We start from the raw sequence: 284,604 nt of genomic DNA, 5'->3' as shown, positions 1-284,604 counted from the left end.
CAGACCCGCTCTAGTACTGACAGGAGGAGAAACCCTCTCTGCCTCCTCAACCAGGGCCCCTCCAAGCAAACCACAGCACCCCCAGGCCTTTGCTCAGGGGTGACCTTCTCCCCTGATACCACCCCCTCCACCAGCTCAGACCTCTCTCTGCCTTCACTTCCCAGCTGGAGAGCTCTCCCCGACCAAGCTGCCCTCTGGGCGCCCCAGGTGGGAGGTACTGCCCCATCTCTGAGCCTAACGCTCGGACTTTTGACGGAGGGAAGGGTGTCCTGCTGCATGTCTCAGCTCTGTGTCGTGTATCCTGCCCTCGGCCGAGGCTGTGAGCACAGGATGGAAGGAAGGGGAGGAGGATAAAGGGCAGGGACCCCTACAGACCCACTGTGTGCTGAGTTCAGACTTGGATGCTCTCCCAGTCTCTGCTCCCCGAGGGCTGAGGAAGGAGTACACACCCAGCCTCTCGGGATGAGGTTCAAAGCAGCCATCAGGGGTGAGATGTTTCTTTTTTAAAAAAATGTATGTGCAAAACCACAGTGAGATACTACCTCATGCCCATTGGGATGGCTACTCAAGAAAACAAACCCAGAAAGTTACAATGTTGGTGAAGTGGTGGAGAAGTATGAGATTTGTGTAAATTTGGTGAGAATGGGGACTGATACGGCCACTACAAAAAACAGTGCGGTGTTTCCTCAAAAAATTACAAATAGAACTACCATGTGATCTAGGTCCACTTCTGATCATACCCAAAAGAATCGAAAGCAGAGCTTCCAAGACATATTTGCACACCCTCATTCACAGCGGCATTACTCACTGGAGCCAAATGGTGGGGACCACCCAGGCATCCTTCGATGGATGAATGGACAGGCCAAGGCTGGCCCACACAGATAATGGGATATTAGTCAGCCCTCAAAAGGGAGGACGTCCTGTCACACAGTACAACATGAAGCCTTGAGGACATTATGCTAAACAAAATAAGGGAGCTGTAGCCCTGACCCATGTGGTTCAGTTCCTTGGACGTCATCTGGCAAAACAAAAGGTCATCTGTTTGATTCCCAGTCAGGGCACATGTCTGCGTTGTGGGTTTGGTCCCTCCAGAGGCAACCAATCGCTGTTTCCCTCTCTGTCTTCCTCTAAAATAAATATATACATACATAGATAAATAAACAAACAAACATTTAAAGAAAAAAGAAATGAGCCAAATATAGAAAGTCGAATTCTGAATGTTTCCACCTACATGGAATACCTAGAGCAGTCAAATTCCTAGAGACAGAAAACAGGGCCGTGATAAGCAGGGGCTGACAGGGGGAAGGTGAGAGCTACTGTTTGACGGGTACACAGTCTGTTTTGCAAGAAGAAACAGACATCACACGAAGTGAGCACACTCCACAGACTGAACCGAACACCTGAAAATGGGTAAGGTGATAAATTTTATGTTCGATGTATTTCACCAAAAAATTTTAAGAATGCAAAATAATACATACATGCACTCCACAATACAGACATCCATCTGATTTTAATATAAAAGTGAAACATGACTTTTCTGTTCCAAAATCTTTGATAACAACTGATAATTCCAGGAAGATGCCAGGACACCAGAATCCCCATGAGGGCGTGGCCTGTGTCTGCCCCTTGTCTGCCCTCGGCCCCCAGGGCCACAGGTGCTCTGCTGTCACCAGCCACACTGCCAGGAGCTTCCTTCTTACAGTGTCTGGTCAAAGCTTTCGATTGCCTCAACTGAGCGGATGGCTGAGCATCCTGTTCGAGGACCAGAAGCCAGAGAAGGAAAGCAAAGTGAGAGTTAGAGTTCCACCCAAAGCACCTTCTTCACCTGGTGAAAGAAGCTTTCACAGAGCAACCCTTTTCCCTTTGCTTAGAATGTGCTGTCTCTCCTGGCTCCCATGGAGAAGTCGCACAAGAACCAAGGAGCCCAATGAGGCTGATATCAGTTTTTCCATAAGTGTGTCTGGAGTGCTGAGGCCACCCTAGGATAAACTTGACCCCCACCGGGTCTTCTGACTCCAAACTCAACTCCTGAAAGGAGTTCTTAAACCAAGCCACTCGACAGCCCCGTGCCAGACATGGCGCTGGGCCATGCAGGACAGAGTCCCCTGAGTCTGACCTGGTTTCTTCCCTGTCCTCTCTGGCCCCACATTGCCCCCACACTGCCCCCAGCACAAGTCTGAAGCTCCGTGGCCTTGTTCATAAGCCTCATCACCTCGCCCCATGCACTAGAGGTTCACAGTTCCCTCCGCACTTTTGTGCATTCTGCTCCAGTTGATTCTAGAAGCATTCTCGCCCCAGAGCACCATCTCTGTCTCTCTGTTAGGCCTGGAGCCCTTCTTGCCTTGCGGTTGGCTGCTGTGATCACCCTCAATTCAAGGTTGCTCACAGCTCAGCCCCGACAGGGCGTGGCATATAGGAGACATCAGCAAGCAATCGAAGGAAATGGACCAGAGGGGGCTCCCAGAAGGAGCCCCCTGGCTCCCTGCGGTGGTCTGCCCTCTGGAGACAGTTCCCCACACCCTGGGGTTCAGGCTGTGGGTGGGCGTCTGACCCAAGCCAGGCTGGGTTAAGTCCTGCCAGGGATTTTCCCAGCTGGACCCAGGGAAAGTGGAACCACCTGTGTCTCGGGGCAAAGCTCTGAGCTGTGGGACACGGGAGACTTGGTTAGCCCTGTGTCCCCTCATGGCAAGAGCCATTAGAAAATGGGTTCCACATGTAGATCAGCAGAGGTGAAAGATGGGAGGAGGGTCTAGGCTGCATTAGGGTTCCTTTGTCCCTGAAGCTGACAGAAAAATGACTTGTTGATGTTTGAAAGGACTGTCCATGACTTAGTAATGTGGGAAAGCCCAGTGTCTTCCCAATAACCTCCTCTTCCCCATGGCTTAACATATGAGTTGGGTTTCTATGACAACAAAAGCATCCTGACTGCGAGGACCAAGAGCCTCTGAGTTTTGCCTTTGTTGTAACGAATCCTGAAGTCAAGCCTGGAAGACTCCCTATAGGAAGAGGCCCGATTATACTCCCTCATCCACTTGGGGCAACAAGAGGCCTCAGCCACTGCCTCGGCTTCTTCACCTGCTCCAATCTCCCTCTACCTCCTGTTCTAGAGAATTCCATTAAATCCCAAAGGGCTAGCCTAACAGGGTGCTTTCAGTCCATCTTCCTTGGTGTACTCACTATGACTCCTTCCCTGTCCAGACTTGGTCCTAGGACCCCACAGACAGCCTGGCCAGCAGAGGGGTACCTGGGAGGGTGGCCCGGGTTGGTTTCCACTCCTGGGCTTAGGTGAGGGGCACAGAAAGAGAGACAGGTTTGTCTCAGATGACACTGTACAAGCCAGGAGTGTTCTAAAGTCAATTTGAAGATCCCATCACAGCGCTGCCTCTCCAGCCCCTCATCCTTAATGAGATGAGACAAGATGAAACAAGATAAGATAATAAGCAAGAGACAGCCTGAATTACTGGAAAACCCCTGGCTGGTTCAGAAGCCTTGGGCTCTCGTTCCAGCTCTGCCCCAAATGGCCGTGTGGCCAAGCGCAAGTCCCACCCCTTCTCTGGGTCCTTTTTCCAGCAGTAAAATGGGGGACAGTTGGGGGCAGGGAGTTTACACGATTTCTAAGGGCCCTTCCAACTCTGATTTGGTGCATTCCTGTTAGATGGAAAGGGAGAAGGAGCAGGGAATTCCCAGGGGTGGGAGGACGGAGTGTGTGCAGCACAAACATCAGGGGGTGTGGCCAATCGGGAGTCGGGACCCCGGTCCCTCCCACAGCCTGAGCCCAGTGCTTGCCCTCCTGCCTAAGTCCCCTCACTTCAGACAGCAGGGGGACAGGGAGGTGTCACACCCAGAAAGGGGGACCTCAAAAATAAAGGTCCCTGTAGCCCACAAAGGCATCTGTTCAAATCCTATCACTTCTCCTCCCACTTCATTTCGTCCATCCCCCTTGATGACAGGGGAAAGGGCAGGAGGACCTGGGCACAAAGGACCTGGGCACAAGTCCAAAGGACAAGCACCTTTGAAGGAGGCTTTAGGGGAATTGTAACAGAAAGTCAGCAGACCCTGGTTCAAGGCCCAGCTCTGCCACTGTCTGCTGTGAGCTCCAAGCAGTCCCCTCTCTCCAGGCCAAGGTCTGTCCTCTGGACAACAACGGGTGAGACCCTGGGACCTAAGAGGTAGTTGTGTGGTCTCAGGCCACTGATCACCAATGGACAGGGGAATGGAGGGGTTTGGAATAAAGAAAGGGGGTCTGGCCTTGTGGTTTCCTGACATCTCTGCACCCAGAGCCTCAGAGCTTCCTTCCTGGAAGACCCCGAGTAAACAGTCCCAGTGATTAAACTCAGGCCCAAACACAACTCACATATGTAGAAAAATGACCTAAGGGTTGTCTCAGCTGCACCTTCACTCCATGTAAATAGACAGAGTTGCATCCACCCCCTTTAGCTCCTGTCCTCTAGGGGCAGGGCCCTGTCCCGGGAACTTGCCGTGTTCAGCTGCTGAGACTGTGGGGCTGTTTGTTACTGCAGGTTGTCTACTCTGACTAATGCGCTATCCAAACGCATTAACTGGATCTGTCTCTCCTTAACCGTGGGGCACCTTGGGTGCTCCCTGGTAAGCTGAGGGTCTCTAGGAAGCACTTGCGTTCCTCTGGGGAGTCCGTTGCTCACTCTGGTTCTGTGCGTCTGCACCCAGCTCAATCCTTTCTCATCCCAGCACTTCATCCTCCGGGCCGGCCCTCTCCCCACAACCCTTCACCCCACGCCCCCAAACCACCAACCAGAGCCACATAGTGCACTGAGGTCTGAGGTTCACAGCAGGGAATTACTTTACAGAACAGGAAAACCATTTAAAATGAAACTCCGGGCATCACTCTTGCTAAAGCTCATCAGCCAAACTCACCGTTGCTCCATTGCTGGTGAGATTCCAGCCTCCTGTGCTGGTGGTTTCACTCAGCAGCCACCGACGGTGCATGGGCCACGCGCCAGGCTCCTCGCCTTCTAAGTGCCGGGGATGAGAGGAAAACAACACAAAACCCCGCTATTACAAAGCTTACTTTCCAGCTGGGCCAAAAGACAACAAACAAACAAATAAACATAAAATGTGATGTCAGTCCAGAAAAAATTATTGTAAACATGAAAAAAAAGCACTTTCAAGCACACATGGTCTAGTAAGCTGCCTGATTGTCATCCGACTTCCTGGAATTGTGATGTCCCATAGGGTAGCCCCCAGCACCCGTGGCCCTTTAAATGTGACTTACTGACTTTGTATTAAATTAATGGAACATATGCAATACAATAAATCATATAGGGTTTTACTAGTATTTATATTTGTATCATATTAAGTCATTTCTATTGTTATATTTATATATTAAAGTACATATTATATTAGTATATGTGTTTCCATCAAATTTATTGAAATTTAATTTTATGTAAATAATTAAATATTTAAATCCTGTTTCTCAGTCACACCAACCATAGTGTGAGAACTGACCAGCCACATGAGTGAAGGGGCTGTCGCACGGGAGGGCACAGATCTGGAACATTCCTTCATCGTACGAAGTTCCTTTGGACAGCGCTGCTCTGGGAGAGTGATTTTCATTTGACTCACTATTTACAATTGATTAGCGCCCAGCCTCTGAGAAGTGCAACGTTAACTTAAAGAAGATTGATAAGCTGCAAATGATTTTTGTCCAGCAGAGATGCAAATGACTTCTGTCTGGAAGAAAAGGCAACCCCAAAGGCTATGGTTTTATTGTGCTATAGGACATGGAACAGTTTAGCATGTAACTTGGCAATCTTATTCCCGCATGTTCTCCATCGACTGCACGGCGGGGTTCCGCACCCACTTTGAACCTGCCGTGTCTTTCTGCTGATTCCCACACTGATGAGGTAAATTAAGCCCTGACACATCTCTCTGAATGTGTGTGTGAGCGTCGCGCTTTCGACTCTTTGAAAATTGTACTTTGACATCAGGTAATGATCAGTGCAGTGAAGGAAACTTAAGCAGAGTGAGGAGATAGAGAGCAACAGTGTGCAATTTGAGCTAGGCAGGCCAGGGCAGGCCTTTCTGAGGAGGTGACATTTGAGCAGAGACTGACTGAAATGAAGGAGCAGGCTGTTTGGGTACCTAGGGACACATGGTCCGGCAGGAGAACCTGGGTACAAAGGCAGGTGTTGAAGCCGGATTGTGCTCGGGATTTTGGCAGAGCTGGGAAGCTGGCGTGGGTGCCGTGGTGTTGAACCTGGTGGGTCATGAGCTCGGGGAGAAGCAGGGGCCTGTTTGCTTAGGGCCTTGAGTACAGGTGGGGACTCTGGGTTGCATTTTCCTGGTGGGTTACAGTTTTAAGGTAGGAGCATTACTATACTCTTGCAATACTTCAGACTCACAGCACACCTCTGCTGAGGCTCTCCCTGGGTGGGCGGGGACACCCTCCACAACATGCTGAGTCCCAGAGGCTGCCTTCACGTGGAAGCAAAGTGGGTGGGCCCCCAGGAGTGCGAGGGGCTGTGGCCTGGATGCAGCACCCCCTGATGGCTCCTGCTCTCCCACTCTAGCCCCACCCATCCTGGGTCTTACCTAAAGGCTCTTTAAGGAGCTTCTGCAAACAAAGGGGCAATTTTCTCCTGAAGAAAACTCCGGCAGACCTTCCAGAAGGCTCTGAAGCAGCCAGTTTTCAAACAAGTTTTCCTTCTCACTCCAGAGAGGGGAGGCTGCGTTTTCACCAGACATGGGAGCAGGACTGGGGCTCCAGAGAGCTGGTGAGGCTGCTCTTACCAGTCCCAGGATTTGGGCTGATAGAGAAGTGAAGACAGGATGGGGCTGCGAGACTGAGTGAAAATGGGGACAGTACAAAGAGGGCCTAGGAATCTCTTTAGGGTGGAAGGGCAGGGGCAGAGGAGAGCTGTGGCCACGGAGTGGGATGTGGCAGCTGTGACTTCAGGGGTGGGGATGGCACAATGGGTATGGGTCCTGGCACAGCGGTGCCACTGTCAGATCCTAGCTCTGCTGCTTATGACCTGCATGACCTTGGAAAGATCACACGCACTCTCTGTGACGCCATCTCCTCCAATGTAAAAAGGATTTGGGAGCATCAAGCGAGATAACGCCTGTGGAGGGAGCCCTTAGAACAGTGCCTGGCGTGAGACAAGTGCATCAGAAATATTAGCTATGATTGTTTTTTTCAAGACTGTATTTATTTATTTATCTTTAGGGAGGGGAAAGGAGGAAGAGAGGAAGAGAAACATCAGTGTGTGATTACCTCTCATGCACCCCCTACTGGGGATCTGGCCCTCAATCCAGGCATGTGCCCTGACTGGGAATCGAACCAGCGACCCTTTGGTTCATAGTCCAGTGCTCAATCTACTGAGCCACTACGATTGTTATAAAAGGTGATCCTGTGATGGCAGGGTTGAAGTGGAGTGCAAGTCCAGGGACACTGAGGTCACCTGCGGATGGTGGTAGAACTTGGGTGTGTAGGAAGAGCGCTGTCTGTCAGAGCAGGAGGTGGCCGTGTCAGAATAGCAACCTGTCTTCCTGGGGTCCCTTCAGGGCCAATTTCCAGGCTCCCACTCCCTGCGCCCCTGCTCCCAGCAGAGCCCAGAGTGAATCCCAAGCTTCTAGGAAGCCCTCAGGGCTCCCAGAATTATGGAATCCTGGGGACTTTATACACATCATCATCACCTTTTGCCCTCCTAACAGCCCTGAAAGATAAGTCCAATCCTCCCCCTTTCACGCTTCCGTCCAAGGCCTTGGGGTGGGCTGACCAAGGGCTCAGTGAGGCAGAATCTTCTTCCTTTGATTCAATCAAAGTAGCCCCCCTTTTGTTGGTGTCCACAGTGGACTTTCAATGAAGATGCTGCTTGGTAAAAAGATGCTGCAGCTTAAAAATAAACCAAGAAGGAAGGACTGAAAATTGCACTGGAAACTCTCCGGTAACCTTTAGACTTAATAGGACCCAGAGAGGTCTTTTCCCCCAAAGTCATTGTCAAATATGCTCCTGTGGTCTCACATAGAGCCACCAAGAAGCAAAAAGGCTGGAGATTCAGAGAGGCTCTGCCTCTGGGCAGAGAAGGGGCGGGCTGGTGCCCAGGGGAGAAGAGAAAAGGGACGTGAGCTTGCTCCTTTCCCCATCCCTCTTGCTCATTGAGATTCTGCAGCTGGCTGCTCTGATGCCTTCAGTACACTGCCCAGGAGTGACGCACGAACGCAGTGATCTGGAATTTATCTGCTCCACCCAGGTGAGTCACAGGACAAAGGTCAGGCCGAGGGAGGGCCCCTTCTCGGCCACCCCACCCCACCTCACTCTGGTTCACCTCTGTGAGTGGTGTGTCCACTTATCACCTCTCGTGCCACTTCCCTTCCTCCCCAAGAGCGCAAGGCTCTCACCCCTGCTGATGGGCACAGCTGTTCTGGAACCATCCCTACCCTTGACACCTCCATTCTGTCACTCACCCTGCTTCCTCCATCTGGAAGAGAATGTTTTTCTGAGTCAGGAAACTCCCAACTCCCAACTCTGAGGGTAAAAATGACCTCCCCCCACCTGTATGTCTAGGAAGTGAGATTTTAGCTAATTAGGATGTTTTCTTCTGAGTGTTTTTCTGTACTTCTTGGTTCTAATTAATTAGCAGCAGGTATGGTAAATATAAAAGCAATAAAACCATTAATTTTATATAGTTCTTTTTTTCCGGCTACCTTCCCTTCGGGGTCCAGGAAGAGCATCCTAATCTCCAGCCAGAGAGAAGCTTCCCCTGTTCCAACACCCTCAGCTCTTCCCTCTCTCTCCCCCGCATCCCTGGTTACGGCTCGTCCCCAGTTGTAGTTTGTGTCCAGGTCCTACCTCCCTCCCCACCAGCCTGTGGGTGCGCTGAGGACCAAACTGGGTGATTGTCTCTACTGCCCAACTCCCTCCTCTAATGCCCCCATCACTGCCACCACTATTATCCCTTCCACCACTCAACTGCCACCACCCACCAAAGTCACTACCGCCCCTATTCTCATCACCACAACCACCATCACCCACCACCATCACTACACTCACCAGCACCAACACATCCACCAGAGTCAGCACTACCACCACCATCGCACCACTATTTCCCTATCAACAACACCACAGTCGCCAGTCCCTGTTAACACACCCAACAAAAACAGAGACATCCATCTACCACCGTCACCATCCATCACCAATGCCACCAATCTGTCTCCACCATCACCACCACTCACTCCCCTCACTTCAACATCAGCATCACCACAGCAACCCACACTCATCAATACCACCCAGCAACGGAAAGGACTCCCTACCACCACCGCCACCACCACTGCCACCGCCAAGGCCACCGCCTCCACCCCATGACCACCCCTCAGCATGTGCACCACGTAAGATCGGTTGGCTGGTCACCTGAGTGAGTGAACAAGTAAATAAATAAATAAGTGAGGGAACGAAGAAAATGAAAGAATGTCCATGAAAGAAAGTCAGCTTCACCACTATGTGATTTGCGGTGTGCAATACAGACAGATTTATATGTTTGAGCTTTGTCTTCCTAGAATTTCTTTCATCTTCCCAACTTGCACACATCTGCTGCCTTCCCCAGCCATTGCCCAGCACCCCCAAAGCCCATCACGGAGCAGCCTTCTCTAAGGTAGCACCCAGACACCGGCAAGGAGGAGACAGAGGAGCTGAAAACCTGAGTTTCTGGTGAACAAAGGGAAGGGGTGTGGCCAGCTGCCCCCACTTCTGGGGTGATGAGGCGGAGCTGTGGAAACAGCTCTATGTAACAGCCTGATTTAAAGTGGGGAAGGGGAAGAGAGAAGCAGTGCCACCCAACCCCACACCCAACCCCAAATTCTGTGAATGTTTCTGGGGTCTCAGTCATTTCACTGGCTGAGAAGCCCCAGAGTCTCGTCCTCCCAACCTCCTTCTCTGCCACTCAGCATGCAGCCGATGCCCCGGATGCGGCTGGGAGTGGGCAGATCCAGGTTCCAACTTCGAGCTCCCGCCCTGACAACGACTCTCTGGGACTTTGTCTCCCCTTCTGAGCGAGAAAAGATGTGTCTGGAGCTTCTCCGGCTTTCACATCTGTAACCTACCTCTACCAAGAAGCTTTCTTTTTCTTTTTTTTTTAAGAGAGATGGGAAGGGAGGAAGAAATAGAGGAAGAGAAATATAGATGTGAGAGAGAAACATCGATCAGTTGCCTTCCATATGAACCCTGACGTGGGACCAAACCTGCAACCCAGGCGTGTGCCCCGACCAAGAATCAAACTGGCGGCCTTTCAGTTTGTGGGACAATGCCCAACCAACTAAGCCACACCTGTCAAGGCATCCACTAAGAAGATTTCTCTGCTGGAGGAATCAATGGGTAGAGGTAGAATGGATGGTCCCTCTCCGTTCACATCCTTGACAGCAGATAAAAACCCAAAGTAGTAGTTGGTTTGAGCATCCAAGAAGGGATGTGAGGACCCCTATATCTTTAGATCCAAGTGCTCAGTCTGAGGCCCCCAGAAGGGCCTCAGGGATCAGCTGGTCCAAACCCTGGGCTAAAAACATTCCTAAGAACCCCAGCCGAGCACTCCCAAACCAGGGCCTGAGCTCCCGATGTCCCTGCCCTGATGAGCTCTTTCTGCAGCCAGGAAACCTGAAAAAAAACCTACTGGATGAACCCCAACACTTCTCTCAAAATCCCACCTCATACCCACAAAACTGCTGCAGCTCACACACCATCTGAAAAGCTGAGCCCTCAGCCCCCAGTGAAGAATTCTTGGGACAAAGTCCTCTGGGGCTATGTCAACCACTGAGCCTCAGAGGACCCAGCGGGAGCGATGGCTGCACCCACCTTTGAAGCATTTCCCAGGGCTGGCGCAGAAGGAGAGGGGGAGTGTAGAGAGAGGTCTGCTCTCATAGCCTTCCTCCCTCTCTGCTTCCTGTCTCCCCTGCATACTGTCGGCCCCTTTCTGACTCTCTTTTGGTCTCTTTGTCTATTGGTCTTTGAAATTTTTTCATCTCTATGTTTGTCTTTCGGTTGCTTTCTTTGTCCCTATTTCACTCTCTTTTTGTTTTTCTATCTCCATTCTTCTCTCACCTCCCTTCCCCTTCTCCCCTCCCACCCCGTCGCATTTTCTATCCATTAGCAGTTTTGTTCTTGGAATTTAAAAGATAGGTACCAATTTCAAGGTCTTATTAATTCAGCTCTAGGAAAATCACTGTTTATGAACTAAGGCATCCAGGAATCACAACAAGTCTTACAAAACCCCACAGCCTGATGGAGAGGGAGGAGCCCAAGCCCGGGAATGAGAGCTCTGGGTTTCTTTCCCAGCCCTACCTTGACTTGCTGGGTGATCTTAGGAAGCCTTCTTGCATCTATAAAACGAGGGCATTAGGACACATTGATCTTGGGCACCAGTTCCAGCTCTGAGGACTGGATTTGAGAGGATCCAGATGCTCCTGTTCCCCAGCTCAGCCAGTGTGAATGCTAGCTGTGGGCATTATCGACAATTTGCATTTGTGAACACTAGCTGGGAATTCCACCAGAGATCCCCATGCCAGCAGGCATCTCTGTGCTCACTGATTAGGATCTTGCATGAATCCTCACTTCTTCCTGCTCCTTTGTTTAAATTCAGAAGAACATGAGTTGGATTTGGCAGCAGATAAATCCAGCCACCCTTCAGGAAGATCAGTCTATGGTAGGTGACTTGGAGGGGATGTCTTAAGTAGCCTGGTGGGGGAGAGAGTCTTCAGCCAGAAACCCAGAGAGAGAAGTCACTCCCTTTTCAACAAATGTTTACTGAGCAACACCTTTGTGCCAAGCACCTGACCTAAATCAGACACTGTCTTTGCATTTACTATAACATAAAGAAAAAAGATAAAATGATTCTTCTCTGATGAATAAATAATTTTCTGTGAAAATGCAGAAGCAACAGTATTATGCTTTGAATGAAGAGATCAAGACAGACTACCCAAGAAGGTGACAGTTGATCTGGGAACTGGTGGGTACGTCAGAATTCAATGGACAGAGTAGTGTGGGGAAGGGTGCAACTCAAAGCAGAGGAAACAGAATAAGCAAGAGAATGGAGGGATGATCAGAAACAGCTGAGTAAAGAAATGAGTTGAGATCAGAATGTAGATGGGTGTGGATAAGCCTATGAAAGGATGCTAAGGAAATAGCCTTTATCCTGGGAGTTTGGGGAATCATTGGAGATTTCTCATCACAGGAGTGAAAAGTTCAGATTCTAGCATTAGAAAGATCCCACTGGTCATCAGTGTAGAGGCTGGAATGGAATAGGACAGATAGAAGGCAGAGAGAATCTCTAAAAAGACCAAGAGAACACAGAAGCAGAAGCTGTGCCAATAAATACATCAGCACACATACATACCCTAGGCTACAGGGTAGGGGAAGAAGCCAAATACAGTGAGTCAGGGACAGGAAATGAGGTCTGAGCAGGACTTGGCAAACGCACCTTAGAAGACAAGTCTGTCAAGGTAAGGAGCGAGAAACGGAATAACAACATCTCAGAAACCCCATGAATGAGCCCTGCGTTTGAAAGAAACCACAAGTGATAAATCACCATCTATCAAAGCTGGCAGGGGCCTCCAAGACTGTTCAGTCCCTCCATCCCCACTGCATTGGTGGGGAAATCAAGGTCCAAAAGGCATGAAGGGCTTACCCGGGTCTAGAATCAAGGACTTCTGCCTGCAAATCCTATAGTTCACATTTTTTTCTGGCTAGTGTGGGGCTCTATCTTGCCAGAAAAAAGAGTAAGAGCCACAGGAACCATAGGAAGGTGCTCAGACTCCTAGTTCCCGTGGAGCAGGCACGCACCTGTGGTTTCAGAGCCGCTGCTCCACTCAAGAGTTGTGAGGGCAGAGTTGGGGAGAGCCAGTGACGGTAGAAAGGAAAGGTGGGGAGAAAGATAATTTGAAAGAAAAGTTACAAGGATCAAGGGAATGTTGCTCCAGGGTAAAAGAAAACAGCATTCTGGGCATTTAGAATCTCTGGTGGGGGTGGATCCATATGAGATGTCATCATCATTGGTGAACAAGACCAGGTCAGGGGTGACCGACCCCCAAAGTAAGGAAGCTGGAGAGCTAGAGCAGGCAGAGGATAGGAGGGCTTGTTTGGAGTGAAAGTATGACCTCAGTTTGAATAAATTGAGTTTGAAGTGGTGGTGGAAACCAAAGCTAATCTTTTTGAGCACTTACCCTATCAAGGGCACAAAGTATTTGCATTAGCTCATTTAAGACTCACAAGAGCTCCTTGAGAGTGCACTATTATTATCTTTATTGGCTAGATGAGAAATTGAGGACTAGAGTAAGTAAGTATGTCCAAGGTTCCCCAACTTGTATATGTCCAAACCAGATGTCAAACCCAAGTCCTTCTAACCCCAAAGCCCAGTCTCCTGTTCCATTACCAAGTTGCTACAGAGGGGGATACAGTTGAAGAAATAAGAATAGATAAACTCTGGAAAGTAGAGAGGAAAATGAGGCTATGGCCAACCGTGAGCAAATGGTGAGCCCAGTGAGCAGTCAGAGAGAAGCAGATGGAGCCAGAGGGAGAATAGAGTCTTTGCCACAGAAGCCAAAGTTGGAGACAATTTCAAGCCAAATGTCACAACGAGTCTTGGAGTTGATCCCAAGTGTCTTGTGTGGTAAAGATGTGCTGATCATAGTAAAAACAGAAGAACCTTGGATAACAAGAAATCCCAGTGTTTTGAGGTACCCAGGCCTCAGGGTAGGACTTAAGAGGGAGAGTCAGAGTACTGACGAGAGCACTTGTTGGGCTGGATCACAACAATCAGATCTATGGGGGCTATCAAGAAGCAGGTCCCAAAACACTCCAGGGAAGAGCAACAACTAAGTTGCTCTTAGTTGGAAAGAAAATATGCTGGGGGTGGGGAGAAAATATGCAACTCCAGAGTTGCTTTTTATATTATTAAATACATCTAGTTTTCGACAATAACAAAAAATAATACATACAAAGAAAAACAAACAAACAAACAATGTTCCATACACCAGGTCGGGGGGGTGGGGGGAAGCAATCAATAGAAATTCTACCTGAGGAAACCCAGATATTATAATCAGCTATTTCAAAATGTTCAAAGAACTCAAGGAAAACACATTTAAAGACTAAAGAAAAGTATAAGATAGGTGTTATAGTAAATAAAGAATAACAATAAAGAGATAGAAATTATAAAGATAAACCAAATAGAAATTCTGGAGTTGAAAAGTGCTGTAACAGAAATGAAAAATTCACAAGAGGGGCTCAGCAGCAGCATTGAGTGCACAGAAGAAAAAATCAGCAGACCTAAAGATAGGTCAGCGGAGATCACCTAATGGAGGAAGGAAAATTTTGAAAGAAGAAAAATGAACAGACCCTCAGAGATCCATGGTATACTAACAAGCATACCAACCTTTGTATCATGAGAGTTCCATGAAGAAAGGAGAGAGAAGAGGTAGAAAGGATATTTGAAGAAACAGGGTCAAACATTTCCTAAATTTGATGAAAACATTGATCTATCCATCCAAGAAGCTCAGCAAACTCTAAGTACAATAGCACAGCCAGCCAGACGTAGACACATCATAACCAAAATATCAGAAGCCAAAGACTAATGGAGAATCTTCAAAGCAGCAAGAGAGAGAATTCTCATGTGCAAAATGAGCCTCATTGCGATCATTACCTAATTTTTTTTATCACAAACCACAGAGAACAGTAGCCGGTGGTATGACATATTCAAAGTGCTAAAAGGAAAATAACCTGTCAATCAAGAATCCTAAATCCAGGCAAAAACATTACAAGAAAAAAAAGCCCCATAGACCAATATCCCTTATGAATATTGATGCAAAAATTCCCAACAAAATACTAGCAAACTGCATCAGGTAACATATAAAAAGAGCTTACACACCAGGATCAAATGGGATGTAACCCAGGAATACAGAGTTCAATATATGAAAGTTGACTAATGCAATGCACCATACTATTAAAATAAAGAAGGAAAATATGTGATCATCTCAATAGGCACATAAAAAGCATTTGACAAACTTCAACACCCTATCGTAATAAAAGCATCCAAGAAACTAGAAATAGAAGAGAACTTCCTCAACTGGGAAAAACCCACAGTTGACATTACACTTAATGGTAAAAGTCTTAATGCTGACAGTCTGAAAGCTTTCCCCCAGAATCAGGATCTGCTTTCACTACTTTACAGCATTGTACTGGAGGTTCTAGCTGCAGCAATTAGGCAAGAAAAATAAATAAAAGACATATAGGTTAGAAAGGAAGAAGGAAAACTAGTTCTATTCACAAATGGCATGATCTTGTATACAGAAAATCTCAAGAGATACACATACACACTATTAGATCTAGTAAGTTCAACTAGATTGCAGGATATAAAACCAACATTCACCATGTAGTTGTATTTCTATATATCAACAATGAAGAATCCAAAATGAAATTAAAAAAACAATTTCATTTATAATAGCATCAAAAAGAATAAGCCATTTAGGAACAAATTTAACAAAGGAAGTACAAGACTCATACACTGAAATTCCATTGAGAAAAAAAATTCAATGATGATGATTTTTCAACATCATTGGAAGAAATTTAAAAACCTAAATAAATAAAAATACATCTCATGTTTATGGGCTTAATGTTAAGATGACAATGCTCCTCAAATTGATCTATAAAGTCAACTCAATCCCCATAAAAATCTCAGTGGGTTTTTATTTGTTTGTTTTGTTTTGTTTAGAAATGGACAAGCTGATCCTAAAATTCATAAGGAAATATAAGAGCAAAACAACCTTGAAAAAGAAAGAAAATGTTAAAGAACAGGCAAAACAATCTTGAAAAAGAAAGAAAATGTTAAAGAACAGGCAAAACAATCTTGAAAAAGAAAGAAAATGTTAAAGGACTCACACTTCCTGATTTTAAAATTTATTACAAAGTTACAGTCATTAAGACTATTTGGTTCTGGCATAAAAATAGACTTATAAATCAATGGAATAGAACTGAGTGTTCAGAAATAAACTTACACATCTATAATCAGTTGATTTTCCTCAACACAGTTCAAAGGGGAAAAATCGTTTTTCAACAAACGGTACTAGAACAACTGAGCATCCATATGTAAAGGGATAAAGTTGGACCCCTCTCTCAAAGCACATACAAAAATTAACTCAAAATAGATCAGACACCTCCATGTAAAAGCTAAAAGTATAAAACACTACAAGAAAAATAGATATAAATCTTCATGACCTCCTATTAGACAATGAATTAAAAGGACACCTAAAGCAAAAGTAACAAAAGAAAAATAATAAATTGAGTGTCATCAAACTTAAAATGTTTGTGCTTTCCAGGACACTAGTAAGAACGTGAAAAGACAAGCCACAGATGGGAGAAAATATTTGCAAATCATATATCTGGTGATTCTAGAATCCAGCCTATTCAGAGAACTTTTAAGACTCTGTAATAAAAAGACAAAAACCCCAATTAAAAAGTAAGCAAAAGATTTGAAGAAATGTTTTTTTCCTCGCCCTGGCTGATGTAGCTCAGTGGATTGAGTGCGGGCTTGTGAAGCAAAGGATCGAGGTTCAATTCCCAGTCAGGGCACATGCCTGGGTTGCAGGCCAGTTCCCAGCAGAGGACATATGTGAGGCAACCACACATTGATATTTCTCTCTCTCTCTCCTTCCCTTCCCCTCTCTCTGAAAATAAATAAATAAAATATCTTTAAAAAAGAAATGTTTTTTCCTCTCCAAAGAAGAAATATAAGTTGCCAATACACACACACATATTTACTCAACATTACCAGTCATTAAAGAAATGCAAATCAAAACCACAGTAAGATAATAGTTTGTACCCACTAGGAGGGCAATGATACAAAAAAGGCAAATGGTAACAAGTGTTACTGAGGAGCTGGAGAAAGCAAAACCCTTACACACAGCTGCTCCTGGGAATGTCAAATGGTGCAGCTGCTTTGGAAAAGTTTGGTCGTTTTTTCAAACGTTAAGCATGGAGTTACCAAATGACCCACGTAGTCCACCTCTAGTCATACAACCAAGAGGAGTGAAAACATATTCGGATGAAAAAACTTTTACAAGAATGTTCACAGAAGCATTACTCATAATAAGCAACAAGTGGAAACAGCCCAAATGTCCATCAACAGATGAATGGACAAACAAGCATGGTACATCCATACTCTGTGATACTCAGCAATAAAAAAGAATGAAGTGCTGACAAAGGCCACAACATGATGAACCTTCAAAACATTTCACTAAGTCAAAGAAGCCAGACACAAAAGGCACCGCAGTATAGGATTCCATTTTTGTGAAATGCCCGAAACAGGCAAAGCTATGGGATCAGAAGGTAGATTAGTGGTTGCCAAGGGCTGAGGGGAGAGAGAAATAGAGAGACTGCCCAATGGACACGGGATTTCTTTGGAGGGGGTGAAAATGTTCTGGAATTAGATGGTGTTTAATTTATAAATACACTAAAAACCACTGAATTGTACACTTTTTTTTAGATTTCACTTATTCATTTTTAGAGAGTGGAGAAGGGAGAGAGAGAGGGAGAGAAACATCAATGTGTGGTTGCTTCTTGTGCACCCCCTACTGGGGACCTGGCCCGCAACCCAGGCATGTGCCTTGACTGGGAATTGAACTGGTGACCCTTTGGTTCACAGCCGGCGCTCAGTCCACTGAGCCACACCAGCCCAGGCTGCACCATACACTTTAAAAGGGTGAATTTTATGGTATGTGAAGTTTATCTCAGAGAGACAGAGAACACGCAGGTAGAACTTTCTGCAGCAAATACTAAGTGGTGGTTTCATCCCTCAGGGAATATCAAGACCTTGTCTGTCTAGGTTATCTGGGTGGGGAGAAGCACATTTTTATCTCACCATTAAATTCTTTTGAAGATATTACTCTGAGGATCAGCTTATGTTGCATTTTGGACTATCTTAGTTATATACTGTAGTTGGATTTATAGAGAAACGTCTAGAAGATTGTTACACAAAATGCTAACAGAGGCCGTGGTTGCCTCTAGGAGACGGAGGTGGTATCTTGTGTGGTTTCAGATTTTATCCTTACCCTTTTATGTATTGCTTAAAGCTTCTACATGCATATTTAATAACTATAATCAGTAAAATCCATAAAGCTCTTTTTGTTTGGGGGGAAAAACCCAACTTGGCTGTGTTGAGAAAATGTTGATAAATAATTTTTTTAATTCTACCTACATGAAACCAATATCATTTTGCTAGTTGCTCCCATGCGAGGAGGGATGTCCAATTAGCTGAGTGATCACAACTCCACAATTACTGTTTTGAGCACAGAACAAGGCCCTATGCTGAGCGGGACTGAGAGAGAAGGACGTTTAGGGCACGGTTCCTGCATTCAAGCGCCTTTTGATGTAGTAAAGGATCTCAGATGTGTAAATAAATAACCGAAAGCAAGGCAAAAGAGAGAAGTCTAGCATGAAGCCACCTGACAGATGCTGCAGAGTCCCTGAGGAAGCTGTGACAGGCGACGGATGGATTCAAAAAGACAGGACAGCTTTGGAGTTCGGTTTGGAGGCTGGGCTGGATTTCGCCGAGTGGAAAGCAGGAAGGGGGGAGGGGGGCGGGCAAAGGCCTTTCGGAGCCCTGTTCCGCCTTTCCCACCCCTCCCCACCTCCCATCAGGGGCCCTGGCCTTCCTGGGCCACTAGCACTTCTGGGCACAGCCCTGCAGTTTCACACCTTCATGCTGTTGTTCACCTGGAATGCTTTTCTCTCCCTCACCACCTTGCTCACTCCCACTGTGCAGTGAGACTCAGGTTCCTGTCACTCTCCCAAGAATTCTCCTTGACTGAGCGGACCGAATTCGAGGCCTCCCGCCTGTGCTCTGACAGCATTTTGAGTCTGTCTCTACTGTCACACTCTACGCCCTGCATTGTAATGGTCTGCTGGGTGTTTGTTTCCTCCGACAGACTGTGAGCTCAGGTGGAGGAGGGGCTGGGAGTGGGACGCAGAGCACTGGTGTTCTTAAGCTTTTAACTGGGTAGAACACACCCAGTGGCTGATCTGGGGAGCAGGGATGGTAGCCATAGCTTTGTGTGCCCAGCACACGCCCCAGCTCCCTTCTAGGAGCCCACACCACCCTCCTGGCCACAGAGCTGGGCCAGCGATATCAGATGGGCCGGTCATCACCCCCAGTTCCCCAAATACAGCAACTGCTCTAAGGACTCAGGTAGCCCAAGCCAGGACGATCAGAGCCCCACCCCCACTGCTGCCAGGAAGAGGCATGCTTTCCGTTCAGGTAATAAGCTGACGGTGGCCATATTCCTCATCATGCAGAGAAAACCTGTCTGCTGGCGAAAATGGAGCCCTCCCACAAGACAAACAGAAATGAGAGGAAAGCAGAAATGGCATGCTGGGAGTTACTGATGGTTTCGGAGACCCGGGATCCAGTCCTTGACATTCCCCAGACCTGGGCCGGTGCAGGCGAGTCTTTCTTCACTATGTATTCTAAACTGGGACCTTTACATAAATAGTCTTGTGGGTGCAAGCTGGTCGGGTTGGGTTTCTGCCACTCAAAGGAAAATCCCTATCCAGGGCTGGGGTCCTCAGTAAAGCATACAGCTGGAAAGATCAGCAGAGGCCAGACTAGAGAGGATTCTGCATGGCATACCAGGGGGGTCGGAGTTTATATTGTAGGTCTAGTAATGGGGAGCCAGAGCCTCCTGATGGGACACAAGGAACACGTAAGTTTTGAATTAGAGGGAGAGACAAGACGGGAGACCAGATGGAAATGCAAAATAAAACTACCCCCATATATCACAGAGGTCAAGGAGAAAGAAGATTGAATAAAACCCTAATTTTGTTATGTAGCAAAGTGCAGTAAAGCTTGTGATAAATGGGGAATTAAAGGAGAAAGGTGGTCATATCGAATAAATAGTCGTTTCTGAAACACTGCAAACAGCCCCGTGTGCAAACATTAGTCACTATTACAAATGGGATCTCAAAGGTTTTATAAACAAGCAAGCCATTGCCAGCACTCACATCTGGCAGATGATACATTCATCACGTGTAATTACTTCACGTAGCATCGATTACCCTGATCAATTTCAGGCATCTATCATTTTCCGGGCCTGCAACCCAGCACAGGGAAGTTACAAGGAAACAGAATGTTCTGATCTTTCCAGGGTTACAGCTGGCGCAGAGAAAAATGGTGAATAAATCTGTGGCAAAACTCAGGTGGCTTTCAAGGCAAGGAGAAAAAAAATACTATTTAGTTTTTCCATAGAGCCATTTCTTAAAATAGATGAAGAAACCATCATTTTCAAAATTCCTTATTAAAATCTTGGGAGGGAGAAAGACCAATAGTCAGACACAAAAAATATGGACGACAAAACTGGATCTGCAGCCATCGGATAAGACACTGCAGTGTGCCGAGTGCTTGAAGGAAGAGAAAACAGGGCGGGAAAGCTGGAAAGCGATAAGGAGTTCACGTTTTATCTTGTAGGCAAAGGGGAGTCATAAGAGGTTTTTTAAACAGGAAAATGGCACGGTGGGAGTGGTTTAGGGAAAAAGCCTTTTCTAAGCGGGTATGGAAGGCAATAGGGTCCCTTCCTTATTGTCAAAGTAGGGGAAAAGTCACAGACTCGTGATTGTCCATCAAGAGAGATGATGGGGGTTGGATGAAGGTGGGAGAGAGAAGCTGAGGCCCTGCAGTGGGAAGGGGGCAGTGACAGGCGCAGACCAAGGAAAGAGAAAGGAACCAAAGATCACTGAGCCCTTACTGGGTGCCGGGCATGGCTGTGGGCACTTTCTACACATTATCTCATTTAGTCCCTCAAAACAGTCCTGCAGGGTGGCTGTCATTATTTCCGAGTTTACAAATGACAGGCAGGAACCTCAGAGAGATGAAGTGACTTGCCGGAGCCCACACAGGTCTTTTGGACACAAGTGCCTGGTGTCCCTTTCAATAAGAGATACCACCTCCTGGTGCAGATTATTTATCCTTCTCCGCTCCATCGGGCAGGAGGTGAGGCTGAGATCTAAAAACTCCCTGACACTCCCAGCCGGTGAGCGCCCAGTTCAGGACGTGAACCCAAGCCTGACCTGCTGTCCTTCCTCTTCACCTCCCTACCCAGCTGATCTGTTCAATGAACCTTTGTTCTGCCATGTTGTGTAGCTCCCTTCAAGTTCATTGTTAAACCACAAAGTCGCACTGGGTGTATTTTGAAAGGAACCGGAGGAAGGGCCTGGGGGAGGATGTGGGGTGGAGATGGCTCTTCCTCCTCCCAGGACCTTTGAAAATAATTCCCTCAAAGAATCCTAAAACCCCAGACTTCTGCTCAGCAGCCCCAGCCTGCGAGGTAGTTTCCAAAGCTCCAGCCTTGGAGGCTCACAAATCCTCCGTTCATGCTCAGACATACAAATTGCATTAGCGGAGAGGAGAGCTATGCGCCTGGTGGTGTAATCTTGGAAGAAGAGAAGGCACAGGAGCTCAAGTGCACGCACGGGAGCACACCCGGGCCTGGCCCACCCCCAGCAGAGTCCCACAGGAAGTCTCAGCCCCTCCAGCCCTCTCCAGGCTGAGATGGAAGGAGCCATTTCCCTCTTAAGAGCGGACTAGGTGTGGGGGAGAGGGATCTTCCACGCTAGCAGGCACATGGGCTCACACCGCCCCTGCCCGCGACCGCCCCAGGTTGTTGTCACTAGAATTAACAAGTTTGCTCCAGAGGCTATGACCAGAGGGTCCGCTGGAGTGTACAGCACAGACACCTTTCTCTGTAGACAGCCCAAGAATCCGGACTTGTTACCAGCAGTCCCAACTAGGAGTTGATTAGAATTTCAATGAGCAAAATATTTTCTATCCACTCACACTTATCTTGAACCCCTGATCTGCTTTAGCTCCTTTGCTGGGTTCTAAGGACCCAGAGATGAATTGGAAATGGCCCCTGATCTCACGTTCTTACTCTAAAGGAGAAAGCAGATAGTGAGTGAGGTCAAGGACTTACCAGAAAGGGCCCTGGACAGGTTGGGAGGCAGACAGACCTCGGTTCCCACTGAGTCCTCATGCTTAATCTATCCAACAGAGTTGGTGTATGAAAGGGAGAGAAAAGACTGGCATCGTACCCAGGACAGAATAGATATGCCATATATGCTATTGATTATTAAGAGAAGAGAGTAAATATTTTCAACTGAAAGAATCAGCAAAAGCTTCCTGGAGGAAATAGCATCTACATAAGACCCCAAAGCAGGGGTGTCCCACCATTTGGCGTCTCTGGGCCACACTGGAAGAGGAAGCGTTGTCTTGGGCCCCACATCAAATACACAAACACTAATGAAAAATGATGAGCCAAACAAGGTTTTGTTTTTTTTTTTTCCAAACAAGGTTTTAAGTACATTTATGATTTTGTTTGGGCCACAGTCATAGCCATCCTGGGCCACATGTTGGACACCTGTGCTGAAGGATTTTGACATATAAAAAGCCAGAAAATGTTCTTGTGAGGGATTAAAGGGAGGGGTAAATTGGAAGGAGTACAAGGGCTTTGAGGACAGTGCAATTTTTCTGTGTGACACTGTACCAGTAGGTCATGTCCTTAGGCACCTGTCAAAACCCACAGGATGTAAAACACAAAACACAAAGAGTAACTCTAATGTAAACTATGGATTTAATGACAATGCATTAATATCAGATCATCAGTTATAACAAACATGCACACTAATGCGAGATATAAATAACAAGGGAAACTGGAGAGCGGAGGGGTATATGAGAACTCTATATTTTCTAGTCAATTTTTCTATAAACCTAAAATTGCTCTTAAAACAATGATCCAGGAAAGAACAATTAGACAAAAAGATGGACATAAACAAAGGCCAGGCTGGCAGTGACGTGTGGCTGGAGCAGAGAGCTGGATGTCAAGGTGTCTACATTTTACCCTGAGACTGTGGAGGGATGGTAAATATTTCAACATGATCAGTCTGCGTTTAAGGGTGATCAGTTCAGATGGCCCCTGATTCGTTTCCAGCTGAAGTGGTAACAAAGGCCAGGATGAGAAATGATGAGATCTGAGTGAAGACAGCAGTGGTGGTTTGGGAAAAGGGGGCCAGGTGCGAGAGGTACCGAGGCTGTCTTGGACAGGACCTGGCGATGGACTGATTGATTGCCGTGAGTGGGAGAAGGGCAGGCATCTACGAGAGTGCCTGGGTTCCGGTTTATGCTAGATGAGAGACAGGACCTTCCTTTCTCAGATGTGGAGGGAAGGATAGAAGTGAAAATACACTGACCTGGCCAGTTCCAACGTGTTTTTGAGAGAACATCATTCTGGCTGTTATGCAAAAAACACTTCCCAGCATTCTATCAACCTGGCCCCTTAGCACAGACTGGGGACTCACTACCTGTAGACGTGGGCGCACGCGTGCCTACATAGACACAGCCTGACAAGGGGTCATTCTGATGTTGAGCTAAGGCTGCCTCCCCATAGCTTCCCCCACTGGGCCCAACTCTGCCCTTGGGGGCCTCACAGGCCTGCTTTCTGTGCCCAAGAACAGCCCATTAGTGACCTTCAAACAATGCCCAGGTCCCTTGGTCCATTCTTCTTCAGCGGAACAGCCCCAAATCTTTCTCTTGTTCTAGCACAATACAATTTTCAGACCGCCCTCCCCACCCTAGACACACCCCAGGACACGAAAATTCCAGGAGTGCCTGGTGCAGCCCAGAGCGCCTACAACACTCAGCCCCCTCCTTCCAGACATTATTGCAACATCGGTGCAGCCCGAGATCCTCGCAGCCCCTGGGGGTGGCTCCCCACACTCCCCAGCCATTTCAGTCAACTCTGCCACGCAGGCTCTTCTCTCATTTACCTCTGTTGAGCTAGAATTCTGCAGTTGGATTTTTAGCTCGGAGGGTAAGACTTAATATGGATCCTGGATAAACTCCACCCTGCTAGGGGGCCATCAACAGGACAAGCCAGCTGGAAACACAAAGAGCTGCACCAACTCCTTTTGAAGACTTAGAAGCAGGTGAGAGGTTGCTGAGATGGCCCTGGCCCTGCTCTGGCCTCAGCTCCTCCATCTGCCACATGGGCATGAATAACTTCTGCTTCCCATTAATCTAGGAGGAATGACCATACCCAGGTGTTCATCCCCCACCCCCCAGGAGCAACAGACTCCGAGAGGTCAACTCATACTCCCTCTGTTGCTGGGCAGCACACCCTCAATCTCTCTGAACAGAAAATCGTGCAGAAGCTGTGATGTGCAAAGTCACGTGCAAGCAAGCGTTTCCATCACTCAGTGACACATAGTCTTCCTAGGGCAGAGTACCACCTGGTAGCTGCTGGGGACCCCAGGCCATAGTGGATTATAAAGCTGGGCATCCAAGACCTGGAGGAAGTTCCTGCAGCCAGTCGGGCCACCAGCCTGCCTCCTCCCACCAGCCACGGGCTCTCAACACCTTGCAGTCACCCTATCCCAGTAGCTTTTTCTGTGCAAACTCTGACTTCTTTCCAGAAAACACAGTTGTGCCATTCCCAACTCTGAAGCCCTATCCAGAGCCTGATTAAAGATCTCACTTGCTAAGCCCTGGCTGGTGTAGCTCAGTGGATTGAGCACAGGCCTGTGAAGCAAAGGGTCTCTGGTTTGATTCCCAGTCAGGGCACATGCCTGGGTTGCAGGCCAGGTCCCAGTAGGGGGGCACATGAGAAGCAAGCACACATGGATATTTCTCTCCCACTCTTTCTCCTTCCCTTCCCCTCTCTCTAAAAATAAATAAGATATATTAAAAAAGATCTCACTTGCTTAGTCGGCTTCTTACTGTAGTCAACACCCAGCCCGTTGGAACCAATACGTTTAAAAAACAGAGGCAGGCGATGCTGCAGACCACAGCAGTGATCTAAAAGACACACCTCAGGGTCACTTATCTTTATAATTCAATTCATTTTGACTCATCAAACCCTAATACAGGATTTAAAATGAAGTGATCAAGAGTGATGTCGGCAAGATGGCAGAGTAAGGATCTCCAAAAATCCTCTCTGTACAAGCAATGAAAACTAGGGCAAAAACAGTCAGTATCCTCTAGCTGATGTGGCTCAGTGGATTGAGTGCCAGCCTGCAAACCAAAGGGTCCACGGTTCGATTCCCAGTTAGGGCACATGCCTGGGTTGCTGGCCTGGTTCCCAGTAGGGGGCACATGAGAGGCAACCACACACTGATGTTTCTCTCCCTCTCTTTCTCCCTCCCTACCCCTCTTTCTAAAAATAGATAAATAAAATCTTTTTTTTGAAGGTCAGTATCAACTTTTCCTGAACCCTGGAAAAGACTTGTCCACGATGCTCACAGCATTCTTCCTAAGAGCCCGAACATGAAAAGAACACAAATGCCCATCAGTTGAGGAAGGGATCAACGAAATGGGGTAAACCCACGCACTGGAATGTTATTTGGCCATAAAAAGAAATGAAGTACGAATATCTGCTGCAACGTGAACGAGCTTGAAAACCAGTGGAAGGAGCTGGTCCCAGAGGCCACATGGTGTAAGATTCCATTTCTATGAAATATCCTTAGAGGCAAATTCACGGGGACAAAAAGGTGGATCAGCGGCTGCGAGGGCCCGAGGGGAGCAGAACCGGGAGTGATGCCAGTGGAGGTGAAGTTTCTTTTTAGGGTGATGACAATGTGCTGGAAACAGATGGCTGTGATGGCTGCACAACCTTGTGAGCATAAAAAAAGACCGACTCGAATGCTTTTAAAAGGTGGCCCTGGCTGGTGTGGCGCAGTTGTTGAGTGCTGGCCTGGGAATCAAAAAGTCTCCGGTCCGATTCCCAGGCTAGGGCACACGCCTGAGTTGCAGGCCATGTCCCCACTGGGGGCAAGGGAGAGGCAACCACATGTTGACATTTCCCTCCCTCTCTTTCTCCTTCCCTTCCCTTTTCTAAAAAATAAATAAACAAAATCTTTTAAAAATATGCCCTGGCTGGTGCACCCCAATGGACTGAGCGCCAGCCTGTGAATCAAAGGGTCGCTGATTCAATTCCCAGTCAGGCCACATGCCTGGGTTGCAGGCCAGGTTCCGAGTACAGGAGCACGAGAGGCAACCACACACTGATGTTTCTCTCCCTCTCCCTCTCTTTCTCCCTCCTTTCCCCCACTCTCTAAAAATAAATATAATCTTTTTTAAAAATCTTTTAAAAATACCTTTAAAAGGTGGATTTTACTGTATATCAATTATTACTCAATTTTAAATACCCAGTAAATTAAAAATATGAATGACAGTACAGCATAGGAAATATAGTAAAAAAGATTGCAATAACTATGCCCACTGGACACTAGACTTATTGGGGGGTCACTTTGTAAATTCTACAAATGTCTAACCACTATGCTATACAGCTGGAACTAATATAAAATAATATTAAATGTCAACTTAATTTTAAATGTAATTTAATGTAATTTAAAATTATAAAATGGTTTAAAAAGTACACATTTTTAAAAAGCAACAATAGCAAAAACATAAACTACATACTCACCAGTGATTCCTAATTGCTCTTCGGTTGCAGCAGATCCTGTGGGGTCCTGAGCCCACCTCGGCGTCCTCACCAGGTGCTGAAGCGGCCCTGGCCCCTGCTCTGTTCTGCCGCCCGCCATGCCCTCTGCCTGGGGCGCCCTTCCTTCCCTGCAGGACTGGAAGTTCTCAGTCACCAGGCCTCGCTCACAGGCCCCTCCTTCAAGAGACCCTCCCTCCCTGTACCGGCCTCAGCAGCCCGTTCACCCCTCCAGGGCACTCGGCTCTACCCACACCCACCACTGACCGTCTGCTTCCTTTAGGCCGGCTTTCTCTGTGCCCTGGAAGACCAACACCACTGGACAGGGGCTTTTCCTGCCTCGTTCCCCCAGCACAGGCGAGGGACCCACTGCACGCCTTTTATAATGAATCAGGGACATGTCTTCTCAAAGCCTATTGTCATCTGAAGTCAAGTGTTTTCTAATATTTTCTTCTGCTCCCTGCAATATGTCATTTAGTCTGATTGGTCCCCTTCTTAGAACTTATTGAATCACTTGAAACCTTATATGATGATGTTGGGGTATGACATTGTCTGATGAAGGAATATTCCAATTCTCTATTGGAATGTCTCAGGCCAAGATGAAATACCCGCTGCCCTGCTGGCCACTTTAGTCGCTGGAGAGGCATCAGGAGGGACTGCCACCTGGCAGGGCTCCCACCTTCCTGGCTGAGTGACTATTCTCCCTGATGTGGCTGCAGGCTGAGGTGAGCCGCGCCCCCTCACTGTGTGATGGCCACACTGGGGACAGTCCGTGCTTTGCCTAATGTGAGCCAGGAGGGAGGGCCACCCTTGAGTGGTCAGGGGTACTTCCGGATGGTCTCCAGGCAGGTCTTTCTTGGCTGGTATCAGCCCCTTCCTCAAACTGAATTTCTAGCAATTTCTCACCCAAGTGTCTCTAATTCTCAGGCACATGGAAGATACCCACTTGGAGTGTTTCCATTTTTTTCACCAATACCAAGAATACTTTTTTCCACACACATCCCTGTGCACACAGTTGCACATTATCTGTTTATGTCCTCAGATACGGTCTTAAAAGTAAAATCACTGAGTTCAAGAGTATTTATACTTCAGCCCTGGCTGGTATGACTCAGTGGATTGAGCTCAGGCCTGCAAACCACAAGATCTCGGTTTGATTCACGGTCAGGGCATATGCCTGGGTTGCAGGTTGGTTCCCAGCAGGGACTCACGAGAGGCAACCATACATTGATGCTTCTCTCCTTCTCTCTTTCCCTTCCCCTCTAAAGATAAATAAATAAAATCTTTTAAAAAAAGAAAAAGAAAAAAAGAGTATTCATACTTCACAGTTGGAGCCATGTGACTCCTTCAAAAAAGACTGAGTCAATCTCTGCTACCTCCAATGGTACTAACGTCCTGGGTTTTGAAGGCATTTCACAAGAACTTTTTGTTCCCAAATCCTACCTCACCGTATTTCCCTTTTCATAGACACTGAAAGTCGGCTTCCTCTCTCACTAAGGAAATGAGGGGACATGGGGTCTGTCCCTCGGAGTCGGGGAGGTGGAGAAGGGCTGCCACCTCCTGGGCGTATCCCGGGGCAAACTGAACTCCGTCTCAGGTGGCCAGCCACCCTCCAGGTGGAAGGGTCCAGAGTCATGGCTGCTCCAATGCCCAGGACAGCACAGGAGAAGGTACCAATGACATGAGTCAGCCTTTGTGCAATTCGCTAAACTTTCCGACAGTTCCACACAGCTGCCTGGGGAGGAGCCATGTCAGGCCTTTCCAGAAACCATTCTCTCTGTCCTTCCCCACTTCCCCAATGCCCTCCCCTACACCACCAACCTGTGGTCAAAGTCAAGCTCATCCTTAATCAAAGAAAGGCAGACTTGAGCAACAAAAGTGCTCTGCTCTTCCCCGTCCAATAGTGAAGATTTTAAAAAGAAAATAGTGCTGGGCCCTGGCTGGGTAGTTCAGTTGGTTAAAGCATCATCCCAATTCACCAGGGTTGTGGGTTCGCTCCCCAGTCAGGGCACACACAGGAGCAACCAGTGAATGCATGTATGGGTGGAGCAACAAAATCCATATTTCACCCCCACCTCTCTCTCTCTCTCCCTTCCTCTCTCCATATCTCTAAAATCAACCTTTTAAAACATTTTTAAAGAAAAGAATGTTGGCCCTGGCTGGCATAGCTCAGTGGATTGAGCGCGGGCCTGCGAACCACATGATCATGGTTCGATTCCCAGTCAGGGCACATGCCTGGGTTGCGGGCCAGTTCCCATCTGGGAATGCACGAGAGGCAAACATACATTGATGTTTCTCTCCCTCTCTCCTTTCCTTCCCTCCTCCCCTCTAAAGATGAATGAATAAAAATCTTTAAAAAATTTTTTTAAAAAAGAAAAGAAAAGAATGTTGGCAAATGTGCAATGAGATAGGAACACACCTATGTTGCTCGTGGGAGTGTGATGGTCTTCAGAGCAAGATTCACACCCTCTTTTCTTAGGAATTCTACTCCTCCGAATCTGCCCTACCTGGGTTTTATGTACAAAGGTGCTCACTCGAGCATGACTCACAGCAGCAACACATTTGGAAACTACCAACACATCCAAAGACAGTGAAGAGGTTACACAAACCCAAACAACAGAAGACTACACGGCCATTCTACACCACGGTCTTGAAGAATGCTTAACAACATGGGGAAGACTCTGGACATGTTAATGCAAAAAGAGAGTGCTGCGGAATTGCATCTCCACAGTGATTTCAACGTTGCTAAACACAGGTAAGCCATCTGGATCATCACTCACTGAAACGTTTACAATGTTTTCTCTGGATTATGCATCATCATGATTCTCTTCTTCTGTATTTCCCATATTTTCCTTTAGGAGCATATGTTATTTTTTCATTGGAAAAAATGTGCTAAAAATGAAAACTCTTATCATTGTCCAAGGCTCAGCTTAAATTACACTTTTGCCTGGCAACCCTTGCCATGGATGTGACAGGCATTTCAAAGACATGGCCATTAATATGACATGTTCCCATAACTGTCAGATCTGGTCCCTGAGCCTTAGCCTTTGCACTTTCTTGGGTGGGACTCATCTCAGCCGGTCTCACTTCAGAGCCACTTAATAAAGTGCCCACCCGCTGCCTTCTCCCAGCCTGTCCTCCAGATGGGGACTCGAGGGGCAGGGACAAAATCTCTTTTTTTGTCCTGTTTTTCTCGGGTTGAGTACAGTGATTGTTGATTGAATTAGTTGAATATGATCCATCAGATTGTCCAGAAAATAAATTCTAATTGTATTCAGAAGATCTAGGTCAGTGGAGCTCATGTTCTAAGATAAAAAGATGTCAAGATTAGGATCGAGACCTCTGCTTCTAACCATGACCTGTAAGAAGGGGCGCGGCCAGCCTCTGGGCATCGCACTGACAATGAGCTCACTGCTCCGTGTTCACACTTGCTGTGTCCCTCCATCTCTGGGCCAAGCCCTTCTCCTTCAAACCTCAGGCCCGCCACCTGTTCCCTTTGCATGGAAGGTCTGTCCCCTTCTAGCTGGCCATAGCCTTGTTTATCTGTCAAGTTCAATTCCATTAATAGGCTGATTTGGTTCTTCCCTCCACCTCCAATAGCTCTTCTTCTTTTTCTTCTTACCCTTTTCCTCTACTGTCATTCTGTATTTGTGGCATCATTTGCTTCATGCTTGTCTCTCCTGCTTCACTGGAATCCCCAGAAAGCCACATCTGTCTATTATGGCTGGTCCTAGCATCTGGCACAGAGCTTGGCAACAATCACAAGCTGAACGAAGGAAAGGAGATAGACGACATGGAAAGGATCTGGCACTTAGTAGGCATATTCTCCCATTTCTCTCCTTCCCCAGACCCCAGAGCTGATCCAACCCCCTGCATTCAGGCTGGTGATGTGGAGTCAGAGTTTCAGGGCCAGCCAAGGTGCAGAGGGGCTAAGAGGTGTCCAGGGCACACAGCTTGTTGGTGGTGGGGTGGGGTCCAGCGCCCAGGCTCCTGACTCCTGGCACAGGGCTCCAAAGAGCCAACACGAGGACGGGCATTGGAAGCAACCCCAGGCCAACCCCTGGTTTCCCAGCACCCAAATCCTTTCCAGGATTTGGTAGAGAAAAGGGAATAAAGCCTCTAATGCCTCCATTCATCACCAGGGCCGGGACCGGCAGCTGCTGCCTGTTTGGATCCGGCGCAGTGCAACGACATCTGCACGTTGCATCGTCATTTCCAAAGCACGTTCACTTCTGTTCCCGTGGTTTAGCCTCACAGAAATCCTGGGAGGACAGGCAAGCAGCTGAGTCACCCATGTTGCCTGGGAAGCAAAAGGCTCAGAGACGTGTGTCAACGTGCCCAAGGCCACACAGCTGATCAGTGGAAGAGCCAGGCCCGGAAGCCAGGCCTCCGGATTCCAAGTCCAGAGCTCTCTCAGTATTTCCCATATTCAAACATGACACTGAAATCCTTGTTTCTTATAGCTCTTTTCATGTGTGGCATCTCAGTGCTGTTTGTGATTTGAAAAGTGGCCAGGGGAAGGAACTGATGGGGTGATGGGTATGGCCCCCCATGACTCTGGCTGTCACCGGGTCCGGTTTCCATCACCCCAGCACACGCCTGGATCTCATTGGCTGAATCCCATGGTTCGTGGTCCTTTCCCAGCCGCTCTGCTCTGACCCTGACGCTGATTAAGGGCAAAGCAGATCCTGTGGCTTCCCTGCATGCACAGCCCCTGTGAAGGAGGCCAGACAGGACTGGGGGAGCCAGGGGGTGTTTCTGACAGAATCAGAACCCAGATTGCATGTACTGGAGAGGCAAGTGCAGGCACTTTCTGGCTGAGAAGAGCTTGGGCTGTGAAATGGGGAGAAAAGGAGAGAGAGAGAGGAATGGAATCCAGAACTCTGAGAGACTGCTCTAGCATTCATACAGAACAAAGAAGGATATATTGAGAAAAGCCAGGCTTGGGTGTTAAGTTCTGACTTCCGGTCAGTTTTCCACCATGTAACTTAGGGAAGGCACTATACTCCTCTGGGCTTTAGTTTTCTCATTTGTAATATTCCACGGGGGGAAGGGAGGGGTCAACAGGTCAAGGTCCAGTCTTCCCAGTCAGTTCTAACTGTCACTCGGTAAAGTAGCCAAAGAAATTAAGTCCTCATACTTTGAGACACCTTAAAACACACAGCTTAAGAGCACAGTCTTGGAAGACGAAACTCCCCGGGTTCAAATCCAAGTTTGCCACTTATCAACTGTGTGGCCTTAGTTGTAAGTTACTAAAACCCTCTGTGTTTGTTTCCTCATATTTAAAACAAAAATAAGCCCTGGCTGGTGTGGCTCAGTGGATTGAGCACCAGCCTAGGAACCAAAGGGTCACCAGTTCAATCCCCAGTCGGGGCACACGCCTGGGTTTTGAGCCAGGTTCCTGGCTGGGGGGGAGGGGCGCTAGAGGCAACCACATGCTGATGCTTCTCACCCTTTCTTTCTCCCTCCCTTCCCCTCTGGCTAAAAATAAATAAGTAAAAAAAAAATTTTTAAACAAATAATACTGATACCATTACATAGGGCTATTATATGGATCAAAGGAGCTAATATAAACAAAGCAATCAGCGCAGAGCCTGACATACGTGCGATTCTCGCCATTCCCCAGCAAAAGCTGCTACTCCCTATTCCACTTAAATAAAATTTACCGACGGCTAAAGCTTTCCCTCGGCCACAATGTTAAAAACTATGATTACTTTGGATATAAATTAAGAACTGTAATCATTTTGATGATAAATCTTTCTAAGATGTACTATAAAATGTCTTGCTTTCTTAAACAGTGCCTATCAATCACAGTTCACCTCCTCTCCTGACTCAGGCTCCACAAGAATAGATCATTGCAGACTAAGTCGTTTCCAAAAACCTTTCTGGTCTAACTCCTAAGATCTCACAGGTAAAGCACCTGCAGAAAGCTCACCTCCACTCTGAACTGGCTCCTGCCCCGCAGAGTCCCCCAGAGTTAGCAATCGAGACCGTGCCCCCGAGGGGCAGAGCCCCAGGAGCCTACGCCCGCCCCCTTCCGCCGCTCTGCGCTCTTCGTCCTGGCTCTCCTGGGTCTGCGATGGCCCAGCTTTGGAGGTGACCGCAAAGTTTTGCTCCAGCCTCCTGTGCTCTCCCAATGTGTCGAAACTCAAGCCTGTGTGGCAAGAAGTTTGCCCCCAGATACGCCACCATGGCAGTCTGCTCACTGCCCTGCGTGTACCAGTCTTGGCCTGCAGACTGGGGCTTGCTTCTCTTCTACCCGGGCCTTAGATCAGACCAGACAGGACCACAGGGCCCCCTGGCTCCCACGTGGTCGGGGAGAGTGTTTCTGGCAAGGCCCTGCCAACACCTTCAGGACACCCCTCTCCACACCCCGAGGAGAGACCCTGACTGCCGAGTGGGAACCAGTGGTGGGGTAGCCCCTTGTTACCAGCAGAAAACCCCTTGACACCTGGAAAAGGAGAGTCTCAGACTTTTAACAAATTTGGGAAATTCTGCCTATGAAAACCTCACCCAGTGCAGCTCAGTGGGTTGGACATCGTCCTGCACACTGAAATGTTGAGGTTTGATTCCCGGTCGGGGCACATGCCTGGGTTGTAGGTTCAGCTCCCAGTCGGGGAGTCTACAAGAGGCCGCTGATCAATGTTTTCTCTCATATGGATGTTTCTCTTCCTCTCTTTCTCCCTCCTTTTTCCTGTCTCTAGAATTAATAAAAGAAAAAAAATTCAAAGCTTGCCTGAGCCAAGGTTAGACTTGAACTCTGAAAACTCAGTGGGAAAAAAATCTGTCTATGGGGCCACAGAAAATGAAGGGACTGTGTCCCTTCACTACACCCGCTCAGGGGGTAGTGTCAGGCAAACAAGCCTGGTCCAAATGTTCAGTCAAGATAGCTGATCTCTCCGTGCAAGAATTATTTTTTATGCTTAGCATGGTGCATGGTATATAACAGGCACTTAATAAACATTAGTTCTCTTCCTCCTTCCTGAGCCTTCCCCACCTGTACGTCCAAGGCACACAGACACACACACCCCCCACACCATATGCCATGCACACACACGCCCTGGAAAGCCTGGATTAAGGAGGAATTAGAAACCAGATAAAGGACCAACCAACTCCCCACCTTTGCCCTCTTTCCAGTTGAGACCCCCCCCACCTCCCCCAGTACAGACTGCCAAGAAGACCCAGAATCTGGCTTCCTCCTCCACACCAGGTAACAGCAGTTACACCTAACAATTACTGAGCACTTCTCTCTGCCAGAGCTGCGCTCAGCATCTTTCGTGCATTCATTGTTCCACTAGCCGGGGAGCCATCCTGGTCAGACCATCCTCAGGGGTTCCAACCGGGCCGGGCAGCGCAGACAAAACCGGGGTCTGCTGCAGCGCCAAGCCCGATCCCCTCAGACGGCCCCAGCCCCAAAGCTCCTCCAAGCGTGGGATCCTGAGGCCAGGCCAGAAATGCTTCAGAGGGTGCCTTACACACTTACAGCTCCCACACTCCTCCTTTTCGTCTTCAGATTATCATGTAGATTTTTTCCCCTGAACTGATACAGCAGTGTTTTTTTTTAAATATATAAATTATGTTACATTTACCAAAGTCATTCTTTTTGCTGGTTTATGAGCTTTGCTTTTTAGTCAAGTTTCACTGATTTTGACAAATTGCAACTACAGTAATAGCTTTCTCGTCCTTCCAGATACATAGTGACCATCAACTCTGCAGCTTGAAAGGAAACTATCCCTTTAAACACACTGGCTGTTTTGCCCATCGGCTCCCTTTCCCCTTCCTTCCTTCCTTTCTTTCTTTCTCTCAGTACATATTAACATAATTTCAGAAGGTGTCTCCAAGCAGCGTTTCCACTGTAATTAATTGCTTTTCACTCAAACTGACACGTCTAAGAACCGAACTAGAACAAAGAAAGATATATTTAAGAATTGAGAGCTCAGTTAACTTTCTTACTGATTGCTGGGAAGAGCAGTAGCTGTTCTTTAGAAAAAGAAGGACTCTCAAAGATTAAAAATGTTTGCCTCGCTGAGAAAAAAAAAACCCAGAAAACTACAAGAAACAGACCAAAATGTTATCAGTGGTATCTTTCAGGGACACAACGACAGATAAATCTTCCTTGCTTCTAAAAGCTTCCTTTTCTGAGCTTTCTCATGTTTAAAAAGTAAGCGTGTATTATTTTTATAACAGAAAGAAAAAAAATACAGTCAGGGTGATGGCTGTTCCCTAACAGGTCAAGTTCCGTCTCTCGCTTCCTGTCTTTTCCTGGAGAAAACATCAGGGCAGAGGAGGGAGGAGACTGCCATCAGGAAGGCCTTGTCCCCAGTGAGCAGATAGGAAACTCAGAGGTTGTGCACTTGCCCAGAGTCACAAAGTCACTGACCGAATTAGGACAGCTCTCTGTCTAGGTCATCAGGTTATCCGCCCACGGCGTGGAGCTCTGCTCTCCCCATTGCGCCATTCCAGTGGGTGATTAGAAATCACGCTAAGCCATTGCAGAAACACAGCCTCCGAATAAAGAAGAGGTTCAAGGCAGCCTTCCTCTCACGAGGATGCTACTATAAAAACAAAACCAAACATAAACAGAAGACGAGTACTGACATAGAGGTAGAGAAATCAGAGCCCACGCACTGTTGGCGGCAATGCAAAATGGGGCGATGACTACGGAAAACAGCATGAAGTTTCCTCGGATAATTGAAAACAGGCCTACACGATCCGGCATGCGCACTTCTGAGCGAATAACCAAAAGAACTGAGGGCAGGGACTTGAAGAGATATTTGCACATCCGAGTTCATGGCAGCATTTTCCACGAAAGCCCAGACATGGAAACAACCTAAATGTCCATCAACAGATGAATGGATAAACAAAATATTCTTCAGCTTTAACAAGGAAGGAAATTCTGACGAATGCTCTAACGTAGATGCTCCCTGAACACATTATGCGAAGTGAAATAAGCCAGTCGCAGAAAGACTAGTACTTTGTGGTTCCATTTCTATGAGACACCTGGGGCAGTCAAATTCGTAGGCACAGAAAGTAGAACGATGGTTACCAGGGGCTGGGGGTGGGGGGATGAGCATTACTGCTCAATGGGTCCAAGTGTTAGTTTTACAAGATGCAAATGCTCTGGAGATCTGTTTCCCAACCATGCGAATATACTTAACACGTGAAAACGGCTAAGGTGGTAAATTTCATGTTCTGTGGTTCTTTTTTACCACAATTTTTAAAAAGTAAAAAGGCCCTGGTGGAAGGCATGAACGGGCCACTGCCCGTGTTCCCAAGGCTGGAAGAGGAAGGCTTGTTACAGCCCAGTCGTCCCCACGGCAGCACTTTGCCTGGTACCCTTGATCGCCGTCCCCAGACCACATGGGTTCCTCTGTGGGACACCGTGGCAGAAGCCAGGCAGAGGAGCGTGAGGCACAGAGGGAGGGACTGGAGCCCAAGAAAAGAGGGTGCTGGCACCAAGCCTGTTAACTCCTAGCTGAGGGCCAGGGGAAAGACAGGCTCAGCTTCAGAGCTCCAGGGGCCTCTTAAGAGAGGAGAGCGTGGGTTCTGCTCTGGGAAGAGGAGGGCGTGAGGGCAGGAAGCAAGGAAGAAAGCTATGGCCAGGCCCCTGAGGAGATGTGGAGGGCTCGGGACACAAGGATTGACTTCCAAAGCAGACACAAGATCAGCCCCTTCGGCTAAGGAGCTGCCTCGTGTGTTCAAGTCACTGATCCGCCTAGGTTTGCCCCTCAACTTATCTTCTGCTCGTCCCCCCGACTCTGCTCCCTGAACACCTACCTTGGTTCCACCTCCTGTGTCCTGGTCCAAGTACCTGTTTGCTGCCTCTGTTAACATATTCCTTCATTTGTTTTTTTTTTTCACTCTTTCCTTCGGTCCATCCATCCATTCAAGATATTACAGAGGCTAAGCACACAGACTCTGGAGCCACACTGCCTGGGTTCAAATCTCAGCTCTTCCCCTTACCGGCTGTAGGACCACGGGCAAGTCACTGAGCATCCCTGTGTCTCCATTTCGCCATCTCTAAAATGGAAATAAAAATGGTGAGAGGGACGGGGACCTAGGACGACACGGTGGACCCGAGTGGTACAGGCTGGTGATGTTCCGCGCCAGCTTTTTAGGAGTCTCTGGGCAGCTTCCACCCTAGCTGGGCCTTAAAGCTCCAGGTGGGCAGCAGCCGCACGACACTCAGTCCCATGCAGCAGAGAAACCTGGCAGTCCGCAGCCATCCACGGGTGGTCCTCCGGACCCTCCCTCATACATAAAACATGCCACGCAAAGTCATTTCATGCTCAGCATCTGCCCATCGTTCCAGAAAGGTACACCTATTCATCTCGCTCAGAAATGTTTATGGAGAGGAATTATCAGCAAGAGAAAACAAATTCTCTGGTGAGACACTGCCCTTTGTGCGCTATCTATTTCTGTAGAAACGGTGGCAATGGGGATGCTGTTTGGGTTGAATGTGGGGTGCCTGAGAGAACCGGGAGGAGCCTGTCTCCACAAAAATACCAGCGCTGGGAGTTTCTGCCACCTGGGTGCCTGCTTACACGACTGAGCTGAGAGACAGGCTTGCAGTGAAGTTTCTGAGATTACAGCGACGTGGGAGGGGGCTTCCTTTTCTTGTTGGTGCACTCAAAGCTCGCTCCAGCCCCTGGGCCAGAAGACAAGACAAAATGTAATGACTGGAAGGAAGGACCCCCTCCCCCGCCCCCCACACCGTTTTGGCTGCCTCAGAAGGATTCTGTTCATCAGACACGGGATTGAGGACATACAAGCTTTTCAAGAGCTTCCAGAAATGCACACCCCAAACATGCTTGCAGTCAAGATACAAAATGAAATTCCAAAACCAAAACTTAACTGTCTACAAAATACAGGATTGGGTCAACTCCCTAAGTTATTTCATTTGACAGCCATACCGGTTTTATTAGATCTGAAAACAATTAGTGGATTCTTTCACTTCAAGGAACTCCTAACCAGGCACGATGCTTTCTGAGAAATCACAGCCACTGAATATTAAATTACCAAAATAATCCTGAAAGCAAAAATATAAAAATGCCCTCAAGACTATTTTACGGCAAAAATAGTTGCATTTACAGAGCTGTGTGGGGACAGTTTGATGTGTGCTATGACACGGGGCCAGGCACCTGACAGTTAGGACTGCTCGGCTTCAACCCTGTCCCACGGGGCAGGGCCCGTCAGAAGTTTCAGAGAAAGTGGGTGTGTGCAGATGGGGGTAATGAAGAAACGTCTTTATCACCAACTGAACTGCTTTGTTCACGTAACCCCAGAGACCGTTTAGGCTAGAAGGATCCCTGGCCATCACGGACCCCAGGGGGAAGGTAGGGCTGGTCTGTGAGTCTCCAGACACCAACCCTCTTTGTGTAGGACGTGACACCTGAGGCTCAGAGAGGGGAAGGTCATCCCCTAGGTCACACAGCAAAAGCATTCATCAGACAAAGGGCTGAGAGCCTATAAGCCTAGGGATGGGACTCTGAGACTCCTTACCTCCCTGACTTCGCCCTGGCCACCAATCCATGCCGGGACGTCCTGCTTCCTTCGCCAAAGCACTGAAGCACACCCTTGTCCTTAGCAGAATATCTAAATCCCTTAAAGTTCACCACTGTCTCGATTTCGGAGGATTCAGCTCATATTCTTAGATGCCTGTTGATGTCCATCATCCATATGTTTATCCTTTGGCTTTCCCAACCTTAGTCGAGGCATCCTACTTTCCAGGCCTTCTAATTGGAGGCCCATCTTATCCTGTGCAAATCACCTGTACCCGAGATCTCCTTTCTAGCACGACTTAGCTGACTGGCTCACCCAGCCAGCCTTGTGGACGCCTGGATACTTGGACCATGCCATCTGCCGCCCCCTTGTGGCCATTAGGAGAGGTACACTGCTTGGGACTTGGTCCATCCCCGTGTGCCAAGCCCATTTGGGCAAGCTTAATTACTCTTTCTGGAAAGGTTTCCTTATTCCTGAATGGCTAGTATGTGGACAGCATTCCTCTCCTTCACTACTACTCCTCTAGTGGATTGCCCACGGCAACTTCAGCTTCCCCGTTGAGCAACCAGTTCATCAATTCCCAAGTATGCATTAAGTACCAGTCAATAGGGATAAACCTGGCAATGGAGGGTGAAGGGGGTGTGCAGAGAGGGTGTAAGATGTAGTCCATGACCTTGAGGAGTTCACAGTCAATAATGGAAGTCAAAAGACACCAAAAATTTTTAAAATAATTTGATGCTCAATCATTCTGTGCCAAGAACTTGAAGAATTCAGAAATGGGGTGAAGGAGTGAGGGAGGCTCCTGGAGAAAGAGATTTGAACTGATGTTTGGAAGGCAGGAAGTATTTTGAAAACAGAAGCAAAAGACAAAGACTCCTAGGTGTCCCCTTTGCTTTCACACTGTTACCACACTACCGCTGACACCAGACACGGGGGCTTCCAGCGTCAAGCAATCCTGCCACACCAGCTGGGTTACCCTACAACTTGGCTCAGCTCTGACACTGTCTGCCTGGAGAGAGCATCGGATTCCAAGGTTAAGGGCTCAGACTCACCAGACTGCACCCCCTGCAGATGCCAAGTGCAAGTCCAAGTCACCTGTGCTTCTGACCGACCACTTACCACTTGAGAGCTTCTCAGGCCCCCTCCTTAGGTTTGATGAATTTGCAAGAGCAGCCCAGGGAACTCAGGGAAACTTAACACACTAGATTGCAGGTTTACTGTAAGAGAATGTAACTCAGGAAGGGCCAGATGGATGACATGCTTTGGGCAAAGTATGGGGGTGGCGGGGGCACAGAGCTTCCAACCCCCTGGGGGGGGTGTTGAGAGGGGACACTCTCCTCTCAATTCTACAGGTTCACCAACCTGGCAGCCCTCTGAACCCCACCCTTTGGGTTTTTGTAGAGGCTTCATTATTTAGACAGGAATGATTAAACCATTGGCCACTGACAGTTACTTCAACCTCCATCCCCTTCCCCCTCCTTGGAGGAGGGAGGGTGAGAGGTGCCTGAAAGTCTCAACCCCCTAATCACAGGGTTGCTTCCCCTGACACCCAGTCCCCATTCTTAGGGGCTTCCCAAAAGTCGTCTCATCAACATAAACTCTGGTGTTGTTGAAAGTGGCTTGTTATAAATAACAAAAGACATCCATTTCACTTCTATGCTCTTAGGATTTAAGAAATTCCACGAGATTTAAGAGTTCTCTATACAAGAAATGGGATGGTCACTAACCACGTATTTATTATAGATCACAGTGTCACAAGAAGGAAAGGAAGAAGAGTATTCTGAAAGGAAGCAAAGGCCATGAGCAATAACAAGTAAAATAAAATTATGGCTAAAATAATATTTCCAAGATAAAAGATAAAATGGAGATGAATTCCTTTCTCATGATCTTCTCTGGGTGCTTCAGACCACCTCGTTAGTCCTCTCGCATAGCACACTGCACACACAGTCTGTCTCCACCAGGTCTGCGCGTCTCCCTTCTGCTGAACAGGTGAACACCAGGGCCTTTTTGGTTGCAATGAACACAAACTCAGCTTAAACCAGCTTAGGCAAAAAAAATAAATGCATGGATGAGAATAAGTGAGAAGGACACGGCTGCACCAGCACAGGGTGTGACCCAGTGCAGGGCTGATTCAATACCACGTGTTATCAACTCTTTCTCAATCTCTCTCCCTCTCCCTCCTTCTCCAGCTCTGTTTTTCACTGTTTTCACCCTCTGAGGGCTTCCTTCTGTCCTATCACAGCTGTGTCCCCCCAGAAGTCAGGGAAGAGGACCAGGCCACCAAATGCATGTCCTTCCAGCTGGGACTCCCAAAGCCGAAGATGGCCTTCCCCACTGGGTCCATCAGAAGAGTCCAGGGGAAAGGCCTTCACTGGCTCAGTGTCCCTTCCATGCTCTTGCCGTGTCACAGGGGCTGGAAGCCTGAGAAACACACGCCCCACATCCCGGTCTACAGATCCCAGAATAGAATGCATGAAGGAGAGGCACTTGCCAAGACGTAGTAGGCAGAGGAGAGGCAGCAGCCAGATTTGTGCTGCCCTGGCAGTGTCTAACGAGGCCTGGGCAGGCGTGACATTTTGCAGTCTAAGTATTTTCCTGAAAATCTTGGGCCTCAGGGTTAGAGGCAGCTGCGATCATCCCTACTGGTTTTCAAGTCCCTTCAAATTCCTGTCTGTGGAAGCTGGTAACGAAACTGGTGGTTTTTCTTGACCTTTGTCCAGAATTTCCAAAGATTTTGTAAGCACCTCATTCCCTCTATTCAATTCCTTCCTACTTGAAATACCTCAAGCAGTTCCTGTTTATGAACATACCCTGACTGATACATGCCTACAGCCCAGTGGAGGAGGAGGAGGAAGAATCTGTCACTCTAATGAGGGAAGAGGAGTAGGAAGAATGTGCTAGCAGGCGAATCCAGAGCAACCACACTTCTCCCGTGGGCACCAGTGGGAGGTAAATCCAGGTCGGTGGGACGAGGTGAGATTATGGAAGGCACTGCATGCCAGACATTCAACTCTATGTCCTGAGAAAGAAGGAAGCCAGGTGAATAGGATGGCAAAGGCCACATTTTAGGACCCCCCAGAGTTGCTATGTAAGAGACAGATTCGTGTTTTGGCGCCAGAAAGGAAGCAGGGACAACGGAAGGGCCTGAGAATGGGGGAAATGTGAAAATACAGAAAAAGGCGCAACTGAGAGATGAGTTAAAAGAACAACTAGGATATTTTGGTACATCATAGCTCAGGACTTGATCATAACAGCTGTCACACATGAAGTTATAATTAATTATACATCAGGTAGTCTGCTGAGTTCTTTACTTACATTAGCCATAATCCTGCAAAGCAGAAATCATCCACATTTACAAAGGAGAAAACCAGGTTGGAGGGATGTTCATTGATATGCTCAAGGTCAATCAGCCAGAGATCAGACCCGGGACGTGAACTTCATTAGGTGGCTCTTCAAGGCCTGCATTCTTTCCACGGAGCTATGCAGATTTTCTCCCCATCACTGGTCCTTTTAACAATTCAAAGGATCGAACTTGATCCTCAGTTGGCAGGAGGCGGTAGAGTACAATGAAAAGGTCAAAGCCTCTGTCCTCTGACCTGAGGCCCTAGGAATACAATCATGAGGAAACAATCAGACAAATGCAAGTTCAGGGATGTTTCTCAAAACAACCCGCCTGGTCTCCTACAAAATGTCAATGTTATAAAAGACAAAAAAAAAAGATGAAATACCATTCTAGTTGAAAAGAGACTAAAGAGACAGGACAGCTAGAGGCAGTGAGGAGTTCTGGGTCGGACGCTGAATCAGACACACAGTGCTAGCAAGGACACTTTATAAACCATTGGGAGAGTCAACCAGATATGAAATAGTAATGTGTTAACGTTACGCTTCCCACGTGTGACAGTTTCATTGTGGTTTTGTAGGAGAACGCTCCTGTACTTTGGAGACAAGCTGAAATATTTAGGAGTAAATCAATATAGTGTTTCCAAGTAATCCTCAGATGGATTGGGAAAATTATAATAGATAGGAGGCAGATGTGGCAAAGTACTAACAATGAAAGGGTTGTGGTATCATATTATTTTTTATTAATTAAAAGATTTTATTTATTTATTTTTGTATTTAGAGAAAGGGGAAGGGAGGGAGAAAGGAAGGGAGAGAAAACATCAATCGGTTGCCTCTCACACACTCCAGATTGGGGACTTGGCCCGCAACCCAGGCATGTGTCCTGGCTGGGAATCGAACCGGCGACCTTTCAGTTCTCAGGCCAGCGCACTGAGCCACACCAGCCAGGGTGGATTGTATTATTTTTGCAAATGTTTCTGTAATTTGAAACTTTTCAAAATAAAAAGTTGAGGAGACATTTTTAGTGGCATCCATTCCCCTTGCCCCTCCCAAAATAAAACAAGAAAAGAGGAAGGAAGGCCTTCGCATTGAACACACCTGAGTCTACCACTCCCAGCTGTGTGGTCTCTGAGCCCTCATCTCCTCAGCTGGAGAACGGTGGCGACGATGTCCACGGCGAGCACCACTGTGGGGCAACAGCGGACACCGCAGGCGTGACGCCTGGAGCACAGAGTCCTCTATGTTGTCGGGGTTCCCATTTGCTCCCCTCCCTCCTTCCTGCCTCACCCCCGTTTCATCTCAGAATCTGTTAAACTAGAGAGTTGCCCAGGACAAGTAAGAACCACCAAGTGCCCTGCAGAAGGCAGCTGAAGAAGAAACATGGCCCCCTGCAGGGACACCAGGATGCAGGCTGGCTGACCCTCTGAATGCTGGACCGACCACAGGGACAAAAGTCAGAAATGCATCCACCCCTGACTCACGGGCTTGTGCCATGGACTGGAGCTCAGAGACCAGTGGGAGCTTCTCAAAGTGGGGTCACTGGCCCAAGGAGCAGGGTCAGCTGTGGTAAAGATGCAGATGCCTGGGCCCCACTAGGACCCAAGTTGGCTTCTCAGCACTGGTGTTGGGAGTGTCCATTCCAACGCTGTTTTCTAGGTGACTCAGAGCCACGCTCCAGTCCGAGCACCCCTGTCCCACACACGCAATGGCTGTCGGGATGTGCTACTTTATTGCAAAACCGGCCTGCTGGAGAAGTGAATTCCTGTGGTTATAGAGCCTAATAATAACGTAAAGAGGTTATACCCAGCATGGAGATGCCCACAGATGGAACAAACGGAAATACAAATTGAGTCGTACATGGAGCTAAAAGCAGGAGACTTTGGGAGAAAGCAGGGTTTCCCTCCAGGCGTTGCTACCCCCAGACTCAAGGTGTATGAATGAAATGCTCCCCCAGCCTTCGGGGTGAAGGGAGCCCCCAGTCTAGCACCCCCACACCCACCATTATCTGCACATTAACATTAAAGGGATCAATGGGAGTGGGCTCTGCGTCCCTCCATTCACCGCGACTCCAGGAAGCTGCACAAAGCAGACAGTTCCCTCCTCTGCACGTGTGCGAAGTGGGGATTCCATAGCACCTCGGAGACTCCAAGAGCCCCGGAACTTCTAAAGACCGACAGGCTTGCTTACATTCTGCCCCGCTCTACCAGTGCCTCTCCAAGTCATGCCCATGGCCCTTAAGGACCCTCTCTGGAGAAGGTCACTCTTTCGGGTACCACCTGGGTAAGAGAAGCAGAGAGCCGCCACCTGGTTTCCCTGTAGTCCGCTGAGGGCTTGCCAGGGAATGTTTTTGGCTTGGAAGGTGGCTGGGCTCCTCGGATCATTTGGCTGCACAAGTCCCCCCCCAATCCTGAGAAGCCTCTATTCCAAACCAGCTCCCGCAGGGTCTGAGTTATTTTGGGAGGCTCAACATCCTGCACTCAGCCCTAGGGAGGGGGAGAGAAGGACAGGCAATCGGGCAGTCTCCGCCCCCAGTCCACCGCCAAACTGAGGCAGACAACAGAGGGCCATTTGCGCCTTTAACTCTTCCCTGGCTCTGGCTTAGGCCAATGCTTCCCACTTAGAAAAGCCTCAAATGGAAGCATGACAACCATTTTAATTCAAGAAAAAGAAATGAACAAAGTAGTGTATCAGAAGAAAATTGTGCATGGAAAGTGACTCTTAAAAATAATCTTTAAATATTAGCGCTGAAGTGAAAGGGATGGAAATTGCATCATCAGAAGAGCGTGTGTGTGTGTGTGTGTGTGTGTGTGCGCGTGTGTGGTTTAACACTGAAGAAACAAATCATTTTTCCAACTGTTGGCCTTAAAGCAGTACTTCGCCTTTTCAGACATGAACTAGGATTAAACTCTTCAGATTTATAGTTTTACACACCAGCACACAGTCATTCGCATTGGAACCCAGATGAGGGTAATCTCCTGGGTGTTGATGTTTGCTGCCTTTATCTTTTCTTTTTTGATTATTCCCTACAGTGTGCACAGCCCCCAGGAGGGAGTTGGGCCAGGCTGATGGGAGAGGGGCTTGGTGCAAGGAAGGGAGGAAGGGAGGAAGGGAGGAAGGGAGGAAGGGAAGCAGCAAAGAAAGAGTCCGCAAATGATTCTGCCGGGTGACAAGGGCCCTTGTGCACGGGGAACGTCTCTGGTTTCTCGCTGCTGTGGTTCATCGAGGCCTGAAGTGGTGAGTCATATTTAAGAGCCAGGATCTGTCATATCTGTCCTGGATTCAAGTCCACACACAGTCTGTCACTCAGGGCCCAGCATTTGGCAGGAACCGAGTGAATCCTGGATGTGGACAGAAATGAATAATGCACAGCCCCTACCGGCTGCCCTCCCGATGGCTCTCAGGGACAGAAGAGTCCCACATCCTAGACACAGAAACCAGTGACCAACCTGTGACGGTGAAACCTCCACAGAAGAAAACCTGACGGAGCTAGTGGGCCGGAATTGCAACCCCCCTTGGCCATATAGAAACGCCCCTCTGCTCTTGACCACCACTGGCTTTTCCACACAAAACAAAGTAAAACTGAACAAGCAGGGCTTCCTTCTCTGCCTCTGACACCCGCCCCCTGCAGTCTGTGGGGAGCCTGCCCCGGGCCTGGTTCCCCACAGAAGCAGAGACGGACTCCCTTCACCTAACCAGCCCTGGAGACACCCCTGATTCTCACTACCCAAGCCCCGGGACCTGGGCTGACCTACTGCCCCCCTGACCCTGTTTCCTTTCTGCCACACTTTCTGTTTCCTCCTTGCCCACAGGCGTCAAGCCCCTTCTGCTGGGCCTTCAGGCTGCCGGCTGCCCGACCTGAGGGAACTTGATGTCCTCAGACCCCTGTGGTCCATTGCTGGCTCTTCTGGCCTAACTTGTTCTATGGCCCATAAGCTCCAGGTGCCAATGGTGGCCTTCAAGACAGCTTCAAACATAGGATTGATGTTTGGGGACTGAAAAAGCCACTGTACTCAGCGTTTGCCGCCTCCATAATTTACACTGCAATCGCCAGAGGACAGGCAGTTTGGCCATTAAGATGCATCACTGCAAAGCAATTCGGCTAATTTGCTTTCCCAGCACCCGATTGCAGATCGGGCCCCAAAGGACAGAGCCCTGTTGTCATCAAAGGGGCTTTCAGACAGGCTCTCAGACTTCAGTGACAGCAGAATCACCTGCAGGGCTTGCTGAGCCACAGCCCCCAGTTTCTGGTTCTGAAGGACTGAAAATCAAAAGGACAATTTGCTTCCCCCCCCCCCCCGAAAAGGGTTGATGCTCTGTCCCAGGGACCTCACTTTTAAGAGCTGCTGCTCCAGGCCAGTGGTTCTCAAACTTGGCTCCACATTGGACTCACCTGAATAGACACGAAACGAACAAACAACAACAAACGCCCGAATCTACCCCCAGAGATTCTGATTCGATTGGTCTGGAATACAGACTGGTCACAGGAGGCTGTAGAAACTCCGGAGGCGATTCTAATGTCCGGCCGGGCTTGAGCATGTCTGTGCTCGTCCATCTCATCAGCAGAGGCTAGGCTAGGGGTGGGGGCCCTCTCTATCCCCTACAGGAACCCAATTATAGCACGGATGTCCTTTAATGTTATTATTTTGTTTTTCTAAATACGGCAACCCTGCCCTCAGACACTTCCACACACAGAATGAGCAACAGTGATCTGCCAGGTCCCGTTTTACAAATAGTAGCACAACGAAGGCCCAAGAGGACACAGAGGAAGCCTTGACCTCAGTCCAGAACACTTTCCTTCCATCACGCTTAGCTGTGCTAAAGACATTTGTACCCTCTTCTTGTTGGGGGTTGCTGCTGTCAGTTGCCTGGAGGTGACTTCAAAGGAGACAGCGTGATTTACGTCTCCTCCGCTCCCTTCCCAGTTCTCAGTTCTGCCCACCTTTCCACTGCTGCAAACATCACAGAGGCTGTCCTGGGGGATGGCCATTCTCGGGGCCATATCCTTAAGGCCACCACAGGGAGGAAGCAGGCTGGAAGTGGCATCAACTAGAGACGACTGTGAGGGAAAGCCTATAATTGGGTAACACAAGGACAAGTGGGATTTGGCACAGGCACACCACAGGCAAAGCATGTTGGGAGAGGCCCACTTAATTCACAGAGACACTCGGAATTAGTTGTAAATTCTCTGGGAAGAGATCAAGGCAGCGGCATAAACAGCTCAATTAAACTGTCGGCTCAATGCTGGATGCGCCGTAATGGTCAAAACACAGCCTTTAATCTAGATGCAGAGGATTATCTTGTGGCCAGCACCGAGATTCCAAAGATTAGCTGTACCTGTGTCGAAGGGAACAACAGCTGTCTCAGCGACACCAGGGACAGCCTGCAGGTCAGCATGACTGGGACCTGTGCGGAAGAGGCTACCTGGATGCCACAACCCTCCTGGGGCCTCTCCCCGGATGCCAGGAAGATGGGGAAGAATCTCATTCTGCCTTCTTGGCTTGGGACGCCATCTGGGAACACAGCAACTCTGACACGCTCCCACCCCCAGACCACAGCAAACGGACACTGGCACCAGCTCCAAGGCGGACAGAAATGTCCAGCTCCACCCTCTGTCCTCCTGCCCTTCGTGACCCACCACTCACATTCACAGTCCCTCCCTAGGTGTCAGCCACCGTTCTGGACGCTGGCGATAGGCAAGTGAACAAAGAGGAAAGACCCCTTTCCCATCGTGGGGCAAGACAAAGAATAAACAGGATGAGTAAGTAAACTGTGTTGTGTGTGGAATGGGCTGAGTGAGACTAATTGTTGAGTGGGGGCAACACTTCTACATTTGTGGCCCAGGGGAGGCTTCTCTGAGCCGAGACACTGAAATAAGACTTGAAGGGACTGGAGGGTGAGTCACGGAGACAGCTGGGGGAAAGCATTCCAGGCCAGGAGAAGTAGTGCAAAGGCCCCAGAGGGAGACGGTGTTCAGGCGACAGGAAGAGATAGCCTGGTTAGAGCAGGAGAACAGGCAGGACATGACGGGGTCAGGAATTTAAGGGGACTATAGCACGTAAGGCCTTACAAGCCGCTGTGAGGACGTGGGCATGCACTATCAGGGAAATGGAGATTTAATGGGGTGAGCCGAGAGTCATAAGTAGATTCTTTCTAATAGGATCACTGGCAACTGAGACAGAAGTGGGGAAATGGGTAAGAGACACCTGCCATGATCCAGGCAACAGACGACGGACAGGTGGAAGCAGTTGAGGTGTGGGAGGTGGTAGGATCTGCATATTCCTTGCTGATGGGAAGGATGGAATAGGAATGGGAGAAGACGTCAGTGATGACTGGATGGTTTTGCTTCAGACCCTCACTGAGCACTGAAGACTTCCAAATCAACTCTTCTGACCCAGACTCCTGCCCTGGGGCCTGGCACACAGCAGGGGCTAACATTTGATGGACTAAAATGAAGAAAGGAGGTGAGTCTGTTTGGTTGGTGGCACCGTGTTTTCCAGGCCCCCACCAATGTACAGCCTACCTCCAGATTCTGGAAGGAGATACAGAGAATAGGGATGCCATGTCCTCATCTTGGTCTGTGCGAGAGGTTGAGAGAAGGCAGAAAATGAAATAGGGCCACAACCAATCCTTCCAATAAGAAAATCAGGGAGAGGAGAATGAGGGTGGGAGGGGGGACACAAAAGTGAAAAATGTGAAGGATGACAGGCACAGTGTTGGGTTTGTGCTGTCAAGAAACTAGGCGCACCCTGGCTGGTGTGGCTCAGTGGATTGAGCGCTGGTCTGCGAACCAAAGGGTGGCTGGTTCAATTCCCAGTCAGGGCACATGCCTGGGTTGTGGGGCAGGTCCCCATTGGAGGGCATGCCTTGAGAGGCAACTGTACATTGATGTTTTTCTCCCTCTCTTTCTCCCTCCCATCCCCTCTCTCTAAAAATAAATAAATAAAATCTTTAAAACAATGTAAAGAGAGTGGATGCCACTCCCAGCTGTGCCTCCTAAGTCAATCTCTTTCCTTCACTGCTCCCACTTTTCCCTCTGGAAATGGAAAAGCCAGCTCTCTGCAAAGAGAGCCTATCCAACTGCAGGCCTCACAGCGCTCCCTCTGATCCTCTTCCTGCAAGACCCTGCCTCCTCTGATCACTTGACACACTGCTTCTCCAAAATCATCCTTAGGAAACTTTCCTGCTTCCTTTCACAATGATTCTCTGACTCCGAGTCTTGTAAGATGTGTCTGTACTAGTTCCCAAAGGAAAACACCCATGTGTTTGTTTGTTTGTTTGGTTGGTTGTTCATTTGCCTGCTTCAAGTAAATACCACCTTAGGCCAGTTACCCCATCTGTAAACTGGGAATAACACCAGACTGCTGGGAGGCTGAGGAGGGTTAATAAAATACAGACTGTGTAGGGGTTGAGCAGATATACAACTGTGCTGGAAGTTCTTGGCATAATACTATAGCATTACAATAATTTTGGCTTGCAAATTACACCCCAGCAGAGGTATCACATGGAAAAGTGGGTCTGATCCCATGGCCTGCTGAAAGTGAAATGAAAAAAATAAGTTGTGAAATATAACTTCTCTTCCTAAACCTTTGAAAAAGGCAGAGGCAACGCTTCCATGTGCAACCCACATGCAGGGAACAAATTTCCAGATCCTGAAGAGGAGTTTCTTGTCTGGGGTCACTTGGCCTGCTGCCAGGATCTGGCTGATCTTCCTTCCTGAGCAGAAATGGGAAGGGAGGGAGCCAGAGAAGATTTGTGGTTGGTTGAAAGGTGGGGCTTTAATGAGGATGTCCTTCAGTTTTTCTATTTGGGCCCCCTTAATCCTTGCAGGATAATTAAGTGCTTCCCCAGCAGAGGAATGACTTAAAGTATAATTCGAGATATTTAAGTCTAGGGATACCCAAAATAAACATTTTAGCCCAGGTCAACTTCTGGGTCCTCCCACCATCCCCTAGACACGTCTGTCTGTCTGTCTGTCTGTCTTTCACACACACACACACACACACACCAGTGAAGGGGTTGTGTAGTTGGTGATGGCGGGTGATTGTGTGAGTTGGAAAAATTTAACTGGCTCATAGAAAATGACTGCTCTCTGACCACAGAGGGAAGGAGCAAATAACTTGATCCTGAAGTGACAATCTGCAGTCAATTTGATGGCATTACTATGTGGGGCTGAGTGGACAGAGTATAGGCTGCAGAGTAAGACCCAACTTGAAGTCCTGGTTCTGCAACTTTGCAACAGTGGCCTCAGGCAGAGGAAGAGTCGACAGCTGTAGGCCCCTCCCTGTCCAAGAGTCTCAGACTGAAAGTCTGACCTCCACCTCTAGTGTGGCCAGTGCTGTGTCCTGGCCAGAAGAGCCTCTGGCCTTGCAGCCTGCTAGAAAAAATAGGCTCTCGCAAAACTCATCTATAATATACAGGTAGCAGGTGGAGATTATTAAAAATTTGGGTTACCGTCCTAGTAAATTAGACTAATTCTTAGAGAATTTCTCAGGTTTCAGTTCTCACACCTAAGGTCAAAGGAGCTCCAGCTTTAGTGGCAGTCACCTAGACCATGGCCATGCAATTCTGGCCTTTACTGGGAGCATGCTGCAGCCAGGAAAGCAAGCTGGCCCCTCCCTCTGCCTCAGTTTCCTCATTTTTGGTTAATAATTAAAGGATGGCCTCAAGTTGCCAAGTAGAGACTAATGTAAATAACATCATTTCAGAGCCACGAGACTGGAGAACTGGCGCCCAGGCCTTCTCTGGGCCTCAGTTTCTCCATCGGCAAAATGAGTGCCCTGGATTAAATGGACCTTGTCAGCTCCTACAATCTTGGACATGAAATATTCCCACTGCTCCCTGTGTCCGGTTGTCCCTGAACGGGGTTAAAAGCACGACTTCCTCAGAGGTGAAAAAGTCAAGCAAACATTCCGACTTCTCCTTAGCCTGGCACCTGGATTGGTGCAGGGTAGGGCACCAACCACCTATCCTGGCCACGTCGGTGGTCTGGATTGCTAATATCCAAATTAGCATAAAGACTCCTCTGAAGATCTGAAACACGAGGACTGAAACGCGGAGTCTCCCTCCTTTTAAGAAAGACATAGGCACCCAGTCACCAAGTGGTCCCTGCACCGCATTTCCTCCAGGCGAGTCACGCTGTAAACTAGAAATGTCCCCGTTAATCCACCTTTGCAACCCCACCCAACAGTGGGAATCCCTGGGGTACACAGCGCGAGGGTCCCTGGGGATAAGTACGGGTTTGGTGTCTGAGTGCTGCAGGCTCAGGCTGGCTACCTCTCGCCTCAGGCGGCAGTGGGCGGTGAACGAGGCGGGGCTGGTAGCACCGCAGGACCCCGGCGCCCTCAGGCAAAACCCCGCAGCTGGCGCCGAGGAGGCCACAGGAGGTGGCGGGTGTTGAGGGGCAGAGGTGCGCCTGCGGAAGACCAGGGCGCAAGGAGGGCGGGGTTTGGATCAAGGTCTGGCGGCCGGACTCCCGGAGGTGGGCGGGGCGGGGGCCTGCTGGGGCGGGCTGGGGGCGGGGCGCCCGCGGGCCCGGGGAGGGCGGGGCCGCGGCGCGGGGCGGGCTCTGGCGGCCAGAGTGTCACACACGCGGCGGTTCGGGAGGCGGCGGCAGCGGTAGCGGCAGGCGCCGCCGGGACGGGCACGGGCGCGCGGGCTCGGGCGGGCGCCGGCTGATTCCCTCAGTCGCTGGCTTTCCAGCTGCGGGTCCGGGATCGCCCCAGCCCCCTCGGAAAGGAAGAAGGGGAGGCCGAGAACACCGACAAGTTCGCTTATCAGCCAGGGATCCCGGCCAAGGCAGAGACTGCGCCTCCGACGGGCAGCAGCGCGCTCCGCAGCGGAGCGCAGAGCGCCTGAAGCAGAGAGGCGGGGTGCCCGGGCCTTTCGCTTTCGGCGGGGCCGTGGGCCGGGATCCCATGAGACGCGCCCGCGAGGGGCGCAAGATCCGAAGCCCCGGCGGCGCGCGGCGGAGGCGGAGGGCGGTGCTGCAGCTGCTGGAGCCCGGGAGCGGCCGGCAGGAGGCGGCGGAGAGAACTTGAACTTGGCGTCGGGAGCAGGCGCCCCGGACGCCCCCCGCCGGGGCCGGGGCGCCGAGGGACCTGGGCGGCAGCAGTGCCCCCCGAATGGCCGCGGCGGCGGACCTGGCTCCCGCGCCGCGGCCCTAGGCGGCCTGTCGACATGGCCAAGTGGCTGAACAAGTACTTCAGCTTGGGCAACAGCAAGACCAAGAGCCCCCCGCAGCCGCCGCGGCCCGACTACCGCGAACAGCGGCGCCGGGGCGAGCGGCCCTCACAGGCCCCCCAGGCTGTGCCGCAGGCCCCTACAGCTGCTTCGGCTTCCTGCGGTCCGGCTGCCGCCTCCTGTTTCTCGGCCTTGTCGGGATCGCTGCCCGACGACAGCGGCAGCACAAGCGACCTGATCCGCGCCTACCGCGCACAGAAGGAGCGCGACTTTGAGGACCCCTACAACGGGCCCGGCTCATCGCTGCGCAAACTGCGCGCTATGTGCCGCCTAGACTACTGCGGCGGCGGCGGGGAGCCGGGCGGAGGCCAGCGCGCCTTCTCTGCCTCGTCCGCATCGGGCGCCGCGGGCTGCTGCTGCGCCTCCTCTGGCGCGGGCGCCGCCGCATCCTCGTCTTCGTCCTCCGGCTCCCCGCATCTCTACCGAAGCAGCAGCGAGCGGCGCCCCGCCACGCCGGCAGAGGTGCGGTACATCTCCCCCAAGCACCGCCTCATCAAAGTGGAGAGCGCCGTGGGCAGTGCCGGAGATTCCCCGGGGGGCGCCTGCTTGGGCGGCCGCACCTGGAGCCCAACAGCCTGCGGGAGCAAGAAACTGCTCAACAAGTGTTCTCCCTCCGCCGCGGAGGAGAGCGGGTCCTGCAAGAAGGACAAGGTAAGGCTCCCCTTGGCCTCACCCAAGGTTCCAGGGCCACTGTGCCCATGGGGAAACTGAGGCACCTCCTGGGTTTCGAGTCCCTATATCAACTTCTTGCTAGGAACCTGGGGTCAAGGCTCCCCATCCTTCCTGATTCTGCGTCCTCGCACGCGCTTTCCCCTGGATTGTCCGCCTCCTGACACACTCGGTTTTGCCGTTGCTCCCAAAACGTCCCCTCTCTAAGCCCACAGCCAGGTGTCCGCTTCGGAAGTTACCTGATGAGAAAGCCCCGCCCTGCCTTGCCCAAGAAAGAGACATGCAACCAGCCCTTCCCACCCCCTAGGAGTAAAGTAAGAAAGTCAGAGTCCTCACTGACTGAAAAGCTTTTTCTCTTGCCTTTTCCCGTTTCTCGCTTTCCCCCTGGTCTATAGATGGGAAACTGAGGTTTAGCGCTGGGGAGGGACTCGCCCCATATTACACAGCACTCTAGGTGGCAAATCCGGACTGGCTGTCTCTCAAAGTGCATGTGTAAATCCCACTAAACGCCCTGTGCTGCCCCACCCCCTGGGCCAGGTTTCCAAACTCTGGCTGCCTTTTGTGCTGGAGCTGCCCCTGAAACCTTCAAGCTGGCTTTTCAGGGAGGGGTCCGCCCATGGGCTTGCCTGGAAGGAGACCCACCCCTCCAATCCTCACCTTTCTTCCTGACTCATCCCTACCCCATAGGGTCCCAGGAGTGAGGAAAACAACTTTGTGACACCCCACTGTCTTATGTATCAAGCCATCTTGACACTGCCCCCCTCTCTCCGCTTTGAAGCAGGGTAGTTCATTACAGCCAGACTGGGCCCTCACCTCCCCTTTCACACTCCTGTGACACCCTCCCTTTGCCCATAAAATAATACTTGTTCTGTCCACTTCTGGTGGAAGGCAGTGTTTCGATTACATCCGAGGCCCAGTGTCCTGATACGGCTGTCAAGCTGCTATCCCTCTTGTGCCCCCCACACCCCCAAAGAGAAACTTTTGCCTGGGCTAGGGGAGACTGATAGAGTCTGAGTCCCTTTTAGGACTGCTGTCCAGACAGGTGGAAGACAGGCTCCTACCTGCCAGCTGGTGCTGGGGAAAGGATCTTTTTTGTTTTCCTGTCAGGAGGAGTAAGAGGATGTACCCCTTTAATTTTTCCACTTGGCTTGCTACCCCTGAGGCCCCAGGTCTCCAGAGTATCCCCTCCCCAGTGGGTCTGCTGAAGGCAGCATGGGCAGTCTGTGCTGGGTCCTACCTCCCCCTGGGGTCAGTTTGGGGACACACCTCAGAAGCATGGACTCAGCTTCCCAAGCATCCAGGATGCTGCATCTAGATAACACGAAGCAAGTAACTACCAGGTGCTGCTATGGGGAAGGGGAGATTTCTCTGAGCCTCGGGGATCGGGGATCGTCGAGGATCGTGGGCTTGTAGTTGAACCATGAATGGGACATCAAAGAAGTTCCCTGCTGCCTTATGCAAGCCCCAGGTTTGGCTAGGTGCTGGCCTGGGGGGACCTAAAGTTCCTGAGTAGGGGAGGTGTGAGGGAGGCCTGGCCTGGCTACCAGGAGAGTCACAGGCAAAGGTGCTGGGCTCCCTGCATCCCCCTTGGTAACTCTGTGGCCATCTCCCAGGCAGGCACATCTCTCTCTCTCTCACTACTTGTCATTCTGCCTGCTCACTAAAGTCTTCTTTTGTGGCTTTCAAAACTTTAGTAAACATTTTTTCTTAATTACAATAAAGACTATTTCAAATACTGAGGGATAATATTTTATAGCTGGAATGTCAAGTGTGTTTAAGACTTTGCTTCCTTCTGCCATCAGTTATTTCTCGTGGGTTTTCTTGTGCCCTCCCCTGCTCAGCCGTGAAGCGGGCCCCTCTGGGCAAATGCTGTGATGGGGATTTGTGTTACCTGGGACTGAGTGGGGGGAAGGTGGTGGTGGAGAGCATTATCATGGGGAAGGGGTGATGCCTTTGGCTTCAGAAGAGAGCCTGGTGCTTTAGGGAGCGTCAGGTAAAGTCCCTGTGGCTGAAATTGAGAGATGAGAGTTGGGCAGAGCCCCAGAGGGGCAGCAAGGGGGGCGAGGGTCAGGAAGGACCTTGTAAGTTAAGCACAGTGAGGGCCAGTGAAGGGATTTAGCTGCCGAGTAATGTGAGCAGATAAAATTTTGTGGAAAAGATCTCTGGGCCCAGTTTCACCTACTAGATTGTGACTTGGGCCCTTTGATGTTTTGAGAAGCTGTTCCCATTCTGGATTCTGAGGAATTGCGGCTACCCGATGTTCTTCCTAATGAGGAGGAGGAGAGACAGCCAGGCAGGGTCACTGAGGCAGTGGTTCTCAAACCCTCACCGGGGGGGCTGGTTAAAACACATTGCTGGGAGCCCCCACCCCTATGCCCCTAGTGTTTGGTTCACCAAGCCTGGTGTGGGGCCTGAGAATACACATCCCCGGGTGAGCTTCCAGGTGATCTCTTCCTGCAGATCCTGGGACTTTGAGAACCACTAAGACGGCAGTGGCCTCTGGGTGTCCCGGTTGGACCTGCTTTGGGGACACAGAGACTCCGGATGCCCCGTGAGTGGGGCTGCCTCCTAATCTGGGGCTGGCACCCAGCCCCCGACTCCTGGTCAGGCAGCCAGGAGACAGGCCGGTTTTCACATTGTTTTTAGCCTGATAGCTTTTGAAGGCCAGACATGCTGTGGATCCAACCCTGAGCACCCCAGAGCCTCCCATCTGCCTCTCACCCACGGATCCAGGGACACCCACTTCTAGCTAGCACCCCACTTAATCTCAGGCCCAGCTTCCTTTTATCAGTTGGATGAGAACCCATAGTGCTGTTGAATGCTCCCCGCCTGCCAGGCCCAGTGTTTGTTTTTAACCTTGGGCGCGAGTTGAGTTACCGTGTGTGGCATGGAGTAGCGACTGTCGGTCCACAGGTCCTCCTTTCAATGCCTCTGGTGCCACCCCCACCATGGTTCATCTTTGGGGGCCCCCCTCCTTCCTCTCTAATACGTGTGCCTCCCTCTGTCACACACTATGGCATCCTTCTGTTCTCCCAGGTGAGGCCTAGAGCGCGCACACACCTGGTCACACCCCCCACTACCACTACTAGCATCCTGTCGTGGGCTCGTTCCCTGTTAATTGTGTGGAGGAGGGACGGTTTCAGCGTAGCCAGCTTTTACCTGCACTTACATTGTGCTCAGAGGTCGCCCAGGGCCCGAGCGAGTGAGGAGGGGAGGGCAGAATGCTGCAGCAGCCTGGTCAGGAATCTCTGGCCTCAGCCTCTGGAGGAGACAGACATGCTGTGTTTTCATCGTTTGTCTCCCAGGGTTTTTATCTTGGGAAATTTAACAAGGTCCTCACCTAGGAGGCAGCTTTGAGCTGGATCTAGAGATGGAAGCGGTATTTCAGCGCAAAGAAAGGGGTGACTGCAGCCCGCAGATGCGCTTACGTGACAGTGCTATGTGTGTCCCCATGCATGTGCGTGGTTATGTGTGTGTGTACATGTTAACCTCAACAAGGAGTGTCTTTTTGGAAACCAGAGCTTTCTTGTAGTGGGCCTGCCTTGGGGAACGGAAGATGACAACGTGAAAGAGCTGGGGGCCTGAGTTTAGACCCCCTTCCCCTGGGGGAGTCCCGGAAGACTGTTGAGCCAGGGCACAGATGGACCCAGTGGGAGTCATGGTTGGGGAGCATCCCAGGCTACAAGCAGACGCCACAGTCTGGGGGAGCTGGAGTCGGAGGATAGTCCAGGGGAGAGACAGTGAAGGCCTGAGCTCTTGGGAAGAGAGAACAAAACTTCGGTAGCTGGAAATGGTGTCCCTTCAGGTTGTCTTTACAAAACAATAACGATGGCAAAAGGGGCCAGTGACTTGGTATTGCTTTTGTGCAGCCAAACTGTTCTCATCCAGTTACATTTTCTGCTGAAGGCTCGTTTCTTTTATCATTAAGTAAATGTTTCCACCACAGCTGAAAAAGTCAAGGCGCATCATGACATCATTTTCCCGGGTTTTAAATACAGGCTAACACATACCAACACTTTATATTTTGTCAGCATTCACAGAGTTGAGTTAAATAACATGTTTCCTAAGGAGTAAATAATATCATGTCTAACCTTTTTTTTTTCTTTTCAACACTTAGCAAACAATGTCTGAGCAGCCTGCTAGGCAGGGGGAAGTCAGAGAAAATAAGTGGTGGCCAGTTTTCCAAGAAGGAAGGGTCTCAAGGTCTAGTCTGGGAAAAAGATATGGCTAATGAGACAATATCGTGACCTAAGGAATGTCAGAACAGAAATGTGTACAAATTCTGGGAGATCCTTATATCTGGGAAGTCAAAGAGGGCTTTCAGGAGGAGGTGCCATTTGAGCTGACTCTGGAGGGACGAGTGGGAATTCCCCAGGCAGGGAAGGAAGGAGGAGGGCTCTCCATACAGAAGGGATAGAACAGCTTTGTCCAGGCCTGGAGGCCTGGGAGAGAATGGTTGGAGGCTCAGCAGAGCAGCTGTGGTGGGGAATGGCAGGGGGAGCTTGGAGCCACAAAGGGAAGGGAGTGTCTCATGTGCCTTGCTGGGGAGTTGTGACTTGTCTCTGGGTGCTTTTCACATAAAATCATTGATGTGTATGCCCTGGCTGGTGTAGCTCAGTGGATTGAGCACGGGCCTTCGAACCACACGATCGCGGTTCGATTCCCAGTCAGGGCACATGCCTGGGTTGCAGGCCAGTTCCCAGCAGGGGACTCATGAGAGGCAACCATACATTGATATTTCTCTCCTTCCCTCCCTTTCTAAAGATAAATAAATAAAATATTTAAAAAATCATTGATGGGTGCCTTGATGGACGCCAGGGTCAAACATGAGTTGCAAGTCGTTTCCCTTTGGTTAATGGCCACATTCTCCAGTTTTAAGAAAGCAATTAACTGAAAAGGTAAGAGCCACACGTGGTAGCTGTGGTTGAGCCTGGGACACTTTCCCCATTGAAGTCCCGTCCCTTAAAAGCAGTGTGAGAGAAATGCCTGCACATCAAATCCGGTTTTTCCCAGTGATTTCCATCCCAGAGGACAGATGTATTCTCCATGTTTCATGCTAACCACTAATTGATCATTTAATCCTATGATCACCCCAGAAGAGGTTTAGGTACTGTATCAGTTAGCTATTGCTGCATAACAAGTCATCCTGAACTCGGTAGTTTTAAACCAGGGCTTAGCAAACTATTCATAAAAGGCCAGATAGTAAATATGTTTAGGTTTGCAGACCAGTCTCCAAAACAACTATTCAATTCTGTTGTTGTGGCTTGAAAGCAGGCAAAGCAGCCAATATATGAATGAAAGGGCATCGCTGTGTTCCAATAAAACTTTATTTACAAAAACAGGCAGCTGGGCTGTGGTCTGTCGTTTCCAACCCCTGCTTTCAAGTATAGTAAGTCTTTATTATTGTCCGGGAGCCTACATATATCAGCTGGGTGGTGTTTTGGTCTTAGCTAGGTTCACTCGGGCGTCTGTGGTCAGTGTGGGGCGGGGGGTGCAGCCCTGCTGACCCTAGCTGGGCTCTCTTACATGATTGGGGGTCAGCTGGTTTAGGACCACCCTGACTGCGGTAGCTGGGCTCTGTTCCATGTAGTCCCTCATCCTCCAAGTAGGCTAGCCTTGTCCGTGTGATGGTGGCAGGGTTCCAAGGCAAAACAGAAGCCCATAAGCTTCCTTGAGATTGGAAATTGGCACCCTGTGCCTGCTGCATGCTGTTGACCAAAGCAAGTCACTGAGCCAGGTTTTGAGGAGAGGAGGAGGGGCAGCAAAATCCATGGGCCCAGAGCACTGATAGAGGCAGGCCGGCAGTCAGGGCCTTCAACGCCATCTATCCACCACAGGTAGTCTTGCCCCCATTTTATGGATAAAGAAACAGGCTTAGCTCTGACTGCTTTGGCTTCATGGGTTAGGCATCATAGTGCGATTTCCGGTTTGGGCACATGCCTGAGCTGGAGGGCCAGGTCCCAGGTTGGGGGTTTGCAAGAGGCAACTGATAGATGTATCTCTCACCAGTCAATGTTTCTCTCCCTCTCTTTCTCCCTCCCTTTCCCTCTAAAAATGGATCAAAAATTTTTCTTAAAAGAAAAAGACACTGAGACTTGGAGGTGAGTGACTTGCCTTATGTCACACAGCTACCAAGTTACGGAGCCAGGATCACACCTGTGCAGCCGGAATTCAAAGCCTGTCTGCTTTTTATTAACGTGTCCCACCATTTTCCACAATTTAAGTGAGGAGAGTGAGCCTGATGCTGAAATGTGTGTGACGTGTCTCTTCCTCACTTTCTTGCTCCCATCACCCTGGTTCCCATCCCTCTCAGGCTGGGCTTTGGGGACCCCAGAGCTGGCTTTTCTCTTTCCCTCCCCCATCTGCCTCTGAGTTCCATAAATGAGATGTTGATAATGCAGCTCTTGACTTATTGTATAGAGAAATTCTCCGCACATAGTCGGAGCTTCCCAGAGGACAGCCACACAAAACATGTTTTTCAACCATCATGTCTTCTCATTCCAACACCAAGTGTTCCCTCTGTCCCGAGGACTGACGAGGCTGTGCGTGCTGTTCTGGGGCGCAGACTAGTGGTACTTTGTCCCTTATCAACAAAAAAACCCCAACTTTCCTTAAAGGAGATCAATTTCAGAACATGATTGATTTCCCCAGACTTAACTCCCAAGGCTTGACCCCATCCTCTCCCCACCCTCAAAGCATTGCTGACCCATAAAATAGGAGTTAAACAGAACATCTGAAACTGAAGTGGCTTCCCTTGGTCATTGAGCAAAGATGAACTTGCTTGTGGTCAAGAGCTCCCCTGGGCAGTTGGGCTTGCAACAGACTTTTCTATCTCCTGCTGAGATAGCCCAGAGGCAGTGGCCTGTGGGGGAGAGTGGGTCAGGCTTGCCCTTGGGAAGTAAATTGGAATTTGTAGCTCTGAAGCAGAGAGCTGGGTGCTGGCTTTCGGAGGCTGGTGGAGGGCAGTGTTGGTGGGTTTCCTGCAGGATGGAGGCAGAGGTTGCAGTGGTCTCTGCCACTCCAACTTCATAATTCTGCTTGGCTTGTGTTGACTGAGGAGTTGCCATAGACTGGGCACTGTCAGGAGCCATGTTATACAAGATGATGAACCAGGGGGTAGGTGGTACCTCCCCTTAAGGAGCTTACCTTCTGGTGAGGACACAGGAACCAAGTGGCAGAGTGTATCAGTAAACAAAGTAATGTGTCCATAAAAAAGTAGTGTAGACAACATAGATCTCTATGACAGAATGTACCAGTAAACAAAGTAGTGGGCCAGCCCAGAGCCCTGCTAGCACAGAGCTGTTCCGGGCAGAGCCTTGAGTCCATGGACCCAAAGTAGGAGCAGGGTGAGAAGGAGATCCATTTCCACTGAGGGAAGCAGGGGAGGCTTCTTGGAGGAAGCATTGGGGTGAGGACAGTGTAGTCACTTGAATCGGGGAGCTGTCCACCGCAGTGATACTAGCCAGTACTCCCATGATGGGAGCCAGGTGCCATTCCGTGTGCTTTGCTTTGTAGGCATTGACTCTTACCCTGCACCAGCGCCCCTAGAGGTTGGTGCCGCGGTGGTTCCCATTTTACGTATGAGAACAGTGGGGCACAGAGAAGTTACCTAAAGGTTACATACTGCTGGTAAGGGGCAGAGGTGAGATCTGAACCCAGATCCACAGTCTCTGTTTTTAGCCACTGTGCTCTTCCACCTCAGACTGCACAATCTCATGCCTTATTTCTGGCAACACTTGCTCTTTATTTAAAAAAAAAAAAAATCCTCTCTGTTAGCATTGTAGGAGAGAATGATTCCTACATTTATGTAAGTATTCCCCAGCCTACGGGGCATGTTCACCCCCATGATTAATTTGATTTTCAGAGTCCCTCTGTGAGGAAGGTGCTGTAACCCCCATGTTACAGATGGAGAAACTGAGGCCCCAGGGAGGTGTGGACCCTGCCTTGCCTCACAGCAGGTATTGGCTGAGCCAGAGGCCAGGCTGTTGACCTTGTGTTCTGGCCCAGTAGTGCCCTTTGTGCCTGGGTGATGTGGAGGTGGCTTGGCCAAAGCACCAGTCCACGGGAAGGGTGACAGCCTGATTGGTTTCCGGTTCCTTCCATGTTTTGATTCTGAAATGCTTTACTGAGACCATTAATGAGGACCGACAGTGGGCCTTGCTTCCACAATGGAATTTTCCTCCTCTTCCTGTTTGGTATTTTCCAGTAATATTTCTATTAATGTTTCACTTTCAGAGGCACTAGCTTCCTGACAGTTTGCTCTTTCTCAACTGCTGAGCCAGGAAGAATTGGATTTTCCTTTAAATCATTCCGCTCCTTTCCATTTTCTCTGTGGGGCAGTCTCTCTGGATTTCCCATTATGCCGTAGAGGAAGGATCTTGGAGGTGGGTCCAAGGGATGGAGAGAGAATTAGTCAGAGCCCTAGGGGATGACTCAGGCCCTGGGATTTCCGAGCAGTTCTTAAGAGTAATGGTCAGAAAGGGGCTTCCTGAGGAGGCCACAAAGGGGAGTGACTTGACAGGTGGGTAGCGGGGCAGACACCACCGGCCTACTGCTGGGCCTTCTCTTACAGGCTGGACCCAGAGTCCTCAGCTGGGCCGCAGGAGCCCATCCCGAGGCCCTTCTCCTCATTCATTCATTCAGCATTGTTGAGTGTCCGCTATGTGCTAGATGTTGTTCTCTTTAGGTGCTGGGGGTGCAGCAGTGAACAAAGATACAACAAGTCTGTGCTCCCTGAGTTTGCCCTACCAGGAGGGGAGTCGGCAAATAGAAAATGTCAGATAGAGAGTGTGGAGAAAAGTAAAGCAGGACAGGGAGGCTAGAGTGGGCCAGAGTTTGGGGTGGGGTGCTGTTTCCGATGGGTGCTCAGAGCGGGCTTTGCTAAAGGATGTGGTAACGTGATCCCCAGCTCTCTCAGGAAGGAGCATTCCACAAAGAGGGAAAAGCCGGAGGCAGGAGCATGCTGGGGTTCTTCAAGGAGACCAGCGTGACTGAGGGGAGCAGGTGGGGAGGAGCGGCAGATGAGGTCTGAGGTGGGCTGGGCAGGCCAGGTGGGTCGTGGGTCCGGCCCTGGAGCCACTGAAAAGGTCTCTGGCTTTAACTCCTAGTGAGATGGGATGTCAGTGCAGGGGGTTCTGAGCAGTGGAAAGACGTGATCTGACTTGGGTTTTGAGAGGATGGCTCTGGCTGCCTGGCGAACAATAGACTGAAGGGGACAAGCCAGGAGACCAGCTAGGAGACCTGCAGCCACCGGAACTGAGGCGCTAGCGGTGGGGATTGAGGAGACCAGATTCAGGACACGTCGTGAAGGCAGAGCTGCAGGATTTCCTGGCAGATGAAATGTGAGGTGTAAGAAGGGGGAGAAAGTCAAGGATGACTCCCAGGCTTGGGCCGGAGCAACCTGGAGGACGAGTGTTCATTAGCTGAGGTGGCGAAAGTCCCCCTGGAGGATCTGTCACTATTCTGCGAATGGCACTGATCCAGTAACCGGGTCCTCAGCTGGGAGCAAGCCCTTCTCCACCCTCCAGGGCCGGGAGGTTCCTGCGAACCCAGAGGTGGCGTGGGTGGCCTTAGTCTGGGGCTGGAAAATGAACCACCGAGATGAGGCCAAATGAGAGACGGGTCCAGAGGAAAGTGCTGATGGGGCATCCCGGACAGAAGGGATCCTCTTCCAGCCTTGAAGGGGGGAGTGTGGCTGCTCTGCATGCGCATGTGGCCGGAACCTGCAAGTTGATCGTTGATCGCCTTGGAGTGACTGCTGTGATCTAGAAAGGGGCGGAGGGGTTGGGTGTGAAGGGTCTCCCCTGCTACCGGTCTCGAATTACTCCGATTCCCCACGTTCGAAAGAGGTCACCTGCTGAGTTTCATACGGTGTTGCAAGGCTGGACACCGCAGGTGGGTAACGATGGATGCCAGGTTAAGTCTCCAGGGACAGGGCCGGTGCCTGCCTGTTCCCCTAAGCAGAGCATTTCACCGCTGAGCACTTGTGATTGTGTGGAAAGTGCTCCCTTATATAGTTTCTCACTGAAACTTGGGCTGGTGGTGTGAGGGGAGGTGCACACAGAGTGGGGGGAGTGGAACATTCCCGCTTTCTTCTGGCTAAATTTTAAAAGCGAAAATGACCAGAAAGTTACAGTGAAGCTTCATTGTTTGGCTGGATGTGCACTCCCAGAAAGCTAGACAGCCCCATAATCCCTCCAGTGCATTCCAGAGCCACACGTGACTTGGGGCCCGTCTGGCATTCGCGGAATGGTGCAGCCGCGACCTGCCCTTCCGTGGGGGGCAGTTTCAAGTGGGCCGTTCCTCAGGACTGCACGCTTGGATTTTTCAGTGTATCTCAGTGTTTCTCTCTTTGTTAACTTTTTTCTTCCCCCTTTAACGAAACTGAGACAAGTTTCATGTAGAAAATGCAGATAACCGAAACTAAAATAGAGACCAGCTTTAACTCTATAATTCCAAGAAACCGCTCTTCACTGTCCACCTAGCTTTTTTCAATGCTTATGTAATACATTTTTTTCCTCCTCTAAAATTAAGTAACATTGTATCTATTTTCTTTTTGCTTAAAGACACGGAAGGATTTCTACATTATCTTAAACGTGCAACAACAGTAATTTAAAATCTGGATAGCGTTCTGTTTGCATATTTAGGCTCTTCCTAGTTTCCAGTAATTGAACAACGCTGTAATAAACATCTTTGTAATTTAATTCTTTGCCTAAGTCTGTGATGATTTCCCTCGGAATGATTCCCAGAAGGAGAATTGTTGGGTAAGAAGGTAAAATTTTTCGCACATGCTTTCAGATTGTATCCTAGAAAGTCCGTACAAGTTTATGCCTGTTAACTCTACTGCAGGGTAGTTTAATTTGCAAATTCCTGGGTTACTAGTGCATATATGTGCTAACCACCCCTGTTTCTTTTCTAAAATTGCGTACTTTTATCTTCTGTCCATCCTTCCTATTGCAGGGTTTACCTTCCCTTTGTTAACTTGTAAGAGCTCTTTGTGGATAGAATGGCAGCCCGTTGCCTGTCCCGTGGGTCGCAGAATGTGTTTTACAAGTTTGTTGTTTATTTGCTTTTAGGTTTTGTGTCTGGGGACTGTTGTTGCTCGCACTGACCTGTTTGCTGTTAAGGAATCATGAAGAACATGGAGACTGACTTTTTTTTCTTACTTTTTAAAATTCTCACCTGAGGATATGTTTATTGATTTGAGAGAGAGAAATATTGATGTGGGAGAGAAGTATCCGTTGGTTTGGTACCTCCCTTACCTGCCCCAACTGGGTATGGGGGCCACAGCCTAGGCTGCCTGTCTGGGGGTTAACCTCCGGTGCACGGGACGGCGCTCCACTGCGCTGAGCCACCAGCCAGGGCTCTTCATGATTTCTTGAGTATGCCGCTTAAAAATGTCTTCCTTACTCCAGTATTTTCCTTACGTTTTCTTCTAATACTTTGACTTTTCAAAAAACAAGGTAATTTTTAATCTGTCTGGAGTTTGATTGCAGGGTATGAGGTAGGTTTTAATTTTATTTTTTCTGGTTGACCAGTCGGCCTGGACACCCTCTCCTTGTTTGTTCTGTGACCTGTCTGTATTTCTCCAGGCTCCTTTTAGACTTGAATATTTTGACTTGGGACGTCTCACACTCTGACCGCATTTAGGTCTCATCAGCCATTATGATAATGATGATTTTGCCTTGTCTTTATCAGATGACATCTCTCGTCTGCAGATACCCATGTGCTTATTACACATTCAGCATCTGGCACCGGAGGGAAGTGACTGGGTGTTAGCACTTCACCTCTGGATGCCAGACCCGACACTGTGGGTAGGATGAGGCTGGGAATGCCTCTGCTCGCCTCTGGTGGGGCTGCCTGCCCCCTCCCAGGCAGGGGTGGAGGGCCGCAGCCGTCTGGGTCCCTTTGGGGCAGACAACTACCTGTGGTCTGCCCTGCCTGTGTGGCCTGACCCGGGTGTGTCTGTGTACTCCATAACTTTGTGGAGAAAGGGCTGCAACATTTAGTCATCCGTGCGGCAGACAGTTTTCGGATTCCTACCACGTTCCTGCGCTGGGTGGGCCCTGTCCAAGAAGACAGTAAATCCTCCTTCCACAGTGTCAAGAGGTTCTGCGACTTGAGGCAAAATGACTATAACAAAACCAATTTTACCATAGGCTAATTTATAATAACCAGAGTTCAGTTTCTCCGGCGTCTCATCAACCTTTGACAAAACAACATTGAGTGAAAAGATGTGATGGGAGGACCTGCTGCATCTCTAACACCAGACAGAAGGAGGTCACGGCCCGGAGAGAGAGAGAGGCCACGGCCAGGAGAGAGAGAGGGACGGGTCGTGACTCTGCGCAGAGCCGCACTGGAGCTCGAGGTGGGCGCTGGCAGTCGTGGAGCAGACTGGGCGTGGGAGAGTTTAGACCTCAAGGGTGAGGAGGACAGAAAGGGGTGGCATGTGGGGATTTCATTATTTTGGTCACTTAAATTTTTTTTCATGCCTACCAAAGTCCAATCCAAGTGAATTGAATTCACAGAGCTCTTCCCTTGGCCCTAACAGGTTTGTCCACCTCCGCCCAGGTGTCCTGAGTTTAGTCCCTGCGAGACCTCTGAACTCCTGTTGTGTGTCCCTCCCTTTCTGGCCTGGGCCAGTGTCAGGGTAATCCACCCTGCGGTATCCGCTGTGAGGCGTGTGACATTAATGAATGGGTGTTGTTGGAACAGATTAAGACCAGGAGTGTTCATGGAGAATAAATCAAGAAAAAAAATGCAGATTTTTGAGCACGGGTGAGCATCTGTATGGTCCCAAGAGACCGTGAGTATCTACTTAATGCATCACGCTGTACGTCACACCACGTTGTTGAGTCCTAGCCCAGCCCTGGGATCTAGGAAGAGCCTTATGACTGTTTTCATATTCTTTTTGGTCACAGTCTGTCCTGGCCTCCGCCCAGCCTAGAGCTCTGGCTGGGCTGCCCTTTCTGACCTGGTGGGGTCATCCTCGGAAAGTGACTGTCCTTGTCTTGACCATCATTTTGCAGTTCACCCATGAGGGCCTGCAACTGGAGAGCAGGAGCCAGAACTCTGCCTGGGTCACTGCTCTTCTGAGTACTTTGTGAATGTTAACTCACCGAAGCCCGCAACTCCCGCTGGGGTGTATGTTCTGTTACGAGTCGCATTTATAGATGGGGAAGCTGAGGCAAACAGGAATTTGTTTGTTTGTTTAGTACCTCATTGTGGGTGACACAGCCACTAATGGGTAGAGCTGCAGACAGGGAGGTCAAGGCCAGGCAGCCAGTCTGACTTCTGCCTAGCCTAAACTTTACTCTGTGCTACAGGCCGCAGGGAACAGTGACAGAGGTCAGTTCTGTATTACCTGGTGCTCCCCAAACCACAAGGCTGGAGCCTCTTAAAAACCATAGTTCTCTACTATTGAGAAAGCATCTGGTCTGAGCCACACACTCTTCACATTTGTTCCCAGGTTAATGCTGCCAAACGAGTCTAGGTCGGGAAGCCTTCATCAAGGGGCGGGTATGGGAACTGGGCCTTCATGGAGAGGGAAGACAGGTATTTAGAAACTGGTGAACGTGAAGAGAGCACCCCAGGAAGGGGCTCTGTGAATGGTCCCAAGTGCCTGAAGGAAAGGCTGTGAGAAGATACACAGGCAGAGACGCTGGGATGGGGGAGGAGGTGAGGTGTCTGAAGGCTGGGAGGCCAGATCGGAGAGCTTGGTCTGTTTTCTGTGGATGATGAGAGATGGTGGGGCTAGGGTGTGGCAGGGTCAGGTTTGTGCCTTAGGACAGCTGTCTGTCTGCAGCTGCGGAGAATGAATGCGTTATGGAGGGTGTGGGAGGGGTGGCCTGAGCTGAGCCTGGAGGTGGGGACCCTAGCTAGGCAGAGGCTGCAGGGGCCTGACCCCATCTTTAAGCATGACATACTCTGACTGCTCAGTCTGCTGTCAGGCAGCACTGGTCAATGGAGGGAGATTGACTGAGCACTTGTGAAAGGGATAGATTTTTCTGGGTGGCTGTTGTCAATAGCTGAGATACCCTCTTTGGGAGGTTGTCAGTTATCCACTCCACCAGAGCATTTGTTCACATTCTGCCAGAATCAGGGGGATGGTGCACCAGGGGTCCCCCAGGATGAGTTGGAAATGGAGATAGGTTTCTATCCGAGGTCCATCTCACTGGGGAGTTGCAGAAACACAGAGAGGAAAGAGCAAAGCCACCAACCAGCCCATCCACTAGAAAAGCTGTGTGGGAGGAAGGGGCTGAGGGAGGAGGCAGTGTTTGTTCCGGGGGACAGCAGAGCCAGTCACCTGACCTTGCGACCCAGGCTCAGCCCTCCCCCTCTGATGGCGGCACCTCACAGAGTTGGAGGCCTTCCAGGATGTCCGGGCAGGTAGAGGTCTGCAGAGGTAGAAGGAAGCTGTGGCGGAGCTGCCACTGCTGGAGCTGGAGCCTTAAGGGAACACTGTGGCTGTGGTCGGTGCTGGGATGCTGATCTTTAGAGGACGTCCTACACAGAGGGAAGCTCTCGAAGAAGCAATAAGTGCTCAGGAGCCTTCAGGTCCCCAGAGGGGAAGAAACATTAGCCCTGATGAAGAGATGTTTGCTGGGCTCAATCGAAGGGCCCCCTGAGGATCCTTGGCCAATTTCTTTCCCATTCCCTGCTGAATCAGACAGGCCCCTCTGGCCATCAGAGCATGCATTCTGAGCCCAGAAGAGATGCTTTGTAAATAAAGATCCAGGAATAATGTGCCATCAGTCCACCTCAGGGGGCTCTTGCCCCACACTTGAGACACACGCTTGGGGAATTCATCTGTCAGTTGGTTCCTGTTTGCCTAGCTTCTGCGGGGCGTGGGATTTGTCTGAAAGCCATCTCTGGTGTGACTGCAAAGTGACAAGATGGGAATTGGTGTCATCGCTTCCTAGTCACCCACAAGACAGCTGAGAACACTGTTACGCCCCCGATTGCACAGGCCTTGGCCTGAACGCTGTCAAAGTGCAGGCACCAAACCCGGACACGTGTCTGGGGTCTCGCCTTCCTTCCCGGTGCCCCACGGCTCCTTGATTTTCATCTGCACCTTTGATTCTGATTATCGCATGCAGACCAGAGCAGAAGGAGGCCTGGTTTGGGAAAAGCAGAGAAATGTCTCCATGCAGACAAACCCTTTGTTTTAAGGAGTCCTTCACGATGATTAGACACGAAGCCTCCAGAGGCAGCAGACATTGCTGTTAGTGACTGCACACGGAGGGATGCTGGTTAAACAGTTTGGAAGTAAGCGGATGGGAGTAGGGCACATTCTTCGCATTTATTTTGTACCATTCCATTTCTTTCCCCCTAAATGAGAAATGCCTTTTTCATACCTTCCCGGTCCTTCGGGGAATGGTTATCCCAGAAAATATCATACTCTCTTGCTTTTGATGGTTCTTCTGGTTTTACCCTTTTTTTGTGCAACCCAGCAAGCACTTCAGAGTATTGAATTCCGTCAAGTTCAGCGGCTTGCAATTCTGTGGAGCTCAAACATTTCTGACTCTGAAAGTAAATTTCAGTTGTACAATTTCATTCAGAGAGTCATTTCATCTTAGACATTTCTGATGACCATCTTGTAGTCATGGATGGAAAAGGGACTTTAGATCTGTGAACTGTACCAAAACAAAACAAGAAGTTCGTGTGTTTTTGTCTTACCCAAACTTTTCTTTAAATATTTTTTTCAAAATGGGAAGTCAGGGCTTCTTGTGTAGGAAGAGGCCTGGCTTCCTTGGAAGATGTGTATATTTGAATTTCAAAGGCTGGTTTGATTGTGAAATCTAAGGTCATCTTGTACTCACAATCTGAAAATCGGAGACAAGTGAGCTAGTCTGCTATAAAGTCTATTCCTGCAGCCGTTAGGGGCATGAACCTTTCTGTGCCTTCATTCTTCATGGCGACAGAGAACTTTCCCCACCGCTGAGTGAGGAGTCCTTGTGCGGAAGCACCATGGCTTTTCCCTGCCCTGGTCAGTGGCTGGACGATTAAAACACTGACAGGCATTAACAGGTGGACTCCCAGTCACAGGGAGTGTCTTGGGGATTTGTGGCCAGCCATGTGTGCTGTGTTGTAGAACATCCTGTTTCCCCACGGTACCCACTCAAATTCTGGCCTAGGGGCCTACGAGAGGCACTGTGGCACACTGCTTGGGCGTAGCCTGGGTTCAAGTTCTGTGGCCTTGGGCAAGTCACTTGACCTCTCTGAGCCCTTTTCCCATGTTGACATGAGGGTGTTTATCACAGCTGACTTGTCGTGAGGTCAGCCAATACGGCCACTGTGTAAGGACTTCATAAATCCTAGTCACCCTAAAAAAACGTTGTAGATTTGGTTCCAGGTCACAGAAAGCGTGACAGGAAACAGTGAGGGGACCACATGGAGAAGCCTAAAGGTTGCTGCTCAGTGACCCAGTGGTCCCCCTCCTAGGAATGTATCCCAAGGATAGAGGGAAGAGAGTCACAGTTATTTAGTTGCTGGTAACACACAGCATTTGGAAAAACAAACAAAAAAAACTGGAAATCACCTAAATACCCAGCCATGGGCGATGGCTGATGTGTGGTGCTTTCATACAGTGACAGTCAAGCGGCCTACCAAAGCCAAGTTGAGCAACTCAATGCCGAATAGTCCAGAGGGAGAGAGGGAGAAGGCTTACTGCACAATACTTTGTAAAAGTCGGGTATAAAAAACCGAGCATTCGTGTTCTCCACCACCCCATGCCCACACATACATGTAGAAAAAAGGCTGGAAGGAAACAGACCCCACGTGAACAGTGGCTGTCACAGAAACATTGGGCATTTTTCGGTTTTTAAAAACATGCTGTAATCAGAAAGGTACCTTTCTTTTTTAAAGCAAACTAGTGATGAGTTAAGCGCAAAGGGGAATGAGAAGGTGAGCCAGTGCAGGCACTTTGCCTCCCAGCTGAGCTCTGGCCATCCCAGTGAGTTGTTGAACTTCAAAGCCAGGGCTGAAGGAATGTCTCATTGTGTTGGAATGTGGGTGATGAGGATCACAGGAAGTGGTGACAAGCCCTTTGTTATATAAGCTCGCCAGGCTTGGACATCGGTGCCAGTGCTGGCCTTGGGTACTTGATCAGGACATCATCTGTGTGTCACAGCCTTCGCTTGGGCAGGGCCCTGTTACCGGAACTGCACAGCCAGGCACAGGTAGCTGCAACTCACACCCTCTCTTGCTAAAAGTCCTGCTGGCACTCTGGGCTATTCCATGAAAGGAGAGGGACCAGAGCAGAGGGATTTATGGGACTTCTTTCCAGGAAGGTTTGGGGATTTTCCCTCGTCCCTTTGAAAGAAATCTGTCCTGGCTTTTCCCAAAAGCCAGAGCAACCTGCTTTGCATCTGTTTCTGTTTCTCGGTTCCTATTGGACTGGACTGTGTTTGCAACTGTCCTGCTAAAGGAGTGAACTGGGAGAAAGGGACTGCTCCCTCCTCTGCTGGGAATGTTGCTGCTCCAAAGGCAGCTTGTAGTTTTCCCCTCTGTTAACTTCTCTGGAGGAGGCAGGCAGAACGTGCCCCGCACATGACGGGTGCCCGGTGAAGCCTTGCCATTTAAAAGAGGCTCCTGTATGGGAAGGGGTGTGTGTGTGTGTGTGTGCATGTGTGCATGCACGTGTGGGGAAGGGCAGTGGGATGTCGCTGCTAGAAAGCATCTGGCCCTCATGCCTGAGATTATGAGCCTCTTTTTTGTTAAAAGATTTTATTTATTTCTAGAGAAAGGGGAAGGAAGGGAGAAAGAGAGGGAGAGAAACATCAATGTGTGGTTGCCTCTCGCATGCCCTCTGCTGGGATCCTGGCCTGCAATCCAGGCACGTGCCTTGACTGGGAATCAAACCGGCAACCCTTTGGTTCACAGGCTGGTACTCAACCCACTGAGCCACACCAGCCAGGGCTTGTGAGCCCCTTTCTTGAGCACCCATTGTGTGTTTTTCTCCGTGGGGTGCCTTACATACCTCAGTGCAATTCTCCTGGGAATGCCGCAAGGGGGATATTGTTCGTTTTTCATTTAAAGAAAACAGACTCAGGTCAGGAGACATGGCCAAGGCCTGTCAAACCTCCATGGTTTTTTGACACCTCTGTCCTTTTTGGATGCCAGGGACTCAACTCTGTGAACACATTTTTGGTTTTTCCCTTATAGCCCCTGGCTCAGAACCTGAAACTCTGTAGCCACTCTGGATAACTTGAACCTTGAGGATTCGTGGCTGGGTGACTTTGGACAAGTCCCATTCCCTTTCTGGGCCCCAGGGTACCCATTTGTAAAATGGCCAGGGGTTCTTCTCTGTCACCAGGTCCTGTCTTTTCCGAAGACTTCCCAGGACGCCCAGCCCCCAATGGCCAGCCCCAGACAGCAGGTTCCTGTGGAATGAGGTTGCTCTTGTAAGAGGTGGTCACAAACGATTGAGGTGTTTTTTCATTTTGGGGGGATTTTTTGCTGTCAGGCCGAGGCTTAAACATCAGATGACTGTTGTCCCCAATTAATAAGACACAAGAAATAAAGTTGTGCAAGTTTGTAACGAAACCACATTTCTTGCTGCAATTTCAATTCATCCAGTGTTTAAGGCACGCATCCTGCCCCTGGCAACCCCGCATGTTTCATTCCTTGGCATGATCACCCACCTTTTCACCTAAATTGTTTTGGAAAACCTTGGGCAGGGTCCAGAAATCATGCCCACTCTAGAGGATGGAAGATTTACCACTCAAGATGTTCAAAGAAGTGCGTGGCCTCCCCCATGGGGCTCAGAGAGTAGGGACTCGGAGAGGAGTGCACAGGGGCTTTGGGATAAGTTGGTTGCCTCCCAGGGCGGCCGCTAGTTCGTGTGTGTGAGTTCCCATGTGTCTAACGCAGAGGTCAGTGAATTTTCTTTTTTTTTTAAAGATTTTATTTATTTATTTATCTTTAGAGGGGAAGGAGAGAGAGGGAGAGAAACATCAATGTATGGTTGCCTTTTGTGCATCCCCTGCTGGGAGTTGGCCTGTGCTCAATCCACTGAGCTACACCAGCCAGGGCCTTCAGTGAATTTTCTGTAAAGGCCAGACGGGACGTACTTTAGGCTTTGGGGGGCAGCGTGGTTTCTGTTGCAGCAACTCCACTCTGCCCTTGTAGTGTGAAAGTGGGAGTAGACGTAACGAACGGGTGTGGCTGTGTGCCAATTAAGCTTTATTTTAACCAGTAAAACCTTGCAGACCTCTGGTCTGAGGCATTGGGCACATCTCTTAAGAATCACAGCCCCTTTTGGCTTGCTCTCTGTTTTATACATACGTCTCTTTCAACCTCCTGGTTATATGGAAGTTCCTCCACTGGTACCCCTTACTTTCTTGGGGTAAGAAAGTAAGGGGTACCAGACAGCCTTACCAGGCTGTCTCTGACCTGTAAGATCTTTGATCAATACGTAGTTGTGTAGAAGTTGCCCATTTGTCATGTCAAGAAGTACAAATCTTTTACAGATGCACCGTTTTCCCCTACAACTGTGTTGTCCTGTGTAGGATTTCTTGATGTATGTCTGGTTCATCATGAAGACATAGGAAATTGATATATTGTCACATCTCTTCTTGTTACAGCGTTCCCAAATGCTGTCAGAGGAGAAGTTCCATAACCTGATGTCCCGTAGTTCTTGAATCTTGACTCTTCTGGTTGGTCCTTCATCTCTAGCTTTCAGATTTGACTTTGGCCATGTCATTACTTAAACACTCCTTTGGCCTCTAGCACGCCCAGGCTCGTAGCATGATGTCCACGCTGACCCTTCCCTCTTCAAGAGGCTTCCTGTTGCTCCATGCTTCACGGTCAGCCAGGTAGAAACCTCTTGCCTTCCTCTAGGGTTTTATCTACGTCCCGTGTGTCTTTCCACGAACTGTACTTCCACCCTCATTGCCCTGCCCAGTCCAGCTCAACTGTCATGCCATTCAGGAGGTGTCCCGATCTCCCACCCTCCTTTTCTTCCTTTCTCCAGGTACATGTGTCCATGCATCTGGCAGGTGTGGTCACCCATGTCACGGCTCTTGTCCTTGCCAGGCTCCTAGAAAGCTGCAGTGAGAGCCCCTCCCACAGGGCCTGACCCGAGTGGGTTCAGGAATGCTTGTCAAATGAGGGGCCTCAGACAGGTTGATTGAGGGCCCCATGTGCTCTGTGACCCCCAGAGTCCCCAAACCTTCAACAATTCCAGTACAAGGGAACACCCCAAGCCCCTGTGTCCTCTTGATCAGACAGCATACCCTAAATTATAGGCACCTGGTGGACCTCCACCAGGCAGAGTGGCTTTGGTGCCCACCTTTCTGGTGTGGTGGTGAGACTTATGGGTGAGAAGGCAGGCGGGCATCAGGGAAGAGCAGCTTCCTCCTTCCTCAGGGGCAGGTGGGAATGATGGTAATAGCAGTTACCAAGTATTGAGTACCACCTGCATACACAGCTCTAAGTTAGGGACTTGGCTCTGGTCTGCACAGGCTGCAGGGCAGTGAGACTTAGGGATCCTTCAGTTTTTCAGCACCTTGCCCAGCACGTAGTAGGTGCTCAACAAATACTTTTTGAATGACTAAATGGATTAGAGCAGAGGAGGTTTTTCTGGAAAGCTTTGTGGTGGCTAGATTAAAGGCCTGCAAGTGCCATACCAAGGAGTTACTGAGCAGTAGAGGCTCAAGGACAGGTTTGTTCAGGGAGGGACAGCTGCGCAACATGTGTCACACTCACCCCATTATTTGCCCTTTCCGGTGTGGCTGAGGTGCCAGATAATGAGGCACTGGGCTGCACAATGCGCTTCCTTGTGTCTGAGGGAGGCAGGGCCGGCCTTGCAGCCAGTTGGCCACCAGCCTCCTCCCTGTAATTTACGCGCAGTGGCAGGTTGGAGTGGGCAGCCAGGCAGCGCCAGGGCTTGCCTGCTTCCCCAGGTCGCCGCCTGAGCTTGCTTGCTCCATCCTAGGGGCCGTGGCCTTGTCTCGAGGCCAGACTGGAGGCCAGCCCCTCAGAGTGCTCCCTGTCAGCGTGTTCTGGAAGGGTTATAGGTAGTTGGCCCTGCTTTTCCTGAGATTCGCTGACCCAGTTGACGGTTCCTATCCCAGGGAGGGGAGAGTACCCGAGTACCCCTGACCCTCAGTTTCTCTGCCTCCACCCCCCCCACTCCAGCTCCATGGCTCCAGGCTCAGTCGTTCATCTTGGGCTACTGCCGTCTAAAGGCAGCTGGCCCTGCAGCTCGGTGGTTTTGCCACCTCTACCCGCAAAGACCACTTTCCAAAGGGAGGATGAGCTCACTGTTTTCATGTTGGGAGAGGCAGTTTAGGTGTCAGTCCCTGGAATCTATCCTTGTGTTCCAAGGGGAGGGCTGTGCTTCAGCGGTTCAGTCCCCTGCACATGCACTGGGTGAGCGGCCCGGCCTGGACACACTGGAGAATGCAGAAAAGAACATTGTGGAGAAACTGGGTGCAGGGCAGCGGACACAAGGCATGCCACTTCACAGAAAAAACTATCGGGGTTACAGGGGCTTCTGATCAGTTGATTCTGGGAAAGGGAGATGGGCGGGCCCTGAAAAGTGGCTGGGGGAAGAATGAGAAATACTCTGGCAAGGGGCACAGCTTTGCTGAAATCATGGAAGGTGGCAAGTGCAGGTGGGGTCTGGTGGGAAAGATGTGGGGCTGGAGCTCAGAGTGGGAACAGGTGAGGCTGTGGGTGATCTAGCAGGTGGCATTCGAATTGCTCCAAATGCCTGACCCAGGGGTCAGCCATATAGTTCGATTATGTGGCAATGAGTCTGAGGGGCCCCTGGTTGCCCTCTGTCATTGCAGGGACCCAGGGAAAACCCAGAGCCTGGCGCAGGGTGGGAATTAATGAGAGTTTGACTTCTAGGCTGGGCTGGATTGTCCCAGGAAAGCCCATGCTTGGCCAGGCTGGAAATGAGCCCCTGCTGTTCTGGCTCTGGCATCTGCTTCCTTGGGCTGGCCTTCAAAGAACCTGTCACCATGGTTTCTGAGGGGAGCCAACAGATGGGCAAGGTGGACATGCCTGTCCGCAGAGACAGATCCCTTCTTACCCTCCCCTCGCTCGGAAGGCGGAGGCGGGGAAGCGCTGACCCCTCTCCTGGGCCCTCACTACCCCAGGAGGCAGAGAGGGTGGGGATTTCCAGTTCCCATTTTATGGTTGGAGGAGTGAATTGCTTGCAGTCACCCCCAAGTTGGGGAGCCCCGGAGCAGGGCTGAGCCTCCCTACCGCCAGCTCAGCGATTAGTCATCGCTTAGTGCCGGCCCTCAGTAATTAGAGGGCATAGGCCAGTTCAGAGGTGAGGTTTGCAGTTAAATGGCCACTGAAGACATGGGTGGTTTCTGGCCTCAGTAAGAGATACTAAGGACCTACTGTGTGCTGGGTGCTGTACGGAGTTCTTCTTTGCTTCCTTCTTTTGACAGCCCTTGTCAGTGAATACTTTTGTTATTCCCAGGGAGGAGCCCAGGGCACAGGAGTTTAAGGAGTGTACCCAACAGTCCAACACCAGACAGGCTTCTGTGCCCTGGGGGCCCCACCCCTGGAACCTGCTCTGAACTTCATGCCTCGCACCCCTCATCTGCTTTGGCAGTCCTAGCATGCTGTGTGATGAGAACTGACTGCCGTTCCTGCTAATGACTTTCTCCATACTCAGAAACTCAGGAGAAAATTGAAGATGAGAAAAGAAGTAGGGAGAGAATGAGGTTGTTTCCACTAAAGCCCAAAGCACTGTTCATGAAAAGCACGTTTGAAAGCCAGCTCCCGCTGACTAGACTTGGGCAAGTGGCAGGCCTCTGCCATAACTCTTTCTCCTCCACATGCTTTGTGCCAGCCCCGCCCGCAACGCCGCCGCCCCCCCCTCCATGGAGGACAGACATCTCACTCCTCCTGATCTCTCGGCTTCTAAGAAACGGCGGTGGATTTAACCTGGCATTCCAGGCCCCTCACAAGGAGGTCCCATCTCCTTTCCTAGCTATGTGGAGAACACGCTTCCCTAAACTCACTAGCCTTTGACCCCTCAGAGTTCCTGAAGCTGGCATGCCCATCCTCTCAATAAATGCAGGTTGCACTCCGATCTTGCCCCTTCAAAATTCTGTAGTCTCCCCCTTCTGTCCCCTACCTGTGGGTCATGCCCCTGGGCCTGGCTGTGACTTCCTGGCCCGCCTCAGTGTCACTGTGTGTGCATGACTGTGGAAGAGGCGGTTTAAGTGCAACCTTTATGGGCAAAAGGAAAACGAAGGCTCCTGATGAATGGAAAGGGCTTTCTGGGTGTGAAGGGACTGTTTCCAATTGTGTAGAAAAAGAACAAAGGGCCTGGTAGTGACTGCACTTGAACCCTTCGTCCCTGACTGGAAGTCACCTAACTGTGGCTTTTTAGCTTGGAGAAGAGTGGGCATGAGCAAGGGCAAATGACCTAAGACCTCATCTGCTCCCAGTCCCGCCAGGTTCCAGCAGGTCCTCCTCAGGAAGTTAAATTGCCTCTAAACATCCCTGGGGCAGGTGTCTTTTCTAAGTCACCTCTGTCACCTTTCCCCAGAATGGCTGCATTCCATCCCACCCTCGTCACTTCTCTTCTTCTTGCTGAGTACGTGCTATCTCTGCTTCCCAGTGTTGACACATTTCTCTGTTCAGAGTAAATCCCCAAAGCAGAGCCCTCAAAACCCACCCCCGAATTTCACTTCTACACGTCTTTGCTGTACACCCGCCACATGAGCCCTCCAGCCCTGTGGCTTCATCTCTTCCCTGCCCCCTCCCTTCCTTCCGAACCCTCCTCCAGATGCCTTACTGCCAATCCTCTCACCTCAAGTGCAGTTGCTTCTCCCCCGCGGGTCCAAGGGAGATGCACCACCGCCTCCAGGAGGGCTGCCTGCCTGCCCGCTCTCACTGGCGTGCAGCGTAATGGTCCCATCTCCTTTAGCAGAGTGTCCAGAGCCTGTGGGCTGGTCCTGTCCCCTCTGTGCGTCCCCTCCTCCACCTCACACAGCATAGGTGCTAATGTCTGTCTGAGAAGGCCACCTGGCTTCAGTGGTAAGAGCTGTGGGGCTGGTTTTTCAGTTTCTGAGGACAAATGACAAGTCTTGTCCTCTGTGGATAATCACACTTCAAGAATCAGGCTGCAATCAACACTCTAGAATATGGCCTTAGAACCTGAACCAAGAATTCTGGCTCAAAATAGAACTGTGGCCCAGGGATTTGCGGAGGCCAGGGCCCCGGCTGCCAGACTCCTGTCAAGAGTCCCCTGGCAGAATTCCTCCTCCTCTCCCCTCTTTCTTCAGCTGAGAGTCACCCTGGAGAGGGCTTGGCCGGTCAGATCCAAGTCGCTGGGCAAAGCCCTCACCACAGCCTGCGGTTGATGGCAGGTGCCTTGGACTTTGGAGACAGCCGAGCTTCCCCGGGGCGTTTCTTACATCACAGCTGTTTCTGGACAACTGTGGCTTGTGTGGTAAAGGTAGAGAGGTTGTTCCGAAAGCCAGGTCACAAGGGGACCCATGGCCTTGTGACCTCTGCTCTGCAGGTAGAGGAGGGCGCGGGTGGGAAGGGGCAGAGGGCTGTAAAGCCAGAGCACTTGAGCCAAGGGTCATGGAATCCATTTGCTCCCAGAGTCGTGTGCTGTAAAGTGGGACAGCGCCCTTGGCCCAGGGCCACACCCCCCTCTTCGGGTCTGCAGTAGCATGACCGGCCACCAGGCCAGCGGCAGGGAAATCCTGTGCTGTAATCAACAAGCCTTGCCCTCGGCTTCTTCGTGGGTTTAGTGAAAGTACACTTTTTTGTAAAACCATTTTGCCAGCTATCTTCTGATTTAGATAGAATAGAAAATTAGAATAGAGTTTAGTCTTTGGTTTTTTTTAGGACTCCAGTTACTCGGTTGGGGGGCTGCTGTTGAAGGCATAAGGCCGGACGGCAGCATTCCTCAGGGTCCATTATCCCAGGAGTGCTTTCCACCATTCCGACAACAAAGTAGCCACGTTTATTCAAGGGAACAGAGCGCTCTGCAGCCAGCCCTTCCCTGGACGCTGGTCTGGGGCCGAGGCCCCTTTCGCCAGCTCGGCCCGATAAGCTTCAGGAGTTCAGAAACACTTTTTCACAGCTGACACTCGGTCTCAGAAGCTTCCATCGCCTCCCTTCCTCTGGCCCCTCTCCAGCCTGCTCCCTGCGCCTGACTGTTCTCTCTTGGTCAGACCCTCCCTCCCGGGGGCTTCCTCTGCCTTTTCCTGCTCTTGCCACCTCCTGGCGGGCAACCCCAGCTTCTCCTTGTCCCCAGGCAGATCTGCTGTGTTCATTTGCTGTGTGATCGTGGGCAAGCTTCTTAACCTGTCTGGGCCAGTTTCCTCACTTGTAAACTTCATTTTTCACTTCCTAACCACCTTATTGGTGCCAGGCCTGGCGATAGACACCGGTACCAGAAAGATGAGTGGGCCTAGTTCCTGCTCTGGAGCCCGCAGTTTAGGAGGTCTTAATAAACACGGTGTGACAACTTTGTGGGTGTTTGGGGAGAGCAAGTGACTCTGACTTGGAAGGGTCCCATAAACCGTGAAGTACAGTGCACGTGCAGAGTGTTGGTTCTGGGGGCTCCTGGGCCATTGCTTTTGTGACAGAACAAGGCCTGCCTTGTGGCACTCCCTGGTCTGGAGGTCCCTTTCAAACCTGGTGCTGTGTGCCCACCTGTGACTGCTGAACTCTGGCGTACATAAAATGCATGGGCATGCGTTGGGCGGGGGGGGGGGGGGGNGCCCCCCCCGCCCCCCCGCCCCCCCCCCCCCCCCCCCCCCCCGCGGGAGCTGGACAGCAAACCCAGACTGTAAAGTAAGGGAGGGAGAAAATTCTAAAAGCCAAATGTGGTTTGACCTGATTTAAAAAAAAACACACACACTCTTATACAACTTGTCTGGAGTTAGCAAAACTGCCTTTAGTCAGTGGGAATACAGCCAGATTAAAAAAAAATCTTGCTAGAGCATGACAGGATGTGAAATGTCACTTAGCCCCTCGCAGCTTTTTGTGAGCTGGCTCCATCCCCCTGACTAGCCTGGGGGCCCGAGCCAGACTGCAGTAGTGCCTGTTCTCCTCTGGGTCCCGCGGCCCAGCGTGGGGCCTGGGCCGGAGCAGCCCAGGGAGGCCAAATGGAGGCGCAGACACGACAGTGGAGCTCAGAGGAGGGAGAGCCCCCTGCCAGCTGGGCAGTCTGTGGGGGCCACGCCAGTGAGGATGATAACACTGGAGTTGCTACTGTTGCCAGGCACTGAGGTGGGCTCTGTTAGTGTCCCCACTTTATAGATGGAGACACAGGGACCCAGAGGGGTTGAGCAAGGTTCCTCAGGGGACACGATCAAAATTCAGACTCAAGCTCAGGAGCTCGTGCCGTCGAACGCTGTGCCCTGCAGACTGAGTAGAACTTGAAAGCGCACACGGGGTCCAAAGACTGGGCTGGGGTGGAAGCTGCGGGCTGCTGACCCCTGCATGTGTGGTGCGGGGGAGCAGGCAGGGGATGGCATAGGGAACAGCCCTCTCTAGCAGGGAGGTGGGGCAGGAGGTCCCTGAAGGACATGGGGTCTCCTAGCTGGCAAGAACCCTGTGATATGAGCTGACCCTTTCTCAGCTCAGCAGGCCCTCAGCTCCTTGTCCTAGGAGCTGGCAGCACCCTTCTCCATGAAAAGAGAGGGCTGTCCCAGGGGTAGTACATAGGCTTGGTTTTGCCCCAGCCCCCCTGTGTGTGGCCCCACACCAGCCCCTTACTCTTGCTGGGTCTGTCTCACCATCTCTGCAGGGATGATTTGCTTCAGCAGAGTCACTTTAAAGCCCTTTGAGTATTAAGAGCTAGAATCTGGGACAGAGCAGCTGAGTTTAAATCCTGACTTTGTAACTCACTGCCTCCATGACCTTGGGCAAGTTACCTGTCCGTTGTGTGCCGCAGTTTCCTTGTCTATAGAAGAGGGGCAATGTGAAAGTCTACTCTATAGGATCACTGGGAGCATTAAGAGACCTGCACACAGGCCCTGGTAGCTGCTGTCATTATTGTATTATTATTATTCTGCTTGTCCCATCCTTGCTCTCGATCCCCCTACTGTCCCTGTGGCTCAGTGGAGAGGAGGGGGAGTCTGGAGCCCAGAGGCTCTCTGGCCACACGCAGAACTCCTGCAAGGCCAGTGATGCCTGGATTTGCCCTGTTGCTCTGCAGATGTTGAGATCATTGCTGCCAGTGGCCATCCAGGCTCAGCCAAGCTCTTGCAACATTCCCCAGGGCTCTGGTGGTTCCTTGTGTTCAAGTCCTGCATGGGCAGAGCTCCGAGCAGGCAGCACGTTTTGGCAGGTCCTTAGTGGTATCATTGGTAAAGAGTTTCCTGTGGCTGCGCTTGTTAGGGCTGAGGAAATACAGTTTTTACAGTCCTTTTGTTCCTCCCAGATGCTAATAAACTGTTTCAAATTTGCTTAAAATGCTGTTTCTCAAAAGAAAGGCAGATGTTTTGGGTCCCGTGTTGTTTGAGGTCACTGAGGTTTGGTCTGGGGAGAGTGCCAGCTCCCGCATGTTGGAGTAGCTGGAGAGAATGTGGTTGGCATTTATTTCTCCGGGGTCCTCACCTTTCTAGAATAATGGGGCAGGAGCTAGAAGGCACCTGTATCCCACACTCTGGGATGAGCGTGTGGGCCTGTGTCTGTCAGCTGTGGTGCAGAGTCAAGTCCATGGGCTGGGATTCCTTACCTCTTGCTTCATTGTGTGACCTTGAACTAGTCACTTCCCTGGGCTGGGTTTGTGCAACCTTGTGGATTATTGCAAGAGAATAGCGGGATTACACGTGCTTCTCTTCTGGTAGAGACCAGTGATTCACTGTCTTGGCTGCACAGTGCAGTCACCTGGGAGAGCCTTTAGAAATCACTAATCCCAGGCCCCAACTGGGACCACTTAAATTGGAATCTTGGGTGGAGCGCAGGTGCTGGTGCTTTGAGAAAGCTCCCCAGGCGATTCCATTGTGCAGCCATTGTGAACCACTGGATGAGACCAGGCTGGGCAAACCAGAGCCTTTGGGCCAAATCCAGCTGCTGCCTATTTTTGTAAATAAAGTTTTATTGGCACACAGCCATACCCATTCATTGAGTTGTGTGTGTATGGCTGTTTTCACATGGTCATACAGTGGCAGTTGAGTTCAGTGGTTGCCACAGAGACTTTATGGTCTGCAAACAAAATATTCACTATTTGGCTCTTTACAGAATAAATTTGCTGACCTCCCTCATCAGACTCTCTCCTCCTTTAGCCCAGGCATTGAGCTATATCTGTCCTTCTGTCCTCAAGACCTAGCCCATCATGGGCATTGCTGAATCCCAGAATTCAAGTGTTTGGGGTTTGATTCTGTGCTTCTCCCACAGCACCCAACCTATCAGATGCTGTTAAGGGAAGAGGACCAATCTTAGCTAGGTTCTCACACACACACACACACACACACACACACACACACACACCTGCCCCCAGTGGCCTGGATACCACCCTGGAGCCATCTGGGGATGCTGAGCTCACACTTACCTTCTTCTGTCTCGTCTTCACCCTCTCTGAGGTCAGGCATGGCTAGCCCCCCACCCTCATGCTTTTGAGCCAGTCGTGTTATAGAGCAACACCCTTTGGGCCCTAAAGCCAGGAAGGCTTGGGGCTTCTTGTGGGAGAGAGAGAGGGGGATGTACCTTTTTGTAAGGCTGGACTGACTCCCTCAACACTGGCTCCCTGCCCTCAGGCCTGTGCTTTGGGGCACCATAAAGATCCCAGGAGGAACATCAGGTTTCTAATGGCAAAGAGTCTTAGTCTGCACCCTTCTGCTGGCCAAGTGTTCAGCCAAGTTCCGCACAAACATCCCTGTGGCGGGGAACTCACTACTTCCCAAACCATCCTGCTCTATTTTGAACAGCTCTGTCTGTTCAAACATTCTTTCTAAAGTTCAGTTACCATCTTTTCATAACCTTGCCGATTAGTCCTCCTTCTATCTCTCTTACCCAGTAGGTCTGCATCCTGTTCCAGGGATGAACCACCTACCCTGCACCACACAAACTCCTCCAAAGATCCGGCCCTGGATCTTCTCTAGAACATACAAACTCCTTGCTCTCTTTAATTAAGCTTTGAGACATGGAGTCCAGGCTCCTTATCTTCTGGTGGCAGCTCTTAATTAAAGTGCAGGGCCCAGAGCGGAACGTGATTCCCCGCTGATCCTCAGATTTGTACAGATTGGAGCGAGACTGGCCCCTTCCTGGCAGGGAGAGTCCTAAGGTCACACCATTGTCAACACAGCCAGCGGGCAGGTTGGCTTTTGGGAAGCTATCTTAGACTGAGGGAGCATAGCATCACTTTAATAAAGGTTCCAGGCAGCTGAGACCCCTGAGTCCCTGTATATCTGCAGCCAGTTATGATATCGTTTCTCCCACCTGCCCACCTGCAGCTGGCTCTGTGGAGGATCATTGGTCTTCCCAAATGTCTGTGTCCCTTCCTGGCTTGTCCCCAGGGGGAGAGGCACACATCTAGTCCCCTCACCTGGCAGAGAAGTGGAGTTGTGAGAGCTTCATGGGCCTGGGTGTATGACATCACTGGGCCAGGAACGAGGTTAATGTTTTTAATGACGAAGGGTGAGCCCCATTATTACCCCGGCTCATTAATCAATGGCGGAACCCGTTTTACCTGTTACGTGCCCTCGGTGTGGGGAGTTCATGAATGGGAATCTAATTTTCTTTTTAAAACCCAAGCCACCTCTCCCCTTCTTAAACTCAGGAGGCCGTTCTGGGGAGGGTGTCAGTGTATTACAGCAGATTTTTCTAAGGTGGAAAAGGCTGTGGGCAGCCTTTGCGTGAGCCTCCCTGCCTTCCTCTCCAAGCAGACCCCATGGGCTTGGGCCGCAGCAGAGGTGCCGGGGGCTGTACAGCTGGTCCAAGCCAGTCTGGAGGCCCAGGACGCTACTTAGGGGGGCCCAGGCTGGCTGGGGGGAGCTTAGGACCCTCTGTCTAGACCTGTTGCCCACAGATCACAGCAGGGGCATGGCAGAAATTCAGGGAGAGGGGAAGGGCAGCAGGACCGCTGAGGTGGACCCAGTCCAGGCCTTCCCAAAATGCTGGACAGCTGGGGCAGTGCTTTGAAGGTCTCCAGGGAGTACATTCTGCTGGGGTCTGTGGGTTGAAAGGACCTCCCTTGCCCCAGGCAGGTGGCCCAAATCACCTGTTACCCCCAAGAAATGAACATGATGGGGCACCCATAGAGGTGAGGAGGTGTCCACTTGCATCTCAGGGAAACACTGGTTTGAGTTATTCCTGGCCCCCCTCAGGCGTCACTACCACCCCTGGGCTGGAAAGTCCATAGGGGTTTCAAGCTGGTCCTCTGACCCCGGGACCTCCTTCTTCGCAGACAGAACATCCCCAGTTCTCTGGTCCACACTGTAGGTTTTTTTGTTTTTTTTTTTAATGCAGCTGGGCTTACCGTAACACCGTGAAAAATGAACCAATACTACCATAGAATTCCTTCCTACTTTACAATGACACAAATGAGACTGACTTTACAGTCAACTTTGAAAATAATAATAGCTAAATGCATGCTGGGCAGTGTCCAAGTATTAACTCTTGTTAATGAAGCAGGGGTCAAGGTTCAGGTTCATCTTTCAGCTCTCATTCCCCTGCTGTGCTGAGTGATGTTGCCATGTGCAAAGGTTCAGGGATGTAGGGAGGGGGCCCCCCGGTCCTCTCCACTGCCTCCTGTCTGCTGTGAACCTTGCCTTTAATGTAAGGACACAGCCTGCGTGCTGCTACACTGTGCTGTCTCTGGGGGTGTGTTGCCAGGAGTAGGAGGAGGTGGATCCTCCAGGCAGGAAGGATGAGGCAGGAGGGGATGAAGGGAGGTAACTGTTCAAAGCCGAGCGTGGGGCAGAGGCCAAGGGCGGAAGTGGCTGCTTCCCCAGGTGTGGCCTGCACACGTTGCAGGTGTGTTCCAGTCAGAGGGCGGCTGTCACGGGAAAAGGAAGGGAGACTTCCAACACCCAGCTGACTTAGGGAGTGTCAGGGGTGGCCCCTGCCTGGGGTTGACACATCTGAGCCAAATTGGCAGGACTGCTGCTTCTTCCTTTCAAACCTCCCTTTAGACTGAGATTTCCTCCTGCTGTCTGGGAGGGACTCGGGGTATTGAACTCATGCAACGGGCCACGGGTGGCGTGGAGGAGCCCAAGTTTTAGAGTGAGGCAGGTCAGGGTCGAAACCAGTACCTCCTGTGTGCTCTGAGGCCTTGGGGGAGCTACTAACGCTCTCTGAGCTTTGATTTTCTCATCTGAAAATGATGCCATTAGGGAGATGAACGAACTAAGACAATGTATGTACAAGCACACAGTCTGGTGCCCGGCACGTAGTACGCACTTCCTCCAGCCTCTGCATCCCCTCTAAACCTCTGGCCAGCTCTAGTCCTCTAGCACACTCGGGCTCCTGGAAGGTCTGGCTTAAGGATCTCAGATCCTGGCACCAGAAGACCCTCGTGTCCAGGAGTCAGTCCCTGTGAGTCACACATGGCTTTAGGGCTGGGCAGAGAAGGGCGTGGAGGGAGGAAGCTGGTGATGCCTGGTGACAGCTGCATTATCGGCGAGGGGCGGGCCTCCCCGATCACTTGATTACCACAGGAGCAGAGGATCAAAGTTTGCTTTTGAGATGGGTAAGTCTGGCACTTACTTCAAGATACCTCGGCCTTCCTTTAAAGATAGAACGTTTCCGGTGGTGGGTTATTTATGATCTTCTATTTGGAAGGGAATTTCATAATGTGCATTAATAAATTAGGGCCATTTCATGCCTGATTCATGAGGCTACTGTCAGGAGCTATGGTGGTGTTTCATAGAGACAGACACTCAGCAGTGGCGGAGAACGTGCCCTGAGAGTCGGGGGGAACCCTGGGAGGAGAGGGGCAGGAAGAGCCGGCGGCCTTCCACAGTGGACGCACAGCGGACTGTTGAAATGCCCATGTGGTCCAGTGCTTCGAAAGCTTAGTGATCTCCGGCGGAATTAGAAAAATGAAAAGCTAGGGAGGTTTTATGAAACTGAATTCATTCACTTTAAAAGGACGGTGCTTTGTTCTGTTTCCTGTTCAGTGTTTCTTGTTATTGTTCTTTCCTTTAGAAAATGTCTGTGAGGAGAGACAGTAGTTGGGTTTTGTTTAGAGTTGTAATCCTGTGTCTCTTCCCCTCCTCTTTTGTGGGAGGCCCACTCTACCCTTCCCACCTTTCGTATGGGGAAACTGAGGTCCTGGCAGGGAGTGTGGCGTAGCGAACAGTGCCCAGAAGAGGGGAGGGGAATAGCGGTTGGGCCTCAGGCTCCATGGGAACTTCTGGGTGTGTGCTGTGTTGTTCTACACTCCTTACCGTCCTTTTTCTGTGCACATAAACATATTTCTTTCGTGTGTGTGTGTGTGTGTGTGTGGAATATTTTAGAAAAATAGAAGACTGTACGTACTGTTTTGAAACCTAACTTTTGTTCAGGGGCTGAGGTGTGAACAATAATTTTATTTTTTAAATCAGCGAAAATTCTGTAAGCTCTTTCTCTGGCTTCCTAGTGGGCGTCCTTGGGTAATCCCCCGACCAGTCCACCCATTGCTTCGACTCAGGGCAGCGGGTGAAGGGACCTCAGCTGTGCCCTCAGTCTTCTGCTCGGCGCCCAACAGCTGGGCCGCTGCGGTGCTTCCCCAGGCCTGCCCTCCGCAGGGGACTGGAAGCCCCACGAGGGCAGAGGAGCAGGCCTGAGCTCAGAGCTCACTGCCTGGCACTTTGTAACGTGGGGTTTATATGATTAACAAGCCATCGACATCATTACAGACAGGCGTGACATTGCAAAGCTCTGTCCCCAGTCACTTTCCTGTACATTAGAAGGTGCCCAGTACCTAGGAGAAAAAGTGCTTTGGGGCTCAGGGGCAGTTTCTTCGCCTGGAGGACTACCCACGAGAGAGAGCTCCTCCAGCTTGGAGGGTTTGAGATGGCATTCTTTCAGAAGTGAGTCACCATTCAGCGAGCACCCTCTGTTAAGCCGAACATAACTGGTGGTAAGTATGGCTGAGGCTGACTGTCCTCAATGCAAAGGCAGCATCCACGTAGGAAATGCCCACAGATCATCCTGGTGGGCCCCACTCAGACAGAAATGGCCCTTCACTTAGTCCCGATCCTGTGCCACTGTCGCTGATGAAACGGGGGCACTGGCCTGGATCAACGTGGGCTGCACCAGGCCCAAGCGCCTTCCCCTGCTGATCTCAGCTCTGAGCACGAAGCAAATGGCGGGAGCGGCCCCCTTCCTCAGTCACTTCTGCTCAGTCCTGGGCCCCTTGTGGGGCACAGAAGCCTGGTTACTAAAGGCACCACAGTTCTCATGGAAGGCCCTGGACTAGGCTCTGCCAGTTTTCTTTCACATACCTTTCCTGTGAGTACACTGCCAAAGTTGCCCGCAATGCTCAGAGCCTCCTGTTACCGTGAGAAAGCCCCACGGGCCTTCCCCATCCCTTCCCCGGGAGGAGCAGTGGCGGGGCCGGAAAGATGGCTTGAATACAGCTGCCTAAACCCATTTTGGAAGCAAGCCTGCTATAAATATATAGCTTACTAAATGACTTAGGTTCTCCTGCAGTTGGAATTTGGTGAGAGACTGGGTTTGTCTCCCTGCTAATTCTATCTGGGCAACGTCTGCGAGACCCCTCCCCTTTCCAGTCCTCAGTTTCCCCCTCCGTAAGACAGAGTCCGCCCGGCTGGGTCACATGTTGAGATAATTGCACCTGGCATTGTTTGAGCATTTGCTGGGTGCCTGGCCCCGTTCTAGGTGCATCACATATATTGGTTCACGGGAGTCCTCCTTCCTTTGTTGGTTATAGACGAGGATGCTGGCAAATGACTTCCAGAGCCGTCCTGTGTCCCTGCTCCTGGTGGTGCTTCTCCAACCCTTCCAGTCCTGAGTGCCCAGCCAGGGAAAGGACATCCTGACCACACCCTTCTTGATCCTGGGGCTGGTGTGAGAGCATTTTCTAGGAGGAGGACTTGTCCCCCCTTGAGCAGGAAGCTTGGGAAGAAAGGGCCCTGGAAAGGTGGATGAGGTTGATGGAGTTTGCAGGAAGGAGGGTTGGGCAGTGCTGAGCCAGAACTCAGGGAGGACAGACGGAGAATCAGGATGTGACTCACATGGACCAGGCCTGGGCTGGGACTGCCTCCCACAGGGAGCTGTCTGCAGGGATGGGTGGTGGTCCTTGCAAGAGGTGCCAGGGAGTGTTTCCCAGGGTGGGTGACTATGGTGGGTATACCCCGAAGACTTTAGGAGTGACTTGAAAAGGAAAATTCGGTAGCCATACAGGTGTTGCTGACATAGTGTGGACCTGGGAGTTAGGGAACACCTGGTTACCTGTTCTTCACCCTCCCCTCGGGCCTCCCGCCCCTCGGTGGATTCACACTTTTTAGACAACGCATAGTGGTGGATAGTGGTGCACGTTGAGGTTTCCTTGGCATGAATTGCCCACGTGAAAGTTTGAACTGTGCCAGTCCTGACCATCTCCCAGGGCCCTTTCAGCTCTGGCCTAATCACTCTGCAGACCCCAGGGCACTTCTGTCCTCAGGGGGGATGCACTAAACTCTCCGCAGGCTCCAGCTGGATGCAGGTGAGAAATCCTAGGACCGAGGTATTCGGGGTTCAAAATGGAACCTCGCATTGCTTGAGAGATGCTGAAAAGCTAGGCCCTACTACTTAGTAGTGAGGTTTCAGGGTAAACACAGGGCCAGACTCCACCCCAGTGGCCTCCCACCCACGACCCATAGTCGTCTTCAGAGTTAAACCGAAGGAGAGTGGGGGTGAGTGAGTGAGGCGGGGATGGAGGGGGAGCGGGGAGGAGGGCCTGAGGAGAGCTGACAGAGGCTGTAATTTGGAATGCATTTTTCCTAGCAAGTTGCAGCCTGCAGGTGTGGAGGCAGGCAGCTGTGGCCATGAGGTGGGGGGGGGACTGGAAAGACCAGTGGAGACCACTTGCAACACCCCTTGTCTCCTGACATGTGGGGCGGGCCACTGACTGGTCTGTGAAGAAGCGTTTACCATAGAGTGCCCGAGGTCTAGACAAAGAAGAGGCTGGCGGCGGCCGGAGGAGGGCTGCTTGAACAGTGACGACTGTTCCCAGTGACAGAATTATGATGTCGTGAGCTCCCCGCCAGAGGAGGTTTGAGGGCAGAGCACTTGACCTCCGTGCATGAAATAGGGACTCAGAACTTTGAGGTGATTCTGTGTGGGTGAGCCAGGCCTCAGAGGAAAGGAACCGACCAGTCCTCGGTAGCCGTGGGAAAGTCCCCTCCCCACCATGTGATTTCCAGGAATTGCCGCTGAATGTGTGAATGTGGCTAATTAATCTTCCCCAGATTAATTTCCTTATCACGTCGGAAATGATTTATTGGCACACTTGTAAGGGGATTGTTGCGTGATGGTCAAAGCCAGGGACAGACAGGCGAGGCAGGGGGCAGGGGGTGTAGTGCTTGCTTGAATCTCTACATGGGGTGTCCCCAAACATGGTTACTGCCAGTCCTGTGGACCCCTCAGAGCCCTGGACACAGGCCCTGGACCAGGAGCAGCCTGCTGCTGCCCAGCACACAGGCGGGGTGGCCCTGAGGGTCCGGAGAGGTTCTCTACCTCTTAGCCAGTTGCCCTGACTAGGATGCACCTAACACACAGAAAGGGGAAACGACCGTTCGTAAACACGCTTGTCTCAGTGGAGGATAAATACGCCTGCTGTTGTCCTGCCTGACTGCGGCCAGTTCTCTGTGTGCCTGCCGGGGCCCTGACTGCGGCTTCTTCTCAGTTCTCTTCTGTCTTCCCCACTAGGTTTTCAGTGGGCAGAGAGAGACCCCAGTACTCAGCTCGGCCCCCAGCACCCAGGAGGGGCCACCAGAGCCGTTTCTTTATGAACTACTCCTCAGTGTTTGCTCTTCACGCCATTCGTGGGAAGCTGAGACGGCAAACAGTTGTGCCCGTTTTCACAGATGAATTGTTGAGGCTCAAAGAGATGGAGCAGGTTGCCCAGAGTGACCCAGCGAGTCTGCAGTGCCACCTGCCTTTCTGTGCATTTGCCACTGGTCAGCCTTGGGGCTTCAGAAACATTGCCTGTCTGGGCCACCCTGGGGGTTCTGCAGACCCCCACCCAGGCACTCCTTGAAACTGGGGTGCTGCTCCAGGGGCATTGAACCTGTGCTGAGAAAACAGGGAGCACGGGCGGCTGGTAGGAGTATGCTGACCTGTACCCAAAGCAGTTGCTGACCTTAGAGCCTTTGTTTGGACACCTGAATGGCAGGGACTCCGGTTCCCAGGGAGCGTGTCCCTTTATCAGCTGTCAGACGTCCTCCCTGACTCCTGAGCTTGTGTCTATAGAGTTGCCGGACAGCCCCCTGGTCATCCGGAACCCTTCCAGACCCCCAATCCCTGTTTTCATTAATGCCATATCTTGGTTGGCATGGCAACAGAGTCTCCGTTGTGGGGCCATCAGGTCTGCCAGGGCCTGTGTCATGGTGGGTCCCAAAGGAGAACCAGGACTCCAGCCTGCCCAGCCCCCAGATGGGGGACAGAGGCATGGAGCCTTCTGGCTGCTACCACCACCTCCTTCCCTGCACACCATTTGCTCGCTTTCAAGGAGCCCTCCTGATCCCCAGAGGGAGGGGGAGGGCCAGGTTGGCTCTGCTCGGGAGGGCTGTGGCTGCTGGGTTTCAAGCTGGCAAGCCAAGACATAGCGAACTGACTGTCCTTCCCACAGTCATAGTCCCCCCACCCCACTCTAATGGCAGGCCGGTCACACGTCTTCCTGTGTTGTCAGCCAGGTGAATAATGTGTGTTGAATTACCACAGAGTCAGCACCTGCCGCCTCACTAAGGCAAAGAGTGCGTCTAGTCTTAACTGTGTTATTAAGGTGGCTCGAATGTGAGGGAGCTTGGTCTCAACCTGGGGCTCCTGACCTACAAATGTGCCCAGCACTTTGTATGTGCCCAGCACTTTGCAGGCATATGTAAAAGTGATGGAGGGAACTACACCTTCATCAGTCACCAGATTCGCAGAGATCTGTGCCCCTCACCCTCGCAAATGTTCAGAAAACTAATGCACAGTCTTAATGGCATCGTTCCTATGCAGTTTGCTTTGGACAGAAGTCATGGGCCTGGAAAGGACCCAGGACCTCCTGCGGCGCCACCTCCTCACTTTCCAGAGAGGAGAGCAGCACAGACTAGGGTGACTTGGCTTGCCTCATCCAGCAGAGGCCAAGCTGGGGCAGCCCCAAGCTGCCAGTTCCCACAGGCAGCAGAGTACATAGAGGTAACCATGTGGTTTGGAGGAGCTGCCCTTGGGAGAGTGGGGACAGCACACGTCACCCACTCCTGGGAGGTGGTAGCTGCTCCACCTCTCTGGTCCCTCCAGAACCCCTTTATCAGGTTTTGAGTGATTTTAGCAGGGATGCCCCGTGTGTTTCAGCAGTGCCTCCCCTACATTCCCACCAGCCCTTCCTAGAGCTGGGCATCTTCCTGAAAGGTTCGCTGGGAGCCACGTGGAGCTGGCCAGAAAGGGTCTACCAGGGCTGTCCAACCTGCAGCCCCACACAAAATCAGAAATCTACTTAAAACATTATGAGACTTTTTTGTGATTACCTGTCGCAGTGTATTTAATGTGTGGCCCAAGACAGCTCTTCTTCCAGTGTGGCCCAGAGACGCCAAAAGGTTGGACAGCCCTGGATGCCTTAGGACAGAGAGCCTTGCGTGTCTGCAGGGCCAGGCTCCCATCGCCGGGCAGGGAGAGGCCTGCCTGCCTGGGCCCCCCACCCCCACTCCCACCCCCCACAGCCCTGTTGCCCAACCTGGGGCCAGCCCTCAGGATTGCACAGAGGATGCCATTACCTCTGCGTCTTAGATTCTGGAGATGGACCAAGGTGTGTTGGGTCATCTCTTACTCCAGCCGACTCCCAGGGAGAAAAGCCAAGGAGAGTTGCACTCAGTACCCGCTTCTCGTTTCTCTTTAGTGCATGGGGCTGAGAAATATCTGGGAGAAGTGAAAATCCAGAGTAATGTCTGGAGGCTTTGCTTTCCGTTGGTGAGGGAAGGGCTCTCTGTCTTACATTTCCCAAACTTTCCCGATAAAAATCACCTGGGTTGCTTATTAAACACACATGTTATTGGAGCTAGGTGTCTGTTTTTACCAAGCGTCCAAGCCATTCCTATCTTTGGTCAGGTTTGGGAAACAGTTTATCTACTGTACCAAAAATAGCCCGTGAAGAGGGGTGCTTCTTTAAAAGTTTAGTTTTGCGTATAACACATGAATGAGTTTTCCTCGTTTGAAAATGTGTTAACATTACAGACAAGTCTCCTTGGATTTCCTGTGACCGCCCCTACCCAGCCCCACCCCCTCCACCCAGAGAAGGTGTCAGGGTGAAGTGCGCATCTCCCCAGACCTTTTCTTTACATTCGAGATACAGGTTTCTGTTTATTTTTCCTAAAGAAGTGTCAAGTAGTTTCTATCATTTCACAACCTGTTTTCCTTTTATTCCAAGCCATGCCATGGAGAACTACGTTTGTGCATAATGAGCAACTGCCTTTTTTTTAACTTGCTGCATAATATTCCACAACAGGGAATTAGCATGATTGAGCAATTCCCCTGTGGGTGGATGTAGCAGGTGCTTGTAGTTTCTCATCAGTATTTGCTCCGGTGAGCATCTTTGCCCGTGCCTCCTTACGTACGTTTGGGAATAAATACTGAGAAGCAAAGTTGCTGGGTTAATGCATATACATTTCTGGATTTTAATAGGTTCTGCCAAAAGTTATCTTTCAAAGTGGCTCTACCAATGTACCGTTCCTCCAAGAGCTGCACAGGGAAAGAACCCAGCTCTCCACCCAGGTGCAGCTGTCTCACGCAAAAGTCTCCGGATGTGTGTCCAAGTGACAGCACTCACCTTCCCCTAGCCCTTCCCTTTGGGGATGAGCAGGAAGACTGCCTCCTATCACAAAGCTGTATCTCCAGGATAAAAGCACCCTGGCCCCAGACTGGTGGAAGGCAGCGAGCGGTGTGTGCGGAACAGAAAGGAGGCTGTGGAGCTGAGTCCCAGAGCCCTGTCAGGGAGGTGGCATGGGCAGGGTCGAACCCTCCAACCCTCTGGGCTGCGTGGGCCACACATAAACAAAGGGATGGTGGAGCAGCCCTCTCAAGGAGCCTCCGTTCCATTGCTTCCTGAGACTGTGAAAGTCCTTGGAGGGTACTGGGTTGATCTGGAGTCTCAAGTTTTGTTTGAAAGCAAGAACAGGCTTTCAAATTGGGCAACTTGTTAGAAATAAGAATGGGGTTAGGCCATAACCTCTGTCTTTCTGCTGCTCAGCTCCACAGTGAGGTGGTGAGACCAGTAGCCTGAGCTCCCCTCTCAGCTCTGCACCTGCCCTGCGGGACCACAAGGCCACGTGATGGGCCGGTGCCGAGTCAGGCCTTTCCAATCCAAGATCAAAGTCAAGGAAAGCCTCTCACGGGGCCCAGGTGGCCTGCTCTTGAGAAAGTCTCCCTTTTAGTTGAATTGTTCAATTAGATCTGAGAGACTGGTCTGCTAACTGGGGCAAAGGCAGCCCTATCAGGACTCCAAGCCCACATGTAAGGAAACGTATTCTCTTTCTTTCCTAAGTGAGAAAATCAGCAGCCTTCACTCAAGCCCCTTGAGGGGCCGTCCTGACTTGGAGTGAGCCCTGGGCAGCTGAGGCCTGGGGCCCAGCACACGGCCCTCTGGCTAACTGCCTGCTCAGCTCTCTCTGAACACCTGGTTAAATTTTTACCTCCCAAAAGCAGGACATGATTTTGCAAAAGGTCAGACAGCTCTGTGAGTGTTTGCAGAGTTTCAGGTTGCTCAAACCTCCAATTCCCTCCCCACCACCCACCTCACTTTGAAGTTTGAAAGTGGATTGATTAAATATATTTTTTAGGAACCTTCTGATTTGCTTCTTAGACTAACAGAATCCTAAACTTTTTTATTTTTAAACGGAAGGATTTTCAACTGTCAGCAGGTATAACTGGAACCATATGTCAGCAGAGACCAGGGGCTTTTCCTGGTCTTAGGGTTTGTAGATTCTTATTGAAACGGAAGTACGCAGGCAGCTGGGGGGCCCGTCACAGCCCAAGCTCAGATCTCATTTTAATTAGAAAGTACAGATAGTGCCTACTGAACCAAAGGCCTCCCAGAGCTTCTGTCCCAGGGCGAACAAAGATTTGGTTTATATCTTGCAAGGCTCCGTGTTTGCAAATTACAGAGCACTTCCGTGTAGCTGAGCTCCCTCCCCTGTCTTCTTCCTCCCCTGCCAATCCCCCCAAATGGTTTTATTTTCCTGGGGGAATTTTTGCTCCCTTCCTCATTGCAGAATAGGTGGAGGATGTTCATGTTGAGAAACGACACTTAAGGAAGTCTGGGACAGGAGACAGGAGACATAAGGTTAGATGTCAGCCACAGCAGATCCATCACTTTCTGTGTATGGACTCTGGTCTCTTGAACTTTAAAACACCAAACCCTACACCAGATCCGCGTCTGAGCTATTCTGTTTGACAGTGGTTCACGTGTGTAATTATCTCCCTGCTGTGTTCTGCAAATGATAGAGTAGAAATATCAAGTGAAAGACATTGCCTGGCCCTGCTCTCTCCCCTCCCCCCAGCCCCACCATCTTTCCCTTGCCTGGTATCTTTTGAACTCAGTGAGTCTCAAGAAAGGCCATGGTGCCCTGGCTGGTGTAGCTCAGTGGATTGAGCATGGGCCTGCGAAGCAGAAGGTTGCCGGTTCGGTTCCCGGTCAGGGCACATGCCTGGGTTGCAGGCCAGTTCCCGGCAGGGGACTCACGAGAGGCAACCATACATTGATATTTCTCTCCTTCTCTCTCTCCTTCCCGTCCCCTCTCTCTAAAAATAAATAAAATATTTTTAAAAAAAGAAAGAAAGGCCGTGGTTACCACGCCAGCATCTGGAAGGGCCCCTGCTGGGACTCAGAGCCTGACCCACGACCCCACGACCCACAATGGAGTGGCGTTGGTCAGGCCTGCAGGCCTGGGGCCAGGCAGCCAGGTGCACGTGCTCAGGTCGGGGGTGCTCCAGCTTTGGGTCTTTCTCCGATAAGTGTGCTGTGCCTCCTGTTGGGCCCGCTGCACCCACCCGTGATGGGGCTGCTGCTCGCCATCCCTCCTTGGGCATCAGGCAGCTGGAGGTCACTAGTTCACCCTGCCAGGGCTGCTGCCACAAGCTGCCATTCACCAGACAGACAAAGGGGGGTTTTCCCTTCCTCTGGGTTTACAGGCCCCTCAAATGCCTTACATTCCAGGAGCTGGGGGAGAGAGGAGGCTCCTGTGGTTTCTAATTAAACCCACAATTTAAATAACAATTCATGCAACCCCAAGGGTTGAGTGAAACGCCAGCCTACCCTCCCAAGAGGGAGGAGCAGCCCGGTGGCCCTGGTGGGAGGCTGGAGACTTGCCCTTTGCCAGATGTGTGACCAAGGGGACAGATAATGACAGAAATCACAGAATTTGTAGTGCAGCCAGAATGTGTTGAAAGGGAACGAGTTTGGTGGGCTCCCGTCCTTTCTCCACTGATAAGTGTGCCCGTCATGAAGGTGAGGAAGTAAGAAAGGGGAGAGAGAGTTGTCATCTTTACACTTAGCCTCCGAGAGTTTCACCCTGCTCCAGGGAAAACGTGGGACTTGGTTTCTGAAGTGTTCAAAGCCCAGATTCTCACATTTTCATGGGACTCCCCCCTCTGTCCCCTCACTGTTCCCCACTCCCCCCCCCCCCGCCCCCGACTGGTGACTCTCTGTCCATCTGATGTGAAACTTTGCTCTTTTCTGGAATATAGACAAGTGAGGAGGCCAGGAAGGACCGTAGAGCAGAGTGTCTGGCCCAGGGCCTTGGTCGAGCTCCCTCGTCCGCTGGCCCCAGCTTCCCTGTCTGTTACAGGAAGGTCTTCTTCTTTTTTTAAAAAAGATTTTATTTATTTATCTTTAGAGAGGAAGGGAAGGAGAGAAACATCAATGTATGGTTGCCTCCAAGAGTCCCCTGTTGGGAACTGGCCCACAACCCAGGCATGTGCCCTGACTGGGAATTGAACCGCGATCGTGTGGTTCGCAGGCCCGTGCTCAGTCCACTGAGCTACACCAGCCAGGGCCAGGAAGGTCTTCTGATTTGTTGCTTCTGGGGCCCTGTCTGGGCCTGGCACTCTGTCTGGCCATCCCCGAGCTGCCTTTGTGTTTTCATCAGGCCTCACTGGGGCCACAGTCTTCTTCGCAGTGCGTTGATCTCACCAGATTGTTTTCTGATTACCCAAGGCGTGATCGTGTTCCAGATTTGGAGAAAATGGAACGCTCAATGTAATTATCTCTAGACAAGCTCTTCTTGCCTCAGCCAGCACCAGGAGCTTGTCAGCATTTCCAGCTTTCTGCAATCTCCTTTCCAACTTTCCTCCATTTCCATTCCATTAAATTGAGCAATTCGCATTCCCAAAGACACCCTCCAGGTTCTTCCCTCTGTTCCTCTCTACCCAGACGCCCTTCTGTTCTCACAGCACTGTGCCCAGAGCAGGCCAAGCTGCAGATGCAAAAGCTCAGAGATCTCCTTCTTGCAATGGAGCACTGCCAGTGATGGGGGGTCAGGGGGAGTCCCTTTGTTATCCCTGCACAAATTGGAGCTTCCTGAAGGCGGGCACCAGTTCTGGCTGCGGCCTCCCCCTCCCCTCCTTGCCAGTGTGGTGCAGGCTCAGTGTATGTGTTTGGAGCAAAGCCTGGCTGTGAAGCTGAAAGCCAAAGGTGCACTCACCCTTCCATCTTCCTCCCTGCAGGTGATTATTGCTGATGACTACTCAGACCCCTTTGATGCCAAGAATGATCTCAAGAGCAAAGCGGGAAAGGGGGAGAGCGCTGGCTATATGGAGCCCTACGAGGCCCAGAGGATCATGACAGGTAAGCCAGACAGTTGGCACGGGGACTCGCAACTCCGCAGGGAGGTAGGGAGCCCACTCCCGGACACACAAGGGCGGTCCCCGGCCCGTCTGGGCAGGGGTAGGTTTGAGCTTTCAAGGAGGCTACACCGAGTTGAAAGTTCACCACGGTTTGCCATTTCTTGGTTCACTTATGCCAGGAGGAACCTGGCAGGGTGCAGTGGAAGTCCCAACACCAGGGTACTGAGGACAGTTAACCAAGACAGGGACAGAGAAGTAACTGGGGAGAAGAGAGAGAAAGGTCTGCTGGGAATTTCTGACTGAAGAAGGTACAGCATTTGAGCCAGAAAACTTCACCTGGAGCTTCCAAGCAGGTGGGGTCACCTTCTTTTATTATCTGGTAGACGCTGGTGAACTAGGTCATTGTGGGCAAAATCACCTCAGTCTGGATATGAGGAAATCTTTGTTTGGGGGCTAGAGGTAGCCCAAAGAGCCTTTGTTGTCTACTTGTGGCTATTTTTATATTGGCCTTTAATGACAAAACCTTGTCAAAGCAGTTGTGTTGTCCCAAAAGAATGTGGCCAGGCATCATAAGGCCTGGAGCATCTTCCCAGGACAATGCCTAGAGCATCTTTAGAGAATGAACAGGTTATCAGCCATCACATCTCATCTGAGATCCCCAGCAGAGGAGAAACCACCCCCGATTACGGGCTTCCCTGGCCCAGGAGGGCCGTCCAGAGACGAGAGTCCCTGTGGACCAGAGCCCTCTGGTCCCTCAGCAGGGTGGCCAGGAGCAAGTTGGGGAGCCAGCCCTAATTTGGGGGCTGAATGAATCGGTGCCCTCTGCATCTAGGATTTAAGATAGAGATGCCTCTTCTGTGGCCCTGTATTGTTTGTTTTGTTTTTGTGGCGTCTTTGAGCACTTTCTCTTTGTTCCTTCTGCATGAGAAGAAGGAAGGAACAGGAAAGAGACATTTACTGAGCACAGTGCATGCTGTGCCCAGGCAGGATAGAAGCTCCTGGGTTTGTGGAGACCACCCAGGATGTTGCTGAAGGACCTGGGTGTGAGTCCAGACCCCGCTTCCAGGACTCTGCCTGCTGCTCCCCCTGTTTATGGAAAGGGGTTCTCTGGCGACCACGTGGTCTCTGGAATGCCCGGCTGTCCTGGGAAGGGCCCAGGAGCTACACTCCTGGAGGGCCGCCCCTCACACTCACTCCCATCTTCCTAGTCTCTCCCGGCAGCGTGGCCTCTGGGGCCAGCAAGAGGCAGAGGGCTGAGTGTGCACTGGGGTCAGGGGCCTGAGGGAGGGGCAGCCCCCTCTTTTCCAGTGACGCAGAACCAGGTGTGCCAGTGGAGTCTTCACCTTGGCTCTGCAGGGACACCCGCTCCTGCCATCACAGCCCATCACCTCCCACATTCCGTCACCTCCACAGGGCTCAGTGAAACCCCAGTTCTGTGGCAGCGCTGTGGGCTGTGTCCCGCTCAGGCCTGGCTGTGGGGAGCTTGGGCCCTGCACCTCCGGCCAGTCATGCATCCAGCAGGCATCAACCTGGGCTTAAGGGGGTGGTGGTTACAGGAGTGACTTCCGGACACCAGCACATTCATGTATTGGGGCAGCAAAGGATCCTCAAGGTCATCTAAACCCAGCAGCCTCATTTGACAGATGGGGAAACTGAGGCTAGGGAAGGTGGGGGACTTGCCCAAGGACACATAATAGTAAGTGGGAGGCAGACTGCCAAGCATGAGGCCTGTGCTCGGCAGGGCGGTCTTCGGGGTGGAAGGCTGGAGGAAGCGCAGTGTTTGTGTTTGATGGCAGGGTGTCCGGGACACAAGGAAATGGCAGGAGCCACCTGAGGCGGGCCCCAGGCTGTGTCCTGAGCCCTTTGACATACATGCTTCACTATGTCCCTGCAAAGAAGGTGTTGTCTCATTTTTCAGCAGAGGAAAACTGAAGACAAGTCACTTCCCTGGGGTCACACCTATAGAAGCGAGGGGTCAGACCTGTTTCTACGGAACATGGGAGGAGGGAGCTGAAGTCAGGAAGGGGGCATTTGCCAAGAGCCTTTGTGGAGAGTCTGCCACTGCCTGGCGACTCTGGAATGGAGCCGGGTCCCTTCCGGGCGCTGCCCTGGACCTCAGCATTGAGTGGCCGTTTAGCTGGGTTGAATTGTTGTGTGAGACTTTGGCTTTTTAATGAGGCACACCCACAGGGGCCAGGTCTAAGCCAGGGCAGTTTGAGTTCACTGGGAACCTGTTAAGATCTCCGTGCATTCTCTCCCAAAGAAGCATTCTCATACTTGCTGCTCTAGGCTTTCTTCCTAGCTTGGAGCCTATGCCCAAATTTACCCGTTGCTTTTTTTTTTTTTAAGGAAATAGTTGACTAAACAGGACATTTTCTGGTTGTAACGACCTCGTTCCATTTGACTTGGAATTCTTTGTGTGTAACGTCACCAGTGTGACTGATGGCAAGGATGGGGGCTGGAACCATAAATGCTCCAGGAAGCAAGTCACCGAGCTGACAAGGGAGGAGGAAGAGGTGTGGGGGACAGAGGTGGGTGCTGGTGACGGCAGTGGAATAGAGGATGGCCCAGGAAAAGTTACAGCCATCCTTTTAGGGTGATGTTTTGGGGGGCTCTAACATTTATGTGTATGTGTGCACGTAACTTCTAGCCTTGAGGCAGGCTTCTTTACACTTAATCTTAGCCAAAAGGCCGAGAAGCGAGGGCAGGCTTCTTTAGAACATCAGAGTACCGCTGCCCGGCAGAACATGCCCTCTCGGCCGTGGACGGCGTGTCTCTTTGTGCTGCGCCGAAGGAGGCCAGACTGCAGTGGAGGCTATCTGGGAGGGCCACTTGCCACCTGGCTGCCCCCTGGGAAACAGGAGCCTTAGAGGGGGTGGTCAGTGTGAACTGGCTGTTTGACCTTGGGCGGCGCCTTCTGTGCCTCTGTTTTTACCTATTTATGAAGGATGGCTCAAGTGGTGATAATATCAACAGCAGCAGCGGCAGCTGCTAAGTCCCCTTGTGCTCATTTATGGCACCAGATGTGAATTCTCACTGCACCCTCACCATCACCCTTTGATGTGTAGGTGCCCATTATACCGGGGAAGACGCTGAGTCCCTGAGAGGTTAATTAACCAGCCCAAGGCACCCAGCTGGGAAGTCAGTTGTGGGGCTGATGGCTGAGGCCCTGTTTTCACCACTGTGCAGTGGAGTCTCTCCAGGGCCCATTCAGCCCTGGTTCGACCCTGCTTGATTTTCAGACCCCCCAGCACAGCGGACATGGCCTGTGATTAGCTGATGAGGTTTTGTTCTCTGCGTCCTGGGCTCCACGCAGAAGGTCGTAGGAGCTTTTGGGAGGTGCGTGTTTGTGAACAGAGAACTCAGCCTAGCCCCATGAGCTATGGCTGGGAGGGAAGGCATGGAGAATCATTCCTGTTTCCTCGGGGGCTCCTCTCACCTCTTCCCCTTCGTCTGCCTCAACTTCCCTCTCCACAGATGACCCTTCACGTCACCCACAGGAGTTAGGTTCTGGCTCCGAGACTGAAGCTCAGCTCTCCACAGAACCCCATGACCCAGATGCCCATGGATTGCATGGTGGGCCTCACTTTCTGCACCTCCCCCCCAATCGCTTCTCTCACTCCAACTGTAGCTCTGGAGGTGCCTCCTTAAAACCCAAAGGCTAGTCCTGGCCGGGTATCTAAGATGGATAGAGCATCATCCTGATACACTAAGGTTGTGGGGTCGATCCCTGGTCAGGGCACATATAAGATGCAACCAGTGAGTGCAGAAATAAGTGGAACAACAGATCGATGTCTGTCTCCTCCTCCCCCTTTCTCTCTCTCTAAAGTCAACAAATAAAAGACGACAAACCGGAGGGCTCTGTGGAGCCCCGGTGGAAAGCTAACGACACAGTGTGAGCTTTTTTCTTTAAATAGGTAGGGACACTGAGGCTCAACAAAGTCATAATCCTTGTGAGATTTTTTTTTAACCCACTGAATAAACATGAAGCTGTCTAGTGAGACAGTAAGTTGTCCATCCTAGAGGTCACCAAGCAGAGGCAAGACGGCCCACACTGGGAGATGACATAAAGGTAGTTAAGTCTCAAACCGGTGGTTGGTGCAAGTGACCTCTGAGGTCTGCATCAACCTCGAGCTCCCAGATCCCGTGGTTCACTGTGCGCTGCCTCATCATGAGACACCTGGGACCAGCCCCGAGAAGGGAGCACCTGGGACCAGCTCTGAATAGGTAAGGATCTGGTAAGGGCTGGCAGCTTTCTCTCCCCGTGCCAGCCTGGCTCATGCGGTTCAGTCCTAGGCCCCTTTGCATCTTGCTTGGACCATCGCTCTCTGGTCTTGGTTTTTTCCATTCCACAGGTTCTCCCTTTCCTCGTATGTAAACTGAAGAGGAAGAATCAGAGCACTTCCAGCTTTCCTTCCTGCCCGAGTGGCCTGCTCGCGTGCCCCAGGCCAAGCCTCCCACTGAGCCAGTAGAATCGAATCAGGCCGCCTCCCTCCACAGCCCTGCGTCACAGCCCATTGTTTCCCTCTTCACTCCAATCTCCATCCGAGGCTTGAAGGCCCCAGGTGCATGGAGGCCTGCTGATGTGTGGGAGGGGTGCTGGGCTCTGAGTCAGGCCAACTTGGGTGGCTGGGTGGGTCAGGATGCTTAGCCTATTGAAGGCCACGGTGTCCTCACTGTAAAACAGGGCACACAACACTGACGCGGCCTCGGGTGGAAAGAGCAAGCCTGGCACACGAGCATGAATTGTTATTGAGGAGCAGAGCATCTGTTGGTCCTTTGCTTGGTAATCGGTGCTGTTGAATTCTCTGACCACGCCCTGGCCACCTGGAGGTGGGTGGCCAAAGCAACAGGGTGGTGGAGCAGATGGTCCTCGGGCCCTCTGTGGTGCACTTGCTCAGCCTTGAAGCCCTTGCTGCACCCTGTAGTGTGAGAAACCAGGCCACGTAGCCTGGGCAGGTACTTCCACTGTCCCCAGGCATTTCCACAAAGCAAGGAGACAGTCATGGACCCAGGTGGTCAGTGGCTGGTACACAGAGGAGATGCAGAGGTACCCAGCTTGGGCAACCCATGTGGGTGGCAGGTGGGGCGTGGAGGTGGTGGTGATGAGAGCAGGGTCTGGTAACCCAGGCAGAGGGAAGGGCTTGAGCAAAGGCAAGGAGGTGTGGGATCTTTTTGCTGGAGAGGAGAGGCCAGCGATGAGGCTTTTGATAGGGTAATGATAGGAAAGGCATAATGAGGATGATGGGGCAAGAGCTTCTGAAGGCTGATTGGGTCATGAAGCCTAGTTCACCTAAAAGCACAGAGCGGTTCTCAGTTGGGATCCTTTTGCCCCAGGCCTTCAGCCCCAGGAGTTCTGAAAGGTTCCTAAGGTGGTCATGGTGAGGGGGTGGTGGTCGTTGTTTTCTGCAGAGGGCTTCCCCGCATGCCAGGCGCTGTTCCAAGCACTTTCCATGATTAGCTCGTGTAATTTTCGTGTAGCTCATGAGGGATAGATACTTCTGTCACCCCCCACTTTACAGATGGGAATATTGAGGCTCAGAAAGGCCAAGTAAGCAAAACCAGGAAAAGCCCACCCTCTGGAGCTTGCAGCTGAAACACTCTCACATCTGCCCCGTCCTCCCGGAAGGTCTGCAGAAATACCTGCCCCTTTTTATGTGTGACCCCCTCCACCCCAACATCCCTCATAAATTGCTCAAAGTGTCACCTCACAGGATGAATCACATACACATTCACTGAAAGCATGTTCCCATAATTTTTAATATTATAAGCAATTACACATTAAAAAGTCCTTAGCATGTTTTTATTATTAAATCAAGTTTATAGCATAATAGGAAATTAAAGGAAAGCCATTTCACCCAGAGCCTGCTCCCCTGACATGGCTGTTTTCTTTGCTCACAACTTGCTTTCTACCCATTTAACTCCGTGTTGTGCTGGTGGCACAGTCCGGGTAAAGTCAGCCACCGACTTCAAAGGCAGAAGGGAGGGGGAAACCTCTTTTTGTATCTCTCCTCTGTTGTGGCCTCTTTCAGCAGCAGCAGGCTTTCTGAGAGTCGGGGTATATGCATCCTGTTCAAGCCTCTATGTTACGATCGTGGCCTATTTCGGGAGGAAGGAGGCAGGAAATGTTGCTTCTAGCTCGGGCTCTGCCCTGTTGTGCTGTGTGTCCTGAGGCAGGTTGCTTTCCCTCTCTGGGCCTCAGTTTCCTCATCTAGAAAGTCAGATTTTTGCCTTCTCCCCTGGGTGCTGTGATGGTCTTTATAAATCCTCAGGTTCCCTTCTCCAGCTGTCAAAGTCGGGACTGCGCCTCCTCCTGCTCCACCCCCACCACCTCCGTGTGGCATCAGCCCAGGCCTTGCCAGGTTGTGAGGAAGAGCTGGCCCTGGCACCTCTTCCCAGGAGCGGGCATGCTGCTCTCTGTTTTTCCGGACAGATAGCAGCACTAGGAGCTGCAGGTTTGCGCCCTGTTGGCAGGCAGGCTCCAGAGGCCCTCCCTGGAGTTGCTGTTCCTGATTTTTGGAATAAAGCCCTTTCCCTCAACCAGTAAATGCTTCTTAGAGAAAGGGTGGTTGTCTTTGAGTTTCGACTGGGCGTCAGAAAGGCCTTCTCTGGACACCCTCACCAAGATTTCTCTACCTTCTTCATGTGCTCACCATCATCTCTGCCCCCGGTTTGAGGCTGTGCCGTTCCCCTGTGCTCGTAGCTGGGAACATAAAAGGCCTTTCTGTCTGGGCCCCAGAGTCCGGGCCCTTCCCAGATCCACAGTGACAGAGGACTCTGCTCCTTGGATGTCTGTGCACGCGCCCCTTCACTCCCCTCCCGCCAGGCTGCTCCCCCCCCCCAACCCCGGCCTCTGCAGGCCCCTTCACCCTCCTGGTCTGCCCTCTGCCTGTCCTGGTGTTCACGGCTCTGCCCCGGCTGGGGAGGGGGCGGGTCGGGTGTCAGGGTGGAACGATCCTTGAGGAGCAGTCTTTTCCCACACAAATCCCCTTTGTGCTCCAGGCCCAGAGGGGCCAAGCACTAACTAGCCAAGGTCACATAGTAGCAAGCTGCTGAGCCGGGCTCCTGACTTCTAATCTAGGGTTCCTGGGCCTTGTTTTGAAAGGTTTTGAAACCTGCCCTTACACCTTCCTGGCAGATAGAAGGCTTGGTCACAGACTGTGCAGAGTTCCCTGGCTGGTCTATCATTTACCAGAATGACTTACCTACAGGACAGGAAGAAGATAATCAAGTGTAAATAGATTTTGTATTAGTCACCCGATGACTTTCCTGATCTTGAGAAATAGCATGGCTCACACACCCAGCCTGGTGGTGCTCCCTTGCTGAGCTCCTGGCCCAGGGAGGCCTAGTGGGAGGAGGGCCTCGGGGAGAGCGCCTGAGGCCTGGGTTTCCATGGTGACCAGTGGGCCCATGCTGGCAGGCACTTCCTATTCTCTCACCCCATGTGCTCCTCTCCCTTCTGACCCTGGTCACTGAGCTTGTCCAGCTTTTCAGGAAAGTTGCAACAAGTATAGGCCACATAGAGCTGACAGTTGTTGACGACATACCTGCTGTGTGCCAGACTTCCCCACCCCTACCCCTTGCCTTCCAGAATCCCAGAGAGACATTCACAGATCTGGAGGCATAGAAACCGATGGAAATACCTGTCCAGATACTGACTCAGGGAGACTCAGGTCGACAGGCAGCAAAGCTCCTGGCACCCTGCACCCACCCAGCAGTCCCTCGTGTGTGCGGAGCAGAGCGTGAAGGCGGTGGGGAAGCGCTGCCTGTTCCTACGCAGGGTGTGCCACAGTCAGGAAGTTGTTTAGGAAGTTGTTCCTGCCTGGGTGTGTGGGATGGATTAGAGCAAAGAGAAGCAAGAGCCAGGGAGACTGGTTCTGTGGCTCCTTGGCTACGACAGTCATCTGGGCCAGTGGGCCGAGACCTGAGCCAGGGCTGTGGCTTCGGGGTGCTGTAAGCTGGAGTGGGCGTGTGGGGTGGAAGCCGTGGATAAGAGAGAGGGAGAAGCTGGGGTCCTGGTGAATGGGAGGATTAGAGTTTCAGTTACTTGATGTCCTATCCGCAAAGGGGGAGGAATTTTCTTGGAAGCAGAGCTGGAGCTGGTGGTTCTGCATGTGGGCACCTTTGCATTTGTGTATCAGAGGAGAGCCCAGATGCTCCAGTGCCCTGGGAGCCCCACTGGGGGGATCTGGGGAGAGGAGCCGGTTTACGAGACTGTCCGTGCAGACCTCGGCTGAAGTTCCTGCTCCTCCTATGGAAGGAGATTCAGCCAGTTGCCCCATACTCTGTTATTTGTCTAATTAATTAGTACCCTCCTCTAACAAGGTCTCAGGCTGACTTTCTGGGAGTTTACACCGATGACAGAGAGCTATGTTTAAAGGGTAGCTTTATAGATTATGCTGGGAATCTCCCTGAGGCTTTGGCAGAAAGCAGTGGGATCGTTTCCATTTTACAGATGAGAAAGCTGAGTCACAGTGGCTGACCAGAACTGTGTCCCATTCTAGGCCCCCCTCCCTTTGCAGGGTCTCTGCCTGGCCGATCCAAACACTGGGTAACCACAAGTTGGCATTTGCTTTGATGCAAAGTCTTTCCATCTATGGGGTAACTCGGCAGGTGCCTGAGGTCTAGTCCCCGCCCCTGCCCCGCGCTGCTTCCCCCATTGTCCTGCCTTTCAGCTCTCTTTCAGCTGGGTTGGCGCATGTGTTTTGATGTGGTGCACTGCCTCTGGTCCTTTTCCAAAACAGGCAGTATGAGCATAAGTAAATAAAACGCCACTTCTTCTTTCTCCCTTCCAGAATGCAGGCTTATGATTGTACCTGGCAATCTAAAAAGTGACGCACTGGAAGAGAGTCATCTCCATGGGCCTAGGCTTCCTTGTTCTTCCCCCTGTTCTGGCTGCCACGGTCGCTCTTGCTATAGTTGGATCGTGCTGATGCAGCGCTTACCTACTGTGTCGTAATTCACCTGCCGCACTGAGCACCCCTGGCCGGGCAAGGACCAGAGGGCTAGAAACCCTTGCCCTCAGACTGTCAGTGGCCAGTGTTTGAGATGTTGGCTCAGAACTTGCTGGTTTTGGTGAAGCATTGTGCAAGTGATCAGTAAACTCTCCGTGAGGACGAAAGGCTCTCTGACCCTGTCCCTTGGTAGGTTCACTTCCATTGCTAGGACTCATAGGGACTGGCACATACGCTCGTGTCCCCAAGCCCCAACCATAGCACCCTCCAGGAAACCACCATCTGCAGCATCCCATCGCCAGATTAGGGTCCTGCATTGTCCTTGTCACCCTCTGTTCTTGGTGTTGCCACCTTCCCTAGTGTCCCCACTCTAGCTGGTGCCAGAGCCCTCATCTTTCTCCAACCATCAGCCTTATCATGCCACACTCAGTGATAGCATCTGATTTGCTAAAGCTAGGTCAACCCCTGACCTGACCCCACATGACCTTTCCAACTCCCATCCCCCCAATTTGCCAGCACAGTCCTGGCACAGAGTGGCATAGAGGGGGAGTCTGTCTCCCATCAATTTCGTCCTCACTTGCCCCCATCCTGGTCCCTTTGTTCTTGCTGTGCCCCGCTCTCCTAAACCCAGCCGGGCCTACTAGCTCAGGGTCACCTTCCCTGGAAGCCCTTCTGCACATGTCCAATCTCGTTGACCTACTTCTGTCTCCAACCTCCGTAGTTCTTCAAATAACCTTTCAGGGTGCCGTTCTGCCAGGAGTCCTGACCTTCAGAGCTCCCCTCCTCAGCCTCCCTAAGTCCCAGGAGGGCAGTTCCTGGGACAGTCTCTGTTTTACTGCTGATGAAGCAGTAGAGGCTCGAGCAACTGCGTGGAGCCAGCAGGGAGGATTTCTGGGGTCCTGGGAGCCGTGTTCCCAAGGCCACACGGGAGCAGGTCAGGTGGTCATTGGGGTAGGGGGACCCCAGGCTGAGGGAAGCCCATGGATCTGAGGCTAATAGACAGAGATGGGCTAGTAGACAGAGATGGGGGAGCCCCACAGCAACTTCACAACCCAGCAGAACTAGAAACAACCAGTGGGTGACAGCATCCCTCCCACACACTCACTTTCCTTGGCCTTTTCTAGGGCTTTATTTCTCCTTTCTGTACTTGTTTGAATTCCCCTCCTCAGAGCGGCTTCCACCAACTCTGCCAAGGAAAGAGTTAATCCTGAGCCCAACTGCCTTTGAGGGGGGAGGGGCTAGTTTCTGGGAGGGGGTGGAACCCTGTAGAGCCAGGTAAGATGGAGGAGGGGCAGCCCAACCCCAGGTCTCTCTCCCTTCTGAGGAAGAAGCTTTGCTGGCCTCTGTTGAGCCCCTGCCGGGCTAAGAGGTGGTGTGCACCTGGACCTGCCCCCAGGAGGGCCATTGTAGTGGGAGGTGGCCCCATAACTGCAGTCAGCCCTCCAGGTATGTCCAGTGTGGGCCTAGAAGGATGTACCTGGGGGGTCTGGTCTGCTCTGGTCAGGGAGCGTGGGTTAGAGCAGATTTCTCTGCCAGGTGACTGGGCTGGGAAGGGTGGTGGGAGCGGAGACATCCAGGGGCCTCACCCAGCCCTGTGCCCTAAGGGCAGACCTGGAGGAGGGCTTAGAGGATGGGGTCCACAGACCCCAGGGGTTCTGCTGCGGGGGCCTTAGAAGTAGAGTGAGCCCTGGCCTCGCCCACCCTCCCCCACCCGCACTCCCACCTCTGGCTCAGCCAGGCCTGGTGCAGAGGAGCCTTGTCATTGGGCCTCAGAGGAAACTGCGATGTTTTCCTTATCTTCATAATTTACACCCCAAAATTAGGAGGAAGAGTTTGTAATTAATACACTTAGCCTATTTATTTCCGAGACTTGAAACTGACTTTCAGCTGGACCAAGACTTACCGACAATTCCCAAGGCTCCTTGTGCTCACGGAAGGCTCTGCGCTCGCTGCCTTGTGGGCTCCAGCCCTGGGCTGCACGGTGGGCTCCCCAACAGAGGGGCAGCATCGCCGAGCCTGGGGCCCAGGTGGAATCGCCTTTGGAGCATTAGAGCCAGGCCTCACAGCCTCAGTGATGGACGGATAGACTGAGCCCTGGTGTCATCCGGAACCAGTGCTGCTGACTTCTGTTTGAGCTGCGTGTGGTGCTGTTTGGAGAGCTTGAACTTTATGTCCAAACCTTTCCCCTCACTGGAAATCTTCCTTTACAGTGTGGGGGTTTGGGGGCAGCACTAGACTAGAGGGCCATCTGGTTGCCCCCTTGTTCTGTAGGTGAAGAAACAGAAGGCCTGGGGACAAGGTGGGGACGGCCCCTAGAGTGGTGCAAGGGAAGTCCTGGCCCAGGGTGCCTCCCGGTCAGCACATGTGGTTTGGTGACTGTCGCCAAGCAAGGCCTCCTGCAGCCAGTGTTCCCTTGTTTCTGGGGAGCTCATTACCTGGAGAGGACCCATCTTCCCTCCCTAGCGCGTGCATCCCTAGGGTTTGTAGTGGCTGGCACCCGTGGGAGTTGTCACCTCTGTCCAGTCCTGGGAGAGAATGAAGAAGGCCTCCCCCCCCCCCCGCCCCCACCTCCTTCTCCTCCGGGAACCCTACCTATGGCGTCCACGGCTCGGCCCCCAGGGCCCTGTCTGCAGCGAGCGGTGTCTTTTCCCTCTCTGGGGCTTAAGAGTCTGCGAGGAAAATATCTTTGTTTCAGGAAATCTCTGGGTCTATGGAAATTTCTAATTAATATTGTCAGATTAGTTGGCCTTCGTCGATTTTTTTTCCCAGGACGTTGGCTTTCAGTTATACGCGTGGGGTTACCATAACAGCTGATATTGACCTCTCCTTTTACTGACTACAAAGGACTTTCGTAGACATTATCTCATTTTGTCCTCAGAACAAGCCCCGTTATTCTCGGTGTTAAGACCAAGAAAGTGAAAATGAGAGAATTGGAGGCAGCCTGCCCAGGGTCTCCCAGCCAGAAGTGCTGGGCCAGCCCTCAGGTCTCAAGACTCCAAGTCAGTGCTCATTTTGCTGCGCTACATCAGTCCCTGTCTCTTGCCCCTTCCATCCATGGCCCAAAGCCTGTGGCTTGAGCCAAGTCCCTGGGGATACAGACAGCACAGGAGCCCCTGCTCTCCAGAGCAGGGAGGCTGCAGGGGGACCTCTATCCGCAGAGGCCCCGGGGGTGAGTGTGGGTGGGCAGCTCAGTGTTCAAGTCAGTGTTCCGGCTCCATGGTGGACTCTGGTGAGGAGAGCCCTGTGTGCCTGTGAGTGCGTGGCTTCCAGGGGAACCAATCTCACCCTCCTTCCTGCTCTTTGGGGACGCCCATCACCCCGGTGTCCCTGGCACCTGGTCTCATCCTGCAGAGAGGCAGGATTGAAAAGGACCTAGCTCGGGAGTGTCTGATTGACTCCTGGATAAAGTACACAGATCAAGCCGTCCCAAGGGCTTGGCCCACAGACGCTGCCCTTAACTACAGGATGGAGCTGCCCAGCTCTTCCCGTTCACAAAGGGCCTTGTGTGGTTTTGCACATGGGGCGAGAAAGGCGCAATCTTTCATGTCTGGAAAGAGCCCCGGGTTTGACACTAGCCGTGGAGCTATAATTATCATCTTTAATTACACACAGTGCCTCTGCCGGGGAGACGGCTCGACAATTATCTCCTCTCCTGACAAGGGTGGTTCCGTCTCCCTTTATAAAGTACTGACATAAACACACACTTGAGATTTCAAAATTATGAAAGGGCCATTCAGAGATGCCTACTAAGGACCCTGGCTTCTTTTCCAGGAGAAATAGATGAGCCGGGTATCAGTCATGCAAGTGCTTTCTTGCCTGTTGATGAAAAATAGTGCCCGTGTACGTCCTGATCGCTGAAACTGGAAGAGCAAACCTTTTACTGATCTCCCAGCTCACCCCCGCCCCAGAGCAAAATACCATGTAACAGCGCTTGTGTTTGTGTTGACATACTGAGACCTTCCACACTCCAGAGTGGTAAATACCCCAGTTATGTAGGTGGGAAGATGAATGAAGGTCAGAGAGGTTAGGAGACTTGCCTGAAGTCACACAGGAAACCAGGACGAGAGGCCACATGAGCTGTGCTTCTGCGCTGGGAGGGCAGTCTTCGAGGTGATTTTATGAGCTCCTTCAGTCCCCAACTCACTCTGGGGCTCACGCGTGGCAAGTAAAGCCAGCCGCTCAGCCCCAGGCTTTCGAGGGCTAGAGTGAATTGTAACTTTTAGGCAGCGCTGAGGGCAGTCCTGGAGACTTGGGAAGGTAAATCACACGAGAGTCCCCAGATGAACTATACACGTTAGCCCTGCATTGCCGAGTGAACCAGCCCGCAGTGCAGGGCCTGTGGAGGCTCAGTGGCCTGCCTGCCTGTGCTCTCTGTCCCCAAGACTGCTCTTCAAGCGGGCCGAGTGACCCCTCACCCAGCCAGGGGAAGTGAGGGTGAGGTGGGTGGGTGATGTGAGAATGTAGGTTCCTAGGCCCTGCCCATTACAGACTCTAACTGGAGCCCTAGAGTCTGCTTTTTAATACCTGGCTCCATGACTCTGGGATGGGTGGTCCCACGGTATAACAGACCCTGGGTTAGCATCGAGCTTCCTTCAATTCCTGACACTCTGGTCTGGTCTGCCAGCAGCATTATCCCCCTGACTTCTTGCCCCATTCTCTTTCTGCCTCCATTGCAGCAGGGTGGACATCCGTCCTGGTGTCTCCTTGACCTTCCCCATGTGTGTCCTGAGCATATGGGGCTGCCGAGAGGAGCAGAACCCTGACACCCTGCCCGGAATGGACAGCGTGAGGGCCCAGCCTTGCATGTTCCTCTCCTTAGCTTCACAGAGCTGTGATCTTAACAGTGAGGCTCTCGTAAACCTTTGAATGGCTGAACAACAGGGCTGGGATGGAGGGTGTGGTGTGGGTAGGGGGAAGAATCGTGAGCCAGAGGACTCAGCAGCTCAACCCATCTTCACTGATCCCTGGTGCGAACTTGGGCAAAGCACTGCTCCTCGGGGCCTCAGTTTCCCAGTCTCTAAAGTCAGGGCTGCAGCCTGATCCTGATGTGACTTCAGTGCGCACCTACTCCGACAGTGGCAGTAGTACCAGTAAGGCCCATTGGGAGCACACAGGTCCCACTAGGCTCAGGGACACGGTTTCCCACAAACAAAAAGCCTCTGTCCACTTGTCACCAGTTGTGATCAGACAGACCTCCGCACAGTCTGCAGCTTCTGCACAGCACCCTGGAGATCTGTTTGTGAGCTGAAGCCACGCTAGACTCCCTGGGGGATGTCTCTGCACAGCCTGCTTCCAAATGGAGCGTAATTTCACTGTACCTACTTTTAGGAAAATGTTTTTCATGTATTTTGAAGTGCTGTCATTTTGCACGTGCCTCCTCTGAGCAAAGAAGAGCAGCCATTTGAGCTCCTGGTGCCTTGTATTCACTGCACTCTGCCCTTCACCCTCACAGGGGAGCACAAGGACCTGGGGAGGGCTCACATGCCAGCCCCCCGCTCTCTCTTCCCAGACCCCTCTCTCTCACTGTCACTGGATGACTTTGCCAGTGCCCAGCCTGGTTACTCCCCTGCTCAAGTCCAGACTTCCCAAGCCTTCCTCGAGCCACACCTCCTCCTGCATCCCTCTCAGAGGGTGCCGGGCTTCCAACACCTCACTGCTCTCTCCTGCGTCAGTTCTCTGTCACCTCCTCCAGGAAGCCTTCCCCAGACTCCTTGATCCCACAGGTCTCGCTTAATACTCCCCCGCCCCCCCCCCCCCCTTATACTTGCTTTGAGTCCTCAGCAAGCTTCTGTCTTCTTCAGCATCCCGGGCAGGGCCTGAGTGGCTGATTTTGAGGCTGGGAGCACGTGCTCTCCCAATGTTGAAAACAGGCAATGCAGAGACCAGTTTGTCTCACTCTGCGGGGAGGTGCTGTGAGTCTAGGGGGCATCTGCACTTAGTTCTGGGAAATTTGTGGCTTGTGGTGCCATTTGTGGCCAGGAAGCCTAGGGCAGCGGGTAAGTGTCTGGTGTGACCCTGGCCCTTGAGCTTCCCTCCCTCCTCCCTCTGAGCTGCCAGCTACTGGTCCCTGTGCCTTGGAATTATAACTCTGAGGTCTCAGAGCAACAGGAATGCCATAAATCCCCGTCTTGTTTTTTTTACAAGAAGGCAGGTTAGCAGCCTGTCACTTTACGAGGAAAGAAGCTCCACCATAGCGAAAGGCAGTGCACGCCTGACACATGGCTGTCCTGCCTGCTGTCTGTCTGCGGTTCACTCAGTGGTTACCGTGAGCCTGGAAGGAACACCATGTGTTTGCCCCCACCCTCATTTCAGGGTCTCCTGCCATGAGCTGATGTCCCCAAGGCCCTGTTGTCCTTGTTGCACAGCAAAAAGCTCCTGCCTACCCTGGACAGACTGACCATCTGGCTTGCGGTAACGGAGCACTGATGCTGCAATCTCGATCTCCCTTTGTGGTGTGAGAGGCACAGGACTCCCCACGTGGGCTGAGGGGCTGCGGGGCATGAGGGGGTCAGCTACAAAGGCAAGACGATTTGGGGGAGGGTAGCATTACCCTAGGATAGAGTCTGTCTATCCAGCAGTCATTTTGTGGACCCAGGTCAGGCATCGATGTGTCTCGGACTTTACTTCATGGGGTGGAGGTCGCACGAAGATGGTGTGGTCACTTGGGTTCCAAGGGAAGAGGAGGCAGAAACGGCCGCCCAGGAGTTGAAGCCTGTCCCACGTCTTGAAAGATAAGTAGCCTCGGAGGAGGTGACCGGTGTGGTGGTCCTGTGAACCCACCAGTGCTTTTGCACGTGTTGAGCTGGGCCCCGAGGAAATTCAGAGGTGGCACTTGTGAGGCAGAGAGGGGAGGGAACCTCGCAGGGGAGAAGCAGCCGGTGCCATCTCCTGGGAGTGAGGAGTGCAGCCCTGAAGTTAGTGGAGGGTGCGTGGCGAGGTGTGCGAGCCAGTTCGAGGAGCGCTTTCTGTGCCCCTGGCAGGGGCTTGGGCTTTACCCAGAGGCCTGTTCAGAGTCACTGAACCATAACTTGTTCCCTACCCACTTCTTACCCATCAGCGTGTCTTTTCCCTGAAACAAATCATTGAGCTAGCTCAATGAGAGCCTGCTGGTACCAGACAGGCACTGGGCCTCTTGGGCACGCAGATTGATTCCATAAGAGCCTCTGCTCTCAAAAACCTCGGTCAAGTTGGAAGATTAGCCCACGATAAGAAGTCAAGGACAGAATCACAAGGCAGTTGAAGAGCCAGTACTAGAAGAAGCATCAGGCAGCCTTGGCGATTAATTGACATATAAGTGGGACAGATAATCAGTGCAAGAGTGGGTGGCAAAGGGACAAGACGCCTCCCTAGGGCAGGTTAGGGACAGCACCTCAGGGAGGTGAGGTCTAAGCCAGGCCTTCACAAGCCTTCGGGTGTTGGAGGGGAAGGTCCTCACTGCGGGGTGGGGAGCAAACCCTGATCTCGGCCCGGGCTGGGCACAGGCGGCAGCATTGCCATTTGTGGCTCTGATGGGGAGCCATCTGGTGTGGTAGAGATGAGGGTTTCAGGCTCTTGCCTGAGTTAGTTGACCTCCCAAATATTTTTAAAGAACTGCTATGCTATTTAAGTCCTTCAAGCAGGCCTATGCAGTCTGGGTACCTAAGCAGGAAATCACAGACCCTGCACACGCCCAGGCCGAGGGACCTGGGTCAGTGGCCCCCACCCAGGGCTGGCCACGCTGCTTCTCCATCCTGAGCAGGCTTCCACTGGGAGCCGAAGCTGAGCTCGGAGGTCGTGAGGGCAGAGGTGGGCTTCAGGTCCTCTTGAAAATTGAGACCATCTATCAAGCCTATGGACAGAAGACCGCCTTGCCTCTGCTCTTGCCGGCAAACCACAGCCGACTCGGTGGGCGCCCAGAGCGGCTGCAGCTCGCGCATTTTTCAAAACAGCCATTTCCGGTTGTCCGCAGCATAGAGAAATCGCCACAAAGCACCCCAGCACACCTCATTTTTAACCAGCGGGAGCTTCCTGGGAAACTCTGTAAGAGGAATTAGTTGCCAATTAAACCCCCAGGAAACAGAATAATTTGACCTATTGTGTAGAATTGTTGGATGTGAGCCAATTGGACGTTGAAAGACATCTGCCTACGATGATGATTTGGCTCTTGGAGTAATTGATCTTAAGCCATTCCTTCTGGCAGATATGAGGGAGGACATGTAACCGAGGGTCCTAATGACCATGACCTCCCCCATGGAGCAGGTAAGAATAAGGAGGATTAGCCAGCTCCCTTTGGGTGTATAACAAGGGTCCCTGCAGGTGCTGGTGAGTTTCGTCCATACTTCCAGTTTGTTCTCCTCATTTTGAGCACCCCTCTTCTCTCTTTTGCCCTTGCCCCCACCCCCCACAATATTACTCCCACTGTTAATGAACATCGATTGTCAGTGAGGAAAGCAACCGAAGCAGAGGGAGGCATCCTCCGAGTGGTGGATGGATGAGATTTTAATGGACTTTGGTGACAGGTGCTCAGCAGGACCCCAGAGGTCCTGTCCTCAGGCGTGGAGTCTGCTGTGATCACCACCCGCAGAGGGACAGCTTTACAGACTGGCAGCCAGTGGTCGGGGGCTGCTGAAGGACTCGGTGACCAGCCCCTCTGAGTTGGCAGTGAGATGCGGAAGGGCAGGGCCTTCTCGAGGTCACTGGCAGGCTGGTGGTGGACATACCAGGCCCAGAGGCCAACAGGTTTAAAGACCAGAGGAAAGCTTGCACCAGAGGGGAGCTGAGAGAGATTCCTCAGAAGCGTAGGACGTCCTCAGGGAGTCTCGGCCTCTTTGTCTCCCCATGATGAGCAGGGAGCCCTCAGTCATGTGGCCTGTGGCTGGTGCCTCCGTCAGGGGGACGTGAGTGAAATCTGAAGTGCGAGCCTGTGTGGTGGCAGCTGTAACATGACAGCTGCCGCCACCCCCCTTCTTCTTCCCGGCTCTCTCCACCCCCTCCTCGTTTTCAAGCGAGGAAGCTTGTCTGGCAGCACCGACTCAGCTGTCATACCACATCAGTTTTTGTAGGTTCCCAGCGAGTGGAAAAGTATGCCAAACGTGAGCAGATGATAAACTTAATGAAACGCTCAGGAAGAGAGCTGCGGTTCCAGTTATTGGGGGGGGGGGGGAGCGGTGTATAACGTCAAGGCATTCCTTTTCCCAGATGATTCTGAACTGTTTTCCAGTAGGTGTCACACAAAAATGTCATGTTTCTGAGCCCCGGAGTCAGATCCTGCCGTCTCAGAACCTTGTCACACGTGGCAGGGACCTTCTTTTGGGGGGTAAATGTCGCAAACTATGGAATAACGAACCAGAAGTCAATTCTGTTTGTTTGGACTCAGTGGGAAGCACTGTACACGACTGATATCATGAAATAAAAATAAAATGTGTCTCCTGGACACGAACTGATTGAATGACAAGTCGTTTGGTCCAGATGTCAGCGAGGAGTAATCGGGTTGTGTCTCTATCTGTGTGCACGTGCCTGTTCACCGCCCTAATCAATAACATCTGCATAGAGTTTGGTGCTTTACAAGGCTCCTTTATACCCTCCGTCTGGTTGTATTTTTATAATGGCCCTGTGAAGTTGGTAGCAGTTTTCTCCCCACTCTACAGCAGAGGACACCGAGGCTCAGCTGTGACAAGTCACTCCCCACAGAGCCCAAGCTGGTCAGTGCCAGGGCCGGGGCTGGACCCCGTCTCCTGAGTCCGTTCCCCATTGCGCACACTGTGGCTTACAGCTGCCAGCCTCTCCTGTACCTGGGATTGAAGCCCTCCGTTTTCAAGGGAAGATAGAGGTTAATCATTTGAGTAATGTTTGCAGGTATTCCAGGATGAGCAACGTCTGAAACATATTTGAGTCGGAGAAGACAAAATTAGTCACATGCACAGGGCTCTTCATTTGTTACTCATTGAGGTCTAGTGACATCATTTGTCTATTGAGGAGCTGGAGAGTCACCAGGGTCACCCATCTCAGGAGTGACCGAGTGTTAAATCCAGATCTCCCGGACCCTTTCTACTCTCCCGTGCTACTGGGTTACAGACACTTGTGATTATACAGTGTGAAAGTTAAGAAACAACACAAAAACAGGGTGATTCAGCAAATAAACTAGCAACGGAGGTCAGTCGGCCGCCTAACGTTTGGTCACTGTGCACGGGTGGACACAGTGAGGAGAGGCCTGCGGGGGGTGTGCTGCCCTCACACCATCACCCCCGCCCCTGGGTCTCAGCTTTAGATGAACCATCACATCTCCTGAGTTTTCCGTAGGTCGCAGAACTGACAGATGAGAACCCTGTCGGGGTTGACCCCTGTCCCGTATTGCCAGCTTCATAGTTGGAAGACAACTTTCAGTTCCAGACTGTGGGCAGCCCCTCCCCTACTAAGGAAGACTGAAATATCGGGCTCATATCAGAAATTCCCTATTTCTCAACAGTGAGTCCACATTCATACTTCGGTTATTTTTAGGTGGGAACTTCACATTTGCTGTTTTGCACCACTCTGGTTTCCCTGCTTAGCTGGGGTTCTATTTTCTGTCCAGCAAAATGTTGGAGCTGCCTTATTTTTAGCCTGGTTCGTTTTTCTTCCTGTGATTTCCTTTTTCTTCTAACTTTATACACACTCAAATGGGTTTCCTTTCCACCCTCCCCTCCCCCAGTTCTCATTCACTGGGTCATAAGACTTAATGCAAAAGGCAGCTGCTAAGCCGCACCTTGTTTGAGGCAAAAGGAAGAAGGGTCTTCAGCAGGCCTTGAGTATCTGCTAATTGTCATTTTGTTAGTCTCTTCTCCTGTTTCTCAACCTTCATGCCCCTGACTCCTGGCTGAGACATTCACATGTACACTACTGATGAGAATGCTTCCGCCTCCTGCACCCCCTGCCCACCCACCTGTACACAGAAAACCTGCTGACCAGGTGGGGCAGGGGCTCCAAGGGGCTCGGGCATTCATCGGGCTGCTAGAAGGCCTGTTGCATGCATGTGTGATTCTGCATGTGTGTGTACACATCCGTGTTTGTGCCTATCAGTGCTTACTCATGTACTCTGTTTCCAGCTCTGGCACCCATAGCATTTGATTCCGGCTCACAGGCATCCCGCAGATACACTTGCCCTAGGACTTGGAGTTGATTACAGTGCGCTGTCATTTAGTTCATTTACACCGTCCCATGTGCAGGCAGGTGGCAGTAAGAATCCAGTCTAAAGTTTGGGGAAACAAACCTGGGGGACCTGACTAGCCCAGCCCAGCCCGAGCACGGGGGAAAGTGGGCAGATCTGGGGCCCCTGCTCACCCCTTGGCCTCCTCAGCAGCCTTTGATGGCTCCCCATTGCCTGGCCATTAAAGCGTGAGCCTCTTAGCCTGGAGGTACTTGAGCAGAAGACACACTTCACTCAATTGCCCCAGAGAAGACTGTGTTTTAGGCTGTGGGCTTCTCTAGGCCAGGGGCCAGGTTCCAATGACCAACGTTTCCCCATAAACCAGCAACATGGGCGCCTAGTGTTCGAGCAAGTGTGAGAATGAACTGGTGAAGCCAGTTGGTATCTGGACCTCCTTCCTCCCTCACTCCTTCTGGCCGCGTGGATTTCCAGAGTCAGGACTTTTTAGTCCACTCCCTGAAGCACATCTCCCATTGGTAGAGCCTGAAATTCTGTGTCAGTCCGAAGGGTGAGAACTTGTGCGGCTTGTAATCCCTTCTGATCCCCTCAGCAAGAAGCCGCCTTTCAGGAGGCAGCCTCTCCTGGAGCGGACTTGGAGATCCCAACCCGATTCATCCCCCAGCTCCCCCGGCCCAGGGGGTGGCCTGCTGCATCAACCACCTGAGGCTGATCAACATCGGTTGATGGGAATTGCCTTGTCTTGTGACCTGGAAGAGGGTTTCAAGCCCTCGTGAGAGCGAGGACCCTTTGCAGGTTCCCAGAACTAACCGGGCCTGCGTAGCTGTGTGCCTTGGGGAAGCTTTCACTGTGTGTGGTTTAGTCCGTAACTACAGTTCTTCACTGTGTCTTTATAAATCAGGTACCTCCATGATGACCAGGGTTTGGGACCATGTTATAATTAAAATAGTCATCTTAGAGTCAAAAACCCAAACGTAATTCCTTCTGAACACTATTTCCTAAACTGCAAATATGTCAGCGTGACAAGAAACGGAAATTGTGAAGACACAGGTGCGAGAGCAGAAGCTGTTGATCCGAAGCCCATTCCAGTGGAATGTTAACTAGCAGATGGGGGGGTCCCACAGCCGCGGGGTGTCCCAAAGGTCACAGGGAGCCCCAAAGGCCACAGGGAGCCTGGTGGACCCCAGCTCCAGCCTATGACCTCAGTTATCTACTCTCCCTGTCCTAGCCTCAGTTTCCTCATTTGCCCTGGGGTTAATATACAACTCCCCGCACAGTGCCTGATTCAGAGTAGACACTTGGTAAGTGTCGTCACGAATAATAATAATAACAAAGAAGATGGTTTCATGTGCCATGTCTGCACATGAAACGTCCTTTAAAAATTCTTTAAAAAATGTGTGCTCTGGGTAAGAAAGCTCAACCTATAAGTGTATAGGAAATAGAGAGTGAAATCTCTCTCCAGAGACAAGCTTGATTGTTAATAACTTGTTATATCTATTTAGCCTTCTTTCCCATTTGCTTACAAAAACACACATCTCTACATATTACAAACACTGTTTTCTACATAACTGCTATCCTACTAAGCACTGTTTCGAATCACGGATCTTGTCTGAGGTCAGGAGTTCTTTGAATGATTCCATGTGACTGTTGCACAGTCTATGCAGTCATTCCCCTCCTCGTAGACTTCCAGCTTGTTCCCAGTTTCTCTTGTCGGCGTTCTGTGGCAGGCATCCCTGTGCATTTAAATAAATGTGGGGGTGACAGCGCTCTGTGTGGGTCAGGGTATTTCTCTAGATTCAGTTTTCAGGAGTAGAACTTCTGGCCATGGGGTATTTAATTTTTGTTAGATGCATCAGTGTTCTCTCTGAAAAGCCGTCTCCAGTTTGTATTCCTTCCACCAGTCTGTGAACACAGTTTCCTTCCTAAGGAGGCACACATTTTAAAAATACCTTTTTCTGTGCTAAATTTGCAGGAGATTGTGTTTGTTGTTGTTCTCTCAGCCCATATTTACAGAGCATCTGTGGAGCCGTGTTCAGTGCTTGGAATTGCGGGGGCTGTGTCAAGACGGGCTACACTTGAACTCGCCCTCGGCAGCTGGGGCGGGGTGGGGAGGACAGAGTGTTGTGTGGATGTCTAGAATCTTGGTAGAGAGTCTTGGGGTCCCCGGGCTGAGGAACTCTCACCACTAACGTTGAGGGGTGGGGGTGATAAGAAATGCCAGAACCCCTCCCAAGCTTCTCAAGGGGAAGTGCTAATGACGGTGTCGGCTGCATCCTTGAGCGGCTGCACCGCCTCTAGCGTGCCGTGGGGTTCAGTACCTGGTGTCCCATGCCACACAGAAACCCAGGCTCGGAGCTCTGGGGCAGCGGCATTTCAGGCTGGGCACCCTGGAGAGGAGCCAGCTGGGAGAGGCCACCAGAAATAAGATGGCTGTCTCCCCTCAGAATCTCCAGGCGCGTCTGCTCGCGTGTTCCAGGCATTGATGAAACCTTTCACACAGTGTGGAGTCTCTTCAGGACACCTTTTAGGGCCCCGAGGAGGGGCTGTTCTTGTGTTTCCCAGCATGAAAGCACTCATTATCCAGATGTTTCCTTCCAAGTAATTCTTGAGATGGTTGTGTGGATGGTGTAATCGGTGATTGCTATTGACAGGAAAAGGCTGCTTGAGAGTAGCTGTGAGCAGTGGTCGCTTTCAGGTTCCTAATTCTATGCGTAGCCCCTCCCACACACCTTCCCTACTTGTCTTTCAAACAAAACCAAAAAAACCCATAATCGGCACTTTGTGATGTGACACCAAAAAATATGAGATGTGATAATAAGTTGGACAGACCAATAGGGTAGGAATCGTGCTGATATCTTGCTCTGTGACTTGGCAAGTCCCTTCTATTCTGGGCTTCCCATTTGCCCTATGACACGGGGAAGCTGCCCCACCTACCAGGATCCGACTGTAGTCCATGGTTCTTAGTGCCAAATGATGCAAAAGGCCTTGTGGGCCAGGCAGTGCCATGTGGAGTGAGGGGGTCTTGTTGTTGGTCTTTTTTACTGTGGCTGGGCCTTAGGCCGGTTATCATTCAGCAGGTAGGGGCCCCTCCCCTCCCCTCCCCTCCCCTCCCCGGCCAAGATCCTGATCTTGTATCGGCTCTGCTATTGTCAGGCCTCTCAGCCAAGTCCCTGTTTTTTCGGGCCAGGAAATGTAGGAGATTTCCTCCGCATGGGGATAAAGAGGTTTATAGACCCAGCTCTGTGTGCTGGTGCCGTCTTGTCTTTACGGGAACTGTTTCTAGAAAGGGGAATGTACAGGCAGTCTGACCTAGGACCATGTGCTAGGCATGTGGGAAACTCTTTTTATAGAGGTGTGTATTAGACAGACTTCTCCTGAGAAACAGAGACAAACAGAGGGGTTTATGAGGATAAGGAATTGGCTCACACAAGTTTGGAGGCTGGCAAGTCCTAAGATCTGCAGGGTGCGTTAGCAAGCTGGAAACCCAGGAGAGCCCGTGGTTTTGTGTTCCTATCTGGGTCTGTAGGCCTGAGAACCAAGAGAGCTGAAGGCATAGTTTGAAGGTTAGCGGGTTCCAGTTCCCAGAAGAGACAGTGTTCCCCTTTGAGTCCAAAGGGGGAGGTGGGGGAAACCAGTGTCTGAATTCAAATGCTTTCAGACAAGGAGAATTCTTGTTGTATTGGGGCTTTCGACTGATTGGACAAGGCCCACCACATTAGGGAGAGCAATCTGCTTTACTCAGTGTTCTGATTTAAATGTTAATGCCATTCAAAAACACCCTCATAGAAACACCCAGAATATTTTTTTACCAAATATCTGGGCTTAGTCAAGTTGACAAAATTAGTCAGAGGCAGAAAAGGACAACTGTGTATTGGAGTAGGGTTCTCCCTGCATGTCAAGGTTGAACATGGGGGAGTTTGCTGGAAGGTTGTTGGGATGCAGAGGTCAGGGACCCCACATCACTGGTAATGAGTGCTGTCACATATGTCCCCTTCTTCACATGGCGGAACTGCAACACTGGACCAAGAAGCATGTGTGAACATCCAGTATTCAAAGAATCAGGCTGAGGGACTTTGGAGCCAGAAAGGCCTCTGAGACTGTCTGCTCCACCCCTTCCTGCCTCACCCTCAAGGACTCTTAGCTCCATGGATCAGGCGGCTGTCCAGGGTCACACAACTGGTGAGCCCAGGGCCAGGCTGGTCCCAGGCCGGCAGCCTCGTCACCATCATCCAGAAGGCTGAGGGTATCCAAGTCTCCAGGGCCATGAGTTCCTCTCTCTTGAAGCAGTTCCAAAGCAAGGCAGGCGAAGGCTGGGGCAGAGAGCCTGCCAGAGCTCAGCAAGTTGCTTCCGGCTGGGCAGCTGTGCTGGGCACCAGGCACAATGCCAGCAACACCCTTCAGCGAGAGGCAGTGACCTCCTGAGCACAACAGCCACCGCCAGCTGGGGCCAGGTGGGTTTGACCAGTTCGGCCTCAAACCTGCCATGCGGCAAGGGGTAACTCCCCTCAGGTGGGGGAGAGGTTATGCCCAGAAGAGGCTCTGGCTTTGCCCTGAGGGGTTGGCACCCTGCCCCCAATGCCAGTTTGCAATCACTTGCTTGGCGCCAGCTAGGCTAGGACAGCAGCATGTGTTGGGTGCCCCTCTAAAGTTCCAGAATGTGCTTGAATTCCCCCATGACGGGCAACTCTCTTCCTCGTGATCACATCCTTGGCTTTCCTCCCAGGCTGCTTGATGATTTCTGTAGGGACCTGTGTGTGGTCCTAGTCAGATGGGCCTTGGATGACCCCTGTCTGCTTAATGAGCAGCCTGGTAACCAGAGGGAGCGCTTGCTCCTCTTGCTGACCTGAACGTGCTGGTGTTATTCTGGACCTAGAGGAGTAGAGGGAGCACCGACCGGGATTGGAAAGGTGCTATAGACGGCTGCAGGGTTAGGAAGTTAGGTTGCATGGGACTTCGAGCCAGGATGCCTCCATCACTGGCTTGCGGTCTGACCGCTTTACAGTGGCAGGGTCAACAGTGCCCCTCAGAGAGGTGTTGTGAGGATTCCATGAAGGACCGATGCAGGGCACTTAGCGCAGACCCCAGCACAGCACGCACTTGGCACGCAGTAGTTCTTAGAGAGTATCACTGAGAGTTGAGCCTTCAAGACCTTGGCAAACCACTCAGCTTGTCTGAGCTGCAGGTGGGGCAGGGCCTTGGGTGTGGCCATGGCTTCTCCAAAGGTCCTTCTGTGAGGGTCCGTGAGAACAGGCAGGCATGGTGTCTGGCATGAAAGCCTGTCCCCTGTGGCTTTATCATACTAGAATGCGGCTTGAGGCCTGTCTGGAAGCTGAGGCATCATCATGCCCACAGACCAGAAGATTGCACCAGTAGGGCAGCTGGCCACCCTTAAAAGTACAGCCATCAGTACCCAGATGAACCAGCCTGGGCTCCTGTCTAGATTGTTTGCCAAGGCCCCAGGCAGTTTCTGCTGGGCCTGGCCCCCGTCTGCAGCACGGGGGCTGGGGGCACCTGTCCCTCTCAGGGTTGACCTGAGGATGTCAGTGCCATTCTGACCCCTCTTCCTCATCCTGGTAGAAATACTTGTTTCCACATTTGGGACTGTTGGAAGCGTGCTTTCTTTCTGGAGCCTGGGCCCCCTCTGTCCACTTCATGGAAGGGCGGAGCCCTAATTGTTTGCAGTGTTGGACCTTCAGGTCACCAGTAGCTGATTGCTACATCCCGGTGTTTCCTGCCAGCTTCTAAAAAGGCTTGTTGTGGGTGTGAAAATGCAAACCTGAGTAAGGCTCCTGGTGTACCTCTTCCAGTTTGCATCCCTGTTGAGCCTGTGGCGTCCCTCCCCGCACCCAGGCCCTCCACGGCCCAGGTCTGGTTGTCCTTTGTAGCTGCTTCTCGTGCTCTCTCCTCCCGAGCACTGGGCCCGCAGCAGCTCAGACTGTTTGGTTTCACCTGCAAATCCCTCCAGCTTCCCTCTGTCTGTGACTCTATTTGTGTTTGTCTGGCCATGGTTGCTCCCCTCTCCTGATGCCCTTGCCTTCCCCTGTCTGAGTTGTCCTCCTTTCCTTGACCGTGTTCCACCCTGGGCTGGCCATGCACTGCCTGTGACACCAGGCAGGTCCCTAGGCTTCCCTGACCTTTGCCAGGCCTCCTTGCACTGGGACCTGAGATTCCCTGAAACGCCACCTCCTCCCTGAAGTTTTTCAAACTCCCAAGGGCTGCAGGGCTGCATTTGCTTTGGGCCTCCATGCGGCCTCCACAGTCTGTATACCATAGGGTGCTTAGGGCCCGTCAGAACTGGGTGAACTCCACTGAGCCTTTGAACCTGCCTGAGCCCCAGTTTTACGTTGTAAAACACAGTAGTACTTGCCTCTCTGGGTCAGGGGGATGAGGAAGGCTATACGGCCAGTGCTCAGGATGGCTCCTGGCAGCAGCAGGTGTTCAGTAACTTGGAGTTATCATTAACCTGGTGCTTGTAGATATTGGGGTCCCAATTCTCCTGCTAAACCAAGAGGTCTTTGCAGGGATGGGAGCCTCGTCTAACACCATAGGGGTGCTCAGTATTTGGCCTGGGAAATGAGACCTCATCATGCCCAGCAGACTCTGGCATACAGTAAGGGCTCAGTGGATATTTGAGAAAGAAAAGCAGGCAGGCTCCCCCACTGGCCTGTGAATTAGGATCTTGCAGTTGGCAGGGAATCCATTGGAAAGCTGTCTTGTGAGGAAGTTGCTGCTGTAAATGGAGACTCACTCACGTATGCACTTCCTTGGGCCCGGGAGCAGCCAGTTCGCCTCAGTGAGTCCCTGCGGGAGATGGCAGTGTAGGAAAGCTGTCACTGGAGGAGTGCAGAGTGACAGGCAGGGCCAGAGGACTCGGCTATCATCGCGGAGGGTGCCTGAGAGCTCTGCACGGAGGCCTGCGTGGCCTTTTAAACCCTGAGGAAAACATTTGGTGTCATCAGAGGTGTGTGTGTGCTTGTCTCCTCACTGGTGCCACAGAACAGGGAGGCTCAAGGTACCTGTCCCTGTACCGATGACCAAGGGAAGGGAGCACACCAGGCTCCCTGACTTTGACCCTGGCCTCTCCCTCACCTTTGGACTGAGGGTAACACGGCAGCAGTACAGGCAGCAGTACAGGTTCCGCCTGCCAGCGCCAGGCCTGCTCTGCCCCTTTGGGGGAAACCAGTGTCCTCGCTCCACACCCCCTGCTTCCGCAGAGCCCCCCCCTGTTTCCTGGGTGTTTTCTGTGCACACCTGAAAAAGAGATGGTAAGAGAACTCCAATTAATCAGCCTCCTGGCTTCTAGACAGCTCCCGAAAACAGACTACATAGAGGAGGAGAGGCAGGGCCTCCTGCTTGTGCTGGGTTTGTCTGCAGGCGCGGATTCCCAGCCGCCCTGCCCTGCCCTTGCTGGCCTGCAGTGTCCACCCAGGGGGACACCTGCTGCCCCATGCCGCCACCTTGGCCTCTGAGGAACACCTGTCCAGGCATCTGCTGAAGCACCCTCGTTAGGAGGGTTTTCCTCCAGCAGATTTTTAAGTTTAGATGGGTCCCCTGTCTTCTCTTTGATGCGGTGCCCTGGAACTTGGCAGGAATTCGGCTGCGTGTCTGAGGAGAAACAGCCGTCCGCCACTCCCGTGGAGCCCCTCACTCAGCCTGCAGTGCTGGGTGTGCCTTTTTACACCACCGATCTGCCCGAAATAGATGCCCCTGCCTCCAGAAGACTAAAGAGAAGAAGGTGGTCTGATTAAAAAGGTGTGAGGAAGCACTCAGGAGAGGCAGGAAGAAGAGCCCTTGTCTTAGAGTTAGTGGGCCTGGGGCCTCGTCCCTGCCACTTTCTTCCCTTCCTCAGGCCTCAGTTTGCCTGTCTGTGGTGGTTAGATCCCTGGCCCCTGCGGCCTCCCCTGTGTGTTTTGTGTTTTGCACAAGAGTTGACCCGGAGCAGGGCTCCCACATGGAGGCGTGAGATTGCCAAAGCAGCAGCTAACGTGGGAGTTGTGGACCCAGACACGGAGTTCGGAGGCTGGTGTGGAAACCCTTCCATTTCCAGTGCAGGGCTGGCCTGCCCGACTGCAGTGAGCAGGCCTTCTTGGCTCTGGGGGACGAGAGGCAGTCTCGGAGGAGGAGGGGTCTTGGGATGGTGTCCCAGGAAAGCCCCAGGGCGGGGTGACTGGGATGGTGACAACATTCCTGGAGTGCTCTCGGTGTACCAGCACTGTCCTAAACCCTGGGCGCATGTGAGTAATTGATAAAATCCTCCATGGTGGATACTGTGGTCCCCACCTCCAGCGATGAGGAAACTGGGGCAACTTGGCCCGGGGCCCCCGCTGGAGCCAGGGTTCAGGCCCAAGCAGCTGGGCAGGCTCGGGGTTTTCAGCCTTCACACTGTGCCACTGAACCTGTTGCACACCTGGCCCCCGGACTTTCCCTCCTGCCAGGTGGCCGGTGCAAGCCAGACTGGGTCAGTGTGGGTGTGTCTGAGTCTAGACCACTCCCGCCCTGGCCGAGGAGAGGTCCCTTAGGCTGAGAGGTGGTGGCAGGGCCTGGCCTCCGTGGGCCACATGTCCCTCTTGAGCTCTGCCGCCCTGTGATTTGTGAGCTGGTGTGGATTCCCAGGCAAGCCCAGCTGGGAAAATGAGAGGTGAGGGGCCTGCAGGCCCGCGTCTGTCATTTCCAGCTGGGTTCCTACACGTCTGCGCCAGCCTCTCCCTGCCTGGCTCCGCCCTGCCCAGGGGTTCTGGGGCACCTCTCCTTAGACACTCCTGCAGGTGCCGTCGTGTGTCATTCGGGACCATTCAGAACTCACTTCACCTGCCTCCAGTTTCCCCTTCCCCTGGGCCCAGCCCTCCTTCCCCGTGTACACCCCATGCCTCCGTCCCCTGTGCCTCCGTCAAACACACTTTCTGTGCCAAGACCCCGCCTACATTCTTCAAGTTCCCCCCAAAACTTCGCCGTCTCTGTGTGCAGAGCTTTCCGAAGGCCAGCACTGCCTCTAATCCGTCTCCGTGCAGCCCCGCAGCTGCGCCGTGAGTAGAGAGGCCTGGCTGGGGGGCAAGGACGGCACAGCACCCGCGAGACCAGCGCTGCCTTCCTCGGCCTGAGACTGCCAGAGAAGGAAGCCAACCCTGCCCCCCTTTCTCCGTTCCTGAAGGGTTAAAAAGGGGTTTCTTTTCTTTCAGTTTCCTTCCTAGTAAAAGTATTTACCATAAAGTGTGTTAATGCACTTTTCCATTTACTTTTGTATTCATCTGCTTTCAAAAGACAGATTTGAGGCTTTCCATAATGAAAAGAAATGTGTGTATTGAGGCTATAATAGTAGTGATCAAAAATCTATATAGAAGGAAGGGCGAGTGAATCTACGCAATGTAAGCTAACATAGTTATTGAAGGTAAGTATCAGAATTAACTGTGAGCTTCCTGGCAGACAAAGGGAAAAAAGCGTTTAAAAGGCAGTGTTGCCAGGGCACAGAGCTGAGTGAATGCTGGCGTGAAACGCAGCAAGTAGTGCTGGGTAGCCCAGGTGGCTAAGGAGGGGCCCGGAGCCAGAAAAGTCCGACTAAGGTCTTTTATTCCAGGCGGGACACTTTTATTCCATCAGGATCAGGCAGGCTGGGTCTGAACAGACAGTCCCAAGGGAAAGGGGCGAAGGGCTTTTAAGGTGTGGAGCAGAGCCCTGGGGGAGGGTGCGTCACCCTGCTGATGCTCTCCAGGTGTCCTGGGTGTCTGATCAGGGAGGGCTGATTCTGTAGAAAGCCAGGGAGAGGGCAGTGGGGATTCCACCAGTTTCCAGCAGGATGTCCCCAGCTATGCCCCAGTTGCTTCTGATACGAAGAACTTCGAGGTCAGGTATTTAGCCAGTGACAGTGACCTATGCCTTCTTTGTTCCAGTCTAGGCGGTGTGGCTTAGGTCCACGTCCCAGTACATTCTAACATACAGCTTGTTGCTTGTGGGCTTGGGGAACTCTAAACCTTTGTCGGGCCCACTCAGGAGGCTCCTGGTTTGCACTGAGCTCTGTCCTAGGCCCCTCGCTCAGGGGATCCCTGGGCCCAGGGCCGCAGTCCCTTGTCAGTGCACCTGCCTCACCTTCCTGGCTCCAAGCCCTTGGTGAATGCTCCCTGGGCTTTTTCCAGTTCTAACGCCGTCTAATTCTAAAGGAAGTTCTCTCTCTCTCTTTCTCTCGTTCTTTCTCTCTATGTAGTTCCACTTAAAAACCTTTCTACTCTAGAGGTCAAGAGAATCCTCACCCTGTCAATTTAATGTTTCTGCTCCCTGCCCAAGAGGCATAAAATCACAGCCTGCCACCCAATATAAAGGTCGTTTTCAATGAGTTTATGGATGGCGATGCCCAGATAACTTGTGACTTAAATCACATGATTACCAGCTCCCCTATCAGATCAGCCTCTGGATCGTCACAGATCTCTCTGGGGAACGAGGGGGCCGAGCCTGGTCACCGGGCAGGAGACAGTGACGCCTGGTAAACTGGCCCCTGACTCGGCTCCAGGCCAACCTCTCCGGGGCGGGGGGGTGGGGGGGGGTGGTGGTGGTGGTGGCGGGGAGAAGATGCTCCCCAAATGGGCCTTCTCTCAGGGAAAGGCAGCTGCCTCCAAAACATATGCAGCTCCTGTAAGCCCAACCTGCTTGAAACTGTATTTACTTTTTATGTGCTGTTTTAATTACATTTTTCTTTACTAGCATTTTTATTCTTTATGTAGAACAACTTTCAGCAATAATCACGCAGTCATCCCTTCCTCTGTACACAGTGCTGTTTACTTTGCCGTGTCAGGTTCTCAGCCCTGCCCACGTTCACACGTGTCCGTCCTCACAAGGCCGCTGTCACCAGTGTTCAGAGGTTACGGGCAAGGGCGCCGCAGCTTCTGAGCAAGGAGTGGAATCCCCCTCGGGGCATTGTTCCCCTTGTCCAGCACTTGTTTGGAAAGCCTGTATTACTCAGTGTGCTCTCAGCACACAAGTGGTCTTGTATTTTACTCTTTAACTTAGCATAATTTCATGCACGCTTTTCCATGGAGCTACACAATCTTCAGATTTATCATTTTAATGGCTGCTTAATATTCCATTCAGTTAGCATGCCGTAATTTACGTAACTGTTCCTTTTGTTGGGGCCTTAATGAAAACTTGAATTCACCATGTAATGCAGGGAAAGCTTGTTTCAATGATTACCATTATAACATCCCCCGGCCTAACCGCATGCCATTACTAACCCAGCTCTGGAAGGCGCAGATGCTGTGGGAACAATAAATCCTGGGAGAGGTGCACGCACGAGGCCCTCTGATTTAATAGCTAATCTGTTCGCTGGCACGTGTTTCCCTTTTCAGCTGGTATTTATACGGAGTATCCATCTCTTCTGAATATTGCATAATGCCAAACTACACGCACTTAGCATGTCGTTCCAGGTACTTTATCATGGCTGTCAGGGACTTTCATAAATTAATTGGAATTGGGGGTAAACCAGGCTGTCAGCTGCCACTCATTTATTTATCCCACCCAGATTCATTGACTAGCTGTTTGCAGCCGGGCTCTGAGACAGTGAGGGTGCTCCTGGTGATTGGGGGCCCCCAGAGGTGCGTCTGTGAATTGCTTTGTGGTGCCCACGGTTAAATGGTGATTCGCATGCAAAATGCCGTGTACACTGTGGAGTACGGCGCTCGCCGAAGTGGTTGCCGGTCCTGTTCGTGAAGCAGGGTGAGGGGTAAAGCGGTTTCCCCAGGTCGGTGCCTCTCAACTGCCGTCCCCGTGTCCTCAGCCCTCAGAGTTCTCCAAAGGAGGGGGAATGGCTGTCCTTAGAATCAGGGAGGCAGCAATATGGATGACAGTGACCTTCCAAAGCAGGTCAGATAGGTAGTGTGGTAGATGTAATGATTTGCAGAGTTGGCTATGTACTTTGCAGTTGGTTTTCTCTTCAGGGTACCCAGCACTTCCTTTTCTGGCTCTTCTCTTTTCCTCCGCCTCCCCCATGAAAAGGGGAGGCTCATCCCCCAAACTTATACATGACTCCAGGTTACTCGTGGGACCCAGCCAGGCATGCTTTGCCAAAGATGGGGCGCCTCAGAGGAGAAGGATTTCAGGTGGCCTGAGAACCACATTGTGAGAAGGTTTTTTTTCCTTTTTCATTCTCTTTGTAAAAAGAGAAAGTTGGTGGCCCTGGCTGGTGTAGCTCAGTGGATTGAGCGCGGGCCTGCGAACCAGACGATCGCAGTTTGATTCCCAGTCAGGGCACATGCCTGGGTTACAGGCCAGTTCCCAGCAGGGGCGAGTTCCCAGCCGGGGATGCATGAGAAGCAACCATACATTGATGTTTCTCTTCCTCTCTCCTTCCCTTCCCCTCTAAAGATAAATAAATAAAACATTTTTTTTTTTTAAAGAGAAAGTTGGTATTTGTCAAAGAAAGTCTGCTTGGTGCCTTCATGCCCAACTTCTCCAGTGTCTGCTCATCGCTTCAGCTGAGGGAGAACAAGCCGTGGGCCAGCCTCCTCGTGGGCAGCGGTGCCTCCCTAGTTGGTTTAGTCCTCCTTCCTTCTCTTTATGTTGATTAACTGTTTAGATACGGGCTTATGGGAGGATGGTAGGAAATGTGCTTTTTAAGCGATATTTTTTCTCTAAAATGAATAAATGAATATGGAAATTAATAACCCCAGTGGTACTCAAAAATTGGCAGACTCACGAAGTCATTATGTGACTGAATGCAGTTTGGGACATGCTCCCATAGTGTTCTTTAAAGCCCGCACTGAGGACCACCGGCACAGCCTCGGTCGGCCTCTGTTGTCCCGGGGGGCGGCCTGTGCGCTGTGGGGCAGGGTGGGGGGGTGCCCTCCCCGTGAGCTGGCCTTGGATCAGGACGTGCAGCCTAACAGCTTGGAACGCCTGTTGTCACTCCAGTGTTTTGTCAGCTGCCCTTTAAGGCGCACGTGACTTGACCATGTCCTTATGCCACTGGAACTCTGACTTGGAGAGTTGCCTCCAGTTCAAACAGCTGTTGAACGGCACAGTCGCACCCTTGCCTCTTCGGGGACAGCCTCCCTCCACTCTCTCGCCTCCTTGGACCCAGTACTCCAGCGAAAGTGGGCAGTGAACAGACACGCAGTGGGGTATTCAGCCTTATATAGAAATGGAATTCTGACACATGCTACGACGTGGAAGGACCTCCAAAACATTATGCCACGTGAAATAAGCCAGCCACGGAAGGACAAATATAAGGTCCCCCTTATATTGAGGCCTCTACAGTATCAAATCTATAGAGACAGAAATAGCATGGTGGTTGCCAAGGGCTGGGAGATGGGGAAATGGGGAATTGTTTGATGGGCGCAGAGCTTCAGTTTGGGAAGGTGACAGCATCCTGGAGAGGGGTGGTGGTGATTGTTGAACATACTTAGTACCACTGCATTGTACACTGAAAACGGCAAATGTTGTATGGCTTACCACAGCAAAACAGAAAAGCAGGTAGTGAGCGTATTCTCACCAGCCCAAGTGCCCTGGCTTGCCTGGTCCTTCCACAGGGAATCCTGTCCTCTGCTGTTCCTGCTTGTCAGAGCTGTCCGCTCAGATGCGGTCTCTCTCGCCTCCCGTGTCATCGCTCACAGGCCCCGCACTGAGCCCCTTCGCTGTACAGTGTTATGACAATTTAGGTTGTTGCAGCCCTTGCGGAAACAGTGGGCTTCCTGAGAGCAGCCTCCACAGTGAACCCTGCCTTCCCTGTGTCCCCAGGTGGGGCCTGCACACAGAGGGTGTTTACAGTCAAAGCAGGTCATGTGTCCATTTGACTCAGAAGCCCCTGATTGTAGCTTCCCTGCACTCTTCTGTTAGCCACCTTGGGCCTCCCGGAATGAGCAGCAGCTGAAACAGAAGTCACCCCTCCGCCCTCTGGAGTCGGGCCTTGGCATCTGAGCCGGGAAATGCAGAGCTTTCCTTCCTCAGTCAGAAATGGAACTGGACATCTGCTCTCGCATCGCTCAGATGTGCTCAGAGTCTTAGAAGACAAGCAGGCTCTGGGGGAGGCAGCAACACTGGGAAGGAGTCTCTTTAAAAGGGGGAGAAAAACGGTGACTCCAGGTGCCCAGGGAGGCTCCTTGGGTCTATATAAAACGAGTGTGCAAGCTGGGTGAAAACCTGAGGAAAAGTTGCAAGGGTGGAGAGAGACTGTGGTGGGGAAGTCTCCACTTGTTGGTAAGGTGAGGAGCCCTGTCTGCTCAGGGCTGGTGCCCAAGCACCCCTGGACCCCATGGGTACCTGGAGGCCCTGCCCCCGAGGCTGCAGTGACCTTCTGTTTCTGTCCTCAGGTCCTAGAGCCTGAGGTCTCATGAGGAGGCCTGGCCCCGTGGGCGCAGCGGTGCTGCCTTCCGGGGTGGGAGGCACAGTGGATGCAGAGAGAGGTCTGTTCTGTGCAGTCCTTACCTCCTTGGCTGGTGGCTCTAAACTCCTGTGGGTGTCACCTGGCAGATCCCGGGCGAGGAAATGTAGGTTTCAATTCTCTTATACCTCTGCTTCCCTTTTCTGCCTGCAGAATTTCAGAGGCAGGAAAGCGTCCGGTCCCAGCACAAAGGCATCCAGTTATATGACACCCCTTACGAACCTGAGGGCCAAAGTGTCGACTCGGACTCAGAGAGTGCAGTCAGCCCCCGGCTGCGGGAGAGCAAGCTGCCCCAGGACGACGACAGGCCCGCTGACGAGTATGACCAGCCGTGGGAGTGGAACCGGGTCACCATCCCAGCTCTGGCAGGTGAGGAGCCAGTGGCCTTGCTCAGAGACGGCCACTCGACTTTGGTAAAGGGGGTCTGTGCACTGGTACCTGCCCGTCGGGTAAACCACAGGGCTGCATTTGACACTCTGGTTGGGCTGACTTTTCTTCTGGTACAGCCGAGCCCTCAGAAATGGTGAGCGTCCTGAAGGGAAGGGAGGCCAGGCCAAGGGGAAATCCTGGGTCTCAGTTCCAGTCTCCCTAGACAGCCCAGATAATCTCGTTGTCTGACTCTGTCTTGGTCTGGTTGGTAATGCTCTAGTTCACTGAAGCCAAGACTTCAGATTGCAGAAGGAACTCTCTTGGAAAGGAACACAAAACCAGTCTGCAGAGCGGCTCCTATTGGGCTGGGGGAACCCAACGCTCCTATCTAGTTGTACAGCTGCACGGGCCTGTGTGCGTCCAAGGCTGCTGCATTTCCTGGCTTGGCTGTAGTGTGAACCTGCTCACAGAGCACCAGCCCTGGGCACATCCTGATTGCAGGGGCTGCCCCACCCACCCACAGCCAAGAGCCCCTGAGTGACTCAGGTATCTCCCCTTCCCCTCACTCTGGGACTGGTTTTCTCCAGAATCCGGGCATCCGTCCCCCTACTGAAGCTCTGCCATAGCCCTTTGGAAAACAGTCTGCCACGGGCGTTAAGGTCCTGAGCTTGTTCACACCCTTTGATTCTAATTCCTGTCCTTAGGATTTACGCCAAGGTTATGATCTAACATTCAGAAAAGGCTCATAGTCGTGAAAGACAGGCACAGTCTGAATGTCCCGCAGGCCAGGACTGATGGAATGGAACCTTGTGCAGCCGCCAAAAAGTGCTATGGACAACCAGTTTATAATAACCTAGGGAGATGCTTGTGTTCGATACTAAGAAGTGAAAAGCCAGGCCCTCGCTGGTGAAGCTCAGTGGATTGAGTGCAGGCCTGTGAACCAAAGGGTTGCCGGTTCGATTCCCAGTCAGGGCATGTGTCTGGGTTTCGGGCCAGGTCCCCAGTTGGGGTCACGTGAAGGGCAACCACACATTGATGTTTCTCTCCCTCTTTCTCCTTCTGCTCTCTCTCTAAAAAAAATGAATGAATGAAATCTTTTACTAAGAAAAGTGAAAAGCCAGATGCAAACATTTTTATGCATTTCAAAATTTAGTCATGTGAAAAAGAGACAAGAATGACTAATCTAATTCTTACCACCCTGAAGGTCATAAAGGGAGAGTTTTTATTTTTAATTTCTTTAACATCCCTATTGCCTAAAATCTGCCTTCTTCGTGCTCAACTGGGCCCCTGCTCCCCTTCCAGCCCCCAGCCGTGAGGCCTCTGCCCTGCCCACACCCCGAACCCCTCAACTGATGTTCTGGCTATTCCAGCACATTCTGCCCACAGTTCCCTGGACGGAGCCCTCTGGGTACATCCCATTCCTTCTGACCATACGCCTGTCCCCTCCTGTGTCTTATCTGGAAAAATCTGAGCCTCCTTCGGGACCCAGCCCAGACGTCGCTGTCTCTGTGAGCCTCCCCTGCTACAGACAGCCACGTGTCCCGAGGGCTTCCTCACTGCCTCTCTGGGCCTGTCAAGCTTCCAGCACACGTCTCTGGTGAGTGTCTCTCTCACTAGGTAGAGTTCGTCTGTAGGTGCTGGCCTCGCCCACCAGGCTGTGAGCACTAGGCTGAGGGCCGGTAATGAGAGTGGTCATGTGGCTGAGTGGCCTTGGTCATCTCAGGTATCTCCCGTGCTTCCCTTGGCACAAGGGATCCGAGGACTGTCCCTGTCTCCTAGCATAGCCGATAAGGGGCCGTGCTCCTCCTGGATGTAAGAGGAACTACAGTGGAGCCTGTGCTGTCCGAGAACTTGCTCTTTGCAAACACCAGTTTGATTAAGAGGCCAAAGGAGCTCAGGTGACAACTCTCCCAGGTACCAAGGGTCTGCAGCGTGATTATCACTGCAGACAGGTGTGGGTGGGTCTAACCCCCCACCCATCCCCGTCCTGCACTCAGCGCCTCCAGGTCACACAACGCTCTACCTTTGATGTTCTAGTCTCCTCTGGTGCCTTGCTGCCCAAAATGTGGTTCTGGACCAGCAGCTGGTGAGAAACGCAGGCTCCTGGGCCCCTCCCCAGGCCAGCAGAGGCAGACTGCTGTAACTAACTAATAAGGCCCCCAGTGAGTCACCTGCGCACTGAAGTGAAAAGCACGTGCCCTGCCAGACAGCATCCCTTTGGAAGGCTCTGAGGCCGGAACACACTCACTTCTGCCCAAAGGCGGTCTCAGAACTTTTACACACTCGGTCTTTCAGAGGATCCCAAGGCCTCTGACAGTTTCTGAGCCACAGGTACACATTCTGGACTTGGTTTTCTGTCAGAGTCATGCCACAGCAGCTGTCGCAGGTTGATAGAAGACAGACTCGGCACCGAGTCCCGTCTGGGTCTCAGGGAGTCACTTACCTCTGTGTGCTTTGCCCTGGGGCGTGTCCGGCTGTGCTTTTCCCAAGAAGCATTTGGCTCAGTTCTGATATCTGGGGCCTGGAAGGAAGGCGTATCTCTCTGGCCGGAGGCACGCCATGAGCACGGGCCTTCAGTCACGACTGGATCCTACCCCGTGTCTGTGGACGGAGCCTACCAGGCAGCCATGGTAGGTGAGGAGCAGCTCCTGTTTTCAGCCCAGAGTGGGGATGAAGTGAGAGTAGACAGACCACCTGTCAGGGGATGAGGATGAGTCGTAACAGCCCGACTGTCTTGATTACTCAAGTGCCACCACAGTCCCATGTGTAAACCCAGAAGAGTAGCTGCTCGGGAATGAAGTAAGTGGTTGGTGGTGTCGGGAAGCAAGGCAGTGCTTTGTGGGGGGCGACTGTCCCCCTTGCTACAAAACCTATTCAGAACGCCCCACCCAGCTTTGGTGGGCTCCTTGGGAGCTCGTGGAGGAGTCCTGGGAGCCCGGGGTGCGGCATCCTCCACTGGAGGACATCTGTGTGGGGTGAAGCTGCTGGACAGAATTATCACCACCTCTTTTTCCACCCCTGTATTCTCTGATTCTGCATGTCTAGCCTGGGCGAAGAAACATGGGCAGGGAACCTGGTTAGTGTTTTCAAATTTCCAAAGGGTGTGGGGTGTGAGGGGCCCCCAAAGGGCGGAGCCGGGCCCACCGAGGAGGAGACATGGGGATTTAGGGCCCAGGTGAGTGGTAAGAGTTTCAGTTATACCTACAAGCTTGTAACGAGCTTCCCTCACTGGGAACTTGCGTGCAGAAGCTCGGCCGAGGCAGGCTGATGTCCGGGGGCTTTGCTGACTGTGGGAGGCCCGCCTGCAGGCACCTACAGGGGTGCTGCGTCATCCCTTGGGACCCCTTGGTGCTGGTCAGAGCCCAGGAGAAGGGAAGGCCTCTGAATTACCTCCACAATTCAATCCACGAAACAAAAGTGCTCCTTGCCTTTCAAAGTGCTGTCCTGCTTTGCATTCGTGGAAAGAGGCACTTCTCAAAGGGGCACTTGGGTGGTCGACTCAGAGCTAACCTGCCTGGGCCAGCAGCTCTGGACCAGCCTCTGTGGACGTCAGACCCTTCCCATCGCAGCCAGACTCCAGGGGCTGCAGCCTTGGGGAAGCTCGGTTCTCCCTCTCGGCTCTCGTGGAAACAGCTATTGCAGGGTGTGAGGCAGTCCTAGCTTCTTGGCAGTGAAAGTCTTCCCTTCTCTCAGAACTCTATGGCCAAGTGAGTGAGAAATACCACAAGGTCTCAGAAAATATTTGGCCCTTCACTGCTTGCTCTCCTTCCAGGAAGCTGACCATGAACCCCTACCCTCACCTCACCCAGCCCAGCGGATCCCATTTCACTTTCGTGACCTGTGTTGATCCCAGCCCCCAGGACAGATGCTGGTCAGGTGTCACCTGCAGGCTGAAGCCCTGCCATCCCGCTGTTAGCCACCTCCCCACTGGGCAAAGACACCTCCTTCAGAGCTGGCTAGACTCTATTCCCAGCCTGCTTGACTCACCCCCTGGGAGTCCTCATAGCAACAAATTCTGAGACTGGCAGGTGGGTTTAAAAATGGCTTCCTGCCTGCCCCCAGCCTCCAGTGCAGCCCAGGACCCACGCAAGGGCTGCTGTAGATCCCAGCCCAATGTGGGTCAGGAGAAGCAGGCAAGGGTGATTCAATGTGGTCTCTGGGCAGCACTGGTTAATGGGGCGGGGGGGTCACCGGGCTTTGTGGCACAGCTCATGAGATGGACAAATGGAGCCTGCATGGGAGGTGGCCGCACAGGGAGGGGCCAAGGAGTGGGGTGGGTAGCCCGGAGAAGCAGACCCAGGCTCGGCGTGGCATGGACAGGATGTCTCCGCATCTCTGAGCAGCCAGTGGGAGGACAAGGGATTGAACCTGTCCTGGATGCCTCTGTGTCCTTACCTGGAAATGTGCCCAGCCCAGAGGGTCCTGGTGAGGCTTAAAGGGCACCACGTCAGGAAAATGCTGGCATTTATTGAGTGGCTTGTGCACGCAAGTTCCCAGCGTTACATACTTGCAGGTGTAACTGAAATTCTTGCCGTTCATCTGGGCCCTAAATCCTCACGTCTCCTCCTTGGTGGACCCAGCTCTGCCCTTTGGGGGTCCCTCACACCCCACACCTTTGGAAATTTGAAAACACTAACCAGGTTCCCTGCCCAGGTTTCCTCGCCCAGGTTAAACATGCAGAATCAGAATTCTGTGTGTGCTGTGTCATTTAGTCGCCACAGCCGCCCTCTGGGAGATCAGCTTCCTGCAGTTATGGAATCTGAGGTGCAAAGACAAGAAATAACTTGCCCAGGGGCCACTGCTAGTCGGCCGCAGAGCTGAGAGTTGAACCTGCAAAGTCCAACTACAGAGGCCAAGCCCCTACCTAACCCAGTCAACGTCTGGTCGCCCTGCTGCTATCCAAGATGCTGGGTAAACTATGGTCAGAGCCCTCCTCCCAGAGCCCACAGGAAATGTCACGTGCCTTTCATCAGCCTTGACCAAGTTCTCCTTACCTCGACGGCTGGTAGGATGTGATACTGGGCCTGTGTTTCCATTCAGAAGGGTTCCCTCTGAAGATTCTGTAGGAGCCCAAGCCTGAACCCCAAGTTCAGGCCTTGCATAGGGGTGACTAGAGCCATCCATCCACGGTTTGGTCATGCTCTGTCACCACTCAGCACAGGGAGAGGCCCCTCGAGGGACAGGGAACTGCTGGAGACCTCAGGGGAGAGCCAGTCAGGCCATACAGAGAGGGTGGATCAGCATTTCCTTCTAAACCAGTGAGTAGAGTTCAAAGCTACATACTTAATGGTTTGCAATGGCCTCTGAGAAACAAGCAATCGAGGTGCTTGCTCAAGGAGCCAGGCAGCAGAAGAACGTGTAGGCGCCCCCTCGAGATCACTTAGAGAAAGTCGACTCGTTTTGGACTCACCACCTGAAGATTTATCTCTATTGAAGCGACTTTTCAGACGATGTCCTGGGCTCAGCCAGTGACAGGTCTGCCTCCCAGCAGAGAGAGAAGATAGGCCTGTAAGGCAATGCTGAATGTAGGTATTTGGGATGCTTGTCTGTCTTCCCCACTTGGGTTTCTCTGCCCTGGAAAACTTGTGACAGGGTCTTTCACGTCGGGAGTCAAAGGGACAGGAGGAGTCAGACAATCCCGTGTTCATGTGCTGCATCGTCCACTCACCAGCTGTGGGACCTCAGTCAGGCTCTGCAGTCTCCCCGAGTCTTTGTTTCCCCATCTGTAAAATGGGGATAGTCACAGCCCCTGCCACACTGGGCCTCTGTGATGATCGGCGGGAAAGATCTGAATAAAAAGACTTGTAAGCCCTAATGTGTTACGCATGAGAGAATGGTTATGGGTGTTCAGGGGAGGCTTGCTGTATTAAATAAAATTTAATTTAATATTAAAACAGCACTACTGCATAAAGAGGAACTTAGAGGGCACAGAGGACCCATTTGTGAATGGCAGTGAGGAGAGGGCTCATTCCCACTTATGCCTGGCAATGAGATGCACAGGTGGTGTGGGAAGCAATGTTTAGGAAATCCTAAATCTCCATTCCAGCAGTAGTTCTAACCATGAGCCACCCGGGTCCTCCATTCTTTGTTCACTGGTCCCCTCTCCCCCCTTCCCGTTCTGGCTGGGACACAGTGGTGGATTGGTTGGTTTGTCAGGATCACCGGGAAGAAGCGTTAAACAGATGCCTGGGCCCCCTTCCCCCGCCCCGCCTGCCAGAGTTCCTGGTTCCGTAGGTGCATCGACACCTCGAGTGGGGAAACGGCAGGTCTGCACACTGTCCCTTTCCCTTGTGCTGGTGTGCGGTGCCTTGGGTTGTTGAGGCAGAAGCAGTTGTGCCCACTCTGTGGCATGTCACTGTCCCGGCCAAATACGTGCTCCAAAGCTGGCAGTGCTGACGTGTACGCCAGGCACTGCTCCAGCGGCTCGCTGTTCCCAGGAAGCCCTGTGACTCATCCTCTCGCTCTCGGAAGGAACAGGCTTGGCCTCTGCAGAAGGTTCCTCGGGGAATCTTAGACCTGCCACCCTTGCCTGGTGCACCCAGCAAATACCACCTCCTCCGCTGGCCCCACTTGGGCTCCCATGATGCTTCCTGCCTCCTGTACAGCTTCCCAGAATGCCTTGGGCCGGCAAGGAAATTAACAATTGTGTTTGTACCAGGAGCTTTTTGCTATGTACTAATGAGTAACAGTTGTAATTAATATTTAACACGTGTGAACAGCAGGTCTGCAGAGAAAGGGGGGGGTTAAATGTGAGAGCGAGGATCACTTGTTTCCTTTGGCTAATATGTTACTGAGGGACAGGTTTTTCCAGTTGGCTTTTCTGTTTGACTTATGAATGAATTCATTTAGTAACCTTAAAAAAAAGAAAAGAAAACACTAGCATTTAATAGCTTTGATTCATCTGCTAATTATACTGATAGATAGACGTGTTCCTTTAAGTGCCTTTGTCTCCTTTGGCGAGGGAAAAAAACAAAGGTTCCATAGAATGTCTTTGCCCTTCTGTTTGGCAGGTCACAGACCTTCACATGGACAGATTTTTAAGCTCCATGAGGTCAGAGACTCGGCCTGCCTCGTTCACGCCTGGGTCCCCGCCTCGATCAGTGCCTGGCACATAAGGAACATGCAGTGATTTGTTCAATTATCGAGTAAACCAGGTCTCAGGGAATCCCTGCCCCCCACATTCTCTTTAGGTTGCTACAACATATACGTAAGCAGGTGGCCTCCAGACACAGAGGTTTGATTGATACCCTTCTTTTGTGCTGCATCCCTGTCTCCTCTCCGAATGAGGCGAGGGACCTGCACTTGCAGGGGCATTTCTGAGTGGCTGTGGACTGCTGTGGTCGCCACCACAGGTCTGAACCCTTGGGGAGAGAGTTGTTTCCCTGCCTGTCTGAGGATGGCCCGCACATTGGCTGGGGACACTGGCGTGCCAGTAGGTGGCAAGTGGCTCTCTGAGAGTCATGCACCTGGCTGGCCCCCGCCTGCCTCTCCTGCCTTCCCTCACTGCCGTCTGTGGAGGGGCAGCCACAGAAACATATAAACGATGGGCCGGGGAAGCTCCTTCCCACCAATGCCCACCCTGTTCCTGGCAGGTCCTCTGAGGCTGGTGGGTGGGGACAAAGCCCCTTTCTCGGGCCCTAGGATGCTAAGGAAGTGTCGGTGGGTAGCTGCAGGTGGCATGTCAGGGGACACCGCATCAGACGTTAGCAGGCCTTCTCCATCTGATAGGCAGGCGCAGCAGAGTGCACACAATTTCAGGTGTCCAGGGTCTGGATTTAAAGCCCTGGGTTGCTATTTGCTAGTGGGGTGACCCAAGCAAGTTGCCACTGTGTCTTCATGTGTAAAATGGAGTGACCGTCAGTGCTGAGAGCTCGGTGGATGCTGGCTTTTGGTATCACCGTTGTTACTCTTGTTTTGAGAATAAGCAGCATTGCATCAGGATTTGTGCAGAGCTTATTAGAGACCTCTGGCATTCAAAAGGCCTGGGTTTGAGTCCAAGTTTTAGCTGTTGACTTGGGGCAAGTCTGTCCCTTCCCAGGCCCTCCTTTCTCATCTGTAAAATGAGTTATCACGGTAAAGATGGCTTCTTCTGCAGGTAAAGGCCCCTGTGTTTGGATCGTTTAATCATTTTCGTCAGGATTTTCCTTTACATTTCCTATAGCCCAGCAGCAGCCTGTGCTGTCCACGTCTCCCTCAGGAGTGCAGAGTAAGAGGATGAGGGCCCGCCTCCCCGGCCAAGGCTTGGCTCTGTTTGCCCCGACTGTGTTCTTGGAACCTGGTCAGCGTCCCCACGCCTGCCCCACAGCCTCCCCATGCTCTGCTTAGCAGAGAGTCACTGCTGCCTCCCCTGACAATGAGGACCTCTGTTCTTGGCACCGCCCACAAGATGCGGCAGCAGTGCCTGGGGGCCTGCATGTGTCTGCAAGGTGAACACAGGGCCCTCTTGTTGGCGATCCTGGAAATGCAAACCAAACATTTGCTGAGCCACATGTTCCCTTACTGTACATCCTACGTGAAGGGAGAGCTGTCATTCACGGGGGAGACAGGAGAGCAAGGCCCGCTCCTGAGCTGGAAGGGAAAAGGGCTTCTCTCTGGGCCTTGGTCTCTCCATCTGCAAAATGGGAATTCTAATTCTTGTCTTGCTGTGAGGAGCAGGGGAGATAATGTAGAATGTACGTCTGGAAAGCTGAAGCAGCAGAGGACTGTTGTCATGGGAACAGAGTTTTGTCAACTGCAAATGTTTGTGTGTCGTGGGGAAAGTTTCTGGTGTTTCCAGAGAGTTCAGGGGTCATGTGGTCCAGCCACCTCCCCAAACCAACTCGCAGTCTCCCTCCTTGCCCCGTCTTGGGGGCTCACAACTGCCCCTTCCGTACCTTTTCAACCTGTGCCCCCACTGTCTCCCCCACATGCATATGCGGGGTCTCAGGGTTGCTGTCAGCAGTGTGTTAGAACTGACACCAAGGACGTGCAGAAGGGGTGGCCTTGAGCACTTTCATACGTTGTCTGTGTCCTTGTGTGTTCAGAGTAATGGGACATCCTCGAACGGACGCAGGCCTGGCTCCCTGCCCAGCCGCCCCCATTAGCCCCACATGGGTCACAGCTGAGGCCCGCGTTCTCTCTGCCCCACCCACAGAGGCCTAAGGATGCCTCTTCAGCAGACCAAGAGCCCCTTGCAAGTTGCTCTGTGCAGAGTGCCTTGTTTTCAGTCATTCTGGTCCTCGGTGCCTCCGCTTCAAGGACTGTGTCCTGTGCTGCAGGACTGGGAGGGTCGGAGACTCCAGACCGGCCAGAAAGGAGCAGCCACTGAACTTAGAGCACCTGGCAGGCCTCGCCTGGGGCCCAAGGACCCTGCCCCCCCCCTCCCCGTGCTTCCTTCCAGTTCCCTTTGCACCGTCCCTGTTCTCAGGGGCCACCATCCACACCTGTGGTCCGGTGGGAGTGCTGGAGGGCGTTTTGCAGACTGTGGGCTCTCCTCCACCTGCCCCTCCCTAGGGAAGGGCACTGCTGGGGCGCCCCTGGGTGAGGGGAGGCCGCCCAGGGCTTTGGTCCCAAAGCAGAAGCGTCAAGGGCTGGGGCCTAGGGCCGCTCCCGGTGTGCAGCCTGCTTCTATCAGCTCCGGCAGGTTACCTGCCTGCACCAGGCCCCGTCTGTAAAAACGGGGACAAAGGAGCGCTGATCTCCCAGGTTCACGGTGAGGGTCAGAGGAGAGGTCCACACCAAGTGCTCACACGCGCCTGCCCATGTGCATAAAAAGCTCTCAGTAACGGCTAAGCCGTTCTTCAGAACTTTTAAAAGAATTTGAGGCGTGAGTGCAGCTCCTAAGTTTCTTTTCTTGCTTGATGACTGGAGGCTTCATAGTCCTGCTGCCTTGGGCGGAGGGAGGTGCGTTCACGCAGCAGGTACTGGGCATCCACTGTGTAAGTACATCAGGTACCGTCCTGGGCACTGGGGAGTTGGCTATGAACAAAACGGAACGTGTTCTCTCCTCTGGGGACTTCCGGCTCAGACACGAGTTCCAGTGGAGGTTGAGGAGAAAGGTGATTTCTGATAAAAGGCCCTTATCTCTCAAGTACATGAAAGGGAGCCGTTCCGAGCATGGATGTGACTATGGGCAGGGGGACCACCATTTATGGGGAGCCTGGCCGGGCTTGGGACGTTGTCTGTTACTAACCACCTCCACAACCCTTTATGCTGTAGGTATCGGCATCTCTTTTATTTTACAGAAGGTACAGTCAAGGCTCAGAGAGTTTGCCCCAAGTCACAGTACTTAATGGCGAGTCAGGATTCACACCCGGGCAGGGCCTTCCTGGGTGGTCAGTGCCAGAGTGGTCAGTGCACGCCCTTTCTGTGATGCCAAGCCACCGCCTGCTGTTTCTCCACTGCCTGGCTGCGTGGTGGGAGGTTCAGAGGAGCGCTGAGGCCCGAGGCCCCATCTCCCTTGGGTTCTGAGAAGACGGGTCTTCTCATTGTACCCCATTGTAAGAGAAACTGGGGTGGGACCTGACAGTGGCCACGATGGGCTGCAGGGTGCAAGGGGAGAAAGGAGTTCCACCTGGAGGTCCAGTTGCCACAGGAGGCAGCATTGGAGCTGAACTTGGAAGAATGGCTGGGACTTCTGCACACAGAGAAGAAAGGGACTTGAGAGGGCAGGCACAGCCACGGCCTAGAGGCAGAAAGGCGAGTGGTGGATTTGGGGACTGGCCGTTCTTGTGACTGGAGCCTGGGGCTGGGTGTGACTCCCAGCGGGGTTCTGTAGGAGAAAATGGACCCGGGTCAGGTTGGCATCAAGTCTCTGAGGACCTCACTTGAGCATGGCGTCGCCCTCCATCCCGAGCACTGGGAGGCAGAGCCAGTGAGGGTTTGTGAGCCCAGCAGAGCTGTGCTTTGCAGGCCCACCTGCTTTTTGGCAGCTTGTTCTCTGGCCGGCCCTAAACCATACACAGAGAGGAGCTGGACCTTGAAGAAACACATTTATTTCATCTAAGCAGATACTGACTAAGCGCTGTCTCCATGTCGAGCGCTGTGGTAGGTTTAGGGGCAAACAGGACAGGAGAGGAAGAAGATAAATGAAATGAGTGCCAGGTGCTGCCCCCACCCCCAGGGCCAGGCTGACTGGGGAGCAGTGGCGTGGGTGCCCCTGGGCTGCGAGAGAAGAGCTGGGTGCTGGCAGCTGCAGTTGGAGGCGAGTTTCAGCAGGCGGAATCAGGGGAGGCCTTTTGCCGCCCTGGACTCCTAGATATCCTACAGCTAGAGCAGGACAGTGGTCATTCCAGGTCCGGGAGGCACACCCCAGAGACCGGATGAATGGGGTACAGCCCCTGCCGCCTGTCGGTGTCTTTATGGGGAAGGAGGACCTGGAGTGGGGTGAGCCTGACCCTGGTGACCCGCAGGCCTGGGCTTGAGGCTTGGCCCTAACCTGTTAGCTCGGAGAACCTGGAGGCAATTTTCCCTCACCTCCTCGCCCATTACCCACAGGATGGCCGGGTTCTTGTCAGGGTCAGAGGCAGTGTGGGTGCCCAGGACACCATCCTTCCTTATTTTTAGTGACTGAACTTCAGGACCAATTGGTACAAAACCTGTACATAGCCGGTCCTCAGATGACACCCTTCCACACAGTGCGGTTCCAGTCCAACGTTGCTGAGCTGTGCCGGAACCTAGCTCTTGATTACACCGATCAGCCGGTGGTGAAACTGGGTTTGTCTTAATGTCACTTCGCCCTAAGTCGCAGAACCTGACAGTGGTGTTGGGACAGTGAGGCCTTTCCTGTACAAGCAGGGAGGGGACCAGCGAAGGAGACTGATCTGGATGGAGGGGGAACAAAGGCCTTCTGGAATGTGGGGGGCACCCAGCTGGGTCTGGAAGGATGAGGTCTGTCCTCAGACCACTTTCGGAAGGATGTTTCAGGCATCGAAAAAGGGCACTTTTCACCTGCCCTGGAGAAGAGGCTGGTGGAGCCGCCAACTGGGCCTCCTCTCTCACCACCCCGATGGGGGTGGGGTCGGGGGAGGGGTCTGGTCCTGCTGTCTAGTCCCCCCTCCCTCCTGTGGGACTCTGACTGCCATTTGTAACTGCCTGTAGGTGGAATTAATTAGGTTCCGTCACCCTCACAATTCTGCAGGGGTGGCACATTTTTTCTCTAAATGCAGATATTCTTTTGAGGGCTCTGTCTTCCTTTATCTTTTGCAGAAAAATCACTAAATTAAAAGAATTGCCATCTTAAATTGCAGATTAAAGTGAAACCTAATTAGAAGGAATGAAGGCAGTAGGTTTGGAGCTTTTGTTCGTAACGATATTTTTTCCTTTTGCTCCTGAATCACTGCACTTGGAGTTTGTATATTTTTATTTTAGGTGAAATGATTTGCCTAATTAAGCCTGTCATTCACCACCACCTGTTCTCTCTAAAATATATGGCTATATTATTAAGCTTGCAAGCGAATGTATAAATTAATTCAGCAGGGAATTACAGTGTTGCCTGGGACGTTATTATGTTTTATCCAATTTGTCTGGTAAGAAAACTGATATTTTGCCCCAGTGATGTGAAACGGCAGCTGATTGAGTCTCTTCATTAGCCTTTCGTTGAGCACATATTACATGGCAGGTGTGTGCTGGGCGTGGGGGTAGGGCAAATAGAGGACAACCCCTGACTTGGAGGGGCTCGTGAGGAGCCAGACAGGCAAACTGGCAATTAGGATACTGTAGGCTGAAGTCAAGGTTAGTCTGGGGAGAGGCTGAGGTCAAGGGACGCTTCCTGGGAGAGGTGACCCCTGAAAGGCCAGGGGAATCCGTCGTGCAGGGATTGGTAGAGCAGGTGGGGGTGCGTATTGTGCTGATTCAGTCATAGGCCAAAGCCTGGAAGGGTGAAATCTGATGGTGCACAGTTAGCCAGCCAGGTTGCTGGTTGTTCTGAAGAACTCGGGTCTCTTTCCCCGTCCATGTTCTAGGCTCCACGCTCCTCATCTCACCCTCCGGGCGGGGTGGGGTGTAATGAGGTGGGAACTTACACTGGCAGAAATCTTCAAGTTCTGATTTTAGCCCATGGGCCCCAGGTTGTTGGAGGTTAAAAGGCCTTACAGTTCACTTGGTCCCTCCCTCTTGTCCACCTGTGACAAAACTAAGCCTAGACCCTCTCCACACCGTGCCCCTGAGCTAGCTGCCCCCTCTCCTGTCCTGAGAACCAGAGAGTGAGTAGAGCAGGGGGTCCTGGAGGAGCGCAAGGCAGCCCCAGGCTCCTCGACCCCATTTCCTGCCGTGCCCAGATCTCTGTGGGCCGCCCCCGCTCCTGCTCTCCTCCCATCAGTGGGGGATCTGGCCCCCTGCACCTTCCCTAACTGGTCTCCCTGCCTGGGGTTGCCCCAGACCCACGCTCCATCAGCAGAGAGGACTTGAGAGCCCAACCTGAGAATGGAATTGCCTGATTCAGCCCACCCATAATACCAAGTCCTGGCTCTTTAGAAAGGGGCTTTCTGACCTGGACCCTACTTGTCTGCCTGATCCCAGGGTTTGCCCCTGTTTTCAGTCAGCCATCCAGGGCTCTGCATGGTAGGTGGCGCAGGTCAGAATCTGCTTTGCCTCTTCCTCGCCCCCTCTTCCCCCAAAACATACCCCATTTCATTGGTTGCCATAAGGGCCAGCTGGTGTGATTCAGCGGAGCCCTAGTGGTAGAGCTGGGCTGCTAAGAAGCCAGGGAGGGTCCCAGTGTGACATGTGCCAAGGCCCTAGCTCTGGAGCTTCACCCGCTCATGATTTCTATGAAAGCCCAGCTCCCGAGCCAGGTGGAAGAGGGCTTTCTCGTACGTGCAGCCCCAGGACTTGTTCCCTAGAAAGGCCTCAGAGTTATCACCATCTGGTCTGTGCTTGCGGTTGGACACAGGCAGAGCTGTAGCCAGGCAGGAGGGCAGGAGCCACAGCTGTCCTCCCTCTGCCCCTGCTCCTTGCTGCCAGTCCCGGCATCTCGGGCTATCACGTCTTTAGATTGGAGTTTGACCTCTATCCTTTCTTCTCCCAAAGCTTCAGGTTCTCTGTGTCTTCCCCTCCCTGGATAATGCCAGCCTCATCCTTCCCGTGCTTCGGCCACAAGCCTGCTGTCCCCTCTTTTTCTCACACTCCACGCTGAGTACAGGGACGAGTCCCGCTATCCCTGCCTGCAGAACACGGCTGGAACCGGCCGCTTGCTGTCCCTCTGTGCGCACCTCCACGGCCAGCCTCCCCGCTCCCTGGGCTCCCCCTCCATCTCTCTCTTTTAGATAAACTTTTTTAAAGAACAGTTTCTGGTTCACAGCGAAATCGGGCAGGTTCCCAGGTGTACCCCCTGCCCTCCATCCCCTTCCAGCACAGCAGCCCTGTTCTAAAAAGCGCCAGGTTACAGCCTTGCCCATCATGACACCCGAATGGCTCTCCCTTCTCTCAGAATGAAACCTAAGTCCTGCCCAAGGCCCACAGAGCCCCGCATCCTCCCACTCGCCTTCCCCCAACCCCACCACCCCCTAGCTGCCCCATACTGCCTTGTTTCTCCAACACCCCAGGCATGTTCCCACCTCAGGGCCCTTGAACTTGCCCTTCCCTCTGCCTGGAATGTCCTTCCTTCCGGCAGATGTCCACATGGCTCATCCCTCCTTTCCTTCAGATGTCACCTTTCGAGAGGCCTCCCCTGCCCGGCTTTAGTTCTCCGCAGCACTTACTGTCAGCTGGTGTGCGGTGGTGGGTCTGATGCGCTCCACCCACTGTCTGTCTCTCCTCGCTCGGGCTCTGAGCTCCACAGACAGGGATGTCTGTCTTTTGCTCGCTGCCGGTTTCCTGGCCGTGAACGAGGTTTGCCCAAAGTGAGTGAGTGTTTGGGGGGAGATTAGTGAACAGACGGCCTGCCAGGCCCCAACACACACACGCGTGCATCCAACCTGTCTGGCAGGAACTCCCTTCCTGCTGTTTTCTTTAGTGGTTAATAGAGAAGAGTGTCTTGGAGGGATGGAAGTACTTCACAGACCTCATACATGGTCTTGTCACTGTCATAGAACAAGTTCATTCCCACAGAACAAGTTCGGTCCCTGTAGACAGTACAGCACCACTGACGGGCTGTTTTCCCACCGCCTTCCATGAATGTGAGGTTGATGGCTGTATGTCTGGCTGGGGTCAGAGGATGGCTCGCCACATCCCAGCTTGTTGGTTGGAGGGCAGATGTGTTGCTTGGCCAAGGATGTGCGTCGGTTGGCCGGTGGCTGGACCCAACTTTGGGAACCTTGTTTCGCAGACCCTGGCCCAGTTTACTCAGCATTCCCAGTGTGCCAGGCCCTTAGGATGTGTATTCCCCCATCTGACCGCCACAGTAGCCTGGTGACAGGGGAAGTATGCCCCAAAGGGCTGAGTGACGTAGCAAAGGCTCACAGAAAGCCAGGGCAGGCTTAGGGGAGGAACTCAGGCCGGCTCAGTAGCTCACTCAAAGTGACGAGCACCGTGTCCCCACTGAGTGGACTCGACGGTAGAATATGTGTGATAGACAACACTGATGGAGCACAGGCCACACGCCAGGCGCTCTGCTAAGGCCTCTGTGTGCATGTGTGATCAAATCCTCACAGCAACCCCTCAAGGTGGGTGCAGTCACCATCCTTCTCTTTGAGGGGAGGAAACTGAGGCGCAAAGAGAAACTTGCAAGGTGGACTAGCTGGTCTCCGGGAGTACTTCCAGCAGCTGCAGTTTCAGCTCAGTGTTCCTGCTCTCTGTGGGTTATCTCCAAGGCCCTGCCCTCAAGAAGCATCATCCCCAAGCCCATGGGGGTGAGTGATGCTCCTGCAGGCCCAGCAAGGGACAAAAGCCCATGGGAGGGCCTGTCCCCCTGTGACAGGCACTGTCAGGCCTTCCCTGGTGGCTGGGTGCAGGGCCCGGCTGGTTGTGTGGGGCCCACACAGGGGCACCAAGTAAAGACACACGGACCCGGGACTGCCACGAGGCCCTGACTGGAGCTCTGGGGGGATGTCCCAGGAGAAAGGGCGCCAATATGGCCAGTGCAGCCCCTGTTGGTGGGACGGGAGAACAGGAGGAGGTGAGGAGCTACTGGGGGCAGGTTTTGGATACAACACAAGGAATAACGTTTTTTCCTGAGAACTCTCCAGGGGCCTGAGCCCCTGTGGGTGTGTCCTGCCCCCTCTTGCTGCAGGTTGCAGGGGGCTTCCCTGGGGATAAGGCTGAGCTCAGCGGCCTCTGCAGACTTAAGGAGCCCCTTGAAAGCACCGTCTGGCTTTGACGGCACCATCGAACCTTGTTGTAGGAAGTCTACCTCTTCTGAGCTGCGTTTATTCATTGCTTGGAGTTCTTCCTCCTGAGAATTATAAAGCCCCCATGAGAGCAGTCAACTTCCCCCATGACACCACACAGTAACTCCTCAGGCTGAGCTCCTGGTAACCTCTCTCTCTCTCTCCTGCCCCCACAGCCCAGTTTAACGGCAACGAGAAACGACAGTCATCCCCCTCGCCTTCTCGGGACCGGCGGCGCCAACTCCGAGCTCCTGGCGGGGGCTTCAAGCCCATCAAACATGGGAGCCCCGAGTTCTGTGGGATCCTGGGAGAAAGAGTGGACCCCGCTGTCCCGCTGGAGAAGCAAATGTAAGTTCTAAGGGGGAGAAGTGCAACCTCAGCTCCTGGTTCACAGTCACTGCTCTGCCCTCTATTTCCTTGATCTTATTTTTTAAATTCACAGACTCAGAAAATGTTAGAGCTACAGTGGTCTCTAAGTCTACACCCCTCTCCTGCCCCCGTGTACATATGGGCAGGCTGAGGCTCATGGAAGGTTGAGGCCACCACCAGGTCCACAGCAGAATGGGATTAGAACGTGCGTGTTATTCCCAGCCAGGTGCTTTCTCTGTCCACATGGTGTCACCTCCCTTACTTTCGATGACTAGGAGGAGGGACACAGTTCACTCTTCTCTCTTATGTGCCAGTTTCTGTTTTCCCCATGTAGCAAATGAGTTGTTCGGTAGCTAAATGTATACAAAATCCTGTCCCCTAATTGTAAACTAGATTTGTTTTCTAGCTTGTGACATTTTTGCCCTGTATCTGCTTGGTATTAGTTGGGCATGGCCTTGACACTCTGGATTTGGGTTTTCTCCTAGCCCTGCTGGTCAGGCCTGCTTCTGCCATCCCCATGGCCATGATGAGCCTCCCTTTTCTCTGCCAGGGTCCTGGTAGGTGCAGGTCCCTGCTCTGCCCTGAAACCTTTGGTTGCTCCTCATCACCTCTAGGACAAAGTCCCATCGCCTGAGCCTGCCACTCACTCCATAAATTGCCCCAAGTTGCTCTTTCATATCCTCACCATTCCGCGCATCTGAACTTGAGTTTCTCCAGGAACACGGTAGAGCAGGTCCTGGGTCTTGTGCTGGTGTATCAGCCTCTAAACAAGCAAATGTGTAATAAATGAGCTTATCAGCCCCACTTTACAGGTGAGAAAATCAGGGATCCCAGAGGGGCAGAGCCTTTGCTAGGCTTCCAGTGAGGGTTCCAGTGCAGAGGCAGGATTTGAACTCCAGCCCCATGACTCTCCTCTCTTCGTGCAGATTCTTTTCCTCCCCCTTAGCCGCGCCTGGCACAGAGCAGGCACCCAGTTGGCCGAGAGATTAGCTGACACCAAGCTGATTCCTCCTGAGACTGTCTCGTGTGGATCGGGAACTGTATCCGTCTGCACCCAGGGCTTCTGCTCGCAGCAAGGCCAGCAGTGCACCCCTCGCAGGAAATGCTCACCCGGTGAGCAGGATGCAGGGCTTTCCGATGATGTCATGTGCTCACGTGCCCCTTTTCAGCATGTGCTATCATCTCGGGAGGCTGCAGCCTCCTGGGCCTGCCCCTCGCCTGCTGTACTGAGCACATGGCAGGGGAGCGCTCCCAGCGGGCGTTGTATTCATCGTCTCTCATAGCCACGCAGATTGGGTGGCAGGTTTTGCTTATGTCTGATCAAACTGTGTATTATTTAACCAACAAACAGTGTGATCCAGAGATGCCAGGAACTGCTCAGTGTGCATCCTGACCCAGGTCTGCCTGCCGTCAGCAGCCCAGCCTGTACTCTTCCCACCCCCAGGTAGAGCTTTTGTGAGGCTGGGGCCCTCAAAGGCAGTTCTGCTTGCTTTCCTTTCCCATTCCCACTCGACAAGGCTCTTGGCCAAGTCCAGAGTCGTGGCCAGCTTTCCCTTTCCTGTCATCTCTTCTTCCGGGGATTATTCTGGCCTGTGGAAGACCCTGACTCATCCCCCAGCGGTGTGCTCTGGTACAATCCCACTTCCAGCACATCCTGGTGACCCAGACAGAGGGGATCACCTAGTCCCTCCCCTCCCCTGCCCCCGGCTGACAGTGCCTGAGTTGAGGAGGCTCCTCCGAGTCCTGGTATCAACCCACCCTAGCACAGGGGAGGGGGGGTGGGGCTGACACACTGAGGGCTGTGTCCTACAGGGATTGTTGAGGGTAGACAGTCACACTTCTGCCTGCTTGCCCTCCTGGGACAGTGGGAAAGCTGCTCAGGTGCTCGGGGGACACCCTTCCCAGCCCCCACCTCCTAGAGGCAACTCATAACCCCTTCCGTCCTGCATCACGAACTTTTTTGTTTTAACAAACTTCCTGAAAGTAAATAAATAATAAAATCTCAATCTTTCTATAGCTCCTGCCCCTGTTGGGAACATAAGTTCCTTGAGGATGAGAACTTGTTTGGGTCACCACAGTGTCCTCAGTACCTGGCACATAATAGCTGCTCAGTAAACAGTCGTCTGATGAGGGGGCAGAGTCCCCACAGAGCTGCCAGCACCATCTCTCTCCCTCTCGTCACCCGTCTTCTGTCTCGCCCACCACTGCCTGCTTCCCTTTCCTGCCCGGGTTACCAGGTGACTTCCTCTCTCCTCCATGGTGGTCAGCACAGCAGACGGCTCCCTCCTTCACAGATGGTCTGCTTGGGGCTCTTCTCCTGCCCCCCTGGCTGGCGTCTCCTCCCTTCAGCTTGACCTGAAGGTAGACCGTCCCGGCTCAGTTTCCAACCACATGCTCCCCCTGGGTAGTCTCCTCGGGGCCCTGGTGGTGACTCACTCTTCTCCCAGAACGCCCAACCCCTGCATCCAACTGCCTTCTTGGTATCTCCACTTGGCAGACGAATGGGCGTCTCAAATTTCACGTGTTTGGATCTGGGCTCTTAATCTCCCAGACACTCACTCTTCTCCCAGCTCCCCCACCCCACAAAGAGCACCGCGTCCACCTGGTTCCTCCAGCCCCAAACCCGGAATCATCCTCAGTCCCTTTTTTGCCTTACAACAGCATGTGATCATTCAGCAAGTTCTGCCAAGTGCCCACCCAAAATACACCGCGCATCTGTCCGTTCCTCTCATCTCTGCAGCCACCTCCCATCTGGGCCACTGCAGAAGCCTCGGAACTCCTGTCCTGCTTCGCTTCCTCTCTGGCCGCTCTTCAGGTCAGCCTGGCTGAGCCTTTGTAAGATCGTCCAGNGCATCACAAACTTTTTTGTTTTAACAAACTTCCTGAAAGTAAATAAATAATAAAATCTCGATCTTTCTATAGCTCCTGCCCCTGTTGGGAACATAAGTTCCGTGAGGATGAGAATTTGTTTGGGTCACCACAGTGTCCTCAGTACCTAGAACAGTACCTGGCACATAATAGCTGCTCGGTAAACAGCTGTCTGATGACGGGGGCAGAGTCCCCACAGAGCTGCTAGCACCATCTCTCTCCCTCTCGTCACCCGTCTTCTGTCTCACCCACCACTGCCTGCTTCCCTTTCCTGCCCGGGTCACCAGGTGACTTCCTCTCTCCTCCATGGTGGTCAGCACAGCAGACGGCTCCCTCCTTCACAGATGGTCTGCTTGGGGCTCTTCTCCCGCCCCCCTGGCTGGCGTCTTCTCCCTTCAGCTTGACCTGAAGGTAGACCGTCCCGGCTCAGTTTCCAACCACACGCTCCCCCTGGGTAGTCTCCTCGGGGCCCTAGTGGTGACTCACTCTTCTCCCAGAACGCCCAACCCCTGCATCCAACTGCCTTCTTGGTATCTCCACTTGGCAGACGAATGGGCGTCTCAAATTTCACGTGTTTGGATCTGGGCTCTTAATCTCCCAGACACTCACTCTTCTCCCAGCTCCCCCACCCCACAAAGAGCACCGCGTCCACCTGGTTCCTCCAGCCCCAAACCCAGAATCATCCTCAGTCCCTTTTTTGCCTTACAACAGCATGTGATCATTCAGCAAGTTCTGCCAAGTGCCCACCCAAAATACAGCGCGCATCTGTCCGTTCCTCTCATCTCTGCAGCCACCTCCCATCTGGGCCACTGCAGAAGCCTCGGAACTCCTGTCCTGCTTCGCTTCCTCTCTGGCCCCTCTTCAGGTCAGCCTGGCTGAGCCTTTGTAAGATGGTCCAGAGCAGGTGATACCTCGTTTTAAAACCCCCCTGGCCCTGCACTGTGCTTAGAATGAGATCACACTTCCCTTGGCCCACAAGGCCTCAGGGAGCTGGGTCCCACCTCCCGTTCCACTCGCATCCCGTCCAGCTCCCCAGGCGCACGGCGCCAGGCGGCCTCGCTGCCTTTCTGCTCCGCAAACACCCTGAGATCGTTCCTACTTCAGGACCTTTGCGTGTGCTGGTTCTCTGCAGAGAACTTGTTTCCTCTGTTTTTTTTTCTCGAGATAGAGAGTTTCAGGTCATATGTCACCTTCTTAGAAGCCTCCTTCAGGCTAAAGTAGGCTCCCCCCTTGGCCTCTCCCAGTCTCATTACCTTATCAGAGACCCAGTATTCCTACAGAGCACTTGTCACTATCTGAGATCGTTTCCTGAACCTATTTATTGATTCTCCATCTCCCTGTATCAGCCCCATGAGATCAAGGATGGAGTAAGTGGTGAGTAAATATTGGATAAGCTAATGGGTATTGGATAGGCCGGTGGTGATGGTTGAATCTGAATTCCATCGTTCCGACCTGACGGGCCAGCTCCACAAAGTCCAGCACATTCCCAAGCTGTCTTCCTGCCTGAATTCTCTTTGTGGCCCAGGCCAAGCCTGCTCCGGGCCAGCAGCTGGCCCCCAGCCCCACAGGACCCCCCGCCATCCTGTCTCCTGGCCGTAGCTTCCCCTCAGTGTCCTTTGACACTTGTCTCCCAAACTCTGCCTGGGTCTTCTTTCATCCTCCGCTGAGTTCCCTGCCTTTCTCTCCACGCGGAGCAGCTGAGCAACCCAGGAATTAACCAGCAGCTCATCCTGTTTGCCCACTGGGGATTGCCCTTCACGAGGGCCCAGAGCCCCCACCTCTCTGAGAACGCACCCACTCCTGTGCTCAGGGAGGGGCGGTGGCAGCCAGCACTTCCCCGGAGACCACTTTCCAGGCCTGTCCCCAAGGACACCTCTGTTTCAGCTGGCTGGAGCTTGTTTTCCTAAGAAAACAACCTTGGTTTTTGTCAGCTCCCTGGGGACGTGTCACACAGGTGAAATTTCCTAGAAAACAACCTTGCCCAAACTGTTCGCTCTTGTTTCTGAGGTTGGCCCCATCCCGGTCTCTCTCTCCCGGTTACAGTCCTGTGTCCTCTTTGCAGCCTAACCCTGAGCCTTCATGACCCTCGGAGTGCGTTCGTCATGGCAACCCACGCAGCCCCCACCTTCACGTTTCTCTTCATTTCTGTGCAAGTCTAGGAAGGAAGGCGGGTCTGCGGTCTGCGCCCTTCCCTGCTCTTTCCCTTGGCCAGTCCCCTCTCCAGGTATCCAGCCCCAGGGCCCAGCCGTCAGGGGTCACAGCCTGGTTGTCAGCGACTCAGTCACGTGCTCACTGGACAGGAGCCCTCACGTCCACTCTCCAGTCCTCGTGTCCCTAGATCTGGTTTCACTCTCTCGTTCATTCATTTGTTTGTAACTACATCATCACCACTGCTGCTCCCTCACGGAGCCCCGCCCTGTGAATGGCAGAAAGTGGACGGCGAAGGCAGAAGTCCTTTTATGCATCACCCCTTTTACTCTTCAACCCCAAACGGGTGAAGTGACCCTAACTTGATAGAGAACCAAGCCTCAGCAAGGTTCAGCCGTTCACCCCAGACGCCCTGGCTGGACAGTGACTGACCCATATGTGCTTCTGTGGCCGAAGCATGATCCAGCTTCACAGCCCAGCACCTCTGGCTCTGCTTCCAGCCCCGGCTCCCACCACCTCCCCACAGCCCCACCCCTCAGAGACTGATGGTAACAGGGAAGTGACCTGAGTGCACCTCTCAGTGGTGTTTTCGCTCTCTGTTCAATTTATACCTTCGACTTTTCCACTCTCAACAACCAGTCTTCCCCTTGTGTCCTGCCACTGGGGGCCGAAGGCCGTCAGCCACTGCACCCCTCCTTCCGCCTCTGCTGCCCACCATGTGGCGTCTGGAAGCAGAGAGGCTGGGATTCCCACACGTCCAGTCGATGCAGCCGCACTGGGGTGGCCACTCTCCTGAGTGATGAGCACAGCTGTCTGCAGATGTCAGAGTTGGCACATGTCTCTCCTGTCAGCACCCTCTGTTGGCTTCAGAGTCGACAGGGACCAAGAAAGCCAGAATCCCCACACCACACAAAGGCCCCTAGCCACGGCCTGGGGGGCCTCCCCACCAACACCCCCAACCCCTGCCCCACTCCGCACCGACCTTCTTGCTGCTTCCCAAACATAGCAGGCCCTCCCGCTCGGGCCTCTGCCTTTGCTGTCCTTCCCTCTGCCAGAATGCTCTTTTCCAGCTGCTGGCCTTTATGGCTTCCTCCATCACCACCCTCAGGTCCATGCTGAAATCTCACCCTCTCCAGAGGCTTCCCTGGCCACTTTAAAATAGCCGTCCCTACTGGGAGCCACAGCCCACTGGGCCACGCCTCTTCTCCATAGCACCTGCACTAGAATGTCGGCCTCACACTGGAGGCGGCTGTGGGTCGGTCGGTGTGTTCGCCGTTCTCTCCCAGGACCTGGCAGGTACAGGGGACTCGGTAAATGTCTCTGGGATGACTGGACCCATGCACACACGCGCCTTCCTTGGAATGAGGGGGCCCAGGAAGCGACAGCTGCCCTCGGGGGGGCCGAGCCTCCCCAGGGAGGAGCCGATTTCAGGGTCCTGTACTAGGGTTCTGACCCCTCTCTTCTCCCCAGATGGTATCACGGAGCCATCAGCAGAGGAGATGCTGAGAACCTGCTGCGGCTCTGCAAGGAGTGCAGCTACCTTGTCCGGAACAGCCAGACCAGCAAGCACGACTACTCCCTGTCCCTGAAGTGAGTACCGCGTCACCCCCAGCCCTCCCGTGTCACCCCCAGCCCTCCTCGGCAGCCTCAAGCAAAGCACCGCCAGATCTCGTGTCTGTGGCCAAAAGACCTGCCGCCGTGCCCCTGGGAAATTCGCCAGCACGAGTTATTTCAAGCTTGGGTTTTTCAATTTGATCTTACTCCCCCGGGATACAGAGGGGTCTTTATGTTCTGTTTCTGCCTCCCCAGAAGGGGCCTCCTCCTAGGATTTATATTAAATAACCAAGAATAGCTTTCACATCTACTGTGAGCCAGGGACTGTATGAATCTCTTAGCATACCGAGGCCCTCTTAAGCCTTCCAACACCCTTTGACAAAAAACGCAGTGTACCTGTTTCGCAGATAAGGAGACTGAGGCACAGAGAGGGGCTGTGGCTGGCCCAAGGTCAGGGTAGGGTCAGGACCGAGACCAGCTGTTTGACCCTTCAGAACTCTCCGCTGCTGCTGTGAGAACGACCTTGTCTTGGGGTCCAGGTTGCTATTCGGACAGGTCTGATTTCTGGGCATCCCACAAAGGTTCTGGTGAGAGGCACTGGGAAGAGCTGGGAAGAGACCCAATGGCGGTAGCACCTGGGGCTGCTTTGTGAGCTGTCAGGTCTCCGACCCCCAGGCACTACAGTCGGTTAGGTAGCCCCAAAAATTAGAAAAGAGGTTTTGGGGGTTGAGTGCCTCATTAGTCAGTGTTGTTATTAGAGGGGACCCAACAAACCACCTAAAACCCATTTTACAAATAGGAAAAGTAAGGCCCAGAGAAAGGAAGGATTGCCCAGGGACACATAGAGAGTTAGTGATGGGATTAGGATATAAAAACCCAGGCCTCCAGCCAGCACAGGCCACCAGAAACAGTGAAGTCCCCTCTGCTTCCTCTGCTCTGTTCACCAGTGTTAGGGGCCACGTGGTGGAGGGAGGGCCTGCTGGGCGTGACTGTCGGGGGAACCCATGTGCCAGCCGTGAGGGCATGAGATCCGTGCGGCCCCAGAAGGGGTGCCTTTGGGCAGGCAGCAGAAGCGCTCCCTGGAAGTCCACCTGGAGAGGGGTGGGAACCACACCCCTCCCAGGACTGTCAGGGCAGCTGGAGCACTCATGGCGGGGGGGGCCCCCAAGAGGGCCTTGTGGGCAAGCAGATTCAGCTCGGCGAGGAGAAGAGTTCGCTCACAGTCAGAGCTGGTCAAGAACTCGAGTGATCTCAGGCCGATTCAATGGGGGTTCCTCATCACTGGGGGTTGCACCAGGGGCTGGATGACCACTTGGCCAGGAAGGATGGATGTGGAGGGAGTTTCTAAGCTCCTGGGAAGGCCCTCAGGACCAAAGACACCTATGCACATAGCTGTCCACCCTCGGACCCGGCAGCTTAAAGAATCAGGTCAGCAATCACAGCTAGGGAAAATCCAGTGAGTTAAACAGATACTGAGCGGAGGAGGTGGGCTGGAGGCCGTCAAAGCTGGAGAGAGGGCGGTCATTGGAACTGCATGGGCAGGTGCACACCTCTGGCCACGCTGACAAAGGCCAGGGGTCCTCAGCCTCTCACTGCTCCACGCAGCCCTCACTGCTGCGTTAACCCAGCAACCTGGTACCCATGAGTGATGTTTCCAGACTGCCACCTTCCTGTCTCAAGGTGCATTGTGCTCTCCTGGGATGGGAGAGCTACTGAAAGCCAGTAACATCAGAGGTGGGACTTCCTTTGCCACGCNGGACCAAAGACACCTATGCACATAGCTGTCCACCCTCGGACCCGGCAGCTTAAAGAATCAGGTCAGCAATCACAGCTGGGGAAAATCCAGTGAGTTAAACAGATACTGAGCGGAGGAGGTGGGCTGGAGGCCGCCAAAGCTGGAGAGAGGGCGGTCATTGGAACGGCATGGGCAGGTGCACACCTCTGGCCATGCTGACAAAGGCCAGGGGTCCTCAGCCTCTCACTGCTCCACACAGCCCTCACTGCTGCATTAACCCAGCAACCTGGTACCCATGAGTGATGTTTCCAGACTGCCACCTTCCTGTCTCAAGGTGCATTGTGCTCTCCTGGGATGGGAGAGCTACTGAAAGCCTGTAACATCAGAGGTGGGACTTCCTTTGCCACGCCCCTTTCCTGCCGATCCAGGCAGCCTGCACTCCCCCGGGCTTCCTCAGCGTGATGATTGCCACACAGGCAGCCTGTGAGCTTCTCAGGGGATCTCCTTTCTCCTGGCGTCCTGGTGTCTGGGGCTGGCCAGAGGGGTCCTCCCAAGGGGACAGAAGGGATGCACCAGAGAGGAGGGGGTGGCGCGCCCCATGGCAGACCTCAGTGTTCCTCCCTGAGGGCCAGATGGCACCTGGAACCTGCTCTCACAGTGACAAGCTGGTAGTACAGGGAGAAAGCAGGGCCCAGGCTGCTCCATCCCTGGCCTTGTGGGCGTGGCGATCATGTCCCCTTTCTGGGCCTCAGGTTCCTCGTCCGTGCATGGGGCAGGCAGATGGCAATGTTCCTACAGACAGAAGGCAGCTGGAGCCCCACCAGGGCGGTGTAAACGTTATTTATGTTACTCCCACCCCCCTGCTTTCCCAGGTCAGCCCTACAGTTTCTGTGACGGCCATTTTTAAGAGCCACAGAATGGACCCAGCGTGCCATTCTGTGCAGGAGTCCTGTCCTGCCACTTACTGCTCAGTCTGTGTCCTTAGGCAAGTTCCCTCCCTCCAGGGCTCCGTACCCACGTCTGCCCAGCATGAGATGGACTTGCATGGTTGCCGAGGATGCCTTCACTTCTTTCATTAAGGTGTCCCTGACTCCTCAGATTTCCCCTACCTGTGGGCTCAGCCACCCTTCATCCTTGGGGTGCTCTGGCTGGACCTCCACACCTCTGGGCCGGGGAGGAGGTAGTGGATGTTGAGGGCACAGCCCAGCAGCCTGTGCCAGGGCCTGGGAGGGGAACACCCTGCCATCAGGCCCAGTTTGGACGACTGGTCTCTGCCTACGGATGTGGGTTTATCTTGAGCCATTAGATCCTGAAGGCCAGAGAGGTAGTCTCACCTGGTCAGCTTTCCCTTGAGGAATCTCAAAACTGGGGAGGTGCGCCAGGCCACTCCATGGCAGGCAGGGCAGCTGGCTAAGGGAGTGTGGGCTTGCTCCCCAGAGTAGCCCCAGTTCCTGATGACTAGTCTGGCTGTAAGCCAGCGAGCAGCGCCTGGCATTAACCAACTAGACCACCAGTGGGCCTGGGACTGAACATGCCATCTGCTCGGAGCATGTGCCAGCCTTGCCAGGCACCTCGTGGGGCGTGAGGGCTCTCCTGTTCCCGAGGCCTGTGCAGCCGGCGCAGGGTGCAGAGTGGCCTTCCCCCTGCACGGTGTCATCAGGAACGTGGTGCGAACTGACACTGGAACCCCAGCTGGGTTTTCTTGTAAACCTTGGGTCCCCCTGTGAGAGTGCTCTAGGGTGGAGAAAGGACTCAGGACGTTCTGGCCTCAGAGGACAGGGCCCTCCACCCTCTCCATTCCTCCCTCGGCAGATAGTTATGAGACTCTCCCACACCAGGCGCTGGGCAGGGCAGCAGATTGAGGGCCGAGGCGAGGACAGCCCGGTGCAGGCCGCAAAGCTCCCGGTCTGGTCCGCTCATCCCACGCCGTGCTGCACACAGGTCTGCTCAGAGGGCCTTGCACAGGGGTGGCAGTCCCTGCCGCAGAGGGTCAGAAAACAGGGAGGAGTTGCACTTGAACCTTGAAGAGATGGTGGGTGTTCCCCTGGGGAGGGACAGCTGGTGGGACCCCTAGTAGGGGGGACAGCCCAGGCAAAGCCCATCATAGGGATCTTCCCAAGGCTGGAGCGGATGCAGCGGACTCCTACCCAGTGTCTCCCCACCCCCTTCTAAGCATTCCTTATACCAGGTCAGCAGGTCGTCAGATGTCAAACCTAGGAGTGACCCGAGAGGCCCACCTAGTCCATCCCTTTGCTTCCTGGGTAGGGAGGCTGAGACCCACTGGGGATTCACGATTGGCCTAAGTCTCCCCACCTGGCAGTTGACCGCACCCACAGTTAGAGATGGCAGCTGCTGCCCACTGCAGGGACCGGACAGTCCCCTGCCCTGGCCCAAGCTGCCCCCTTCTGCCCCCCACCAGAAGCTCCTGCACCCCCCACCAGCACCTCTTAGTCCCCACCCCCTATANCCCCCCCCCCCCCCCCCCGTGAAGCAGTCTTACCAGGATCCCGCCTCCTTGCATTGGAACACTGCGTCCATCCCATCCGCTCCCCTCTGCCGAGCTCTACCCCCTCCCGTGTGCGGCCTGGCTCGACAGAGCCTCAGGCCCTCAGGCTCCCTCTTGGCTACCAGTGGACACAATGGCCCTGGCGTCGACCACTGACCCCCTATGTACACTCACTCTAGCCTCTGGAAGCAAAGGATTGAGACTTTAAAAATTGGCAGGAAAACATCATACTCTAATACAGTTTCCTGTCTAAAAAGGCAGGCAGTGGGGGAAAGAGATGAAAAGTCTTGAAAAATCTCATTAAAAGAGTTCTTCGGGCATTTTGGACTATGAATGACTCTTTGCAAGTTCTAGTTCCATGAGTTTTTGCAAAGGAATCTGGACAAGATGAGGGAAACAGGACTTCAAAGCTGGAGAGCTTGCAGCTGAGGCGCCGGGAGCAGGGTGAGTGCCAGGGCCTCCCTCCCTCGATGCCGGGTGGCCCCGGCCTGCCTTGGGTCTGTGCCTGGGAGACACAGCAGCACTTCTTAGGCCTCTGTGGGATGCCACTTCTTTGACAAGGGCCTAGCCTCAGCTGTCTTCAGGCAGTGAGAGTCCCAGCCCTGGTGGGGGAGATGGCTCTCAGGAGTCCTCAGCAAAAGGGCCATCAGCTTTCCAGTCCCCAAAGACTAAGTGCACAGCATCCTTGCAAATGTGGCTCAAGAGACGCTGCTGAGGTCTGGCCTGTTTGCATCAGGGAGCGTCCCAGGCCCGACCATTCAGGAACCTTCCTCAGCCCTTGTAAGCTCTGCCCCATTCAGTGTCATTTATGGGGCTCCAGTCTTCCAGTTCGTGGCTGGAGGTGGGGGAGATGTTCACACCTGCAAGTCATACACAGACAGTCCCTGACTTGGGAAGGTTTGACTGGGTGGTTTTCTTGGTTTTACAATCATATGAAAGCAGTACACGTTCCGTAGAAACCGTACTGCAGAGTTTGAGTTCTGACCTTTTCTCAGGCCCCCAGTGTGCGGTAGGGTCTCTTCCCCTGATGCTGGACAGCAGCAGAGAGCGGAGCTCCTTGTCAGGCACTCGGTCACAGGAGCCAACACTGGTCCTCAAAGTGTGGTGTGAGAGGCATCCTCCAGTTAACATACTTCCACCGCGCGATGGGTTTATCAGGACGTAGCTTCACTGCCGGTCAAGGAGCAATGTGTTTAGGGCTGTCCCAGGAAGTGAGTGCGCAGCACAGTGACGGGGCAAGGACCGGAAGAGGGCGTCCGTGGTGGGTGAGCAGGGCTTAGGCCTGAGGGTGTGCTGGGAGGGCATCCCAGGCAGGGGGAGGGCTCAGAGGCAGGGAAGTGCAGAGCTGGTCCCGGAACCAATGACATCATGGGGGGAGCCAAGGAAAGGTGCAGCCTGGTCTTCAGGCTGAGGAGTTGGGGCTGCGACCTGCAGGACAGGGCATCCTGAACATTTTGAGCAGGGTGCAGTCGTGTCCGTGGAGCTGTATTCTAGAATCTTCAGTGATAGAGGGTGCACCATGAGAACTGTCGAGGGAGGGACACCGCTTCTGCCCGCCACGTGCCCTCAAATATGCCACGAGGCTGGAAAGTGGGCAGCATGTGGGCAGTTACTCCTGGGGGAGGTCCAAGGCAGCCCTTTTCAAGATGCCGAGGGAAGATATGGGCTCTGCAGTCACATAGATACCTGGGTTCAAACCCTGGCTCCATCTTTTACCTGCCGTGGGACATCCTACAAGTGACTCACTCCCTGATCGTCACCCAGAAAGCTGTAGTTCACCCTATAAAGCTACTATAAGAAGACCAGTCGGCCTTCCAAATCTACAGGTTTCACGTCCATTGTTTCGACCAACCACAGGTAGAAAATATTTGGGAAAAATGTTACTTTATTGCCAACTTACACTGTATAGTCAGGCCCAGGATGGTGTCTGTACTGAACATGTAGGCTTTCTTTTCTTGCCATTAGTTCCTAAACAATGCGGTATAACAGCATTTACACTGCACTAGGTATTGTAAGTAACCTAGGAGTGATTTAGAGCGTATGGGAGGATGGGGGTAGGTTATGTGCAAATACTGCGCCATTGTATACAAAGGACTGGGGCATCCCCGGATTTTGGTGTCCAAGGGGAGTCCCGGAAGCAATCCCCCACAGATTCCTAGGGATGGACAACCGTAATGCCGCTCGGCAGGTATGTCCTGCCTGCGGCCCACAGCAGGTACTTAGTGTATACTGGTCCCTGCTTCTCCCATCTTTCCCAGAGCCTTTAGAAATTGCCATGGAGACAGCAGGGTGGATGGTATTGGGCAAAGTCAAAGCCCTAGGGGACACTGAGACTGTTTCTGCCCCCAGATGACATGGCGAGTGTCCCCTCCCTGCATCCACAGAATGACCATCTGGGGCTTGGTCAGTAAGTTTGCTTCCGGGTTTAAGGGCTCCACAGTTAAGGCAAGGTACCTTTCCCTTGGTCCCAAGGATGGTAAGAAGGCCCCATCTTCTTCTCCAAGTAGCAGGGAAGGGGCAGGACGATTGACGTCACTTGATTGATGACACCCAGCACGTTCTTGCTTGGAGCTTCGGGTTTGTGCTGACTGCCAGGCAGTCCCCTGGCTGCACAGGCCTGCCTTCCTGGAAGCCTCACCTCGAGGGGACTGGGGGCGGGGGGGCAAGGGAGACTGATGACCAGTGCTGCTTCTTGGGGCTCCGTGGAGTGTGGTGGGTAGAGCTGGGGTCGGGTGGAGCTGAGGAGCAGCGTCCTGGGGGCACATTTCTCTTCGAGCTGTTTTTCTTCCTCTCCCCTCATTGATTTATATAGCAAAGGAGAGAGTTTTCAAACAGTAGGCATGCCTGGGTCCAGATAGGCAGGCAAGTGATTAATCTTAGTTTGTTGCTGCTGACAGCCAGGAGCAAAAAATAATAAAGGTTTACAGAGTAGGGAGGGGCGGGGGAGAGGAAAGGCTGCCCACCCTTCATGCATCAGCAGGGAACAGAGACTTCGCTCCCCTCTACTGGCTAAGCACCCCTTGCTGGGTCAACATCCAAGCCTCCAAACGCTTCGCTTCATGGTGGCCGCCCACTCCTGTACCTGAGCCCCCAGGGGGGCCGCTCAGATGAAGCAGGACCTCCCAGCAGTTGTGGGGTTCCCTGCACAGGAGCCCCACCCCTGAGACCAAGGCTTCAAGGAAGACAGGTGTGTGCAGCCAGGGCACTCACTGCCTGGCTCTGGGGAGAGGGGCCCAGGGTTCCTGACCAGCTGCCCACCTGTGCCTCTCTGAGCTGCCAGGTGGGTGTGAGGGATGGAGGGGGGATGCCAAAGAAATACAGAGAGGATGGCTCAGGCAGACTGGAATGGGGGTAGTTGGCTTCGACTTCAGGCAGACAGTCATAGCAGGAGGTGGTGGGGGACTTGAGGAGGCGGGCCAGCCCTGCACAGTGCGGGGACGTGGTACTTCTGAGGCGGGGGGGGGGGGGGGGGGGGGGGGGTTTGGAGCTGCCCGCACTGAGGAAACAGCAGCCCAGGAGAGAGAGCATCCTACTTTCCAACCTAGTTTCCAACACGTCTTACCACCAGCATCCTCCTCGTCCCCCACCCCCAGGAGAAAGGCAGCTCTGGCCTGCAGAAGACAGGCCCTGAGTCAGTCTGGCCTGGGCTCCTGAACCCTAGCTCGACCACTTACTAGCGGGGTGGTCTTGGGCGAAGGGACTTAACAACTCTGAGCCTCTATTTCTGATCTATAACATGGGTTTTACAGATGTACCGATGAAGAGACAGTATATGCGAAGTGCTTAGCATGTGCCTAGCATGCAGTAAGTGCTCATTCGGTGGGTGAGTGGTATAGCTCATTGCCTTCGTTAGAGATTTGGGCGAGCCAGTGGTTGAGGAAAGAGCTCTGTGTGGTCCAGAGCCTTGCAGATAATCTAGGTCTGACCCAGAAGTCTTCTACGCCCACGGCCACTCCCCTTTGTGGTGGCGGGGTCTGAGAGTTCGTTCACTGCATCAACTCCTGTGTCACTGTGACTGAGACTGGGTCACGCAGAGGTGGAGTCAAACCCAGACTGCCCTCTCCTGGCTGTGTGACCTTGGGCAAGTCGCTTAACCTCTCCAATCTCCCAGTTCCTCGTGAGCAGCCAGAGAGGATGACCACCTCAATAGGCATTACATTTTCTCCTCCTCGCTGCCCTGCTGCCCTTCCAGCTCCCTGCCTGTGTCTTTAGGCAGGAGTTAAATGCTCATTCTCACCAGAACTTGATCTGGTCTCCTTTGTTCATGGGGAAGTGTGTATGTTGGCGGGGAGGGAGGGTTTTGGTTTTGGTTTGTTTGTAAAGCCAAAGGAGAAGCCCTGGTCCACTAAATATACTGAGTGGAAACATTGGGATTTGGGGAACAGAAAGAGGCCATTTAGATCCCCCAGGCAAGTGCCCTGTACAGGTGGGCAAACTGAGGCCCCGAAAGGGAAGGAGCTCACCCAGCCCTGGCTTCCCAGCCGGGCCCTGTTTTCTGGCAGCATTTGAGTCAGCCTGAGATGGGGCAGGCAGGCCGGGGCGGGGGCTTCGTCTTTGTAGTCATCACATGGAGGGTTTCCCACCCTTTCAGGGCCGATGGAGGCAAACTGAACTTCCCAGTCAGTTAGCGCACGGCATGTTTTCTCCTTCGGAATGGTTGAAGGAAACGGTGAATTTTGGAGTTGCTGCTGTAGGCAAGCCAGGGGCCCCTCAAACGCTCTTTGCACGGGGACTCAACAGAAACAGGGAACTTGAGAATGTGCGAGGTCCTGCCTTGTAGGACAAAAGGCTGCGCCATCGAGAGACACTGTGAGGAAGATGGCGTTTCCCCATTCAGAACTGCTGAGAAAATATCCCGTCGGTAGGAAAACATCTTCAAGGATGTTGCCATCGCCGTTAACGCGGTTCCTCTTGTAGTTCCTCTTCCAGACTCTGGGAGGGGCTCTGGGGATTCTGGAGTGGCGGGGCGGGGAGAGATGGGGTTCAAATCCAGGCTCTGCCCCTGGCTGCCTGGCTATGGGGTCCCAGACCAAGTTGGTCACAGGCTTCTTCCTTCCTCAGGTGCGGCCACGATGCAGGGGGCTGCCACACTGCAGTCCCACTCCTCAGAGCCGTGGGGGCCTGGGCTCCGTTGCTGAAATGCTTTAGTGAGGTGACTCCTGTCAGGGCCCTGCCTGGCATGGCTGCCGGTGTTTATAAATAGCAACCTTTCCCACCATAGTAGGATGTGGTGAGAAGGCTGGGCCTTGTACTTTTATTTTTACAGCTACACAGTCCGAGGCTCACGCTGTCACAGCGAGTGAAAGAAGAGCTGGGATTTCAGTGCACCCAGTGCCTCTCTCCTCCGGAGCCTCACTGAGCAGGAACACCCCCACCCTTCCTCTCTGTGAGTCTGAGAAGCCCAGTCAGGGCCCAGCAGATACCTGGACAGACACCTAGGACTGAAACCAGAAGTCAGTGTGGCCTGGGCCCCAAGCCCATTGCTGGACATTCCTCTGGCACCTTCCCTCAGCTTCCTGGGGCCTGAAGGCATCGGGGCTTTCTCTGTCTGGCTCTGAAGCGATGGCATTGGGATGAGTGACCCGCCTGTGGGAGTCGCGTTCCTCCTTGGGTTCAGGTTGCTGGGAGTGTCTCGGGGTCTGGTGGCAGAGCGAGAGGCTGAAGCAGAAGGGACTGTGGTGGCTCTGGTAGCTGACCAGACAGATTTTCAGGAGCCCGTGGACTCCTGAAAATTCGGGACTGACCGTGGATGAGCCTGGGAGGCAGGCCGGGAGTGAAGGCCTTGGCGCCGTGGGGGACCAGGACAGTGGGAGCGGAAAGGAGAGCATGGACCGGTAGAACTGGCCAGGTGAGGAAGCAGAGGGTCAAGGCCAGATTCCTGGACGGCTGGGCGAGGGTGGCCTTGCCAGCTGCAGTGTGAACCTGGGATGGTCAGTTCTGAAAAGACCCAGAAAAACACGCTCTCCCTAACTCAGCTTGCCCTCTTTCTACCCCTGCCCCAGATCCAGAGACAAGAGGTGCCCACACTCTGGCTGCCAGCCCACTCTCCAGGGCATCCGCCAGTCTGGCAGGGCCAAGTGTGTCTGCTGGTGGGCTGGGGTCCCTCCGCCCCCATCCAGGCCTTCAGTGTTGACTTTTGCTCCCCCGAGAGCTCCCTGGTCCCCTCCAGTGGCTGAGCCACCCCAATTACGTCTCCAGCTGGTTTTTAATTATCTCGTATCAGCCTGCAGAAGTCTGCCTGCGTGGCTCGCCTGCCGGGGAGGCGTTCCAACTGCCCGGCGTTCCAGCTGCCCATCCGTCGCCAGGAAACCTCGTGCCCTGGGACAGCTTCCTTTCTGAGGCACTGGGTGGTCTCTCCAAATGGGGAAAACATTTCTTTCCAATCACATTTCTAACATCTTGTTAATATGACTTATTTAATAATATTTTTACAAAAGCCATCTGGGAATGGCTTGGCTAGGGACTAGGGAAGGGCACAGTGGGGCTGCCCTTGGGAAGGGCAAAGTGGGGCCATGGTGACAGGACCAGAGCCTGGGTCCCATTGCTTCCACCATCTGTGAGGGTCACCAGTGAGGAGCTTCCCGCCTCTGAGCCCCTGGGCCCCAAGGCTTGGGGACACAGTGGGAGTGAAAGCTCTCTGTAAACTCTGAGGCTCTAGGAATGCAGGTGGGGTTATTTGCCCAGCCTTTGCGCTCAGCTCGGGAAAGAATCTGTGGTCTTATCTTGCTTAGAACTAGGTAAATAGCTCAAAGGCCCCCGGAAGAAATAGGATCATCCCCCACCTCAAGGCATTTGGTGGGGCTCCAAGGAACAGCTTCATCCAGGAAAATCCCAGGATTCAGGGTCACTGTTCCCCTGTGGGCCATTCTGCCAGGAGAAGGTCTCGAGCATCAGGGTCAGATCCTGATGGAGAAACAGGAAGTGGGGGGCTGCTGGCAGGGCCCCGATGTCTCGACTCCCCCCCGGGTTATTGCCCTTCGGAGCCCCGTAGCAGCAAACTTCCTTGTCCCTGTTTATCCATAAACATTCTTGATATTTGAGGCCAATGTAGAAAATTGGATGTCTGATTTTATAGCTCTTGTCCTTGTTCCCACAGTTCAAATGCTGGAGCTGTAAAAATGTTGTGCTGTGTGTGTGTGTGTGTGTGTGAGACACGAGCACACTCTTCAGCCTGGCTGGGTCAGAGACCTCTCAGCCACCGCCTCTGCTGCTTCGCCCGCCGTCCTCCTTCCAGCCACCGGTGCTCTCTGCCACTTTCAGAGCTTTCTTTCTTTTTTGATTACTTTGCCCAAGAGGAATATCAGAAACAATTGGATTTGGCAAAGCCGACTTATTAGAAAGGCTTTAATTAGAGCCTTTCTTTTTCTTTTTGCTATTTTGCTTTTGAAAACTCACATGCTGCTATAGCTCCAGGCGGCTTGGGGACCCGCCTGCCACATTCTCAGCCCAGACTTTTGGGCAGGGCTGACAAACCTGTCAGCAGTGTGGCTGACACTGCGCTCCTCTCTGCTCTAGGCCTTCAGCTGAGTGGGGAGATGAAGGCACATCCAAGTCTGGGAAGGGGAAATGCAAGTAGGTGAGAGCTATGGTGGAGGGGGAGTGGCAGGGAATAAATGAGAGAAGAAGCAAGTCTCACCAGAAGCCTTCCTGGAGGAGGAAGCATTTGAGAAGGGCCTTAGAGGTTAATAATTTGGGGGGAAGTAATAAAAAGGTAGGATGGTTAGGTTTGGGAATAGAGGAGAGGTCTCTGCAGTGTCCCCCCTTCCCTTGGTCCCAACTTGTTTTTCATTGTCCCCGCCATATAAGCCCCCCATGGGCCCAGGTGACCCTCAGTACTGTGGACAGATGTCCCAGTCAGCTCACTCCAGCTCCTCACAGCATCCCCACTTTGTCATCAGGGAAAAGGGATCAGAGAGGCAGGGGCTTACCTGTGGTCATGCCGGCCCTCCACAGTCTTGGTCCTCCTTCCTTCTCACAGTTTCCTCCCACCCCCCAGCTAGCCGAAGAACAGGCTGCGTGCCCGTGACCTCCACCTGACACGAAAGGCATGCGCCCTGCCCAGGCTGAACACAGCTTCCGGGGAGAAATACATCCACATGGTGGTGGGCGGGCTTTGGGCAGCCCCCAGGACCTGGCGCTGGGCATCGATGAGGACAGACTTCTGTAGTGTGCGTCCCAAGACAGGGAGAATTATGCCAGTGACGATGATGAAAAACTCAGCAGTGTCTGAGTTCTGACACAAATGATGATAAAACCACCAAGGTGACGTTTGAGTTCCGAATTTCAGGCTGGAAAAATACTGTTCCTGTCCTGACTCACTCTAGTCTTAACAAAGAAAAATCTTCCATGGAGAATCTAAGGTTGACTAATTGGACTTTTGTGGGAGTTGTGTGTTTAAAAAGCAATCAGTTCCGATAGTAACTTTTTGGAACTCAATTACTTGCAGCCATGCTAAAAAAAAAACCAAAAAAAAAAAAAAAAAACCCAAACTATAATTAATGGCTCAAACCCTAGCCAAATAATGAAAGCTCTGTTGTGTATCAAAGCAGAAATCAATTTCGTTAGGGGGCAAAAAGCCAGAGATTTAATTTTGAGAAAATTCTGCACCCTGTGGACGGAGGTGGTCAGGAAGCTGCCGGAATGGATGTCCAGCACCAGAGCCTGGGTTCCTGAGGGCTGACAGTGGCCTTTCACAATTGCGTGTCCGAACCTCCCGAGTGTGGCCAAAGCCAGTGGGCTTTGGTTTTTATGTTCTTGGCCTGGTGCTCCTTTTAGTTTTGGTCAGGAGGTGAGTGTGGTCTTTACCCAATGACACCTGTGTGTCGATAAGACCCTGCCTGTCCTTTGGGACTTGGGAGAAGATGGAAGAGAAAGGTGAGCTCAGGAGATCAGCAGACACCAGAACGAGGTTGAGCAAAGATTTGGGGTGTCCACATTGATGGGGAAGTCACATCCAGATGGGTGCTGATAGCCAAGCGGGGGAGACCTGGCAGGACGCTGTCGGTGTATGAGAAAGAGTGTGTGACGAGGGTGACTGGGATGGGAAGGGACAGGAGATGCTGCCCTGCGGGGACAGTGGGAGAGGGAGAAGCACCCTCAGGTCTTCCCGCCTCTAAGGGGCCTTCCGAGGGCAGAAGGCACATCTGTGGCCCGTAGGAAGCTGAGCTCGGAGCTGGGGCTGCCGTCTCTCAGCTGCGTAAGTCACACTTTGCTGAGGACGTGGAAGGACTTGCCCACAGGCAGAGCCAGCTGGGGTTGGGGGGGGGTTGCGTTGGTGGAGAGTAAGCTCCCCGATGTTGGGATTAAGCAACAAAAGCTGTGGATGCTACATGTCATGAATATTACAAAAGAGTTTCCATCATCAGAATTAGAATGGCGGTTCTCAAATTCGTATGCCCTTCAGAATCTCTTACAGAGCGTATTAAAAGCAGCTTCTGGTTCCAAAAAGGCCTGGGAGCCACAGGCCTGACGAGCCCCAGGGACGCTGCTTGAGCACCAGGGCACATTTGAAGAGACTGCCTTTGAGCCACCTGCGCTTCTCTTGCAGCCCTGAGACCCCAGGGTGTCTGTGATGAAGGCGAGTCCTCCGTTCAGTGTCTGAACAGTCGGCAATTCCTTCCTCATCCTGGGGTGTGAGCATCTCCTCTGTGCCACATGCTTCAAAGATTTGAGGTTTGCTGGAGGGACGTCGGTAGTCAACTCCTGTCACTTCATTGTGTAGATGAGGACACTGAGGCCTGAGAGGGCAGGAGCCAGGGCTGGGGCTAGGTCCCCAGTGTCCAGGTCAGAGCTCTTTTCACTTGCTTCCGGTGGACTTCAGGGAGCACTGTCGACTGATCCCTGTTTCACAGGTGAAGAAACTGAGGCTCATTTCCCCGAGGACTGTTGTTTCCACTGTGAGCCACTGTTATTCATGTAGTTTGCAGAAGAGCCTCAGCCAGGGTGTCTGGTGGCTGACAGTCAGCCCTATGCCTCTGACGTTCCAGGGAGAGCAGGGTCCTCGGCTAGGTGCAGGGCCGGGGCGCTGAGCAGGTGGAGTGTTGTGGCTGCAGTTTTTAAAGGCCCCTCTGGGTCTCCCTTTACTCTTTCTTTCTTCCTTTCTTCTTTTCCTTTCCTTTCTGTCTTCTTTTTGTTTGTATTTAAGTTGTGTTGGGTGCTTTGTGGGTTTCCTTCACAGCCGTGCTGATGAATGCCCTGGGCAGCTGGCAGGGAGGATGGTGAGGGTACAGGCTGTGCTTTAAGGATGAGGATGGGGACTGGGGGGGATCGCTGCTTCCCCCCGCCGCCCTGCACAGCCGCTCCCATCAGTACCCACTGGGCAGCGGCAGTGCCTGGGATTCCCCTTCAGCTGATGGACTGGGGGGCGGGGCGCTTCTGGACCCTGGTTGACTGGGGAGTGGGAGCAGACCTCCACCCCTCTGGGCCTCAATGTCATCTGTAGAATGAGAACAGGGAACCAGATGGTCTCAAAAGCCTCCGCTTAGCATCTTGTCTCCCTCAGAAACGTTGGCTACAGAGCAATACACACAGCAGGCCCTTAATAAATGCCATAGACCATCTATGGCAAGTATATTTTAAGCAAAAACTCTCTTTCCTCATCATTTCTGCTCTGTTTTTATGTGGATCCCTTGTGTAACGGCTTCAAGAGTGTGGTCAGCGCATCTTGGTGTCAGGGGGGCAGACCACAGGGAGGCCAGCACCCTGCCCCCTGTTGCCCAGAGACAGAGCCGGGCCAGGCCTCGGGGGCCCCCGCGGCTGCTGGGCTGTCACCGCGGCCGTGACAGACAAGACAGACAGACGGGGAGATACACTCAGTGCTTGTCCTGGGCAGCCAAGCCATCAGGACAGACCAGATGGGCAGCTACTTGTATGAAGGCTCCACGGGGCCATGGGGACGGAGTGGGCAGCGGGGGCTGGGGGCAGTCAGAACCCCGAGCCCCAGCACTGTCCACAGCAGACCTCAGGACAGCCCTTATGGGCGGGTGGTGAAGCTCCATTACACAGATGAGGAAACCAAGGCACAGCTCACAGTGACAAGGTAGAGATCCAGACCCAGACCTGGGTCAGCCCGGGTGGTGGCTCTTGCCCTGGTGTCTTTTGCAGTTCTCTGCCTTCCTCAGCCAGGAGGGCTCCCCTTGTCTCACTGCCAGTCTCGCCAGGGTTGACCCCACGTTTCCAGAGCCCCTTTGCCTCTAAAAGCCATCGTGGCCCTCAAAGCCCTCTCCCCGGCAGCTGGCACCCATATCCACAACAGGTGTGGCATGGTACCCCGTCTGCTGGTGGGGGGACCCAGGGTGGGGGGTTGGCCCAGGGAACAGCCTGGAGCACTTTGCAGCTGAACTACTGGGCACATTCTGTGCTGTGTCATAAGCCCTTAAATCAGTAGCTGGATGACCCAGCCTTTATCAAATGTGTGAGCTTCCTTCATGTGGAAGGTCTCGCCTCCCACAGCTCCTGTGAAGGTGGCCTCCCTCCCATCATCCCCATTTCACCAACGAAGAAGCGAGGCAACTAGTGAGGGGTGTGGCTTTAACCTCAGCACTACTGAAATTGGGGCTGGGCGATTCTATCGTTGCTCTGGGGGCTGTCCCGTGCATAGTAGGCTCTTCAGCAGCATCCTTGGCTTCCACCTAAATGCCAGCAGCACCCATGTCCCCAGACATTGCCCACTATCCCCAGGAGAGGCTAAACTTGCCCTGCTTGGGAACCACCGCTCCCAGGAGAGTAGGGGCCAGGAGGGAATGCATTCTGTCCCTCCCGTGGGCACAGGCCTTAGGAAGCCTGCTGTTGTCATGGTGCTGTCCCCAAACCTGGGATCCACTGGGCCCAGTTCTGTCCCCCCTTCCTCCCTGTGTGAAAGTTAGCCATCCTGCCCACCCTGGTCTTCCTGGCTGGTGCATGGGTGGTCCCCACCCTCTCAGGATGTCTCTCGTTGCCTTGAGACCTTTGGCGCTAGACGGGAGCCCCTTCACCTTCCCCAGAAGGGGACCTGCCCAGCCAATGACATCAGTGGGATCAGAGTTTGAACCCAGGTGTCTATCTGACTTCAGTCCAGCCACCACCACTAACCCCACCTATTCCTAACACAAAAGGGCCTTCGTGTTCCTAGAAAAGTCCTCAGGTAAAGGGGGTGGGGGCACCACACCAGAGCCTCTTTCCCCTTCCTAAAGCTCTGACATTTCACACCTCACCCCCTCCCCTTGGTTGCAGTTGGCTGGCCTCCAAGCATCATGACCCTCCTGCTTACACACCTCCAGTAATGGGAGGCTCACTCCCTGCCCTGTCAGCCTTGGCCATTAAAATCCTCCTGCCTGACACTTTGTTAGTCTTCTCCTGAGAAAATTGCCTTAAATGGGATTCTTTTGACCTGCCCGCTGCTTGGTGTGGCACCGAGCAAGCCTTCTGCCTCCTCTTGTTCGGCGGAGAGGCATCTGCCAGCTCTCCTCCTGCCTGGAGACAGCTTCTGTCGTGATTTACCGAAGGCCCTCACCCTGGGCCATCAACTGGAACTTGAGAAATGCCCGGGTGTCTCAGGAAGACTAATTGCTGCTGACGCATTTATTGAAAGTATAATTATTTGGTTGTAAATCAAGTGGTTTGGCTCGGCAGCATTAACATTGAGACTTTTGTTTGCGATAACCCAGCTTTTGTGTCTTTGGCTTGTCTCTGTGACAAGGCACTTTCAGACGGGGCTGGTGTGCAGGTATTCGCCATGTGACCTCAGAAGCCCCTTCCCCCAGCTGCCCTGACTACTGGAATCTCTCGGGTGGAAGGGGCCTCTGTGCCCCCAGGCCCTCCACACAGTGCGTAGTTGGGGAGAAGCCCTCTCACAGCCAGGACTACTCCCATGCTGGTCCTCTGGCCTTAATGTCCTCTCACTGTGACCTGGGCAAGTGGCTTCCTCCTCTGGCCCTTGGCCTTCTCATCCATGCAGTGGGCCTCTTGCCACATGATGCCAACCCTCCCTGCTTCTCTCCGGAGCCACAGGCTGATCCAGCGCAGACCAGGGGGGCAGTGGGTATCATTGTACACCTTTCTGTTTCAGCCCTCCAGGCCTGTGCTACAAGCTCACATCATGTGCACATGACAGCCAGCACATAGTAGGGCCTCAGGAGATAGTGACTGGGTGTCGGTCTCCAGAAGGCCCCCGTTGCTTGAAATCTGGGTACTTCTCTCCCGAAGCAGGACCAGGGCTCTCCTCAGAGCAGGCTGTTCAGCAGGCACGGAGTTTCTGGAGTGTCTGCACTTTGCCCTTAGGTGTGGCAAGGCGAGTGCCCCTATAGACCCAGCAAAACATCCCGTCTCCCTGCTGGTCAAAGAGGAGGTGGGCGGGCAGTAGTCTGTCTGAATCCCAGAGCCATCTGCTTTCGGGAACAGCATTGCCAGCCGCAGCGCCCTCCAGACCATCTCCCCACAGAAGCTCCCTTGCCCGTGGTCACGGCAGGCCAGTGTGAGGGCCAGGCCTAGAGCAGACCCCTCTTCCCACTGACTCAGTTCGCGCCACACCCACCGCAGCTTGAGTGCACACCCTGGGGCCAGCAGGGCCCCCTGGGCTGGCCTCATGCCCTCTCCATGCTGAGGAAGGGGGGCGTTCCAGGGCTCTGAGAGCGAGTGCCGGTTGCCGTTGTCTGTGGAGGTCAGGAGACCCAGGACAGCTTTCTCCCCTGAGAGTCAGCCTGCAGCCACTTGCTGAGCACATTTCAAACGTACGGTCTGGCCCGGGCTGGTCTCCGGTTGGATTCCCAGACAGGGCACCTGCCTGGGTTGTGGTCCAGGTTCCCAGTAAGGGGTGCGCGAGATGCAGCTGATCGATGTTTCCCCTCTTTCTCCCTTCTCTCTCTAAAAAAACCAAATGTATAGTCTTTGCTGTCATGGATCTAGCCCCAGGAATCTGTGAACAATATAAGATTCATACGTTTAGTTAAAATGACTTCACAAAAGAAGGTCCACTTAGACTCCCCAAAATGCACCCATTTAGAGGTCTGCTGGGCCCCAGATTTTGCCCCACAGGAAAACCGTAGCTTTTGGAGGGAACTGGTCTCACGTTCATTTTTGTTTACTTGGGCCTGGGCAGTGGTTCCAGGAAAGAGATGGGTTTGACCCCTTCTCCTCCATGGCCTCCTTCAGGCTAGTCCTCTCTGGTTTAAGAGGCACCTGCCCTTGTGCCCCCCGCAGAGCCTTGCTGGTTCGTCCTGGGACCAGCGGTGACCAGACCAAGCAGCCTCTGTGTCTGGCCTTGGAAGAGGCAACTTCTACCTGGCTGGGCTGCACTAGGGCACTGGCTGGAGCGGCCACCCGCCTGCCCTTGGGAGCTCACAGTCCCGACAGGAGGATGCGTGGGGACTTGTTTCCCTGGCTCAGGGTAGACCCTCCCTAGATAGCTTCTGGGTGGATGCATGGACAGACAATGTGCCCAGAGAGGGGCTGGGTTTGGCCTGCTGAAGAAACTTCGCAAAGAGCAGGCAGGGTTCTTGACCTCGGGAGCTCACAGAGCTGCAGGGAAGCCAAGTCTCAAGGCAGAAAGAGCCCAAAGGGTCACCTGGAGCCACCTGGGCCGGTGGCTGAGCAAGGGAGATAAGGCTGCCGTGGTGCTGCAGGGCCCCGAGTGCTTACCATGAGCTAAGAAGAGCACAGGCTTAAGGGGCAGGCAGGCACAGTGAAATCCTGGCCCCCCCATGCCCTGCAGGGGGCACACAACCTCCCTGAGCCTCACTGTCCCCATCTGTGAACAGTGACAGTTAACCCACTCAGCGACATTGCTATGGACTTCAGTGAGGCACAGCGGGGACTCAAGCAGTGCGGGTGTCGTCCACCCCGCAGTGGCAGTGGGGAGCCGAGGGGCAGTGTTCTGGGGCATCTCAGTCAAGAGGGCATCTCCATCCGGGGAGTGGTGCCCCACCCACCTTTTGGCAGGGATGAGCTGGGGAGATAGCTTCTGTGTGGACTCCTGTGACGGAGTCCTAGGCACTAGTCCCGGAGGGCACATAAATATTATATGCAAGTATTTTTAAGTCATTTCATCATGAAAAAAAGCGATTTAACATAACTATTACCCAGGATTCTTCATGAAATATGCATCAAGCAATTAGGTCTAAAAGCGAGAGGTGAGGCCTCGCACCCTGCTCGGGCCGGCAGCTGCGGGCTGAGTGATGTTTTATTAAAGCCTGTGATTATGAGGCGAGGCGGGGCCTGCTATTAGGCCCTGCGCGCCAGGCGTGTTTGATAGTCCTGGTGATGAGGAGGTGCTTCTTGTGATGATAATGAGCAACCCGAGCACCACGACAGCCCCCGCACCCCTAGCCTCTGGGGGCCTTACAAGGCTCATTAGAAAGGTCACCCACCAGAGACATCCCTAATTGTGACTTTGCTCTCGCAAGATGTCCTATCAAAGGAGACAGGGCTGACTCGGGAGCTTGGCAGGTGGCGGCAGCCCCTCGGACTCCCCGGGGACTTGTACCTTTCCAGAAGCAATGATGGGGAGGTGGGGTAGCCTGGGACTTGGGGCCCCCGGGTGCTGGCCAGAGCCCAAGCCCACCTGGCTGTGTGTGCTGGGCCCGAGTGTTGCCGTCTCTGAACTCAGTTTCCACCAGAGCACCCCAAGAAGGCGAGAGCAGATGGCCCCCAGGCTGCCCCGCCCCGGAGGCACTCTGTCCAGAGCGTCCCGTGCGTGCTGGTTATCTGATGTGATCTCAGTCCTTCCCAGAAATTTTTATTTTTTCCTCTTTTTATGCTTGATGTCTGCAGTGTAGAATTGGGAGTCATTAAAGCCATCCCTGTAGCTGTTTTTAAGTATTCAACTGCTGTTAGGTAGCATCTCGTGGCGACATTGTGCTCAGGATATGTTATTACAGCACACCTCTCGGGTGTGTTGTGACAAGGCCTCCCCCGACCTCTGCCTGAGTCGGGGTTTGACAGACACTCTCCCACAGAAAGCCTGCTCGCCTCTCAGAGCCCGCCAGCCCCATGGGAGGGGTCACCACCCTGCCTCTGAGGCTGGGCCTCCGCTGGTCAGGACATGCCATCCTCAGTCCCTGGGATGGCCTCTCACTGCCAGCTGCCTGTGCCCCGCCATCAGCCCAGCAGGCTCGGGGCCGAGCGGTCCCTTGGTCAGGATCTAATGCCTCTGGCTCCCCACCCTGCTGAGGGCTAAGTAGGACCCTCTCCTGGAGCAAGATGGTGCTGAGGCCCGGAGCACCGGCTCTGGGGAAGCCCTGCCAGCGAGGGAGACAGGGGCACCACTGCTGCTGGTCGCTGTGTGGCATGGGGTCAGCCCCCGTCCCCCCACCCACCCCCCACTGAGCCTCTTACTGTCAGCACAGGCCTGGCTCACAGCAGTGCTGAGCCCAGGGGGAGCACCATTCTTGCAGGGGGGTTTCCACTGTGAGGCCCAACTCTTTGGCCTTTCTACCTCTTTTGGGAAATGGTCATGCCATAGGGTCAGACTGGGGGTCACAGGGCCTGAGTTCTCTCCCTTGGTCTCTAAATGTCATGACCAGCCCGCCCCCTTGGTACCACCAGCACAGTTATAAACCAGCTTACAAGTGCAGGGGGAGCAAACAGTGGACCAGGGGAGTTGGGAGGGACAACGGGAGGTGCTCACAGCCGTGTTGCCTCGCAAGCCCTGCTGCTGAGGTGGGACCATTGCCATGGCATCTCTAATACCTGGTGGCCGTTTGGAGCCTGTGGCCTGGGAACAGGAGCCTCTGCTTCCACCTCTGGCTCTGTCAGCTGTTGCCACCCTCCCAGCCCACTGCCCTTGCTGGCCGTTTCAGTAACAACCTGTATGAAAATGTCCTGTTAATCCACACGAGTTACTTTCCTCAGTGTCCTGAAAAATTAAAGCAGTGCTTCCTGCAATGTCACACCCGGGGTGCACACAGAGCCTTGGCATTCAGACTCTGCTCACAGCCAGCCACTGTGATCCTGTCTTACACACCTTGCACCCCCAGTCGTAGCTCTGTGAGCTTGTGGTCTGGCACCCTGTAACAGGACTCAACTCACAAGGGGGAATTGAGGAGCCTGAGGCCACGCCTCTCCCTACCTCTGCCAGTTCTTACCTGCAGCTCCAGCCCCTGCACTCCCCACACCTGCCCCTAGTGGCCTCTGAGAACACCAAGTTTCTTTTAACTGTCCCGCGCTTTCTTAGCTTCGTTCAAGCAAGTACGGTCCTTCTAGGCCAGCAGAGAGCAGCGATCTCTCCAGTGTGGTGGGTGGCTGAGCTTTCACTCCAATGGCTCTACGTTTTTCACTTCTTGCACACACCATTTCCCTTCTAACAGCTTAAGCAAGTGCGCCTCCTGCTCCTCAGACGTGTTGAGGCAATTCTCGAATGAAATGACCCTTCACTGAGGAGCAGAACTTGCCACAGGCTCTGTAATTAGAACATTGTCAGCCTTTAAAAATCTTGATTTAAATTTCAGTTCTTTATAGGAATTATTCTCTCTTGAAACATAATTGCTCTCGAAACGATTTCCTTTAAGCCGAGGGTGACATCTCTAAGTACGCTGTTATGAGCCGATGAATTGCTCGGCGCCTGCACTCCATTACGCGTTTGCTCTGCCCATTTGAAAATGGTCCGGGAGTCCAAACTGATGTGTTAAGAGAAGGGGTGCTGGTAAGCGAGGGGAGCCCAGTCCTGACTGGGACAGGTGTGTGTGAGCCCTCCAGTGGCCCCGTGAGAGCAGCCAGAGCCAGAAGAGCTGAAGCTTAGAGAGGAGCCCTGAGTCCACGCAGAGCCCTCCGCCTCACCTGGGGAGGGGCCTGGCTACAAGTGACCGGTGTCGGGAAGACAACTTGGAGAAGGCAGCCGGAGTCAGAGCCCCAGCTTTTCTCACTAAGTGACAAACTCTCAGTATATTGGACTATGCTTTGGAAACCACAAGGGAGGCGGCGAAATCATAAGGGCCAGGCTCAGAACTGAGCGGGCCGGAGAAGGGCCACCTGGGCAAAGGCAGGTTGACAGAGGGTGGAGGGATCTGATGCGGCCAGGGCCGGGGGCGGGGGGGTGCATGTGAGAGGTCCCCTAGGGGCAGGCGGAAGCAGCATGGCTTTGCCCTCGTGAGCCGTGCCCCCCTCCCCACCCCCAGCAGGCTGGTGCAGCCAGGCGGCTGCAGGGGTCACAGGGCACAGAGCTGTGCGCTCATCTCCAAGGAACCAACCCACTGGCCTTTTCAGCAGACGCTGGGCTTGGTGGACACAGACCCGGCTGTGTGGAGTTCTTGGGAATTGGGAAGATGTATACTGGGCATATATCCTCCCCATTTGCCATTGGCTGAAACTAACCACATGGGTACAGTGGCTCCAAGGGAGGCTCGGAAATGTAGCCCCTGCTGGACAGCCCCTTCTCGGTTACAGTTCCGTGCTGCACTGAAGGGCAAGCATCAGTTTTTGGAAAGTGGCTCACCTGCCATCCCTGCCACACTCTGTGTCCCCATCTGTAAACTGGGGGTGATGACCTCTGTCCTGCCCACCGGTCAGGGCATCAGGACTCACACTTCGTACCTTCCAGGTGTCAACATAAAAAACGCCCAAGCCTATGAGAATTTTTATGAGATTGAACTAAACTGATGACAAACGCCAGGAAGCAAAGTCTCAACAAATTGAGAGAACAGCAGTTATGCGCCTTATTTTATACATTACAGTCAGAGGAAGGGGCATAAAGGGGTCACGTGAAACCCATCGGTGATAGATTACGGAGGCGGAAGGAGGCAAAGGTGGGAAATCTCCGGGACTGGATGAAAAATCAAGTAGACACATTCTTTTACATTTGTAGGTGTAGGAGAGTTAACAGTCAACAATTAACACAGTCACAGTGAGGGGATCTGTGGTCTCTGCTCCGGTGCCAGGGCTGCCCCTTGAGGGGTCCGGGGAAGAGGAAATTACTTTGACATTATGAAGGTGCATGATCTTCGATGCAAAAGGACAGCTGACAGGCTCCCACCCCAGGACATGACCGCCTGCTATGAACTGCTTCTAGTTCAACAGCTTTGATTTCAGACTGTCCTGGGCGGACTTTGGTCTCTGAGTTCGTAAGGCCACCACACTGGCCTCCTCTGAGCTCGTCAGGTTTCGCCTGCGGCCCCCTTTTCACCCGCACAGACAAGGATTAAATACTTGACCACATAAGTAACCGGAAGAGGGGCCAGGGTCTTGGGGTCTGCAGACGCCCTTGCCGCAGTGTCTGCGGCTGGTTCCAGGTCTGATGCTGGCACTGGGGGAGCTCCTGGTGCAGCTGTGTTTGGGCCAGGCCTGGGCTTTGGTCCTGGCTTGGAGAGCTGCGACTCACGGCAGCTCCACGGTGGGTTCCCCTCTGTCCTGGGCAGGAGGACTCCTTGCACCTGAGTGGGAATTTGGCTAGAGGGACAGTTCTCCACGGTAATAGGTATGAATATATGACATGTCCTTGTTCAGAGCTCAACCCAAGGGGCTGAGAAATTGCTCTTCTGCCCCTCAGCCCTCCCAAGCCTGTCCCCTCCTCCTGACCGTGGGGTCCATCGCCTTGGCCTTTGCCATTCTGCAGATCCTAACAACCTCTGCGTTTTGTTTCCAGGAGCAACCAGGGCTTTATGCACATGAAACTGGCCAAAACCAAAGAGAAGTACATTCTGGGTCAGAACAGCCCCCCGTTCGACAGTGTCCCAGAAGTCATCCACTACTACACCACCAGGAAGCTGCCTATCAAAGGGGCGGAGCACCTGTCCCTCCTCTACCCCGTGGCTGTGCGGACCCTGTGAGCGGACCAGCCTCGCCCTGCTCTGCGACAGGGCCCGGAGCTGGAGGAGCCGGAGCCCCGCCAACCGGCCCAGCCGGTCGCCAGCCGCCAGCCGCGTCCAGTTCGTGTCGTGTGTACGGTGCCAGCACACCACTGCATGTCTCTAGAAATGCTGTCGCCACTGCAGGGGGCTGGAGACGGCCTGGAAAAGACAGAGGGATGGCCCACTAGCCACCCCAGCCCCCACCCTCACCCCCTCCTTGAGTTTCTGTGAATTAAAATATTTGCAAATCCAAAGAGATGCCTTCCAGGATGAACAAAGGAGAGCCGCTCCGAGGGGCGAGGGGAGGGCGGGGTTGGGGGGGAACCCCCTGGGTTGCCGCTCTTTGTTCTCCGCCTGCGAGAATCCCATCGGGCCCCTGGTGCTGGGAGAGCCCGGAAGGCCCCCGGTGGCCTGCCTCCTCTCTGGGGTGTGTGCTTGTGTGTGAGTGTGAGCACATAGGTGAGAACATTGTCACACACAGATGTGAGTAAGCCCACTAACCCACCCACTCTCAGTCACTCATTGTACTCATTAGATCTTCAAGGAATCATTGTGCGGTCAAAAAGAGGATTGAATTATTTATGAATAGGGTGTGTAAATAAAATAGTCATTTAATATATATTCTTAGCCCTTTTTTTAACATCTCTACACCAGAGAGGGTCTCTGAGGGGGCTGTGCTTACCTGCGGGTGTGTCTCCTGGGCCTGTGCGGAGGGAGGGAGGGAGGGAGGCAGAGGCAGTGGGTGGAGCCGGGTTTTCTTTGTCCCCCGAGAATCAACCTGCAGGAGAGGCAACAGTAGCCTCAAATGTCAACCCAACAGCCAGGCTCTACCTTCTGCCCACAGCAGCCCAGTGGTGGCAGGTTTGCGTTAAACCCTCAGGTGCACAGCACCCAGCAGCCTACAGAGGACTCTCCCCATTATTTGGTCCCAGCCACCCTGTGAGGCATTTAACGTGTGGATAAAGGGGGCCTCAGAGAGGGGTAGTAACCTACTTGCCCAAGGTCACCCAGCTCACAAGCAGGGGATGCTCTTGAACCCATACCGGCAGGCTCCATGGCCAGCGCGTTGGCCCTACGTGACCTCACTGTCACCCTGCTCCGGGGGAAAGGCACGTCCGGACCTCTCATGGCACACGTAGCCCCATCGGTCAGCCACACACTCAGGGCGGACCCTTACAAGGCCACGAGGTGGTGGTTATTCCACTCCCCTTCCTTTCCTACCTACCCACCACCACACTAGAGCTCACTGCGAGTGGGGGAAACAGAAGCATCCCACCCAGCGGCCTGAAAGGTGTGGCTTCCGTCACTGAAGAAGGTACAAGGGACCCAGCTACCACATGAGTTTCTGGTTTCAGCACCTTCACCAAGCACATGTCCTCCTGCCTGCCCCGTTGGTCTGCAGGGAATGGAAGTTTGGTAACGTGTCCCCAGCATGAGGGGCCGAGTTTGAACTTCACCGGCAAGTCTAGACATTTGGCACTGGCAGGGCTTCGCAGATGCTGTAGGCTCCCTGCTCAGATGAGGAGACAGGCCAGCGAGGGACGAGACGGGATAGAGCAGAACTAAAAGCCGTGTTCCTTTAAAGGTGGCTGCGGTGGATTTCCCTGATCTGTGGCCAAAGCTGTCTCTCAGTGACCAGCCTTTCTGTCCCGTCAGCCTCTTGGGCCATCCTTCTGGGGCCTTGTCCATCAGCCTAGGTGGCCGCCAGCTCCCTCACCTGGGGATCCCACAGACCCATATACCTCATGAGTGCCACGTTGGCTGTGGTCCGAGTCCAGTCTTCCAAAGACGCGACCTTGACCTTTTGCCTGTTTTGCATTTTCTGAAACATCCTTTGAAACAAGAAAGTACCTGACTGATTCATCACTTCTTCCTCCCCCCTCCTCCTCCTTTTTTATGTTTATTTTATTTTAATTGTTGTTCATGTACAGTTTTCTGTCTTTTCCTCCCAGCCCTCCCTGCCTCTCTCCTTTTTGTAAATGAGAAAATGAATGAAGAGGTGGCACTTAACCAGACAAGTGCCGGGAGAGTCCAGGTCCCCAGGACCTAGTTAGAGGAACCTGGGAGGCAGCCCCCGGAGCCAGGGCTGGGGGAGGCTTCGCATCAGGTCCTCTTCCACCAGCAAGCCCGGATTTCTTTGCAGAAAAGGCTCCGTGCCTGCAGTCTGGGGAAAGCGAGGCCGCTTCTCCGTCTGGCCTTGCCTTCGCTCTTTTTAAGGGGTCCTTGCCTCCATGGCCTCAATTTCCCCCGGAGGCCCAGCCTCCAGCTCCCCTCAGGGACTGAGGCTGGAGGAGCCAGCCTACAGGATGGGAGCTGCTAAAAGGAATTTTTTTCCTTAATTTTATGAGCCTCTCCCTCCTCTTCCTCTCATTGTGGCCGTTTCCTCTGTCAGCGTGGATTCATGTTTTCTTGGACATCTAACAATTGAAACAGCTTTTTCCCTTTCAGAAACACTCATATTCAGGTTACTGGTGTTAGTTTGGTTTTTGTTTTGGCTTTTTTTTCTTCATCTGCTGCCAATTAATGGGCGGGAGTAGTGGGGGGAATAAGCTGGATTTTTTTGAGGAGGGGGGGAAAAAGCTCCCAGCCACACAATACTCCGCCCGCCCTCGGCGTTTTGTCTCCGAACACAGCCTGCAGCCACGGGACTTTTGTTCCCCTTTCTTTTCCTCCTTTGCTGGCTTCATTGTTGACCATAAGGACCCAGCCTCTTCAGCGGCTGTGCCCTTGAGCTGTGTCCTTGAGCTCTGAGGAGTCAGGGGCCTTTTTGGCACCCCCTCCTCCCCCAAGAAGCCTCCACAGGAAGAAAGGGGGCTTTGTGGGGAGAGAGGGCGCACCTGCCCGTCAGTGCGAGGGTTCCGTCGGAAAAACCGCAGATGCTAACAGTCCCCTCCTGGAGCGGCTCACAGAGCAGCCCCTCTCGGGGGAGGGGAAAGGCTCCTCCCAGGGCATCTCGGCTGGTCCTTCCGCAGCGCGGTGTGAGCCAATGGCCGCCAACAGGTGGCGCCCTTGCCCTACTCTGCTTCTGCTGCAGTCGCAGGGCCCCGAGTGTCAGTTTACGATTTTGAACACCGAGCTCAGGCTGGCTCTCCAAGACACTCTCGGAAGTGGCTGATGTCACTTGGCCCAGGTCCTCGCAGGAACAGACAGCCAGGCTTACTCTCAGACGCCGGGGACAGTGCATGCAGCAACCAGACCGGAGGGGCAGGCTGGCAGTGGAGGTGGCCCACGGAGCGTCCTGGTTGGATCCAGGGAACTGCCTGATCTCTCCGCCCTTCCAGCATCTGTTAGCAGCAAAGAGCAAATGGGGCAAGTTATCCAGAGGGAGCCAGCACGACCCAGGGCCTTGGACGTGGGGAGCACCTTCCAGAAACCCAGTGGGACCCACTCGGGCATCCTCTGACAGAGTGGCATCCCTCAGCCCCCGTCCGCTCTCCTCAGGGCTGTTGTATCAACCGAAAAGTTGTTCTGTAAAGCTCTAAATCTGTTTGATAAGCTGAATAACGATGTATAGTTAACGTGAAGCTTTTAGTATACAAGTTTCTTGTTTAAACGCAGCTCACTGAGCACACATGTTTTATTTCTTTAAAGTGCAATCGTGTGCCCCAGGAATCTAGTCTGATTGCCTTCCACTTGCGGAGGCTGAGGTTCCGCCATCACTCCCCAAAGGTGGAGAGTTACATGGAAAAAAAGGAACCTTCCTGATTTCTAATTAGGAGATAGAGCCCTAACGAGCTCGTTAAGTGAAAATGAATTAATCTGTGCAGCAAGCATTTGTGGCATGCCCACTGGTGCTGGCGTTGGTGGACACAGAGGAGAACGGGACCCCGCCCCTACACGCAGAAGCTTCCAGCTGCAGGGGCAGGGAATAAGCAGGCAACTACTGGCCATACAGAGTGGGGCCCAGGGGGCCGAGGGAGCCCAGAATGAGAGGGAACCGACTCTGCTTGCAGTCTCCTGGAAGAGTTGGGCCTCACACCAGGAAGCAAGTCTTGTTCTCCCCGAAGATTTTGGGAGATGCGTGCGTGGCACACGGTCGCGCATAGTGCCCTAACACCATCATCATCGTGGCATCTGAATGTAGCCCGAGGCGGGAGGCCCAAGGGTCCGAGCCCGTACCCCTGGCTCACACAACTGAGCAACTGAGGATGCACCGCATCCCTGGCAAGCCAGGAAGCCTGCTCTGGAGTGACCCCCAATCCCCACCTCACTCTGAAGGATCTCACTGCCTCTCCTGTCCTTTCCTCCCAGGGAGGTGCCCCCCCCACCCCGACTCTGGCAGGCCCCTTTCTCCCTGACTGCCCCCAGGACTCAGGCTTTGCTTCTCCTCTCTCTATTCCAATGACCCAGAATCCATACCTCCAACACCCAGGCCCCTCAAGCACCACCCCAACCCCCTCCCCCACCCCACACAAACACAGGGCTTGCAGCCCTAGGATGCCTGTGTTCAAGGGGGGCAAAGCCCTGGCCTGTTCCTGGGCAAGACCAGTGCACTGTGACCAGGAACTTCCTGCAGGGAAGGGAGAAAACATCTCTGTGTCTCTGGTAGTCACCTCTAAACTCCTATTTTATGTTCTAAGGAGTTCTTTATTTCTATTTCAGTTCAATTTAACAAACACTGAGCATGCACAGGGGCCTGGGATGAGCAAGCTGGTGACTTGGAACGAGAAGTTGAGCACAGGAGACATCTTCCTCAACCAGAGTCCGCAGGCAGTGGTGGGTGGCCAGATGCCCGTCCCATTGTCTCAGCAGCGCCAGAAATGAGGCTCAGAGAGGTACAGGGCCTGGTTCAAGGCCACATAGCAAGTCCTTTCTCCATATGCCCCAGGTGTCTGAGGGTGGCCATCTCAGAGGATCCCCTTAGCCAGTACAGCTCTAGGAAGACAGGTAAGGGTGGGGATTCATCTCAGAGTTTAGAAGCCAGTGATTTTTCACCGGCTCCCTCCTCAGTGGCAGCATTTCAGGACTGCAGTGACCGGTGTCCTGTCTGGTTTGGGGGACAATTTTGAAGGGGATATGAATCTGACTGGGGAGCAGGGCATCACCAGTGTGGTTCTGGCGCCCTCATGTGGTTCTCTTCAGTATTGCATCCAGCCCCCCGGGGGATAGTAGGGGAGCTCCAAAGTCCCTTGAGGCTAAGAGTGGGAAAAGGCAGAAGTATATAAACAGATAACAGTTACGTGGCCGACCAATGACAGTTGTGGATGATGGGTGCTGAACTGAGGTAGGGGAAGCAGAGAAAGGGACAGAAGAAGTGACATCTGAGCCGTGTGTCACATGCAGGGAGTAGGGGCATCCCAGGGAGAGGAACTGGTCTAAGTGAGAGCTGGGAGGCGCTACTCCGGTTCCCAGTCCAGGGCCAACAGCTGTGCCCTGCAGCCCCCCATTCAGGCCCACAGTCCAGGCACGTGCCCTGACTGGGAATTGAACCTGCAACCCTTTGGTTTGCAGGCAGGCACTCAATCCACTAAGCCACAACAGCCAGGGCACTATCTAGTCCCCTTATATACTTTTCTTTATCCCTTTAGCTATGTGTGGGAGGACTCTTAGCTTATATACGTTATTTTAAACAAAATTTGGCTTACTCTGAGTTTATATACTTTCATACCCTCCATTTTCCACTTAACATACTGCTATCTGCTTTTCCTTAATGTTACTAAGTCTTGATGATATGACCTTCTTTTTTCTTAGCAGAAGGATATTCTACTTTAATTTAGTAACAATTTATTCAGGTTTTTGTATCACCATCTCTGCAGGGAGTGTCTTTGTTCAGAAATCAGTACCCGTATTTCTGGTGGTGTTTTTCCCTTGAGGAGAAATTCACAGAAGTGTCATGACTGGGTCAGAGGGAAGGCACCTCGGGAGGCGCTTGCCTTCCAGAGAGGCTGATTCATCCTCCACCCCATGGCCGGGAGTACCCCCCAAGGAAAACTGTTGGGTTACATTTGAGGACAGTCAGCAACTCAGACCTTGCTTAAGAGGTGAGGCTAAGCAGTTTCCTTTCATCAAAGGCAGCCCAGGTCTGTGGGGGCAGGACCAGGAGGTGCCTGTGGGGTTTCTGCAGGCTGGAGGGGCTTTCCGGACGCAGGACTCTCAGTGCCAGCACTGCCATGGTCCTGAGCAGACCCCAACAGTTGGTCTCCTCAGCGGCCAGCCCCTGGCATGACCCTGAGCAAGCCCCTTACCCTTTGCCCCTGTGAGGGCGACATCCTGGGCTGGGAGCAGGGGATGGAGGACCCAGTGAGGGGCAGAGGAGCCCTGCCCTCCTGCAGTGCAGGAGGGAGGTCAGAAGAGGGACAGCTGTCCCCCCTAGGGGAGTATGGGAGGCCCTGGCTCAACAGCCTCACTCCATCCCTTCCAGCTATTCGACCTGGGCAAGGCACAAAAACCTGTTTCCTCCACTGCAAAGTGGCGCAGGACCTCACGGGGTCATTGCAAAGACGGCACTCTGTGTTGGGCGGACGCCCTTAGCTTTGCCAAGCTTCAGACAACATGGGTTAGGGGGAGAACAAGGTTGACTTTCACAGGAAAGGCAGAGGTCATTACAGCCACCGAATTCCAAAGGAAGGAGGGTCTGGGATTCCCAGAGGCCTTCCTGTGGGAAGTGAAAGTGGAGTCTATAGATAAAAATGGTCCTGGTCCCACTGAGCTTCTACAAAGTAGGGATCACAGATTAAGATTCTTTTCCTCTCTGGACCAAAGCCCAGAGCTGGTCTCTCCATTCTCTTTGTTCTTCTACCCAGGCGTCTTTTGACATTCCATCTTTATCTGTTATTTAAATTAATGCCAGCATGCTGCAGTTATTTAAATAATAAGCATCTGTTGTGTTTCTGTTTAAATAATTACATTGGTTCTTTATTTCAATATTAAAACCTAGTTATTGTCTTTATTGTTTATCTGTGCAGTGTCTTTAGTGTTTAAATATTAAACATGCATTAATTATTTATTGTTGGTCTCCACTCGCTAGAATGTCACGAGAATGTAGATTCCTCCCAAGCAGGGATCTAGCAGAGCTCCAGAAACATAGTAGGTGCTCAATAAGAATTTGTTACATGATGCGAAATTGACGAAAGCTCCCGCGTACAGCCAGCTTGCTGTGCCCCGTGCACGCACTGGTCTCCCACAATGGAAGCCCACTGTGCAGACGAGAAACCCAGGCCCAGAGGGTGCAGTGACTGTGAGGAGAAGCAGAGGTGGGGGCTCAGAGCTCATGATCCATACCCCCCACCCCAAAAGACGGTCACAGCCCACAGTTGTGGGCAGGACCTAGAGAGAGCTACCAAGTCCCTCTTTCCCCAGGAGCAAAAGAGAAAGGTGACCCCCAGAGCTTTGGGGGACCCAGCCCCTGAGTTCCGTTGCCCACTCCACACCAACCAGGACAGTGAGACCCTGTCTAGCGGGACGTGCCACCTTGGGGAGCCTCCCTTGGGGACTCAGAAGGTGGGAAGATGGAGACATTGGGGCTCAGAGCAAGGAATGTTGTGACTCGAGGGCACCACCAGGAAGTGGTGGGTGCAGGGTCCAAACGGGGGTGCCGGCTGTGGGACCCTAGTTCAGGGTCGCCCACCTCGGTTCACCATGAGGTTCACACGCGCCTCTTGTACAATATGAAATCCCAAAGCTTCCCTCTTGGAGATTTTTTTAGAAGATTTTATTAACTTTTAGAGAGAGGGGAAGGAATGTAGAGAGGGGGAGAAACATCAGGGTGCCAGAGAGACGTCAATAGACTGCCTGCCTCTCACAAGCCCCCAACCTGGGACCTGGCCTGCAACCTAGGCGCATGCCCCGACTAAGAATTGAACAGGTGACCTTCCAGTTTGCAGGAGGATGCCCAGCCCACTGAGCTGCACCAGTCAGGGCCCTCTTGGGGATTTCAATTCAGTGTGTTTTGGGGGGATGTCAGGAACCTATACAGTATCTGTGACAAGCTCCTCAGAGGCATCTTATAATCAGGGAGTTGTGGTAAAGGGCTAGTCTGTCTGCAGCCCTGCAGCCTGAACTTTTCCCCAAGTTCAAGGCCCCAAATATTCAACTGTGCTTCTGTTCTCAAAAACAGTGGAGGTGGTGGTGTCCCAGCCTCACCTCTCAGTAAGCAGTAAACTTGAGCAGGTCATGGTACTTCTTAGAGTACACAAATTATGTGAAAATCAGAGGAAATGTCTATTCAACTGCTTGGAAAACCCAGAGTATTGTGCAAATGTTGGATGTTGTTTTATTGACTCAGCCCTTGCTAGATAAAAATGTTTGTATTTCACAAGTATGTGTCACTTAGATAGCAAGTAAGGTGTCCCACAATCCCACCCAGAAGTCAGCAACTGTTCCCAGCCCTGAGAACGACCAGAGAGACAGGCTCTGTCTACAGGTGTGCCTGGGATAAAGGCAAAGTTGGAGAACGGGAACAAGGTCAGGGAAAATGACAAGCCTGGTGTCTCCTTCTTTGCGCACTCCTTCCCATCCCATGCTTTCCCTAGTGCCCACCTCGTTTAAATCCTAGTCATGCTTTGTAGGTCCTCTTCCAGGCAGCCTTCCCTGATTGCAGCTAGTGCATATTTCCTCTCTGTGGACACGCAGCACTTGGTGTGTGCCTGTTTCAGCACTGACGGTTTCTCCTGAGGACTGGACCCATTTCCCCTGTGGGCCACAGGCACCTGGGTTTCAGGCCACCGTTGTGGGTCAGGACATCAATTTAGGGCTGTCGTTTCCCAGAATTGCCTAAGAATTGCCTGGGGCTTGCGTTAAATGTAGACAGGCCAACTGGCATCCCCCCGGAAACCCTGATTTTGTAGCAGGCTGATTTGGGACTGAAGATCTATTTTTTAACCAAATTCCCAGGACCTAGAATCTAGCTCTTCAACCTGCAAAGTGCATATAATTCAGCTGGTGACCTGGTTAAATACAGATACTCATTCACTGTGTCTGGGTCAGGCCAGGGAGAACCTCTCCTAACAGGCTCCCAGGGTGAGCCCTGCACTGCGGGTCTAGGACCTTGGCTGCTTGGACAAGTGCAGGCGACTCTTGTTTTTACACATATTTATTGACTGGTTTTAGAGAGAGGAAGGGAGAGAAAGACTGAAACTCCCATTTGTTCTTCCACTTACTTATGCATTCATTGGTGGATACTTTTTTAAAAAAGATTTTATTTATGTATTTTTTAGAGAGAGGGCAAGGGAAAGAGAGAAAGAGAGGAACATCAGTGTGTGGTTGCCTCTCTCATGCCTCCCACCGGGGACCCGGTCCGCAGCCCAGGCATGCGCCCTGACTGGGAATAGAACCAGAGACCCCTTGGTTTGCAGGCTGGTGCTCAATCCACTGAGCCACACTAGCCAGGGCCATTGGTTGTCGTTATATGTGCCCTGACCTGGGATCAAACCTGCAACCCTGGGGTATCCGGATGGCACTCTAAGATACCAGGCCAGGGAGGTGATTCTTATCTTTAGGCAAGTATTTAGTGCTGTTTGCAACCTCAGCACACCTGGGAGGTTTTAAAAATTACCGCGGCCCAGGTCCCACTGCAGACTAATTAAGTCAGAATCTCTCAAGTTTTGTTTGCTTGGTTAGTTTGGTTTTTAAAGATTCCCAGATAATTCTGTTGTAAACAGGCTTAAAATTCACTCTCCACCAGCATGAAAATAAATTTATGAATAAAAGGAATAGACCTTCTCACAGGCTTGTAGGATATAACCTTTGACTCAGTTATCTGGGTTGTGTGTGCAGATGATGTGAGTTGCTAGATCGGTGTGAGTTTGAAAATGAATGAAGGAGAAAGGAAGCAGGCCCAGGAGTTTACCGACCAGCTGCAGGCATGGAAGGAATTCAAGGACACCCTGGGGGTAGAGGGGAGGAGGGTGGACCTCGTAGAGTGGGTCACGATCTGCAGCATCAGACCCTGAGGTCAGGGTCAGGAAAGCAGTGAGACGGACGCTCTGTGTACGTGAAGGGTGAAGAGAAGGCAGGGCCTACCAGGCACGGAGGACAAAATGTATGCAGTTTATGGGTGTGTAAAAGGCGGCAGCAAGTTCGTGGAAGGGAACCAGCAGTGCTGGCCTCAAGGCTGGAGCACGAGGATGGCGAGGGGAGTGGCAGAGATAGGCGCAGAGAATTGCAGGGGCCTGGGAAATCGTGAGCTGAAGAGACAGGAAGGTCGTTGGCCACTTGCTAGGGAATGACCTAAGGTGACTCTATTTGGGCAGAGCCACTCACAGCAGTGAGACTTCACCGGCAACTTGCAGAGAACTGTTTTCGTGGACATGAGGGCCCATGGGGTGTGAAGACACGAGACAACTTCCTAGGAAGCATTTGGTGGGAGGGGAGTGGAGAGTGCTTCACCCAAAATCCACCAGCAACACTGCCACCCTCTCCACCACCGTTTCATTTGGGCCCAGCACCCTTTCTGCCAAGCACTCGGTTGGAAGGCCGGAAACAAGTCCCGCAGCTCTGCACAGTGCGCTGGGTAAGAAAAGACTTTCCAGAGGAGGAGGCAAAGGGCCCTGGAGAGGTAACAAGTTTGCCATAGTGACGGCAGGGAAAGACTTGAACACAAGGATTTGTAAAACACTGAGAGACTCGACATGGCCGAAACACAGAATGTAGTTGGGAGTGAGGGGGGCTAATAGGCAGAGGCACCAGGACAGAGCCCTCACACCAAGTTAAGGAATTTGGATGTATTGGAGAGGCAAGAGGAAACCACTGGCGGCCTTTAGGCTGAGGAGCAAAAAGGTCAAAGCTGGGTTAGGGGACACGGTCTGACAGCTGGTATGGAGGCTGCAGGCACAGTCGAACCTGTGTTCCAGTCTCCCCTCTCAAACAACCCGTTTTCCAAACAGCCTCCCAGAGAGAATTAAGTTCAAGAACCGAAGTTCCACTGTATACAGAACAGCTGAAAAGACTGAAGAATGAATGAAAGAATGTGTGCATGTGCAGGAAGACACATCATAATTCAAACGCCAGAGGTTTGAATAGAGAATCTTAGAAGCAGCAAAATAGAGAATCTTAGAAGCAGCAAGAGAAAAGCAGTTAGTTACCTACCAGGGCACGTCCATAAGACTGTCAGCGGATTTCTCAACAGAAACTTTGCAGGCCAGAAGGGACTGGCATGAAATATGCAAACTGATGAAAAGCAAGGACCTACAATCAAGATTAGTCTACCCAAGGCTATCATTAAGAATTGAACAAAAGATAAAGAGCTTCCCCGACAAGAAAAAGTCAAGGGAGTTCAGCACCAGCAAACTGGTATTAGAAGAAACGTTGAGGAGGAGGGCGGGGTGGGGGGAGCAGGAAGCAAGGAGAGGGAAGAGAAGAGGAAGGGGAGGAGGGGGAGTGGAGGGGGAGAAAGGTAAAATAAATCAATAAAATGGCAATAACTACATACCTATCAATAATTATTTTAAACGTAAACAGATTAAGTGCTCCAATAAAAAGGCAGGGTAACCAGCCCTGGCTGGTGTGGTTCAGTGGATTCAGCACCAGCCTGTGAACCAAAAGGTCACCAGTTGGCTTCCCAGTCAGAGCACAGGCCTGGGTTGCAGGCTCGGTTCCCAGTTGGGGGTGTGTGAGAGGCAATCACACATTGATGTTTCTATTCATCTCTTTCTTCCTCCCTTGCCCTCTCTTTAAAAATAAATAAATAAAATCTTTTTTTAAAAATGGGTAACCAGATAAGAAAACAAGACCCATACACATGTTGTCTACAGCAGACCCAGATCACGAGACACAGACTGAAAGTAAAGGGATGGAAAAAGATATTTCATACAATTGACATGGAAAAACATCTGGGGTACAATACTAATAAGAGACAAAATAAACTTTTTAAAACCAAGACTATTAACAAGAGACAAAGAAGGACCCAGCAACTCCACTTTTGGGTATTTACCCAAAGAAACCCAAAATTCTAAATCAAAAAGACATATGTACCCCATGTTCACTGCAGCATTATTTCGATAGCCAAGATATGGAAGCAACCTAAGTGTCCGTCAATAGACAAATGGATAAAGAGGTGGTACATATATACAATGAAATATTGCTCAGCCAGGGGGGGAAAAAGAGCAAAATCTTGCCATTTGTGACAATATGGATAGAGCTGGATGGTATGCTAAATGAAAAAAGTCAAACAAATACCACACAATTTCACTTATATGTGGAATCTAAAAAGAACAAGACAAAATAAATGAACAAACTCATAAATGCAGAGAACAAATGGATGGTTACCAGGTGAAGGGGGATTGGGGCTGGGTGGAAAAAAAGAAGGGATTGATATAGGGAACGTAGTTATTACAACATTATTGTATAATGTTGTAATAACTATGATATCAGTGGAACTAGACTTACGGGAGAGGGAATCGCTTCATAGGTTGCGTGTCTAACCAGTATGCTGTGTACCTGACACTAACATAACATCGAGGGTCAACTGTAATGAAAAATGTAGGGGAAAAGAATGGGTGGATATGGACAGAGAAATGAAAAGCTAATTTTATGATAGCCTGAATCAGAAAAGAGAGGGTTTTCATTTCCAAACTTTTTTTCCCTTTAGAATCGTTTTTTAAAATATATTTTATTGATTATACCATTACAGTTGTTCCATTCCCCCCCTTCATTCCTCTCCACCCGCACACTCCCTCCCCCACCACTCTCCCCCCTTAGTTTATAACCACGTGTCTCAAGTTCTTTAGATTCTATATTTCCCCCACTATTCTTGCCCTCCCCCCTATCCATTCTCCACCCACCATCCATGCTATTTTCTGTGCCTTCTCCCCCCTCCCCTCCTCCCACCCCCGTGTTGCTTACCCTCCATGTGTTCTTCATTTCCATGCTTCCACTCCTGATCTAGCTGTCCTCTTGGTTTGCTTTTGTTTTAGGTGTGGTTGTTAATAACTGTGTTTGCTGTCCTTTCACTGCTAACATTTTTCATCTTATTTTTCTTATGTAAGTCCCTTTAACATTTCATATAATAAACGCTTGGTGATGATGAACTCCCCGAACCTGCCCTCATCTGAGAAGCACTCCATCTGTCCCTCCATTCTAAATGGAAGTTTTGCTGGATAAAGCAATCTTGGCTGTAGGTCTTTGGATTTCATGACTTGGAATACTTCCTTCCAGGCCCCTCTTGCCTGCAAGGTCTCCTTCCAGAAATCTGCTGACAGTCTGATGGGCACTCCCTTATAGGTGACTGTCCCCTTATCTCTCTCTGCTTCCAGGACTCTCTCCTTCACTTTAGTCCTGGCCAATGCAATTATGATGTGCCTTGGTGTGTTCCTTCTTGGGTCCAACTTCTTTGGCACTCTCTGAGCTTCCTGGACTCCCCAGAAGTCTATTTCCTCTGCCAGACTGGGGAAGTTCTCTTTCATTATTTGTTCAAACAAGTGTTCCACTCGTGGCTGTTTCTTTCCCCCTTCTGGTACCCCCATAATCCGGATGTTGGAACGTTTAAAGATGTCCTGGAGGTTCCTAAGCCTCTCCTCATTTTCCTGAACTCTCATTTCCTCATTCCTTTCTGGTTGGATGTTTTGTTCTTCCTTCTGGTCCATTCCATTGATTTGAGTCCCAGTTTCCTTTCCATCGCTATTGGTTTCCTGGACATCTCCCTTCATTTCAATTAGTTTAGCCTTCATATGTTCCTCTAATTTGTGACTATAATCAACCAGTTCTGTGAGCATTCTGATAAACAGTGTCCTGAATTGTGCTTCTGAGAGGCTGGCAATTTCTCAGTCGCTGAGAGTTATCGGCTCTGGGACTTTCAGTTCTTCTTGTGCCATCTTTTGGGCTGTTCGTGCCTGTTACGTAGCAGGATCGGATCCCTAGGCGTTCACCAGAGCAGGGCAACTCAGTCGCTGGGTTGTGACGCTGTATGTGGGGGCGGGGTCAAAGAGGAACAATGGCATCCCGTCTGCCGCCTCCTGCATCACAGCCACAGGTGCCGCAGCTGCCACCGTCACCGGGCCCACATGTTTCGTCCCACTGCACAAGTGTGCCACCGCCGTCAGCCCTCGCCCCCTGGGGCCTGCGTGGCCCATCTCACTGTGCTCGAATGTGTGACCTCGGTCAGTCTGCCCCACACCCTGACTGGGTCTGGGCCACTTGCACGCCTAGGTCGGGGGATCTGTCCTGGCCGACCCTGCTCTGCTGCTGGCTCCGCCCCTCTTACCTTCCCCGTTGATCGGTTAGAAGTAGTCGGACTTCCGTTTAATTCAATTTTCTGTCCTTTGGCTGTGTCTTTGTTCTCCAAACCTTTTGTTGTATTCAAACTTGGTTGTGGGAGAAGGCACAGTGTTTCCACCTATGCCTCCATCTTGGCGGAAGTCATTTCCAAACTTCATGTGCCCAAGAAGTTTGCACACCAATTACATGCCAGGTGCATGTCTGACAGTCAAGATTTGCACTATCAGACCCCTGCACTATCAGAAGTCTGCACACCAATTACATGCCAGGAGCATGTCTGACAGTCAAGATTTGCACTATCAGACCCCACCACGAAACCTTTACAATCTTATCTCTTGAATTAGGACTTTCTCCATGAGTTCAAATTCCACTCATTCATCCTCCAAGGCACCGTTCAAACACCTCCTACCTTATAACGTGTGCCTGGTTCTTTCTCAAACAGAATGGTCCCTCCATGCTTCTGAATGTTCAGTCTTTTATTTTTATATCCTTCATTCAATTCTAAGCTCCCCCAAGGGAGCTGAGGCATGGACAATGGCACACAGTAGGTACCTCGGTAGAGTGTTTGCTGAAATTAGGTAGCATGGTCTCCCACATCCCAAGGTAAAGTACAGCAGGCCAGCTCAAGCAGACCACACAACGTTCTGGAGTCACTATCTACCCAGTGCCCTTGGGGGGGAGTGGGCAAAGAAAGCCACCCTCCTAAAGCACATACACACCCGAATGCTTCACCCAGTGCAGGTGCCTACAGGCCTACACTTCACGTGTTTGACGAGCCTTCTGAAGAGCCTCTCCTCTCCAAACCGACCTTTCTGTTTCCTTTAAACCCTCATATCTGCGTGCCTTCTAGACCATTACTCCCAGCAATTCTTACAAAAGCACGTTACTTTTCAGACAGGTATCTGGGGCTCAGGGATCAGTGACCTCTCCAAAGTCACTCCCAGAAAGTGTCAGAGAACTATTACCTGGCCTCCACCTAACTGCTAGTGGAGTCCCAGACCTGCAGGGTGTCTGATGTGGAGAGGAAACCGGTTTCAAAGTGATATAAATGTTCTAATGCACACACAGATGTTCCGTAAACTGTGGTATTGGCAGCTGACAAAAGGACACTGGGAGGGTTTGATGAAACTGACCAAGGCTAGAAAAGGGGGCTAGGTGGGGTACTTTCAGGTCTTTAAGGCAGCCGTTTGCTTGCCAATCACAACGACCAATTCCCACTGGTTCTCTCGCAGACTGCACAAGAGAGAATGCGTTGGCTGTTTCAGGCACGGCGAGGCCACCGTACGGTGCCAAGGTTACAGTGCTTTGCTTGAAGACGTCCCAATGCATTACGACAGATGCGATGGGTGACCCTCTCTCCACGGCCAGCAGCTGCGAACTCACTCTAGGAGGTGGCCGAAATCCCTTAACGCTCGAGTTTTTTAAAGGAGAGGCGTGGTGGCGGCTGCGTCTTCCTCACGTGATAGGGTTTGGACTGCGCAAGCGCGTCACGCTACGCCCCGCGAACTGGGGGTCGGTCAAGGTCTGCGCCTGCGCGGGCTCCCCGGCTCGCCGATCCGCCGGTCGGCGGCTACGAGGCGTGGAGCCGGGCGTCGGCGGGGATGGGTGAGTGCGAGGTTTCCCTTGGCCTCCTGGTGGAGGGCGTGGACGCACGGAGGAGGGTCTGAGGAGGCCGCCCGGCGGAGTCCGTAAGCGCGTTCGCCCTGCGCCCCCGCGACGCGGGTTCAGTTCTCCGCTCCCGAGGGTCACGGCTCCCGGCGTCCACGCCTGTACCCGGGCTTCGCTGGGCCCGGGACGGCGTCTAGCTGCCGGAGCGAGCTTTTCCCGCGCAGAAAAGGAGGCTGTAGGTTTTTTCGGGTGCGCCCCGAGTGGGGAGGGGCCGAGCTCCGCTTGCGCCCGGGAAGAAGGGCGGTGCTGGGACAGCCGGAGGCCCCCGCCCTGACCCCCCGTCCCCGGGGTCTGGGATTCGGGACCCCGGGATTCCGGACCCCAGACTCTATTGAGCGTCGGAGACGGAAGGGGTAGTCCCGTCCAATTCCCTCGCCTCCCTGCCCGTCCTCTTCTCACAGATTGGCCAAATGGACGCCTGCAGAGAGGTAAGTTCAGCCACTCAGCTAGACAATGCTTATTCTGCGACACCATGTTGCTTCGCGTTGTGCGAAACTCGGTGTGCAGGCTTTTGAGAGGAGGGTGGGGAAGGGGAGACGGTATTGTTAATTGTAAATCTCTGTCCCGATTATTTGGTTTTAAGGCTAGCTAGATGGAGTATGTCGACGCCTCAGCTATAGTTACCCTCTAGGCATAATTTGTATTTTGCCCCTTTCAGCTATACACAGCCTGTCTTAATTCACACTTTCTGTTTCTCTGCCTGTAAACTGTGAAGCCCTTAAAATAAATATGTAGTGACCTTGCCGCTTTGAGCCTCCTCTGCCTTGCTTTGAAAGGATTCCATAAAATTAGAAGGTGCAAGCACTGGTCAGGTCCCCTAGCAAAGGTTAGGCACTTGTGCGTCACCTTTAGCGCACTTCAGGGAAAGATTGCAAGCCGTTACCTCTAAGAGGAATGGACTTACCTGGTCTCTCCTTTGGTAGTAAGCCCAGAGAAGTGGGTTTTTAAATTATAGACTTTGCTTTGTATTTATAATAGCAAGAGTACCGTAACTAGGACTAGAACCCGGGTTGATCTTATTCTGAATGCTGAGTCAGACCCGAGGACCAGTGCTAGTGCACATTCTTGAAGAATTACAGTTGTCTTCTGCCCAGTCGTGCACAAAGACCTTTGTGCTGGGATCACATCCGTTTATCCTTTTGGGCTGTAAATTACTGTATTTACATTTCACGCTGTTTTCTTAAGCAGCACAGTTCGACACTTTCAGTTGTTTGAAAGTCAACTTCATTAACTTCTCTTCCTGATGTTGAGATAGGTTGGGTGTTTTAGGGAGCGTAAAAATGGTAAATAAATTTTGCAATAAGTTGCAAAAAATTATACATGTTTAAAATTATACATGTTTAAAATGAGATCAGTTGAGCAAAGAAATTTAGCCATGTTCAAAAGGTAGATAAGTCTACAAAATTCTGAATTTTATTTCCACAGAATACTGTGCACACTATTCTTCCTTCTGTTGCCAGGTTAAGACCTTATTCCCACCATTGTGGCGTGTAGGATGAAACTAGAGGGAAAGCTTTGAATCTGTGGGGTTTGGGTTTCACTGCATTCCTTTTTTGTGTGTCCAGGCCTTTTTTTCCCTTTAACCTGAAGTTCTAAATGTACTGTAATGTTCCTAAAATTTCTTAAAATAGTTCAATACAGTGGTCAGTACAGTGGCTAACTTCTGTTTAATAACAGTCTCATTATTAGTAAGAGTAATTACAAACTGAGTGAAGTAACTTTATTTATTTTTAGAGAGGGGAATGGCGGGAGAAAGGGAGAGAAACATCAGTGTGTGGTAGCCTGTCTAGCACCCCCTACTGGGGACCTGGCCCTCAACCCAGGCCTGTGCCCTTATTGGGAATTGAACAGCAACCCTTTGGTTTGCAGTCTGGTGCTCAGTCCACTGAGCTACACCAGCCAGGGCTGAATGAAGTAACTTGAATTTGCAAAATTTTAGAAAGTAATGCTAGTACTGTTCCAGCAAGAATTAAAAATGAATATGGACAAAATGTTGTTCAGGTGCACAAATAACTTGGTCTGTATTATCAAGGAACATATATTGTTATACAGCTTGTAAGTAGCTGTGTTAGGATTTAAAATATATTGTTCGGTACATACTAATGACATTTTTTCATTTGTAAATTGTTAGTGTGTTATCATGTAATCATATGGATGTTAATCTGAGTATTTTTGTTGACTATGTCTGTTTCTGAAACTGAAGAAAACAAAAGTGTTACATAGATAAAAAGCATTTCTGTGCTGGTTGTCGTATAGTACTAATAAGGATTTTTAACTCATGTCAGTCAGCTGAAACAGAAGTAAGGATATAAGGTTAAGTGATTAATAATTATCAAACTGTATTCTGAAAAACTTTGTAAGCATCTATAAAAGTTTTTTTAAGCTAAAAATGAAATTAGCTTTAATTGGTTAAAAGGAAAAAATTTAACAGGCAGAAGGTCTGTTTGAAAAAACAAATTTAAAAAGCTATGTGGTTGTTTTTTCCCCCAGTTCTCTCAAGTCAGATATATATACACACCCATAAAAGTGGTGTATGAAGGGAAACTCACACATAAGAGGTTGTATCCTGAATTAAGGGAAACAGCCATTGAAACAGGAACAAACACAAAGTCAACAACAGTTTAACAATTTTTAAAACCGAGTCTAACATGAAGTCTTCAAATGTGTGGCACAGTGCTGTAGTATATAAAGTTAAAGTGCTGCTAGATGTGGAGGAGGAAGTCTGCAGCTTTTAGCAAAAACGTTTTTTCTGAAAAACAAGTCAAAACAACACAATCAGCAGTCGAAGGAGTATCAGAATTTCCACTTCTCGTATCTGTGGTGGACTTCTGTTTATCTAGAATGGACTGAAATTTCAGGCCAAAATGGACACTTTTAACATTTCTTACTTTGTTCATTTAAAATTCTCTGTGTCTTTCCCCTTTACCTTGTAATTCAGAATGATCCAGCAGAAAGATGGCTGCTTTTAGAACTGGCTATTTTATTTGGGGGGGGGGGGGTGAGAATGTCATAGGGCCTGGGTGCTTGATGCTCCTCTGCATCCATAACTGGCATCCTACTGTTTGCCAAAAAAAACTTAGCCACGGACTTGGTGAACTTGGATTCCCACTTTTGCTTTGTTCTCCCATAGATGAAGGTCCACTTGTGGAGGGTATATTTGTCACTGAGCCTTTGAAAGTGAAGGACAGTTGCCAAATGTCAGGTTCCATTCTTGTTGGATCTTTCCTGTGGGTCATGAGAAAGATGCTCTTCTCCTGAGCGTAAATAAAGCATGTGACACCACAAACGGGCCCAGACGGGCTTGGCCCCTGGAAAAGGTGCACACACAGTGATCCCCAGTCAAAGCCACTGTTGCAGAGGAACGGAAGATGGTACAGATGGCTCGGTGGCCGTCAGACCAAAGTTCTCTATGGAATATCTTCAGAAGTAATAAAAGTTTTGCTGAAAGCAAAATATATAGCCTTAAACACTAAAATTATGCAACAAAGAATAAAAAATAAGCATCTGACTCAAAAATTACAATAAAATAAAGGTAGACAAAGCAGTAGAAAAATGATACTGAAGAGAAAAAACATTTAAAAACTGAAAAATAGTAAAATTGGAAAATACAAAAACTGGTTCTTTGCCAAGATGGGAAAGAATGTAAACTGGCTACCCTGGCTACTCTGCTCAAGAAAGAATATAAGTACATAAAATTAGATTTACTTTTTTAATTTTTTAAAATATTATATTTATTTTTAGAGAGGGCAAGGGAAGGAGAAAGAGAAGGAGAGAAACATCAGTGTGTGGTTGTCTCTCACATGCCCCCAACTGGGAACCAGGCTTGAAACCCAGACATGTGCCCTGGCTGGGAATCGAAGCAGCAACCCTTTGCTTTACAGGCCAGCACTCAATCCACTAAGCCACACCACCCAGGGCTAGATGTATTTTTTTTAAAAAAAAAAAAAGCACGTGCTTTATAAGACTATATAAATAAGCCAGAATTTTCTTTTAAAGGACATCCAATTATCAAAATTGATTCCAGAAGAGAGAACCTAACAGACCATTAACAATGGAAGAAATTGAGGACATTATCAAAAAGCTACCGTTCCTCAAAACACCAGGCCCAGATGGTGTTACAGGTGAATTTGTTTTGTTCTGTTTTGTTTTGTTTTGTAAGTACAGTTGGTATACAGTTTTTATATTCCTTTTAAGTGCACAATATTCAACATTTCTGTACCGTCAACTACAGTGTGATCACCTCACTAAGTTCAGTAATCACCTGCCACCATGCAGTTTATCACAGTATGTTATTGGCTCTATGCCCCTTCTACAGGTGAATTTTGTTTAACTTTGAAGGAAAAGATAATTTGAATAATATTTAAGTTGTTCACAACATGAAGATGGAAAAATAAGATTCTTTGTACAAGCCAGTGGAACAGTGATACCTGAACTTGACGTGATGATAGTAGTAAATTGAAAACTTTGTATGTTATGAAGAGTAATGTGAAGTTTTAAAATAAAATACTAGCCAATGGTATTTAGCAATACATTAAAAGAATATTTCACCATGGCCAAATAGGATTCATACCCATATTACAAGGGAGAGTAATTACCAAAAAACATGCTAATGTGCACACCAAATAGATACGTCAGAAAAGAACAATAATAGTTTACCCTTGGTGAGCGCCTGTTGTGTTCCAGACTTCTCTCCTGGGTGCTTTACGTTAAGTGACCAGCCTGTGAGGCAGGTAGCATACTGATTTCATAAATGAGGAAACTAGGCCGTAGAGACAAGGAGGGACTTGTTGAAGGTCACACAGTAGCTATGTGGTGGGGCCAGGTGTTAAGCCCAAGCAATTAGCTGTAACCCTTAAATGCTACACTTGGCTCTGCCTCCAGTATCCATATATCATCTCAGTTGCTTCCTAAAAGCATTGACCAAAGTTCAAGGTAGATTTTAGATTTAGTATTTACGGCAAGGGGGACAGGTGGAAGAACTTTAGTAAAACAAGTAATGTATATTCCCTTCTCATGTTTGAAAACTCTCTAAGAGGCCCTATTCTCAATTGATTATTAGTACTAGAAAAAATGGAATCCATTTTTATTTGGAACATACTTTCCTAGTGAATAGTGGTGGGCAGGGGCTTAAAGTATAATTGCAGATACTATACGAATTCTTAGAATTAATGCAGAATGAGGTTTGATGAAATGAAATGAAAAATGCTGAATTTTATTCAAAAAACTTAACTGACAAAGGGAGATTTTTTTTTCACCCATCACTTTGGCAAAAATCACAGTTTAATGCCTGATGCTAGAAATGGTAGGGGACTTGGCACTGGCATACACTTAATGGAAATGTAAATCATAAGTTTTCTGGGAGCAGTGTGGAGTAGCTGTCAAATTAAAATGCATTGGGCTGAACCGGCCCAATGTTAAATCCCCTGTAAAGATCTGCCCTGCAGTCAGACTGGTGAGTGCAGGCAGAGCTGCTCCTGGCAGCATTGTTTCAAAGGGGAAAACAAACCAAAGCCAAAAATCTAACCATAAATAGGAAATAGAGTAAATTGTAACATAAATACATAATATATTTGTATGTAATTATATAATACATCTGTTTGATAGAATACTGTGCAGCCATTCAAAACACTGGGATATCTCTGCTCTTAGTTTCCTGACCCCTTTCGTTACGTTCCTGAGGGCAGACTTCAGGAACGTTGGGCCTGCGGTGGTGCCCAGTCATAATTCTTCCCGTCTGAGGGTAAGTTTGTCTTTCCTAAAGGAACATGATAGCAAGCCAGCTCAAACTCCAAACCTCCAAAGGGGCTTTGGGCCAGAGTGTGCGTGCATCACACGTTCTTAGTGTGGTCCGCCTTCAGGGAGAAGGACACACAGATCTTGGTGTGACTGACTTAGGAAAATAGTTTATTTCCATTTGCTTCACAGAAGAAATCAGAAAAATAGCTCATAGTGTTGAGAGGATTGTGGGGTCTTCCCAAGGGTCTCTCCTAACAGGTCCTGGCCTGATTTCCCATCCTTATTTGTCACTCATCCATCTATCTACCCGTATTGTGCTCCAGCAGGATATAACTCAAGTACAATAGTCCCTCTTATTCGTAGTTTCAGCTGCCATGGTGAACCAAAATGCAGAAATACTAATTGGAGACTTTAGGGAGTAAACATAAGTTTTAAACTGTGTGCTGTTCCGAGTGACATGATGAAACCCCACACTCTCTCAGGACGAGAGTCTTCCCGTCGTCCAGTGCTCCACGCAGTGTTCTGCCCATCAGTCTCTGGTAGCCCTCTCCATGGCTGGAGTGACGGTCACAGGGTCACAGGGCTTGTGTTCAGGTAGTCCTTGCAGTAGCCTCATGCTGTGTCACTGCCTGGGTCGTGCACCCCCCTTCACCTCCTCATGTCGGCACTGTGTCAGCTCGTGTCACAAGAAGAAAGTTGAGCAGTTTATGGTGGCGTGTGTGTGGTATTGGTGGGGGAAAAAACATAACACACTTGGGTTTTTCGTCGTTAGTCAGAGACCTAGATGGGTTATCGTACCTATTTATTCAATATCTATGTATCATTTGAAACCCTTACATGTAATCGTGTATGGGGGGGGGACCATAAAAAGCTACCATCTTAACCCATTTTAAGTGTTCCGTTCAGCAATTTATATTTGACTTCTATAAAACAGATCTCCAGAACTTTTCGATCTTGCAGAACTGAAACTCTAACCATTAAACAATAACTCCCTGTTGCCCTTTTTTTTCAGTCCCTGGCAACCACCGATTCTCCTGTCTGTCTCTGACTTTGACTGCCATGGGTACCTCATGTATGGGGAGTCATGCAGTTACTTGTCACTTCATGACTGGCTTATTTCATTCACTTAGTGATGTCCTCAAGGTTTCATCCACGTGTGACAGGATCCCCTTCCTTTTTGGATGTATATCCAGAACTGGGATTGCTAGGTCATGTGGTAATTCTTGTTTTTAAAAGGTTTTTAATATATTGTGTTAATTGTGCTGTTACAATTGTCCCGTGGTTTTTTCTCCCCTTTATCCCCCTCTACCCTGCAACCCCTCCCACCATCATTCCCTCCCTTAGTTCATGACCATGGGTGCATGTAAGTTCTTTGGCTTCTCCATTTCCCATACTATTCTTAACCTCCCCCTGTCTATTTGGTACCTACCATTTATGCTTCTTATTCCTTGTACATTTTCCCCCATTCTCCCCCTGCTCCCCACTGATAACCCTCCATGTGATCTCTCTTCCTGTGATTCTATTACTGTTCTAGTTGTTTGCTTTGTTCATTTTTGTTTTTATTAGGTTTGGTTGATAGTTGTGAGTTTGTTGTCATTTTACTGTTCATAGTTTTTATCACCTTTTTCTTAGATAAACCCCTTTAACTTGACTTTATCTGGGAAGCACTTTATCTGCCCTTCCATTCTAAATGAAAGCTTTGCTGGATAGAGCAATCTTCGATGTAGGTCTTGCCTTTCATGACTTTGAATACTTCTCTTCCGCTCCTCCTTGCCTGCAAGGTATCTTTTGAGAAATCAGCTTACAGGAACTCCTTTGTAGGTAACTCCTTTTTTCTTGCTGCTTTTAAGCTTCTCTCCTTATCTTTCGCCTTGGGTAATGTAATTATGATGTGCCTTGGTGTGTTCCTCCTTAGGTCCAACTTCTTTGGGATTCTCTGAGCTTCCTGGACTTCCTGGAAATGTATTTACTTTCTAGATTGGGGAAGGTCTCCTTCATTATTTTTTCACATAATTTTTCAATTTCTTGCTCTCTTCTCCTTCTGGCACCCCTGTGATTCAGATGTTGGAATGCTTAAAGTTGTCCTGGAGATTCCTAGCTTCTCCTCATTTTTTTGAATTCTTGTTTCTTCATTCTGTTCTAGTTGAATGTTTATTTCTTCCTTCTGGTCCAAACCGTTGATTTGAGTCCCAGTTTCCTTCCCTTCACTGTTGGTTCCCTGTATATTTTCCTTTATTTCACTTTGCACAGCCTTCACTTCTTCCTCTGTTTTGCAACCATATTCAACCAATTCTGTGAGCATCCTGATTACCACCACTGTTTTAAACTCTGCTTCTGATGAGATAGGATGGCTATCTCTTCATCACTTAGTTGTGTTTTTTTCTGGAGCTTTGATCTGTTCTTTCATTTGGGCTGTATTTTTTGTCTTGGCACACCTGTTACATAGTAACGGGCGGAGCCTTAGGTATTCACCAGAGCGGGGCAACTTCGCCTTGGCACTGTATATGGGGCAGGGGTCCAAGGGGAACAATGCCACTTGCTCAGCACTTGGCTGTCTTTCAGTCACTTTTCCCACTACCCACAAGCAAATTGGGCCCTTCTGGTGCTGATTCCGTGGTGGGTGGGTTTGTGTACATTCTAGGACCCTCTGGGGTCCTGAGTAACTTTCCTGAGAGGTTGGGAGTGTCTCTTGCCACTGCACCCCTCTCAGGTGTTTACAGTCGGAGATTTTGAGCCTGTATTTCCCCTGTGCTGGGACCCTGGGTTGCACAGTCTGTCTTGCTCCACAGTTGTACCTCCTGGTTTTTTCAGCACACAAATGTGGGACCTCCCAGTCCTCCAGCCACCCCTTTGTCATACGTCCTCTCCGCTCTGGCTGCCTGTCTCTGCTCCTCCTGCCAGTCTGAATGAATGTTTCTTCAATTCCTTCGTTGTGGGACTTCCATACAGTGTGATTTTTCTGGCAGTTCTGGTCATTTTTTGTTTTTAAATTTGTTCTTTTGCTTGTGCAGAGAGGTCAAGTGTATCTACTTATGCCTCCATCTTGGCTGGAAGTCCCTATTTTAAATTTTTTGAAGAACAGAGGAATGGCCATAATTTTTTTTAATCATCACCCAAGGATGTTTTTTCATTGCTTTAGAGATACAGGAAGGGTTGGTGGGAGAGAGAGAGAGACAGAGAGGGAGAGAAATGTCAGTTGGTTGCCTTCTCATACATGGCCCTACCGGGCATTAAACCCTGCATCCTGGGTGTGTACCCTGATCAGGAGTTAAATCCTCGTCCTTTTTGGCCTATGAGACGATGCTTCAACCGAGCCACACCAGCAAGAGCACACCGTGCAGTTTTCTTTTGAAGCGGCACCATTTTATATCCCCACCAGTGGTGCACAGGGTTCCCATTTCTCTACATCCCCACCAATATTGTTGTCCTTTTCCTTTCTCTGCCTCCCCCTCCCCCTCCCTCTCCCTCTCCCTTTCCCTCCCTCCTTCCCTCCCTCCCTCCCTTCCTCTCTTTAGTAGGGGCCTTCCTCATGAATATGAGGTGATATTTCATTGTGGTTTTGATTTGCATTTCCCTGGTAAAAAGTGATGTCAAGCATCTCCATATGCTTGTTGACCGTTTGTATGTCTTTGGAGAAATGTCTTTTCAGGTCCTTTGCTCATTTTTAATCAGGTTATTTTTTGTTGTTGAGTTGTAGTTAAATGTGATATTTTACTGTTGAAGAATATAAGCAACTTTGAAATATTTAGCCTGATACATCTAAAATATAAAACTGTCATGTCCCCAGCTAAAGGTAATTTCTACAACTATTTCTTGGATTTAGGAAATGTTCTAGATCGTCTTAACTATTTGGATCCTTTTGAGGGGAAAGTTGGCTTTAGATGATGGGCAAGAACAATCTTGCCATTTTAAGGAAACATATATTCCATTTTGCCTCAGTTCTCCCCAGTGGGCTAAATCTATATATAGTTTTCATCATGGTCTCTTACAGCCACCTTTTGTCTCAGGGTGGCCTCCCAAAGTCACTGCGTCTGTGGTATGATAGCAGGAACAAGGACCCTGGAGTGAGTCAGGTTTCATTTCAAGATGCCAGCTCTACCAGTTACTAACTGCACCTTGGACAAAAGAGTGTGGGTCATTTCATTGGTAAAGCTAGGAAAATACAGAGTTGTTTTGAGAATTAAGTTCGTGACAGTCCAGTGTAGAGTACACACGTGCAGGCCTGCTTCCAGCCTCCACTTCTCAAAGTGCGTGCTCGGTGTCCCTTACCTGTGCTCCACGGCACACTTCTTGTAGAAGGCACTACTCTGTGGTGTCATTGCTCACCTCAGCAGTCTCCTGGTGAATTGCGAGTTCCTTGTCTTTGGGTAACGAGCACTGAGCAGAGGGCCTGGTTCAGAGTGGCAACTGTGTAAGCGTTAGTGAACACAACGATTGAATGCATGTCCTGCTGTTTTATTTCTCGTGGAAACACTTTGTTACAGAAGGATGATGATGTATACAGTTGTGTAGTGTAGACAGTGTGCATGAACCAGTCCAGTGGTGCCCCAATTTTTTTGGTCTCAGGATCCCTTACACCTAAAAATTATTGTGGATGCCAAAGAGCCTTTATTCATGTGGATTAATATTTGTGGTCTTAGAAATTGAAACAAAATTTTACAATACTTATTTTTTTAATCTTTTTCCTTTTTTTAAAGGATTTATTTCTAGAGTGAGGGGACGGGAAGCAGAAAGTGGGGGGGAAACATCTATGTGTGGTTGCCTTTCGCGTGCGCCCCACTGAGGACCTGGCCCACAACCCAGGCATGTGCCCTGGCTGGGAATTGAACCAGTGACCCTTTGGTTTGCAGGCCTGCACTCAATCCACTGAGCTACACCAGCCAGGGCTAAAATTTAAAAATATTTATTAATTTACTTAATAATGATGTTGATAAACTCATGTTAATATAAACAACACATTTTCATGAAAAGTAACTTGTAAAAAAATCATTGAGAAGAGTGTGTGTTAGTGTCGCTAATGTCTGGCTTGAAAAGAGAAGCAGGGTCCCATATCTGCTTCTGCCTCAGTCGGAGATGTTCTGCTCAGAGTCTGCACAGAAAATCCAGTGTGTAGTTGGAAGGGGGGGCCGCCAGACTGTGGAAAGGGTCTCAGGGACCTCCAGGAGTCCTCTGAAAATGCAACACTGTTTAAAGGTTTACCTATTGTCATTTTATTATTTGTAGGTTAAAAATCCTTCATGAAGAAGAAAGATCTTAAGCCACAAGCCACATGATGGATTCAGAAGCTCATGAAAAGAGGTCTGCCATCATAACATCTTCAAAACAAGATATATCTCCTCATATTACAGAGGTCGGTGAAATGAAACACTATTTGTGTGGCTGCTGTGCAGCTTTCAACAACGTAACAATCACGTATCCCATTCAGAAGGTCCTCTTTCGGCAACAGCTTTATGGAATCAAAACCAGGGACGCGGTGCTTCAGTTGCGGAGAGACGGCTTCCGGAACTTGTACCGCGGAATCCTCCCCCCGCTGATGCAGAAGACCACGACACTGGCACTCATGTTCGGTCTCTATGAGGATTTATCCTGCCTCCTCCGGGCGCACACCAGTACCCCAGAGGTTGTGACCCGCAGCACGGCGGCGTTACTTGCGGGGACAACGGAAGCAGTTTTCACCCCGTTTGAAAGAGTTCAAACATTGCTTCAAGACCACAAGCATCATGACAAATTCACAAACACTTACCAGGCTTTCAAAGCACTGAAGTGCCATGGGGTTGGAGAGTATTATCGAGGCTTGACACCTATTCTTTTCCGCAATGGCTTCAGCAACGTCCTGTTTTTTGGCCTCCGGGGTCCCATCAAGGAGCACCTGCCTACCGCGACAACTCACGGGGCTCATTTGGTCACCGATTTTATCTGCGGAGGGCTGTTGGGCGCCATGTTGGGAATCTTGTTTTTTCCACTTAATGTTGTAAAAACTCGCATGCAGTCTCAGATTGGTGGGGAATTCCAGTCTTTTCCCAACGTTTTCAAAAAAATCTGGTTAGAGCGGGACAGGAAACTCACAAATCTTTTCAGAGGTGCCCATCTGAATTACCATCGGTCCCTCATCTCTTGGGGCATAATCAATGCAACCTATGAATTCTTGTTAAAGGTTATATGAAAGAAATCATCAGTTAAGTGCCATTTATTAACTCACCAGACCTTCAAAGAAGAAAGCAGTTTGGCCTCGTCCCTAATTGGCCAAATAATCAGTTGGTGTCACAAGTTCAGGGCACAGTGAATTACAGGCAAAGCTGTTCTCCTTAAGCACCAACAAATTCAGAATAAAATGTTTCAATAGGAAAATTTAAGGGTTCTGGGGTGTGGTGTTTTGGGTTTTGTTCTGATTATTACCAGAGAACTTTAGGCTCATTGCCTTGTTAAGAGCTGTTTATCTGATGGATGGCTTTTGACAAGGAAACTAATAGCCACAATGGTCTTCTTGTCCAAAGTCTCCGAACCTTCTGTGTTGAAATGTCAGTGGCCATGACCAGCCAGAGAAAAGGCTCTTAGGGCCCCTCAAGTTCTCAGGCTTACTTTATTACTCCATTTCTTGCTTCTCTGTTCTTAGAAGTTATAAAGGATAGTCTTCTTTGCTGAACTTAAGCGTATATACCAGAGGACGAAGGAGCAGGACAGGGAAGAAAAGAGCTTAATAGGCGTAGGCTTTTTGTAATGAATTGCTTGTATTCATTTTTGAAACAAAGCACCTGTTGGGGGGTCTGTTTCTGCTCAAACGTGGTAGACTCGAGCAGGCAGTGAAAGCCCCCATTTTGCTTTCTGGGTTTGGAAGTTTTCTGTTCAGTTCTGAATGTGACCTTAAACCTGTCCATAACATCCTTATGTTGATTTCACTTATTTCATAGCCAAAAGATGGGGAGACTTAAATTTTGTCATAAGCATTTCATCCTAAGTTTTATATTAATTTCATTCGGATCAGATTCTCTTTAGTTCAGTTTCTTTTCTTTTTTTAAGATGATATTTATTTTTTTAGAGAGAGGGGAAGGGAGGGAGAAAGGGAGAGAAACATCAATTTGTTGCCTCTCATATGTACCCCGAATAGGGACCAAACCTGCATGTGCCCTGACCCGGAACCAAACCGGTGACCTTTCGTTCTGCAGGACAATACCCAACCAAGTGAGCCACTCTGGTCAGGGTTCTTTAGCTCAATTTCTTTAAAGTATTGTTGCCAACTTACTAAACAGCTTTGGCTATTTTTTCCCTTTGGATAGTAGTTTGTCTTATTCACGTATTCCATTCTCTTGAAACTTCTTTTTAAAAAGAAAAACACTACCATAAATTTTTACTTTGGAAGTCTAAGAGAATCTCAGTTTTTTTTCTGATTTCTAATTGTTTTGGGGGAAGGATAGTGTTCACCTTGAAGTGTTGGGGTGGTTTTTTTGTTTGTTTTGTTTTTTTACTCCGGAATTAGAAACTTCTATTAGGATTTTTATATTTTGGAAACCCAGTTTTACCATTTTATCATTAAAAGAATTTGAGATGATAAGATCTAAATAGAGATATTTGAAGGTATTTGTTAATTTTTAAATTTCCTGAAGTTGGAAAAATAGCTGGATAGATTGATTACTCATGCCTCACCTAGCAAGAACCTGTTTGTCAAAGGACATATTTTAAAATGTTTTTTCCAGATCAGGCAAAATGACTCATACACCAATTGAATAATTAATTTAAAAAAACATGTAGAAAAGCTGTTTATCTTTTAAAAACCCACACATGTAAATACGTGATCAAGATTGGTCTTCGGCATCTGACATAGTAGTTAGGTTTCTTATTGCTAGTTTTTCATCATTCTGGGTAATTGCGTATGAAAATGTGCCCATTGACCAAAATAAAATCAGGGTCTCAATTGGTAGTTTACTCAGTTTCTGGGCAGATAGTCCAAAAAAAGATGTTTACCTCTACGTGCAGTACGGCTGGACAGATACAATAAATATCCTTCCAACCAAAAGGATTAGAAGGCGTTCGGTAGACATTAATCAAGCTCAGGAGATTGACACCTGCTCAGTTCGGCAGTGTGCTCAATGGCAGTTTACTTCAGCAACAGGTGCAAATGTAGAAATTTCAGAGCACAGTGTCACCAAATAAATGTGAGTGGCCTGTCAAATGGACTCCAATCAGGATTTGAAGCGGCTCTTTCAGACATGACAGTGGCACTGTGGTGCCTGGCCCCTCATTCGTGTGTGTGTGTGTGTGTCCCTGAGTACTCCCAGGCACGTCTAGGTGCTCAGCATGTGGCAGGCGCGTGAGCCTGGGGCCGAGTCCTGGCCCTGGGAACGGACTCCGTGGGTCTCGGGCCCCGCAGGGCCTGCTTCCCTCTGTACACTCCATGCAGGCGGTAGAAGTCTGAGTTCTAAAGCACTTTTGTGAAATAGAAAAAGTGAGGGTTTGAAGGTGGATGCTTTGATTTCTGCTGTCTCAAATATGTGGCATTTACAAACAATAAATATTTTTAATGGTTTCAACTCATACTATTTTGGGGTTTCTTTGTTACTTTTTACAGCTTTTGAAGACCAAACGGCAAATACGTTCCCAGGGATGCTTTTGTGTTGTTATACAGACTTGTTAAACTTGACAAAAAATTCAACAGGACTTGTAGCTAACAGCTTTGTCTGAACTTTAAAGTCAAAATGCGTTAATAAGACACTATCGTTTTTATCTTCGTTGTGAACTAGTACAATAATTTTGAAAAGACAGATATGATCAAATAACTATTTGAAAAGCTTTAAAAGTGGCCCTTTCGTTCCATGTGTGACACAGACTGCCCATGAGCCTGGGGTGCGTCTGGCCTTGCCCTGTGCTTCCGTGGGTTCTGCGACTAACACACACTGAGTGGTACAAGCCTCGGCTGCCCCGCAGAGTCAACACGACCTCTGCGTGGTGACACACTGCTGTTGGAGACCAGGTGGATGTTTTTGTCTCAGTAGTCAGTGTTCATCTTACCTTAATAGCTCTATAATCCCCTGCCATATATTCTGAACTCTGCGGGAAAACAGAATCGTCCAAGTCTGGCCATCTTTGAAGACCTGAAACGCCCTGGCTCAGTTACGGCGGTGGTTGTCAGAAGGCTGGGGGGATGGGTAAGGGGGGCAGTGGGTGGGAGGCGGGTGTGGGAAGTGGGGTCTAGAGGGGCTCACAGTAAGCCAACCCTGGGTCAGTGCGGGTGAGATGCGTAGCATGAGTGTCTGTGGCCAAAATGAGGGCAAGAGAGGCGATCACTCTTGAAGAAAGACGTGATTTCTTTTAAAGTAATGGCCCTGGTTTCCATGCATATCAAAGACTTGAACAGGCATTCTGAAGTTGGAGACTTTCAGCTTTAACACTTTTTTAAGCTTAATATTAAATATTTGCTTAAGTGGTGAAGCAATAACGCTGTTTTTGTTTGACATTTTGAATTTTGCAAACGTGAGTTTAAATGAAACCTGTAGATGTTTCAAAGTTAGCATTCTACTTTTGGTAATTCTTTTTGGAATAAAGTTTTTGTTTGTGTCTTTTTTAAATGGATTTGGTCTTCTCTTGTGGTTGAGTTAGAGTTACTAGGACATTCTTTTCTGTGTGGTAAATTGATATATTAGAGTTTTTGTTGATAATACATTTAGCACACTACTTTGGCTATTAGCAACTTCACCTGACGACTTTGTTGATTGAACAGTCCTTCATTTATTCATCTTTGATCAAGAGGAGTTCTGGTCCTGGCCAGTGGCACAGTTGGTTGGAGTGTTGCCCTACTGTAACCAAAAAGTCGCAGGTTCGATTCCCAGTCAGGGCATGTAACCTGGATTGCAGGTTTGGTCTCTGGTCTGAGTGCGTGTGATCCCCAGCCTAGGTGGGAATGGGAGGCAACTCATCGATGCTTCTCTCGCATCCATGTTTCTTGCCTGTCTAAAAGCGATGGAAAAAATGTCCTTGGGTGAAGATAAAAATATTTTTTAAAGTTCCAGATAATTTTCCAGATGGCTAAGCTGTAAAGTATTTTGATTTTTTTCCCTACTGTGTGTAATGGTAAATTCAGCTTGTCAGTAATTTCTCTTGCAATCTGTACCTTCAGGTCATGCTTACCCCTAGGTAAATGGTGTGGGTGTTGGTGCTTTCCCAGACTTTTGTATCTGCTCTTTCGTAGCCACTCCTTTCTGTTGGGGTGACGTTATATCATCTGCACTGTTGGTTCACGTGTTAAATTGTAAAGTGCTCCCTGTGTCTAGGCGAGTGGAGGTGGCTTGGCGAGGACCTCTGGGCGAGGGGGCAGTTGCTGTAACATGTTCCGGAACCTCAGTTCAGGGTAGAAATTATGAAAGTGAATGTCCTGAACTTCAGAGTTGATAAAAGGAGTGTTTTACACATCATCTGATGAGATTGTTTAACCCACCTGCCGCTGTAGACCAGAGACGGGAGCATGTGGAGAGAGCCAGTTCTTAAGGCGGGACCGGGAGGGGGCCCTAGAGGAGCTGCCTCAGAGCCCCCATCTCCCCGAGGCTGGTTCCCAACTTGGTCCACGCAGCAGCCAAAGTTGCCAGTAGGGAACTTTCTTCCAGATGAGCATATCTGATTTTGAAGCAGAAATTGAGAATATCTAAATTCTCATCTCTCTCCAATCCATTCTTCGTATTGCTGACAGTAATTATTTCAGACGAAAGGATCCCACCTCTGCCACCTTTGCTCACCTGCAGCTACGACTGCCCTGCTCTGTCTCTGCCCTCAGCACCGGGACTTACGTACTCAGCAGGGTGCCCCCCAGCCCTTCACCGGAGCGGAGTGCCCCCGCCCTGAGCCTGCGCCCTTCCCTGATTCCCCAGCACCTCCTCCTGACGACTTGAGATTGAGATCAAAAGTCACTTCAGGAAAGACAGCTCCTGCATGCAGGTGCCTCTTGCACCTTTCGAATGCCAGCTTCATGAGGGAGGGACCTGCCCTTGTCTCCATGTTCCCAGTGCCTGGCACAGGAGCTGACCCCCGGTTTGTATCTGATAAGTATCTCGAAGAATCGAGAGAGTGAAGGGACACGTGGATGTTCAGGATTACAGCATTCTGGAATATCCCGTCTGACCTTCCCTCCCTGGTGGGCCATGGGGGTTAAGGAAAGAATTTTTATGCAGCTTGAGCTGCCATAATGAAATACCATGGACTGGGTGGCTTAAAAAAGCTGTTTCTCACAGTGCTGGGGGCTGGGAAATCCAAGATGAAGGTGTCGGCAGGTTTGCTTTCTGGTGACAGGCCTCTTGGTGTGCTGACTTGTCATGGAAGGGGGAGAAACTCGTGGTCTCATCTAACCCTAATTACCCTCCGAAGGCGCACTTACGAATACTGGCACATTGGGAGGGGGTAAGGCTTCAGCCTACTGGTTTTGGCGGGGTGTGAACGAAGGCTATAGCGTACAGGCTACGTGACTGATGAGTGTGGATTTTCCTCTCTCACTGTCAGCTCTCCTTTAGTCTGAGAAGTGTCTGGCCAACTTGAGACAAAAAAAGCTCATGCGTGAGTCAGGATTGTATGTGCAGGCATTCCATTTTCCGGACCCCTCTGCACTGCGTGTGAACTGGGACGAAGCTGGAGGCAGTTAACCAGGAAGGGCAAGAAGCAAGTTTCTTAAAATAGTGTCACTGACCACTATTCTGTTACTGTAGAAGCCACAGGGGCGGTAACTCAGGCTTACTGAGAGCAAACACCTCTGCCTTTAATCAGTGAAATAAAAGCACTCAAGGTGAGTCGGCAGTACTTGCTCCTGCTACAAAGGATAGCACAGAAAGGGAATGGACTTAGTTACGATGAGATGCTACCTTTTCATTTCAGACTCGGAAGGAACTCATTTCCCTCTCAAGGGTCATCATATCTGTAGTAATGGGTGGCTTCTGAGAAGAGCGTTCTCTTTTGTTGGGGGGAAAAGGAAGTTTCCAAAGTTTCTGCTGAATCCCTCTCCCCTAGTTTTCTGGGAAAAGGGTGATTTAAAACAGAAACGGTCGGTCAGGGTTTCTTGGTTTCCCCCCTGCTCGCTCCTCACTAGGAAAGAGCCATAGAGGTTTCAAGAAGGATGTAATAGGAAAAAGTGGGCATGTGTGGGAACCGAGCACAGTACTTCTCATTTGTAACGTGTGTGTAAAGTACGAAGGTAAAGAGTAAAGAAGTCAGGTGGGGGCCCGGCCTCGGAGATGCAGTCAGTTGGAGCCAGCGGACGCGAGTCCCAGAGGGTGGAATACTTGCGTTGCAGTTTGGAGCCGGGCAACAGATTGTTTCTGCGTCTGGGGGCAGTGCTGAATACATACATTCGAGTTTCTGTAAACCCAAACTGGGGAAAAACAGACTTCATAAGTTCAATTTGTGCCTTTTATAGCTTCTTCCTTGTTTAGCAAATTTGCCTTACATCTACTCAGTACTATAAAACTGCCCTTATTTAAAGACAAATCATTTTGCGTTACGAGTTTAGCTGTGGGGGCATACAGAGCATGGGACGCCTGGAACAAGTTCCGAAGTCCAAACAGAAAGCTCCCCCGATGCCTCCGTGACCCCGTGGCCTGTGCCAAGTGTCTCCACCCCTACTCTCTCCGCGCTGTTTGTGCTGCATCCTTCGCCTCCCTGTGGGTTTACTGAGGACAGGGACTGGCTTCTGATCTGTGTATCGCAGACTAGAGATTCTCATATCTGTTCAATGAATAAATCACAATCTGATCCCAGGTGTTGTTTCACTATTACTCTTCCTGTTGCAGAGACTGATTTCCTTAGGAATATGTTTTAAAAATCATTGTGGGAAATGCATGCTGTATGACTGCATTCATGCAGCTCTCTGAGGGGAAACAGCGGCTGCCTCTGGGAGGGACGGGGAAGGGACTTACCGGGAAGGGGCGTGAGGGAACGTTGGGGTGGCGGTGGCAATCTGTATCCTGATACGGGTTTGAGTTACATGTGTGTATACATTTGTATAAACTTAGAGGACCTGCCGTTTATATTGGTGGGCTTCAATCATAGGGAAACTTCAACAAAAGAAAAATACCGAACTTTAGTTAATGATGTGTATTGCTGAGGTTTTTGGAAAGATAGGTACAGCTATCTGCAATTTATTCAAAATACATAAATTAAGATGGGTTGATGGAATATTAGATAAGCGATAAAGCAAGTGTAATAAAATGTTCATGGTGTAATCCTGGTAAACAAATGTTGGCTGTAAAATTCAACTTTATTGTATGTTTGCACATTTCATAATAAAATGTGGAGAAAAATCATTAGGGCGCTTATCACAGTATTTGATGTTGGCAATATGTCGAGAGATTCAGTTTAGTTCTGTTAGTATGTTAATTATTCTCAGAGTGCCATTGAAGTCATAGCAGTATTGCCTCTGCAGAAGTAATGGCTAGAGGGCAATACAAACCTACGACCTAGTAGTTCTCTTCTCTTTCCCATGAATCATAATACGGTAGCCACCTCCTCCCTCTCAAGCCCAGAGTACCACCCACAGACTGGGACAGGGCTGGTGGGTGAAACACAGCCTAATCAATTTCTTTTTTATTGAGGCCACCCCAGGGGTCAGGAGTCTCCCTTCCCCTTGAGGGGACCTGGGAAGGGACCATGATTGTCCTGCCAATACATTGCCACTTGAAACGCCAGGAAATCCTCCTCTCACATACATTTATGAAGTACACACACAAAGATACTATTTCGGTAATAACTGCTTAATAAATACAGTGCATTCAGAATAGATCTGATACTTTGTATTTTGAAAAAGCAATCCTTGCACAATGAAATATGGGTCCTTCTTTTTACCCAAAGACTAACCTTTTCTGCTGACGGGCTTTTCGAGTTAATAGCCGGGCAGCAGTCTAGTGCACCAGTAACTTAAATGGCTTTTGATGGAAACAGCCGTTTCCTTAAAAAAAAGATTAAAAATGTTTCGAGTTGTCTCTGCCCTGGTTAGTGTCCATTGTGCCTTCTCCGCAGTCGCAGCTCGCACCAGGGGTGGGACTTTCCGTAGTGCTGCCCCTCTCTGAGTCAGAAGATAAGCCACCAGGCGCCAGTCTGTTTCTGAGAAGGTGGGACAATCTCAGCTTGATTGGCTGCTCAGTAACTTAAATATCAGGTCGAATCAGGAAGTCTAGGCTCTCGTGGCTGGCGGCTAGCCTGACACCGTACTGAATGGTGTCGCCGAAGGGATGCCTGTTGTGTGTCTACTTAACCTGCAAAGTTAGCATCTTCCCCAACCTGGCTTCCTTTACATAAAAATCCTTGGGATCTGTCACCCGTGAAAATCCGAACTCCTGACTGCATTTCCAATATCTGTAGTGCTCAAACTGGTCTCCAGACCTAGAGCAGTGACAGGGAACTGGTTAGAAGTGCAAAACGGGGCTCCCACCCCAGACCTATGAAGTCAGAAACCCTGGGTGAGGACCCCACAATCTGTGTTTTGAGAGCCCTCCGGACTCGGACTCCTGCTCCGGTTTGAGCATCACCTTCCACGTCCTCTGCCAGGAGGGCCTGGAAGAAAACTCAGTGGACAGAAGTCTGTGTTGTTCTCAGCGCTAAGTTTGTGGTAATTTGTTATACCAGTAACAGGAAACGAATATAAATTGTTGACTTATTGGTACAAATAAATGCATGCTAGATAACCATTTCCTTTTAAATTTAAAAAAATCTGTTTTTAAATAGCTCATAGTCTGTCAGTCATAGGAATAACTGAAATAGTAATTAGTGCTATGGTTAGTTCAACCAGCTTATATAAAATGGTTAATTTCACAAAATAAAAGAGATTCATTCTATTTTTCTCTTCAATGATTTAACAAAAAAGTGAGTGTTCCAAATTTGATCGTCATTTTTTTAGTGAATTAAAATAGTGTGGTAAAATGAACCAGTAGTCACACTGTTAAGTGATAAAAAAAAAGTCATTCTAGGGAACACTGAACACAAAACGCACATTCTAATGTGTCTACGTGAGAACCAATCACTGTATACAGCTCCAGAAACAAAAGTAAAAATGTATTGACTAGGCTTTTTTTTTAATTTTTAAAAGATTTTATCTATTCATCTTTAGAGGGGAAGGGAAGGAGAGAGGGAGAGAAATATCAATGTATGGTTGCCCCTCGTGGGTCCCCCGCCGGGAACTGGCCTGCAACCCAGGCATGTGCCCTGACTGGGAATCGAACCGCGATCGTCTGGTTCCCAGGCCCGCACTCAATCCACTGAGCCACACCAGCCAAGACTGACTACACTTTCTATTCATATGAACACAATTTTCACTGAATAAAGAACAAATTTGTAAAACTTCCAAAAACATAACTCATATCAAACAAGCTGATAATGGCCAGAACAATGAACAGTATGGATCGGTCAGGTCTCAGTAAATGTTTCAGGTAAAATGCCCAATGTGTGTGTGGACCACTGGCTGCCACAGAATGGGGCATGAGCATGAGGTGGTCCCTGGAAGAGATTATTTTTTTAATCTTATTTTTTACAAGTTCCTTTATCTCTGTACGTTTTAAAATGCACACACACACACATATAAAATTGATAAAGAATCAAAATTTGAAGCGTATTCTCTAATTTTTTCTGATAGGGCTATACAACTGACCAAGTTCGGACTCTAACAAGAACCACCCAACCACTGCCTGCCCCGAGTCCTGTCCCAGGACGAACGCCTAAGCGACTTAAGCAAAAATGTTCCAGCTGCTGCTAAATGCAGGTTTGCCCTCAACCTTTCAACAGGTTCACACACACAGAAAGTGTGTCAAGTGTTTCACAGTAGTATTTATTTTTTAAAAGCACATTATGAGGTAGACTTATACCAAAATATTCAGTGCATATAATAAAAGGTTAAAAACTTAAAATTGTATGTAGGTATGTATGTAGAGAATAAATTCACCTATAATTATATATTTATTCATTTGAAAAACTCAAAAACAATTCAATTGAAAAGGTAAAAAGTCAATTGCGTTTTTAGAACACTTTTCTAATTCTAAAATGAATATTTGATCTGTTAAAAAGTTGGTTGGGAGATCAGTATTTCTGTTTTAATTTTAGATTTTATAGGTTATTTTACTTTATGGCTAGTTTTCAGACTGTGAATAGGTAATATTGATATAACTCTTATTATTTTGTTCCTGCTGTGTCAAAATCATACTATCCAAGCCAGGCCAGCTACATGACTTATGAACCCAGTGCTAAATAAAATTACGGGGCCCCTTGTTCAAAAACTGAAGAACTTCAAGACGGCCCCAGCATGGCATTGAACCAAGCCTGGGACAGGTCTCAGCGCAGGGCCCGCCCCACCTGCACAGGGCACACACCCCTGAAGCCCGCTCTGCACCTGTTTCAGCCGCAGCTATGGAACTCCAAAACCTCAGTGATCTTGTCCCATGAGCCCCTAGTACTGGACTAAGCACATAGTAGGGATTCAGATGTCTGTGGAATGAAGAATTGAGTCTTCATTCAGGGAAAATTTTCCCATTCAGGGAAAACCTGCTGTTTTCCCAATAATGGAAATGCTGATCACAGGTCAGAAAGACATTCCTCCGACGCATTGAGTGTGTCTACTGTTGTGGTAAAGGGTGGGTCCTTTTGGTGCCAAGTGATCTGCGCATGACAGTCTGGCTTCACAGGAACTGGAGGCCACACGTGTGTGGTTCGTTTTATTCATTTAACAAACATTTATGGAGCAACTACCCTGTCAGATCCTGCGCCGATTACTGAGGTAACAGGAATAAATAAGGTGGTCCCTGCCCCAGGGAGCGCACAGTCTAGCAGGAGAACGTACGATGAGCCCAGTGAGGGAACTTCTGGTGTCTAGTGTATTGTCGGGAACATCCCAGATTTCCTGAAGATGTTCATCTAAAACTTATCAGAAAGCACAATTTGGAAATAGAAGATGCAGTGAAATTTAAAAGAAAATTCAAATATTTAATTTTTAATGTAAAAACCATGAAATCTAAATGAGGAAGAAACTTAGAAAAAACTTGAAATTCTATCTATTTTAAATACTTTGGACCACATTTATATTTAAAATTATTTTATTACCTCTGGGTGACATGCACATACACACACATTCAGGAGGTGCACGTGAGAGGGATGAGTGCCAGGAGCTTTTCATAAAACCCGTCAAACCCGTATCTCTACCTCTGATTCATTTACAACTGAGAGAGCGCAATGCAGGTAAATTTGTTAATTTCCTTTTGATAATTTCCATCGCCATTTGAATGGGAGAAACTGTTAGGAATTTTGGTATGATCTTATTCTGCAATGAGACTAAAACTGTGTCTCTGTAACAACGTGATCATTTAAGCATGTATTTTAATGGTTGTTGACAAAATTTAATGGCATCAAAAATACTCTTAAGTCTATCTAGATTTGATTTTCATTGCTTTTCCCCCTCTGCATTCTTTTTTTTCCCCTTAAAAGCATGAAAACCACGTTTTTCATGCTTAAAGGCTCAAACACAGAGCCTTTTGCGGGTGCTTTGCTATTCTTTGGTACACTGCTGTTCATTCCTCCTCTAGCAGCATCCTTAGTCTGTAGTATTTTGCTGAGTAGCAACTGGGTTACGCTGTAACCAGAAACCTCTGGTTTCCAGAAGGTTACTGTGGCACCCACAAGGTCAGAAAGGGGAAAGCAACCAACAGAGCTGCTTCCAGGGCCGCGCGCCAGAGAGCGTCTGCTCTGTGGACGCCAGGCCGTCTTGGTTATCTCACATCCAGCTCCCAGCTGGTGAGCACAGCTCAGTAGAAGGAAGTGGGAAGCCTGTCGGAGGCGGGCTTGTTGACATATCAGAAGGAGACAGAACAAACTGCTTAGCAGATATAAAACATTTTTAAATTAAAAGAAAACAGCAATCTGAGGCAAATGATTATGTACACCTCAGGGCTGAGGGAATCACTTTATAGTCATTGATATTAACTTATTTGTTATAGCCCTTTACATCTTATGAACTATTTTACATACATTAGAGCTCCTTGGATATTTATAATGATACACGAATATAACTTTTACTTTTCATCATGAGAAAGTGGATTATACTGAGCATGCTGTTTAAAAAGGCAAGGAGGTATACTAACATCTGAAAGACTTACTTCAAAAATTATTACAAGTTTTAAATTTTGGCACTTAAGAGATATTCATTAGTTATCCAAAAAGTCATACATACGCTTTCCTTTGTGACCAACATGGGTATTACTTAGTGAGGTTTCACAGCTCTCAGTGACTGCTGGCCACTAGATGGGGCTGATTGTCATCAATAAGTTATCAGAATATTTCTCTTTTCACAAGCTTAACAGATACTTACAGATCCAAAACCATGTATTCTGACTGATTGGGAAACATTAGGCTTCTAGAAGATTCTCAGAATATTTTTTCTACACTGAACGTTCCAGCAAACAAGACTTTAACACTAACAGTACAATGTGGCCTTGGTTCTGAGCACAGGAGTGGGGAGCGTGTAATTTACCTTTTCCTTGCTTGTTTCCCTACAGTTTTTGGTATGGCTTCTTCTCAGGGATGTAACAGGGAGAAATAACAAAATATACATGTTTTCTGGGCTTCTGAGAAAAAAATCACACATTTTCACAAATTAAAAGAGGTCTCTTCTGCTTGCGCCACTTTTTTCACAACTGAGAATAAGGAACTGCTGTGTATTTGGAGTTCCTGAAGTCGGTCGGCATAGCATTGCCCTAGACTGTCTGTACAAGCTTTTAGAAACACTGCCAACAATCACTGTTTTACCAATTATAATACATGTGCCAACTATGAATACAAATGACTAAGTACAATTAGAGTAAAAAACGCCAGATCAGATTTTGTGCTCTAAGTGAAATGGAACCTTGAAATTACAGGATGTAATGTCCTCCAAGAGTACAGTGTTCCTGGTGACTTTTGATTCCTTGATTAATACCCCCGATGACTTTTTGATCACGGCCACACCTCAAAGAGGACAAAGGTAGTTTTGTTGAATTTGCTGGCTGTGAATTTTTAAATCTCATCTGCGTGGCTCTATTTTTATACAAGGCTAGTTACCCTCTATTTTTTATTTTGTAGCTATGTATCCTGCTTGAGGTTTTTTAGTTAGGAATGGACCATATGTATGCCCTGAAGCTTACGGTATTAATTCTAATGGAAATTGTCAATCTTGTAAATGTTCTTTCATGTGGTGCAGAAGGTAAGTCAGCTCTGTAACAAAGAACTTCCAGGGGATGCTAAACAAGTAACTAGCAAGCCAGTTTACCATCCTTGACCAACCAGAGGGCAGAACGGGAGGGCAGTAAGCACAGGTTTTGGACTAGAACAAACAGACCTGGGTTTGAATCCCAGTGATGCCATCCAGCTCTGTGACTTAAGGCAAATCACTTAACCTTTCTGACTCTCCATTCCCTCCAAAGTAACTTGGTGCTTATGCCACCTACCTTGCAAGGTCTCCGTGAGGGTCAGTAGTGAAGAATGTGCATTATTTGGCACGTGATAAGTGCTCTCCGGTGGTCAAAACAGCCACAGACTAAAGTGCAGAGCTGGGCAAAATGTACACCCAGCATGTGAACATGGAACTTCCTCCAAAGCAGATGGAATTTGTGGAAGCTTCTTTTGATTATCAATACAATAACTGTACTCAGTAGCTTATTTTTAATGTTAACAATGAGTATTTTTGCCTCCAAAACTTTCTTTTAAATGTGTTTTTTATAAGCAAGTTATCAATGAGCCAGTAATAAATTGTATGTTACGTCCCAATTCTCATTTTGCTTTTTTTCTCTTCTTCTTTTAAAATGATATACATGAGCCCTGACTGGTGTGGCTCAGTGGATTGAGTGCCAGCCTGCAAACCAAAAGGTTGCCAGTTTGATTCCCAGTCAGGGCATGTGCCTGGGTTGCAGGCCAGGTCCCCAGTTGAGGGCGTGAGAGAGGCAACCCAAGATGTTTCTCTCCCTCTGAATCTCCCTCTGTTCCCCTCTCTAAAAATAAATAAAATCTTAAAAAATGATATACTTGAGAAATTCTTGAAAGATAAAATTATCTTTGGATGGAGTAAAAAACAAGTCTTTGAGTTACTGTTTTCTAAGGCTAATGCAGATGTTATTATTAAAAGAAACTTTTAAGTGTTAAAATTTTTTTTAAGTTTATGGCAAACCTGTGTTTACAATGTACTATGTCATACGTTTTTTGATGACTAAATAATAGCCAAATTTTAGGGCCTGTTGGGTAGTTCAGTGGCTAGAGCACCATCCTATTACACCAAGGACAGGATCAAACCTTCCCCTCTCTCTAAAAGTAGACAGAGAAAATCTTTTAAAAAAATTGTCCTAGAGCCGACATTGTTCCAAGTGAGATATGACCTGTATACGTGTGTGTGAGTGGCTGGCTGGTGGGCCCTACTAGAAAAATGTCGTTTTTATCCATGTGTTCGGGTTGCTTAAACATTTCCATAATATTTAAAATACTCTTCTTATGGCTGGAATTCTCAGCATCTACTCCCATGCCTTCTTTTTTCAATCTAGTGGCCAATTTAAGGGTAGTCACAATAGTACAACTTAAAGACAAAACAAAGTACTCATACGTCATTATTTTAACAGACAGCATAACACAGTGGAGACTGCCCTGAGCGAGGACTCCGGGAACTTGCATCAGAGCCCTGGCTCTGCCAGGGGCTTTTCAGGGTGACCGTGGGCAAGTCAGGCCACTTCTCTCCTTAAATAACGAGATGATTCTTTTTTACTTTACTTTCTACCTCTAAAATTGCTTTCATTTACTTATTTAAAAAATAATAATCAAACCACCTCCTGGGAGTTGTGTTAAGCACCTGATGGGTACAAAAGCACTTACTGATGTCTAAGGTAGTGTTTTACAACAGTGATCCAGGACCATCTGAATAAAGATCACTTGGCGTTCCTGTTAAAAATCCGATTCCTGTCCTCCCTGGCAGAATCAGAATCTCCTAAGGTGAGGGCATCGTCTGTATCTTCACAAGCTCCTCAGTGATTACAATGTACCTTCCTGTTTGAGAATCACTGTCCAAGAAAGTGTGAACAAAGAGGGGAAAAGTCAGCGTGTGATTTAGATAATTCCAGCCCCTGGCAGTTCCCTTCCCAGCCCCACACCGCCCGCCCCCAGTCGGGGAGACCGGAGGGACATGCTTCCCCGGCAGAGCAGTCGGCCTTGGGCTAGAGCCCTGCTTGATGCCTCGTACTTGCCGTGCTCCGTATCAAAACACAACAGAGGCCTTCCTGTCAGCTCTCGGTCCTGACATCCAAGTCACTGAGGACCACAGTTGAGCCAACAGCTTGAAGAGGACTGCAGTTCTCCTCTGATGCAGAGAGCTGTGCCGCCTGGCTCATGGAAGGAATACGAGCAAAACACGCCTCTTCACTGTGGATTCCCCCTCCACCCTAATACTGTAACACGTCATCCTGTGGGATTCAAATACTCGGGCAGAGAGAACAGATCTGAGCCACATTGTTCTCGTCACTAGTCAGAGCGCGTGCCGATCCAATAAATACACTCTCTTCTATACCAAAGAAATGACCAAAGCCCATTCCTTTGCCCTTCTTCCTCCCTAATGCTGTTGGCAGGAACAAAATACCAAGTAAGGACACATGCTAGAGATTTTAAAGTTCACACAAGTAGATGACAAAGACAGATGGTAATATTTCTTCTAGAATTGCACAACAAAACCCTCATGGTGAAAAAATAGGTATAGTTTTAACAGGAAGCTTAAAAAACATTTTGTTGCAAGACTAACAGTTACGAGAATAACACCATTGTCTGTGCTCATTATAAACATAACAGCGACTTTAAAAGGCCAAGTGTGCTGATAAACGAAGATGAAGTTTCTTTTTCAACAACCAGTGTGCCAACATCGAACTTTTGGGTTTTACTCTAGTGTCACAGGTTTCTCCTAATCCAGCTAAAACTCCTGTCAAATGTCCACAAAATTCACATCAAAATCAAAAAACAAAAAAGAAAAAGAAAGAAACTTGACAAGAGCTACCATGCAAAATAACCAGGGTGTCGGGAGTTCAGTGGCGCAGGTCGGCAGGAGCTGGGGAGTGCTGCAGAAGGCGCTGCTGCGTGGGGTCCACCTTGGCGAGGCCCCTGTTCTGCCGGACAACCAGGTGCGCAGGTCAGAGCTGTGTTCATGGACCCGTAAGAATCAGGATCTTGACCCAAACTTTTAAGATCATCTAGAAAGAAATACTTCACCTAAATTGAAGTAGTTTATATGTCAAACACCAGAAGAGTTGCTTATTTGATGTAGGTTGTGCCTAAAACTTTGGCTGATACAGAGAAACCCGTCCGCTAAGGCACCCTGAGGCGATCTGACAGTGCGTTGGAGAGAACTTTGTTGTCAGAACCACGTCATTATGAGAGTACAGAGAACGGATCACCCGCAGGGGACTGGCTTCTCTGGGCAAACAGTCAATGAGTTCACTGCACTGTTTGTCAAAGCCCAACAAGCGAATCCCATAGCCATGTGGGGAAGAAACCATTCGTCCATCGGGGCTGAAGCACAGTTCTTTGATATAACCCCTGCCTACATTGGCTTCTTCGATGTAATGCGTCAGTCGTAGGGAACAGCGAGGTGAGACGGGTCGCACGGGAGCTCCTTCCTGGAATTCATAAACACAAGTCCACTGGGGAGAGAGGAGAAAGACAACCCCGAGTTACAGAGCCCCAAACAGTGCTGCAGATACTCCTTTAAAAACCCTTGACAGAATGCCAAAGCCACAGAACTGTTTCAAGAAATCACTTAGAAGAATGCCACCCACCCACATTGCAACTAACTCGCTGGCCCCGTACCTTCTTATCTCCGTAAGCTAGGGTTCTTCTGTACTACGGTGCTTTAAGGCCTGTTATCCACAGAGGCCGCTGTGATTTCTGTAGTAACAATTCCCGTTTCTGAGAGTAACAACAATCTTGCCATTTAAAAAATTCTAGGGTTAAGACATTCAAGCCTTAGAATACCTCTCCTGCGTCCCTCCAGGGCTCCTGTCAGTTGCACACTCTAGAGCTAGAAGGCTTCTTGGAGGACTCCTGCCTTTCAGAGTGGTGGAAGTCATAAGGTCAGTAAGACCTTTTTCCCCTAGTCTCAGTTTAGTTCCTTCCTTTCCCAAAGTTTCCCCTGGTTTTTAAAAACAGAAAATTATTATACTCAACTGGCTTAGCAAAAGCCCACATTCAGCCCGCCTCGTTGAAACACCTCAGTCCTGTTTTTACTATATAAAGGTTTTACCTCATCTTAAGGTAAGATGAGGAGAAAAAAATTAAAAAGCCGGGCGCAGTCTGAGCTGATCACTGCTTTAAAACACTTCCCATCTTGCCACACCCAGGCCGGGAGGAGGAGGAAGGGGTTTCAAGCACACGTAGCCCTGGCACCCTGCTCGGCGGCCCCGGCCCCGGCCCCGTGGGAGGTGGGGCCCTGCGGCCGTACCTCCTGGTCGTCGGTGTTGCTCGAGCACCGAAGAAGGGTGGCCCAGCCTTTCGGGTGCAGCTGTAAGGATGTGATGCAGTTTCCACGGTCTCTCTCACCAGGGACTTCAGGGGTTAAGACTTCAAGACTATTTCGGGGTGAAACTCCTGAGATACAAGAACATTAGAACGTGTGATCTGGGTTATCAGAGGACTAAGGCAGCTTATGAAAGCTTTGATTTCTTGGGGTGACACAATACAATATACAGATGATTTTTATAGAATTGTACACCTGAAACCTATATATTTTTATTAACCAATGTCACGCCAGTGAATTCAATAAAAATTTTTAAAATAAAAAGTCAACTAGAAAAAAAGTCTGGGTTTCTGCCAACCAGCCCCCACGCCTCGGCTCCTTTGTCCACCATGTCACGCTGCCACGTGTGAAACAAACCCACGGTGCCCTCAGTGCATGCAGTGTGTGTCTCTGGGGTTAGGTCACAGGGACGGGCATGACCAGAACTGAAGAATCCAAGTCCCTACAGCAGGAATCACCACTGACCCAAGGCTAAGGCGCTAAAACCAGGGGGTCCTTTTGATTTGGATTGTGTCTCAGAAAGCTCTTCGTTTCAGTAAAGTCAAAGTTATGTGCCATGAAAGGGATCTGGAAGAGTCAAAGTTACAATTCTCATCTCAGAGGACCTGGTGCTCTCTCGGGCACAGAAGGAAACAGAAGTCATCAAGACTGCTGTTACATAAATAAACGCCTATTATAAATATATATATATATATATGCGGAGTGGGACTTATGGCCTGCTGCCAAGGGCAGTACTACAAACACCAAACAGACCCAATCTGGAGGCATGTCAAACAAGGGGAGGGAGACACTGCCAGTCACACGTATTCTCGGTACTCCGGTACAGAGCATGTCCTGCCTGGCCCGAGGACAGTGACTGCTGCATGAGCCGCGGTGACTGCTGGGAGTGTGTCATATCCGTCAGGGATGTGGAGAACCACTTTGCAGACATTGTAAGAAAGCAGCTTAAAAGTTTAATATCAAGAGAATATCTCAACACTTCTCTTCCTTTGAAGATAATGAGCTCCCTCTTCAGACCTTTGTGAACTGTTTCTCAAAAACCTGTATCTTCTTTTACAAGACCCCCTTTGGATGATTACCACAGCATTGATGGAAACCTGTAAAGCCCTAAATCACAGTTAGAACCAAACTACACCTAAATAATGATTTCACATGTGATTAAACTTTAATAATTTTTTAGAAAAACAAACCCCTATTTCAAAAATTAATTTAAAAAATCTGTAACAAAAACAGAAAAGAAACCCATTCTGAATAGCTAAGCAGTGGTTTTCAAGCTGTGCTCCTCGGAGGTTCCTGGAGAGCCGGCCAAAGCCGAGTGGGCCACAGTGCAGCTCCCTTCACCTGGTGAGCCTTGGAGTCCATCGGGCTTCGCTCAGGTGAGGAAGCAGCGCTGGAAAAAGCCTACTGGGCTGGAGCCAGGTGACCTTCTCAAGCCCTATGGCCCCACGCCCTCGTGCTTACAGCACCGTCATAGGTGTAATCTCGTGTACTTTCCGTAACTGCCTTGATTGGAATCCACATTGCCCAACTCCTTCTCCAAACTGCACCACCAGGAAATAAACCAAAGCTTCCATTCCATCAAAGATTTCGGCCCAAGACACCAACCCTAGACACTCTACTTTAGCTTCTCCAATACCAGCACTGATGGACTAGGCACAGCCTTATGTCTACTGGCTGATTTTTAAATTAAAGACAGCTATTTTTCTTAATCTTCACCCAAGGATACGTTTACTAATTTTAGAGAGAGAGAGGAAAGAGCAAGAGAGAAAACACTGGCATGAAAGAAATCAATAGGTTGCCTCCCCCAGGGCTCCTGACCAGGGTTTGACCCCATAGCCTTCTGAGACAATGCTCCCACCAAGTAACTGAACCACCCAGCAGGGCCAAAAAAGCTGTTTCATAGAATCTATTGTTACAGGATTATAAAATCCAACTTAAAAAAAATTATTTTAGAGACATGGGAAAGGGAGGGAAAAAGAAAAACATCAATGTACAAGAGGGCTGCCTCTCGCATACCCCTAACTGGGGACCTGGCCAGCCACCCAGGCATGTTCCCTGACCAGGAATAGAACCGGTGACCTTTTGTTTGCAAGCTGGCACGCAGTCCACTGAGCCACACCAGCCAGGGCTAAAGGCCAACTGTTTACCTACCTTCTCTTTGCGAGGCGCGTGATGTGTGTTTCTCAGAAGATGAGTTAGAATCACTGTGATGACAAGGTGAACCAGAGACTCTAGGACCAGATGAACTCGATGAAGTGATCAGATCTTAAAAATACAAAAAATTCTGACAATAAACCAGCAAAACTCTGGTAATGTCTCTCTAATCATCTACTTGAACCATACTGTTAAAATGCATCTGAAACAAGGCAGGTACATGTCCACTTAAAACTGGCTTCAGTGTTCTAAGGCCTGGTCCCTTTCTGAGACCCTGTATACCAATGAGCAGAGTAAGTGAAAATAAAAAGGAAACATCGAATAAACATAGGAGCATCTTTGCTTCCACATCATTTGTGTAATGAAATGGAACAAGAAAACTGAGTAAGAATAAAAACTCCACTGTTCAACCCACTGATTAATGGCAGAACAGGGTCCAAACAACAGGCATGTTATTGAGAACCTGACAGACCGTCCTTAAAGCATACCAAACACTCCTACTGTTATTCTTGAAAATACATGACTACTTTCTCTGAAATGCAATACAAATTATACATTGAAATCAGTGGAAAAAACGAGTATCAGAGAGCTGAGTCTGATGCAATGCTACGAACAGCGATCTCTGTCACCACACTTTTCCAGGGGCCCACACTTTGGGGGGGGATTCTTACTAACTTAGTTCCCTTTGATGTTATTAAGTATCAGAATTACCCTTAGAAGTCAGAAAACCAAACCAAAACCATTTTTTTGTTTTTTGGTAGGTCAAAACCAAACCAAACCAAACCATTTTTTGGTTTTTGAACCAAAAAATGCCAACTAAGTCTTCTCAAAAACCTAAAGTTATTAATGTTTAACTGAAAACAATTCTAAATCCAAAAGGATTATATTCCTTGCTTGCAAATAAGGTAGTAAAACTTAAAGTTCTACTTATAGCAGTGAAACCGGACAACTGCAATACAAGGAGGCCTGCCCATTTCCGAAGGGGTCCTCAGAAACGGCCCTGTGCACAGGGAGAAAGACTGACATTTCGAAGCCAACTTTTAATAGCATTTTATGAACACTAGGTGTTCTAATGCTTGTCTTTTTTTTTTTTAGTATGTTCCCAGATCAGTCCCCTTTCCCCCCAAATTAGATGAACTACAGTTTCTATCACATAATGTAAATTATAGTGCGTAAGTTCTTCTGAGCCCCAGCGTCACCTAAGTCTAATGGAATGAGCAAAAGGAGAGACAGGGCTTCGGCAAGAGGATGTTTGGAGGCCCTGAGATAAGACGGCACCAGCTACCAGTGTCTGGACGTTGGGAAGGCTAGGACACAATCCAGACGTCAAATGAACGCTCTGTGTGACTATCACTTAAAAGCTCTGCTAAGTCCCAGAAAAGCTTACAAAGATTGACACTACCTCGAGCCATCACTAATTTTTGAGATAGTGATGACTTAGAAATACTGATGGAAGATTTTCTGCCCAGCAGAGAGCTAAAAGGAAATACTTTTTAGAATTAGCAGTTATTCTTCCTAGATCATCTGTGATCAGAGGCACAAATTAATGCCCCATCTGAGACACATACAGATCATTGTATTTCCTTAAGAAAAAAGCTCTCACTGACCTTAAATGCTTTTAAATTTTTTTCCCTTCCTCCTGCTATCATTCTCAGAATGGAAACATATACCAACTCTATGTCTGAGAATCTTTGGAAAATCCTTCAAAAAAAGAGAAAAGCTTACCTGAACTTGATGTAGTTCTTCTTGCTCTCAAAATGGGATAGCTGCCTACTTCTAAAGACTTGGTTAAGTCAAGGTCATGCAAGATCAAGAGATAGCCAGAGGACGTTGAGATCAACATTTTGGAACAATCTGGTGTTAGTCTCATTCGCATGAGGAAACGTGTGTGAAAAAATTTCTTATGTGGACACCCATCTTCTGTACACCTACAGAAGAGATCAAACCAACAAAACCTAGAGTTATCATAAATATAGGGATTTGGTGACATTAATATTTTTGCCTTTACAACTAGAATTTACAGTCAATCCCTGACCAGCATGGCTCAGTTAGTCGAGCAATGTTCCACAAACTGAAAGGTTGCCAGTTCGATTCCCAGTCAGGGCACAGGGCTGGCTTGCAGGCCAGTCCCTGGTCAAGCATGTGAAAGAGGCAACCAATTGATGTTTCTCTTGCACATCGATTTTTCTCTCCCTCTCCCCGTCCCTTCCCCTCTCTAAAAATAAATAAATAAAAATTTGAAAAAAATTTACAGTCAATGTATACTTAAACTTCCATGACTTATCTTTTTGTTCACCATTCACACTTTCATTTTCAACTTTCCTTTTTAGATTATTCTTTCTTTCTGAAGTGTATTTCCGAAAGACTTTATTATTTATTTTTAGGGAGAGGAAAAGGGAGGGAGAGAAACATTGATGCATGAGACATCCATGAGGTGCCTCTGGCAGGCACCCTGACCAGGACTGAATCCGCAGCCCAGAGATGTGCCCTGCCTGGGAATCGAACCGGCCACCCTTTCATTCTGCAGTAGGACGCCCAACCAACTGGGCCACACTGGTTGGGGCTGAAGTATATTTTTTACAGTAAGACTTGGTTGAGGTAAACTCACTTTACATTGTTTGGAAACTTTTTACTTCACTCTTCTTTTTGTTTAAAAGTTTAGCTGAACATAATATAACTTTAGGTTGTAATTATTTCTTTCTGAATAGCACGACTATTCCACTGAGTTCCTCTTTCCACTGTTGCCGTTTTTAAGTCTGCTGTCAGTTTCATTGTTGCTTTGGACAATTTATCTTTTTTCCCTTCTGGCTGATCTTCTCTTGGTCTTTAGAGTACTGCGGCTTCACTCCAATATGCATAAATCTGGACTTCTTTCTATTTATTGGGATTCATTTAACTTTCTAAACCTTAAGATTCATGTTATTCATATATTCTGGAAAATGCTATCATTATTCCAATATTGCCTCTCACCTATTTTCCCTATTCCTTTAAAGCTCCAAATAGTTGTGTGAAACATTTACACTTGACTCTTTGTCTCATAATTGCTCTTTCATGTTTTCCATCTACTTATTTCCATACATTGCACTCTGGGAAATTTTTCAGTGTTTATAGTCCAACCTATTTTTTAAAGCTATGTCAAGTCTGCTACTTGATCTATCTTACATATTTTTGAATGTCCATAGGTTTTTTTCCACTTCTTTAAGTTTTGTTTGGCTCTTTTTCAAATCTGCTGATTTTCTGGATTTTTTTAATTCCTTGCCTGTGTTTTTTTTTAATGCCTCCTTTTATTTTATTTTTTGTTAAATATTTTTAAAATTGTGAACTGTGTCATACCTACAGAAAAGTACATAAACAAAACGCATGTCGAGTTTGAAGGAAAAAACACCTGGGACTCCCACCGACGTGCAGCAGCAGAACACCACCAGCTCGTTCAGGTCCCCTCCAGTTCTCTCCTCCGTTGCACCCTACAGTCAGCACTTAGTGCTTCAGGCATAAAATGTCTGTTTCTTTCGGCTTAAAAAATTTTAAGTTTTCTTCTCCCTGTGTAGTACTAGTTCCTCCAAAATATCTCCCCATTTCTGTAGGTCTTTATATTACAAGTTTTTCGCAAATGTCTGGTTACCTTCAGCACCTGCTCATAATTAAGAGTTGGAACTAAAAAGCTGACTGGGAACTCCAAGTACTGGGACTACGTAGGGCGAAGCCATTTTTTCAGGAACTCCTATTGTGAGTATCTTCAGTTCCTTAAATGGAGGAAGCTAAGGGTCTCTGGAGTCAATATGCAGTATGCACATGGTAGGTCAGTCTCCCTGATTTTGGTCAAGTACCCAATCTTTCACTGCAGAGATTCTCTACTTTATCCTCTTCAGAAGACAAAATTTGAAACTTGTGAATTGGGAGGTCAATCGCCAAGTGGTATGGATTAAGGAGAGAAATATAAGTTCGTGTCTTTTACTTGAATCTTATTTTAGCTCCCCCTTCAATTACAGAGTACCCAGAATTGCCAGTCCTTCTCATTTTTGAGGATTTTGGACAAGTTGTTTTAAGTTCTTAACTTTTCCCCACTGCTAGTTTAGGATTCAGCTTTCTTGCACTGAGTTGTTTAAATAAGTTGCTAAGTCAAGATGCCATTCATCTACCTACTTTCCAGATGTTTCTTTTTTAATCTGCACCAAGGGCATGTTTCTGTTGATTTTAGAGAGAAAGGAAGGGGTGGGGGAAGAGCGAGAGACAGACAGACATTGATTGTTGCCTTCTGTACACACCCCAGCTGGTATTGAACCTGTAACCTAGGCATGCCCTCAGACCAGGAATCAAACCAGCACTTTTGGTGCATGGGACAACGCTTCAACCGACTGAGCCACATGGTCAGGGTCCCACTCTCCAGACTTTAAAATTTTATTGTTATTGCTTCCTTTCCCATTTCCCCTCCTTTTTGAGTTTACACCCTGTATTTTTAAATTTGCTTTTTGTAGTTTCAGAAGTGTTTTCTAGTCCACAGACTTTATTTAGGACTTACAATGACTTAAATGAAATTTTACAGTTTTCTCCATAAAAGTTATACAAGTCTTCCACTGAATCTTATTTCTTTGTATCAATTAAACTTCTTAATTACTACAAACTATATACTTTAAAAATTTTTAATCTTTTGTTGTTCTTAGGAACACTACTAATTTCTACATTTTGATCTTTATCTCACAATCTTGGTTAACTCTTATTAATTATGATAATTTGTCACCAGAATAGGGTTTTCTACATAGATCAGGAGTCAGAAAACTGGTCTATGGGCTGACTCGGGACCACTGCCAGTTTCTTACAGAACGTTTGTTGGAACACAGCCATATGCATTTGTGTACTGTCTGTGGCTGCGCAGGGACCACAGAGCACACAGGGCCTAAAATACTTGTTACACAGTCTTTTTTTTTTACCAGTCTTTTATAGAAACTGTTCAGCGACCCTTGATTCAATCACATCATCTGTGAATGCTATCATTTCATTTTTTTCTTATCAAGACTCATATATTTATTTCTTTTACTGCACGAACTGACTCTGCCACCCCCCACCCCAAAACAATGGTGAACAACAGTATTAATAGCATGTTTCTCCTTCCTGATCTTAAAGAGGAAACTTGTAAAGTTTTACCACTTAAAAATGTGCTACGGGTTTTAGTATATACTTTTGATGCATTTCCTTTTATTTCTAGTTAATTGTTTGTTTTTAACAGCTTTATTGAGGTATAGTTTACATACCATGAAGTGGACAATGAAGTGATTTTTAGGAAATTAAGAGTTGTGTGGTCAGCAACACAAGCCAAGGTCAGAACACTTCCATCACCGTAAAAAATCCCTCCCGCTCATTAGCAGTCACTCCCAGCCACAGGCAACTACCAGTTTACTCCTGTCTCTACAAATCTGCCTATTACGGACTATTTTGGACATTTCATATAAATAGAATCATACAATAAGGGGTCTTTTTGTTTGGTTTTATTCACTTAGCATAACTATTTGAGATTCATCCATGTTATAACACATATTAGTACTGTTCCTTTTTATTACCAAATAATCTATCACATAGGTATACCACATTTGTGTATCCATTTACCAGTTGGTAGATATTTGGATTGGTTCCATTTTGGGGGGCTATTATGACAACTACTATCAGCATTCGTGTAGAGATCTTTGTGTGGATATATGTATGTATTTCTCTCAGATCACTGGGTCATATGGTAACCCTATGTTTGACATTTTAAGAAACTGCCGAAATGTTTTCTTAAATGGCTGTTTCATCTTACATTCCTACAGCAATGTGTGAGGTTGCAGTTTCTCCACGTTCCTGCCAATACTTGTTACCGTGTTTGTTATGAAAAACATCTAAGTGGGTATGAAGATGTGTCTCCTTTGGGTTCGACTTGCATTTCCTTTATGACTAGTAACATTGAACATCTTTTCATGTGCTTTTAATCAAGTGTGTATCTTTCTTGGTGAAATGTCTATGCAAATATTTTGCCCATTTTTAAAGATTTTATTTATTTGTTTTTAAAAAGAGGGGAAGGGAGGGAAGAGAGGGAGAGAAACATCGATGTGAGAGAGAAACACTGATCGGTTGCCTCCCATGCACGTGCCAACGGGGACTGAACCAGCAATGCAGGCATGCACCCCAACCTGGAACCGAACCGGTCACCTTTCACTTTGTGGAACGTCCCCCAACCAATTGAACCACACCAGTAGAGGCTATTACGCCTGTTTTTAAATCGGGTTATTTGTGCACATATAAGTGAGTTGCAAGAGTTCTTCATTCTGGACACAAAATCTTTATCAGATTGGATTTACAAAGATTCTCATCCATTGTGTAATTTTCTTTTCACTTTCTTATAGTGCCATTTAATACACACAGCTTAATTTTAATTAGGTCCATTTTATCAAAAATGTTTTTATGATCTCAGCTCTAATACTGTATGGAGATTTACTCCTATGTTTTCTTCTAAGAATCACATAGTTATAGCTCTTGTGTTCAGGTTGAAACCCATTTTGAGTTCCTTTTTGTGCATGAGATAAGCATCTAAATTAGTTTTTTTGCATGTGGATATTTTCAACTGTTTGTTAAAAAGACTATCCTCTCCTAAACCACTGAATTACCTTGGCACTTTTGTTAAAGCAAAAATGCAAAGATTTATTTTTGGACTCTAGATCTATCCTTTGCCAGTATCACACTGTTTTGATTAATTACTATGAATTTGTAGTAAGATCTGAAATTAGGAAATATGAACCTTCCAATTTTTTCCTTCTTTTTCAAGACTGTTTTGGCTATTCTAGGTCACTTACATTTCTGTATAAATTTTATCATCAGCTTGACAATTTGTCCCTCCCAAAAGAAGGCAGCTGGAACTCTGACAGAAATTGCACCGAATCTATAGATTAACTTGGAGAGAATTACCATCCCAATGGTACTGAGCCTGCCAGTCCATGGACATGGGAAGTTTCCTATTCATTCACATCTCTTTATATATCTTTCAATGTTTTGTAGTTTTCATTGTGCAAGTTTTGTATTTATTTTGTTAAATCCATTCATAAGCATTTTATTCTTTTTTATGCTATTAGGGAATGTTTTCTTTATTCATTTTTGGACTGCTTGTTGTTTATTAGTAGAAATACAACTGATTTTGTGTATTAATCTCGACTTCACTGAATTTTTTTTAAAGCTAAAGGAGTACACTATCACTAAATCAGTATTACAATAAATGTTAAACAGTCTTCTCTCCTTTTTTTAGATTTTATTTATTTGTTTTTAGAGGGGAAGGGTAGGAGAGAGGGAGAGAAACATCAATGTATGGTTGCCTCTCGTGCATCCCATGCTGCGAACTGGCCTGCAACCCAGGCATGTGCCGACTGGGAATCGAACTGCAATCCTGTGGTTTGCAGGCCTGTGCTCAGTCCACTGAGCTATAACAGCCAGGGATTGAATTTTTTACTAGTTCTAGTAGTTCTTTATTTCTTAAGATTTTTAATATATGATATTATATCTTCTGCATATGAAGACCATTTTACTTTTTCTTTCCAAAGTGGATGCCTGTTATTTATTTATTTTTCTTGCCTGTTTGCATTTCTGGTGCAATTATATCTCCAGTGCAATGTTAAATAAAAGTGGTGGAAGCAGACATCCTTGCCTTGTTCCCAATCTTAGGGAAATATATTCAATTTTTCAACATTAAGTATGATTTTAGCCATAGGTTTTTCAGAGCTGTCTTTTATCAGGTTGAGAAAGTTCCCTGTGATTTCTAGTTTTATCACAAAAATGGATGTTGGCTTCTATCAAGTGCTTCCCTACCTTTATTGAGATGATCATACATATTGGTTTTGACCTTTAGCAATATAATTAACTGACTTTTGGATGTTAAACCAACCCTGTATTCCTGGGATACATCCAACTGGTCATGACATATATTTTATGTGTGTGTTGTTGAAGGTTTTTGAATCTTTTCTTTGGTGGAATATTGGTCTATAGTTTTCTATTATTATGTTTGTCTGGTTTGGTAACACAAGTTAGGAAGTATTTTCTCCTCTATTTTATGGAACTTTGTGAAAGACTGTGGGGTGATTCTTAATAGTACCAATTCAATTTCTTTATTTGCTATAGGTCTGTAGGTCTGTAGATTTTTTACTTATTCTTGGGTCAGTTTAATTTGTAACTCCCTAGGTATTTGTTTATCCGAGTTGTCTAGTTCATTACCATAAAGTGGTTCACTGTATTACTTTATAATCCTTTTAGTCTCTATAAAGTTGGTAATGATAGCCCCTCTTTCGTTTTTTAAGTATGACTGAATACTGAATTTTATTCCTCGACTGAAACAATCATATGGATTAATCTATTTAATCCATTAATGTGATAAATCACACCAACAGAATTTCTATTGATAAATCATGTTTAACTTCTTAAATAAAGCCAACTTGTTCATGATATTTTGATCAACAGTTTAGAAAATCCAATTTCCTTTTTAGAATATTTAAATCTATATTCATATTACAATCTGACCTTTTTTCTTCTTCTAATATTATCTTTGTTGAGCATGGGTATCGAGCTCATTCTAGCTCCATACATGAAGCAAGGGGAACGTCCTCTTTTTCTGAACAGTTTAATAAAATTGTGATGTTCTGTATATATAGTAGTTCATAGAAGTCACCTGTAAAACTGACAGATCGGCTTTTTTCTTTAAGGTTTTATTTATTCATTTTTAGAGGGAGGAGAAGGGAGGGACAGGAGGAGAGAAATATCCATGTGCAAGAGATACATCTATGCCCCCATCTGGGGACCTGGCCTGCAACGCAAGCAAGTGCCCTGACTGGGACTCAAACCAGCAACTTTTTGGTTGGCAAGCCGGCACTCAATCCAGAGCCACACCAGCCAGGTACAGGCTGGCGTTTTCACTAGTAGATAGGTTCTAATTGATTTTTTCCCATTTTCCACTAATGGCTACGGCAGAGGTGATATTAAGAATACTGAAATAACCAACACTGCATGGAACTAGCCAGTCAAAACTGATGTTGATGGCAGTGCTGGAACTGGGTCCTGGGTTTAGTTTATTGTGCAAAGGGGACTTCAGCTACTACATTGTGAGGGACATACCCCTACAAGAGGGGCTGGGTTGACAGAGGGTGCCAGGATATGACATGTGGGGATGGTTCAGGATAATGGCTCTTCATCAGTTACTACAGAAGTTCAGTTTTTAACAGCCCCTTTCGTTCAACCAGTGCACACTGGTTACGTATCAGTCCCGGTAGTGGTTTCATTTCACTCTTCTATTTCTTCCATGGTCAGTTTATTTCTTAACTGTCTATTATCAGTTTTCAAACATAATCTTATTCTATATTTTTCACTGTCTCCTTTTTAATTGCTAAGATTTATTTATTTGTCTTTTTTCTCCTGATTAATCTTACCAGAGAACATATTTAATTAGCTTTTTCAAAGAACAGTCTTTTCAAAAATCTTTATTATATTTTAATTTTCAATGTCATGAATTTCTACTTTTGTCTTTATCATTTCCATACATCTACTTTCATCAAGTTTATCCTTCTTTATCTTGTTCCAGTTTTTGTTCCCCCATCAAATTACACATTAATTTGGGTTAACAAGCACCTTCTTTTAGGGATGCACTGTCCCTGAAAGGCAGTTTTTCTGAGTAAGATGCTTAGCTCATTAACTTTCAGTCTATCTTCTGAATTAACTATGATTTCTCCCTTGATGCATGAACTATTTAGGAAGGGAGTTTATATGTCTCCAGATATGGGCATTTTTAGTTACCCGTGTGAATTACACTATACTGAGGTCTGGGAAACTGGTCTGTGTAACAACAGTTCTTTAGTATTGGTTGAGACTTACCCTGCAGTTGGGTACATGCTCATTTCCGCCCGTGTTCTGAGTTGGCTTCAGGGGATGTTTTCACTATTTGTTGGGAGCACAACTCTAAACATGCCTAACAGACCAAGCTTATTAATAAGATTAAAATCTGTTTTAGCCTTACTAAATTTTGGTCTATTTTATCTATTACTAAATGGAAGAATGATGTTAATATTTTCCACTAAGATGGGAATTCTGACTTTTTTCTTGTAATTCTGTCCATTTTTGCTTTTTATAATCTGAGGCTGTGTTATTAGGTACATATCGGATAAGAATTATTTTATTTCCTAGTAAAATACACATTTCAATATAGTTCCTTTTTCTTACTAATAATGTTTCATGCCTTAAACTCTCTATTTTGTCTGCTATTAATATAGATACAATTGTTTTTCTTTGATTTGTATTTGCCTGTTATTTTTTCCTATGATTTTACTTTCAAACTTTGTGTTTGTACGTTTGGGGTATATCCCTTACAAAAAACATATAGCTGGGTTTTGTTTTAAAATCCAAACTAATGTTATCTTTTAACTGACTAGTTTAGTCCATAAATATTTACTGATTATTGATATTTATACTACTTGCCTATTTTTGTGCTTCTAATTCACTCAATTTTTTATACATGATCTCCCCATCTTCTTTGCCTCTACTGGATGTTTATTCTTCTACTAATTTGGAAGTTATCATTTATATTCCTGATCAAATTTTATTTCTAAAAACATATTTCTAAATTTCTAAATTTCTAAAATTCTAAGTCTAAAGATAATCGGTAGCTCTATCCTTGGTTCAAAGAACATGTATAGATAGAAATCTTTAAAAAAATCTCCTCTCTTTTTACATATGACCTCTGTAAAGAATATTTCAGAAATGATCCTGGTGTATCACTATATTATTTCACCATAGCTAGCAACAGATATATTTTAATTACTTCTTAAATTTCAACTCTTTAAATAATCAATTTCTCTATAAGGAGACATTTTATGAAAGTGTGCTCAGCCCTAGCTGGTGTGGCTCAGAGGACTGAGCGCCACCCTGGGAACTGAAAGGTTGCTGGTTCGATTCCCAGTCAGGGCACATCCTGGGTTGTGGGCCAGGTCCTCAGCTGGGGGTTCGAGAGAAGCAACTGATGTTTCTCTTCCTCCCTCCCTTCCCCTCTCTAAAAAGTACATAAAATCATAAGAAAAAACTATAAAGTGTTTCATAACAGAGGCATTGCTGACACTTCAGGTGAGACAACTGGTCCACTGTGCAAACTGTCCCATGCACTGTAGGATGTTCAGAAACCCCCCTCCTCCTGCCACGGTGACAACTTAAATTGCACCACACATCACCTGCAAACATTCTCCTAGGAATCAGAGGGACTAACCACTTTTTAATACTTGAAAACACAGTATAAAAAATGACAAAATAAATAGATTTAGAATTGAAGAACCAATGAGTGAAAAGCACTTCAATTCCACAAAGGAAATAACAAATTTTTTTTTCTTAAATTCCTTAAGTTCAGGAAACTCATCTTATAAACAATTTTTCATCATAAGTATGCTACTTGGTCTCCTTTCTGTACAATTTTCTCCAATTTATTTTTTAGTTGCAATATATGACGAAGTGCAAGTGACAAAAGATAGGATCAGTTTTTGATTATTTTTCACAAAAAGTCTTTTTCCTAAAATATAAAAGCTCAGACAGAACATTTAATTTGTTTACCATCTTATAAAAATTTTCTTTATAATTCCAACATGATCTCCTATTCACGAACCTGTTGGTGTCCCAAATAATGACATTTCCATCAAATCCTGATGTTACTAAGAGTCTCGTATTAGTATCATACTCGATGTTCTTCACCCAGCTAGTGTGACCATGTAAAGTGCATACTTTGGTGTTCAGTTTTCTCAGATCCCATAGTGCTATTGTAGTGTCATCAGAGCAGGTAGCAAATAGCCGGTTATCAAGAAATCTACAAGGCAGAAAAGAAAAACTGGTTTATTTAATCTCTTATTTAAGAAATTTTGAGAAAGTTTCTTTATTACCTAATCAAAAAAACAAACAAACAAAGACTGCAAATTCACTGTGTAAACCCAGTAATTCAATATATATATAAATACAATAAATAATAAATGTAATTCACACAATCATAACGAAAGAAACTGATTTAATGAGGGCCACACTGCAATTGTACCCATTGGCTTTACAATACTGATATTCATTTGGAACTGAAAATAGGGCTGGGTGTTTGGAGTACAGTGCTAAAGAGAAAGAAGAACTTTAAAATCTGTATAAGGAAACGTAAACAGTGAGAAACGATTTAACAGCAGACAGAGAGACAGAGGAGGTTTTGAAGACTTGATTGCTATGGAAGACATGTTAAATGTGAAGGGTGTGAAATTATGAGAAATGTTTACTCTGCTACAAGTAACATCTTTTTCTATTTAGCACATTTATACACAAAAATTGATATTAAAATGCCGTTATTTTATATTTAGCATATTTACATACAAAAATTGGTATTACAATGCTATCACTTTCATCTCTTAATTCGAAGGCATTCCCCAAATAATCTCACTCAGCACCATTTTATTAGGACCAGTCAAGATTATAAAATAGACCCTTAAAATATTCCATAATTTGAACTTTAATTTTTTAACACTAATTTGTCAGTCCTTAGTGAGAATATATTTTATACAAATACTTTTAAAAAGTCACTTAAAAAAACTAACAATCACACTTGAATTTCTGCCCACTTCAACACTGAGATGCTTTCTTTAACATATGCTGTTGATTATAGTTTCCTAAACTCTTGCAGAAGAAATGAATTCTGGAGCTTCTTCCAAGATAAAATTATACATAATTATTTTCTATCAGAAATCAATCTCAAAATCCACAAATACCATAATGACTCCCTGAAACTTGAAATGGCTTTAAAATTTCAGGCCTTTCTTTAGGCCGTTTCTGCTGCCGAAACCACTTTCCTCCTACCCCTTGACCTGTCTAAACTTTTCTTTTTAATATTCAACTACTGTTCCTCTCCAGGAAGCTCTCTCTCTCTATCCAGCCTGGGGTAGACCTACGAATCTTCTGATCTTTCAAAGCACTCTAGACTTCTATTACAAAGCTCAATATTACATTGCATTTTACAAGGCTCTAAGTCTGCAAGCCTATGGACCTTGAAGGCAGGGGGATCCTGTCTGCACAGTTCATGGTAGATCTGCAGTACCTGACACACACAGTGCCAGGCACATAATAAACACTCAGAAATAGGTATTAGCCCTGGCTGGTGTAGCTCAGTGGATTGAGTGCGGGCCTGGGAACCACACGATCGTGGTTCGATTCCCAATCAGGGCACATGCCTGGGTTGCAGGCCAGTTCCCAGCAGGGGATGTACAAAAGGCAACCATACATTGATATTTCTCTCCCTCTCTCCTTCCCTTCCTCTCTAAAGATAAATAAATAAAAAAATTTTAAAAAAAGAAATACTTATTAAATGAATGAATGAGGTAGGGTTCACTGCCTGATGGAAAAAGACATTATCAATACACATAAATTATAGAAATAATTATGTGAAATAGCAAAGAAAAGAAAGTAGTTAGGAAAGACTTCATGGTGGTGTCACTTGAACTGACTTTAGAAGATGACGAGGAACTCCCACAGAGGCATGTAAGCATGATGTACTCTGAGAGGCTATTAGGAGTGCTGTGTATGGGAAGAGTAGAGACAAGTAAAGAGTATATCATAGATTTATTTTATAATGATTCCCAATAGTTATGCCTTAATTATACCTAATACTATCTCATAAATATTTTGCCAAATCACTAAAGATTTATTGACAGAAATCATTTTTTAAAAAGATTTTATTTATTTTTAGAGAGAGGAGAAGGGAAGTAGAAAAGAGAGGGAGAGAAATACCAATGTGAAGGAGAAACATTGACTGGTTGCCTCTCGCACATCCCCCCCAACTGGGGACCTGGCCTGCAACCCAGGCATGTGCCCTCACTGGGAATTGAATCAGCAACCCTTTAGTTTGCAGGCCGGTGTGCAATCCACTGAGCCACACCAGCAAGGGCAATTTTTCCCTATTATAAAGCACTATGATAAACATCCTAACAGCCAAATATTACTCACACCCCTAGTTATTTTTCTTAAAAAATTTTTAAATTTACTTATATTTAGAGAGAGGGGGGAATAGAGGGAGAAAGAGAGGGAGAGAAACACTCAATCCACTGAGCCACACCAGCCAGGGCAAAACCATACTGCCTTAAGTTGAAACTTTTATTTTTAGTAAAGATGAACTTTTTTATATTAATTGAAAGATTATATTTCTTATGTGAATTGCCACTCATGTTTCTTACTGATTTTCCTTTTGCAGTATTATTTTTAGTGTTAAGTTATAAAATCTCTTAAAAGTAACAAATATATACTTCAGTTTTTCAAATACAAGGTTAAATATATTTTCCACATATGTTTATCTTTCAATGTGGTTTATGTTTTCATACTATATAAAAAATTTAATTATTATATTGTCAAATACCTTTTCCCCCTTATAGTTTTACTTCTACTGATGAGGCTTTTTAATGACTTCTGCACATGACAGGAATTATATAACTGCACAAACCACAATAACACAGGGTCAAACTTTCAAAATAAGTTGATCATCATCATAAGAGTATCTTTATATATTTGAACATTTAGGGGAAAATATCTAACTAAGGCAGTTAGTGCAGTCTAGAGGAAATACTAACTGCACAGACGGTGTGAAAGTCCAGTGGGATTATACTGCTGTGGGCCATAGTAGTCTACCCTGAAGGGCTTAAAGTGAGAGAGTGACATCATTAAGTGAGAGTTTCAGAAAGACCTCTGAGGTGGCTAGTTTCCAAAACTCTTGGATTTTCATAAAAAATAAAATAAAGTAGGGGATCAGGTTTTAAATTTTTGCCAGTAAGGCTATTGGAAAAATTATCATTACATGAAAGCATATTTTAATACTAATAATGTAGGAAAACATAATCTTAAAACAAAGCCAATAACTTTGATTGAATAAATTTACCTTCATGAAAAACTCAATACTTTGACTTTAGTTTCCTCACCTTTTTCCTCAAAGTATTGCCTGTTAGAAATTTTAGTACCGGAGAATCACTGATAAAGAGAGCAGGTAAATCGTAGAAAATCAGGAGTGTAGACTGGGCGATGAGTTAAGCACTTGCAGTGCTTACCGCAAAGTAAGCAGATGAGAGAATGTAAAGTCCGAGGCAAGTTCAAACTCGGGGATCTGGTTCAGTCCCCTCAAGTTAAAACTCAGCCTAGCCCAATCAGTTAGTAATTGTAGTACATTTTTTAACCCCATAGTCCCTAAAAACCAGGAGACACTCCTTCACACACACTGAAACTGTGAATTACAGAACTTCTCCTATGTCCCCATCAAACTCCAGGGCAGGACTGTAACAGCTCTAGGTAAATTGACATCTAGATAAACTGAGGTCTGCATTATCAGAAGATAACTGGTAAAGGATAACGGCAATTGAAATGTATTTTTCTTAAAACAGATACCAACATTTCATTGTACAAGGGTAAGAAAATGTTGAGTATTTATCTAAAAAGAACTAAAAATCATGAAAATAAGCCTTTCTTACATTTATTTAACTATATGCAAATTCTTAGAACAAGAATAAATCAAATGTTTGGGTCTTTTGCATAATTGTTCCAATAAAATTATGACAGCAGAATATTGCATCCTTACTTCATACCTGAGTTGTGTACCCAAGTCAGAGGACCACCTGCCACAGACCAGAGTGGGGACAGAGGGCAAGGAGGGTGGGAACGTGAAGGTGGACAAAGAGGGGAAATGGAGATGAAGGAGACTCTGCGTGGGGTGACGGTGCATGAGGCAGTGTGCAGATAATGCTGTATTGGGCTGTACACTGAAAACTGTACGGTTTTGCAAACCAATGTCATCCCAGTCAATTCAATAAAAATTAAGAAAAAAAGGGGGTCATCCTCTGTATAATATTCAAGGGCTTTATCAATTTTCCCAAGGGTGTTTCCTTAGTCCTGTGAGATACATAATTTTTGGAAGTATCTACATGTCATCCTTTCTGTCATCTTCTTTTCACTAACTGATAACTAGTCTAATTCCTCATTTTCCAATAACTTCATATGTAATTGATCAATTCTATAACATTACTCTCAGGGATTTGTGAAATTCTACATCCTTTACAAGATAAGAAATTTCATGTTCCCAGGCATAAGCACTGCATTTATCGTATATTGTTTGAAATATAACTGTCAGGAAGAGACCAACAAAGACAGAGGGAAAAGTAGATTCTGGGATATTTCAATGGGTACTAGTTTTTTAACTGCCATATCACTAAGTATTCTTATGATAACCTCAGTTTCCCCTGCAACTGTATAATTGGGGGGAACGTGATTACTAAATGGACTCAAATTCACATAGAGTCCTCATGAGTGATAAGTAAGCCTGTATAATGGGCTTAAGAATTTAAATTACATACTTTCCCTAATTATGAAGCAACAAAAAATCCTCTACAGATCAACATTTTTATTTTACAAAATAAGCAAACCTCAAAACTATGCAATGAACTAAGAAACATTACTAAGTATGTGCAGAACGACCACCTAGAACAAACCAGGAAGTGCGCGCCCAGCTCGGATCGGCACAGTGACTGGGCCTAACGGGACCGGGCGTGAGTCCCAGCCTCACCACTTACAGGTGAGGCCTGGGCAAGTCCATCTGCCTTCTAGTTTCTTCATTCCTTAAAAGAGGCACAGTGTCTGTCTCACATCAGGATATCGTGCGGATTCAACAATGTAATGCATGAAAAGCGTTTCACAAAAGGTTTGGCACACGTAAGCACTCAAAAAATGGATGTTAGTATTACTAAGTAACACACATAAGCTCATCCAGTGACTCCTCAGATCTTTACTCAAAACCCTTAATTTATATGTACTTTCAAAAAAGCTTTAAAATCTGTTTTTCTAACCCGCAGATAAGCAGCACATTCAAATTTGTAGGTGTGGGGTACGAGGCCAGGCACACTGACAGCAGCAAATGAGAGCTGATACGAGTAAGGAACAAACTCCAGTAACAGGTGAGTCAGAGATCATTTCAACTAGGGGCAAACAGCCTGTTATATGTCTTTACTTTTTGAGGTAAGAAAATTTTAAATTGTAAAATATTAGAGACAGAGAGAAAATTATGAAGAATGTAACGAACACCTGTGATACCCACCACCCAGCTTTAACCATTTTAACATTCTGTATCATTCAGATTTTTTAAAACATTCCACACACAGTTGCAGTACCCCGTGTACCCCTCCCCAATCCCATTCCCCCCCTCCCTCTCCAGAGGGAACCACTATCCAAAATTTGTTATTTGTCACTCCCCATGCAAGTTTCTAACACCATAAATTCATAAGTATATAGCCACAAACAATCAATACATAACACTGTATTGCACTTTATTCTGTGAATGCTTACTGAGCACCCACTATGTGCTAGGCACAGTTCTAGGTGCTAGGGATAAAGCAGAGAACAAACATACAAATACGTGCCCTCATCAAGCTTGTGTTTGTATATTTTCAAACTTTATATAAATGGTATCACACTGTACAGCTCATTCTACAATTTGCTTTTCTGGCTCAACCTTGAGTTTCTGAGATGTATCCCAGATGCTGATTCTTCTAGTTCACTTATTTTAACTGATGAATAGTATTCCATTGTAGAAGTACACCAGAATTTACCTTCCTCTTGGAGACTTATTTCCAAGTTCTAGTACTAAACCTTCTTAACGTATCTCCTTGCTGACATGTACTTTTTAAAAAAATTGATCTTCAATTTTAGCGGATGTTGCTAAATTTCCTTCAAAATAATCTTACCAATTTATTCTCCATCAATACTATCTAAGAGTTTCTATTTCTCAACATCTTTGTCAATACTTGGTATTTATTGACTGTTTTCTTTATTTGCATTTCCGTGATAATTAGTAAGCCTGAAAATCTTTTCATATTTATTGCTCATTTTAGTTTCTGTTATGTGATTCTCTGCCTATTTTGTTTCAGGATAACTGTCTCATATATTCTGGATATTAATTCTTTTTTCCGTTATTTGCAATGAAAATATCTTCTCCCACCAATCCACAGTTTATCTTCTCATACTCCTATGTCTTTGGTTACAATAAAGTTTTACATTTTAATGTAGTTGAATTTATTCATCCTTAATGGTTTATCCTTTTTTGTCTTACGAAATCCTTTCTCATACTTAACAACATAAATACATTCTATATTTCTTCTAAAGCTTTAAATGTTTGCTTTTATAATTAAGTCTTCAACTGGCAGTTACTTTTAGTTATGGTATGAGATCGAAATCCACTTTTATTTTTTCACATACATAGCCAATTCTCTGTTTCCGCACTCCCGCCCTCACACTGACTGTAACGCCCCTGCTACCATATGTCTAGTTTCTGGAAGCTCCACTGCATTCGTCGGTCACTTAACCTACCCCTGTCCCGAGGCTCCACTCGGTGTCTGGAGAGGCGGGTACCCACCTCATCGTAGTCCTCTTCCGAACACTGCCCAATATTCTTGGCACTTTGCTGTTCAACATGAACTTTAAAATTAAGTTAGAAAACTTTTGATATTTTGATTAAAACAGCACTAAATATATGGACTAATTTGGGAAGAACTGACCTATTTATGGTACTGAGTTGTCTTCTCCAGAGAAGATCTGCATTTGTTTTCAGAACATTTGGCACTGGGAATTTAGGCTCCACTCATGCATGAGGGCTGGCTTGTGGTTAGAAATTCACAGAGATTTTTTTTTTACATCCTCCTACCCAATGCCACAGTCTACATGAACACGGGGTTATTTCTAGATCACCTTTACGCTAAAAGTATAACCCTTTGGAGTCCCACCTTCTGCAGAGTTTTCTACTAGCCTCCTCACCCTCAACAGACCACGGAATTAACTCTCCTGTCCTCTGTACTCCTCATACACGTCAAAACAAAAATTCAAGGTCGCCAGCATTTGGCCGATGCCTCCATGGTAAAACACAGCTTGAATGCCAGTTTATTTTCTTGCATTCCCACTTCCACTTCATTTTTGGCCTTAGATTTCTTCCTTTCTTATCAGATCAACTATATACTAAAAATATATATATATATATATTTAAAATTTCATGTAGCATTTCTAGTTTATTTTCTATACCCTAATTTTTATCTGCTTGATTGACTAGTTTTGGACAAAACTGTATTAAAATCTCACAGCATGACTGTAGACTTATAATTCCTTATCATTCCATCTTTGCTTTGTACACATATATTTCAAGTTGCATAGAAATTAATGATTACATACCTTCTTGGTGCATTTTTCTCTTTTAATATATGCTATTGCATTTTATTCTTATTAAAGACTTTGGTCTTCCATCTGTCCAATAATGATAACCTACATCAGTTATCTTTTTCCATTTTTGGGCAGTCTTAGTTTTGCTATCTCTATAGAGTATGTAATAATTTCGTTTTTCATTCAAATTGCTGTCTCTGTCTTTTAATAAATATCAATCCATTTATACTTACTGTGAACTACACAGTATTTGGAACTATTTTTACTTCTTATTTTCTATTTACTATATCTTTCCTTTCCTTTATTTATGTACTGTTTTAAGCTTTCCTGTCTTTTGAATTGAGCAAGTTTTCAATATTCTCTTCCCCCTCCTCTTCTGTTGGTTTGAAAGCTGTAAACTGTATTCTTATTACTATAATTACTTTTAGTTTAGTTTTTATTGTATACATTTAATTATACATTGTTCTGAAAGAGTCTGATTTCAGATTCTTTATATTTCTCTCTTCCTGAACATGACAGAGACCTCACCATGTTATACTTTCCCACTGAACAAAACAACCCTATACATACAACCCATTTTCTGTTACTCTCCACAACTATATTGTCTATTTGGTAGCCATAAGTCACATGTGGCTGTTGAATCCTTGATATGCAGCCAGTCTGAAGTGAGATGTAGCATAAGTATAAAATACATACTGGATTTTGAGGATGTAGCATGAAAAAATATAGGTGGAGTGTCTCAATAAATTTTATACTGATGACATTCTGAAATATTTTAGACATACTGGGTTAAATAAAATGCACTATTTTTTTTCTTTTTTTTTAAATTTTATTCATTTATCTTTAGAGGGGAGGGGAAGGAGAGAGGGAGAGAAATATCAATGTATGGTTGCCTCTCATGTGTCCCCTGCTGAGAATTGGCCTGCAACCCAGGCATGTGCCCTGACTGGGAATCAAACCGCGATCCCTTAGTTCACAGGCCTGCGCTCAATCCACTGAGCTGCACCAGCCAGGGCTAAAATGCATTAAAAATTTATTCCAAATGCTTCTCTTTCCTTTTTCAATACAACTAGAATTTTAAGTTACACGTGGAGCCAGAATTGTAATTTTATTGGATGGTACTAATCTAGAATTTTAATTTTGTTTTAAATGTACCCCCCATCCCTGAATTATCTTTTTGCTATTAACAATTAATAATATTTATCCTTTCACCTCATTAAAGTCCTCATTCTAAAATAACAGTTTACTTGGATATGATAAGGTATTGCCTTAGTATTTAAGATACTCCATTTTCTTCTGGCATCAACTGTTGCTGATGAGAAACCTTCTGCTAATTTAATTTTCATACCTCTGTAGGTCACCTGGCTTCCAACTTTGGTGGCTTTTAAGATTTTTCTCTTTATCTTTGATATTCTAGTTTCACCACAACCTGTCTAGATGTCCATTTTTCTTTGTTTAAACTACTTGACATTCTTAAGTTTACTCATGATGGTATGACTCAGGTCCTTCTTCAGTGCTAACAGTTCTCAGCCTGTGTGTCCCTCTGTGTATTCAAAACTTAGTTCTCCATCACTCTGCATCTTTTTAATTTTTTTTGGAATTCTTATACGTTTTCTGGAGTTTCTCAATTAATCCTCTTTGTTTTCTAACTTTCATATTTATATATTTTTTTCTATGTTCTGGATAAATATTTTAGTACTATTTTCTAACTCATTAATTCTGCCATCAGTGGTATAAAGGGTGAATTTATCCCATCTAGTGAGTTTTTTACATACCAACTACAAAGATTTCTAGTTAGTTCATTTCCACATTAACCTGTTCTTGTGTATTTCTTTTGTTTTATAATTTTTGAGCTCTCTTTAAATGGAAAGTATCCCTTATTTCTCTGAGCATCCTAAAAATGCTTTCAAGTTTCTTCCAATCAATGGAATACTATGCAGCCGTTAAAAAGAATAAGATCATCCCATGGATGCTAACATGGAATGATTTCTAAATATGCTATGAAGTAAAAAGGCCAAGGTACATACTAGTATGTGTAGAATGCTACCATTTATATAAAATTGTATGTATGTGTGTGTATGTGCTTGTACATGCACAAACTATCTCAGAAAAGATAGCACGATATTGGTAATAGTGGTTGCCTCTGGGAAGGAGAACTGGGTGGCGAGGGGACAGAGGTGGGAGACAGACTTACTTTTTACTGTTTACCCTTTTGTATCTTTGAATTTTGTACCACGTGCATGTATTACCTAGTCAAAAAGAATAAATAAAATAATTTATTTTTAAAAATAAAGTTTTTGTTGGACTACTCCATAAAATTAATTTCATCCAGAGAAAATGCCTATTCTGATCACTGATTTTGTTATGACATTAATATCAGATGTCTTCATGAGTTTTGGAATTTTGGTTGTAGATTCACTTTCAGTAGCAAGGGTTTTTAATTTTTTTCTCTCTTTCTTCCTATTTAATGATGTTATGGTTTTTCCTGCTTGGATTTATGAACCTGTAATCCACAATTAGTCCTTATAACGACATTAAGGCCTCTAGTTTCATGATGATATTGGAGTTCTACACATATATACTCAGTCACTGACTCATTAATGGCTTCATCAATTCCATGTCATGAGTCTGTGTCTGGATTAGCTAAAATCTACAGCCCCGGGTAGTTAATAGCTTTTTCCACTTTTCAGCCTTTCACAAATGGGACAGACATTCTAATCGAACCCCTGGCTCTATGTGGTAGTTCTGGCTTCTGCCCCGCATGAAGCATGGCAGCACTTTTGATTCCTGACAGGAGCCAAATGACTGCATGTCGGTGCCAGGCTGAGGCCCAGTGGGCTTCTGGGTTACACCCAGCTGGTGTCTTTGTGTCTGTGTTCAACTTGTGGCCCACAAAGGGTTTACTGCTATTTCTAAGCCTGGGTGTATCTTTTGTGCTGTTTAATCTTTTGTTCTATGTGTTTGGAGCACAGGGGTTACATTAAAGCTCAGTATGTCATCTTGACTAGAAGTATTTCCACATTTCTCATTCTTTGAAAATTAAAAGTAATCATTATAAGAATATTATCTTTGAATAAGATTTAGAAAACAGTATGTGAAATGTGTAACACTGCTGAGCAAAAAAAAAAAAGAGAACTACTCATAATCCATCTATTCTAACTCATCCATTGTTAGCATTTTAAAATTCTTCCTTCTAATCTGTTATTCTGCATCATGTCATATTTGAACAATTTTTATCATGATTTTAACCTATATTATCCCAAGCACCTATCTATGTTGACATGTAGTCTTTGTGACCATCATTTTAATGACTGCATATTAATCCACCAAGATGTTCAACTATTATCTACTTCCCACATCACTGAGAATTTAATTTAAGGCCAAAAGTGCATCATAGAGAATTTCAAATAGTCAAACTTTTGTACTAAAAAAACCCTTTTTAGATAAAGTTGGAGAGGGAAAAAGGCTACTAAATAAGAGCTTCCAACAATGCTATAAAGAAGTTCTCTGTGCAAATGTGCCTTTTCCCCTCAATAGTGTGAGTTTTGGGGGTGGTGGTGAGATAGGCTTAGTAACAGGATGGCCATAATCTACACAGACCATTAGTCTAAAAGCATTACAAGACTATTGTAATACTGGCTGAGGTTCATAACGATGACCCTAATATATGAAAAGAAAAAGAAAATCATATGAAAGTGAAAATGCATTTTAGAAAGATTCCAATTCAGAAAAGTTAACAGTAACTTTCATAATTGAAGGGCTAAGGTTCACAAGGGGTAAGATTCACAATTCACAAATGAGTTACCATCCAGCATTGCTAGACAAGGCATTACACATGTTCACAAAATTCCAAAACAGAGTATTCTGGGTCACACTAATAAAGTTCCCCTTTTCACCATAATACTGACCTGATATTATTTACACAGTCTTCATGAGCTTCAGAAAGTGTCTTTATGTGCTTTGATGATATAGGGTCAAACAGCAGAACTTCAGTCTGTTCACAGGCAACTGTCAGCACTGACCTGGAAGCAAATGACACATTTGTTTAGTTTTCTAGCATTCTCTGGTTATTGACACTCATTTATTTATATTTGCACAAACTTTAAGTGAATAACTTCTTTTTGCCCATGTTAGTAGCAAATATTTAAAATATTGACACAATCCACTACTGGCTTAGCAGAAAATGGTACTCTCATATATATTATGGTGGAGTATAACTGGTACAGTTTATGTTTGGAGAGTACCACTATCTATCAAAATTTTAAATGTGCATACCTTATGACTCAGCAATTTTTTCTGAGTATTCTACTTAGACACAATCATTCATAAATACAAAGAATATATGCTTAATTATAAGAAAAAATGGAAAGAAAGCTTAATGCACACAAAAGAAGGAATGACTGATTACATAAGTCATGGTACATAATACTTTGCAATATGGAACTTTTGAAAAGAAAGGGATAGCTTTATATGGATAGGATATTTAGAAGAACACCAAAACATGTTTTTAAATGAGAAAGGTTGAGTGCAGAAAAGCATGCATACGAGACAACTCAGAGGAAAAAAATCTTACACCACAGGATTATGTATTTCTGTATCAGTACCTACTAAAATGCACTGAAAAGATCTGGTATATATCCTACCCATTAAATATAGTCAAACAATCTTTTCATTATGGTGTTTTTAGTATTTTTCTATCGTCTCTAGTTTCAACCATTCCTATTAAAAGTTCTATTTTCATAAACCTTTTACAAGCCCCACTTTAATTTCTGAAAATCCACTGTCGTTTATTGATTTTGATTAAGTCTAGTTTTCTTTGGGCACTGCTCTTTCAAATTGAGATCTAGTCAATGAAATCCTGAGTCTTTGAAACTTCAGGTCTTCCCAAATTTATAGTTCTAATAACAAGTGGAATTCTGTACACTTAAGCCAAAAGTGCATCATAGAGAATTTCAAATAGTCAAACTTTTGTACTAAAAAACCCTTTTTAGATAAAGTTAGAGAGGAAAAAAGGCTACTAAATAAACCTTTCCAGACTTCCAGTCAAGATGGCAGCATAGGCAGTCACGGCTCACCTGCTCCCACAATCAAATCAAAATTACAACTGAAATACAAAAGAACCATCACTCAGTCAGAAACTGAGTTGAGTGGAAGTCTGACAACTTCCATTGAACAGAATTAAAAAACCCACATCCATTCAGACTGATAGGAGGGGAGAAGATTCAGAACTGGCTGGTCCCACATCCACGCGTGGGGGATAAAAATTCAGGGGGGATAACGTGGGAGAGAGGAATCTCTGCCCTACAACAGGCCCCCCAGCTCAGGGTCCCAGTGCCAGGAAGGTAAGTCCCCACAACTTCTGCCTGCAAAAACCAGCAGGGACTGAGTTAGTGGAAGAAACTGCTAGAGTCCCAAGAATTCCTCTTAAAGAACCCACACATACATGGATTCACCTACTCAGACTCCCTCCCTCCCTCTGAGCTCCAGCACCAGGGTGGCAGCTTGAAAGGCACCAGAGGCATTCAGAGAGGAACTGAAATGGCTGGCATCAAGGCAAGCACAGGCCATTGTCCCTTTTCTGAACCCTCCCCCCAGAGTCAGCAAGCTGGTACCATTTCTGAGAGTCCATCAGCCTGGCTAACATTGTTTGCCCTGCAGTGGAGATCCCCTGAGACTCCACCCCACCCAACTTGGGCCCACCAAAACTGCTTTTCCATATAAATGGCTGATCTTAGCTCAGGCTTCACAACTTCCTAAACCCTATCAAATGAGGAACAGCTGGCCTCTGTGAGCCCCAGGCCTAGCACTACCAGCAACCAGCATAGATTCACAGCTTGGCTTGACTGGGAATCAAACTAGTGACCCTTTGTTTTGCTAGCATTCAATCACTGAACTACACTAGCCAGGGCTCTTTTTCTTGAGATGGATACTTAGCTCATTAATTTTCCTTGTCTTCCTTTCCAGTTTATTAAAGTCTATGACTTCCTATTAAGAACTATTTTACTTATCTATATCCCCCAAGTTTTGAGACATGTGGTATTTCCATTATCATTTAGTTCTACCTATTTCTAATTTCCATTGTTATTTCTTCCTTGGCCCTTCTTTTGAAATATGTGATCTTTTAAGTGAAAACTTTGTAAATTTTCCTTGTGTGTTATTAAAAAAAAAAGAGGTAGCTGTTATATAAAGTCAAGTGTGATATTCAGAAATGTTAAACATTCACTAGTAATATAAATTAACATGAATAAAATGTAAAACACTGTCTTAATAAACTAACCTATAAGTTATAAAAATATTTGCCAAATGATATTAGTTGTAACTCAAATTGTTTATCAAATTATTCTAATAACTTCCAATCATTTATTAATTTTTGGAAATTGTAGCCACAATCTTGTTTGATGCAGATGCCCCTGTCTAAACCATGGACAAAGAAAATTGCATAAAGCCCCTCCAGGAATTTCCACATTAAATTTCCACATTAAACAGGTAGTCATTACATAACTTGTAATCTTATTTTGTTTTAAATATTTTATTTATTTATTTTTTTAGAGAGGCAAAGGGAGGGAAAGAAACAGCAATGTGTGGTTGGCTTTCATGTGCCCTCTACTGGGGACCTGGCCCAGAACCCAGGCATATGTCCTGATGGGAATCGAACCGGAAACCCTTTGTTTGCAGACTGGTGCTCAATCCACTGAGCCACACCAGCTAGGGCTTAATTTGTAGTCTTGATAAGTATTTTTTAAAAAATCACTAGTAACATCAACAAAATTCATGGGGATGAATCCCCTTTTTAAGTTCTGCTGAATTTACAGTAAGCATATTAAATTATTTTTTAGTCTTTATAATGCTGCTAACTTTGTGTACTCAATATGTATTCGATAATATTCATAACTAAGCTACAAAAGTAATTTACTGATATATCATATTTAATTATATCAAACTTAATCCCTCATCCCAGTTGAGAGGCAATGTAATATGGCAGTTATGAGCATAAGCCAGGGTACAAATCCTTTGTATATGACCTTTCTGCCTCTCAGTTCACTCAATGAAACGTATCTAGTATAGAAACTTATGTGGTAGCCATTTTCATTAATGAGTGTTATCAATGCCCATGGTGGGCTGATATTCAGTGAGTTTTAGCAAAATTATCCCACTAAATAATGGTAAAATTCAATAGGAATAATAAAATTAGGAATCTGCATCCCAGAAGTCATTTACCCACACACCATTCCTCACTCAGCTGCTGCAGATTCTCCCCTGCTGTGGAAGTGCACGGCATGCCAAGAGTTCATGTTTGGGTGGTGCCTGCAACGGTGCTGTTACTCTCATCTGACTGCTCTCTTCATTTCTCTGTCTCTCCCAGGGGCTGCATTTCTCACAAGTGACCAAGTGAAAGTGGGAGAGCTCCTGATAAAAGCATGCAGCCCCACACTAAGAGAAGCCAACGGGCATTTACCTATGAATCTGTTTTCTGTGTGGGGGAGAGTACCTGGCATGGGTGAAGAGCAGTTAGAATGGATGTTGATAGCTCTCCAGTGAGATGTTTGTTGGCAGCTTGCTGTGCCAGTTCTGAATTCTTTAGTTACTAGGTAAAGGATTATTCTGGGAGGTCCCATGGAAGGTGCTGAAGCATTAGAAGGGCAGTCAGTGGGCTTGGGGCAGTGACCATTCAACTACTATGGACATATATCAATATTATAACAAGTGGTATAGCTGAATCAATGGGTACTAGCTCAGTAGCAGACCTAAATGCAGCCTTCTACATATGCCCTTTACAGCAAGGTTTTAAATAGTGTTGTTTATATCTGTTCCTTCTTATGTTTGTGTTTGTTCGATTAAACTGATCGAAGTATACTACGATGTATATGAAAATCTTCCCCTATGATAAATCTGTTTTCTCCTTGAAGTAAACAATTTTAGATGTATATATTTTAAATCTAAAAGAATCATTCAAGTTTAGAACTGTTTTATCTTCCAGGTGAATGGAGCTTCTTCCTTAAGTGACCTCCCATTTCTAGAACTTTTTCCCTTAAAGCCTATTTTGGATGACATTAATAAAGCCCACCAGATTTCTTGTTTGGAATGTTTGAATAATTTTTCTCTATCCTTTTGAACATTTAGTACCTCCACATTTATTATTGATTAGTAGTATGGCTTTAATTTTAGCCATTCTTTGTGCTTTTTATTTATTATACCTTTTCTATTTTTTCTTTCCCTTTCTTATTTCCTTTCAGAATAGTTTTATTCCATATTTTTCTTCTACTAGTCTAGAAATAATTTGTCTTCTCTTTTGGTGGTTGCCTTGAAAATTTTACAATTTACACTAAACTTATTAAAGCCAAAAGTTAATATAATTCTCCCTCCAAAAAACATAAGAAATTTAGAACATTCCTTCATAACGTATGCTATTATTGTCTATTTTAGTTCTACCTTTGTTAATCCCAAAAGACAAAATTATTTTTACATACATATTTTCCATTTTCTTTGTTCTTCATTCCTTCTACTATCTCAGACCTTCCATTTGGAAACATTTTATTCTCTCTGAACTTAGAATTCCATTATTAAAGGTGTGGTAGCAAACTCACTCAGCTTTGCTTATGTAAATGGCATTTATTTCATCTTAATTCATCTAAATTGGCAGGGTTTTTTCCCCAGCATCCTAAAAATAATCACTACTGCCCTCTGATTTACACTATTATTTTTGTCTAATTGCCTTTATAGCTACTGTTTTGAAGGTCTTTTTTTCTAGATTTCAAGATTTTTACATTCGTTGTCCTGCAGTTTCGTTACATGTCTCGGGAGGATTCCTACTTAGGAGTGCTGGGCTTCTTAAATCCTGGCTTAGTGCTTTTTTTCAATACTGGAAAGTTCTCAGCTATTACCTCTTCAAATAGGCTTTTGACCCCTTATCTTATCTATTCAATGTCTCATTTTCTCCAGGAATTAACCAAATATATGGTAAGCTTTTTCTCTCTATCATGTCACTAAACCTTCTTCATATTTTCAACCACTGTGTTTCTTATCTACATTTTGGATAATTTCTTCACTTCTATTTTCCAATACATTAATTCTCTCTTCAGCAGTGCCTAATAATGTCTTCTTCAGAGAGGACGTGTTTGAGACAGTCCCATGTATTATTATCTATCTATTAATCTTATCAAATGTCCTTTTTCAAATTGTCATCTTAGGAGGTAATACACTTATTTTGACAATACTGCTACCGCTTAAAACATTTTTGGATTTCTTTAGAAATTACCTTCTAATCTATGTATCCTTTCATTTATTTTTTACTGCCAAACTCTAGTCCAGTCTCTATTAAATTTATAACTTTAATCAGTACCTTCGTGTCACCTCTGCTTCTCTGTACTGAGAAGTCCTTGTAAGTGACAGTGGTTATGGTACTCAGTGAGGTGATTTAACTCCGGTAAGTGAAGGGTATAAGAAATTAGCTCATTTAACACAGACAGGTCATTTTCTTCCTAAGTTACTCTCAGTCCCATAAAAACTTGGGTTATACTAGTACATGTAGCAAGATACTAAAAAATTAAAACACTGAACTATTTCCACCTTTCACCTTGACACAGATGAAAAAGAACAGCTCTATGCAGTGTTTGCAGTGTTTGCAGGGGTGTGGGAGACAGACACTTTCCTATGCGTCTGACAGAATTGAGAACTGGTACCATCTTCAAAGAGAACAATTTAATAACAGGTATCTAAAGTTTTCATAACCTTTAGTTCATTTCAGGGATTTACCATAAGGACATAAATCTAAAATATTTGTTTATACAGGTTTTACTTAAACTAACGCAAATTTTTTAAAATACAGAAATAAATAGATGTATTAACATAGGTAATTTACAATATACTGTATAAAAAAAGCAGGTTTTGCTCTGGCTGCTGTAGCTCGGTGGATTGAGCGCGGGCTGCGTACCAAAGGGTTGCTAGTTCATTTCCCAGTCAGGGCACATGCCTGGGTTGCAGGCCAGGTCCCCAGTGGGGGCCATATGAGAGGCAACCACACATTGATGTTTCTCTCCCTCTCTCCTTCCCTTCCCCTCTAAAGATAAATAAATAAAATCTTTTTCAAAAAACGCAGGCTACAAAACAGCATGTTCCCATGTTTATATTAAAATAAACATACATAAAGAAAAATTTCCTTGGATATCCAATTAATCTCTGGGATCCTAAGTTTTGTTTACCTTCTTTTTTTCATTGATTGCCCAGGTTTTCTATAATAAGTATATATTAACTGGGAGATTAAAAGATTAGTGGATTATTTTAAGTATTAGAGTACCTAACCACCTTTTACATAAATATTTCTATGGGAAAATATAGTCCAGATTCAAACAAGAACTATCAGTAATATATTTCTCATTCTAATATCACTGGGCAATGGAACTTCTTCATCATAACTCATTCTATCCCTCTCACTCTCTACCTATACTCTCACCCGCAAAGAACACAAACTGCTACTTCTGAAGGTTGACAGAATAGGCAGGAGGTAAGGAAGAGAGGAGCTGAATGTTTATGAGGAACAGACTCACAGTGTTTTGGGAGGAGTCTTAAGAATAGGGCTTGGTTAAAAGAGAGTAGAGAGGAAGTTCTGTGAATAGACCTCAGCAAAATAGTTTCTCTCATTAATTTTCCCTATATGTGATCAATGAACATTCACTACTGTAAGTTCCACCCAACTGAGATAAGGAGATCCCAGCACCAAGTGTAGTTAAGAAGCTGCATCAGTGAAATGGAAATAGGTTGCCCCTGTTCACTGTGATTCCGGATTCTGCTGCTTTGCTCCTCCGTCAGAATATTTTAGGTCTTTCTTTAGTGTATGTTTCTGCTTGTTTTGCTAATCTATCTCCTCTGATGTGATATGCCGCCCCTCCTCGCCAGTCCTTTGAATCGCCAGTTCCTCCTTCGGAATTACTTCTATCCCATACTCAATCCTGCCTCGACTAACTTATCTTCTACTCATTTCTCTGATCTTCGTTAAGTGTCCCTTCCTCAGGAAAACCTCAAACACCCTATTCTCAATTCGTAAATACACATTACGAATTATTCGGTATGGCTATCAACATTGGGTTGAACCAACTGGTTTCAAGCTCAATGAAAGTGGTGCCATTAACTGGTTCTGCATCTGGAACACACCAGTGGTCAACAGTTATTTGCTGAATGGAGAAATGAACGAATAACTAAGCAATGACTAGAAATCAAGAGCCCTTGACTGGATAAGCGTTATATTAATTATGTTGTCTCCTAGTGGAACTTTTTTCCACTGATTGCTGTGAAGCTTGTTTGTATACTCACAAAACAAAGTTTTAAAAAGATAATCTTTTGAAAATTGGTCCAAAGTAAATCAAGGACAAACATGAAATATTTAATCAGCCAGAAAAAGGCTGGACCCCCTTAACAAAAGCACGTAGTCTAGCCCGGGAACTTCACAAATGCCCTACTTCGTAAGACACCTCTGCGCATCTTACTGGAGCAAATGAATGCACACTTGCCCCCTCCCGGCAAGTCAGGCACAGGGTACAGGGCACCTGCAGGCTTCCTACCCTCGACACAAACTTAGATGAGAAAAACTTCAAGCCTAGGGGGACAAGGAAAGAGCATTTACTGTGTGCCAGAAAATCCCAGTTCTGGACTGGCTCTGACAGCCCTGCCGGCAGGCTTTAGGCAGTTCTCTTAGACCGAGCCTGGGCGTCCTGAAGGCGAGCCTACCTCAAGGGTTTGGATGGGACCTTCGACAGCGACAGAGCACTCCAGAAAGTGCCTGGGGATGAAGGCCAGCGACCCCAAACGGACCCGCACAGCCCGGCCTGGGCCGAGCGAGCGAACCCTGGGCAGCCGCGCTAGGCGGAGGGGGGTACCCGCCCTCCCAGGGACCACGCTTACCCGTCGGGTGAGTACTCTAGGTTGAAGACGGCACCGTGGGTGCGAGTGCTGAGGTACACTGAGTCGGCGGGGTGGATGGAGCCATAGAGGTTAGTCATGGTGCGGAAATTGTCCCGCGCCGGGTCCACGAACAGCCCGCGGCCCAGGCTGCGCTCTCTCAGCCACCCAAAGAGCCGGGCGCCCGGGCCGCCCGGGCCGGTGCCGAGGACCTGCCGGCCCCGGCTCCCGGCCCCGCAGTCTGGCCCGGGTCTTCGGCGCGGTGGCGAAGACCGTGATGGCTCTCCCAGGGCGGAAGCGGCAGGCTCCAGGGCTCCAGACTGCCCCGGCTCCCCAGCGCGTGCGGCTGGGAACAGCGAAGGGCTGCCGGGGCTGTGAGGGCTCCCGCCCGGCGACGGGGGAGGGGCTGCGACAGCCCCAGGCGGTGGCAGTACCGGCGAGGAAGGGAGAGGCCGGGCGGCTGCCGCTGGTCCCTCGTGGGGTGCCGGCTCCTCAGCCCCGGCTCCGGCCGCCGGGTCCCCTACCGGGCTGCCTGGCCCGAAGGGAAACATGACCAACGACCCGCCCCCAGCTGCTGGCTGCTACCCCGCCGGCCTACAGCTCAGCGCTCCCGCTCCTGCCGCCACTTCCGGCGCGCGGCGGCCTAACCACGCCGGCTGGGAAACTTGCGCCTCCCCTCGGCTCTCATCCGCTGGGGACCGCGGAAGCGGGAACACCAAAAGACCGCAGTCTGGATGCCCAGGGCTGGGTCTGTTTGGGACAATTAGCATCAGGGCACCGAGTGGGACAGTCTGTGGTTGTCAGTGACAGTGTGTTCCTTCGGGTGCATGGGCCTGCCTAGTCAAAGAGGCTGGGCGTGATTATGTACTGTTGTTCCCCTCAACACTGAGATCAGCAAGGGGAAGGAATTGGCATAGTAGGTGCAGGTCGAATGTAGTGAGTGGCTTATATGCAGGGAGTATACTGCCTGCTCAGCCTGGGAGTCTAAGGCCTCAGGTAACTTCGGCACCAAAAAGCCCTGGCCCGTACAGGAAAACGAGGCATATCAGTGCCCTGAATATCGGCCCAATTCCCAGCTACTGGTCAAGACTTATCAAGGCCCAAACCTTCCTCTCTGAAGGAAGGAGCGTGTATACCCAGCCAGGAGTAACAGGGAAGCTAGAGACCTGGATCAAATCTACATTTCACTCAACAGAACCCAAGGTCAACCCTGCTTACATTTACCAGGCAGGGCACAGAGGGCACACAGATGCAAAGCCCTTCGCTGCCGCTGTTGGAGATAAATACATAGAACTCTGCAGACAAGGGTTTACAGAAACTGGGTGTTTCTGAGGAAGGGAAGGAGAGTCTTCAATAAAGGAAAGCTTGAGGTACAAGGTGGCGTACATATAGGGACTGACAGCTCTTCTCTCCTGTGAGGACAGATCTGAAGGATGGCTGTAGTTCAGAAAGGATGGCATGAAGTTCAGAAAGGGCTGAACATTCAGCAAGTGCTCCTGCCATCAAGTTGGTATTCAGCTCTCCTGTCCATGAGCTGTTTGGGGGAAAAGGGCTTAAGAAGCAAGCGTTCTGAGTTCAGAGAAGATCACAGGAGCCATTCCTCTGGAGATACTCCCCATGTTGCCCCCACTGCGCAAAAGGGGTAGAGGTCTGCCTTATGATCAATAATGGCCCTTCAGACCCACAACTTCTGACTGCAAGAAATACTTAATAGATGTCCTCTGCGTGACCCCCAAGTTATGGCCAATGGCTAAAATTTTATGGTCTACCAAACTTTGACCTTGACACATTCACCAATGTTAACTTTTTTAATGGGTAAAATAAAACTCAATTTTAAAGGTTATATATTCCAAGGTATTTAAATTACACTTCCAACAGAAAAACCCCAGCTCTGTGAGAGTTTGTGCTGGGTGAGGACAACCAGACTTCTCAGTTCAGGCAAATCGAAATTAACACACTATAGCTGCCAGCCTGAATAAGAACCTTGCACTGACAGTGTAGAGACTCTAGAGAAGCCAAATGGGAACAAAGATGTTTTGTAGGTTTACACGTACTTCTAGCATTTAGATATTGACGAGTCTTGAAAAGGTAAGATGGCCACAAACTTAAGGCAGCAGTGGCTGTAATGCACAGAACAGGTCATTCAGCAATGCCAGGGGTTGTCCCTTACGCTTCTACTTAAAATGTGGGTGCTTACTTATTCCAAATAATTTTTACTAAAATCTGGAGTAAGTTACATATGGGCTAAACCAAGTGACCATGATTTTACAGCCCACCAGTAAAAAACAATAAAAACATTGGAGGGTAACTGAGAAAGCACTAAAGGTAGAACAGCTTTAACTGTGCCTGTTGCTATTTACCCACTGCCTTTGAGGGTCTTTAAATACAACCAGTTTTTTGAAAGATGTTATTTATTTATTTTTAGAGAGAGAGGGAGGGAGGGAGAAAGAGAGGAAGAGAAACACTGGTGATCAGTTGCCTCTCACATGCCCCCCAACTGGGGACCTGGCCTGCAATCCAGGCATGTGCCCTGACTGGGAATTGAACCAGCGACCTTCTGATTCACAGGCCAGTACTCAGTCCACAGAGCCACACCAGCCAAGGATAGATACAACCATTTTAACAAGGAATTGATTCCAATTCACAATCTATAAAAATCAATTTTGAGGGACTTCTGGCCAAGATGAAGGTGTAGGTATACACACTGTGCCTCCTCACACAACCAAAAATAAGGACGACAAAAATTTAGAAACAAAAAAACAACTAGTATTGACAGAAAATGGAACTGTATGGAAGTCTGACAACCAAGGAATTAAAATAGACATATTGATCCAGACCGGTAGGTAGGAGGGGTGGAGTCGGGCAGCTGGGCAGAGAGAGGTCCTGGCAAAGAGGTGGCTGGGGGATCCAGACCTGGTTCAGGCGCGGGGTGGGTGGCAGCGGGCGGACCCAGCGAGATGGCAGATTGTGGAGGGTTCCAGCGCACAAGGCAACTGGCAGACCAGGAGGTCCCACATTTGTGGCAGATAAACCAGGCAAAACTGGGGAGCGAGACAAACTGCACAACCCAGGCCCTAGTGTGGGGAAATAGAGCCTCAAAACATCGATTAAAAACATGTGTGGGGGTTGAGGTGCCAGGAGAGACTCCCACTCTCACAGGAGAGTTCATTGAAGAGACCCACAGAGTCCTAGAATGTACACGAGCCCAGGCACCTTGGAATCAGCACCAGAAGGGCGCAGTTTGCTTGTGGGAAATGGCAGAAGGGACTAAAATCCAACACAGAGAAGAGCAAGCTCCATTATTCCCTCTCAGACCTCTCCCCGTCGCATAGCATCACAACCCAGCAACTGAGTTGCCCCGCCCAGGTGAGCACCTAAGGCTCCACCTCTCTCTACATAACAAGTGTGTCAAGACAAAAAAAAAAATGGCTCAAACAAAAGAACAGATCAAAGCTCCAGAACAAATACAACTAAGTGACAAAGAGATAGCCAACCTATCAGATGCACCGTTCAAAACACTGATGATCAGGATGCTCACAGAACTGGTTGACTTTCGTCACAAATTAGAAGAACAAATGAAGGCTAAACTAATTGAAATGAAGGGAAATGAACAGGAAACCAATAGTGATGGGAAGGAAACTGGGACTCAGATCAATGGAGGGGACCAGAAGGAAGAACGAAACATCCAACCAGAAAAGAATGAAAAAAACAAGAATTCAAAAAATGAGGAGAGGCTTAGGAACCTCCAGGACATCTTTAAACGTTCCAACATCCGAATTATAGGGGTACCAGAAGGGGAAGAGGAAGAGCGACAAGTGGAAAACTTATTTGAACAAATACTAAAGGAGAACTTCCCCAATCTGGCAAAGGAAATAGACTTCCAGGAAATCCAGGAAGCTCAGAGAGTCCCAAAGAAGTTGGACCCAAGGAGGAACACACCAAGGCACGTCATAATCACATTAGCGAAGATTAAAATGAAGGAGAGAATCCTAGAAGCAGCAAGAGATAAGAAGACAGTCACCTACAAAGGAGTACCCATCAGACTGTCAGCTGATTTCTCAAAAGAGACCTTACAGGTGAGAAGGGGCTGGAAAGAAGTATTCCAAGTCATGAAATCCAAAGACCTACATCGAAGATTGCTCTATCCAGCAAAGCTTTAATATAGAATTGAGGGGCAGATAAAGTGCTTCTCAGATCAGGTCAAGTTCAAGAAGTTCATCATCACTTAGCCCTTATTATATGAAATTTTAAAGGGACTTATCTAACAAAAAGAAGATAAAAATATGAATAGTGAAAGGACAGCAAACTCACAGTTATTAACAACCACACCTAAAACAAAAACAAAAGCAAACTAAGCAACCAACTAGAACAGGAACAGAGCCACAGAAACGGAGATCACGTGGAGGGTTAGCAACAGGGGAGTGGGAGGAGGAGAGAGGGAAAAGGTACAGAGAATAAGTAGCATAGAAGGTAGGTAGAAAATAGGGGGAGAGCAAGAATAGTATGGGAAATGTAGAAGCTAAAGACCTTATGACACATAGACATGAACTAAAGGGGGAGAATGTGGGTGGGAGAGGGTGTGCAGGGTGGAGAGGAGTGAAGGGGGGAAAATGGCACAACCATATAGTATAATCAGTAAAATATCTTTTTTAAAAAAGTAAATAAAAACTTATTTTAATCAAAAAAAAAGATCAATTTCTATGTAACATTATTTTTGAAGACAGAAGAATTTCAACCTAAGTTCCTGAAGTTCACAGATATCAGTTCATCAGAAATACCTAAAGCATCCTCTGAATTCCTCGGCTTCTGACGCTCGTTTTAGATCACCACAGAAGTAAACAGCCTCAGGTATCACATGTTCCTGGCTACTCCCAAACTTAGGCTATATCTCATCAAGCAAGCAGGGAGCAATTTACTAATTCTTCCCTATCCAATGACTAGGTGTTTTTAAAAAACTATTTCCCAACTGATGTTTTCTAATGCAACATGCCTGAAATGTAAACAGTGGCTTTTCTGTTCAGGCTTTTATATTTTCAGCATAGCAGATTCACTCCTGATGTCTTTGACATCATTGGTTCTGCCCATCAAATAGAATTATTTGTTAGGAACAAGATTAACAAAATGATCAAGAGCAGTTGGACATGGCCTTAAAAAACTGAAATGGCAGGTATATCCCAGGTATCTTCTTGGTTGAAGCCATGCACCTCAAGGTCTTTGAAATGGTCATATGTTATGTCATCAGCTTGGGAAGAGCAAGTGCAAAGTCCAGTACTGCCTGTTTCCAAGCAGGGAGGCAGTGCCCGTGACACTGATCCTGGATGAACAAAGGTCTGGCCATTAGGCAGAAAGCTGTGGGCAGGGCTAACGGGATACTGTTCCCCCTGGGAACAGTTCGAAAGGCCTCCACTCCGGTGGGGTCAGAGGGAAGTTTGGGGGTAGGGGACTGATGACTCTCAACCTCAAGAATAAATACAGAGACCAGATGCTCTGTTCCATGGCCTAGAGATCAGGAATTTCACTGTAGGGATGGATCAGTAGGTCATTGTAAGCTCAGTGACAGCCCCATGCTCACTGTGTCATTACCCTCAGTCCATTTCTCTGGGAAGAATTAGCGTGACCTCTGACACCCAAGGCGCCTGACTTTGGATGAAGCAAGCAGAGGTAAGTAGTGGTTGGGGGACTGAGACCCATTTTACAACCAGTCTTAGTGCAAAAGAGTAGGTGGAGGCAGCTCCAAAATGGGAGGCAGACAGGCCCAGGCTTGGGGCCAGTAGCAAGAAATAGAAGAAAACCTGCACAACTGCTTTGGGCCCATTAGGAATCATGAGTGGACACCCTAAACTCATGCTAAAAACGTACACAGTATAATGTAGCAGAAAGTGCAAGCTTTGAAAATGGACCCTGCCACATTGTATATTTTAGTAGTACACTCCATGTTAATTAAGTTACAGTTCTGAACCGCAAGGGTAAAATGGTGATGATAAGGCTCAGCTTACAGCGGGAACTGTGTGCCTCTGAGAGAATGTATGCCGGGAATCTGGCACCAGATCTGGCACAAAGCTGGGGTTCACACAGAAGCAGGTGCACACAGTTATGGGGACTGGAAGGTGACTCAAGTGCTGGGATGAGCTGGAGGCATGTGCTCCCTGCACCTTACAGTGGTGTGGGCTTTTTCTTTCCTCAGGTCTGAAGAGGCCCTGAAACTTGCACAGGGGAGGTGGGTTCTAATCTGGTAGGAGAGCACTTGGTTCTTTGGCTGTACCCTGTACTGGCACTGTGGACCACCATACTGTACGAACCCCTGTTGACCAGGCTGCTCACCACGATTAATTGCTTGCCAGCCTTGCTGAGCTGGCCTGGGGAGGAGGAGGAGAGGAGACCCGCACACAAGCCTCGGATAGCAGCTCAGAAGAGCCTAGACCGACTGAGCCATATTTTAGCAACAAAGTTGTGCACCCACCTACTCACCTACTCATTCACTTGCACATTCATTGCCAGTCCATCGCTGCCAAACACCCTATTCTGTTTTCTTCCTGATACTTAATATGATACTTAACATTTTTTACAGTCAACATGTTCTTTTATTTTGTTTAGTTGTTCATTTTTTTCTCCTCTCTAGAGTATGTATGAATGTCTAGGCATTTTTCTGCACTGGCTGGTGTGGCTCAGTGGATTGAGCACCGGCCTGAGAACCAAAGAGGCACCAGTTTGATTCCCAGTCAGGGCACACACCTGGGTTGCAGGCCAGTTACCCAGTGAGGGGTGCATGTGAGAGGCAATCACACATTGATGCTTCTCTTCCTCTCTTTCTCCCTCCCTCCCCCTCTCTATAAAAATAAATAAATCTTAAAAAAAAGAAAGCCTAGGTATTTTTCTGACATGTTCACCACTATATCTGCAGAGGAATACCTGACAAATTGTGATTGCTTAGAAAATGTGTCGAGTGAATTAATACATTCCAGAAATATTTTCTGAGGCCCCTCAGATACTGGACAACCACTTTATAAAGAGGAAGAAAAAGAAGGGATGTCCTAATCTCAGGGGAACTGCTATTTGGGGTAGACAGAGGCAGAGAAGGGGGGACTCCACTTTGGTCCCTGGCACCATTTGGGGAGTTTTACACATGTAACCTCATTTAATCCTTATGCCAGCTCTGCAGAGTGAGCATTAATATCATCTTCCTAGTAATTCCAAGGCTTTGAGACATTTAGGTACTTTGTTGAAGTTCGCGGGTGTTTTTTTTTATGACGAAACTCAGATTTGAACATGGGATCTATCTCTTCTCACTAGGATGGAAAAGCGGTGGAAACTGTGAGGAGACAAGGCGCACAGCGCTCTGTGTGCCACAGATGAAGGCGCCCATGGGAGTCCGGGAGGAAGACTCATTGTAAGCGAAGGCAGGTGGGGTGGGCTGTGAAGGAAAGTCCAGCTTCCCAAAGCACGGAGAGGAGAAGAAGTATCCCAGGGCACAGTAGAGTGTGAGCAAAGCTACAGAGGAGAGACGTTGTGAAACCTGACTGTTGTGAAGGGTAAAATAGCCTGCTCTGACTCGAGCAGACTGAACATAAGAAGGGGCTGAGGGAAATGAGACCGGGAAGGGAATGGTGTCAGGCCATTGGGCCTCAGTGTGAGTGACTGTCTCCCAGCACCTGCTCGCCCCTCTTCCTTTAATAAAATCCCTTATTTTTAGCCAGGTCCACGGCCACACAGCATCCCTTGCAGCTAGGTGTAACCAAGGGACAAAGTTCTAGTCCATGGGATATAAATGGAAGCGATGTGTGTGACCTCCATGTCGTGACCTTAATGGGAGGGATGTTTGTCCACAAGTGCCCCTTCTTTCTCTTTCATGAGGGGTATTGCTCTGTCGTTTTCTCTTCCTGTGGTAGCTTTGGTTTGATACAGGGCCTCATAGAATCAGTTGGCGTGTGCTCCCTCTTCTTTTTTGAAAGAGTTTATGAAGAGTGGGCCTTAATTCTTTACATGTTTGAATTTACCTATGAAGACGTGTAGGCCTAGGAAGACTCTATTTTACTGCTGTCAGTGATAAGTTTGTTGATCTTACATCCTTGCCAGACCTTGGGCTAGCTATCAATGTATTGCTACTCAGTTCTCAACTCACCTTTCACTGCCTGCTCTGAGAAAATGGGTCTGGGCCTTTAACATAGTTTTCCTTTGCTGTGTATTGTGAAGATAAGCTCTACAGGTAGAAGGCCCTGCAGAGGCCCTGTGGAAGGAATGGGTTTGCCTCCTGGCTCCAGTGTGGTCTCTGGTAAACCCCTGCATTGGGGCAGCTCGGCTGTTTTCCCTAGCACCCTACCCAGTGGTTTTGTAACATACTTCCAGGAGACACCTACCCAGCTTTCCTCAGCACCCTTGAAGTGCCAGTGAGTTCTGGAGGGTCAATTTCTAGCAATTTCTACTGGCACAGATTCCTGGTCACTTCTTGCCCTTTAATGAACTATAGCCACACCCTCCCTAAGAAGGTCTCATCCAGTTCTTCCAAGGGGGCGGGGCTCTCCTTGGGTGCTCTCTCTCTCTCTGTACTGGGGTAATGCCTGGTCCTTAAATATGCTCTTCTTATAATCTTTAAAGCTCTTTTTAGTTCTTCCTAGCCAGAACTCTGTGATTAAAAACACCTGTAACAAGTAGATGTTTATTTGGGTAGTGATAATTCTGAGCATTTATGTTTCAATCCTTTACTCAAATAAATATATTAACACGCCTTCCATGGACTCTTGCTATTAATTTACATATATAAATCAACAATGTAGTTAATTTGTGATTTTTAGAGGCCGGTGAACTAAAAAAATGTTAAAGGTTCAGTCAAATAGTACCCAGCTTTGCCCCTACCTTCCTCCCTCCCAAAAGGAGATAATCATTTTATAGTCTGTAATTTCAGGGCTGACACTCTGATCAGGCCATTACAATCGGTCTAAGAAACAACAAAATTCACATTTCAGTTGGCCCCTTATTCAGTAGGCTCCCCAGTATGTCACCAGATTTGGACGGGGTGTTAGAGATGGTCTGTCTTAAACATCCTAAAAATAAAAAATTCACATTGGAAGCAGATGCCTCAAAAATAAGAGCAGAGCCAAGCCCTCCCAGCCCCCAGCAGCTTTCACCCTCGCTGGGGAATCTGACCGAAGTACCAGTTAACAGAGGAAATGATTTCAAGTAAGGGCCCTAAAAGTCTGAAGAACAAACCTGAAGTGCTATGGATTTGGAATTCTCACAGCAGCAACTAAAATGCGCCCCAGAGAAAGTAGCAGCGAGGATTTAACTGCAGTTACTGATTTTTCCCAGGCCATGTGGGGAAAGCTCAATTATGTAGAAATGTGCATGTGATATGTGTATATTTGCAAGGGAAAAGGCTAAAAAGAAATACACACTAAAATGTTGGCATTCTTTTATCAGGTTATTTCCTATTTCGTGTCAGATTCTGGGTGACAAATAATGAGAACTGGCTGACGAGACAGCTAGCAAGGGAGACAAACGGGACACGGCAAATGGTTTTATTGTTTCATTCTTGTGTTTTCCACAATGTGAATAGATATCTTCTCTAGCAACAAACAACCAAAAGGTTTTATTTTGGAAAGGAAAATACTTTTCCGCGGAGTGGGAAAGAAGAGCCAACTCCCGGAGTCTCTCGGAGTTGTTCCACTGTCGCCACGGAACCATTCGGGTTAACCTCGTGCATCCGACGGTGAGACCCCAGACACCGGAAGTAGAGGCTCCGCCATTGACTCTAGCTAAGTGCTTCTAGTGCCGACCCGCGGATCGATTGCGGGATGGGCAGCCGGCTGGAGACAAAATCACAGCCGCTTTTGGATGACCCGCCTGCCCATAGGGATCTGGTTTCAAGTCTTTGACAGCTCAAGTCCAACAGACAGCTACCGCAGAAAACGGAAAGACTTGGGCGGGCTGGCGATTGGATGCGGTGCCAGAAGCGGAAGCCGGAAACTGGTTCGGTGGCGCCCGGGATGACTGAAGCGGCGGCTCTGGCGGCTGAGTCCCTTGCGGGTAGCAGGGCGCGGGCGGCGCGCACCGTCCTGGGTCAGGTGGTGCTGCCGGGTGAGGAGCTGCTGCTGCCGGAGCAGGAGGATGCCGAAGGCCCGGGAAGTGCAGGGGAGCGACCGCTGCGCCTAAATGCCGGCGTGCGCTCCCGGGTGCGCGTTGTGTGTGGTCCGGGCTTGCGGCGCTGTGGCGACCGCCTCCTGGTCACGAAGTGCGGCCGCCTCCGTCACAAGGAGCCCAGCGGCGGCGGCGGCGGCGGCGTTTACTGGGTGGACTCGCAGCAGAAACGGGTGAGATGGGACTGCGGGGGAGTGTTATGGCAATGAGAGTGGTATCGTGTCCCAGCTGTAGGTAGAGGAAGAGGCAAGGAGGGGGGCCCTGGAGCCCTCTGTTAAGGCTAGCCTAGAGCCACTATGTCTGTGCCCGCTACTGTCTCCTTTCGAGGAACTCTGTCACACTGGAGCGTGGCCCGAGAAGGGCGCCCAGGAGATGAAGGAGTGTGGAATGTGACCATTGTCTTCAAAATCCCGACGATCAGGGATAACCAGGCTCTAGAGGCTGGATGAGTGGATGTCACAGGGAAAGTAAGAACTTTCATATAGGGAAAATTGTCTAACAGTGAAATGGCCTTCCTTATTTGCAAAGACCGACTGTGCCACTGGACTTACAGAGGCTAGGGACGTGATAAGGATGCTGAAGAGTATGGGATACCAGCTCAAATGAACAGACTATTAGAAGTGGTAAATCTGAGAGTTTTATGATGTGGTTTTTCTTTTACCAAAAGTGGAGTATGACCAAGTTTGTTGTAAAATTTGTATTAAATTGTAAACTTGGACTTCAAAATATTTCCTAAATATTTCCCATGACTGATGTAATAAAGTAACCACTAAGAACTTGCTGAAGATATCTTCCAAGATATATTGGAAATGACTGTCATTTATGGGTGTTTCCTCATTCTGATTTCTTTTGTAGTATGTCCCAGTGAAAGGAGACCACGTGATTGGCATAGTGACAGCTAAGTCTGGAGATATATTCAAAGTGGATGTTGGAGGGAGTGAGCCAGCTTCTTTGTCTTACTTGGCATTTGAAGGTGCAACTAAAAGAAACAGACCAAATGTGCAGGTAATGATGGGAAACTTTGGTTTCAAAAGAAGAAAAGCATCCAGAATTCCTAAGCCTACCTGGACTGACTCCAAAGCATGACCTATTTTCCCAGTTCTAAGGGGTGATCTCTGAGCATTTGTTTGTGTGATCACTCCAGGCTGCAAGAGTTCCTTTTGTTGCTTCGGTTCTGGGACCAGAGTCACGTACTTACATTACACTTGCTACGTTGGGGGTTGTTCCATGTCTACAGAGTTGAAAGGTTATATCTGTTCTCTCCACCGTTACCTGTTATGTTCATATTCACTGGACAAGGATCTGAGCCATTGGCTTAGGGAGGAAGGAGGGACCAGTGGTGCCAGTTGCCCTGTCAGCCATCCGTCTGTCCTGATCATAGGTCTTGGAACTGGCATGTCACAGCTGCAGTCACATCAGTGTTTCCCATCAATCCCTCTTTGGAGCTGACAGAAGAGTAGTCTTGTTTCCTTGAGTTGTCTGTTTGGGCTTTTTGTGTAGCATAGTGCACCCAAGCCACATATTTTGTGGTTTCTTTGCCCCTTCTCACCTTTCATATGTCTTTTGTTGCTTAATCTTACTGATCCTATTTGATTCTATCTCTAAGGCCGCTCCTGCATCTCCATTTTGCAAGTTCAGGCCTTGGGTACCTCAGGACTGGAATTAGTCAGTTACCTCGTCATTAACATCCCTGCTTGTACACTGTTAACCCTCCATCCAGGCTTTTGAGAGCTGACAGCTTCACACACTCCTCTTTCTTCAAAGCCTACAGATTTCCTTGGCATTATACTCCAGAAGTCTTCCCTCATTCATAATTACGACTCCATACAGCTGTGCTTGAACCACAGCAAAATATTCAACGGCATGACTGAACTCACAACTTCTTGCCCCTGTTGTTTGCTCATGCTGATCCTTTCCCGAGTTGCTCTAGCCCCTTTGCAGCCTATGAGATACATACTCATCTTTTAAGACCCAGGCCAAATACCACCACCTCTGTAAAACCACCCCTAATCTTCAAACACTTTCTCTTATAACTGTTCTACCAAGTAGATTTGTACATCCCCATTGCCCTCCAAGACCAAATGTTCTGAAAGGCAGAGAATGTTTTGTTTTTTTCTAGTTCCTATAGTCACCAATTTAGCAGATACTTAACAGAACAAGTTCACTCTCAACTTCTCTAGATGCATCATTCTGAAGTACAACTCTGAAGTTTTAAAGTAAATCTTGAGTGGAGAAGCGTCAGTGAATTACCATTGTGCCATTTTGCTTTGAATAACATGCATGCTGGGAGTTCTTTCTATCCATTAGTCTTCGTAATTCCCTAGAGCAGTGAAAGCTCTACATGATAGAACTTTCTGTGACGATGCTGATGTTTTACACCCGCAGTGCTTAGTGTGGGAGCCCCCAGCCACACAGGTCTTTTGAACCTTGAAATGTGGATAGTGGAACTGAGGAGCTGAATTTTAAGTAGCAGATTTTAATTAACTTAAAAGCGAATTTACATACCTACATATGGGTAGATGGCTACCATATTGGACAGTGTATTCTCAGGGGGTATTTATTTTCTGGCTTTGAGATAGCTCCTGGTCTCAGGATTTCCTGATGGGTAAAGGGGGAAGGTACATGTGTTAATGTTGCCCTCTTTCTTTTTTTTTTTTAAAGATTTTATTTATTTCTAGACAGAGAGGGAGGGAGGAAAGGAAGGAAGGAAATGACAATATGTGGTTGCCTCTCATGTGGCCCCTACTGGGGACTTGGCTCACAACCCAGGCATGTGCCCTGACTGGGAATTGAACCAGTGACCCTTTCATTCACAGGCCAGCACTCAACCCAGTGAGCCACACCAGCCTTTGCCCTCTTTTAAGATCCAGCTCTAGAAGGACTCTGGAAGTCCTGGGGTGTAGTCAGTCCATTAGCCACAAAACTGTAGATAGTTGGCATTGCTGCCCAAGGGAAAGAATGAATAGTAGCACCTATAGATGGTTCTCTCATAGAAAACGAACTTTTCAAATTCTCATTGTAGGTTGGAGACCTCATTTATGGACAGTTTGTGGTTGCTAATAAAGATATGGAACCAGAGATGGTGTGTATTGACAGCTGTGGACGAGCTAATGGAATGGGTGTCATCGGACAGGACGGCCTGCTTTTTAAAGTGACTTTGGGCTTGATTAGAAAGTAAGTCCTGATGCCTTCTGGCTTGCCTGTCCTTTATTATTATACCATCTTGGAAGCTGATCTTTGGGATTTGTGTTCTTCGTAACAACGTCTGAATCTCCTCAGAGTTAAAAAAATCAGTATCCATTTAAGCACAGTTGTAAACTTTGAGGATTTAGTCTCATCCTCAATTAGTGTGAATACATTGAATTTAGGTGTGGTTGGTGTTGAAGTTTTCATGTTGACATGGAGTCTGGGTTTTTCTCCCGGGTCCGGCTGTTCCTTGCAGCTGATACACTCAGCCCAGATGCGAAAACTGATCTTTGCCCCTAAGTCACTTTGCTACCGATGTATAGTTGTATTTACTACTGATGTATAGTTGTATAATTTAGTCATATAAAATCACCAAATTTCTCTAATAATGGGAGCCACTGCATCTAGGCTGATGTGGTCCTTATGTAGACATCCACAGAAGGCTCCTGCTATTCTGTCCCGGTAGATTCAATATTCTCAGAGGCAGATTCTCTATGTTAGTAAACACTAACATAGTGTTTACACTTGCACCTACCCAAAGCTGAGCCCCATGAAAAGGTTTTAGTTTTAGACTCCAAAGTTCAGGGCTATCTTGGATAACTCTCTGCTACTTATTCTGCAGATTTGGATAATTAGTCCAAGTCATTAGAGAAGCATGTTATTAACCAAGTAGCACCCTTATGGTTCTGCTTGGAGAGTTAACACTTCTCTCCAAGTAGTGAATTTAATACCAGGGATTGACTTACATGGTTAGGCAAGTAAATTTAAGGTGTTCTTTTAGCACTGTGGATAATAAAAAAGCTGGTTTTAAAGAATCATAGAATTGAGGTGCTCTAGCAACGTAGGGGAAGATCTTTATGCATTTTTGGTAAAGTTGGTGACGAGGTGATTGTGTGTGTGTGTGGGAGAGAGCCTGCCTGCGCTGTGACCTCTGACAAACTGCTAAGTGTCAAGTTTCTTAGAGAAAAGGGGCAGCCCACGGGCCTTGTCCTTGGAGTGACGGTGCGGCTTTACAGCTCTGGAGAATTGCCTAGAAAAGGGGTCTCCTAAAGGAGGGTCGGTCACACCCCACTTCACTGAAACCTCTCCTCTTCCTCACCAGGCTGCTAGCCCCAAACTGTGAGATCTTACAGGAGCTGGGGAAACTCTACCCGCTGGAGATAGTGTTTGGAATGAATGGAAGAATATGGGTGAAGGCGAAAACCATTCAGCAGACCTTAATTTTGGCAAACGTTTTAGAAGCGTGTGAGCACATGACAGCAGATCAGAGAAAAGAGATCTTCTCCCGATTGGCGGAAGGTTGATCTGTGTAGCCTTTTTAAGGGGTCACTTGAGCCAAGAGACTGTGGATTCCCTGGGGAAAATTTTTTTCCGGGGACCCTCTCCCTATTAAAACTTCACAAGACAAGATATTGTCTTAATAGAATCTTAAAAAATCTTTTTATGGTAAAGTCACTGGTTGCCACCCATGTTCTTGTGGGTGAGAAAAATCATTATAAAATAATGGTGTATTTTTTTGTCTTTACAATAAAGTTTACTGAAAGTTTGTATTATGGTTTACTTGGTGTTAACTTCCTCAGTTTTGCTAGAGCAGTTTCTGTAATAAACTAGAAGTATTAAAATGATGATTATTTTTTGATAATAGTAAAACATGTTCACCAAAAACGTAGCATACATAACAAATATAAAGAAGCAAACAAAAATCACCTGTAATCCCATTATTCAGTGGTGAGTCTGTAACAGTTAAGTTACGTGTTTATAAATCATACATTGTTCCGAGTGTTCTGCTTGGATTAGCTCACTTATTCTCAGTAACTGCAGAAGGGACTCATCCTCCCGGTGCAAGAAACGGAGGCAGAGATTTTCACTTGGCTTATGATCTCAACCACTAGGCCCAGAAGGATACAAAGATACTCCCAGAAAGCGCCCCGCATGGAGGCTACAGCGGGAAGAGAAGCCCTCTGTGCCCTGTGTGGAACAGGGCAGACAAGGCAGGAGCCACAGGCAGGAAAAAATGCCAAGGGAGCTTAAAGGGCGAGGCCGGGACAACCAGCTGGCAATGAGAAACACGTACAGCAGGTTGTTGTACATAGTAAGAGTACACAGATGCACAAAGATGAATTAACACATCAAAAGCCATATAATTTAAGGGCTAATTCCTTGTTATGTAATAAACTTTATTTTAAAAGATTTTGTTTATTATTTCTTTAGAGAGAGGGGAAGGGAGGAAGAGAGAAAAAACATTGATCAGTTGCCTCTTGTCCACACCCGGACTGGGGATTGACCCTGCAACCCAGGCATGTGCCCTGACCCCGTATTGAGCTGACCACCTTAAGCTTTATGGGATGATGTGAGCACATGACAGCAGATCAGAGAAAAGAGATCTTCTCCCGATTGGCGGAAGGTTGATCTGTGTAGCCTTTTTAAGGGGTCACTTGAGCCAAGAGACTGGATTCCCTGGGTAAAAAAATTTTTCAGGGGACCCTCTCCTTATTAAAACTTCAGAAGACAAGATATTGTCTTATTAGAATCTTAAAAAATCTTTTTATTAAGAAAGTCACTGGTTGCCACCCATGTTCTTATGGGTGAGAAAAATCATTATAAAATAATGGTGTATTTTTTTTGTCTTTACAATAAAGTTTACTGAAAGTATTATTTATGGTCAGGGATGACACCTGACCAACTGAGCCACACTGGACAGGGCCCTTATGTAAACTTCTGACTCGAGTCAGGATAGAGTGGGCACTTCCTGTGACCCGGGCATCAGATGTGGTCCCTGCCATTAGTGGCCTATATTCTCCAGACCCGAGATGACAAGTAAAGGCAGTGTGCGCCACCACCGCCGTCTGCCCTGCTCTTTGGTCCCTTCAGCAACTCCGCTCCTGCAGCTGCGATTGTGGGCTGTCCGTCATTCCACCGAGTCCTGGAGAACATAGCCTTTTCTGGAAGAAACTCCTTTCTTCAATGCTTCAGGCCAGTTTTGAGTCTCAAAGTAAGTGGACAGGATATCAAATACTGTAGGAAATGTAAACAGAAAACACAGTGACCACACACTAGAAAAGGAAAACGAGTAGATCACCAATGAGAAAAGGGTGTTCTGGAATATTTCATTCACCAGACCTACTCTGTACCACCCATGGTATTAGATCCTGGGGAGGCAGAGGCAAAGATATGGGCCCTGCTTGCCCGCAGGGCCTCAATCTACACTGAGAGCTATGGGCCGGCAAATGGACGATGCTGCAACAGAGGGAAACACCTAGGAGAGGCCCTGGCACAGCCTGGGGCAGGGAGAGGAGCAGCCAACATGCTTGAACTGAATCTGGAAGGACAAAGAGGAATTCACCGGTCAATATGGGTTAAAGGCAGAGCATTCTAGGCCAAGACAACAATTTCAACTGTATTTAACGTAGTTGAGAATTAGGAAGAAAATGTAAAATACCTTTGAGAGGCCAGAATACATGTTACGAAGTGCATGCAATAAAATCCAAGCACTTCAGTCATGGGGGAAGCTGTCTCAAGGGCCATTCATACTCTGACACAATGCAGAGCAGCACCAGAACTAACACCACAGGTCAAGCGTGGCCCGTGTGGGCGGTACCTTGGTTGATGGTCAGTATCTCTGAATGATAGTTTTTCCCATTCTGGCGTCTGACCATGTATTCCTGGATTGGCAAGCGGGCTGTCTTGACAGAGTGTTCTCGGGCCTTTTGAAATGTCACCTTCTGTAAATCACAGTTAAATATTTTTCTTTTAAAAATAATACATGAAGATATTCTCATTGTAATATGCATAGCAAATTGCAAGAATCCCCAATTACCACCACTCTAATTTTCATCTCATCATAATTAATGATAGGTGTATTAAAAACAAGTACCCTGCAGATAATTAGGAGTACAGAGAATGAAGAGTATTGACTTGGCCTGAGGAAGAAGTGGCTTGGGCGGCAATACCTCACTCACTTGGGAGCCCTCTACACAGTGTCTTCCACACACTACTACTTATAGCCAAGAAGAAAATAAGTTAAGAGAGGCTTCATCTTTAGCCACAGTCTGCACCCAGAAGCCCAATCAGAGGAGAACACTGCTGGCCCTAACTCAGGAGGACCCAATTCTAGCATAGAGCTTTCAGTTCATAGCCAACTGGTAGCCGCAAATTGGAGAAGAGCCAGGAGTCAAGTCAGTAATGCCAGTAGCTGCAAGAGAGCATTAAGTGTGAGAGCTAATGCTCTCTTGTTGCTTCTGAGAGAAGAAAGGCTCTAAAAACTGCAAAAAAAAAAAAAAAAAGGAACCACAAGAACTCAAAAAGTCCAATAACTGGAGGCCACTTAGGGTCTCATTTAGAGAAAAGTAACTGGTGTTCCTTTGAAGATGGCCTTGAGCCATGAACTGAAGTTTAAATTATATTTGCTGCCTTGTAAGATGCTGGAAAGGTCGTCTATCTGTTTGCAGTTTCAGGATCAGAGACAGGATTGGTCACTGGGATAGTTAACCTGCTCGGGTTTGGAAGGGGCCTCGTGGACTCCGACCGCCCGTCATCCAGGTTGGCCTGTCCTCCATGACTCTCTCCCAAGTGGCCTCTGGCTTTACCCGGACAAACCCTGTGACAGGAAACTCATACATGCCGGGGAAATCTATTCCAATTTTAATACTACCTGTTAATCGGAATTTCTCCTTGATACTGAGGCAAGTTTTCTGTGTTTTGTTTTTTTTTTCTGAGATTCGCACTCACTTCCCCTTGTTCTGTGCTCCCAGACCCACGCCAGACAAGTGAAACGGCCCTTCCACAAGACAGCCACTCGGATTCTTGAAGGCAGGGGCCACGCCACTGTGACTCCTCGTGTCTCCTCACTCAGTTCTGCCAACTGTTTTTTGTGACTTAAGGTTTGACTCTTTGTCATTCAGATCAGCCTCTCCTGAACTTGCACTAGCTTGGTGATGCCCTTTCGGTTACTGGGTCTGGAATGCTGACTGGCTGCCCTCAGTATGGTCTAGGCACTGGTGTCAGCGCGAAGCAGGCCTGCACTGTGCGTGTTCTGACACCAGACTACCTGCCTCCGAGCCTCACACAAAACACAATTCCATGCTCCTTGCATACAGGAGCTGTGATTGCTTTAAAAGGTTTATTCCTTTATAACCACTTTGAACTACAGTATAGAATTCAAAGTTAGTAGACTTGGATGTTGCCCTGGAGGAGATTACAGTCTGCTGTTTTGTTTTCCAAACATTTAAAGATAAAGTGACTCCTCCTGAAGAAATGTTTTCCTTAGCATTTTTCAGTGAAGAAGCCAAACTCTATTAACAACCCCAAAGTTCCACCTACTGACAAATCTCTGTGCCAGTTATTTTCCAGTTTAAATGTCGGTGGAGAGGCAGGATAGGGTAAGGCGTCAAAACTGCATCTACAGGTCATACCCTCTGACTAGGAGGGGCTGTCGCTCTGCCGTGGGAGGCGGCTCTGAGCTGTTATGTCTTTTCAGTCTCCCTTAATTTGAAACAGTGCCCCCGACTATTTTAGTTTTTCTTACATTGATTATCATTATGAAGTCACGAAACACTGACCTTTTCAGAATAAATGCAATTCGGTTAAATATCATTTGTGTTATAAGTGTGCATCTCATGCATCTATGAAAAATATGTAAAATATCTTCACACATATGGAAAAACATACATATAGAATATACCCCCAAATGGATACCTGTGCGATCACAGGCTGTGTGATCAAGAGGGACCCACAAGAAAAGAGTGGTTTTCTCGAGTGGGGGACAAAGACCGGAATGAGATTTATTTCTCACTGTGCTCCTTTCTATACATTTTAACTCTTACTTCGTTCTTTATTATCTATGCCATGTTAGTTAGTAAATATAAACAAAATTACCATAAAATATTTCTATAATAGAAACATACTGAGAAAGTCCAGTTATTCCAATAAAATTCCAATTCAACAAAAGGAATCTGGACAGTAACATTGAGGCTGAGCTTATAAGACTTATGCTGGCAGGGGAGGTGGCCTGAGGAGGAGCCAACGACTCGCCCACAAAGAGCATGGAGCTGGTGAGAATGCGGAGGCAACGCTTCCCTGGTGGAGGCCAGACTTCTCCTCCCAAAACTGGGGAGGGGAGAGAACAAGGGAGCTCGCCACAGCTGCTGCTGCGATTTCCCCACACCCTCACTCCCATCCCGACTCGCTCTGTCAGGTCGGGACTGCTGCCGCTGCTGCTGAGGGCAGAGGGCAGAGGGCAGAGGGCACTTCACAGGTGAGAGGGCCAGCCCGGGTGGAATGGGCTCCTCCTTCATGTTCCTTCTGCCTTTTTAGGCCTTTTGGGTAAGATTATTACAGGGTGCGTACCTCTAAAAGTAAGCACCACTTTTCAAAACACAGTTTTTCAGCCTAAAATGTACTTACCTTCTGAATGCTTTCGTCCACAAGTCCGCCGAGGACGTAAACTTTGTTTAGATCAATGTCTTCAAGAGCTAATGAAGAAATGAAGGCCAATGAGATCAGATCTGTTATAATTTCTTTCTTTTTTTTTTTTTTAAAGATTTTATTTATTTATCTTTAGAGGGGAAGGAGAGAGGGAGAGAAACATCAATGTATGGTTGCCTTTTGTGTGTCCCCTGCTGGGAGTTGGCCTGCAGGGAACCTACCTGCAACCCAGGCATGCGCCCTGACGGGGAATCGAACCGCGATCCTCTAGTTTGCGGGCCCGCGCTCAATCCACTGAGCTACACCAGCCAGGGCCTGTTATAATTTCTAAATCCAAGGAAAGTAGAAAGAATGATAAAAGAAATTCGATGAAATGGAAAACAAAGGTAGAATATTTGCTAATTCTCTGAAAAGACCAATTAAATAGACAGACCTTTGGTATATCTGATCAAGAAAAAAAGGCAGTGGACTCAAATCAACATTAGGATTCAGAAAGGAGACAAAATCAAAATTAGAGAGGAGTGTGAAATAATTAGAAGAGAATATGAAGATCAACATAATATCAATGAATTTGAAAACTATGTGAAATAGATGATTTTCGAGAGAAAAATATATAACATTGGTCCAAGAAGGATCAGTGGCGGGAGCTGACCAGGGACAGCGGCAGGAGGCAGCGTGCTCCGTGGCCCTGCGCAGCGAGGCACATACCGTGTTCCGAGTCCGGAGTCAGGTACACGAGGGCCTCCAGGGGGAATGAACTAAAGCAGTCATCTTCTGTCATGTCTAGCTGAAAAATACAAATAACCCAACGCACTGTGAACTGGGTTGAGACACAGCCACACTAGTTACCAGACATCTAGTTTCTGTCAGGCTGGGCTCTTGCTCCGTCCAGGTGCTACATGTCTGACCACCTGTTCTCAGAAAGGGCTCGGCTGAGGAGGGGAAATGCAAAGGCACAGACATTCAACCCCACCACATGAGTGGGGAAGTAATGAGGCCCTAGAAGACACAGGGCGAGTGTACCTCAGGACTACAGAGGAGGGAGGGCGACCAGAGACAGCCTTCTAGTGAAGGCAGCGCTGGAACTGGGTTTCTGAAGAGGTGAGACCAACTCGTACAAAAGAAAGGCACACTCAGCGTGGAGGGAATCTCCCACAAAAGGCATGAACACAGCAGAGCAAGGGGCCACGTGGCCCTGCGAGTGGGCCTGCTGGTTCACGGTCAGGAACCCTCAGACATGTAGGGGGGAAAGTAAGGCTGGAAATGGCCGCACTGCAGCAGGGGCTGTGCGACAGTGACAGTGACCACCAGGGCGTCTTCACATTCCCAGCCTCTGGGGCCCTCCCTCGGGAAGGCCACACTGCCCCCTGTCTGCGACATGATGCAAACACACAGGGCATTTTCAGTGGCGTGTCTTAGGAACCGATCTGCACTCCTGCCTGTATTTCAATCACTACACTTAAGAGATCTGAGGGAAAGAGTTGAAAATTAAATTGGTATTCTCTAAATCCATATGACTTTCATAAAGATTCTTCCTATTCCTCCGAAACTCATGTTCATAACTCTGTATTATGGAGAACAAGAAAGGAGTAGCAGCGTTTCCCCAAAACATTCCTGGTGCCTACAGCCGAGGAAACAAAACACAGTCCTAGATACTTTTGCTCATGTGGTGGAGAGAAGGAAAAATTTAAATGTAAAAACTGATGAACTGGTCTTAATTCTTCTAGGCTGTAATAATAATGAAAACACATAATTTACTCATATATGAATAAAACATCAACATTGAAGATGTAAAAAAATCACCCCACGACCTACTTTTAAAACAACAATGCAAATATTGTGAAAACGAGGCTTACCAGGTAGCTAGAAAACCCGTCATTCATCCTCAGACACTCTTCATACAGGGGGCTGTCTGCCTCGAACCCCGTGAGGCACACCCAGAAGGGCCTGTTGGCTTTCTTGTTCGAACCGTACAGCCTCCGGATCTGCCCAGCCAGTCTGCTTAGTTCCTTCAAAGAGACAAGGACAACTTAGGGTGCAAACATACCCTCTTTCTAAATTCACTATCGACAAACGGTTCCTCAGCAAGTCCACTGAGGGCGACTCTGGAGAACCTCATGGGCCAGAATGACCCCCTTTGCTCCTGCAGCGAGTACCTGAGTGTGTGAGTGGGTGTTCTGCCCCCTGGCATCGCACCTTAGGGATGAAAGCTGAGGTCTGATATTAGCCCAGAATCAGTGAACTAAGGGAAAAACCGAGAATTCTCCCTCCTTTAGGACCCACCATTAAATATCTAATTTGATATCTGAAACTGTTCTTTAAGCTTTTATCTAAAGTCTTACCATGTGATGCTTACAGTTAAAAGGAAGTCAGAATGTTACCCATTTTTATATTCCACCAGCTAAAGGTGGCACCGTCCCCCTAACTCCAGGGGATACAGCAGGACTGGACCTGTTAGCTTCCCACCCCGGTTCAGAGACCTCGGCCTGGACTGATTTGGTTCAGTAGAGGAAAAAAGGCTCTGGGTTGCATTTAGTCTGATACCTCAACACAGACGACAGGAAATCCTTGGCTGCTCTTTTCAGAGGGCCATAATTAGAGGTCCCACTCAGAACCGCAGATCCTCAGTTTTCCTAATTTCTCTAAAAACCAGGCAAGCCCTAGCACGGACAACGGGAGTGTTGGAAAATAGAAAGGTCTGTTTTGTGGTGTAAGGCCTAAAACGAAGGCCTGATTCTGTGTGCTGCCTTGACATCTGGTGAAAGTGGGGGGCCTTGAATGGCCTAACTGCAAGCTCCTCTCCCAGTTCTGCTCCCACGGGTAAGGTCCCCTGGCTAAGCAATCCCTTTCATCTAAGGGACCAGGTGTAGTTCCTGATTATCCCTGAGCAGTGGGTTTTAATTCCCTGCCAGCCCAGAGCATTATTCCAACACTGCAACTGCAGCTTCCTGCACAAACCAGGGGGCACCCCCCTTCTTGCCACGACAGAGCTTGCTCCCATAGTCCTTGGTTGTTCATTCTGTTCCCAAGTGTGGCCCTGCATGCCATGCAGTGTCACCTTCCCCGGGGCTGAGTACATGTGGCTATAAGCTGCTATCCATCTTAAATGTTCGGAGTTGTGTGTCAAGTGCTCAGCGTCCCTGAACCCGACCACTAAAACACATGGCTCCCAGGAATCTCCCACAGCGTAACCAGGCAAATTCCTCACCCCAGCGAAGGGCCAAAGACTTCATCTCTGAAGTGAAGTAAAAGGCTCCGGCTAGACTGGGGATACCACAAACAAAGAGGCAAAGGGTTGATCTCAACAGAAAGTTAGGTAAAAATCTGCCAGCTAAACCAAAGGATGTCTATTTTCTTGCTGATTCTTTACAACAGCCACCTGGGAACTTGGCCACGTGCAGGAAATTAAACGCTTGCTGGTTTTACTAGAGTCACAGAAGTTCTCTGTGACTGTTGCCCGCTTCTGGACCTCCCCTGTGTGAACAAGAATTTGGAACGTGGTGGGTGTTCTACCTTCTTAGACATGTGGTGCGTCATACTCAAATCGATGCAGAGTCTTGGTCCTGAGTGTTTGGCTTCCAAAAGTTTCTCCTTGGTTAAGGATCTTAGATAACGTTTGCTGTGCTGGGGGCAGAGGCCTAGAATAGAAATATCAGGGGGAAAAGAGACCTAAGTGAGAAAACAGAGGAATAATACTGAGTAAGAAACACCTCTCCCCAGCCAGGAGAGTACCACTGGCACAGGAAGAGAAACCAGGAACTTGAAACTTGTGTGAGGTGTGCATTCACTAGTCAGTTTAGGGACCGCAGAGGGGTGGTGGCCACGGGCTCTGGGTCTAAATCTTGGTTCAGTGTGCTCGTTTACGGCCTGTATCATGTTATTTAATTTCTCTGAGCCTCAGTCGCTTCACCTACAAAATGGGGGCAGTAAAATACTTAGAGTAATCCACATAAAATACCTAGCCCTGAATTAATGTTAGCTGTTTGTTAGTATTGTCTTTCTACATCTGAGCTTATAAACACATGCGTACACTAGATAGTTTATATTTCAAAGTGAGACTTGAATTTTTTTTAAGATTTTATTTATTTATCTTTAGAGGAGAGGGAGAGAAATATCAATGTATGGTAATATCAGTGTATGGTTGCCTCTCGTGGGTCCCCTGCTGGGAACTGGCCTGCAACCCAGGCATGTGCCCTGACTGGGAATCGAACTGCAATCATCTGGTTCACAGCCCAGGGTGAGACTTCAATTTTTTTTGATACTTTGATTTCCAACAAAATAGGACACTAGGTCTCACCTCTCAGATGTTTGTTTTTACATAAAAACAATACTCCTCTTCCCCTAGGTACATGCAGATACCAGTTAGCTAAGAAATAAATGTAATTATACCAGTAACCTGATTCATTGTTACCTGGATTTTCTACACGGTTGGCTTTTCTTCTTTCTTTCTCTTGTTTTCTTTTGCTCTTCTTTGCTGCAACTATCTTTTCCCAGTGTCTCTGTTTTCTTTGGACATTTTTCTTAGGTTATCCAGAAAATAAAATTGTATGAGAACTTTATAAGCACCAAAAAGGAAAACGAGTATTAGGAACAGTTACTTATTGTTTTTAAAATTTAGATGTAAAGTTAGGAGAGAAAAAGGACATTAGTCTTTTGAACAAAAATAGACTAGACTGTGTCTAGAGGAAACAGAGCCCCAGAAAAGACATGTGACGTGATGGGCCTAAAGCAGAATGTAAATTTCCTGACCCTTCTGAGATGCATCAAAAATTCTTCTTGAACTCTACTTACCTTTCTTATGACTCAAGTGAAATGGAAGGCCTAAACCACTTAGTAAATAAGAAATTCAACCCTTGGAGTGTACCAAACTCATTCCCAGTCTTTCTGTTACCAGGATCTGCCCTCAGGACAGTGGTCTCTGGGTCATCCCATCCTCTCAAAGCCCGGGCTGCCCACTGCACTCACCGAGCACCACACGGCACTACCCGTGGGCTGGGTCTCTTTCTCCCGATGCTCACAGTCCACGTCAATCTGCAGAAGCTGGAGGCTCTCAGAGATGCCATCCTCGTCCGTGTCCTCGAGGATGACTTGTCGCTCCTGCAGCATGGGTGACTCTGTTTTCTGAGCGCTCCCTTCCCATCTCCAGTCCATGTGCTCAGTCTCCTTTCCTTCTCTCCCGGGTCAGGAAAAGGCACAGTGATGTGGGATGTCACGTGATTTCACTCACGGAGATGTTCTCTGGTATCCAAGTGACAAAGAGTGCTACTATGTTAGAGAGGAAGTGTGTAAATACTAACAGAGGCTTACCGAGAAGCATGTGTGTCCCAGAGAAATGAGTCGGCACAGTGACACTGCAGCAGTGAGGGAGCCAAACCCACTTCTCAGATGACAAACACAGTTCCTGACCCCTCCAAGGACCCCGCGACTGATTCACTGCTGCAGGGGCGCAGAAACCCAAGTTATGTGTGGTGTCCTTTGAAATCCATTCACGAGTTGAGGGCGGGACAGAAACAGCAAAAGCCACCTCCCTTATATTTCGGTTTATTTTCAAACTGAATATACACTGAGCACCTACCACAGGCAAAGTCCTCTATTAGAAACGCCCTCTATTAGAAACGCCCTTGGGCCGGGGGCGGGGTGGAGGAGTGAGTCAAAAACGACGGCAAAGAGGGGCCCCAGACCAACCAAGAACTCTTCTAGGTCGCTGGTGATGTGACAAAATTCGTGTTTCCAAACTATCTAACTATTGCCTCCTCCAACGCAAGTAAGTATCCTGGCAGCAGAAAGCCACAGTCACCAGTGAGACCCCTTGATACCCCTCAGAAGTGCTGCGGCAGAAAAACACAGAGAGCCGCCGTCAGAGCACACTTAACGAACTTCACAATGTCAAAGTGGTATTCGAACTCCCGAAAAGACACGAGCAAAAAAACGCTCCGGCCTAGAGTTGTCATAGAGAACCGTATGACCACTGCACATGGCCGCTGCTCTGGGTCCAGGGTGCTACCTCCACCTAGAAAAAGTGTATCTATGCAAAAGTAAATCTGTGCAACATAACCCACATGGTCAAAGATCTATTTATGATGAAAAGTAATGATCCTCATTCCGACCCCTCCCACCTCCAGCGGCAACCCTGGTTAACCAGGCTTTTTTAGTTCTGGTGATTAGGCCCTTAATCTGAAACCATATATTTACACCATCCTTACTTCTTGATTCATCAACTCTGAATTTCACCAACTCCCAATGAAACCCACTAGAATTCAAGTCACTTAAATTAATCTCTTTTATTGTTTGTTTCTGTTAGCTATCTTGGCCTTTAATTTTTTTCTGAGATATAATTTATTTACAGTAAAATGCAAAGATTTTTAAAATTTAAAATTTGTATTCATTTTCCTGCCTAGGCTAGGTTTACTTTTGCTTAGAAATCTCTTCTTTAATACTAAGTACAAATTTTGAAGTATGTATTTATACCACGGACTGTGTCAGAGTTAATGGCATACTCATAGTATTTCTAAAGAAATTAGGAAAATACCAGTTATTCTTAAACATTTCGGAAGCACTGCATTGTTCACACGTGAACAGTGATGTTAGTTATAAACTTCTTTTTAAGCAAAAGATTCCCGGGCCCTTCTTGTAACAGTTTCCTTAGGTGACTGAACAAACTGTTATGCCAGCCAGCAGTGTTATCTTTGTCTTCCTGTATTTAGGCATTCAAAAAAGAACAAATGGAAACTTTAAGATAAACTAGTCCTACGTCTAACAACCTCATTTCATTAGGGAAAGAAAAGAAACAAATTCGTTAAATGAATGCTAGTTTCTTAACAGCCATGTTCTCCCCTCCTCCGAGTTCCATAGCATTTTGCATTCTTATTTGTGGTCATCAATAAATACTCATTGAGATCCTCCTCTGTGCCAAACCTTTTGGGGAATGACTGGGAAGCAATGAATGTACATGGTCTCATTGGAGAAGGTGGAGAAAGGAGAGGTGGGGGTTGAAGTAGTCGGGGTCGGGGGGTGCAGAGTTTTGTCGGCTGTTTTAAAAACTGGAAGGTTAATGCTCATCTTTTCTCTCCTACCAACCTGAACTCCTTTTCAGGAGGGACCACATAACTACATCCACCTAAACAGCGAACAGTTCAAAGACTCTTGCAATCGGCAGTGTTTAAAATCAATGTTTGTTGAATAAACGGAATTTTACCACCAGTGCCCCGAAGCCCTCCTTTCCTATTCCATTCTTTGGATCCCTGGCCTCTCCAAATTCCTACAGTCCCTGAGAATGTTTTTCAGACCAGAAATTTGGGATACAGTGATTTTGAAAATCACATGAAGCAACGCCGACCACTACCAGAAGAGCCTGTAATGGAGAAGATTGGGCATTCACGAGGATAGGGACTATGTCTTTTTCTTCTTTACATCCTCAGTGGCTGGTACGGGCCTGGCACAGCATGGAAAGCTCAGGGAATACTGAGTAGAAGCTTACCACCTCCTCAGAGAGCAAAGGTGAAGTAGGGTGTCACAGGATCTCTCAATCCACGTGAGACATTATGTCCACGTTTAGCATTTCATTTCTTTATTTGAAAATGTTTTCTGAGTCTCCATTACAAGTGCAGTGCCTGGTACTGGGATTACTCAGCTAATTACTGAACAAATAGTTACTAAAGTAACAAATAGTTACTAACAGTTTCGCGACAAAACCGCACATCCTGAGGATTTGGGGATGATGCTCATTCTGTCTTCATGGGGCTGCAACGATCTGACTCAGCCTTTTATGATGGCTGGTCTGCCTGTTTCCCCAGCGATTACAAACTTCCAGGGAAGAATTCACACGCACATCCCAGCACTCAGTACTGAGCCTCGAAGAACAAAAGCATCCTAAATGATTGATAACCGTGTCACTCCTGTGCTCAAAACCATGCCAGGTTCTCCATTTCACGTATAGTAAACAGCCAAAATCCTTATGACTGCCCGTACTTACAGTAAGGTCTACACCCCCATCCACTGTCCTCTGCCGTCTGATCTACTTGCTGTTCCTCAAACGTACCAAGGGTGTTCCCACCTCAGGGCCTTTGCACTTGCTATTCTATCTACCTCCAACACTCTTCCCCCTACATAATTATATAACTGCATTTCTAGCTTCATTCATATTATCACTATCCAAAATGGCATATATTTTACTTGGCTTCTGTGGGAACTTCCTCATTCTTATAAGGTAACCAAGTGTTCTGTTTGCTTTGCTCACTACCATATCCTCCACGCCTAGAAAGGGGCTTGCTATGTAACGGACGCTCAGTAAATACTAGCGGAATTAACAAACCCCCACACTACCCTCGTCTTTGAGTTTTCCGACCCAGGTTCCACCTGATGGGCACATCCTCGGGGGCCTAGTAAAGGACCGACCTCTGTTTGCACTCCTCTCTTTCTAAGTTTTAGTCCACGGAAGCTGGCTCCACGTCTCAGGTACCTTCGGCAATGGAACACCTAGACCCCAGGCCCGAAAGTACCCCGGCTGTGGGTCTCACCTGGCCCATAGGCTGCAAGTGAGAAAGGGGGCAGGAAAGGAAAGCACCAAAGTGCGGGTCACCGGATCACACAACTGTTAAATGCTGTTTCCTGGGTGTCTTCCCCGGCAAACCACAGCAGTGCCAAGCCAGCGCCCCCGCCCCCCCCGCCCCTCCTCCAAGTCTGGCAAAGAGCTCTGAGCTTACCTGATCAACTCAAGCGGCGGCAATTCTCAGAAGTCCCTGCCTCCGAACCCACTTCCGGTCCCCCCTTCCGAATGGCATTCTGGGAATTGTAGTTTCCGACCCTGCGGCTCGGTGTTCAGGGGTGAGAGCCGGGGCTTGGGCTTCCAAGCAGCACCCAGGCACTAGGGAGCTCCGTCCCGCCGAAAGTGTTGCCGTGCTTCTCTAAGCCTGTTTTCCCGATTGTAAAATGGGATTACCGTTCCAGCAGCTTGCGGACCTACAGGACTTGCTGCAGATGCCCAGGGCTTTAATGGCTGTCGAGGACTGGACATTGTGAAATTGGGCTGAAACCAGACTTAGAACCACCTCTCATCTCGCAGCCTGGGGGCCTTGCCCTCCGCTGGGCTTCCCCACAACCAGCAAGGCCCATGAGCTGACTCAGCGCTTCCCTGTGCACACGTTCTCCCTCCTGGCTGTCCACCGTCCAGGCTCACAGCAGAGATGTCCGGGCCTGGACAGGTAAGGAGAGAGGCTAGCCCCTGGCCACTCTCCCATCTCCATCTCTTTTCACATATCAAAGGGGAAACTGAGGCCCAGAGAGCTAAAGTGATTTGCCCAACCCTTGTCCTTTAAAAACGATCAGCCATTTTTGCCTTTATTCCTCCAGTCCTGGCATCTCAGCCTTTCCGAGAGACCCTACCATGAAT

At 49.1% G+C, this 284,604-nt stretch overlaps 5 protein-coding genes across 13 annotated transcripts; 3 read left to right on the top strand and 2 right to left on the bottom strand.

Annotated features, from left to right (window-relative positions):
- Window positions 1-50,922: 50,922 nt before the first annotated feature.
- Window positions 50,923-177,749, top strand: SHB (SH2 domain containing adaptor protein B). Of its 3 annotated transcripts, XM_037036197.1 has the most exons (7): window positions 51,405-52,221; window positions 52,455-52,553; window positions 95,032-95,152; window positions 129,737-129,952; window positions 146,373-146,544; window positions 153,052-153,171; window positions 176,926-177,749. In XM_037036197.1, exons 1-7 carry the CDS (start codon window positions 51,508-51,510, stop codon window positions 177,107-177,109), a joined length of 1,626 nt encoding a protein of 541 aa, XP_036892092.1. In that variant the 5' UTR covers window positions 51,405-51,507; the 3' UTR covers window positions 177,110-177,749. The 3 variants fall into 3 exon arrangements, with proteins under 3 accessions (XP_036892091.1, XP_036892092.1, XP_036892093.1); XM_037036196.1 differs by lacking the exon at window positions 52,455-52,553 and having other exon boundaries at window positions 50,923-52,221; XM_037036198.1 differs by lacking the exon at window positions 129,737-129,952 and having other exon boundaries at window positions 51,423-52,221.
- Window positions 177,750-192,618: 14,869 nt separating this feature from the next.
- On the top strand, window positions 192,619-205,632 carry SLC25A51 (solute carrier family 25 member 51). Of its 4 annotated transcripts, none has more exons than XM_037035712.1 (3): window positions 192,619-192,886; window positions 196,946-197,070; window positions 203,909-205,632. In XM_037035712.1, the coding sequence occupies exon 3, from the start codon at window positions 203,955-203,957 to the stop codon at window positions 204,846-204,848; it is 894 nt and encodes a 297-aa protein (XP_036891607.1). In that variant the 5' UTR covers window positions 192,619-192,886; window positions 196,946-197,070; window positions 203,909-203,954; the 3' UTR covers window positions 204,849-205,632. The 4 variants fall into 4 exon arrangements, with proteins under 4 accessions (XP_036891607.1, XP_036891610.1, XP_036891606.1 ...); XM_037035711.1 differs by lacking the exon at window positions 192,619-192,886 and adding an exon at window positions 192,894-193,377; XM_037035715.1 differs by lacking the exon at window positions 196,946-197,070.
- Window positions 205,633-219,186: 13,554 nt separating this feature from the next.
- DCAF10 (DDB1 and CUL4 associated factor 10) lies at window positions 219,187-256,120 on the bottom strand. Its single transcript, XM_037035718.1, has 7 exons — window positions 255,480-256,120; window positions 247,493-247,606; window positions 235,996-236,193; window positions 226,077-226,279; window positions 224,349-224,462; window positions 222,123-222,268; window positions 219,187-221,325 (listed from the first exon to the last, which is right to left on the bottom strand). Exons 1-7 carry the CDS (start codon window positions 256,025-256,027, stop codon window positions 220,957-220,959), a joined length of 1,692 nt encoding a protein of 563 aa, XP_036891613.1. The 5' UTR covers window positions 256,028-256,120; the 3' UTR covers window positions 219,187-220,956.
- Window positions 256,121-265,193: 9,073 nt separating this feature from the next.
- On the top strand, window positions 265,194-273,079 carry EXOSC3 (exosome component 3). Of its 2 annotated transcripts, XR_005064954.1 has the most exons (6): window positions 265,194-265,780; window positions 266,463-266,612; window positions 268,630-268,781; window positions 269,896-270,046; window positions 271,152-271,785; window positions 272,649-273,079. XR_005064954.1 is itself a non-coding variant. In XM_037035770.1 (5 exons), exons 1-5 carry the CDS (start codon window positions 265,409-265,411, stop codon window positions 271,200-271,202), a joined length of 876 nt encoding a protein of 291 aa, XP_036891665.1. In that variant the 5' UTR covers window positions 265,194-265,408; the 3' UTR covers window positions 271,203-271,444. The 2 variants fall into 2 exon arrangements, 1 of the variants encoding a protein (XP_036891665.1); XM_037035770.1 differs by lacking the exon at window positions 272,649-273,079 and having other exon boundaries at window positions 269,896-270,036; window positions 271,142-271,444.
- TRMT10B (tRNA methyltransferase 10B) lies at window positions 271,622-283,944 on the bottom strand. Of its 3 annotated transcripts, XM_037035768.1 has the most exons (9): window positions 283,919-283,944; window positions 280,182-280,481; window positions 279,613-279,736; window positions 278,730-278,854; window positions 277,073-277,225; window positions 275,925-276,003; window positions 275,196-275,263; window positions 272,392-272,515; window positions 271,622-271,808 (listed from the first exon to the last, which is right to left on the bottom strand). In XM_037035768.1, the coding sequence occupies exons 2-9, from the start codon at window positions 280,365-280,367 to the stop codon at window positions 271,702-271,704; spliced, it is 966 nt and encodes a 321-aa protein (XP_036891663.1). In that variant the 5' UTR covers window positions 280,368-280,481; window positions 283,919-283,944; the 3' UTR covers window positions 271,622-271,701. The 3 variants fall into 3 exon arrangements, with proteins under 3 accessions (XP_036891663.1, XP_036891662.1, XP_036891664.1); XM_037035767.1 differs by lacking the exon at window positions 283,919-283,944 and having other exon boundaries at window positions 280,182-280,648; XM_037035769.1 differs by lacking the exon at window positions 283,919-283,944 and having other exon boundaries at window positions 279,628-279,736; window positions 280,182-280,647.
- Window positions 283,945-284,604: the final 660 nt, after the last annotated feature.

The sequence above is a fragment of the Sturnira hondurensis genome, unplaced genomic scaffold (assembly GCF_014824575.4).
Source record: "Sturnira hondurensis isolate 20B ecotype Veracruz unplaced genomic scaffold, ASM1482457v3 Scaffold0022566, whole genome shotgun sequence".
NCBI classification, from domain to species: domain Eukaryota; kingdom Metazoa; phylum Chordata; class Mammalia; order Chiroptera; family Phyllostomidae; genus Sturnira; species Sturnira hondurensis.
The sequence above is the reverse complement of the archived record's forward strand: the minus strand, read 5'-3'. Positions and strand labels throughout refer to the sequence as shown.

Bases quoted from the DNA above. Each gene is read 5' to 3' on its own strand.
- EXOSC3 (XM_037035770.1), top strand. From the start codon at position 265,409: ATGCGGTGCCAGAAGCGGAAGCCGGAAACTGGTTCGGTGGCGCCCGGG. The intron at 266,613-268,629 runs GTAATGATGGGA...TTCTCATTGTAG, and splicing joins GAAACAGACCAAATGTGCAG to GTTGGAGACCTCATTTATGG. The intron at 268,782-269,895 runs GTAAGTCCTGAT...CTTCCTCACCAG, and splicing joins ACTTTGGGCTTGATTAGAAA to GCTGCTAGCCCCAAACTGTG.
- SHB (XM_037036197.1), top strand. From the start codon at position 51,508: ATGGCCAAGTGGCTGAACAAGTACTTCAGCTTGGGCAACAGCAAGACC. The intron at 52,554-95,031 runs GTAAGAAAGTCA...TCCTCCCTGCAG, and splicing joins TCCCACCCCCTAGGAGTAAA to GTGATTATTGCTGATGACTA. The intron at 146,545-153,051 runs GTAAGTTCTAAG...TCTTCTCCCCAG, and splicing joins GTCCCGCTGGAGAAGCAAAT to ATGGTATCACGGAGCCATCA.
- SLC25A51 (XM_037035715.1), top strand. From the start codon at position 203,955: ATGATGGATTCAGAAGCTCATGAAAAGAGGTCTGCCATCATAACATCT.
- TRMT10B (XM_037035768.1), bottom strand. From the start codon at position 280,367: ATGGACTGGAGATGGGAAGGGAGCGCTCAGAAAACAGAGTCACCCATG. The intron at 278,855-279,612 runs GTTACTGGTATA...TTTCTATTCTAG, and splicing joins TCCAGGTAACAATGAATCAG to GCCTCTGCCCCCAGCACAGC. The intron at 276,004-277,072 runs GTAAGCCTCGTT...TGTATTTTTCAG, and splicing joins ACGGGTTTTCTAGCTACCTG to CTAGACATGACAGAAGATGA.
- DCAF10 (XM_037035718.1), bottom strand. From the start codon at position 256,027: ATGTTTCCCTTCGGGCCAGGCAGCCCGGTAGGGGACCCGGCGGCCGGA. The intron at 247,607-255,479 runs GTAAGCGTGGTC...ATTTGCTTCCAG, and splicing joins CTAGAGTACTCACCCGACGG to GTCAGTGCTGACAGTTGCCT. The intron at 236,194-247,492 runs GTCAGTATTATG...TCTGCCTTGTAG, and splicing joins GACTGTGTAAATAATATCAG to ATTTCTTGATAACCGGCTAT.